Raw genomic sequence first — 233676 nt, 5'->3', positions numbered from 1 at the left:
GGCATTTATTGAATATTATAGGAATAGCTCACTGCCTTTCTCGCCTGTGAAGAAATCTTCCACAGCAGCTTGCTGGGTGACAAACACAGGACAGGCCTGTTCTTTCTGCCCAGGACTGGTCTCTAACACAGGCTCTTAAATTGACATTTCTAACCCTGATATGATTGGATGTCAGGATCCATCCGCAAACCATTTGTCTGTGGAAAGGTTAAAACAGGAAGAGATTTCTAAAAAGGTCCAGACTGGCTTCACCCAACACCCACACTGGCTCACAGCAGTGAACCATCCAGAGGAGACTGCAGCCACTAGTAATGGAGACCAGTACTCATTCTGCATAATCCGTCTGTCCTCTGGGACTGGGAAATCATTCTCCGGCTGTATGATGTTTTTTGTGTCCATTGTGCATCATTTTAAAATTTGTTTCTTAATAAACCAGCGTAAAATCACATATTAGCTTGGTCCCATTTGTTTTGGGTTATCTGTGACTCCTGGATCAAGTATCTCACCGATCACTGCATGCTGTTCTGGTCACGATATTATAAAATGATACCGAGGTACTGAAGAGGGTGCAAAGAAGATTTATAATGGTGAAACCAGAAATGTGTAGGTACATATAAAATATCAGGAAAAGATTGACAGGCTGGGTCTCCTCTCTCCTTAGAAATGAAGGCGGAGGGGATAACCTAATAGAAATCTTTAAAATAATGGAAGGTTTTGTGAGAGAGGATATGGAGAGAATGTGAGGAAGAGCATAGCTAGAGAACATCAATACTTTATACACATGATATGGAGACACCAATCCCTATACATGTGTTCCAGATTTTAATGTAATTGTCCAATACAGAAAACACAGTATTTTGTGTCTGCGTGGGTCTCACCCCCAAACCCAAGGAAGTAATAAGGTATGAGAATTGAAATAATCTATAGTTAGAAAGGAGAAAAGTCCCCAAAATGGAGCAATCTTTGACGGGACATAAATTAGTTGCCTCTTATCCTGGAGAAATTAATGTCCCAACAAAGTGTGTGTCTGAAACATTAATTCATTTGACAAATATCAAAATATTAAACTCCAACTGGTTACAGGGATTATTATCAGCAGCAACAAACTCCAGCTGTCAGAATGAACATGGTTCAGTCCTGGATGTGATTAACAGCAGCAATAACAGCAGAATCCAACCCCTGCAGTCACTCGTGAAGTCTCTGGTGTCTCAGCATGTGGGATGACCAAGTGAATCTCTTCCACACACACAGCAGATGAACGGCCTCTCCCCAGTGTGAGTGCGTTGGTGTTTCAACAGATCAGATGTAGTTTTATAGCTCGTCTCACAGTCAGAACATTTAAAAGGTTTCTGATAGATAGTTTTTTGAAGAATAAAGGGATTAAGGGTTATGGTGTTCGGGCCGGAAAGTGGAGCTGAGTCCACAAAAGATCAGCCATGATCTCATTGAATGGCGGAGCAGGCTCAAGGGGCCAGATGGCCGACTACTGCTGCTAGTTCTTATGTTCTTATGATCACTGAACAAGTTGATGTGTAGCAAGGTGCCATAAGTGAAGGAATCTCTTCCCACACTTGGAGCAGGTGAACGACCTCTCTCCAGTGTGAACTGTCTGGTGTCTCTGCAGGTTAGATAAATGATTAAATCTTTCCCCACACACGGAGCAAGGGAACAGCCTCTACCCAGTGTGAACCTGCTGGTGTGTGAGCAGGTTGGCTGACTGAGTGAATCCCTTCCCACACTCGGAGCAGGTGAATGGCCTCTTTCCGGTGTGAACTCGCTGGTGTCTCAGCAGATCCATTTCACTTTTGAAGCTCTTCTCACAGTCAGAACATTTAAAAGATCTCGTATTACTGTGCACAAGTTGATGTTTCATAAGGTGTGCTGACTGAGTAAATCCCTTTCCACACAGGCAGCAGGTGAATGGTCTCTCCCCAGTGTGACTGCGTTGATGAGCTTCCGGCAGGGATGGAGATTTGAACCCCTTCCCACAACCTCCACATTTCCACCGTTTCTCCATGGTGCCGATGACCTTGTGTCTGTCCAGATTGGAGCCTCATTCACACACAGAACATCGTGTACAGTTTCTCTCTGCTGTGAATGATGTGATGTTTTTTCAGGCTGTGTAACTGGTTAAGGCTCTTTTCACAGTCAGCTCACTGGAACACATTCACTTGCCTATGTATGTGTCTCGGTGCTTTTTCCAGTCACACTGACCTTCCCACAGATAGAAGACAAACATTTCTCCTTCCACATTCAGGGGCCGATGATATTCATATCCTGACAAATCAAAGGCTCTCAAAAACCTTGAGTTTGCTGTCTGTAAGTCTTTCCATTCCAATACCCTGTAAAAAGAATCGAAGTAGAATGAAAATTGACAGCACAAAAACAGGTCATTGTACCCAGTGTCAGTGTATATATTCCCCATAAGACCATAAGACATAGGAGCGGAAGTAAGGCCATTCGGCCCATCGAGTCCACTCCACCATTCAATCATGGCTGATTTCAACTCCATTTACCCGCTCTCTCCATAGCCCTTAATTCCTTGAGAAATCAAGAATTTATCAACTTCTGTCTTAAAGACACTCAACGTCCCGGCCTCCACCGCCCTCTGTGGCAATGAATTCCACAGACCCACCACTCTCTGGCTGAAGAAATGTCTCCTCATCTCTGTTCTAAAGTGACTCCCTTTTATTCTAAGGCTGTGCCCCCGGTCCTAGTCTCCCCTGCTAATGGAAACAACTTCCCTACATCCACCCTATCTAAGCCATTCATTATCTTGTAAGTTTCTGTTAGATCTCCCCTCAACCTCCTAAATTCCAATGAATATAATCCCAGGGTCCTCAGACGTTCATCGTATGTTAGGCCTACCATTCCTGGGATCATCCGTGTGAATCTCCGCTGGACCCGCTCCAGTGCCAGTATGTCCTTCCTGAGGTGTGGGGCCCAAAATTGCTCACAGTATTCTAAATGGGGCCTAACTAATGCTTTATAAAGCCTATATGAGCCTATCGCTTCTCTCTGTCAGCAGGTCTTTCTATTCCTTTCTCTCTTGTGTCTGCAACTTGCTAAGTGCATTCATGCTGTTTTCCTCAACCAGTCCCTGTGGCAGTAAGTTCCACACCCTCTGGATAAAGACATTGAATCTAACCAGTACTATCCTGTGTGGCCGAAGAGCAATGCTGCCTCTTTTCTCAATTTCCTGCAGAGGCTGAATCATTGTTGATGAAAAAGCGTTGAGCCCAGCAGCATTACTCTTGTCTGATCATCTCTGGAAAGCAGGCGTACCAGAAAAGTCAGCTCAGCCTTCACAACACTCACAATACAGCCGATACCTTGTCAAGGAACTGCAATGAACCACAGACAACTATTTGTAGGAATCCCTGTCTGCCTATCCTCCGGTAAAACATCTTGAGATGTTAATGGCGATATGTGAATAAGATGAGGCGTTTCTTCATTCAATTTTGTAAATTGGAATTCTACACCCTTGAAGGCTGTGGATGCTCAGTCGCTGAGTATATTCAAGACTGAATTCAAGAGATTATTGGATACAGAGGAAAAGAAGGAAAATGGCAACAAGGAGAAAAAGTGGAGCAGGCTCTATGTCCTCCAACTGCTCCTGTTTATTCTGCTCTTAAGTAGCTCTTGATGGACAGTGTATTCTTTACATTGAGTAAAATGACCAATAACGATTTCGGATGTTATTTTGGTTCCATTCAGGTTCCGAGAATCGTAGAGGTGCATTGCACAAGAGGGGGCGATGGGGGTTGTTCAGCCCATCTTTCCTGTGCTGACTTTTAGAAAGAACGGACTTGTTCAGTCCCTCATTCCAGTTTCATGTCCCTAGCCATGCACTTTCTCATACTCAGGTAACTATCCACCTCTCTTTTAAAATTAATTAGTGAATCGTATCGCTGCCTTTTCAGGCAGATCCTGGAACTCACTGAGTTTTGCTCAACTGCCATTGTGATACAGGTAGTTCAATGAAGGTTTTTCAGTGGGCAGTATGAGAGTATTTCAAAAATATCAACAGAAAAATATGTTTGAATATTAAAATTATTGGATAGGAGGGTAGAGCTGGTCCAGGGATCAGAATGATTTTTCTCCTGGTCACTGGGACCCTGAAGCCTCCACTTCCTGTTCCTTCACCAAAATGGCCGCACATGCGCCGTTTCTACCAAGTTTCTACTTTTTTCCTACCAATATGGCGGCCGGTCACCTGGGTCAGTGGGCCGACACTAGACTCTGGATACTTTGGGAGCAGAGGGGGACAAATAGAAGTGGAGAGGCAGGAGGTAAAGGAGACAAATTTTATCCAATTACAACTTGAACAATAACTTTGACAGAATCTCAAACCCCCAACGTCCCCAAAGTAAGAGGTGTATATGAAAACCACCACCTCCAATTCACACATCGTCCTGACTTGTCTGACATCCAGAATTGGGTGAGCAGACATTTCCTCCAATTAAACATTGGAAATAGTGAAGTCATTGAGTTTGCACATTCTCCCAGTGTCTGCGTGGGTTCCATCCCCACAACCCAAAGATGTGCAGCGTAGGTGGATTGGCCACGCTAAATTGGAAAATAATAATTGGGTACTCTAAACTTATTTTAAAAAAGAAATAGTGAAGCCATTGTCTTATGGCCCTGCTACAAACTCCATTCTCTAGTCACCATCCACCTCCCTGGCAACTGTGTTTATTTTATCCTTTCACAGGGAGTGGATATTGCTGGGGAAAATCATTGCCCACTCCTAATTGCCCTCGAGAAGATGGTGGTGAGTTGTCTTCTCAAACTGATGTAATGCATGATCTGTAGGTTGGGCCACAGTTTGGCCAGGGTGGGAGTTCCAGGATTTTCACCCAACAACAGTGAAGGAACAGGGACATAGTTCCAAGTCAGGATGTTGTGTGGCTTGGAGGGGAACCTGCAGGTGATGGTGTTCTCATGTGTCTGCTGTGCTTGTCGTATGAGTTGGTCAAGGGTTGAAAAGTACTGTCTAAAGAGCCTTGATGAGTTGCTGCAGTGCATCTTGCAGGTGGTACGCGCACTGTGTGCGACTAATGCAGATTTCAATGTCATATTTGACCAGAAGATGAGCTTTTGACTACATATTTGCACCATCACTAAGACTGTTTATATCCAGCTCAATAATATTGCCCGCCCTAGCCCTCACCTCAGTGTGTCTGCTCTGAAACCAACATCTATGCAACTGTTATCTTTAAACTTGATGATTGCAACATACTCCTGACCAGCATCCCAACTTTTATCATCTGTAAACTTGAAGATAATTTGCTGCCCATTTTCTCACTCTTACCAATTCCCTTTTCACTTGGCGCAGTCTTATCAACTGGTTGAACTGTTGATTACCAGAGGCAGCAGCAACACATCCAGCTCTACCTGGCCCCGCTCGCCTCTGCCTAAACTGATCACTATTTCTGGATTGTTCCTGGAAGCAAGGACAACCCAGATTCTGTTCTTCATGATCAGCTTCTTAAATCTCTCTCCTGACTTCAAACAAGTGCAAGAAGCTCATTGATTTCTTTGTCACTGACACTGAGATCATCCGTTCAGCTGAATCTACTTCCAAAAGTTATTTGTGAACTGTGTCTCATTAGGTTTTGTGACTGCGTGAATCTCTTCCCACACATGGAGCAGTTGGAAGGCCTCTCCCCGGTGTGAACTCGCTGGTGTGTTAGAAGGTCAGATGAATTAGTAAATCTCTTCCCACACTTGAAGCAGATGGGCGGTCTTTCCCCAGTGTGACCACGTTTGTGTTTCAGCAGGTGTGATGAACTGCTCAATCCCTTCATACACACAGAGCAGATGAATGGCTGCTCTCCAGTGTGAATTCGCTGGTGTGTGCGAAGGTTGAACAATTGATTAAATTGTTTCCCACACATGGAGCAGGTGAAAGGTCTCTCCCCTGAGTGACTACGCAGATGTGTTTCCAGTTGGGATGGAGATATGAATGCCTTCCTACAGGCCCCACATTTCCATGGTTTGTCTATGGTGTGGATGTCCTTGTGTCTCTCCAGGTTGGATGATTTCACACCTGTAGATTCCAAATTTCTGATAAAAAGAGTTTATAAGCATCATCATTGTCAATACCAAATAAAAATGAAGGACAGACAATTCTCATTTGTATGGGACAGATTTTCTGCACTTGTTTTTGCGAAACAGTAAATCCTCATCACATCCATTCTCCCTCCTCCCTATGCTGGAATCCAAACCCCAGGGTGACAAACCAGCCCACATTTTATGGGCCATATTTGAATCCACTGAGATTTGCTGCTTGGGTGTCTGACTCATCAACTGGACCTATGTAGAACTCTGTTCCAACCGTTCTGGCAGCCAACCACCCCCTCCCTGGCCTCACATTTCTGTCAGCAGCCCACCCAACACCGCCCACCTCTTCACACAGACCCATGCAGGCTTACCTTTAATTTTCACCATGAGAGTTTGTCAGTCTGCCAAACCTTTCAAACCATCTTCAAAATTCCTTTCTTTACAGTTTACCCGTTCCCTCCACTCTGGCTGGGTTCAGTTCTCAAGTCCCTCTGTGCAGTGAGAATAAATCGGTAATTTTCTCTCCTGGTCACTGGAATCCTGATGCCCCGCCCACTCTGTTGTTTCACCAAGACGGCCACAGCTGAAGCAAACCAGCCCCGGGAGCTCAAAATCAGGATCTGTGGGTTCTTTTTGGCGGTTTGGGGCCTCCAGCGGGTGTTTGCAAATCCTCCCCGCCCATCTCCCAGGGTTTCCTTCCTTTCCAGAGATCAGAGTCCTCATTGATTTGAGTGCAAAGTGTCAGCTCTTATTTATTGTCTCCCTCCCCCATCCTCTGATGTGAACCATCCTCCAGTCGCTGAAGCTGGATGGTGACCGTTAACCTGGGCCTGTTCGCAGGAGGGAGAAGCCCCGCAGCTGGAAACCAGAGAAGTGACAATGATTGTGTAGGGTTTGCGGATCCTCCCTCCCACCGCCTGACGCTAACTTCACTTCCCCGGGACAAAGGACTCTCCTTCAGACGAACAATAGCATTGCACCTGCGCGCTACTGTCTCACCTCATCAACCGCACTGCGCATTCTCCAGATCACAATGCCTAGGGGAATGATTGATGGCAGCTCCGGAGCACTAGTAAGAGGGGCGGGACTGGAGGACCGAACGGTTGCGGCTGGTCCAACAACCAATCGGAGCAAATGAGGGGCAGTGAATGAAGCATGCGCAGTGCGGGAAATGGCGAGGGGTGGATGCTTTTTTTCTCGGATCTGTAATTTGTAAGCGGAAAATCGCAGATCAGAGCGTATGGTGGAACCGGCGTGTGGATGGGAAGATTTCTATACAGGTTCTGTCATCTACAAACTCCCTCAAAAATGCATCAATCCCATTTGTACTGAGCGGGGCCAAAGATCCCTTAAATCGTCCTGGTTAATGATCACCATCTTTATTGGGGGCAATGTGCAGCACTGAGCATGTGCGGCCGCCATCACGTTGGGGGCAATATTTTCATAGCTGAGTGGAGCTTGTCCCCCATTGTTTCGAATTGAGGCAACCTGTCCATCAAACTGGGTCACCCTTCGAGTCCCAATGACTTAACGATGAGGCAGGGTGGAAGCAGGGAAGGAAAGAAAAGGATGTAAATCCTGCTCTCTGGATCCTACTACCTCAAGGGACGTCCTGCCTTATGTGCCCAAATATCTGTGGCAAAGGTACCCTAAAACATATGGAATTATGCTCACTACTCCCAAAATGTTCCCCTACTGAAACCTCAACCACTTGTCCAACCTCATTCCCCAATACCAGATCCAGTACTGCCCCTTCCCTCGTTGGACTATCTACATATTGCACCAAGAAGGGATTGCTGACAATGACAAGGGGTAAAGTTAAGTTCAATAGGGCACACGAGTGGTCATCCTAAGTTAGAATAATATTCACAGCCAAAGATGTGCTGGTTGGGTGGATTGGCCACGCTAAATTGTCTGATAATTGGAAAAGAAATATAATTGGCTACTCTAAAATATTTTTTAAAAGTTAGAATTATAGAATCCCTGGGTGGGATTCTCTCCTACCCGGCGGGGCGGTGGGTCCCGGCCGGATGGAGTGGCGGGAACCACTCTGGCGTCGGTCCGCCCCAAAGGTGCGGATTTCTTCCCATCTTTAGGGACCAAGTCCTCACCTTGAGGGGCTAGCCCCGTGCCGGAGTGGTTGGCGTGCCGCCAGCCTGCGGGAAAGGCCATTGGCGCCTCGCCAGCCAGGGCCGAAAGGACTTTGCCGGGCGGCGGAAGTCCGTGCATGCGCGGGACCGTCAGTGGCTGTTGACAGCATCCCCGCGCATGCGCAGGGGGGATGTCTCTACCGCGTCGGCCATGGTGAAGACTGTGGCCGACGCGGAGGGAAAAGAGTGACCCCATGGCACAGGCCCTCCCGCGGATCGGTGTGCCCCGATCGCGGGCCAGGGCACCCCCTGGGGCCATATCGCCCCCCCCACCAGGACCCCGGAGCCCGCCCGCGCCGCCTAGTCCTGCCGGGAAGAGAGGTGGTTTGATCCTTGCCGGCGGGACAGGCATTCCAGCAGCGGGACTTCGGTCCATTGCGGGATGGAGAATTGCCGGGGGGGGGGGAGGGGCTCGCCGACCGGCGTGCCATGATTCCCGCCCCTGCCGAATATCCGGTGCCGGAGAATTTGGCAAACGGCGGGGGCGGAATTCACGCCAGCCCCCGGCGATTCTCCAACCCGGTGGGGGGGTCGGAGAATCCCGCCCCTGTTTCTGGGAGGGCAGTTTACGAGCTTTGAGGGGCTGACTGATATGTTTGGATTGGCGTGGGGAGAATGTTTCAGGTATATGCGGGTGCTGGACTTTGCAAGGAAGGTCTTCCCGATCTTCCCAATAGTGCCTGTCTCCTCGCTGTTGGAGGCTGTGCTGTCAGCGGACGCGGGTGGGGGGTTGTGGAGAGGGGTTCGTCTCGGTGATTTACAGGAGTGTTTTGGAGGAGGATGGCGTGTCCATGGAGGGGTTAAGGCAAAGTGGGAGGAAAAGCGCTGGAGGAGGGAGTGTGCTTTGAGGTGCTTCGGAGGCTAAATGCCTCGACTTTGTGTGCGAGGCTGGGGCTGATGCCACTGAAGGTGGTGTACAAGGTGCACCTTACAAAGTCTTGTGGTCTTGGCACCTTCAGGTGATGCCACCTAAGACAGAGTAAATAAAATCAGGAATACTCAGGAAGTATCAATTCGAGGAGCATAGATCTCTCAGAGATAACAAAGGAATAGATCAGAGTTTTAGCAACAGATGCTCTGAGCCTTGGGTGGAGTCAGGCAATGTTACTGAGGTGGAATCCAGTCTTCAAGATGATGTAAATATGTGGTTGGGAGCAAGTCACGGGGTCAAATATCACACCAACCATTTGGACAATCTCTTTCAGACTCAATACAGTTGTCAGGATGAGGTTTGAAGTCAGTGGCTAATAAATGGAGTTTGTTACAGGGGCTGAACGCAATGTCTTCCCAATACTGAAGTGGAGAAAGTTTCTGCTCACCCATTACTTACTGTCAGAACTGTGTGTGCCTTGGAGGGGAATCTAGATGTGATGGTGTTCACAGACCCGATACCCTGGTCCTTCAAGGAGGCGGAGGTTGAGGGTTTGGGAGATTCTGTCAATGTTCTGGTTAGATTTTGGAAATATAAATTCCCTCTCCTTCTCCACCTCTGCTCTCAATCTTTTCTCACTCTCCTCCCCCCACAGAGGCCTGAAACTTTTCTGGCCCAGACGTGTGGAAGGTTCCCTTCCCTGAACGACATCAGTGAATCGGTTGTTCTTTTGTGAAGATCTGGCAGTTTTCAAGGTGACCTTTTCCTAGTGCCGGCCTCACAAATGACCAGATTTCAGCTCAATTTCACAACCCACCTTTGTGTTCTTCTGGATTTTCTCTCACTCCTTTTTTCTGTCCAAACTGATTTCACAGGATATTGGAAGGGGAAGGTTTGTATTCGGGAAATATCACATCAGGATCTAATGGAGTCGCTTAAGTTATCATTACTGAATATCAGCAGGTTTTGAACATAATATAAGAACATAAGAACTGGAAGCAGGAGTAGGCCATCTGGACCTTTGAGCCTGCTCCGCCATTCAATGAGATCATGGCTGATCTATTGTCGACTTAGCTCCACTTCCCCGCCAGAACTACCATAAGCCTTTATTCTTCAAAAAACTATCTATCTTTATCTTGAAAACATTTAATGAAGGAGCTTCAACTGCTTCACTGGGCAGGGAATTCCATCAATTCACATGGAAGGAAAAAACACCGTTCACAGTGGAGAGAAACCATACATGTGTTGTGTGTGTGGACGAGGTTTCAGCCAATCTTCTGGCCTGTCAAGACACAAGCGCATTCACACTGGCGCAAAACCGTGGAAATGTGGGGATTGTGAGGTGGCATTTGGTTTCCTGTCTGAGCTGGAAACTCATTGATGCACTCACACTGGGGAGTGACCATTCATCTGTTCCGTGAGTGGGAAGGGATCTACTTGGTCATCAAACCTGCTGACGCAACAGCGGGTTCACACTGGGAGAAGCTGTTCACCTGCTGTGTGTGTGGAAAAGGATTCACTGATTCATCCAAGCGACCTAAACAGCAGCGAGTTCACACCGGGGGAGACCATTTGCCTGCACTGAGTGTGGGAAGGGATTCACTCATATATCCACCCTGCTGAGACACCAGCGAGTTCACTTTTACTGCAACAAACAAACGAGAAGCAACAATGCCTAAACATTATTTTTACAGGGAACGTATCCCTTAAACTATAAATAGAATGTTGCCCTTTTACTTTTCACAAAATCAAACATGGTTACATCGCTGAAGTTGTCACTCAATTCTCCTGGGACCAGCCCAATGTGATTCTTCGTTCCTATGTTTACTTCCATTCTATTCCTTTGCCTGACTGGCAAACCTTCATCCCAGAAGTGTCTTTTGCAGTGATGGTTCTCCTGATGATATTCAGGTCCCGATAAACCAAGTGACTCTTCCAAATAGGGGCTAGGAGCTGGTTTAGCACACTGGGCTAAATAGCTGGCTTTTAAAGCAGACCCACGCTTGCCAGCAGCATGGTTCATTGCCGTACCAGCCTTCCCGAACAGGCGCCGGAATGTGGCGACTTGGGGCTTTTCACAGTAACTTCATTTGAAGCCTACTTCTGACAATAAGTGATTTTCATTTCATTTAATTTCAAATCCTGAAGTGGCGTTAGGTTTTTTTCTGCAAATCTTCATCTAATATCCTGTAAAAGGAATTGACAAACGAAAATTGAGAACAGGCAATTCTAGTTTCCATCCAACACACTCTCCCTCCATTTTCACTCTGCTGTATGTAATATTCATCCTCCTAATTATCTAAAGGTGCTGATTCCGGCTGACTGACAGATCCCTGCTCACTGCTTCCCATCTTGGAGAGGCCTGAAAATCTCCATGCAGACTGCCAGACATAAATGTGTCTATATTACTGAACTCTAAATGTGTGGAAAATACAGACTAGATTCACTTCCTTTCTCTACAGTTGCTGCAAGTTACCAATGACTCCTCAGGCCGGGATCGAACCCAGGTCCAGAATCGAACCCAGGTCCTCAGCACCGTATAGACAGCAGTGCTAACCACTGGGCCACAGTGCTGCCCTATTCAAAACAGAGTTGAGGAAAAACTGCTTCTCCCAAGGGCTGTGAATCTGTGGAATTCACTACCCCAGAGTGCGGTGGAGCTGGGACAGTGAGTAAATTTAGGGAGGAGTTGGACAGATTGTTAATTGGGTCGAAGGGTTCTGAAGAACTCTCAGGACCGGGAAGAAAAGGCCAGGATGAGATCAGCCATGATGGAATGGCAGAGCAGATCAATGGGCCAAATGGCCTAATCCTGCTCCTATACCTTATGAACTTCTGAAAGGGGGAGACATTGATTTGCTCCCAGATGTTGGTAGAAGAGGAAGTTTTAGTCTGAAACCCTTCAACCTCCACATTGTGACATCACAAAGGCCCTCATTCTCTAAATCAGCCAATACGAATCAATCCGCTCCGCGGTGACGTCACTGCATTAGAGCGCACACGCCGGCGCGCAGACACGCGAGCCCAGCCCCCACCCTCTGTTTCCTCGCCCCCAAAACTTCCTCGAGATGGTTTCCAGGCAACCGCCTGACAGTTCCGGCCGTCGGTGGTTTTCCCATCCCCTGACCCGGGATTGCGCATGTCTCAGGGAGTGGGGATGCTGCGCATGCGCATGTGAGCTCTCTTCCGCTGACCTTACCGCTCAGATGCTGACCAATGGGAAAATTTGGAGGACCGGAAAGACTCTGCCCCTCCGCCAATCAGAGCTCCACCATTGTCTCAATGCGGAAGCTGGACATGGAGGTTTTTGCCGAGCAAAGCTGTTGTTCCCCCAACCTTGAATGAGCTTGAGCTGCACACAGACTCCTGTCTCCAACATCTGTGAGTAAAACACTTTCTTTTCTCCCCCTTTCCATTTCTTTTCTCATTCTCACCTTCAATTGGTCACTTGCAGCAACTGAAGGGAACGGAAGTGAATTCAGGGAGGGTCAGACTCTGGAAAGGTTGGCCCAGGCCTCTCTCTCTCTTAAAGACATTGACATCCTTTGCTCCCTCAGCTTGGCACATTTATTTGTCTGGCTAAAAGGATGGTCTGTTCCTAATGTTCACAATTAAAGGGCTGGTTTCCCCAGGAGATGGCTGACATTTAAGGGGTCAGTAAACAGGCCAAATCAAACCCAGCCAATTACTTCCCTGTCGGAATACTCTCCATCATCAGCATAGTGATGGAAGGAATCATCAAAGGCCCTATTAAGTGGCACTTATTCTGCAATAACCTGCTCCTGGACGCTCAGTTTGGGTTCCGCCAGTGTCACTCAGCTCCTGACCTCATTACAGCCTTGGTTCAAACTTGGACGAAAGAGCTGAATGCCAGAAGTGAGGTGAGAGTGACTCCCCTTGACATCAAGGCAGCATTTGACTGAGTATTGCATCAAGGAGCCCCAGCTAAACTGGAGTCAATGGGAATCAGGGGATAATTCTTCACGGGTTGGAGTCATACCTGGCACAAAGGAAGATGGGTGTGGTGATTGGAGGTCAATCATCTCAGCTCCAGGACTTCACTGCAGGATTTCCTCAGGTCAGTATCAGAGGCCCAACCATCTTCAGCTGCTTCATTAATGATCTCCTTTCCATCATAAGGTGAGAAGTGGTGATGTTTGCGGATGACTGCACAATGTTCAGCACCATTCTCAACTCCTCAGATAATGAAGCAGTCCGTGTCCAAATTTAGTAAGACTTGGACAATATCCAGACTTGGGCTGATAAGTGACAAGTTACATCCGTTGCTACACAAGTGCCAGGCAATGACCATCTCCGACAAGAGAGGATCTAACCACCACCCCTTGACATTCAGTGGCATTCCCATCACTGAAACCCGCACAACCAACATCCTGGGGGTTACCATTGATCAGAAACTGAACTGGACTAGCCATATTAATACTGTGGTTACCATGGCAGATCAAGGGCTGGGAATCTTATGGCGAGTAACACGCCTCCTGATGCCCCAAAGCCTGTCCACCAGACATCTACAAGCACATGTTAGGAGTGTAATGGAATACACTCCACTTTGTTGGATGAGTACAGCTCCAACAACACGCAAGAAGCTCGAATCTATCCAGGACAAAGCAGCCTGATTGATTGCGCCGCCTTCCGCAAACATTCAAACCTTCCACCACCGACAAGCAGTAGCAGCCATGTATACCATGTCCAAGATATACTGCAGTAACTCATAAAGGTTCCTCAGACAGCACCTTCCAAACCCACAACCATCTAGAAGGACAAGAGCAGCAGATACCTGGGAACCTCACCACCTGGAGGTTTGCTTCCAAGTTACACACCACCCTGACTTGGAAATATATTGCCGTTCCTTCACTGTCCCTGGGGCAACATCCTGGAATTCCCTCCAGAACAGCACAGGGGATGTAGGGCAGCATGGTGGAGCAGTGGTTAACGCTGCTGCCTCAAGGCGCCGATGTCCCAGGTTCGATCCCGGCTCTGGGACCATGTGTAGTTTGTACACTCTCCCCCGTGTTTGCGTGGGGTTTCGCCCCCACAACCCAAAGATGTGCAGGTAAGGTGGATTGGCCATGCTAAATTGCCCCTTAATTGGAAAAAAATGAATTGGGTAATTCAAATTTATAAAAAACAAATTAAAAAAAAAAACAGCACAGGGGATGTACCTACACCTCAAGGACTGCAGCAGTTCAAGAAGGCAGCTCACCACTACTTTGGAAGGGCAACTGGGGATGGGCAATAAATGTTGGCCTGACCAGCATTGTCCACATGCCGTAAATTAATTTTTAAAAATTTAATATCGGACAAAGATATGTCTAGTGTTGTTATATGGTACGTATTATATATATTATTGGTGGTTCTGTAATAAAATAAATGTATTATTATTTCTAGTTTTGTAATATAGTACTGTACCTACATTATATATTTCCAGTCATACAGTCATTGCAGCACTGACAGAATCCATTTGGGAACTCAAGTCAATGCTGACTCTCTGTACAGCAATCCAGTCAGTCCCATTCCCCCTCGATATCCCTGTTCACCTGCAAGTTTATTTTCTTGAAGTGACCATCCTATTTTATTTTAAATTATGAATCATCTCAATAACTTCCACAACCCTTGTGTGCAGTGAGTTCCCTGTCATGACCACTCCATGACTAAATAAAATTCTTCCTCAAGAATTTCCCCATCTCTAATCTGTAAATGTACTTATATGGAGATTTTCTACTCTTGTACAGGTTTTAGTGAGTTTAGATTTGTTGATCAGCACCTTCAGGAAAATTGGGAGGGAAAGTAAGTGAATACAGTCTGTATATTACACACACTTTCAACAAAAGAACAAAGAAATGTACAGCACAGGAACAGGCCCTGCGGCCCTCCAAGCCCGTGCCGACCATTCTGCCCGACTAAACTACAATCTTCTTCACTTCCTGGGTCCGTATCCCTCTATTCCCATCCTATCCATGTATTTGTCAAGGTGCCCCTTAAATGTCACTATCGTCCCTGCTTCCACCACCTCCTCCGGTAGCGAGTTCCAGGCACCCACTACCCTCTGCGTAAAAAACTTGCCTCGTACATCTACTCTAAACCTTGCCCCTCTCACCTTAAACCTATGCCCCCTAGTAATTGACCCCTCTACCCTGTGGGAAAGCCTCTGACTATCCACTCTGTCTATGCCCCTCATAATTTTGTATACCTCTATCAGGTCTCCCCTCAACCTCCTTCGTTCCAGTGAGAACAAACCGAGTTTATTCAACCGCTCCTCATAGCTAATGCCCTCCATACCAGGCAACATTCTGGTAAATCTCTTCTGCACCCTCTCTAAAGCCTCCACATCCTTCTGGTAGTGTGGCGACCAGAATTGAACACTATACTCCAAGTGTGGCCTAACTAAGGTTCTATACAGCTGCAATATGACTTGCCAATTCTTATACTCAGTGCCCCGGCCAATGAAGGCAAGCATGCCGTATGCCTTCTTGACTACCTTCTCCACCTGTGTTGCCCCTTTCAATGACCTGTGGACCTGTACTCCTAGATCTCTTTGACTTTCATCCAGTAACATAGACATATATCTGTCTGGCAGCCTGCATGAAGATTTTCAGGTCTCTGTGTCCAGGACAGGAAGTTTGGATCTGTCAAACAGCCTGAATCAGCACCTTCAGGAGAATTGGGAGGGTGAATATTAGATACAGCAGAGTGAGAATAGAGGGAGAGTGTGTGGGATAGAGATTTAGAGCATTTCAGGGAAAGAGAGAGGAAAGAATGTTCGATATAAACTAGAATTGTCAGTTCTGAGTTTCTATCCTGTACTGACAATGATTACTATTGTAAAATCTGTTTGCAGGAAGTTAGAACGAGAGGAGTTTGAGGCCGATATCTCAAACTAAATATCATGTCAAGAACTGACTGAGTCACTCAATTCTTGGGAACTGAAGATCATCGGCCTTTGAATCTAGAAGGAGAAATGCTTGTCTATTCTGTCTGCTTCAAGATATTTTAAACATCAGTGTGTCTGGAAAAGCACTGAGACACACACACACCCATGTGGGACTATTACAGAGCACTGACTGTGGAAAGAGCTTTAACCAGTGACACAGCCTGAAAAAATACTACACCATTCACAGCAGGGAGAGACTGTATATGTGTTGTGTGTGTGGATGAGGCTTCAACTGATCATCCAACGTGGTGAGACGCAAGATCACCCGGACCATGGAGAAACCATGGAAATGTGAGGATTGTGGGAAGGGATTCAAAGGGCCGAACGAGCTGGAAAGGCATCAATGCAGTCTCACTGGAGAGAAGCCGTTCACCTGCTCTGACTGTGGGAAGGGATTCACTCAGTTATCCAGACTGCAGAGACACCAGAGAGTTCACACTGGAGAGAAGCCTTTCACCTGCTCTCAGTGTGAAAAGAGATTCACTCACATTGGCAACCTGCGGAGACACGAACAAGTTCACACTGGGGAGAGGCCGTTCATCTGCTCTGACTGTGGGAAGGGATTCACTCAGTTATGCAGACTGCAGAGCCACCAGAGAGTTCACACTGGGGAGAGGCCTTTCACCTGCTCTCAGTGTACAAAGGGATTCACTGACATTGGCAACCTGCGGAGACACGAACGAGTTCACACTGGAGAGAGACCGTTCACCTGCTCTCACTGTGAAACGGATTTCATTGATAGTGTCAGGCTGCGGAGACACGAACGAATTCACACTGGAGAGAGGCCTTTCACCTGCTCTCAGTGTGAAAAGGGATTCACTGACATTGGCAGCCTGCGGAAACACGAACGAGTTCACACTGGAGAGAGGCCTTTCACCTGCTTTCAGTGTGAAAAGGGATTCATTGATATTGGCAACCTTCGTAGACACGAACGAGTTCACACTGGAGAGAGGCCTTTCATCTGCTCTCAGTGTGAAAAGGGATTCAATGTCATTGGCAACCTGCGGAGACACGAACGAATTCACACCGGGGAGAGGCCATTCATCTGCTCTGTGTGTGATAAGGGATTCATTCAGTTATGCAGACTGCAGAGCCACCAGAGAGTTCACACCGGGGAGAAGCCGTTCATCTGTCCTGTGTGTGATAAGGGATTCACTGAATTATCCAGCCTGCAGAAACACAATGTCACTCACACCAAGAGCAGGCCCTTTGAATGCTCTGACTGCAGGAAGGGTTTCAAAAGCTCACAGCTACTGATGTCCCACCAGCGCATTCACTCTGAGGAGAGACCGTTCAGCTGCTCTCATTGCACAAAGAGGTTTAGAACCTCATCCAACCTGATAAAACACGAGCGAGGTCACACCGGGGAGAGCCTGTTCACCTCTCCGACTGTGAAAAGATTAACTCGGTCATCACTTGCTGAGCCACAATGTCACTCACACCAATGAGAGACCCTTTAAATGCTCCGACTGTGGGAGTGGGTTTAAAAGCTCTCTGGTACTGATGTCCCACCAGCGCATTCACACTGAGGAGAAACTGTTCAGCTGCTCTCTCTGCACAAAGGTTTCAAACGTCATCCACATTGCGGAGACACCAGTGAGGTCACACTGGAAAGAAGCCATTCACCTGCTCTCACTGTGGGGAGGGATTCACTCAGTCGTCCAACATGCTGAGACACCAAAGGGTTCACAAGTGATGATGGGTTAAATTCTGCTGTTATTCCTGCTGTTAATCACATCCAGGACTGAAGTGGGTGGAGGGATTTGTCTTCTCATCAACTCCTCCTGCTGCTAGGATGTGGCGATCCTGGCGAACTACTGCTCCCCGGACCTGGAATACCCGACTGTGAAGTGCCGTCCATACTACCTTCCATGGGAATTCTCTTCTGCGATCATCACGGCGGTCTACATCCCACCCCAGGCGGAAGTGAAGAAGGCGCTTGATGAATTGTAACCGCTATAAATAACAATGAAGCAGAATACCCGGAGGCCTTGTTCATTGTGGCCGGGGACTTTAACCAGGCCAACCTCGAGTGTATTGCCAAAATTCCACCAATACATCTCCTGTCCCGACAGGGGCCCCAACATCCTTGACCACTGCTACACAAACATCAAGGGCGCCTCTCGATCCGTCCCCTGACTGCACTTCGGAAAATCGGAGCACAAGACGGTGCTCCTTCTCCCGGCATACAAGCAGAAACTGAAGCGGAGAATCCGGTTAAGAAGGTCGTGCAACGCTGGTCCGAGGCAACAGAAGAGCTCCCACGTGACTGCTTGGAGTCAGTGGACTGGTCCATATTCAAGAACCCCGCAGCCAACCTAAACAAGTATACCAGCACCGTCACAGACTTCATCAGCAAGTGTGTAGAAGATTGTGTGTCAAAGAAGGTAGTACGTACGTTACCCAACCAGAAACCATGGTTTAATCGGGAGATTCACTCCCTGTGGAAGGGCACGTCTGAGGCATTCAAGACAGGCGACCCTGACCTAATCAAAAGATCTAGGTATGACCTCCGCAAAGCCATCACAGACTCCAAGAGACAACACCAGGACTCCCAAGAGACAATACCAGACTAAGCTGGAATCACAGATTAACGACATGGACTCTCGTTGGTTGTGGAAAGGCTTAAATAACATAATGGGTGCAAAGTAAAGCCGAGTAGAGTCTTCAGCAGCAGCGCAACCCTCCCCGACAAACTCTGCGTTCTATGCTTACTTCGAGCAGGAAACCAACAAACCTTGGACACACCCATGCCCACCGTCATAGCCTCCAAAGCCAGATTGGCCTTCTTGAAAGTGAACCCTCGGTAAGCGACAGGTCCTGACGGGATCCCTGCCATGCACCCAGATCCTGCGCTGACCAACTGACGGGTGTGTTTGCGGACATCCTCAACCTCTCCCTACTCCGTTCTGAGGTTCCCACCTGCTTCAAGAAGACCACCATCATACCGGTGCCAAAGAAGAACCAGGCAACGTGCCTCAATGAATACCGTCCGATGGCCTTGACATCGATCATTATGAAATGCTTAGACCACAGCTGGAGTAATGTGTGCAGTTTTACTCCCCTTACCTTAGGAAAGGTATTGCCACAGAAGAACAGCAACAAAGTTTCACCAGACTTGTTCCAGGTTTGACAGGACTGTCCTATGAAGAGAGATTGGGGATACTAGGTCTTTTTTCTCTAGAGTTTCAAGGAATGAGGGATTTAATTGAAACTTATAAAATCCATAAAGGAATAGACAGAGGAGGTGCAGGCGAGATGTTTCCCTGGGTTGGAGAGTCTGGAACCAGGGGACACAATTTCAAAATAAGGGGGAAGCCACTTAGGACCGGTCTCGGAGGAGACATTTCTTTACTCCGAGGGTTGTGAATCTTTGGAATTCTCGACCCCAGAGGGCTGTGGGAGCTCAGTCGCAGAGTGAGTTTAAAGCAGAGACTCACAGATTTCTAAATCCCAATAACACAAAGAGATATGGGGATAGTGGGGGAAAAGGCATTGAAGTGGTTGACCAGCCATGATCGTATTGAATGGTGGAGCAGGCTCGACGGGCTGAATGGCCAACTCCGGCTCCGATGATATAAAGATGGGTAGGAAAGTAAATTGTGAAGAGGACATAAGGAGACTACAAAGGGATATGGATAGGTTAAGTGAGTGGGAAAAGATCTGCCAAATGGAGAATAATGTGGGAATATGTAAATTTGTCCTTGTTGGCCAGAAGTATAAAAAAGCTTATTATCTAAATGCTGCGTGATTGCAGAGCTCTGAGATTCAGAGGGATCTGGGTGGCTGAGAGCATGAATCACAAAAGGCGAGTATACAGGAACAGCAAGTAATTAGGAAAGCTAATAGAATGTTATTGTTTATTGTGAGGGGAATTGAATACAAAAGTAGGGAGGTTATGCTTCAGTTATACAGGACATTGGTGAGACCACATCTGGAGCACTGTGTACAGTATTACTCTCATTTAAGGAATGATGTAAATGTGTTGGAAGCAGTTCAGAGAAGGTTTACTGGACTCATACCTGGAATTGGAGGCTGGTCTTATGAGGAATGATTGGACAGGCTGTTTAGGTGACTTGATTGAACCGCATAAATCCTGAGGGGCCTTGACAGGGTGGATGTGGAAAGGATGTTTCCTCTTGTGGGAGGATCTAGAAATTGGAGTCACTTTAAAAGTAATAACTTGCCCATTTAAGGCAGAGGAGAACTTTTTTCTCTGAGGGTTGGGAGTCTTTGGAACTCTCTTCCTCAAACGGCAGTGGAAGCAGAGTCTTTGAATATTTTGAAGACTGAGTTGAATAGATTCTTGATAATCAAGGGGGTGAAAGATTATTGGGGGGTCGGCGGGAATGTGGAGTTGAGGTTACTATCAGATCAGCCGGGAACTTATTGAATGGTGGAGCAGGCTCGAGGGGCCGAGTGGCCTACTCCTGCTCCTAATTTGTATGTTATCACATCCTTTCTAATAGATTTTAGCATTTTCCCTCCTGTTGATGTCAGGCTAATGGGTCTGTGGTTCCCTGTTTTTTCTCTCCCTCCTTAAATATTGGGGTTACATTTACCACCTTCCAATCTGCAGGAACCATTTCAGAATCTATAGAATTGTGAAAGATGATCACCAATGTATCCACTATCTCTCCAGCCGCCTCTTTCAACACTCTGGGATGTAGAGCAGCAGCTTTTGGGGATTTATTAACTTTCAACCACATTAATTTCTCCAGTACTACTTTTTCACTAATTCTAATCTCTTTCAGTTCCTCGTGCTCACTGGTCCCTTGGGGGTCTCATATTTTTGGGACAATTTCTGTATCTTCCACCATGAAGACAGACACACATTGTTTAGTTTCTGTGTCATTTCCTCATTCCCCATTATAAACTCTGCTGTCTCTGCCTGGAATGGACCCACATTGGTCTTTGCTAATCTTTCCCTTTTCACATTCCTATTGGAGCTTTTCCAGTTCTCCCCAGTTTGCTCTCACATTCTATTTACTCATTATGAGTTTCTTGATCCTCCTTTGCTGAATTCTCAAACAAGTTTCCAATCCTCAGGGTTGCACTTATTTTGGCAACTATATGAGTGATAAGATCTATTTTATCTTCAAAAATGAGACCAAGATCTGGTTGATTGGAGGTGTCCAAAAATACAACTTTATTGCTAATTATCCACCTTGATTCTCTTGCATAAAAATAAATCAAAATGCAGATCAAATAATACATCAAAACATAATAAAGAGAGTTAAACAAAAACATGAGAAAATATTAGGAAATCAATAGATGGTTCATAATTTCATAAAGCATGAATACAGAAGAAACTTTAGTCATGAAACTTTATTCTTAAAGAAATTCTTATCAATGGTCTAACCCCTTATTGGTTTCAAATTCTCAGCTGAGGCTTCCTGATTTATTCAAAAAACTCTCCGTCACTTGGAGCATGATTTGTTATCCAGGCATTGGTCATTACTTAAGATTCATTAATATCTATCAATTTAATTAAATGTCTACATGTTCCTGCCACATGTACCAATCCTCTGAAGATAAGGTGTTCTGCATTAACCTTGCTTGTTGCTCAGGCTTTGCTACATTTTGTGAATGTTTCTGTTGCTGAGGCTGCGATACTTTTTCACTACTACATGTATTTGTAGAACAATGGTTTATTCATTACGAGGGCTTTTATGCAACTTTTCTTGAAACCGTGTTAGATTCTGACACATCAAGTTGCTGTACAGCAATTCTCATATTTTTATATGAAACAATGACTTTGCCTTGTGGATATTCCATTTTCTGTCTGTATGTATACTGAATTTAAGAATTATACTGCATTGATTCTTCAAGGTACCAATAAATCAGTGAAGCAATAAACCTATAATCTATCAATGAGCCTCTTCCTTTGACCTAATGGAATCTTTAATTTTTCTTGTTAGCCACGGTTGCGTCACTTTCCCTGTTGGATTTTTGTTTCTGAAAGGAATCTATATTTTATATAAATATGTGTAATTCTTTAAATGCGATTGCCTGTGTATCATTACACATTTTATTGTATGTTCCCAATCAACTTGCCCCTCATAGCTTGACAGTTTCCTTCTGTGACAGAACCATGTAACCACCAAAGCCTATCTTCATCTAAACCTGCATGCTTTGGGGTTCCAAACAGAAACAGGAACTATCTGGCATCTACCTTCCAAACACCCTTTCACTCTGTGATCCTTATGAAATTTGACACAAGGCTCAAAAGCATCAGTCGTGAGAAGGCCAGTCCAGCAGAAAGAAACCCTCCGACCCTCCCCATTGACCAACTGTCAGAATGAACAAAATGCAGTCCTGGATGTAATTGAGGAGCAACAATAACAGCAGAATCCAACCCCTGTAATCAATTGTGAACTTGTTGGTGCCTCAGCAGGTACGAGGAAACACAATCCCTTGCTACACTGAGAGCAGGTGAACGGCCTCTCCCCAGTGTGAACTTGCTGGTGTCTCGGCAATGTGGATGATTCACAGAATCCCTTCCTACACTGAGAGCAGATGAATGGCCTCTCCCCAGTGTGAACCCACTGGTGCCTCTGCAGGCTGGATAATTGAGTGAATCCCTTCCCACACTGAGAGCAGGCGAATTGTTTCTCCCCAGTGTGAACTCGCTGATGTCTCCGCAGGGTGAATGACTGACTGAATCCTTTCCCACAAAGAGAGCAGCTGAATGGTCTCTCCCCAGTGTGAATGCGCTGATGAGCTTCCAGTGCAAATAGGAGCTGCAGTCGACCATTTGGCACATTGAACTTGCTCAACCCTGTCATGAGCTCAATGGCCGATCTAGCTCAGCACCATTTCCCCACACTATTCCCCATTTCCCTTGGTGACTTCAACATCTCGAAACCTATCAACTCGATCTGGATAATACTTGATGAATGAGGCTCCATAGTCCTCTGGAGTAGAAAATTCCAAAGTTTCACCACATCTTCGAGTGAAGAATTCACTCCTCATCTTAACTTTCAGTCCATTTTCCTTCCTGTTCCCCATGATCCTCAACTCCCTCATCAATCAGAATTCTGTCTAACTTCACGGCACCAAGGACCCAAGTTTGATCCCGGCCCTGGGTCACTGTCCGTGTGGAGTTTGCACATTCTCCCCGTGTCTGTGTGGGTCTCATCCCCACAACCCAAATATGTGCAGGGTAGGTGGATTGGCCATACTAAATTGGCCCTTAATTGGAAAAAACATGAATTGGGTACTTTAAATTTAAAAAAGATGTTTTGGTGAGAGGGGGGTGGCGTCACAATCAAATCCAGTGACTACCCACATGTACTTTGTGTCAGTTTGGGGTCAATGTCCACCCCCTCATTTTTCATCCGAGTCTCATAAGGTTGGAGATGGCTCTGGACAAGTAATGGCGGGCGCAGCTCCCACAATCCTCCCATGCTGGTGAAACTGCTCTATCCCAGGTGGATGGGTGGTCTGGAACTGCACATGTCCAAGGGAGAGGGACCCTTAATTGAAAACAAAAACAGAGAACTTATAATAAAACAACTAATTCCAAAGATAAACTTTGAGGTAAGAGATTACTGAAAATATATAACATGGTTACAGTACAATATTACAAGAGTAGAAATAATAATAAATGTTCTTTACAGGTCCAGACGGAGTGACTGGGAAGAGGGGTAACCCCAGGTTAAAGACGTGTGAAATGTCTCCAGCCAGGACAGTTGGTAGGATTTCGCAAGCCCAGGCAGATGGTTTGGGGGGTGGGGGGTGGGGGGTGAATGTAATGCGACATGAATCCAAGGTCTTGGTTGAGGCCGTACTCACGTGTGCGGAACTTGGCTATAAGTTTCTGCTCGGCGATTCTGCATTATTAGGCTTGCAAAATCCTACCAACTGTCCTGGCTTGAGACAATTCGCACCTCTTTATAACCTGTAATTATCCCTCTCTCCAATCACTCCGTCTGGACCTGTAAAGACTTAATTACCTGCTAAGACTCGCATTCAAAAGTATCGTCTTGCATCATTGACTTTGTCTGTATCTATGTTTCTGGAACCCACCTCTTCATTCACCTAAGGAACAGTGCTCCGAAAGCTAGTGATTCGACTAGTGTTGGACTTTAACCTGGTGTTGTAAGACTTCTTACTTTTACTTTAACACAATGAACAACCACACTCCATGGTAACGTCGCTGAAGTTGTCACTCAATTCTCCTGGAACCAATCCAGTGTGATGCTTCGTTCCTGTGTTTACTTCCATTCTATACCTTTGCCTGACTGGCAGCCCTTAACCCCAGAGGCGTCTTTTGCTGTGATGGTTTCCTGATGATATTCAGGTCCCGATAAACCAAATGACTCTTCCAAATCCTGAAGTGACGTTTTTTTCTTCAAATCTTCGTCTAATATCCTGTAAAATGCAAGTTGAGAACAGACAATTCTAGTTTCCATTCTCACTCTACTGTACGTAATATTCATCCTCCCAAATCTCAGAAGGTGCTGATTCAGGCTGATTGACAGATCCATGCTCACTGCTTCCTGTCCTGGGCAGAGGCCTGAAAATCTCCATGCAGGCTGCAAGACAAAAATATGTCTATAATACTGAACTCAACATGTGTGCAACATACAAACTTCCTTTCGCTTCAGTTGCTGCAAGTCACCAAAGTCCCCTCAGAATGAGAAAAGAAATGGAAAGGAAAAGTAGATTTGGAGAGGCTACTCCCTCTTAATAATAATAATAATCGAGGGCAGCACAGTGGCGCAGTAGGTTAGCACTGCGGCCTCACAGCACTGAGATCCCAGGTTCGATTCCAGCTCTGGGACACTGTGTGGAGTTTGCACATTCTCCCCGTGTTTGCGTTGGTTTTGTCCCCATAACCAAAACGATGTGCAAGCTAGGTGGATTGGCCACGCTAAATTGCCCCTTAATTGGGGAAAAAAAATGAATTGGGTACTCTAAAATTTTAAAATAATACTAATAATCTTTATTATTGTCACAAGTCGGCTTACATTAACACTGCAATGGGGCGGTACGGTGACGCAGTGGTTAGCTCTGCCGCCTCACGGCGCCGAGGTCCCAAGTTCGATCCCAGATCTGGGTCACTGTCCGTGTGGAATTTGCATATTCTCTCTGTGTTTGCCTGGGTTTTGTCCACACAACCCACAGTTGTGCAGGGTAGGTGGATTGAACACGCTAAATTGCCCCTTAATTGGAAAAGATGAATTTAGTAATCTAAATTTAAAAAAAAAACACGGCAATGAAGTTACTGTGAAACTTCCCGTGTCGCCACAATCTGACACCTGTTAGGGTACACAGAAGGAGAATTCAGAATGTTCAATTCACCTAACCGCACGTCTTTCAGGCATTCTAGAACAAGAGGTAATAGTCTGAGGGTAAGATGGGCAGCATGGTAGCACAGTGGTTAGCACCGTTGCTTCACATCTCCAGGGTCCCAGGTTCGATTCCGGCTTCGGTCACTGTCTGTGGAAATCTGCACCTTCTCCCCGCGTCAGCGTAGGTTTTGTACGGGTGCTCCGGTTTCCTCCCACAGTGCAAAGATGTGCAGGTTACGAGGATTGACCAAGATAAATTGCCCTTAGTGTTCAAAAAGGTTAGGTGGAGGTTCCAGGGGCGGCTATGGAGGAGTAAGTCACACATTTGGTGCTTTTGGACCTTTCCCCCCAACTTTTTTGTACTTTTGAGTGCTAGTTCGGAAGGCATAGGCACTCAGGCATTGACTCCAGACACAGGTGTATGGAATTAAGAAGCAGAAAGAATCGCAAACAGTTGAAGAAGTGGGCAAACAAGGGCAGTGTACAAGCTGCTGCTGAGGACAATATGGCCGACGTCCGGACCCTTAATGCAGACAGCCCAGCCAACAACGGAGCATCTGTTGAAGGTCATTCATGAGGGCTTTAATGCTTTGCAGCGGAACAGTATAGACCCGATTCAGAAGTATATCGAGGGCCCTGAGCACAGGCTGGATGCCCAGGATCGTACGATCCAGAAGCTGGAAAAAGCGCTGGAGGAGCAGGAGGATCACCAAACGGTGGGGGAGGTGGAGATGGAGAGGTTGAAGGACCAACAAAAAAGGCTTCTGGAGATGGTAGAGGGGGGGGTGGGGGGGGTGGGTGACGGGTGACGGGGGAGGAGTTTTTGTTCTATTCACATATTCATAAGGTGTATTCCCGAATTGATCTTTTCATCATGAGCAGAGATTTGTTAGCGGGGGTGACGGATGTAGAATATTCGGCGATCGCTATTTCGGACCATGCCCCACACTGGGTTGATCTGCAGGTCTGCAAGGAAAGTTTTCAGCGCCCTCAATGGAGGCTGGAGGTCGGTTTGTTGGCTGACGAGGCGGTGTGAGAGGGTGAGGAAATGTATGCAAAACTACCTGTACGTCAATGACACAGGGGAAGTCTCAGCGGTGGTGCTCTGGGAAGCGCTGAAGGCTGTGGTGAGAGGGGAGCTGATTTCAATCAGAGCACATAGGGACAGGACGGACAGGGCAGGAAACTTGGTAGGGGATTCGGCGGGGCTGAACAAGGTGTTCAGGGATTTCTATAGCAAGCTTTAATCCTCAGAACTCCTGGGGCGGGAGGGGATAAGACGCTTTCTGGATGAACTGACCTTCCCAAAAGTGGGAAGGGGATTGGGGATTGGTAGACTGGTTGGGGACCCGATCAGGACTTCAGAAATATTGGTGGGCTTGAGGGCCATGCAATCGGGTAAAGCCCCAGGGCCGGATGGGTATCCGGTGGAGTTTCATAAAATTCTCCGAGATAGTGGGGCCGGTGCTGGCTAGCGTTTTTAATGAGGCACGAGACCGAGGGGTGTTACCCCCAATGATGTCACAGGCCACCATCTCGCTGATATTGAAACTGGACAAAGACCTGGAGGCATGTGGGTCCTATAAGCTGATCTCTCTGCTCAACGTAGATGCTAAAATTCTGGCCAAGCCCTTGGCGGCTAGGATTGAGGACTGTGTGCCAGACGTCATTATGGAAGATCAAACCGAGTTAGTCAAGGGCAGGCAGCTGGTGGCCATCCTAAGAAGGCTGCTGAATGTGATTATGATGCCCCGGAGAGTAAGGAGGTAGAGGTACTTGTGGCAATGGATGCTGAGAAGGCTTTCGACCGGGTTGAGTGGGACTATCTATGGGAGGTGCTGGGACGTTTTTGGTTCGGGGAGGGCTTTATCGACTGGGTCAGACTGTTGTACCAGGCTCCAGAGGCGAGTATGAGGATGAACAGGACGACATCTGACTATTTCAGACTGTACCGTGGGACAAGGCAGGTGTGTCCCCTCTCCCCACTGCTGTTTGCGGTAGCAATAGTGCCGCTGGCAATTGCCCTAAAAGCCTCTAGGGGCTGGAAGAGGCTGGTACGGGGGTAGGTGTGGAACACAGAGTTTCATTGTACGCTGACGACCTGCTCCTATACATCACGGATCCAGTGGCTGGGATGGGTGAGATTATGGGAATCCTGAAGGAATTCGGCTGGTTGTTGGGGTACAAACTAAACATGACAAAGAATGAGTTGTTTGTAGTCCAGGTGAGGGGCCAGGAGGGTAGGTTGAGGGGGCTGCCGTTCACGTTAGTGGGGGACAGTTTTAGATACTTAGGGATACAGGTGGCGCGGGACTGGGGCTGTCTGCACAAGTTGAACTTGTCTCGGTTGGTGGAGCAAATGAGGGCTGAGTTCCGGAGGTGGGATGTGCTCCCACTGACACTAGCGGGGAGAGTGCAGACAGTTAAAATGACAATCCTCCCGAGATTCCTGTTCATCTTGTAGTGTCTCCCCATTTTCATTCCGCGTTCTTTTTTCAAGAAGGTTAATAAAATGATTATGGGATTTGTGTGGGCGGGAAAGTCCCTGCGGGTGAAGAGGGTGATGCTCGAGAGGATCAGAGGGGAAGGGGGCTGGCGCTGCCAAACTTCAGTAATTTCTACTGGGCGGCCAATATGATTTTTAAAAAAATAAAAAAATTTAGAGTACCCAATTATTTTTTTAATTTTCCAATTAAGTGACAATTTAGCGTGGCCAATCCACGTAACCTGCACATCTTTGGGTTGTGGGGGTGAAACCCACGAGACATGGGGAGAATATGCAAACTCCACACGGACAATGACCCAGGGCCGGGATTTGTACCCGGGTCCTCAGCACCGCAGCAACATAGCTATGATAAGGAAGTAGATGGTGGGTGCGGGGTCGGATTGGGAGCGAATGAAGGCCGCTTTGTGCAGGGGGACCAATTTGGCAGCCCTGGTTACAGCGCTCCTGCCACTCCCACCAGCACGGTACTCCACGAGCCCCATAGTGGTAGCGACATTGTGGATCTGGGGCCAATGGAGAAGGTACATGGGGGGAATGGGAGCATCGGTTTGGTCCCCAATTTGCAATAATCACCGGTTTGCCCCAGGGAATATGGACAGTGGGTTCTGAGCATGGCAGAGGGCTGAGATTGAGAGGATGGGGGATTTATTCTTGGAAGGGAGCTTCCCGAGCATGAGGGCGTTAGAGGAGAAATTTGGGCTGGCGAGAGGGAATGAGTTCAGGTACCTGCAGGTGCGGGACTTTCTGCGCAGATTCAGTCCTTCCCACGCCTGCCACTCAGGGGGATCCAGGACAGGGTAGTGTCCAGTGGATGGGTGGGGGAGGGGAGGGTCTCGGATATATATAAAGAACTTATGGGAGCGGAGGAGTCAGACCGAGGAGCTGAAGCTTAAGTGGGAAGAGGACCTTGGAGGTGAGATAGAAGAGGGCTTATGGGTGGAGGCGTTGAGTAGGGTGAACACGACCACAACATGCGCCAGGCTCAGCCTGATTCAATTTAAGGTCGTCCACTGGGCCCACTTGACAGTGGCCCGGATGAGTAAATTTTTCGGATTGGAGGACAGGTGCGCCAGATGTTCGGGAGGGCTGCCGGCGAAACATGCCCACATGTTTTGGGCATGTCCAAAACTCAGGGGGTATTGGCAGGGGTTCGCGGATGTTATGTCCTGTGTACTGAAAACAGGGGTGGTGAGGAGTCCAGAGGTGGCTATTTTGGGGGTTTCGGAGGACCCGGGAGTCCAGGGGGAGAGAGAGGCTGACGTTTTGGCCTTTGCTTCCCTGGTAGTCCGGCGACGAATTCTGCTGGGATGGAGGTACTCAAAACCTCCGAAGTCGGAGGCCTGTCTATCAGATATGGCAGGCTTTCTCGGTCTGGATGAAAGCTGTATGGGTTCGCCCGGATGTGGCAACCATTTATCAACTTCTTCGCGGAAAATTAATCGTCAGCGGGGGGCGGGGTTAGGGTAATGTAGGTTAGGGGGGTACTTAGGCTGGTCCTTGTGGGAGGGGAGCTGGGTTTCTTGCACTATAACGATTGTTTTTTTGCACACTGTTTTATATTATTGTTGTTTATTGTGCCAAAATGTCTTAATAAAATTGTTTGTCAAAAAAAAGTTAGGTGGTGTTACTGTTGGGGCTTTTCACAGTAACTTCATTGCAGTGTTAATGTAAGCCAACTTGTGACAATAAAGATTATTTTTAAAAAGAGGTAGCAAATTCTAAGAGTTGAGGAAACACTGCCTCTCCCAAGGGCTGTGAATCTGTGGAATTCACTACTCCAGAGTGCGGTGGAGCTGGGACAGTGAGTAAATTTAGGAGTTTTTAATTGGTACTGTGTTGATGGGTTATGGAGAAGTGGCAGGACTGTCGAGTTAAGGCCAGGATGAGATCCTGGTGGGGCAGACTCGATGGGCCAAATGGCCTAGTTTTGCTCCGAAATCTTATGACCTGATGAAAGGGGGAGACATTGATGTTCCCAGATGTTGCCCAGAGAAGGAAGTTTTAGTCTGAAGCTCATTGTCCAACCTCCACATTGTGACATCATAAAGGAGCTCGTCCTAAATCAACCAATCGGAATAAATTCGCTTCGCTGTGACGTCACTGCATTAGCGCGCACCCGCCCGGCGCGCGGACACGGGAGCCCCGCCCACACTCTTTGTTCCCCCTCCCCCGACAGATACTCGAGACGGTTTCCAAGCAACCAGCTGAGAACTCCGGCTAGAGCAAGAAGCCGCTCGGTGATCGCTCCTTCCCCCACCCCGGCACGGGAATGCGCATGTCTAACGGAGAGGGAAAGCTGCGCATGTGTTGGTGAAATCCCTCTCCCCTGACCCGGGACAGCGCATGTCGAAAAGAGAGGGGAAGCTGCGCATGTGCAGGGGAGCAACACGCCGCTGACCTGACTGCTGAGGTATTGACCAATGGGAAGATTGGAGGACCGGAAGGACTCTGCTCCTCCGCCAATCAGAGCTCCCCATTGTCTCAATGCGAAAGCTGGACATGGAGGTTTCTGCCGAGCAAAGCTGTTGTTCCTCCAACCCTGAATGAGCTTGAGCTGCACACAGACTCCTGTCTCCAACATCTGTGAGTAAAACGCTTAATTTTCTCCCCCATTTATTTTCTTATTCTGACCTTCAATTGGTGACTTGCACCAACTGAAGGGAAAGGACGTGAATCCAGGGAGGCTGCAGACTCTGGAAAGCTTGGCCCAGGTCTCTCTCTCTCTTCAAGACATTGACATCCTTTGCTCCCTCAGCTTGACACATTTATTTGTCTGGCTAAAAGGATGGTCTCTTTCCTAAGGATGTGGAGATACCGGCGTTGGACTGGGGTGAGCACAGTAAGAAGTCTTACAACACCAGGTTAAAGTCCAACAGGTTTGTTTCAAATACTAGCTTTCGGAGCACTGCTCCTTCCTCAGGTGAATGAAGAGCTATGTTCCAGAAACATACATATCTCTGCAAGACGTGCCAGATCATCGACATGGATACCACCATTGCACGTGAGAACATGTAATGGTGATATATATCTCTGCAGGACGTGCCAGATCATCGACATGGATACCACTATTACACGTGAGAACACCACCCACCAGGTACGCGGTACATACTCGTGCGACTCGGCCAATGTTGTCTACCTCGTACGCTGCAGGAAAGGATGTCCCGAAGCATGGTACATTGGCGAGACCATGCAGACGCTGTGACAACGAATGAACGGACATCACGCGACAATCACCAGGCAGGAATGTTCCCTTCCAGTCGGGGAACACTTCAGCAGTCAAAGGCATTCAGCCTCTGATCTCCGGGTAAGCGTTCTCTAAGGCAGCCTTCAGGACGCGCGACAACGCAGAATCAACGAGCAGAAACTTATAGCCAAGTTCTGCACACATGAGTGCGGCCTCAACTGGGACCTGGGATTCATGTGGCATTACATTCATCCACCACCATCTGGCCTGGGCTTGTGAAATCCTACCAACTGTCCTGGCTTGAGACAATTCACACCTCTTTAACCTGGGGTTACCCCTATCTCTGGATATGGAAACACTTAATTAACTGCAAAGGGGCTGGTTTAGCACACTGGGCTAAATCGCTGGCTTTTAAAGCAGACCAAGCAAGCCAGCAGCACGGTTCAATTCCCGTACCAGCCTCCCCGAACAGGTGCCGGAATGTGGCGACTAGGGGCTTTTCACAGTAACTTCATTGAAGCCTACTTGTGACAATAAGCGATTTTCATTTCATTTTCATTTCATGCTCGCATTCTAAGTATTGTCTTGCATCTTTGAATTTGTCTATACATATGTTTCTGGAACATATCTCTTCATTCACCTGAGGAAGGAGCAGTGCTCCGAAAGCTAGTGTTTGAAACAAACCTGTTCGACTTTAACCTGGTGTTGTAAGACTTCTTACTGTTTCCGAATGTTCACATTTAAAGGTTGACATTAAAGGGAACAGTAAACAGGACAAATCAAACCCAACTAATGAATTCCTTGTCGGAATACTCTCCATCATCAGCAAAGTGATGGAAGGAGTCATCAACAGTGCTATCAAGTGGCACTTACTTAGCAATAACCTGCTCATGGACGCTCCGTTTTGGTTCTGCCAGTGTCACTCATCTCCTGACCTCATTACAGCCTTGGTCCAAACATGGACGAAAGAGCTGAATGTCAGAGGTGAGATGAGAGTGACTGTCCTTGACATCAAGGCAGCATTTGACTGAGTATGGCATCAAGGAGCCTTAGCTAAACTGGAGTCAATGGGAATCTGAGGGAATACTTTGCGTTGGTTGGAGTCATACCTGGCACAAAGGACAATGGTGGTTGAAGGTCAATCATCTCAGCTCCAGGACATCACTCCGGGAGTGATGGGTTTCTTCCATGGTGCTCTGGTTTCCTCCCACAAGTCCCGAAAGACGTGCTTGTTAGGTGATTTAGACATTCTAAACTCTCCCTCTGTGTACCCAAACAGGTGCCGGAGTGTGGCGACCAAAGGCTTTTCACAGTAACTTCATTGCTGTGTTAATGTAAGCCTACTTGTAACAATAATAAAGATTATTATTAGGAGAATTGGGAGAGTGAATATTAGATACAGCAGAGTGAGAGTGGAGGGAGAGTGTGTGGAATGGAGATTTAGAGCATTTGAGGGTAAGAGAGAGAGCAAAGAATGTTTGCTAGAAACTAGAATTGTCTGTTCTGAATTTCTTATTCTGCACTGACAGTGATCACTTTTGTAAAATCTTTTTGCAGGAAGTTAGAACGAGAGGCGTTTGAGGCCGATATCTCAAACTAAATATCACGTCAAGAACTGACTGAGTCACTCAATTCTTGGGAATCGAATATCATCGGCCTTTGAATCTAGAAGGAGAAATGTTTGTCTATTCTGTCTGCTTCAAGAGATTTTGAACATCAGTGTGTCTGGAAAAGCACTGAGACACACACACACACCCGTGTGAGACTGTTACAGAGCACTGACTGTGGAAAGTGCTTGAACCAGTGACACAGTCTGAAAACATATTACACCATTCACATCAGGGAGAGCCTGTACACGTGTTCTGTGGACAAGGCTTCAACTGATGGTCCAACGTGGTGAGACTCAAGATCACCCAGACCATGGAGAAACCATGGAAATGTGAGGACTGTGGGAAGGGATTCAAAGGCCCGTACGGGCTGGAAAGGCATCAACGCAGTCACAATGGAGAGAGACCGTTCACCTGCTCTGTGTGTGGGAAGGGATTCACAGCCCCGCATGAGCTGGCAAGGCATCAACGCAGTCACACTGGAGAGAAGCCGTTCACCTGCTCTCAGTGTGAAAAAGGATTCACTGACATTGGCAATCTGCGGAGACACGAACGAGTTCACACTGGGGAGAGGCCGTTCATCTGCTCGGACTGTGGGAAGGAATTCACTCGGTTATCCCACCTGCAGAGACACCAGAGAGTTCACACCGGGGAGAGGCCATTCGCCTGCACTGGGTGTGATAAGGGATTCACTCGGTTATCCCACCTGCAGACACACCAGCGGGTTCACACTGGGGAGAGGCCATTCACTTGCACTGTGTGTGATAAGGGATTCACTCAGTTATCCAACCTGCAGGCACACCAGTGAGTTCACACCGGGGAGAAGCCATTCATCTGCTCTGTGTGTGATAAGGGATTCACTCAATTATCCAACCTGCTGAGCCACAATGTCACTCACACCAAGAGCAGGCCCTTTAAATGCTCTGACTGCAGAAGGGATTTCAAAAGCTCACAGCGATTGATGTCCCACCAGCGCATTCACACTGAGGAGAGACCGTTCAGCTGCTCTCACTGCACAAGGAGCTTTAGAACTTCATCCAACCTGATGAAACACAAGCAAGGCCACACTGGGGAGAGCCCGTTCACCTCTCCGACTGGGAAAAGATTCACTCGGTCATCACTTGCTGAACCACAATGTCACTCACACCAATGAGAGACCCTTTAAATGCTCCGACTGTGGGAGTGGGTTTAAAAGCTCTTGGATACTGATGGAACACCAGCGCATTCACAATGAGGAGAGACCGTTTAGCTGCTCTCACTCCACAAAGAGATTTCAAACATCATCCACATTGCGGAGACACCAGCGAGTTCACACCGGGGAGAGTTGATTCACCTGCTCTGATCACAGAATTTACAGTGCAGAAGGAGGCCATTCAGCTCATCGAGTCTGCACCGGCTCTTTGAGAGAGCACCCTATCCAAGCCCACATCTCCACCCTATCCCCATAACCCCCACCCGACACTAAGGGCAATTTAGCATGGCCAATCCACCTAACCTGCACATCTTTGGACTGTGGGAGGAAACCCACGCACACACGGGGAGAACGTGCAGACTCCGCACAGACAGTGAACCAATCCGGGAATCGAACCTGGGACCCTGGAGCTGTGAAGCAATTGAGCTAACCACCATAAGACATAGGAGCGGAAGTAAGGCCATTCGGCCCATCGAGTCCACTCGACCATTCAATCATGGCTGATTTCAACTCCATTTACCCGCTCTCTCTCCATAGCCCTTCATTCCTCGAGAAATCAAGAATTTGAAATGAAATGAAATGAAAATCGCTTATTGTCACGAGTAGGCTTCAATGAAGTTACTGTGAAAAGCCCCTAGTCGCCACATTCCAGCGCCTGTCCGGGGAGGCTGGTACGGGAATCGAACCGTGCTGCTGGCCTGCCTTGGTCTGCTTTAAAAGCCAGCGATTTAGCCCAGTGAGCTAAACCAGCCCCTAGCTAAACCAGCAATTTATCAACTTCTGTCTTAAAGACATTCAACGTCCCGGCCTCCGCCGCCCTCTGTGGCAATGAATTCCACAGACCCACCACTCTCTGGATGAAGAAATTTCTCCTCATCTCTGTTCTAAAGTGACTCCCTTTTATTCTAAGGCTGTGCCCCCGGGTCCTAGTCTCCCCTGGTAATGGAAACAACTTCCCTACGTCCCTAAGCCATTCATTATCTTGTAAGTTTCTATTAGATCTCCCCTCAACCTCCGAAACTCCAATGAATATAATCCCAGGATCCTCAGACGTTCCTTGTATGTTAGGCCTACCATTCCTGGGATCATCCGTGTGACTCTCCGCTGGACCCGCTCCAGTGCCAGTATGTCCTTCCTGAGGTGTAGGGCCCAAAATTGCTCACAGTATTCTAAATGGGGCCTAACTAATGCTTTATAAAGCATGCTACCGTGCTGATTGTGGGAAGAGATTTAGTGATTCATCTGCCTTGTTGACACACCAGCGAGTTCATACTGGAAAGAAGCCATTCACCTGCTCTCACTGTGGGGAGGGATTCACTCAGTCATCCAACATGCTGAGACACCAAAAGGTTCACAAGTGATGACCGGTTAAATTCTGCTGTTATTCCTGCTGTTAATCACATCCAGGACTGAACCTGGAGTGGGTGAAGGGGTTTGTCTCCTCGTCAACTCCTGGTGCTCGGATGTGGCGGCCCTGGCGAACTACTGCTCCCCGGACCTGGAATACCTGACTGTGAAGTCTCATCCAAAATACCTACCACGGAGTTCACTTCTGCCATTATCACAGTGGTCTACATCCCACCCCAGGCGGAAGTGAAGAAGGCGCTTGATGAATTGTACATCGCTATAAATAACAATGAAATGGAATACCCGGCGGCCCTGTTCATCGTGGCCGGGGACTTTAACCAGGGCAACCTCAAGAGTGTACTGCCAAAATTCCACCAACACATCTCCTGTCCCGACAGGGACCCCAACATCCTTGACCACTGCTACACAAACATCTAGGGCGCCTGATGATCCATCCCCGGACCACACTTTGGAAAATTGGACAACAAGACGGTGCTCCTTCTCCCGGCATACAAGCGGTTTGTTTGCTTAATAAATTTAAGTGTACACAATTATTTTTTTCCAATTAAGGGGCAGTGTAGCGTGGCCAATTCACCTCCACTGCACATCTAATTGGGTTGTGGGGTTGAGACCCAAAGACACGAGGAGAATGTGCAAACTCCACACGGACAGTGACTGGGGCCAGGATCGAACCCAGGTTCTTGGTGCCGTGAGGCAGCAGTGCTACCCATTGTGCCACCCAACTGACAGATTTCTAATTACCAATAACACAAAGGGATATGGGGACAGTGTGGGGAAAAAGGCATTGAAGTGGATAATCAGCAATGATCATATTGAATGGTGGAGCAGGCTCGATGGGCTGAATGGCCAACTCCGGCTTCGATGATGTAAAGATAGGTAGGAAAGTAAATTGTGAAGAGGACATAAGGAGGTTGCAAAGTGATATAGATAGATTGTGAGTGGGAAAAGACCTGCCAAATGGAGAATAATGTGGGAAAATGTGAAATTGTCCACGTGGGCCAGAAGAATAAAAAAAGCTTATTATCCAAATGGTGAGAGATTGCAGAGCTCTGAGATTCAGAGGGTGTCCGAGAGCCTGAATCACAAAAGGCGAGTATACAGGTACAGCAAGTAATTAGGAAAGCTAATAGAATGTTATTGTTTATTGTGAGGGGAATTGAATACAAAAGTAGGGAGGTTATGCTTCAGTTATACAGGACATTGGTGAGACCACATCTGGAGCACGGTGTACAGTATTGCTCTCATTTAAGGAATGATGTCAATGTGTTGGAAGCAGTTCAGAGAAGGTTTACTGGACTCATACCCGGAATTGGAGGCTGGTCTTAGGAGGAATGATTGGACAGGCTGGGCTTGTGTCCGATGGAGTTTAGGTGACTTGATTGAACCGTATAAGATCCTGAGGGACTTGACAGAGTGGATGTGGAAAGGTTGTTTCCTCTTGTGGGAGAATCTAGAAATTGGAGTCACTTTAAAAGTAATAACTTGCCCATTTAAGACAGAGGAGAACTTTTTTCTCTCAGAGGGTTGGGAGTCTTTGAAACTCTCTTCCTCAAAGGGCATTGGAAGCAGAGTCTGTGAATATTTTGAAGGCAGAGCTGGATAGAATCTTGATAGGCAAGGGGGTGAAAGGTTATCGGGGGATTAGCGGGAATGTGGAGTTGAGGTTACAATCAGATCAGCCGTGAACGTATTGAATGGTGCAGCAGGCTCGAGGGGCCGAGTGGCCTACTCCAGCTCCTAATCCGTACGTTATCACATCCTTTATAATAAATTGTAGCATTTTACCTCCTACTGATGTCAGGCTAATGGGTCTGTGGTTCCCCATTTTCTCTCTCCTTCCTTAAATAGTAGGGTTACATTTACCACCTTCCATTCTGCAGGAACCATTCCAGAATCTATAGAATTGTGAAAGATGATCACCAATGTATCCACTATCTCTACAGCCGCCTCTTTCAACACTCTGGGATGTAGAGCATCAGCTTTTGGGGATTTATTCACTTTGAACCACATTAATTTCTCCAGCACTACTTTTTCACTAATACTAATCTGCTTCAGTTCCTCGTGCTCACTAGTCCCTTGGTTCTCTCGTGTCTTTGGGCCGATTTCATGTCCTCCATGAAGACAGACACACGTTGTTTAGTTTCTCTGCCATTTCCTTATTCCCCATTATAAACTCTCCTGTCTCTGCCTGGAATGGACCCACATTGGTCTTTGCTAATCTTTTCCTTTTCACCCCCCCCCCCCCCCCCCCCCCCCCCCCCCACGCGTCTGCTGATGATTTACTTCCAGCAAAGAAGTCGACGAACGGTTGCCACCTCCGGGCGAACCCTAACAGAGACCCTCTCAAGGCGAACTTGATTTTCTCCAAACAGAGAAAGCTAGCCATGTCCGATAGCCAGGTCTCCAACTTCGGGGGCTTTGAGTCCCTCCATGCTAATAGTATCCATCTCCGGGCTACCAGGGAACCAAGGCCAGAACGTCTGCCTCTTTCTCCTCCTGGATTCCCGGGTCTTCTGACACCCCGAAAATAACCACCTCTGGACTCAAGTGCCACACATAATTTTAACACCATGGACATGACTTCCGCAAACCCCTGCCAAAATCCCCTCAGCTTTGGACATGTCCAAAACATGTGGACATGGTTCGCCGGTCCTCCCGCACATTTTGCGCACCTGTCCTCCACACCAAAGAATATGCTCATCTGGGCCAGTGTCATGTGAGCCCGGTGAACAACCTTAAATTGTACCAGGTTGAGCCTGGCACATGTTGCGGACGTGTTGACTCTACTCAACATGTCTGCCCATAGACCATCCTCTATCCCAGCTCCTCCTCCCACTTGTCCTTTTCACATTATAAAGGAAAATGTTTCTAGCCAGTTTGCTCTCGTATTCTATTTTCTCTTTATGAGTTTCTTGATCCTCCTTTGCTGAATTCTAAAACAAGTTTCCAATCCTCAGGGTTACACTTATTTTGGCCATTTTGTGAGCGATGAGATCTATTTTCTTCAAAAATGAGCCGTAGATCTGGTTGATTGGAGGTGTCCAAAAATACAACTTTATTGTTAATTATCCACCGTGATTCTCTTACATAAAAATAAATCAAATTCTCATCAATAGTCTAACCCCTTATTGGTTTCAAATTCTCAGCTGAGGCTTCCTGATTTATTCAAAAAACTCTCTGCCACTTGGAGCATGATTTGTTACCCAGGCATTGGTCATGACTTAAGATTCATTAATGTCTATCAAATTAATTAAATATCTACATGCTCCCGCCACGTGTACCAATCCTCTGAAGATGAGGTGTTCTGCATTAACGTTGCTTGTTGCTAAGGCTTTGCTACATTTTGTAAATGTTTGTGTTGCTAAGGCTGCAATTCGTTTTCATTACTAAATGTATTTGTAGAAAAATGGTTTATTCACTACGAGGGCTTTTATGCAACTTTTCTTGAAACCGTGTTAGATTCTGACACATAATTAAGTTCCTGTGCAGCAATTCTCATATTTTTATCTGAAACAATGACTTTGCCTTGTGGATATTCCATTTTCTGTCTATATACTGAATTTAAGAATTATACTGCATTAATTCTTAAAGGTACCAATAAATCCGTGAAGCAATAAATCTGTAATCGATCAATGAGCCTCTTCCTTTAACCAGTGGAATCTTTAATTGTTCTTGTTAGCCACGGTTGCATCACTTTTCCTGTTGGATTTTTGTTTCTGAAAGGAATCTATATTTTATGTAAATATGTGATAATTCCTTAAATGCGATTGCCTGTGTATCATTACACATTTTATTGTAAGTTCCCAATCAACTTGCCCTTCATTGCTTGACAGTTTCCTTCTGAGACAGAACCATGTAACCACCATAGCCTGTCTTCATCTAACCCTGCATTCTTTAGGGGTTTCAAACAGAAAAAGGAACTATATGTCATCTACCTTCCAAACACCCTTTCACTCTCTGATCCTTATGAAATTTGTCACAAGGCTCAAGAGCATCAGTCGTGAGAAGGCCAGTCCAGCAGAAAGAAACCCTCCGACCCTCCCCATTGACCAACTGTCAGAATGAACAAAATGCAGTCCTGGATGTAATTGAGAGCAGAAATAATAGCAGCAGAATCTAACCCCTGTAATCAATTGTGAACTTGTTGGTGTCTCAGCAGGTATGAGGAAACACAGAATCCCTTCCCACATTGAGAGCAGGTGAACGGTCTCTCCCTCCTGTGAACACGCAGGTGGGACGTCAGGCTGGATAATTGATTGAATCCTTTCCCACATTGAGAGCAGATGAATGGCCTCTCACCACTGTGATCCCACTAGTGCCTCTGCAGGCTGGATAATTGAGTGAATCCATTCCCACACAGAGTAGGTGAACGGTCTCTCCCCAGTGTGAACTCGCTTATGTGTCTGCAGGGTGAATGACTGACTGAATCCTTTCCCACAAAGAGAGCAGCTGAATGGGCTCTCCGCAGTGTGATTGCGTCGATGAACTTCCAGTGCAGATGGGGCTCTGTATCTCTTCCCACAGTTCCAGCATTTCCACTGTTTCTCCATATTTTGGGTCTCCTTGTGTCTCTCCAGGTTAGACAATTGAAGCCTTACCCATACAGAGAGCACATGAGCAGTCTCTCCCTGTTGAGTGCTGCGATGTTTTGTCAGGCTGCGTGTCTGGTTAAAGCTCTTTCCACAGTCAGTGCTCTGGAACAATCTCGGGTATGTGTTCCCCAAGGAATCAAGTGACTCTGGCAGATCAAGACATGGGGCGAGATTCTCCGACCCCCCGCCGCGTCGGAGAATCGCCGGGGCCTGGCGTGAATCCCGCCCCCGCCAGTTGCTGAATTCTCCACCACCGGATATTCGACGGGGGCGGGAATCGCGCCACGCCGGTTGGCGGGCCAACCCCGCGATTCTCCGGCCCGGATGGGCCGAAGTCCCGCCGCTAAAATGCCTGTCCCGCCGGCGTAGATTAAACCACCTACCTTACTGGCGGGACAAGGCGGCGCGGGCGGCTCACGGTCACGGCTTCCTGTCCTTAACACAGAGATCATCACAGGGGGACATCACAATCAAACCCAGCAACTACCCACATGTACTTTTTGTCAGGTTGGTGTCAATATCCACCCCCTCACTTTTCATCCCAGTCCCAGGAGATTGGAGACTCAGCTCCGGACGAGTAATGGCGAGCGCAGCTCCCACAATCCCCCCATGCTGGAGAAACCTCTCTATCCGCCATGTGGGTGGGTGGTCTGGAACTGCACATGTCCAAGGGAAAGGGGCCCTTAAATTAAAAAAAAACACTGGGCACTTAGAATTAAAAAAAAATAATTCTGTCTAGCTCATCCTTGAATATATTGAATGACCCCCAGACTCCACTGGTTCCTCTGGGAAACGAATTCCAGAGATTAACAATCCTCTTGAGGTAAGAGAGTACTGAAAATATAAAACATTGTTACAGTACAATATTACAAGACTAGAATAATAAATGTACTTTACAGAACCATAAATAATATATCTAATTTTCCCCATATAACAACACTGGACATTTCTCTGGCCGATATTAATTTACTGTACCTTAAATGTTCAGCCTTCACCTGGGGAAACCAGCCCTTTAATTGTGAACTTTAGGAAAGAGACCATCCTTTTAGCCAGGCAAATAAAGGTGTCAAGCTGAGGAAGCAAAGGATGTCAATGTCTTTCATAGACAGAGACCTGGGCCAAGCTTTCCAGAGTCTGCACTCTCCCTGAATTCACTTCCTTTCTCTTCATTTGCTGCAAGTGACCAATTGAAGATCAGAATGAGAAAATAAATGGAAAGGGGGAGAAAAGAAAGTTTTACTCCCTAGATGTTGGATACAGGAGGAAGTTTTAGTCTGTGTGAAGTTCAAGCTCATTCAGCATTCGAGAAACAACAGCTTTGCTCGGCAGAAACCTCCATGTCCAGCTTCCTGCATTGAGACAATGGGGGAGCTCTGATTGGCGGAGGAGCAGAGTCCTCCGATCGTTTAACACTTCCCCATTGGTTGCCAGCCGCTTAAAGCCACAGGGCACCATGTCACGTGGCCACGGAAGCACTTTTGACCTCAAGAGCGGACCACATGCCCAATGGAATAGCCTTTTTCTGTGTGTGCAACTGACCTCTTCCTTGGACATGCGCAGTCCCGTGCTCCCCGCCAGCGCTGCGGATAAAGCGGTTTCTCAAGCGCGGGGGATTGTGGGAGCCCCGGTCGCCATTACCCATACTGAGCCCAGTCTCCAAATTACTGGGACTGGGATGAAAAGCGAGGAGGAGTGGGCGGCAGTAACCTCATCCTGGCACAAAGTACTTGTGGGTAAATGGAAAAAAAATTAAAGTACCCAATTAATTTATTTTCCAATTTTTAATATAAATTTAGAGTACCCAATTTTTTTTTTCCAACGAAGGGGCAAAATTAGCATAGCCAATTCACCCACCCTGCATATCTTTTTGAGTTGTGGGGGTGAGTCCCAGGTAGGCACAGGGAGAATGGGCAAACTCCACACGGTCTGTGACCCAGGGACGGGATCGATCCTGGGTCCTCCGTGTCATGAGGCAGCAGTGCTAACCACTGCTGCCAAATTCATTTTCCAATTAAGGGGCAATTTAGCGTGGCCAATCCAGCTATTCTGCACATCTTTGGGTTGTGGGGATGAGACCCAAGCAGACACGGGAAGAATATGCAAACTTCCTTTGGCGCCATGAGGTAGCAGTGCTAACTACTGCACCACCATGCCTCTCCCCTTAGCAAAACAGTTTGTTAACTTAAGGATAAGATTTAGACACTTGGGTGACATATTGGGGAGGACAATAGGTGAGAGTGAAACTACCAGAGAGTCAGCATCTTGAGGGGAGGAGAATTGGGGAAAAGCAGGAGAACAGTGGGGTGAATTAGTGTTAAAATAAATAGTGAGACGGGAGTGCATGAGGGGACAGAGATTTATAGTTTGAGAGGGAGAAGGATGTTTCATGGCAAGTAGAATTTTGTATTCTGAATTTCTGTCATCTATTTTTGCTGCAGTTGTGTTGGCATCAGAGACAAACATCTGGATTCCACCAAAAAATTTTATTTGATGATTACCAGATAAATATTGGCCAGGACACCAGGAATAATTCCCCTGCTCTTCTTTGAAACAGTGACCTTGTATCTTAAACATCCATCCGAACAGGCAGACCAGAGCTCGGTTTCATGCCTGATCTGAAATTCTACATTCTCCTTCCAGACTGCAGTAGTCTTCCTTGGTTTTTATGCTCAAATCCTTGAGTAAGATATAAATATCGGGACCTTTGATTCAGAGGCGAGAGTGCTGTGAACTGAATGCAACTGACTGTAATGACCTTTTTTGTAGCATTTTAGAAGGGGAGCTTTTACAGACTGTAAACTAAATCAAATGTCGGCAGGGTCTGATTGATTCATTCAATTTCTCAGGTTGTGAATATCATCAGTCTTTTTATCTTGGAGAAGTGACTTTTTGTTCTGTCAGTTTGAAACATGGGAGTGTGAATGGTAAAGCAGTGAAATACACACAGGGAAGTGAAAGTGCTCCAGAGCACTGACTGTGGAAAGATCCTCAACCAGTTATGCAGCCTGAAATAACATCGAACCATTCAGATTTTGGAGAGACCGTAGAGGCATGGAAATGTAGGAATTGTGGGAACTAATTCAGATTCTACTTGCATGGAAACTCATCAACACTGTCACACCAGTTAGAGCTGTTGACGTGTATGGGAAGGGATTTACATATTCTGCCAACCGACTGAACCACCAGTGAGTTCACAATGAGGATGGGACATTCGCCTGCTCTCTGTGTGAGAAGAGATTCATTCAGTTGTCCCACCTGCTGTCACAACAATCCAGTCACGCAGGGGAGAAGCCGTTCACCTGCATCCAGTTTGGAAAGGGATTCCTTGGGTCATCTACCCAGCTGAGACTCCAGCGAGTTCATATGTGAGTGCAGAGATTGGATTTTGCTGTTATTGCTGCTAATTACAGTCAAGACTATTCATTCTGACATTAGCTCAGTTGGTCTACGTCAGTGTTTAGGCTCCACTTGAGCTTCTTTCAATTCTACTTCAACTCCTGTAAATCAGCAGAACCTTCTATTCCTTCTTCCGTCATGTGTTCATCTAGGTTCCCCTTATATCTGTCTCTGACCTCAACCACTTCATGTGGTAGCGTGGTCCACATTCTCACCTCCCTGAAAAAAAGAACAGTTCCTCCTGAATTTATCAGTGATCATCTTATCTTTGTTTCCACAATTTCTGGCCTCCCCCACAAGTGAAAGCTCTTCATCTCAACAACAACCCTAAAAAAAACCTTTATAATCTTAAAGTCTCTATCAGGTCAACCATCAGCCTTCTCTTTCCCAGAGAAAATACCCCAGTCTGTTCAGTCTATCCTGTAACTTAAAACTCTCCATTCATGTACCATCCTTGTGAATCTTTCTTGCACCTTGTCCTGTTTCTCTCTCTCATTTTTATAATTATGGAGATGCAGAACTGCTCACAGTATTCGAAGTGTAGTCAAACCAGGATCTAACAAATTGAACATGACTTCTCTGCTTTTCAATGTTCTTCCTCAGCAAATGAGGCCCAGGTATGGGCCCCATAATTCAGGAAGGATGTCAAGACTTTGGAAAGGCTGCAGGGATTTAGTACGGTGACAGGAATGAGGAACCTCAGTTCTGTGAAGAGGCCGAGGTTGTTCTCCTTAGAGCAGTGAAGGCCAAGAGGAAATTTGGTGTAGTAACTCAATTCATCGGAACCTAAATATAATCAGCCTTTGAATCTAGAAGGAAAAATATGTGTCTCTGCTCTGTCTGCTTCAAAAACTTTTAAATATTGGTGTTACTGGAAAGTGTTCCAATGCATTGACTTAGGAAAGACCATCCCAGTGTGTGTGTGTGTGTGTGTGTTTATGGGGTGGGGGTGGGGGGGGGGGGGGGGGGGAGAATGGACGAGGCTTCAACTTATTATTGAACCTGGACAGTCCTTAGTATCCTGCAACATGGGGAAAGTATGCAGCATCTGCAGTAGTATGGAGCCTTTGGGAACAGATTCAGATTTGCATTTGCGCTGGAAGCTCATCGATGCAGTCACACTGGTGAGATCGGTCACCTGCTCAGAGTGTGGGAAGAGATTCACTCAGTCCTCCAGCTCACTGAAATACCATGTCACTCACACCAATAACTGACAGTTTAAATGCTCTGAGTGTGTGAGTGCCTTTAAAAGCTCTGTGGAACTGATGGCCCACCACTCACACTGAGGATAAACCGTTCAGCTGCTGTCACTGCACAAAGAGATTTAAAACATCATCCCACCAGCTGAGATACCAGTGGGTTCACACCGGGGAGGGACCTGCTCCAAGTGTGAGAAGGGATTCAGTAATTAATCTGATCTGCAGATATACCCGTGAGTTCACACCAGGGAGAGACCATTCACCTGCTCCATGTATGGTAAGAAATTCAATAATTCACCCAGCCGGCTGAAACACAAGTGCAGTAACATCAATTAGAAAGGTTTTAGATAGTTTGTGAGGGGTGGTCAAGTGGGGGAAGGGGAGGGGGAGTGGGATGGTCAGGTAGGGGTGGTGGCGGCGGGGGGATTGTAATGTGTCAGGATTGGAGGCTGAGAGCAGTCATGAGCAGAGAGGGGGGCCATCTTGGATGGGCCCAGTTCAGGGCAGAATTAAGTGAGGCAGAACTGATAGGGGATGATGGCGGACGGTAGCGGGGAATAGAGGTACAAGCCTCCAGTAAGATTGTGACATGAAATGTCCGGGGGCTAAATGGGCCGGTCAAGAGGGCCCGGGTTTTTGCACACCTGAGGGGTATGAAAGCGGAGGTGATTTTTCTACAGGAGACGAATCTCCAGGTAAAGGATCAGGTTAGGCTGAGGGAGGGATGGGTGGGGCAAGTCTTCCACTCGGGGTTTGATTCAGAGTCAAGGAGAGGTAGCCATCTTGCTGAACAAGAGAACCGGGTTCGTGGGGGCCAGGGAGGTGCAGGACCCAGGAGGAAGGTGTGTGATAGTGAGTGGGGTGCTAGGCGGGATGCCTGTGGTGCTAGTCAATGTATATGTGCCTAATTGGGAAGTTGCTGGGTTTATAAGGGGGTCTTGGGAGCGATCCTGGCGATAGATACACAGCAACTGATTATGGGCAGAGACTTTAATTGTGAAATGGAGCCGAAGGTGGACAGGTCGAGGCCCAAGTCAATGGGAAGGTCGAGGATGACAAAGGAGTTGGGAGAGTTTATGGAGAATATGGAAATGGTTGTCCCATGAAGGTTCAGGAACCATGGATGGAGGGAGTACTCCTTCTTCTCGCATGTGTATAATGTGTATTGAATTATTGCTTTCTTTGTGGTGAGTCGGGTGGTGCTGGTGGGGGTAGTGGGAGTGGCCTATGCGTGAATCATGATCTCAGATCTTGCACTGCACTGGCTGGATGTGAGGCTTCATTCGGGACAGGTGCAGAGGCCGGGATGGAGGCTGGGCTCAGGCATATTGGCGGATTAGGGGTTTTGTTATAAGGTGAGGAGGGTGACTGGGGATTATGTGGAGCTGAATCAGAATGGGAAGGTGTCGGCACCCACGTTCTGGGAGACGTTGAAGGCGGTGGTTCAATGTGAGATTATCTTGTTTAAGGCTCACAGGGGTCGGAGGAGGAGGGAGGAGCACGGACGGCTGCTGGACCAGATAGTCGAGGTGGGCAGGAGATACCGGGGAGGGGGGCCACTAAGGAGTTGCTGGGGTGAGGAAGAGGCTGCAGGGGCACTTTGATAGGTTGATGACGAGAAAAGCGGTGAGGCAGCTACGGAGGGCAAGTAGGGTCCAGTACGAGAACAGAGAAAAGGCGAGGGGCCTTCCGGTTTCGGGGGTTTGCTAAGAAGTCACACATCAGGTGGCTCTCCTCCCGCGAACCTGAAAAATAGACTATTTTTCCTTGACAAACGCCTGCAAATGATACAAATCAGCCCCACACCATTACAAAATGAAGGAAGAAGGAAAGATGCTGAACAACAGCCAGTCCAGAGGCTGAGTGGAGACCAGGAGTGGGAAAAGCCGGGACAAACAACAATTGGCTGAGCCGACCAGCGCACGAGGCGGTGAACCTCGGAACCCGCCAGAGTGAGAGGAACCGACCCACCGCACGAAAAGCCCACTCTCACCAGGGGATGGATGGAGGATATTCCTCTCAAGTGAGTTGAGGGAATACCACGAAGAGATGAAATTGGACATACAAACTGCGGTGAAGCTTGTGGCCGAAGCTCTGGTGAACATGCAGGTGACCCTGGACAAAGCCGAAAAGCGACTGGAGGCCCAGGAGGCAACGATTAAAGATCTGGAAAGAGCCACAACGGACCAGAGCGACCGGATCATCGCCCTGGAAAAGGAGGTGGCAAGGCTGGTCGCGATACAAGGCAACCTGAGAGGAAAGGTTGAGGATCAGGTGAACCGGTCGAGGCGGCAGAACCTACGAATCGTGAGCCTACCGGAGAGGAGCAAAGGTAGGAACCCCACAGATTATGTGGCCCAAATGCTGGGTAACCTGCTGGGAAGGGACAGCTTCCCCAAACCACCAGAAATTGCCAGAGTGCACCGGTCGCTCCCATCAAAGCCCAAACCGGATAACAGCCGAGGGCGATAATCGGCAAGATGCACCGGTACCAGGACCGGGAAAGAATCCTGTGCTGGGCCAGGCAGTCCACAAACTGCAGCCTGGAAGGTCACAAGATCCGGATCTACCAGGACGTTGGGGATGACCTGGCCAAGCATTGGGCCGGATTTAACACAGTGAAGGCCGCGCTGTACAGAAACGGCGTAGGATTCGGAATGCTGGACCCAGCCAAGCTCTGGGTCATGTATCAAGGCAGGGAACACTTTCTCACGCTCCCTGCAGACGCATGTTCGTCGCAGAGAACAGACTGGAGAAATGGCAGCAGGGGCAGCGATGAAGAGCCCGCAGAATGAGACTTTGATAAAGCAATGTTTTAACAAAAAAAAGCTCTCTCCCTTTTACAGTCTGCACAGCCAACAGGAGACCATTGCCACAGAGACCGCTTCACACGGGTGAACACTGCCCCGTTTTGGAGACGAGAGCAGCAAGAGAGGGAAGGATGATCTAAATATAGCTAAGCACAGGGAAATGGCGGACAGGAAGCCCAGAAATCGGGCAATGGGAGGAAGTGAAACAACTCCCAGGAGGGGGCCACCACACTAGTGAGGTAGCTAGCACCGGGATTCATGCAGGAGAGAGAGGCTGCGGAGGGGGAAGCCACCTGGCCCCAGGGTGGGGTCGGGCAGATAACGGGCACGGAGGGATAATCAGGGGAGAAAACAGCAGGGAGGGGGAAGGTTTAGCTACGGAATAGAGGTGGGTGTGTGCGGGTGAGAAGACCGGGGGGGGGGGGGGGGGGGGGGGGGGTGCGGGGGTGGAGGGAAGAAGACCGGAAGGGAGAAATAGGTGTAGAAAGATGGAAGGCATTAGACCGGCTACAACAGGCCACATGTGGCGACTTGGAACAAAATGGCTCTGCAAGCAACCACTTTGGAGGGTCCCTGAACAAAGGAAAACCTTGGAGAGCAGGGGCTCACCCACATGGTGTACACACAGTTGGCGGCCATGTTGGATGTCCTCTGGAAAAGGGAAACCCCGGAGCGCAGGGGCCCGACCACCAGGTAAGTATGTTTGATCCCACAGGAACGGGGGGACAAAATAGTCACCTGGAACGTTGGGGGACTTAACGGCCCAGTAAAAAGATCCAGAGTCTCCATCCACCTGAAAAGCATGAAAGCCGACGTAGTCTTCCTCCGAGAGACACATCTGAGGGAGAAGGACCGGCTGCGGTTAAGGAAGGGCTGGGTGGGACAGACCTACCATTCCTGCTATGGGACGAGGACCAGGGTCATTTTGCGAAATAAGAGGACAATGTTCACGGTGACAAGGGTCAGCCTGGCCCTTGGCAGTGCCACTTGGGTGCTGGCCTGGCACTGCCAGGCTGGCATTTTTTGCATGTGCATGTGATCGGGCAGGGGGTGCCCAGCGTGTGTCTTGAGAGGGGTTCGGGTGGCTGGCGACCCTTCCATAGTGCGATCGGGCTGGAGGGGGTGGGGTCGGGAGGTCAGGGCTCGTTTCTGGAGCCTTGGAGATTTAGACATCATTTAAAAATGGCCTCACCATCTCTCGCTAAACTGGGGAGTTCCGGCCAGCGAAGCTCCTCACAGTAGAAAAATGGGTTAAGTGCAGCCTTGGCTGTGCGTCCCCATTCCGGTCCTCTATACAATGCGTGTCACGTTGAATAGCCATGTGTTTCTCAGCGCTGAGAGTGGCATGAAACACGCAGCTAAACGTGCTTGCTAGGGGACTTTGTTTCCTCTTCGGAAAATCGCGCCCACGATGTTAACTTGTTATCTGGTTGTTCTATTGCAAAATGTTGTTGTATTGTTGCTGGCAATAGCTCTTGTTCTGCTCTGTACCCATTTTCCACCAATTTTACTGTTACTCTGTTGTGGTTATGCTTAAAAAAATATTTTTTAAAAATATAATAATAAACAGATTTAAAACAATCTGTCCAATTTATCCGTAAAAAACATTCAATGACCCTCCCCGCCTCCACTGGTCACTATGGATAAGAATTCCAGAGACTAACGACCTTCTGAGGGCAGAGATGACTAGGAATATATAACATAGCTACAGAACAATATTACAAGACAAGAAATGATAATAAACCAAAGAGAAAATGCTGGAAAATCTCAACAGGTCTGGCAGCATCTGTAGGGAGTGAAAAGAGCTAACGTTGAGTCCAGATGACCCTTTGTCAAAGCTAAAAGACAGAGAAAGTGGGAAATATTTATATTGTGGAGTGAGAATGAAAGATGAGTCATAGCCACAGAAACCAAGGGAAACGAGGTGCCAATAGCCACATAACGCAAGGGGAGTGCTAATGACAGTCCCCAGAGAGAACAAAAGGTGTGAAAGGCCAAACTGCAGAGAAATTAACATCAGAGGGTAAACTATGAAGTTGTAGATGTGGGGGAGGGGAAGGTGGGAAGCAAAGGGGAGAAAGTAAGGAAACGTGGAGAAGATGGGGGGTAAATATATATAAAGAAAGGCAAGAGAGAAATAAATGGTAAAAGACAGTTAAAATGAAATGGGATGAAAACAAATGGGTCGAGGTGGGGTAGAGCTGATCATCTGAAGTTGTTGAATTCGATGTTGAGACTGGAAGGAATTAGCGTGCCTAACCGGAAGATGAGATGTTGTTCCTCCAGTTTGCATTGAGCTTCACTGCAACACTGCAGAAGACAAGGGTAGACATGCGGGTATGGAAGCAGGGTCTTGTGTTAGGCAAGCGTAGCTAGGACCCATGCGGGTACCCATTGAAACACATTTCATTTGGAGAAAATGGGATGATAATAAATGTACTTTATTGCAGAACTATCAATAATATATCTGCTCTGTGCCATATAACTACACTGGACATTTCTCGTTATTTCTGATATTAATTTACTGCCCCCTTAACTGTCAGCCATCTCCTGGGGAAAAGAACCCTTCAATTGTGAGCATTCAGAAAGAGACCATCCTTTTAGCCAAATACATGTGTCAAGCTGAGGGAGCAAAGGATGTCAATGTCTTTGAGAGAGAGAGAGACCTGGGCCAAGCTTTGCAGAGTCTGCACCCTCCCTGGATTCACTTCCTTTCCCTTCAGTTGCTGCAAGTGACCAATTGAAGGTGAGAATGAGAAAAGAAATGGAAAGGGGGAGAAAAGAAAGTGTTTTACTGACAGATATTGGAGACAGGAGGACGTTTCAGTCTGTGTGAAGCTCAATCTTCATTCACACAAAGCCCGCGCGCTGATTGGCTGGAGGACGAGAGTCCTTCCGGTCCCACAACTCTTTCCAATGATCAAAACCTCAGAAGGTCAGGAGGCGGGCTCTCCCCTGCACATACGCAACTTCCCCTCTTCCTTGGGACATGCGCAGTCCCGGGCCAGGGGAAGCTCACCGAGTTGCTTCTCGATCTGGCTGCATCCATCAGCCGGTTTTTTGGAAACCTTTGTCTCGAGGAGGTACAGGGGAAAACTGGTGGGGGTGGGGCTCCGTGTCCGCGTGCCGAGCCTGCGCACTGAGACCCCAAAACGTCTGTTGAACAGAGTGATTCTTATTGGTTGATTCAGATCGGGTTCTCGTGACGTCACAAAGCGGGCATTGGAAGTGAAACTTCCTCCTGTGTCTCCAACATCTGTGAGTGAAACACTTTCCTTTCTCCCCCTTTCCATTTCTTTTCTCATTCTCACCTTCAATTGGTCACTTGCAGCAACTGAAGGGAAAGGAAGTGAATCCAGGGAGGGTGCAGACTCTGCAAAGCTTGGCCCAGGTCTCTCTCTCTCTCTTAAAGACATTGACATCCTTTGTTCCCTCAGCTCGACACATTTATTTGTCTGGCTAAAAGGATGGTCTCTTTCCCAATGCTCACAATTAAAGGGCTGGTTTCCCCTGGAGATGGCTCACATTTAAGGGGTCAGTAAATTAATATCAGAGAGATATGTCTAGTATTTTTAAATGGTACAGATTAGATATATTACATATGGTCTGTAATAAAGTACATTTATTATTAACTCCAGTTGTGTAATATTGTGCTGTAGCTATGTTATATATTTCCAGTCATCTCTTCCCTCAGTGGGTTGTTAGTTTCTGGATTTCTCTTCCACATGGACCAGTGGAGTTTGAGAGTCAATGAATATATTCATTACGAAGTCTTACAACACCAGGTTAAAGTCCAACAGGTTTGTTTCGATGTCACTAGCTTTCGGAGCGCTGCTCCTTCCTCAGGTGAATGAAGAGGTATGTTCCAGAAACACATAGATAGACAAATTCAAAGATGCCAAACAATGCTTGGAATGCGACCATTAGCAGGTGATTAAATCTTTACAGATCCAGAGATGGGGTAACCCCAGGTTAAAGAGGTGTGAATTTAACCTGGGGTTACCCCATCTCTGGATCTGTAAAGATTTAATCACCTGCTAATGGTCGCATTCCTGGTATTGTTTGGCATCTTTGAATTTGTCTATATATGTGTTTCTGGAACATACCTCTTCATTCACCTGAGGAAGGAGCAGCGCTCCGAAAGCTAGTGACATCGAAACAAACCTGTTGGACTTTAACCTGGTGTTGTAAGACTTCGTACTGTGCTCACCCCAGTCCAACGCCGGCATCTCCACGTCATGAATATATTCATGGATGAGTTGGACAGATTTTTAATATTTCTTTTGTTATTTTTAAAAACTTTTAAAAATAATGAATGCAACAGACTAACAGAAAAATTGATGGAAAATGGGTACAGTGTAGAACAACTGATATTGCTGCATAAATACAAGCAACACATTGCAGAATTAATTTGTAGCAGGATATTTTAGGGACCAGAGCCGCTATATGAAATGCCAGATTAATTGAACAACCGGTAAACAGAGTGAGTGGGGAAAGAGGGTAAGATTATATAAAAACAGAAGGATACCAATGCACACCCCAAAACAGACTAACAGCATAGTTGAATTAAAATAACATAGATGACACAGAATCTCTATAGTGCAGAAGGAGGCTATTCGCTTCTTCAAGTCTGCACTGACCCTCAGAAAAAGCACTCACCGAGGCAGACTCCCCGCCCGATTCCCATAATCCGGTGCATTGATCATCGTCAACCCACCTAACCTAACATCTTTGGACACTAAGGGGCAATTTAGCATGACCAATCCACTTAACCTGCACATCTTTGGACTGTGGGAGGAAACTGGAGCACCCAGAGGCAACCCACACAGACACAGGGCGAATGTCCATGTCCACACAGATAGGCATTCAAGGAATCAAACCTGGTTCCCTGGCTCTGTGCTAACCACTGTGCCTCACTGTGCCCTACTCTGGGCTCAGTTGAATTGAATTCACTGATGGAAATCCCTGGAGGAGCAAGTCTGTCAAATTGGAGCACATATATTTGAGACAGGGGTCTCATTATTTAACAAATGCATCAGACTTAGAATGAAGTACAGACATTACAATTGCAATGGGATACATTCTGTAATCAGTCTGTGCCAGTTTTGGATAGAGGGAGAACTGATTGGCCTGCTTCCATATCGAGCCTGATGGATGTTGGGTCTATGGTAACCAAATTCCGCGTGAAACTAAGATGAGAGGCCAATTGGTAAAGCCTGATATTCCGGAGACCCCCACCTTTAGCTCCTGGTGACTGGAGCTTAACTAAGTTGAGGTGAGGTTTATTTTTATTCCAGATAAATGTACTAATCATTCCATTAGTTTCCTGAATGACCATGGTTGACAGCAGCATAGGCAGCATCTGCAGAGGGTATGCAGTCTGGGCAACACATTCATTTTAACGAAGGTGATCCTCCCTCGCCATGAAATCGGAAGAGCCGACCACCGGCCAAGGTCCCACCTAATAGTCACCATCAGCTGTGGACAGTTGGCCCCATGTAGCTGTCTAAAAAGGGGGGGAGGGTCATTGATATTCCCAGATATTTAAATCCCAAGGGGGGAGCATCTGATTGGGAACTTAGCAAGAGGAGGGGGCTTACCCTTCAACACCCCCCCTCCCCTCACCAGCATGGCCTCTGACTCAGTAAAATTCATCTTATAACCAGAGAAGGCACTAAATCTATCCACAATCGGGTACAGCTAGTTAAGATGAACATTTTGTGGTTTTTATTTTTATCTCCGTGCCTAATGGTCTTTTTGCCAAAATTGGTCTTTATGGGGGTGGATTGGTTGGTTTAATCGTTTGTGTGGGCAGATAAGGTGGCAAGGATTAGGAAGACGGTGATTCAGAGAGGGCGACAGTCAGGCAGCTTGGCCCTGCTGAACCTGTTATACTATTATTGGGCGGCGAACGCAGAGTAGGTGTGGGGTTGGAGCAGGGAAACGGAGGCTTTGTAGGCTTACATTAAAGGGTAGGTGGGGTTAATGGGTTATAGGGATAGGGTGGAGACATGGGCTTATGTAGGGTGCTCTTTCAAAGAGCCGGTGCAGACTCGATGGGCTGAATGGCCTCCTTCTGCACTGTACGGATTCTATGTTCTATAATTTAAAGGAACTGCTAGGTGGGAGGGGAGGGAGGTGAAGAGTTTGGTTAGGGAGTTGGGGTGGGTTTAGGGGTTTTGTGTTGGTTTTACTTTGTAATGTTATGTGTTGCAAATGTTAAAATCTGAATGAAAATACTTTTAAAAAAAATCTATCCACTACTCCAATAATGTCCAGGACTGAAACACTGGGGTTCAACACAAACAGCAGCCCGTCATCTGCACACACAGTGATCTTGTGCTGCCTCACCCCAGTCCCGATATCAGAGACTCCGATCTGATAGCCTCTGGCATTGGCTCAGTGGACAAGGGGGACAGAGGGCAGCCCTGTCTAGTCCCTCTCTGAAGCTGAAAATTCGATGCCCGCAAACCATTGGTGAGCACCGCCGCTGCCGGTTTGTGATGTAACAATTGAATCCACTCAATATAATCCTCACCCAACCCGAAGCCTCGCAGCGGATACACCAGATAATTCCACTCAACTCAAGCAAAAGCTTTCTATGCATTGAAGGAGATCACCAGCCCATCCAATGCATATTTCTGAACAGCCTGAATCAAATTCAGCAACCTTCCAACGTTGTTACTGGAAAATCTTCCGCGTATAAACCCAGTCTGGTCCTCCCGCACGATTGTCGGAAGGATGTCCTCCAGCCTTATCGCCAAAACATAAGATCGCAGTTTCAAGTCAACATTCAAAAGAGAGGGAACTTGTGACGGGGATGTGCTGAGCAGTCACACATCAGGTGGCTCTCCTCCATACAACAGAAAAATAGGCACTGTCGGCCGAATTTAGCCGCAAAATCAGACTTCAACATCCCCTCACCCTCAACAATAGTGCGGACAACAAAATGCTAGGAAGCAACAGCTCGAAAGGCTGCAGGGTCACAGACACTGCGGCAATGGACAGGAGCGGCGAGCAAGCGGGTCGGCGGCCCCAATCGACTACGTGGCCCAAATGCTGGGCAATCTGATTGGGAGGGACAGCTTCCCCAAACCGCCAGACATCGACAGGGCGTCACCTCGCAATGAACAGGGGAGCCAGCACATAGGAGGGAGGGGGCGAGGTCAGCAGAGCGCAGGAGAGGGTGAGGAGGAGGCAGCAGGGACACAAGCAGAGCGGGTGTAGGATGGGGGTCAGATCGATCCTGGGTTGGGGGGGGGGGGGGGGGGGGGCACACCAGCGGGAAAGCTAGTGCCAGGAAGTACGGGAGAGAGAGGGCCCGTGGCACATCTCCCACTGGGAAGAGAGCGTCTGTGTGAGTGGGGTGGGGGGGAGAAAGAGAGGATAGAGGAGGGGGATACGGTGGGGTGGGGGGCAGAATAGAAGAGGGGGGGATACAGTGGGCTGGGAGGGAGATAGAAGAGGGGGGAATACGGTCTGATCATGAGCGGGGGAACTTCACACCTGTTTACAGGATCCATTTACTGACAGATCAATCCCAGAACAGGGAAAATGACAGCCATGGTGAGGGAACTGGGAACGTTCATGGAGCAGACGGGGGCAGTGGATCCCTGGCAATTCTTACACCCGGATGAGAAGGAATTCTCGTTCTTCTCACCAGTACACAAGGTCTACACTCACATCGGCTTCTTTGTTGTGGGGAAATCGGTACTTCCAGAAATAGCTAGAGCGGAATAATCCATGATTGTAATCTCAGACCACACTCCACATTACATGGATGTGAGGTTGGAGACGGGACAAACCCAATGCCCCACATGGAGGTTGGACACGGCCCTCTTGGCCGACAAGGTCTTCTGCCAGAAAACATCACCGGCCATCGGCAAGTACATCACTAACAGCCAGAACGGGGAAGTCTCACCTTCCACATTCTGGGAGGCACTGAAGGCTGTGATTCGGGGAAAAATAATCGCCAAAAGGCTCGTAGAGACAGGGAAGAGAGAGCGGTTAGGCAGCAACTGATCAACTCCATTCTGGAGGTTGACAGACGATACTCCGAGGCCCTGACCATAGAGCTTCTGCTGGAGAGGAAGAAGCTGCAAAAGAACTTTGACCTGCTCCCCACCAGGAAAGCAGTGACCACTCCACCAGACACGGAGGACCTTTTATGAGCACAGAGAGGGCTAGCCGCCTGCTGGTTCACCAGCTGAGAAAGAAGGCAGCCACTAGGGAAATAGCCCAGGTAAAGGATAACAGAGGCAGACTGGTAGAATAATTTTTATAATTGTCACAAGTAGGCTTACATTAACACAGCAATGAAGTTAGTGTGAAAATACCCTAGTCGCCACACTCCGGCACCTGTTCGGGTACACTGAGGGAGAATTCAGAATGTCCAATTCACCTAACAGTATGCCTTTCGGGACTTGTGGGAGGAAACCGGAGCTCCCGGAGGAAACCCGCGCAGACATGGGGAGAACGTGCAGACTCCACACAGACAGTGACGGGAATCGAACCTGGGACCCTGGCGCTGTGAAGCAAAATTGCTGACCACTGTGCTACCGTGTCGCCCAACCATAGGTGTCCCGTAGCCCAACCAAAAAAGGTCAACCAAGCGTTCAAGGCCTTCTACCGGGGACTGTACGCCTCCGAGGACCCCCTCCTCCCCGGAGAGTGTTCGGAATCTTCTTGGGCTACAAACCCAACCTGGGCAAAAACAAAGATTTCCCGGTGAGGCAGAGAGGGGGAGGGGCAGAGCTGGAGGGCCTCCCAGTTAAAATAGCCCAAAACAAATCCCGCTACCTGGAGATCCAGTTTTCCCACGAGTGGACACGGATCCACAAGTGGAAGCTGACCAGTCTGGCGGAGGAAGTCAAAAACGACCCACAGAGATGGGATGGATTCCTGCTTTCCCTGGCGGGGAGGATGCAGATGATCAAGATGAATGTACTGCCCAGGTTCCTCTTCCTGTTTAGATCCTTACCGATCTACATCCCCAAGGCCTTTTTCCATTCAATAGATAAGGTGATTATGGCGTTTGTGCGGAGGGGCAAGAATTCCCAAATCCCTAAAACAGTACTACAATGGAGAAGAAACATGGGAGGCCTGGCCCTCCCGAACTTGCAATACTGTCACTGGGCAGCCACGGCCGAAAGAGTGAGGAGATGGGTAAAGGGCCCAGACATGGAATGGGTGATGATGGACGAGTCCTCATGTACAGGAATGACCCTCCGGGCCCTCGCCAGGGCAACACTCCCATCCCCGGCAGCACCAGTCCAGTGGTGGTAGCTACCCTGAGAACCTGGAACCAGATGTGGCAGCATTTCAGTCTGACCGATGTGTCCTTCATGGCCCCCATCTGCGGCAACCATAGGTTTGCACCAGCCATTCTCAACACCACCTTCAAGAGGTAGAGACAGGGTGGGGGAACACTGATGGTTAGGGACTTTTACACGGGAAATAGACTAGCGACCTTAGAGGAGCTGATGGAGAGACTGAACCTACCAAACAGGGATGAGCTCCAGGTCAAACACTTTCTCTGCAAGGAGACACCAGCACACCCAGAAACCCTGAGAAGCACAATGCAAGAGGAGTTACTGGACGCAGACAGTCTGGGGAAGGGAAACTGTGGGGACCTGTACGGACAACTCTTAATAAGGATGCGCTCCTTACTTGACGAAACCCAGGAAAAATGGGCAGAAGAGTGAGGGTCGGAAATAGGGTGGGGTCTCTGGAGCGAAGCACTGAACGGGACCAACTCCACCTTCTCCTCCGCAAGGCTAAGCTTCATGCAGCTGAATGTTGTGCACAGAGCATACCTGACACTAACCCGAATGAGCAGGTTCTTCTCGGAGATGGAGGACAAATGTGAATGGTGCCAGCGGGGCCCGGCAAACCATGCCCACATGTTCAGGGTATGTCCCAGACTTGTCGAATTCTGCACAGCCTATTTAGAGGCAATGTCCATGGTTATGAAGGTGGAGCCGTGCCCACAAATGGCAGTCTTCGGGGTATCGGACCAGACAGAACTACTCATGGGGAAGAGGGCGGACGCCCTTGCCTTTGCTTCTCTAATCGGCCGCTGGAGAATCCTGCTCGGCTGGCGATTAGCAGCACCACCCACAGCTGCAGACTGGCTGGCAGACCTATCGGAATTTCTCCACCTGGTGAAGATCAAGCTCACCGTCCGAGGGTCAGAGGATGGTTCCCACAAAGTGTGGAGGCCATTCACCAACTTGTTCCAGGACCTGTTTGAAGCCAGCGGCCAATGGAACACTGGGGAGGGAGGTGGGTGTACGGGGGCCAACGGGATCACAGGGAGCAGGCAGGAAAAGAGGTGGGGGGGGCTACTGGGACAAGGTGGGAGAACCAGAAACCAACTGACACAGAGACCAGAGAGCCGAGAACAAAAACACAAGAGGAGGAACCCCCAAGGGAAGGTTTAAAACAGGACAGGGAGTGCGCGGGGTGGAAGGGGGGAGGCCCATCAATGGGTGGGGGGGGGGGGGGGGGGGTGCACCGTCCACTTGTAAATAATAGATAACTCCCATTGTACAGTGAAGGGCCCAGGAAAGGACCCAGAAACGACGAGTGAAGGGGCGGAGGGGAGGGACGGGAGATGGGGGGACCGGCACAAAGGAAATTGACATGCACATTGTAATCGGCAGAGTTACCCTGACTGCTTGGATAGTGTATAATAAGCATTGCCACAAGTCTGTTACTGGATGAAAAAGAGGTGAAAAAAACTTCCCCATCCAATCCCGCCTCAATTTAAAGTGTTCCTCATAATCCAGATGGGTTTCCTGTAATAAAGCGATGTCGACTTTCTCCTTTCGAAAGGAGAGGATATTTTTCCTTCTGATAGGGTGATGGATGCCCCGTACATTCCCTGAGAAAATTTGCAGATTAACTGCCACCATTAGTTAGGCAACAAGAGAGAACAGGAACAGATTTTCACACCACAATCGTGCGTGCGCCATTACCCCCTCCTCCAACTCACTTTACACCAGAGGCACCAAAGTTTCTCCAAATTGCTCCTTTCACAGATAAAAGCCCCGTCTGTACCAGAGTAGGATAAAGTCAACAACACATAAACCCTCCCATAATAACAAAAATACAAAAGAATCACCACCACAATAGACCCAAGGGGACATTCCTCAATAAGACTGAGGATCCGGAGGATTAACCCCACGGCCAGACTGTCGTTACCCTCAGGAAACCTTCTCCAAAATGAGGAGAAGAAAAGTAACTTTTGTAAATTGTTTTTACAGGATATTAGAAGAGGAGGAATTACAGACAGAAATCTCAAACATCACGTCTCAATCTGACTGAGTCTCCCAATTCCTTGAAACTGAATATCACCGGACTTTGAATCGAGAAGGAGAAATGTTTGTCTTTTCTGTCGGCTTCAAAACATCAGTGTGACTGGAAAAGCACCGAGACACACACGCCCGAGTGAGAGTGTTCCAGGGCACTGACTGTGGAAAGAGCTTTAACCAGTTACGCAGCCTGAAAAAACATCTCACCATTCACAGCGGACAGAGACTGTACACGTGTTGTGTGTGGACGAGGCTTCAACTGATCGGCAAACCTGGAGAGACACGAGGAGACCCAAAACATGGAGAAACGGTGGAAATGTGGGGACTGTGAGAAGGGATTCAGGGTCCCATCTCAGCTGGAAGTTCATCGGCGCATTCACACTGGGGAGAGGCCGTTCACGTGCTCTGTGTGTGAGAGGGGATTCGCTCAGTTATCCGACCTGCGGAAACATCAGCGAGTTCACACTGGGGAGAGGCCGTTCACCTGCTCTCAGTGTGAAAAGGGATTCACTCAGTTATCCACCCTGCTGACACACCAGCGAGTTCACACTGGGGAGAGGCCGTTCACCTGCTCTCAGTGTGAGAAGAGATTCACTACTTCATCGGGACTGCTGGCACATAAGCGAGTTCACACTGGGGAGAGGCCGTTCACCTGCTCTCAGTGTCAGAAGGGATTCACTCGGTTATCCGACCTGCAGAGACATCAGCGAGTTCACACTGGGGCGAGGCCGTTCACCTGCTCTAAGTGTCAGAAAGGATTCGCTCAGTTATCCGACCTGCGGACACACCAGCGAGTTCACATTGGGGAGAGGCCGTTCACCTGCTCTCAGTGTGAAAAGGGATTCACTCAGTTATCCACCCTGCTGACACACCAGCGAGTTCACACTGGGGAGAGGCCGTTCACCTGCTCTCAGTGTGAGAAGGGATTCACTACTTCATCCGGCCTGCTGACACACCAGCGACTTCACACTGGGGAGAGGCCGTTCACCTGCTCTCAGTGTGAGAAGGGATTCACTACTTCATCCGGCCTGCTGACACACCAGCGAGTTCACACTGGGGAGAGGCCGTTCACCTGCTCTCAGTGTGAGAAGGGATTCACTACTTCATCCGGCCTGCTGACACACCAGCGAGTTCACACTGGGGAGAAGGCGTTCACCTGCTCTCAGTGTGAGAAGGGATTAACTACTTCATCGGGTCTGCTGGCACACCAGCGAGTTCACACTGGGGAGAGGCCGTTCACCTGCTCTCAGTGTGAGAAGGGATTCACTACTTCATCTGGCCTGCTGACACACCAGCGAGTTCACACTGGGGAGAGGCCGTTCACCTGCTCTCAGTGTGAGAAGGGATTCACTACTTCATCCGGCCTGCTGAGACACCAGCGAGTTCACACTGGGGAGAAGGCGTTCACCTGCTCTCAGTGTGAGAAGGGATTCACTACTTCATCGAACCTGCTGACACACCAGCGTGTTCACACTGGGGTGAGGCCGTTCGCCTGCTCTCAGTGTGAGAAGGGATTCACTACTTCATGGAGCCTGCTGGGTCACCAGCGGTTTCACACTGGGGAGAGGCCGTTCACCTGTTCTCAGTGTGAGAAGGGATTCATTTGGTTATCCAACCTGCGGAAACACCAGCGAGTTCACACAGGGGAGAAGGCGTATGAACGTGATCGGCATTTCCCTTGACCCTGCCCCCAACCCGAAGTGTTGGCGAAACTGCCTCCAGATTTTCAATGAAGCTATTATTACCAGACTCCCTGAGTATTTACCCGGAGCTATCGGGAGCGGCGCTGTTGCTAGTGCTTTCAGTCCCGACCCCCTGCACAAACTTTCCTCCATTCTGACCCACTGGGAATCAACCCCTCTGACCCAGCTCCGCACCTCTCCACATTCGCTGCCCAGTAGTAGAACATCAGGTTCGGGATAACCAAACTCTCTGCCTGCCTTCCTCTCTGTATCAGCACCTTTCTCTCTCTGGCCACCTTCCCTCCCCATATGAACGAGGTAATCCTTCCCTCAATCTCCCTGAAAGAAGCCTTTGGCAGGAAAATCGGTAGGCATTGAAAAAAAAACAGAAATCGCAGCAAAACATTCATTTTAACCACCTGTACCCGACCCGCCAGTGACAGAGGGAGACCATCCCACCTTGCCAGATCAGCTTTCACTCTCCCCACCAAACTAGTGATATTGTACCTGCGAAGCCTCCCCCACTCCCGGGCACCCTGCACCCCCAGATACCTAAAGTGAGTCCCTGCCCTACGGAATGAATGGCAGAGGAGTTAAAACAGATTTTTTTTGCATCAGTCTTTATGGTGCAAGATACTTTGACTATCCCATTAATACTAAAGAATACGAATGGAACAATTAAATACCATCACTGGAGAAGTTGTATTGGACAAACGAATGGGGATAAGATCAGTCTCTTGGATGGCTGCAGCCTAGGATCCTAAAAGAAATGGCTACAGCCTAGGATCCTAAAAGAAATGGCTACAGGGATAGTGGATGCATTGATTGTAATTTTCCAAAAATCCTTGGATTCTGGAGAAGTACCAGAGGATTGGAAAACTGCCCATGTGACAACCCCTGATTCAAAATGGGAGGGAGGCAAAAAACGAGACACTATAGGACGATTAGCCTAACATTTATTATTGAAAAAATGTTGGAATCAATTACTAGGAAGTAATAGGAGCACATTGAGAAAATCATTATCGAATCAAGCAGAGTCAGCATGGCTTTTGTGAAAGGGAAACCGTGTCTGACAATTTTATCAGAGTGTTTCGAGGAAGTCTCAACCAGAGTGAATAGAGGGGGACCAGTAGATGTGTTGTATTTAAACTTCCAGAAGGCCTTTGACAAGGTACCTCACAAACCGTTAAGTCATGAGATAAGAACCCATGGTGTTGGAGGTAGTATATTGACATGGATAGAGAATTGGTTAATGAGCAGGAAACAGCGAGTGGGAATAAGGGGTTCTTTTTCAGATTGGTGACCTGTAACCAGTGGGGTTCCACAGGGGTCAGTGCTGGGATCGCAACTGTGTACAATTTATATTCATGACTTGGGGGAAGGAAGTGAATGTACTGTGCCCAAATTTGCAGACAACACAAAAATAGATGGAAAGGCAAGTTGCGAGGGGGATACAAACAGTTTGCAAAGAGATATTGAGAGGTTAAGCAAGTGGACAAAAAGTTGCCACATGGAGCATAATGTGGGAAAATGTGAAGTTAATTTTGGAAGGGAGAACAAAAGAACAGTATTTAAATGGAGAAAAACTGCAGAAAGCTGCAGCACAAAGGGACTTGGGGGAACTTGTGCACGGAACACAGAAAGCTAGCAGACAGGTGAAGCAGGTAATCAGGAAGGCTCATGGAATGTTGGCCCTGATTTCAAGGGTGTTGGAGTATAAGAGTCGGGAAGTCTTGCTGCAGCTGTACAAGGTGCTGGTGAGACCACATCTGGAGAACTGAGAGCAGTTTTGGTCCCCTTATTTAAGGAAAGATATTATTTTATTGGAGGCTGTTTAGAGAAGGTTCACGAGGATGATCCCCATTATGGAGGGATTGTGTTATGAGCAAAGGTTAAACAGGTTGGGACTCTACTCATTGGAATTTAGAAGAATGAGAGGTGATCTCATTGAAACATCCAGGATTCTTAAGGGGTTTGACAGGGTAAATGCGGAGAGGATGTTTCCCTCATGGGAGTGTTGACCAGAGGGCATAGTCTCAGAATAAAGAGATGTCAATTTAAGACTGAGGTGAGGAGGAGTTTCTTCTGAGAATCTTTGGAACTGAATTGTGGGGACAGAGTCCTTGTGTATATTTAAGGCTGAGATAGATTCTTTTTTTTAGTTTAAAAAAAAATGTAAATTTAGAGTGCCCAATTCATTTTTTTCCAATTAAGGGGAAATTTAGTGTGGCCAATCCACCTACCCTGCACATCTTTGGGTTGTGGGGGCGAAACCCACGCAAACATGGGGAGAATGTGCAAACTCCACACTGACCGTGACCCAGAGCCGGGATCGAACCTGGGAACATCGTGAGGCAGCAGTGCTAACCACTGCGCCACTGTGCTGCCCGGCTGAGATAGATTCTTGATCAGTCAGGGAACCGAGGATTACGGGGAAAGGGCAGGAAAGTGAACATGAGGAATGTTAGTTTCAGACATGATCCTATTGAAATGTGCAACAGGCTGGAAGGGCCGAATGGCCTACTCCTATTCCTTATGGTCTTAGTGTGGTCTTATTCCCACCTATCCCTGATAAACTTTCACCCCTTGATTTTCAAGAATCTATCCAGGTCTGCCTTAAAAATATTCAAAGACTCCGTTTCCACTGCCCTTTGAGGAAGAAAGTTCCAAAGACTCCCAACCCTCAGAGAAAAAAGTTCTCCTCCGCCTTAAATGGGGCAAGTTATTGGTTTTGTAGTGACCACAATTTCTAGATTCTCCCACAAGAAGAAACATCCTTTCCACATCCATCCTGTCAAGGCCCCTCAAGATCTTACACGGTTCAATCAAGTCACCTAAACTCCATCGTACACAAGCCCAGCCTGTCCAATCATTCCTCATAAGACCAGCCTCCAATTCCAGGTATGAGTCCAGTAAAACTTCTCTGATCTGCTTCCAACACATTTACATCATTCCTTAAATGAGAGCAATATTGTACGCAGTGCTCCAGATGTGGTCTCAGCAATGTCCTGTATAACTGAAACATAACCTTCCTACTTTTGTATTCAATTCCCCTCACAATAAACAATAACATTCTATTAGCTTTCCTAATTACTTGCTGTACCTGTATACTCACCTTTTGTGATTCATGCTCTTGGACACCCAGATCCCTCTGAATCTCAGAGCTCTGCAATCTCTCACCATTTAGATAATAAGATTTTTTATCCTTCTGGCCAATATGGACAAAACATTTTCTCACGTTATTCTCCATTTGGCAGATCTTGTTCCACTCATTTAACATCTACCTTTTTTAAAAAAAAATATTTTATTGAAAATTTTTGGTCCGCCAACACCGTACATTGTGCATCCTTGACACAATATTATAACAACACAAATAACAATGACCTATTTTATAAACAGAAAATGAATAAATAATAAATAACAAAAATGAAAACTAACCCTAATTGGCAACTGCCTTATCACAAGTAAGACTCTCCAAAAATATAATTTAACAGTCCAATATATAATTATCTGTAGCAACGACCTATACATATTATATAGTATATATTAACAACCCTGAGAGTCCTTCTGGTTCCTCCACCTCCACCCCCGCCCCGATCCTGCTGCTGCTGCCTTCTTTTTTCCATTCCATCTATCTTTCTGCGAGGTATTCGACGAACGGTTGCCACCGCCTGGTGAATCCTTGAGCCGACCCCCTTAGAACGAACTTAATCCGCTCTAGCTTTATAAACCCTGCCATGTCATTTATCCAGGTCTCCACCCCCGGGGGCTTGGCTTCTTTGCACATTAGCAATATCCTGCGCCGGGCTACTAGGGACGCAAAGGCCAAAACATCGGCCTCTCTCGCCTCCTGCACTCCCGGCTCTTGTGCAACCCCAAATATAGCCAACCCCCAGCTTGGTTCGACCCGGACCCCCACTACTTTTGAAAGCACCTTTGTCACCCCTATCCAAAACCCCTGTAGTGCCGGGCATGACCAAAACATATGGGTATGATTCGCTGGGCTTCTCGAGCACCTCGCACACCTATCCTCCACCCCAAAAAATTTACTGAGCCGTGCTCCAGTCATATGCGCCCTGTGTAATACCTTAAACTGAATCAGGCTTAGCCTGGCACACGAGGACGACGAGTTTACCCTGCTTAGGGCATCTGCCCACAGCCCCTCCTCGATCTCCTGCCCCAGCTCTTCTTCCCATTTCCCTTTTAGTTCATCTACCATAGTCTCCCCTTCGTCCCTCATTTCCCTATATATATCTGACACCTTACCATCCCCCACCCATGTCTTTGAGATCACTCTGTCCTGCACCTCTTGTGTCGGGAGCTGCGGGAATTCCCTCACCTGTTGCCTCGCAAAAGCCCTCAGTTGCATATACCTGAATGCATTCCCTTGGGGCAACCCATATTTCTCGGTCAGCTCTCCCAGACTCGCGAACTTCCCATCCACAAACATATCTTTCAGTTGCGTTATTCCTGCTCTTTGCCACATTCCATATCCCCCATCCATTCCCCCCGGGGCAAACCTATGGTTGTTTCTTATCGGGGACCCCCCCAAGGCTCCAGTCTTTCCCCTATGCCGTCTCCACTGTCCCCAAATCTTCAGTGTAGCCACCACCACCGGGCTTGTGGTGTAGTTCCTCGGTGAGAACGGCAATGGGGCTGTCACCATAGCCTGTAGGCTAGTCCCCCTACAGGACGCCCTCTCTAATCTCTTCCACGCCGCTCCCTCCTCCTCTCCCATCCACTTACTCACCATTGAAATATTAGCGGCCCAATAATGCTCACTTAGGCTCGGTAGTGCCAGCCCCCCCCTATCCCTGCTACGTTGTAAGAATCCCTTCCTCACTCTCGGGGTCTTCCCGGCCCACACAAAACCCATGATGCTCTTCTCAATCCTTTTAAAAAAAGCCTTCGTGATCACCACCGGGAGGCACTGAAACACAAAGAGGAATCTCGGGAGGACCACCATCTTAACCGCCTGCACCCTCCCTGCCAGTGACAGGGATACCATATCCCATCTCTTGAAATCCTCCTCCATTTGTTCCACCAACCGCGTTAAATTTAACCTATGCAATGTGCCCCAATTCTTGGCTATCTGGATCCCCAGGTAACGAAAGTCCCTTGTTACCTTCCTCAACGGTAGGTCCTCTATTTCTCTACTCTGCTCCCCTGGATGCACCACAAACAACTCACTTTTCCCCATGTTCAATTTATACCCTGAAAAATCCCCAAACTCCCCAAGTATCCGCATTATTTCTGGCATCCCCTCCGCCGGGTCTGCCACGTAGCAAATCGTCCGCATACAAAGATACCCGGTGTTCTTCTCCTCTAAGTACTCCCCTCCACTTCTTGGAACCCCTCAACGCTATCGCCAGGGGCTCAATCGCCAGTGCAAACAATAATGGGGACAGAGGGCATCCCTGCCTTGTCCCTCTCTGGAGCCAAAAATATGCAGATCCCCGTCCATTCGTGACCACGCTCGCCATCGGGGCCATATACAACAGCTGCACCCATCTAACATACCCCTCTCCAAAACCAAATCTCCTCAACACCTCCCACAAATAATCCCACTCCACTCTATCAAATGCTTTCTCGGCATCCATCGCCACTACTATCTCCGTTTCCCCCTCTGGTGGGGGCATCATCATTACCCCTAACAGCCTCCGTATATTAGTGTTCAGCTGTCTCCCCTTCACAAACCCAGTTTGGTCCTCGTGGACCACCCCCGGGACACATTCCTCTATTCTCATTGCCATTACCTTGGCCAGGATCTTGGCATCTACATTTCGGAGGGAAATAGGTCTATAGGACCCGCATTGTAGCGGGTCCTTTTCCTTCTTTAAGAGAAGCGATATTGTTGCTTCAGACATAGTCGGGGGCAGTTGTCCCCTTTCCTTTGCCTCATTAAAGGTCCTCGTCAATACCGGGGCGAGCAAGTCCACATATTTTCTATAGAATTCGACTGGGAATCCATCCGACCCGGGGCCTTTCCCGCCTGCATGCTCCTAATTCCTTTCACCACTTCTTCTACCTCGATCTGTGCTCCCAGTCCCACCCTTTCCTGCTCTTCCACCTTGGGAAATTCCAGCCGATCCAAAAAGCCCATCATTCTCTCCTTCCCATCCGGGGGTTGAGCTTCATATAATTTTTTATAAAATGTCTTGAACACTCCATTCACTCTCTCCGCTCCCCGCTCCATCTCTCCTTCCTCATCCCTCACTCCCCCTATTTCCCTCGCTTCTCCCCTTTTCCTCAATTGGTGTGTCAGCAACCTGCTCGCCTTCTCCCCATATTCGTACTGTACACCCTGTGCCTTCCTCCATTGTGCCTCTGCAGTGCCCGTAGTCAGCAAGTCAAATTCTACATGTAGCCTTTGCCTTTCCCTGTACAGTCCCTCCTCCGGTGCTTCCGCATATTGTCTGTCCACCCTCAAAAGTTCTTGCAGCAACCGCTCCCGTTCCTTACTCTCCTGCTTCCCTTTATGTGCCCTTATTGATATCAGCTCCCCTCTAACCACCGCCTTCAGCGCCTCCCAGACCACTCCCACCTGGACCTCCCCATTATCATTGAGTTCCAAGTACTTTTCAATGCACCCCCTCACCCTTAGACACACCCCCTCATCTGCCATTAGTCCCATGTCCATTCTCCAGGGTGGGCGCCCTCCTGTTTCCTCCCCTATCTCCAAGTCTACCCAGTGTGGAGCGTGATCCGAAATGGCTATAGCCGTATACTCCGTTCCCCTCACCTTCGGGATCAACGCCCTTCCCAGCACAAAAAAGTCTATTCGCGAGTAGACTTTATGGACATAGGAGAAAAACGAGAACTCCTTACTCCTAGGTCTGCTAAATCTCCACGGGTCTACACCTCCCATCTGCTCCATAAAATCTTTAAGTACCTTGGCTGCTGCCGGCCTCCTTCCAGTCCTGGACTTCGACCTATCCAGCCCTGGTTCCAACACCGTATTAAAATCTCCCCCCATTATCAGCTTTCCCATCTCTCGGTCCGGAATGCGTCCTAGCATCCGCCGCATAAAATTGGCATCATCCCAGTTCGGGGCATATACGTTTACCAAAACCACCGTCTCCCCCTGTAATTTGCCACTCACCATCACGTATCTGCCCCCGTTATCCACCACTATAGTCTTTGCCTCGAACATTACCCGCTTCCCCACTAATATAGTTTTTCGCATCTAGCCCCGAATGGAACACCTGCCCCACCCATCCTTTGCGTAGCCTAACCTGGTCTATCAGTTTCAGGTGCGTTTCTTGTAACATAACCACATCTGCCTTAAGTTTCTTAAGGTGTGCGAGTACCCGTGCCCTCTTTATTGGCCCGTTCAGCCCTCTCACGTTCCACGTGATCAGCCGGGTTGGGGGGCTTCCTACCCCCCCCCTTGTCGATTAGCCATGCCCCTTTTCCAGCTCCTCACCCGGTTCCCACGCAGCTGTATCTCCCCCAGGCGGTGCCCCCCCGCCCGTCCCCTCCCATACCAGCTCCCCCCTCTCCCCAGCAGCAGCAACCCAGTAATTCCCCCCTCCCACCGCCCCCCCGCTAGATCCCCCGCTAGCGTAATTACTCCCCCCATGTTGCTCCCAGAAGTCAGCAAACTCTGGCCGACCTCGGCTTCCCCCCGTGACCTCGGCTCGCACCGTGCGACGCCCCCTCCTTCCTGCTTCTCTATTTCCGCCATGATTATCATAGCGCGGGAACCGAGCCCGCGCTTCTCCTTTGGCCCCGCCCCCAATGGCCAACGCCCCATCTCCTCCACCTCCCCTCCTCCCCCATCACCACCTGTGGAAGAGAGAAAAGTTACCACATCGCAGGATTAGTACATAAAACTCCTCTTTCCCCCCTTTTTAACCCCCCTCTTCGCCCCCCACATTCGCCCCACCACTTTGTTCAAACGTTCTTTTTAATAACCCGCTCATTCCAGTTTTTCTTCCACAATAAAAGTCCACGCTTCATCCGCCGTCTCAAAGTAGTGGTGCCTCCCTCGATATGTGATCCACAGTCTTGCCGGTTGCAGCATTCCAAATTTTAACTTCTTTTTATGAAGCACCGCCTTGGCCCGTAGCCCTTCGATCGCCTGTAGTATCGGGGCCAACAGCTCTTTCTTCATTTCCTTTTTGAGCTCTTCCACACAGCATTTCAAGAACTCTTGTTGTTCAGGGCCCCATGTTAAACTGCCACCTTCCGACGCCATCTTGGTTTTTGCTTGCCTTCCTTGCCGCTGTTCTAAAGGATCCACTGCAATCCGGCCACTTTCTCCTCCTTTTTTCATCCGTATCCAGGGGGGATTCCCTTCTGGTTTACCGCACAGTGTTTTTAGCCGTCAAAATTGCCGTTGGGGCTCCTATCAGGAGCCCAAAAGTCCGTTTCACCGGGAGCTGCCGAAACGTGCGACTCAGCTGGTCATCGCCGCACCCGGAAGTCTCACGTCTACCTTTTTAACCTCCTTATGTCCTTGTCACAATTTACTTTCCTGCTTATCTTTGTATCATTGGAATAAAGGGGCAGGACTTGGCCATTCAGCCCGTCGAGCCTGCTCCACCATTCAATACGATCATGGCTGATCATCCACTTCAATGTCTTTTCCCCACATCCTTTGTGTTATTGGGATTTAGAAATCTGTCAGTCTCTGTCTTAAACACACTCAATGACTGAGCTTCCACAGCCCTCTGGGGTAGAGAATTCCAAAGATTCACAACTTGTAGATCAAACCATTGCTCCGTTCTATCCTCATATTCCTGTCAGTTTATTTCCCTCAAAAGCCCATCCAATTTCCCTTTGGAAACATTCCAACATCTCTGCTTCTACCCGCATCGTAGGAAGTGGCTTCCAGGTATTTCCCACTTTCTTCAAATGCAAATGAGTCTCAGTGAGCACAGAAAGAGGCCATTCTGTCCATTGTTCCCATGCTAGCTCTTTGAATGAACTATCTAATTACTCCTATCGCCCAGTAAGTTCTTTTCCTACAGAATCTGTCCAGTTCCCTTGTGAAAGTTACAGTTGAACTTCCTTCCTGCAGCTTTGTCAGGCAGTGAATCCCAACAACTCGTTCTGTTTTAAATTGAATAATTTCACAATACGTTGTGTTTGGATTTTTACAGGGGATTTGAAATGGCACCCCCCGTGTCTTCATATCTAACCCTGAGTGAAAGACGTGGCCTACCCACCCTTTCCTTAGCCTAGTCTGGTCCTCGATCTTCAAATGTGTTTCCTGTAAAAATGGCACATCCGCGTTTAAGCTCCTCAAGTGGGCGAACATGCACGACTGTTTGACCGGCCCATTCAGCCCTCTCACTCTCCCTGTGATCAACTGGTCAGGGGGCGTGCCCCTCCCCCTCTCCACTGATCAGCCATAGCTTCTCTTGGGCCAGCCCCGGCCCACATCACGCAACTCTCCAGGCCCGCCCTCTGATGCCCACCGTCACCAACCCCCTCCTTATCGCACTTCAACAGCACCACCTCCGTCAACACCCTGAACAACACAATCTCAATACTCTGATCACCTGCTCACCCCCCACTGCGCTCCTGTGAACTAGCTCGCCCAGCTAGCCTGGCTGACCCGCCCACAGCGGCAAACTTCCTACCCCCCACTGATCCCCCCCTCCCCCCAGCACTTCCATGGTGCAATCAACAATAACAATAAGAAAATAAAAGATGCCCTCACCCCACCTGATCCTCCAGCCTCCCAGCAAAGAACCTCGCAAGAAAGACAAACGATCCCTGAGTGAAACGAGGTTCTTCCCTGACCGTCACCCCAAACAAAACAATACAATAAAAAAACAACAATCACAATGGGACAGAGAGAATCAGCATCTCCTCACACCTCCTCCAAAGTTCAATGTCCTTCTCCTGCCAGTCCATTGTCTCTCTCAAACTCCATCACCTCCGCCGGCGCTCCAAAATAATCCTCACGACCATTGTGGGTCACCCAGAGGTGGGCAGGGTACAGCATCCCGAACTTCACCCCCTACTTATAGAGGGCAGCCTTGACTCGGTTGAATCCCGCTCTCTTCTTGGCCAGGTCCACACACAGGTCCTGGTATACCCAGGGCTCATTACCCTCCCAGGTACATCTCGTCTGCCTGGCCCCCCTCAAGATCTTCTCCTTATCCAGGAATCGGTGTAACCTCGCCACCATAGCCCTCGGCGGCTCGTTCGCCTGCGGTTTCCTCATCAGCGCCCTGTGCGCCCGATCAACCACCGGGGCCAGTCAAAGGCCCCTTCCCCCATCAACGTCTCCAGCATTTTGGCGACACGAGCCTGCACCGCTCCCTCAATGCCCTCTGGCATCCCCACAATTCTTAAATTCTGTCTCCGGGAGCAGTTCTCCAGGTCCTCCACTTTCTCCTTAAGCCGCTTCTGGGTCTCTCGCATCATCCCGATCTCGGCCACCAACGAGGTAAGCTACACCTCGTGCTCCCCCACCTTCTGGATCGCCTGGCTCTGGATCTCAAGCCTCAGCTCCACACGATCGATCACCGCTCTCAGCGGGAGTACCACCTTCTCCAGATCCTCCAGAACCTCCCTCCTCCGTTGGCTGAAAATTTCATTCAGAAAGTCAACCAGCTGCTCAGTCGACCATTGAGCTGGTCGGGCTGACCCCCAGCTCTCCGCCATCTTTCCCTGTGTCACACAAAGAGCTTCTTGCTCTTGCAGCTCCTTTCTTCTAAACCCACTTCTGGTCCACAAATCCATTCACCGATGGAGTAAAGTCTTCCTCCACCACTCTTAAACCATTTTCCTTCAAAACATCTGCCCAGCAACTGGGGAGAAGGACCAAAAATTCCACCTCGAGCAGGAGCTGCCAAATGTGCGACCACTCACTCCATGGCCGCCACTGGAAGTCCGATTATTTCCAGTCTTGTAATATTATTCGTCACTCAGTGCTATAGAACTTGTGTGTTGCTAAAAAGAGGGACCAGCAGTCGAGGCTTTTCATCCTCACTCATCCGGACAGATCCAAGAATAGCAAATTTCAAAGGGAACAATTTTTTTGAAAACAGGTCCTGATTGTTTGGCAAGTCAGAATTGATTGGGCAATTCTTTGCCATGTTGATTGCAACACAGAGCAATTGACTCCCAATATTTTTGTGTAACTAAAGGGGTGAAAAATGTCCAGCTACTTTTATTCCAGTAATACCAATGATTATCAGGTCTCTACTTTCTTGGGCAGGAAGTGGTGAGCATGAATCTGTGAAGCTGGATGAATCAGCACCTTTAGGAGAATTTGGAGGGTGTATATTATGTTTTCGGAATAACTAGCTACGGAAACAGACAAAAGTCTGCCTTGGTGCACCACTAGGTGTGAGAAGAGAATTGGAATGGAATATTAGGTACTGCACAGTGACACTGGCCAGAGGGATGTGGATGGAAATTTACTTTTGGGAAATGAGAGAGGAAAGAATGTTCCATAGAAACTGAAATTGTCTGTTCTATGTTTCTAGCTTGTAATGACAGGAATTAATTTTGTGATCTCCTTTTACAGGATATTAGAAAGTTGAGGATTTACAGAAAGTAAATCTCAAACCAAACATCACATCAAGATCTGACAGAGTCACTCGATTCATCTGGACCGGAATATCATTGGCATTTGAAGGTGGAAGGAGAAATGTTTATCTGTTCTGACTGCTTCAAAAGATTTTAAACATCAGTGTGACTGGAAAAGCACCGAGACACACGCACCCGAGTGAGAGTGTTCCAGACTGTGGAAAGAACTTTAACCAGTTCCACAACCTGAAAAACATTGCACCATTCACAGCGGAGAGAGGCCTTATCTCTGTTCTAATTGAGGAAAAGATTTCAACTGACCAGTAAATCTGGAGGGAGACCAGGATACCCACATCATGGAGAGACCATGGAAATGTGGGAATTGTGGAAAAGGATTCAAAGTCCCGTCTGAGCTGGAGATTCATCGACGCAGTCACACTGGGGAGAGGCCGTTCACTTGCTCGGTGTGTGGGAAGGGATTCACTCAGTCATCAACATTACTGAAACACCAGCGAATTCACACTGGGGAGAAGCCATTCACCTGCTCTCAGTGTGAGAAGGGATTCACTCAGTCATCCCACCTGCGGACACACCAACGAGTTCACACTGGGGAGAGGTCGTTCATTTGTTCACTGTGTGGGAAGGGATTCTCACTCTCATCTCACCTTTTGACACACCAGCGGGTTCACACCGGGGAGAGGCCATTCACCTGCTCCGAGTGTGGGAAGGGATTCTCTCAGTCTTCCACCATCCTGACACACCAGCGAGTTCACACCGGGGAAAGGCCTTTCATCTGCTCCGGTGTGGGAATGGATTCACTCTCTCATCCCACATGCTGATACACCAGCGGGTTCACACAGGGGAGGCTCTGTTCACCTGCCCTGACTGTGGGAAGGAATTCACCCGATCGTCCAACCTGCTGACCCACCAGCGGGTTCACACCAGGGAGAGGCCGTTCACCTGCCCTGACTGTGGGAAGAAATTTATTCAGTCATCCCACCTTCTGACGCACCGGCGAATTCACTCCGGGGAATTTTAACAGGGATGTCTCTGTAGGGTGGACGATTGACTGAATCCCTTCCCACACTGAGCACAGGTGAATGGCTTCTCCCTAGTATGAACTCGCTGGTGTGTCTGCAATTTGGATAACTGAGTAAATCCCTTCCCACATTGAGAGCAGGTGAACGGCCTCTCCCCAGTGTGAACTCGCTGGTGGAGCAGCAGGGTGGATGACTGGCTGAATCCTTTGCCACACTGCAAACAGGTGAATGGCCTCTCCCCAGTGTGAATCTGCTGGTGTATCAGCAGGGTGGATGACGTTTTAAACTTCTTTGCACAGTGAGAGCAGCTGAACCATCTCTTCTCTGTGAATGTGCTGGTGGAACATCTGATCCACAGAGTTCTTAAAGCCACCATCACTGTCAGAGCATTTGAAGTGTTTCTCACGGTTATGACTGTCCTGGTGTTTCAGCAGGTTGTATGACTGACTGAGTCCCTTCCCACACACTGAGCAGGTGAACGGTCTTTCTCCAGTGTGAACCCGTTGGTGTCTCAGCAGGGCGAATAACCTAGTGAATGTCTTTCCACAGTCAGAGCAGGAGAATGCCCTCTCCCTGGTGTGAACTCGCTGGTGGGTCTGCAGGTTGGTAACTGACTGAATCCTTTGCCACACTCAGAGCAGGGGAACGGCCTCTCCCTGGTGTGACTGCGTCGATGAATTTCCAATTGCGATGGGCCTTTGAATCCCTTCCCACAGTCTTTGCATTTCCACGGTTTCTCCATGGTGCAGGTTTCCACGTGTTTCTCCAAGGTCAACGATTTATTCACGCCTTGTCCACACACACGACACGTGTAACTGGTTGAAGCTCTTTCCACAGTTAATGCTCTGGAACACTCTCACTCGGGGGTCTGTGAGTCTCAGACCCTTCCCAGTCACACTGATGATTATAATATTTTTAACCAGGCAGGACAAACAACTTATCCTGAAGATTCCAAGGCCAATAATATTTCCGTCTCAATGAATCAAAAGATTCTGTCAGATCTTCCTGTGATGTTGCGTTTGAGATTTGTCTCTGAATCCTCCCCTTCTAGTATCCTGTAAAATAAGTTGACAACAATTCAGCATTGTCTGTATAGGATAGAAATTTAGAATACACAATTCTAGTTTCTATGGAACATTCTTTCCTCATTCGTTCCCCAAAAGTAAATCTCTGTCTCACACACTCTTCTCCCATACACACTTTGCTTTATCTAACACACAGCCTCTCAAATCTCCAAAAGGTGGCAGGACATTCTGGTGGACAGGCCAATTCTCACCACTTCCGGTACAAGAAACAGAGTCCTGATAATCATATATAGAACTGGAATAAAATTAGTTGGATATTTTGCACCTTTAATCAATACTCAAAAGATTGATGATCAAACTGTTTTATTCACAATAGCAAAGCATCACCCAATCAATTCTGATTTGCCAACCAATCAGGACCTACTTTGAAATGAATGAAAATCGCTTATTGTTACAGGTAGCCTTCAATGAAGTTACTGTGAAAAGCCCGTAGTCGCAACATTCTGGCGCTTGTTCGACGAGGCTATTACGGGAATTGAACCGTGCTGCTGGCCTGCCTAGTCTGCTTTCAAAGCCAGCGATTTAGCCCAGTGTGCTAATGTTCCCTTTGAAATTTGGTATTCTTGCACCTGTCCTGATGAGTGAAGATGAAAAGTTTCAACAGAAGTCCCTTTTTTTTTTTAGCAATGCTTAGTTCAGTAGTACTAAGTAATGAATAATATCACAAGACTGGAAATAATAATCATTGCATCTTACAGAGAACTGTAAATAATATATTGAGTCAGTAATATGTAACAACACTGAACATAAATCTGTTCAGTGTTAATTTACTGTCCCCTTAAATGTCAGCCATCTCCTGGGGAAACCAGCCCTTTCATTGAACATTAGGAAAGAGACCATCCTTTTAGCCAGACAAATAAATGTGTCAAGCTGAGGGAGCAAAGGATGTCAATGTCTTTAATGGAGAGAGAGAGACCTGGGCCAAGCTTTCCGGAGTCTGCACCCTCCCTGGATTCACTTCCTTTCCCTTCAGTAGCTGCAAGTCACCAATGTCACCCAGAATGAGAAAATAAATGGGAAGGTTGAGACATTAATTTTCTGCTGTTGCCCAGAGGAGGAAGCTTCAGTCTAAAATTCTTGTCCAACTTCCGCTTTCTGACCTCACAGTGGAGTCCTGCCTGAATCAACCAACGGGAATCACGCTGCTCCGCAATGACGTCTCCAGATTCCAGTGCGCATACCCGGTACGGACACGGGAGCCCCACCCCCATCCATTGCTTCCCCTTCCCCCCACACCACCGAAATGCAAGGTTTCCCAGCAACGGGCTGATGACTCCGGCCAGAGCGAGAAGCCGCTCTGTGATCTCCCCGCGGCCCGGGACTGCGCATGCCTAAAGGAGAGGGACAGGTGCGCACGTTCGGGAAGGAGCCGCCTCCTGACCTTTCTGCTGAGATGTTGGCCAATGGGAAGAATTGGAGCGCCGGAAGGATTCTTGTCCTCCAGCCAATCAGAGCACGAGCTTTGTGTGAGTGAAGATTGTCTTCACTAAAATTGTCTGACTAAAAGGATAATATAATAATACAATAAGAATCACTTATTGCCACAAGTAGGCTTCAATGAAGTTACCGTGAAAAGCCCCGGGTCGCCACATTCCGGCGCCTGTTTGGGGCGGCTAGTACTGGAATTGAACCCGCGCTACTGGCATTGTTCTCCATTGCAAGCCAGCTGTTTAGCCCACTGTGCTAATCCAGACACTGGTCTCTTTCCTAATATTCCCAATTGAAGGGCTGGTTTCCCCAGAAGATGGTTGACATTTAAGGGGACAGAAAAGTAATATCAGACAGAGATATATCTAATGTTATATGGCACAGATTAGATATATTAGTGATGGTTCTGTAATAAAATACATTTATTATTTCCAGTTGTGTAATATTGTACCATCGCAACATTATATATTTCCAGTCGTCTCTTCCATTAGAGGGTTGTTTGTCTCTTGAATTCTCTTCTGCAGGGACCAATGGAGGCTTTGGGGGAGGGGGGGGTGGAGGGGGAGGTCATTGAATATATGCACAGATGAGCTGGATAGATTAAAAAACATTTTTATTGGTTTTTAACAATGAACACAAAGTTACAGAAACATTGGTGGAAAATGGGTGCAGAGAAAAAGGGATATTCCCAGCATAAATACAAGGAACACATTGCAGAATTAATTTGGGACAGGATATTTGAGGGACCAGAGCCTCTCGATGAAATGCCGGATCAATTTAACAACCAGTTAACAGGTTAACATAGTGAGTGGGGAAAGAGGGTAAGATTATATAAAAACAGGAGGATAACAATGCAGGTTGCATATCCTTTAATATTGTGAAACAAACTAACAACATTGTCCAATTAAAATGAAGCATAAAAAGCTCATGGAAAGCCCAGGACGAGCAGGTCAGATAAAATGGAGCCTGTGTATTTGAGATGGGGCTTCCATACTCCGTGGAATACATCAGACTTAGAACGGAGTACAGACATTAAAAATTCCATTGGTATGCTTTCGATAATCAGCCTATGCCAGGTTTGGACAGAGGGGAAATTGTCGCTAATTCAGGAGTAGAGGATATTTTTACGAGAGGCAACAGTCAAGATATTACACAGCCTTTTTTTAAATAGAATCAGTGATTCGTCCATGTAGGAGACCCAGGATCAGGAATAAAGCATTCGACTCTAACACTCTGTCTAAAATCCTCTCCAGTTTCCTGACCACATTTGGCCAATAGGCTTGGATCTTGACAAAGGTCCATAAACAACGTACATAGTTGCCCTTGACTATCAGGCACTTGAGGCACATCGCGGATATAGTCTAAGACTAGACGTAATTTGAAGATGGTGCAGTATCTTGAACTGGATCTCCTTCATTTTATTGCAAACCAAAATTTTTACAGACATAGTCCCATTTGTTATCCCATATCTCCTCAGCAATATTGACTGTTAAGTCCCTTTCCCATGACTGCAATGCTCTCAACGTTGAAATGCAGCATCTGGTATTTAGAGTATCATGGAACTTGCTAATCAATTGTTTCAGCTCCACAGAATTCAGGATTCTTTCCACGGGGGAAATTGAGGAATCATGAGGCAAAGATCCCTTATTAAGAATAAAGTGCCTGAGCTGTAAATACTTAAAAAGGGTTTGTCTCAGGATATCACATTTCTGACAGAGTTGCTCAAAGGATGATATGGAAGCATCTCTGAACTTGTTTCCCAGCCTACAAACACCTCTATCTCTCCAGGTATCAAATCCATGGTCAATGAGACTGGGTGGAAAATCTAGACTGCCGTGGAGAGGAGAGTGGAAGTCAATGTCGATCTCCCTTCTAATTGGTGGGCCAACCTCCACGCTCTGAGAGTATTAATAATAACAGGATTATCACACTTAGCAGAACCTGTCTTAATGTCACCATAAACAACAAGACCTGTAGAGGGAGAACTGACTGGTCTGCTTCTACATTCAGCCAGGTGGATGTTGGGTCCATCCTCACCCAATCCCTTATGAACCTCAGATGAGAGGCCAGTTGATATAGCCTGATTTTTGGAAGACCCAACTCTCCCTTAGCTCTGGGTGATTGGAGCTGAACAAACTTGATGCAAGGTCTCTTTTTGTTCCAGATAAATGTACTGGGTTCTATTAATTTCCTTAACGACTCTGGTCGACAGCAGTATAAGCAGCATCTGCAGAGAGTACAACATTCATTTTAATGAAGGCGATCCTCCCTCGCCATGAAATTGGAAGAGAGACCATGTGGCGGCACAGTGGTTAGCACTGTTGCCTACGACACTGAGGACCTGGGTTCGATTCTGGCCCCGGGTCATTGTTCGTGTGCAGTTTGCACATTCTCCCCGTGACTGTGGATCTCACCCCCCACAACCCAAACATGCGCAAGTTCGGTGGATTGGCCAGGCTAAATTGGCCCTTCATAGGACAAAAAATAATAATTAGGTACTCTAAATTTATTTTTTTTAGAAGAAGGAAAAAAAAAAAACTAGTTTTAGAATTCAGCAAAGGAAGACCAAGAAACTGATAAAGAGAAAATAGAATGTGAGATTAAACTGGCGAGAAACATAAAAAAAACACCTGGAAAAGCTCCTCTCGGAATGTGAAAAGCAAAAGATTAGCAAAGACCAATGTGACCCAGGGCCGGGAGTCCAACCAGGGTCCTCAGCGCCATAGTCCCAGTGCTAACCACTGTGCCACGTGCCATCCCCTAAAACTAGTTCCCAATCCTCCGGCTTACTATTATTTTTGCCACTGGAAAAGCCTCTTCCTTTTATCTAATGGAATCTTTAACTTTTCTTGTTAGCCACGATTGCATCATTTTTCCTGATGGATTTTTGTTCTTAAAGGAATTTATATGTTATGGAAATATATAATAATTGCTGAACTGCTAGCGAGTGCCTTTCTTTTGTCTTGAGTTTAATTGTAATGACCCAATATGACACAAACAACTTGCCCCTCATACCTTGACAGTTTCCTTCTGTGAGAAACACCCAGATAAATTAAACAAAACAACCATATAACCACCATAGCCCAGCTTCATGGCAACGTGGCATGCTTTGGGGAGCTCCAAACAGAAATGGGAACCAAATATCTTTCAACTTCCAAACACCCTTTCAGTCTTTGTCCTTGTAAAATTTAGGTAAGATATTCGCAACAAGGCTCAAAGAGCATCAGCCCACTAGAAGCAAAGTCGTGAGACCGGCCAGTCCAGCAGAAATAAATCCTCCGACCCTCCCACTTCACCAAGTGTCAGAATGAACACAATGCAGTCCTGGGTGTAATTAAGAGCAGAAACAGTAACAGAATCCAACCCCCGTAATCAATTGTGAACTTGTTGGTGTCTCACCGGATGCCATGAATCTCAGAATCCCTTCCCACATTGAATGGTATTCGCGGGAATGACTCTAAAAGAATCACTCAACACTCGGGTCTGCCCCAAATGTTAAACAGTTTATTGATTTAACACCGGCAAGGAGCCAGTCATGGGTCTCATCATGCGCTTCTCTTAATGCATAACAAAAATCATCAATAATTATACAATTCGAACAGTTACACAGCCCACCTCGGCTGGACACAATCCAATTCTAATAATTATTGGTTACTATCAGCATGGGGCTGTGTGGCCAGAGGTCATAAACAGACAGAGGCCCCCTCGTGGTGTATTCCAGACCACTTATCAGCTGTCCTTGGGTCTTTTTGATAGACTCTCTTATCTTAACCTCATTACAGACTGGTGCTGCAGGCAGCATTCCTCACAGGCAGCTGCCTGGGAGTTACAGGCAAGGGGATTTCAGCTCTCTGTGTGAACTCCTTCACAAGGAATGTGGCCAAGTCAGCTGGCTATCCATGATGCCTCAGAGGCTGCTACATGACATTTTAAACAAGGATTATACACGGTTAGTGTGAATCTAGAAAATGATCCGTATTTGAAATATTGTACGTTTCATATACATATAGATGTATATTGCAGATACCTCCACTTTGGGTCCATTTCTACAATTGCCTATCCCAAGTGTGAATTCGCTGGTGTGACTTCAGGCTAGATAACGTAGTGAATGCCTTCCCACACTGAGAACAGGTGAACTGTCTCTCCCCGGTGTGTACTTGCTGGTGTGTCTGCAGATGGGGAATCTGAGTGAATCACTTCCCACAGTCAGAGCAGGTGAATGGCCTTTCCCCAGTGTGAACTCGCTGGTGTCTCCGCAGGATGGGTAAAGAAGTGAATCTCTTCCCACACTGAGAGCAAATGAACGGCCTCTCTCCAGTGTGAACCCGCTGGTATATCCGCAGGCTGGATAAAGTAGTGAATTCCTTCCCACACTGAAGACAGGTGAGTAGCTCCCCCACAGTGTGAACTCGCTGATGTGTCTTTAGGATGCATAAATGAGTGAATACCTTCCCACACACAGAGCAGGTGAATGGCCTCTCCCCAGTGTGAATGCGTCAATGAGCTTCCAGTTCAGATGAGACTCTGAATGCCTTCTCACAGTCCCCACATTTCCACGGTTTCTCCATGTTTTGGGTCTCCTCGTGTCGCTCCAGGTTGGACAATCAGTTGAAGCCTCGGTCACACACAGAACACGTGTACTGTCTCTCTCCACTGTGAATGGTGTGATGTTTTTTCAGGCAGTGTATCTCTTTCCACTGTCAGTGCTCTGGAACACTCACTCAGATGTGTGTGTCTCAGTGCTTTTCCAGATACACTGATGGTTAAAATCTTTTGAAGCCGACAGATGAGGCAAACATTTCTCCTTCTAGATTCAAAATCTAGAATTCAAAGACCACGGATTTGATACCTGGAGTGATAGAGGCGTTTGTCGACTGGGAGACATGTTCAGAGACACTTCCTTGTCATCCTTTGAGCAGCTATGTCAGCAACTTGACATCACAAGACAATCCTTTAAGTATTTACAGCTCAGCGATGTTATTCGTAACAAGACATCTTTGTGTCTTGATTCCTCAATTTCCCCAGTGGAAAGAATCCTGAATTCTGTGGAGCCTAAACAATTGATTAGCCAATTCTATGATATACTAAATTCCAGATCCTGTATTTCAATGATGAGAACCTTGCAGTCATAGGACAAGGACTTAGCAGTCAATATTGATGAGGAGACATGGGGTAACATATGGGACTATGCCAGTGAAATTTTGATTTGCAATAAAATGAAGGAGACTGTGCAATACTACACAGTCTTCATATTACGTCTAGTCTTAGACACCGGGTTGAGCCCACTCTACTCCAATGTGCCTGGTGGTTGAGAGTGACTATACACGTTGTCTATGGAGCTGTGTAAAGATTCAATCCTATTGGTCAAATGTAGTCAGGGAACTGGAGAGGGGTTTTGAGAGAGCTTTAGAATCTAAACCTGTATTCCTGATCCTGGGACTCTAAGGTGGGCAAATCACCAATTCTAATTTTAAAAGGAAATATAATATCCTGACCTTTGCCACTCATAAAAATATCCTCTGCTCCTGGATTACCGACAACTTCCCCTTTATCCAAAACTGACATAGGCTGATTATGGAATGCATCCCTGTGGAATTTTTAACATCTGTACTCTGCTCTAAGTCTGATGTATTGTGTAAAGTATGGGAGCCATATCTCAAATACATATGCTCCGATTCAGCTGACTTACTCCTCCTGGGCTTTCCATGACTGAATTCAATTCACCTTATTCGTTTTAAGTCGACTATGTTGTTAGTCTGTTTCATAATACTTTGGGGTGTGCAACCTGCATTGCTGTCCTCCTGTTTTTACAAACTCTTACCCTCTTTCCCCTCTCACCATGTTAACCTGTTAGCTGGTTGTTCAATTGATCCAGTATTTCATCTAGAGGCCCTGGTCCCTCAACTATCCTGTTCCGAATTAATTCTGCAATGTGTTCCTTGTATTTATGCGGCAATATCTCTTGTTCTGCTCTGTACCCATTTCCAACCAATTTTTCTGTTACTCTAGAACATAGAACAATACAGCGCAGTACAGGCCCTTCGGCCCACGATGTTGCACTGAAACAAAAGCCATCTAACCTACACTGTTGTGTTTATTGTACTGCTGTGTCTATGGTTTAAAAAAAATGCGTTCAGAAAAATCTGTCAAACTCATCCGTGAAAATATTCACCAACTCCCAGACTCCACTGGTCCCAGTGGAAGAGAAATCCCACCCTGAGGGAAGAGATGCCTGGAAATATATAATGGAGATACAGAACAACATTACACAACTAGAAATAATAATAAATGTACTTTGTTACAGAACCATTAATAATATATCTAATCTACCATATAACAACACTGGACATTTATGTATCTGTCCGATATTAATTTGCTGTTGCCTTAAATGTCAGCCGTCTCCTGGGAAAACCAGCACTTTAATTGTGAACATTAGGAAAGAGACCATCCTTTTAGCCAGACAAATAAATGTGTCAAGCTGAGAGAGCAAAGGATGTCAATGTCTTTGAGAGACTGAGAGAGAGAGACCTGGGCCAACCTTTGCAGAGTTTGAAGAGGGAGCAGAGTCTGCACCCCCCCTGATTTCACTTCCTCTCAATTCAGTTGCTGCAAGTCATCAACTGAAGGTCAGAATGAGAAAATAAATGGAAAGGGGGAGGAAAGAAAGTGTTTTCCTCACAGATGGTGCAGACAGGAGGACGTTTCAGTCTGTGTGAAGCTCAATTATCAGCCGCACAAAGCCCGAGCCCTGATTAGCTGGAGGACCAGAGTACTTCCGGTCCTCCAACTCTTCACATTGGTTAATACGTCTGCTGGATGGTCATGGGGCTTGCCACCGGCCGCATTTGCGCAGCTTCCCCGCACATGCGCAGTCACGGGCCGGGGGAGGGGAAGGTCACGGACTGGGTTGTCCCCGCGTCAGACCCGCAGCACCGACCGGCGACACCGAGCAGTGAGTCCCGAGGCTCTCGGCAGCTTGACCAGGCTGCACGGAAAGAGCTGAAGCGGCTCCCTGACTCCCTGTCGGAAGGGAAGCCGCGCACCTCCCGCCAGACACCCGCAAATGTCAATATTTTTATACTTTTCACCATTTTTCAAACAATGAAAGCAGCAGAAAAACTGGCGGGAAATGGGCCCCGAGAACAAGAGATATTGCCGCAGAAATACAACCAGACATTGAGAATTCATTCAGAACAGGATATCTGAGGGAGCACAGCCTCCAGATGAAATGTCAGCAATTCAACAACCAGTCAACATGTTCACACAGTGAGTGGGGAAAGAGGGTTAGATTCTATAAAAACAGGAGGATAACAATGCAGCTCACACACCCCAAAGTATTGGCAAACTGACTAACAACATAGTCAACTTGAAATGGATAAATTGAATTCGCTCATGGAAAGCCCAAGAGGAGCAAGCCAATGAAATTGAAACATCTGAATTTGAGGTTGGGTCTCATACGTTGCAGAATGGGGAGGTCAAATTTTTAAAACATAAGACAGGATCTGTACAAAATCAACTGGGAGCAGCCACTTGTCGAAAAATCTATATCTGAGCAGTAGGATTGATAGCGCACAAGGAGGCATGATAGCACAGTGGGTAGCACTGTTGCTTCACAGCTCCAAGGTCCCAGGTTCGATTCCCGACTTGGGTCACTGTCTGCACGTTGTCCCCATGTCTGCGTGGGTTTCCTCCGGGTGCTCGTGTTTCCTCCCACAGTCCAAAGATGCGCAGGTTAGGTGGATTGGCCATGCTAAATTGCTCTTAGTGTCCAAAAAGGTTAGGTGGGGTTACGGGGATAGGGTGGAGGTGTGGGCCTCAGTGGGGTGCTCTTTCCAAGGGCGGGTACAGACTCAATGGGCCAAATGGCCTCCTCCTGCACTGTAAATTCCATGTTCCCATGATAGTGAAGGATGGGAGCAATAAGTCCAGGGAACCCTGGATGTAAGGGATATCCAGGGTTGGATAAGGAATTAAAGGTGACTCTTGTCACAGATACCGAGGGCTCAAAGCGGAAGTCCCAGAGGAACATAGAAAGTGCAAGGGATTACTTAAGAAAGGAATTAGGAGAGCAAAGAGGAAGCATGGAAAATGGGGCAGGGGGTTGACCAGGGTAAGAGTACGGACCAATGTGTGCATGGAACTGGAAGGTTTTAAATGAGCACTTTGCATCTGTGTTCACTACGGAGAAGGATAATGTAGGAACAGAAATCACGGAGGCACATTGTGATTTGCTTGAACAACTTAACATTGAGAGGGCGACGGTATGAACAGTTTCACCAGGTCTGAAAGCGAATAAATCCCCAGGGCCAAATGAGATATATCCCAGGCTGCTGTGGGAGGCAAGGAAGGAGATTGCAGAGGCTCTGACAAAAAAAATTCAAATCTTCTCTGGCCACAGGAGAGGTGCCTGAGGACTGGAAGACAGCTAATGTGGTGCCATTATTCAAGAAGGCAAGTAGGGACAAACCAGGAAATTACAAGCCAGTGAGTCTAACTTCACTGCCATGGAAACTACTGGAAAACATTCTGAGGGACAGAATTAATCTCCACTTGGAAAGGCAAGGATTAAACAAGGGAGAGCATGTCTTACAAATTTGATTGAATCTTTTGAAGAGGTGACTAGGTGTGTAGATGAGGGTAGTGCAGTTGATTTAGTCTACATGGACTTTAGAATCCCCAAATTAAGGTTTTTATACTCTTATCTCAGATACTCTGCCCCTCCGAGTCCGTTCCCTGGAGACTAGGCCGTGAATCCCGAGGTAAGGTTGTTGTACTTACTGCTCCAATACACCATCCCTCCCTGGAAACTAGATGTGGGGAATAGGTATTGAAGACGAGGTATTGGGGAATGTGACAGAATGAATGTTGTACAGAAACTAGAATTGTTTGTTCTGAATTTCTATCCGATACTGAGTTGAAATTGTAAACTCCTTCTGTAGGATATTACAAGAGGAGGAAATACAGACAGAAATCTCAAACGTCACGTCTAGACCTGAAAGAGCCACTTGATTCGTTAGGATCTGAATATCATCGGCCTTTGAATCCAGAAGAATTAATGTTTACCCGATCTGTCGGCATCAAAACATTTAAACCATCAGTGTGACTGGAAAAGCACCGAGACACACACACCCGAGTAAGAGTGTTCCAGATCACTGACTGTGGAAAGAGCTTTAACCAGTTACACAGCCTGAAAACACATCACACCATTCACAGCGGGGAGAGACCGTACACGTGTTCTGTGTGTGGACGAGGCCTCAACTGATTGTCCAACCTGGAGAGACACGAGGACACCCAAAACATGGAGAAACCGTGGAAATGTGGGGACTGTGGGAAGGGATTTAGAGCCCCATCACAGCTGGAAGCTCATCGGCGCATTCACACTGGGGAGAGGCCGTTCACCTGCTCTCAGTGTGAGAAGGGATTCACGCAGTTATCCAACCTGCAGTCACACCAGCGAGTTCACACCAGGGAGAGGCAGTTCACCTGCTCTCAGTGTGGGAAGGAATTCACTCAGTTATCCAACCTGCAGACACACCAACAAGTTCACACTGGGGAGAGGCCATTCACCTGCTCTCACTGTGGGAAGGGTTTCACTCAGTTATCCAACCTGCAGACACACCAGCGAGTTCACACTGGGGAGAGGCCATTCACCTGCTCTCAGTGTGGGAAGGAATTTGCTCAGTTATCCAACCTGCGGGCACACCGCTGAGTTCACACTGGGGAGAGGCTGTTCACCTGCTCTCAGTGTGGGAAGGAATTCACTCAGTTATCCGGCCTGCGGAGACACCAGCGGGTTCATACCAGGGAGAGGCTATTCATTTGTTCTCAGTGTGGGAAGGAATTTACTCAGTTATCCCACCTGCAGTCACATCAGCGAGTTCACACTGGGGAGAGGCCGTTCACCTGTTCTCAATGTGGGAAGGGATTCACTGTGTTATCCAACCTGAAGTCACACCAGCGAGTTCACACTGGGGAGTGGCCTTTCACCTGCTCTCAGTGTGGGAAGGGATTCAGTCAATTATCCAACCTGCGAAAACATCAGCGAGTTCACACTGGGGAGAAGCCATTCACCTGTCCTCAGTGTGGAAAGGGATTCACTGGGTTATCCAACCTGAAATCACACCGTCGAGTTCACACTGGGGAGAGACCATTCACCTGCTCTCAGTGTGGGAAAGGATTCAGTCAATTATCCAACATGCGAAAACATCAGCGAGTTCACACTGGAGAGAAGCCGTTCACTTGCTCTCAGCGTGGGAAGGGATTCACTCAGTTATCCAGCCTGAAATCACACCGTCGAGTTCACACTGAGTAGAGACCGTTCACCTGCTCCCAGTCTGGGAAGGGAATCCATGATTCATGGCGCCTGCTGAGACACCAAGTTCACAAGTGATTACAGGGGTTAGATTTTGCTGTTATTGTTTCTGCTTCAATTACATCCAGGACGGCATTTCGTTCATTCTGACAGTTCATCAATGGGGAGGGTCGGAGGGTTTTGTTCTGCTGGACTGGCGGTAAATGAGCAATACTGTACACAGTGCTCCAGATGTGGTCTCACCAATGTCCTGTATAACTGAAGCATAACCTCCCGACTTTTGTATTCAATTCCCCCACAATAAACAATAACATTCTATTAGCTTTCCTAATTACTTGCTGTACCTGGAAACTCGCCTTTTGTGATTCCTGCTCGTGGACACCCAGATCCCTCTGAGTCTCAGAACCATGTGAGCTCTCCTGTGTTTCTAACAGACCCACATATTCAACGAATACATCACATATTTCTGCCTTCCTAGCTTTAGCTGGCATCTCTATATTCATTTACCTGCCAATTTACCAACCCTTTTCAAGAAACCAAAGACAGGCCGTCCACCTGAATAAAATCTTAGCAGCCTCCAGAGCCATCCTTATACCACTACAAACCTGGTGTGTCTTTTTAATTTATACTGTAACCCAATCATCGGCGTCTGCCATTCCAAAGATCAGGGACCTGAGCCCCCAAGTTATATTGCCACTCCCGGCCTGGTGTGTGGTCAATTCTAGCCCCGGAGGACTTTCGTAGGCGACTATGAAGGAGTAAGTCGCACATTTGGTGGTTCCCGCTCTGGCCGGACTTTTGGACCTTTTCCCACTATTTTTTAACGGAGTTGAATTGAAGAACGGACGTCACTGGCAATTCTCTACAGAATTCCCACTTCGGTACATGGAGAAAAGGACTAGAAGTGTTCGTAAGGGCAGAAACAGAAAGACAGAGAAGACTTGGGGTGAAGTTGCAACAGGAGAGAACATGGCGGAGGGGCGCACCTCTGGCTTGTCGACTCAGCAGTCTATGGAGCAGCTGATGCAAGTCATTCAGGAGGGCTTTGCGACACAGAAACGGGACTGCTTGGACCCAATAAAAGCATCGATTGAGTGGGTGGAGCTCAGATTGGACGCCCAGGATCGGGCGATCCAGAAGGTGGAGAAGGCGCTGGCTGAGCAGGGGGAGCATCAGACTGCAGTGGAACTGGAGGTGGGGATGCTGAGGGACCAGCAAAAGAAGCTTCTGGAGAAGTTGGAGGACCTAGAGAATTGGTCCCGCCGGCAGAACCTAAGAATTGTCGGGCTCCCGGAGGAGTCCGAAGGAACGGCGCTGGGACATACGTCGCAGGCATGTTTGAGAAGCTGCTGGGGGAATGGGGCATTCTCCCGGCCCTTGGAGGTGGATAGGGCTCACAGAGCACTCGCGAGGAAGCCGCGGATGGGAGACCTTCCGAGGGCTATGGTGGTGAGATTCCACAGGTTCTCAGATAAGGAGTATATTCTGCAGTGAGCCAAGCAGACACGGAGCTATAAATGGGACAATAGCATCCTGCGGGTTTACCAAGACCTGAGCGTGGAGGTGGCCAGGAGGAGGGCAGGCTTCAATCAGATCAGGACGATCCTTTTCAAGAAAAAGGTGAAGTTTGGACTGTTATACCCAGCCCGTCTCTGGGTCACGCATGAGGATCAACACTTTTACTTCGAGTCGCCTGAGGACACGTTGGACTTTGCAAGAAAGAAAGGGCTGGCGAAGGACTGAGAACTTTTGAACTTGGCTGCAATGTTCATGTTTTTGTTTCTCTGTTTTGTTCCTCTGTTTTTGTAAAAAGTTTCTCGTTCTGCGTTTTATGGAAGATGGGTTTGAGGTGCCGTTTGCATTGATTTGGAACCAGGAGTAGAGCTGAGTGAGTTAAGGTTTTCATTTGCACTGTTGGGGGATGGAGGTGTGCTTGTTTTGATCTTGGTGTTTTTTCTGTTGGGCAATTATGTGGGGATTGTTTGATGCTGGAGTTTGTTTGTATGAGCGGGGGGGGGGGGGAAGGGAGAGAGAACAATAGGTGGAAGACTATCTGCCGCCGGGGATGGGGGCCGCCAAGCTAGCTCGGTGAGCTAGCTCTCGGAAGTGCAGTGGGGGGTGTGCATATGTTTGGTTTAGGAAAGGGGTTGGGTTACAGGGTGTTGTTGCTGGGGGGGGTGAATGTTCTGCTGACAAAGGAGGGACTTGGGCTGAGGGACAGAGAGGAGATCGGGGGCTGCCTGGGGGCGGACCGGTGGAGGCGCGGAACACGGGCTGGAGGTGGGCCTAAAAAAGGGGGTGGCTGAGCAGCGGAGGGTGGGGGGGGGGCAATGAGCCCACCAACTAGGCTGATCACCTGGAATGTTTGAGGGTTAAATGGACCGGTTAAAAGGGCACGTGTGCTCGCGCAACTTAGGAGATTGAAGGTGGACGTGATAATGTTGCAGGAGACGCACCTTAAGATATCGGACCAGGTTAGATTGGGGAATGGCTGGGTCAGCCAGGTGTTTCACTCGGGACTAGATTGAAAGACTAGAGGGGTCACGATCCTGATCAATAAACAGGTGGTGTTTGAGGCGGGTAGAACAGTCTCGGACGTGGGAGGTCGGTACATTATGGTCAGTGGGAAACTGGAGGGGGTGCAGGTGGTATGAGTAAATGTATATGCGCCAAATTGGGACAATGTGGAGTTTATTAGGAGGATGCTGGGAAAGATACCGGACCTGGACTCGCACAGGTTGGTCATGGGAGGGGACTTCAATACAGTTATGGACCCTGGCTTAGACCGGTCAAGCTCAAAAACGGGCAGGGTTCCAGCAATGGCAAAGAAACTAAGAGGGTTCATGGAGCTGATGGGCGGGGTGGATCCATGGATATTTAGGCAACCGAGGGTGAAGGAGTTCTCCTTCTCTCACGTGCATAAAGTGTATTCCCGGATTGATTTCTTTATTTTGAGCAGGGTCTTTCTGACTGGGGTAGTGGACACGGGGTATTCGGTGATTACAATCTCAGACCATGCACCATACTGGGATGACCTGCAGGTTAGCAAAGACAGTAACCAGCGCCCGCACTGGAGGTGGGACTTTTGGCGGATGAAGGGGCGAGCGAGTGGCTGAGGAAATGCATTCAGAACTACCTGCAGGTCAATGACACGGGGAAACTTCGGCAGCAGTGGTTTGGGAAGCACTGAAGGCGGTGGTAAGGGGGACGCTGATCTCGATCCGGGCTCATGGGGAGAAGGTTGACAGGGCAGAAACGGACAGACTGGTAAAGGAGATACTACAGATCGATAGGAGGTATGCGGAGACCCCCAGAGGCAGGGCTATTAAGGGAACGACGGAGGTTGCAGGCGGGGTTTAGTTTGCTGACCACAGGTGGAGCAGCTGGGAAAGGTGAAGGGGGCGATTTATGAACATGGGGAGAAGGCCAGTAGAATGCTCGCACAGCGGCTTAGGAAGAGGGAGGCAGCTAGGGAGATAGGGAAAGTAAAGGACTGAGATAGGAACCTGGTTGGTGATTCGGTAGGGGTGAATAAGGTGTTCAGAGATTTTTACAGCAGGCTGTACAGGTCGGAAACCCCTGCGGGGCCGGAGGGGATGAGGCACTTCTTGGAGGGGCTGAATTTCCCAATGGTGGACGTGGAGTGGGTAGAAGGGCTGGGGGCCCCAATTGGGCTGGAAGAGATAGTGGACGGCTTGAAGGCCATGCAGGCGGGTAAGGCCCCGGGTCCGGACGGGTACCCAGTAAAGTTCTATAAAAAGTTCTCGGGGATATTGGGGCCAGTGTTGTTGCGGATGTTCAATGAGGCAAGGGAGAGAGGGGTGCTCCACCCGACGATGTCACAGGCAATGATTTCGCTGATTCTTAAGCGGGACAAGAACCCGGAGTTGTGTGGGTCCTACAGGCTGATCTCCCTGCTGAATGTGGATGCCAAGTTGCTGGCCAAAATCTTGTTCTCTAGGATTGAGGATTGTGTTCCGGACGTTATTGGGGAGGACCAGAAGGTTAAGGATAGGCAGTTGATGGCCAATGTAAGAAGGCTGTTAAATGTGATCATGATGTCCCCGGAAGGTAGGGAGATTGAGGTAGTGATCGCAATGGATGCAGAAAAGGCTTTTGATGGGGGAGAATGGGATTATCTGTGGGAGGTACTGGGACAGTTTGGATTTGGGCGGGGCTTTATTGACTGGGTCAGGTTACTGCATCAGGCTCCTGTGGCAAGTGTGTGGACGAACAGACAACTTCGGACTATTTTGGACTGCACCAGGGGACGAGACAGGGATGCCCCCTCTCCCCACTGCTGTTTTTGCTGGCGAGAGACACTGGCAATTGCTCTGAGAGCTTCAAGGAGCTGGACTGGTTGGGGGTGGGGTGGAGAACAGGGTTTCGCTCTATGCGGATGATCTGCTTCTGAACGTTTCGGACCCAGTAGAGGGGATGGAGGAAATCATGAAGATTTTTGGGGAATTCGGCCGGTTTTCGGGGTATAAGCTAAACATGGATAAGAGTGAGATGTTTGTGGTTCAGGCGAGGGGACAGGAGGGGCGACTGGGGAGCTGCCGATCAGGTCGGTAGGGAGTCGTTTTAGGTACCTGGCATCCAAGTGGCACGGGAATGGGACCGGCTGCATAACTTGAATCTGGCCCGGCTAGTGGACCAAATGAATGACGATTTTCGGAGATGGGACGCGCTCCCGTTGTCTCTGGCCGGGAGGGTGCAATAGGTGAAAATGACGGTCCTCCCGAGGTTCCTATTTGTATTTCAATGTCTCCCCAATTTTATTCCGCGTTCTTTTTTTAAGTGGGTCAACACGGTGATCACGGGCTTCGTCTGGGCGGGCAAGACCCCACGGCTAAGGAAGGTAACGCTCGAGTGGACCCAGGGAGAGGGCGGGTGGCGCTGTCAAATTTTAGCAATTATTACTGGGCAGCTAACATAGCCATGATCAGGAAGTGGGTGGTGGGGTAGGGGTCATTGTGGGTGCGTAAGGAGGCGACTTCTTGTAAGGGCACCAGTCTGGGGCGTTGGTAACTGCATCTCTGCCATTCCCGCTGGCACGGTACTCTTCCAGTCCAGTGGTGGTGGCGGCCCTGAGAGTTTGGGGCCAGTGGACGTGGCATGTGGGAGCAATGGGAGCATCGGTCTGGGCCCCAATTTGTGCTAACCACCGGTTTGCCCCGGGGAGTATGGATGGGGTGTTCCGGGTATGGCGGAGAGCGGGGATTGAGAGGATGGGGGATGTGTTCATAGAGGGGAGTTTCCCGAGTATGAGGGTGCTGGAGGAAAAGTTTGGGCTGGCGAGGGGAAACAAATTCAGGTATCTGCAGGTGTGGGACTTCCTTCGTAAACAGGTGTCAACCTACCCGCTCCTACCGCTGAGGGGGATTCAGGACAGGGTAATTTCCAGGGTGGGTAGGGGAGGGGAGCGTCTCAGACATCTATAAGGAGCTTATGGGGTCGGAGGAGATGCAGACCGACGAGCTGAAGCGTAAGTGGGAGGAGGAGCTGGGAGGTGAGATAGAGGATGGTTTATGGGCAGACGCGTTTAGAGTCAACACGTCTGCAACATGTGCCAGGCTCAGCCTGATACAATTTAAGGTTGTGCACCGGGCTCACATGACAGTGGCCCGGATGATCAGATTCTTTTAGGTGGAGGACAGGTGCACCATGTCCACATGTTTTAGACATGTCCAAAGCTTCGGGGATTCTGGCAGGGGTTTGTGTACATCACGTCCATGGTGTTAAAAACAAGGGTGGCGCTAGGTCCAGAGGTGGTGATTCTCGGGGTGGCGGAAGTTCCGGGAATCCAGGAGGAGAGAGAGGCGGATGTTCTGACCTTTGCTTCCCTGGTAGCCCGGAGACGGATACTTTTGGCATGGGGGGACCCAGAGTCCCCGAAGTCGGAGACCTGGTTATCGGACGTGGCTAGCTTTCTCTGGATGGAGAAAATTTAGTTTGCCTTGAGAGGTTCACTATTCGGGTTCACCCGGAGGTGGCAACCGTTCGCGACTTCCTTGCGGAAAATTAATTGTCAGCAGACGGGGGTGGGGGGGGGGGGGGGGGGGAAGAGTAGGTTAGGTTAGAGTCGGGGGTCAATAAGGGTGAGACCTGTACCAAAGGTAAACGGTTTTTGCACAATGTTTATGGTTTCATGTATCTTTTCTATTTTGTTGTTGTTTCTACATGCGCACGAACAGACTCAAAAACAGCTTCTTCCCCACTGTCACCAGACTCCTAAATGACCCTCTTATGGACTGACCTCATTAACACTACACCCTGTATGCTTCATCCGATGCCAGTGCTTATGTAGTTACATTGTATATGTTGTGTTGCCCTGTTATGTATTTTCTTTTATTCCCTTTTCTTCCCATGTATTCAATGATCTGTTGAGCTGCTCGCAGAAAAATACTTTTCACTGTACCTCGGTACATGTGACAATAAACAAATCCAATCCAATCCAAAATACCTCAATAAAATGTTTATTAAAAAATAAAATTAGGGCTGGACCGTTCAAGAGAGATGTTAGGAAGAACTTCTTCACTCAAAGAGTTGTAGAAGTTTGGAACTCTCTCCCACAAACTGCAGTTGAAGTTAGATCAGTTGTTTATTTTAAATGAGATAGATAGATTTTTGTAAATCAAAGAGGTTAAGGGATATGGGCCAAATGCAGGTATATGGAGTTAGGTCACAGATAAGCCATGATCTCATTGAATAGCGGGACAGGCTCCAGGGGCTGAATGGCCTGCTCCAGTTCCTATGTTCCGAAAAGTTGTAAATCTCCATCCCACACACTCTCCCTCCATTCTCATTCTGCTGTTTTTAATATCAACCTCTCAATTTTCCTGAAGGTGCTGATTCAGGCTGTTTGACAGATCCATGCTCACTGCTTTATAATAATAATCTTTATTGTCACAAGTAGGCTTACATTAACATTGCAGTGAAGTTACTGTGAAAAATCCCGCATCGCCACATTCCGTCGCCTGTTCGTGTACACAGAGGGAAAATTCAGAATGTCCAAATCACTGAGGGACTGGTTTAGCACAGGGCTAAAAAGCTGGCTTGTAAAACAACAAGGCCAGCAGTGCGGGTTCAATTCCCGTACCAGCCTCTCCGAACAGGTGCTGGAATGTGGCGACTAGGGGCTTTTCACAGTAACTTCATTTGAAGCCTACTTGTGACAATAAGTGATTTTCATTTCATTTTTCATTTCACCGAACAGCAAGTCTTTGGAGACTTGTGGGAGGAAACCGGAGCACCCGGAGGAAACCAACGCAGACACGGGGAGAACGTGCAGACTCTGCACAGACCGTGACCCAAGCCGGGAATCAAACCTGGGACCCTGGAGCTGTGAAGCAACAGTGCTGATCACTGTGCTATCATGTGTTTCAACACAGAATAAATAGGAGCTGCATTTGGCCCATCAAGCCTGCTCAACCATTCGATAGATAATTGGCCCCTCTACCTCAGCACCATTTTCCCTGTGTTGCAACCCTACAGGAGACCAAGGAATCTGCAACCTCAGATTCCCTCAGGCCTCACCCGAGTACCACCTACCTGGATGAGGCGGGCAGAGCTACACCCTTAACCCAGGGGCCTTTGTGACAAAAACACTTCAGCCCAAGTGTGGGTCATGGACAGGAGACCCTTCAGGCGACCGCCGGGCCAACCACCCAGGGGTTCAGTCCAAAAACCTGGTCCCACCGTCTGTGCGGCGTCTGCACGTTCTCCCCGTGTCAAGCTGAGGGAGCAAAGGATGTCAATGTCTTTCAGAGAGAGAGAGAAAGATCTGGGCCAAGCTTTCCAGAGTCTGCACCCTCCCTGGATTCACTTCCTTTCCCTTCAGTTGCTGCAAGTGACCAATTGAAAGTCAGAATGAGAAAAGAAATGGAAAGGGGGAGAAAAGGTGTTTTACTCCCAGATGTTTGAGACAGGAGGAGGTTTCCGTCTGTGTGAAGCTCAAACTTCGTTCACACAAAGCCGGAGCTCTGATTGGCTGGGGGACCAGAGTCCTTCCGGTCCTCCAATACTTCCTATCGGTCCAAACGTCACCAGTAAGGTCAGGCGTGGGCGCTCCGCCCCACGGACGCGGCTTCCCTTCTTCCCCGCACATGCGCAGTCCCGGGCCGGGGGAGGGGAAGGTCACGGACTGGGTTGTCTCCCGTCAGACCCGCAGCACCGACCGGCGACACCGAGCAGTGAGTCCCGAGGCTCTCGGCAGCTTGACCAGGCTGCACGGAAAGAGCTGAAGCGGCTCCCTGACTCCCTGTCGGAAGGGAAGCCGCGCACCTCCCGCCAGACACCCGCAAATGTCAATATTTTTATTACTTTTGTTTTCATCATTTTTCAAACAATGAAAGCAGCAGAAAAACTGGCGGGAAATGGGCCCCGAGAACAAGAGATATTGCCGCAGAAATACAACCAGACATTGAGAATTCATTCAGAACAGGATATCTGAGGGAGCACAGCCTCCAGATGAAATGTCAGCAATTCAACAACCAGTCACCATGTTCACATAGTGAGTGGGGAAAGAGGGTTAGATTCTATAAAAACAGGAGGATAACAATGCAGGTCACACACCCCAAAGTATTGGGGAACTGACTAACAACATAGTCAACTTGAAATGGATCTGTCCTGTGTCTTGTACTTTTGTGCGCCCTTTCTTTTAATTTTAAACTGTCCCTAACCTCTTATTTGTCCGTGGCTGTTTTTATTTGTGAAGCGGAGCCTTTTCCTCTCGGGGATATACTTGCTCTCTATCTCGTTAAATGTTTCTTTAAATATTCTCCACTGATCTTCAGTTGTTTGACCCAGTAACCGATCTCCCCAGTTTACCGTGGACAGTCTCTGTCTCATAGAATTTACTTTTTTTCATAGAATTTACAGTGCAGAAGGAGGCCATTCGGCCCATCGAGTCTGCACCGGCTCTTGGAAAGAGCACCCTACCCAAGCCCACACCTCCACCCTATCCCCATAACCCAGTAACCCCACCCAACACTAAGGGCAATTTTGGACACTAAGGACAATTTAACCTGGCCAATCCACCTAACCTGCAAATCTTTGGATTGTGGGAGGAAACCGGAGCACCCGGAGGAAACCCACGCACACACGGGGAGGACGTGCAGACTCCGCACAGACAGTGACCCAAGCCGGGAATCGAACTTGGGACCCTGGAGCTGTGAAGCAATTGTGCTATCCACTATGCTACCGTACTGCCCCGGCAACAGTCTCATCCCGTTAAAGTCAGCCTTACCCAATTCTAAAATTCTACTGTCTGTAACGTGCTTTTCACTTTCAAACACTACAGTGAATTCAATCATGTGATCACTATTTGATAAATGTTTGCGCAGTTAGGCTACCAACTAAATTAGGAATCTTTTTTCAAATATATTTAGAGTAACCCAATTCTTTTTTCCCCAATTAAGGGGCAATTTAGCGTGGCCAATTGACCTACCCTGCACATCTTTTTGGGTTGTGGGGGTGAGACCCAGACAGACAGGGGGAGAATGTGCAAAGGCTTTTATACTCTTAGCTCAGATTCTCTGCCCCTCCGAGTCCCGTCCCTGGAGACTAGGCTGTGAATCCCGAGGTACGGTTGTTATACTTACTGCTCCAATACTCCATTCCTTCCTGGAGACTAGGTATGGGGGAATGAGAGAGGAAAGAATGTTATGCAGAAACTAGAATTGTTTATTCTGAATTGTTATCCGATACTGAGTTGACTTTGTAAACTCCTTCTGCAGGATATTACAAGAGGAGGAATTACACACAGAAGACTCAAACATCACGTCTCGATCTGAAAGAGCCACTTTATTCGTTAGCATCTGAATATCATCGGCCTTTGAATCCAGAAGAATTAATGTATACCCAATCTGTCGGTATCAAAACATTTAAACCATCAGTGTGACTGGAAAAGCACCGAGACACACACACCCGAGTGAGAGTGTTCCAGAGCACTGACTGTGGAAAGAGCTTTAACCAGTTACACAGCCAGAAAAAAAACACACCATGCACAGTGGGGAGAGACCGTACACGTGTTCTGTGTGTGGACGAGGCTTCAACTGGTTGTCCGACCTGGAGAAACACTAGGAGACCCAAAACATGGAGAAACCGTGGAAATGTGGAGACTGTGGGAAGGGATTCAGAGTCCCATCTGCACTGGAAACTCATCGACGCAGTCACACTGGGCAGAGGCCCTTCACCTGCTCTGTGTGTGGGAAGGGATTCAGTCAGTTATCCCACCAGCAGTCACACCAGCGAGTTCACACTGGGGAGAGGCCGTTGAACGGCCCTCAGTATGGGAAGGGATTCAGTCTGTTATCCACCCTGCGGATACACCAGCGAGTTCACGCTGGGAAGAAGCTGTTCATCTGCTTACAGTGTGGGAAGAGATTTAGACAGTTATCCAGCCTGAAGTTACACCAGCGAGTTCACACTGGGGAGAGGCCATTCACCTGCTCTCAGTGTGGGAAGGGATTCAGTCAGTTGTCCACGCTGCGGATACATCAGCGAGTTCACACTGGGGAGAGGCCATTCACCTGCTCTCAGTGTGGGAAGAGATTTAAACATTTATCCAGCCTGAAGAAACACCAGCGAGTTCACACTGGGGAGAGGCCGTTCACCTGCTCTCAGTGTGGGAAGGGATTCAGATATTCATCCAACCTGCGGAAACACCAGCGAGTTCACACTGGGGAGAAGCTATTCACATGCTCTCAGTGTGGGAAAGGATTCAATCGGTTAACCCACCTACGGACACACCAGCAAGTTCACACTGGGGAGAGGCCGTTCACCTGTTCGCAGTGTGGGATGCGATTCATTCACTTATCTAATCTGAAGACACACCAGCGAGATCACACTGGGGAGAGGCCATTCACTTGCTCTGTGTGTGAGAAAGGATTCACTCGGTTATCTAACCTGAAGACACACCAGCGGGTTCACACTGGGGAGAAGCCATTCACCTGCTCTGTGTGTGAGAAAGGATTCACTCGGTTATCTAACCTGCAGTCACATCAGCGAGTTCACACTGGGGAGAAGCCGTTCACCTGCTCTCAGTGTGGGACGCGATTCACTCACTTATCTAGTCTGAAGACGCACCAGCACGATCACACAGTGGAGAGGCCATTCATCTGCTCTGTGTGTGGGAAAGGATTCACTCGGTTATCTGACCTGAAGACACACCAGCGGGTTCATACTGGGGAGAAGCCATTCACCTGCTCTCAGTGTGGGATGCGATTCACTCGCTTATCTAGTCTTAAGACACACCAGCGAGATCACACTGGGGAGAGACCATTCACCTGCTCTGTGTGTGAGAAAGGATTCACTCGCTTATCTATTCTGAAGAGACACCAGCGGGTTCACACTGGGGAGAAGCCGTTCACCTGCTCTCAGTGTGGGAAGGGATTCAGTGATTCATCCAACCTGCAGACACACCAGCGAATTCACACTGGGGAGAGGCCATTCACCTGCTCTCGGTGTGGGAAGGGATTCACTCAGTCATCCAACCTGCAGAGTCACCAGCGAGTTCACACTGGGTAGAGGCCATTCACCTGTGGGAAGGGAAAGCATGATTCATTGCATCTGCTGAGACACCAATACATTGACCAGTGATTACAGGAGTTGGATTCTGCTGTTATTGTTTCTGCTCTCAGTTACACCCAGGACTGCATTTTGTTCATTCTGACAGTTGGTCAATGGGGAGGGTTTCTTTCTGCTGGACTGGCCGGTCTCACGACTTTGCCTCCAGTGGGCTGATGCTCTTTGTCTTGTTGCGAATACCTGGTTTCAAATTTCATAAGGATCTCAGAGTAAAAGGATGTTTCGCAAGTGAGAAGATATTCAGTTTGCATTTCTGTTTGGATCCCTCAAAATCATGCCACATTGCCATGAAGATGGGCCGTGATGGTTACATGGGTTTTTTTTTGTTTAATTTATCTGGGTGTTGCTCACAGAAGAACGCCATCAGGGTATGAGGGGCAAGTTGTCTGAGGTGGACTGGGAAACTGATGGGAGACGTAGAATAGCTAATATTTAAGGAATGATTACATATTTACCAGGGTCTCTCTCTCTCTAGTTTTTTGTGGTATACAGAAGAAGGATCAGTGTGTACATACAGACACGGTTGTTCTTTCTCTCGCATTATTCACAGTGGTGGTTGTGGTTTCCTGTTTTTCGTTCCCCACTGTTTATTTTTGTTCCGGTTGTTGCCCCCCCCCCCCCCTTGTTTCTCATGCTTCTTTTGTTGGGCGTGGTTGGGTTCCATGTCTCCTGCCCCCCTCTCATTCCCCTATCCCACCCACCCCCTCCCCCTCCCTTACTGTGTCATGACTGCCTTCTCCTGTTCTTTGTCTTCTAAGCTGTTGGGCTACAAACAGGTCTTGGAACAACCGAGTGAATGGCTCCCACGTTTTGTGGAATCCCTCTTCCGACCTCGGATGGCAAACTTTTGCTTGACTCTTCCGAATTTTATTAACTATTACTGGGCGGCCAACATATCGATGGTTAGTGTTGAAGTCCGATTTAGAAAGAAGATTTTAGATAAAGGTACCCTGGCTTGGATGCCTGGACAAGAGGCAATTTGTAGGAATAGATAGTGTATAACATGCTTGTGATTTTATAACCGAAGAATTACTAATATCAGAAAGGACACAAAATGGCTGTTAGCTGAGCTAGGCACATTGCTGAACAATCATTAGCTGGGTTACTTGCAAACTGGTACAAATAACATCATTTAATTACAGACAGCAGAGTTAGTCAGGGAAGCAGGAATGATTGATATCAAGGAATTGAATATGAAACATACATGGGGGTTTTTAGGGAGGATTTTACCAGCACTGATAACAGCTCCACAGGACAAAGAGCAGAATGTATCCTCACCAGCTCAAGGTCTCCAGGTGCAGGCAGGAGACATAACTTTAAGTTGGTTTTGAGTGACTTCTTCATGAAGTTAGGGGTTGGTAAGACACCAACCCACTTTACATAATGTCAAATTTAATTGGATATATATCTAATGTATGTAATCTATAATCAGTATTATTGGACAAGGTCCGGCCGGAATGGGCTGTGTAGCTGTTTTGAAAAATATAAGAATGGATGTTTTCCTTTGTTCAGTGGAGAGATGGTCTGGGACTGTAACAGACGCCATCTCCCCGCCGGCGAAATGAACCGTTTGGTGCGAGGACCAGTAACCCTGGGCGTTGAGTGATTTCTTTGAGATTCTCTCCCACTAACAGTTAGGAAGTGGGTAGTGGGGGAGGGGGTCGGTGTGGGAACGAGTGGAGGCAGCATCTTGTAAGGGCACGAGTTTGGAGGCTTTACTAACGGCGCCTCTGCCATTCTCACCGGCGCGGTACTCCACAAGCCCAGTGGTAGTGGCAGCCCTGAGAGTGTGGGGGCAATGGAGGCGGCACATGAGACTGGAGGGGTCACCGACCTGTGACAATCACTGTTTTATTCCGGGAGGATTGGTCGGGGGCTTTAGGAGATGGCAGCGGGCAGGGATCGAGGGATTTGGTAATCTCTTCATTGAGGAGGGTTTCCGAGCCTGGAGACACGAAAGGAGGAGTTAGTTGCCGGGTGGGAACGGGTTTCGCTCCCTGCAGGTACGGGACTTTGTCCAGAGACAGGTCCCAAGTTTTCCCCGCCTCCCCCTAAGGGGACGACAGGATATGGTGATGTCAAAAACAGGGGTTAGAGAGGGTAGGGTCTCGGAAATATACAAGGAATTGATGGAGTGGGAAGGGGTCCCAAATGGGGAGGCAAAGAGGAAGTGGGAGGAAAAGTTGGGAGGGGTGTTGGAAGTCGGACTATGGGAAAAGGCCTTGATGAGAGTCAATTCATCCTCGTTGTGTGCCAGGCTTAGCCTGATCCAGTTCAAGGTGGTTCATGGGGCTCATATGACTGTGGCCCGGATGAGTAGGTTTTTGAGGAAGTGGAGGATAGGTGCGGGCGGTTTGGGGGTAACCCGGCGAACCACGTACACATGTTCTGGGCATGTCCGAAGTTGAGGGGATTCTGGCAGGGATTTGTGGACGTCATGTCAGAGGTCCTGGAAGGGAGGGTGACTCCGAGTCCAGAAATGGCAATATTTGGGGTATCGGAAGATCCGGGGGGGGGGGGGGGGGGAGGGGGAGGTGAGGAGAAGCCGACGTTTTGGCCTTTGCCTCCCTGGTGGCTCAGAGACAGGTTTTGTTGGGATGGAAGGATTCAGAGCCTCCAATGTCAGTGACATGGCACGGTTTCGCAGGCTGGAAAAGATTAAGTTCGCCTTGAAAGGTTCAATTCAGGGGTTCGCTCGGAGGTGGCAACTGTTCATTGATTTCTTCAAGGAAAACTGTCCGTCAGCAGTAAGAGAGGGGGGCGGGGGGGAATGGGAGGCACAGCAGTGTAAAATAAGGATGGGGAAATCTAATATACGGGTAGTTAGGAGCTCGGGCGGAGAGGGCAGTTGGGTATTTTATGGTGATGTTGTTGCGTGTGTCGGTCCGCTCGCTTGTTTAGAATGTTAAATTGTTAAACTGAAAATTACAAATGCTTCAATAAAATGTTTTCTAAAAAAAAAGGAAGAGGAACCTGGGCAGTACATTCATTTTGATCGTCTGCACCCTCCCCGCCAAGGTGAGTGGGAGTGTGTCCCATCTCTGCAGGTCCTGTTATACTTCCCCCACCAGGCTGGTCAGGCTCCACTTGTGGATCCCTGTCTTGTGATGAGCGATTTGGATCCCCAGGTAGTGGAATTTGTGCCGGGCCTGTTTAAAAGGTAAACCTTCCAGCTCTGCTCCTCTCCCTTATGGGTTCACCGGGAAGATCCCGCTTTTGCTCAGGTTAAGTTTGTCACCCAAATAGGTTCCAAACTCTTTCAAAAGCCCCATAATTCATTCCATGCGGTTTGCAGGTCCGAGATGTAGAGGAGGCCACCTGCATAGAGCAAAGCTCTGTGTCTCCTCTCCGGATCCCTTTCCAGTTCTTTGCCACCCTAAGCGCGATCTCGAGTGATTTGATCGCCAGGACGAACAGTAGCGGGGATAACAGTCATCCCTGCCTTGTGCCTCTGTGCGGCTGGAAGTATTTAGAGCTGGTGGGGGGGGGGTTAAACGGGGGTTTCATCCAGGCAGTGAATCCTGATTCAAGCCCGAACCGCTCCAGTACCTCTATGAGGTAATTCCACTCAACTCTATCAAAGGTCTTTTCTCTGTCCAGGGAGAAGATCACCTCAGGTTTTCTCTCCACGGATGGGGTCATGATCACGTTCAGCAGGCGCCTGATGTTCAGATTTTTAACCTCCTTATGTCCTCTTCACAACTTACTTTCCTGCCTATCTTTGTGTTATTGAAACATAGGAGCAGGAGTTGGCCATTCAGCCCGTCGAGCCTGCTCCACCATTCAATACGATCATGGCTGATCATCCACTTCAATGTCTTTTCCCCCACACTGTCCCCATATCCCTTTGTGTTATTGGGTCTCTGTTAGTCAGTCTCCGCTTTAAACACGCTCAATGGCTGAGCTCCCACAGCTCTCTGGGGGAGAGAATTCCAAAGATTCACAACGTGTAGATCTCTGTAGATCAAACCAACATTCCATCATCTCTGCTCCTACCCCCCTCGTAGGAAGTGGCTTCCAGGTATTTCCCACTTTCTTCAAATGCAAACGAGTCAGAGAGCACAGAAAGAGGCCATCCCGCCCATTGTTCCCATGCTAGCTCTTTGAGTGAGGTATCTAATTAGTCCCATCGCCCGGCAAGTTTCTTTTCCCACAGAATCTGTCCAGTTCCCTTTTGAAAGTTACAGTTGAATTTACTTCCTGCACCTTTGTCAGGCAGTGAATCCCAACAGCTCGTTCGGTTTTAAATCTAATTATTTCATGATATACTGTGTTTGGATTTTCACACTGTATTTGAAATGGAGAGAAAATCAAGCCTCAGTCTTTATGAGTGATCTTCATGAATGGGCAGAGTGTGATATACCCAAGTTTTCAGTGCCAAGGTGCCATCCGGCAGTGCCAAGGTACCCATGTTCCCGGGGAAGGCCAGGGGTCCGCCCTGACCATTCAAGGGCTTCCAATGGCCGGGAGACCCCTCAGGTGCTGTGATGCCTGGTCCATGTCTGTGTAGACCAGTAACACTCGGCGCCCGCATGACCGCTTGCTGGGGAGCTAGTTAGATCACCGGGGGCTATTAGAGGGTCCTTCCGTTAATGGGATGGAGATTGGCCTTCATTGGAGCTCGACCTCGCCAACGGGAGTGGGCCGGTTAGATCGGAAAGCGATTAGCGCTTGGCGTGGTTACCAATTCCGGACTCTCCAGCGGTCTAACCGGCTCGCCTGGCTCAATATGGCCATTAGATCATGGCTTGAGTTTTATTTGCTGTAAAAATGTAAATACTTAATTGCTGTGTATGTAAAGAATGTGCAATGAGGATAAATGTACTGGCAAGAGAGACCTTCAACCTCTGATTAGCCTCAACATTTGAAACTATGAATAAGGGATTGTATAGAATCAGATAAAGGGATAGTATGAAACAGTTCTATTGTATTCCTGTCTGAGATAGAGAAGGTGGTGTCAGGAATTGGAGATCCAATTAAATTAATCCAGTGACCAAATTGACCAATTGTCATGTTACAACAGGCCCAACTCTGACGTGAGGTAATGGTCACTTTGGGGATAAAAGTAGAGGTTCCGAAGGTCTTCCTTGCTGGCCAAGTACTGAAGATTCCCGCGGCCGAGTTCCAAGGAAATTACTGTCAAAGAAGGAGCCAGACTCCCGAGGCTGAATTCCACAAGAATTACCCTCAAAGAAGGAGCCAGAGAGGGTTACCCTTCTACAGACTGATCACCCACATGAAGTTGTAAAAGTCAATGGGCTGGATTCTCCGATCACCGCGATTGGCTGGAGAATCCACTTTTACGGCAGAAGTGGCGGCATTTTTGCGATTCCCGGCCACTCAAAAACAGCGAACTCGAAGAGGTCACCTGAGACCCTCCCCAGATACTCCGCCCCCGATGGGTCGAGTCCCCGACTGCGTCACTCGCCTGTGCTCACCTCGCGTGGCAGCGGCGGACTGAGTCCAGCGTCGCCACAGTCACGGGGGGAGAGGGAACTGTTCTGCTGCCATGGGGGGCTTCAGCGGGGGACTGGTGGGGGTGGCGAGGCTGGTTACAGGGGGCAGTGTTTGGCAGGCCGGGTCCGCTCGTGGCGGGCGCCATGTTGCGCGGCGCGGCAGCCGGCATGCACATGCGGAGCCAATGACCCAGCAATTCTGCGACCGTTCATCAGGTAAAGCCGGGCTTTACGCTGCGTGACTACAAGCCCCCCACCGGGCGGAGGATCAGCGGTGTGGACTTGGCCGCAGGATCGGAAAATCCAGCCCAGTGTCTTAAAGTTGTTCAGTAAACTTTTCATCTCATAAACCTCTTTTGAAATTTACTATCCAGAGAATTCTGCCTTTGCCTTAATTGGTTAAAGTCTTGTCTGGACCAAAGTGAATTTATTAAATGGTAAGTTGGGTGTGGCTGAAATCAATTAAGTTCCAGATAACAAGATCTTTTAACATAAATCTTCAATTTAAAAACCTGCATTTCTACAGCACCTTTCACAACCACAGGACGTCCCAAAGTGCTTTACAGCCAATGAAGTACTTTTGAAGTGTAGTCACTGTTGTAATGTAGGAAACACAGCAGCCAATTTACACACAGCAAGATCCCACACACAGCAATGTGATAATGAGCAGATGATCTGGTTTTAGTGATGTTGATTGAGGGGTAAATATTGACGAGGACACCGGGGATAACTCCCCTGCTCTTCTTCAAAATAGTGGCTGTGGAACTTTTACACCCACCTGGGAGGGGCAGACAGGACCTCAGTTTAACATCTTATTTGAAAGTAGCTGTTCTGACAGTGCAGCACCCCCTCAGTGCTGGGACGAGGAATGTTGGATGTGATTTCTGTCCTCAGGTCCATGGAGTAGGATTTGAATCCACAACCTTCTGACTCCGAGGTGAGAGAGCTGCCCACTGAGCCACGGCTGACACTATAGACAATACAAAATTAGAAAGGGGGATATCCGGTGGCGGCCACGGTGTGAGTGGTCGCACATTTGGTGGCTCCCGCCCGTGGTGGAATATTCTGACTTTTTCCCTTGTTAATGGGTGGATTTGTTGATTTATAAAGTTGCAGGAGGAGTGGAACAAAGAACAAAGAAATGTACAGCACAGGAACAGGCCCTTCGGCCCTCCTAGCCTGTGCCGACCATGCTGCCCCACTAAACTACAATCTTCTACACTTCCTGGGTCCGTATCCCTCTATTCCCATCCTGTTCGTGTATTTGTCAAGATGCCCCTTAAATGTCACTATCGTCCCTGCTTCCACCACCTCCTCCGGTAGCGAGTTCCAGGCACCCACTACCCTCGGTGTAAAAAAACTTGCCTCGTACATCTGCTCTAAACCTTGCCCCTCTCACCTTTAACCTATGCCCCCTAGTAATTGACCCCTCTACCCTGGGGAATAGCCTCTGACTATCAACTCTGTCTATGCCCCTCAGAATTTTGTAGACCTCTGTCAGGTCGCCCCTCAACCTCCGTCGTTCCAGTGAGAACAAACTGAGTTTATTCAACCGCTCCTCATAGCTAATGCCCTCCATACCAGGCAACATTCTGGTAAATCTCTTCTGCACCCTCTCTAAAGCCTCCACATCCTTCTGGTAGTGTGCCAACCAGAATTGAACACTACACTCCAAGTGTGGCCTAACTAAGGTTCTATACAGCTGCAACATGACTTGCCAATTCTTATACTCAATGCCCCGGCCAATGAAGGCAAGCATGCCGTATGCCTTCTTGACTACCTTCTCCACCTGTGTTGCCCCTTTCAGTCACCTGTGGACCTGTACACCTAGATCTCTCTGACTTTCAATACTCTTGAGAGTTCTACCATTCACTGTATATTCCCTACCTGCATTAGACCTTCCAAAATGCATTACCTCACATTTGTCCGGATTAAACTCCATCTGCCATCTCTCCACCCAAGTCGCCAAACAATCTAAATCCTGCTGTATCCTCTGACAGTCCTCATCGCTATCTGCAATTCCACTAACCTTTGTGTCGTCTGCAAACTTACTAATCAGACCAGTTACATTTTCCTCCAAATCATTTATATATACTACAAACAGCAAAGGTCCCAGCACTGACCCCTGCGGAACACCACTGGTCACAGCCCTCCAATTAGAAAAGCATCCTTCCATTGCTACTCTCTGCCTTCTATGACCTAGCCAGTTCTGTATCCACCTTGCCAGCTCACCCCTGATCTCGTGTGACTTCACCTTTTGTACTAATCTACCATGAGGGACCTTGTCAAAGGCCTTATTGAAGTCCATATAGACAACATCCACTGCCCTACCTGCATCAATCACCTTTGTGACCTCCTCGAAAACTCTTATCAAGTTAGTGAGACACGACCTCCCCTTCACAAAACCATGCTGCCTCTCACTAATACGTCCATTTGCTTCCAAATGGGAGTAGATCCTGTCTCGAAGAATTCTCTCCAGTAATTTCCCTACCACTGAAGTAAGGCTCACCGGCCTGTAGTTCCCTGGATTATCCTTGCTACCCTTCTTAAACAGAGGAACAACATTGGCTATTCTCCAGTCCTCCGGGACATCACCTGAAGACAGTGAGGACCCAAAGATTTCTGTCAAGGCCTCAGCAATTTCCTCTCCAGCCTCCTTCAGTATTCTGGGGTAGATCCCATCAGGCCCTGGGGACGTATCTACCTTAATATTTTTTATGACGCCCAACACCTCGTCTTTTTGGATCTCAATGTGATCCAGGCTATCTACACACCCTTCTCCAGACTCAACATCTACCAATTCCTTCTCTTTGGTGAATACTGATGCAAAGTATTCATTTAGTACCTCGCCCATTTCCTCTGGCTCCACACATAGATTCCCTTGCCTATCCTTCAGTGGGCCAACCCTTTCCCTGGCTACCCTCTTGCTTTTTATGTACGCATAAAAAGCCTTGGGATTTTCCTTAACCCTATTTGCCAATGACTTTTCGTGACCCCTTCTAGCCCTCCTGACTCCTTGCTTAAGTTCCTTCCTACTTTCCTTATGTTCCACACAGGCTTTGTCTGTTCCCAGCCTTTTAGCCTTGACAAATTCCTCCTTTTTCTTTTTGACGAGGCCTACAAGGACAGAGGGTACCACCGGTGGATATATTTGTGGACCAGAAGTTGTCTAAAAAGAAAGGAACAGTTGGAGATAGTTGGGGTGGTGCCTGCGACACAGGAGAAGGTGGCGGACGGTCATGGACTGATCCTGCCCTCTCAATGGTCGACGGAGCAGCTGGTGGGCTTTCTGAACAAGAAGTTCACCCAGCAGAGGAAGGAGAATCTGAAGGACCTGGCTAGGGTGGTGGACCTGATTAAAAGCGGGATCGAACGTCTGGAGACAAGGCTGGAGGCCCAGAGCCAGGCGATCTGGAAGGTGGAGGAGATGGTGGGGTAGCACAAGAAGCAGCTCACTTCAATGGCAGCGGAGATGGGGTTGATGCGGGATAATCAGAGGTGGCTGCAGGAGAAAGTGGAGGACCTGGTGAATCGGTCTCGCAGGCAAAACCTGCGGATCATGGGACTCCTGGAGGGCAGCTGGCACGTGTGAGGCTCGCTTGTTTGAGAAGTTGCTGGGTGAGGGGACATTTGAACGCCACTTGGAAGTGGATCGGGCACACAGGGCGCTGATGAGGAAGCCGCAGGGGAGCGAGACGCTGAGGGCGGTGGTGGTGCGGCTGCACCAGTTCCTGATAAGGAGCGGATCCTGAGGTCAGGCAGGTGAGGTGATGTACCTGGGAGGGCAGTGAAATCCGCGTGTACCAGGACCTGGGTGCAGAGCTGGCCAAGAGGAGAGCGGGCTTCAACAAAGTGAAGGCGGCCCTCTTTAAGAAGGGGGTGAAATAACTTCCGGATGCGGCGATGCGGAGCTAAGCCGCACGATTCGGCAGCTCCCACGATCACGGACTTTCGGGCTCTCTAGAAGAGCCCCAACGGGAATTTTTTGAAGACGTTCCGTGTGGGAAGGGGAGAGTGAGGTCCTCCTTCACTGTTTATGGATCAGACAAGAAGTGAAACAGCCAAAAAAGCGGCGTTGGAGCAACGGGAGAAGCAAGGGAAGAAAAACAAGATGGCGGCGGCCGGAGATAAAGTGGAATGTGGGCCGGAGCTGCAAGAGTTCATTAAGCGCTGTTTTGAGGAGCTGCGGAAAGAGATGCTGGCGCCTATGCGGTCGGCGATTGAAGGATTGGGGATGACCCAGAAGGCCCACGAGGTAAAGATCCAGGAGGTGCAGAAAAAAGTTAACGGGAACGAGGATGAGATCTTGGGCCTGGCGGTGAGGGTGGAGGCGCACGAGGCGCTGCACAAGAGGTGGGCGGGAAGATACGAAGACCTGGAGAACAGGTCGAGGAGAAAGAATCTTCGGATCCTGGGTCTGCTGAGGGAGTGGAGGGGGCCGATGCCAGGGCATATGCGAGCACGATGCTCGAGTCGATGATGGGCGCGGAGGCCCCTTCGAGGCCTTTGGAGCTGGATGGGGCACACCGGGTGTTGGAGAGGAGGCCCAAGGCTAGTGAGCCGCCAAGGGCTATTGCGGTGAGGTTTCACCATTTCACGGACAGAGTGAGGGTCTTGAAATGGGCCAAGAAAGAGCGGAGCAGCAGCTGGGAGAATGCGGAGATCCGAATATACCCGGACTGGAGCACGGAGGTAGCAAAGAGGAGAGCGGGTTTCAACCGGGCCAAGGCGGTGCTGCACCGGAAAGGAGTGAGATTCGGAATGCTGCAGCCAGCGCGATTGTGGGTCACATTCAAGGATCAACATCACTATTTGAAACGCCTGAGGAGGCTTGGACCTTTATTCAAACTGAAAAGTTGGACTCAAACTGAGGGTTTGTGAGGGTGGGGGGGTGTTTGATGTTTGTTGCACATGGGGTGTTAATCACGCGCAGGAAATGTTCTACGGGCTGGGGGATGTATGGGGATGGGGAAAGGGACCGGGTGAGTAGACCGTACGAGACGGCGGGCGCTGGTGCTGGAGGGAGAGGAGGCTCGGGGATGGGGGAAATGAGACAAGGCCGCGACAGGAGCTGTGGCAGAGGGGGCGGGGCAGGCTTAGGAAAGCCGGGCTTTTTCCCGCGCCAGGGAAAGACGGGGGGGGGGGGGGGGGGACGGAGGAGCGAACACTGATTGGGAGATTCCCACACGGGGGGGTCAATGTGACGGCGGGGGAAGCCGGGGTCAGCAGGCGTCAGCTGACTTACGGGAGTGCTATGGGGGGAGCAAAAGAGCTAGACACGGGTCTAGCGGGGAGGGGGGGGGGAAGTGTTGTTGCTGCACTGGCCGGAGGGGAATGGGACACAGAAGAGGTGGGCGGGGGTCGCCCATCTGGGAGACTGGAGGGTGATGGCGGCGCGGGCATGGGACTGGCCTAGAAAAGGAGATGGCTAGCTCGCGGGGGGGGGGGGGGGGGGGGGGCCCTCCGGCTGATAACGTGGAATGCAAGGGGCCTGAATGGGCCGGTAAAGAGGGCCCGAGTGTTCGCGCACTTAAAGGGACTGAAGGCAGACGTGGTCATGTTCCAGGAGACACATTTGAAGGTGGCGGATCAGGTCAGGTTAAGAAAGGGATGAGTAGGACAGGTATTCCATTCGGGGCTGGATGTGAAGAACAGAGGGGTGGCAATATTGGTGGGGAAGCGGGTGTCGTTTGAGGCCAAGAATATCATAGTGGACAATGGAGGTCGATACGTGATGGTGAGCGGTAAGTTGCAGGGGAGGTGTGTGGTATTGGTAAATGTATACACCCCGAACTGGGACGATGCCGGATTCATGAAGCGCATGTTGGGGCGCATTCCGGACCCGGAGGTAGGAAGCTTGATAATGGCGGGGATTTTAATACGGTGTTGGACCCAGCACTGGCTCGCTCCAGATCTAGGACCGTAAAGAGGCCGGCTGCGGCCAAGGTGCTTAGGGGGTTTATGGATCAGATGGGGGGAGTGGACCCGTGGAGGTTTGCCAGGCCGCAGGCCAGGGAATTTTCTTTTTTCTCCCACGTGCACAAAGCCTACTCCCGGATAGATTTTTTTTGTTCTGGGCAGGGCGCTGATCCCGAAAGTGGAGGGAACGGAGTATTCGGCCATAGCCATTTCAGATCACGCCCCGCACTGGATGGAACTGGAGTTGGGAGAGGAGAGGGACCAACACCCGTTGTGGCGGTTGGATGTGGGACTGCTGGCAGATGAGGCGGTGTGTGGGAGGGTGAGGGAGTGTATTGAAAGGTACTTGGAGGCCAGCGACAACGGGGAGGTGCGGGTGGGGGTGGTATGGGAGGCGCTGAAGGTGGTGATCAGGGGAGAGCTAATCTCCATCAGGGCTCATAGGGAGAAGATAGAGGGCATGGAAAGGGAGAGGTTAGTGGGGGAGATTTCAAGAGTGGACAGGAGATACGCAGATGCCCCTGAAGAGGAATTACTTAGGGAAAGGCGACGCCTCCAGATGGAGTTTGACCTGTTGACCACAGGGAAGGCAGAGGCACAGTGGAGGAAAGCGCAGGGGGCAACGTACGAGTATGGGGAGAAGGCGAGTCGGATGCTGGCACACCAGCTCCGTAAGAGGATGGCAGCGAGGGAAATAGGTGGAGTCAAGGATGGAAGGGGAGCTACGGTGCGGAGTGCGACAAAAGTAAATAAGGCATTCAAGGCCTTCTATGAGGAGCTGTACAGATCCCAGCCCCCAGCGGGGGAAGAGGGGATGAGACGATTCTTGGACCAACTGAGGTTCCCGAGGGTGGAGGAGCAGGTGGCGGCTGGTTTGGGGGCATCAATTGGGTTGGAGGAGCTGAGCAAAGGTCTGGGGAGTATGCAGGCAGGGAAGGCCCCGGGACCGGACGGGTTCCCGGTTGAGTTCTGTAGGAAGTACGTAGACCTGTTGGCCCCGTTGCTAGTGAGGACTTTAAATGACGCAAGGGAAGGAGGGACCCTGCCCCCGACAATGTCGGAGGCCACCATCTCTTTGATCCTGAAGCGGGACAAGGACCCACTGCAATGTGGGTCGTACAGGCCGATCTCGCTCCTCAACGTGGATGCTAAGTTGCTGGCAAAAGTGCTGGCTACGAGGATCGAGGACTGTGTCCCGGGGGTGATTCACGAGGACCAGACGGGATTTGTAAAGGGCAGGCAGTTAAATACCAATGTGCGGAGGCTCCTAAACGTGATAATGATGCCATCGGTGGAGGGAGAGGCGGAGATAGTGGCAGCTATGGACGAGGAGAAGGCCTTTGACCGAGTAGAGTAGGAGTACCTCTGGGAAGTGCTGCGTAGGTTTGTGTTCGGGGGAGGGTTTATTAGTTGGGTTAAGCTCCTTTACAGAGCCCCGGTGGCGAGTGTGGTTACGAATCGGCGGAGGTCGGAGTATTTTCAGCTGTATCGTGGGACGAGGCAGGGGTGCCCCCTGTCCCCCCTGTTGTTTGCATTAGCAATTGAACCCTTGGCCATGTCATTAAGGGAGTCTAGGAAATGGAGGGGGGTGGTCCGAGGGGGAGAGGAGCATCGAGTGTCGCTTTATGCAGACGACCTGTTGCTGTATGTGGCAGATTCAGTGGAGGGGATGGTGGAGGTCATGCAGACTCTAAGGGAGTTTGGGGATTTTTCGGGCTATAAGCTTAATGTAGGGAAGAGTGAGCTTTTTGTAGTACAGTCAGGAGACCAGGAAAGGGGGATAGACGATCTACCGCTGAGGAGGGCGGAAAGGAGCTTTCGGTACCTGGGGATCCAAATAGCTAGGAGTTGGGGGGCCCTACATAAACTGAATCTGACGAGGCTGGTGGAGCAGATGAAGGAGGACTTCAAACGATGGGACATGTTGCCGCTCTTGCTAGCGGGTAGAGTGCAGTCGGTCAAAATGGTGGTCCTCCTGAGGTTTCTTTTTGTGTTCCAGTGCCTTCCAATTGTAATCACCAAGGCCTTTTTTAAGAGGGTAGGCAGGAGTATGATTGGATTTGTGTGGGCGAATAAGACCCCGAGAGTAAGGAGAGGGTTTCTGGAGCGCAGTAGGGACCGAGGAGGGTTGGCGCTGCCGAATCTGGGTGGCTACTACTGGGCAGCAAATGTGGCGATGATCCGTCAGTGGGTGATGGAGGGAGAGGGGGCGGCATGGAAGAGGTTGGAGATGGCGTCCTGCAAAGGAACGAGCCTGGGGGCGCTGGTGACGGCACCGCTGCCGCTCTCGCCGACAAGGTACACCACGAGTCCGGTGGTGGCGGCAACGCTAAAGATATGGGGCCAGTGGAGAAGGCACAGGGGTGCAATGGGAGCCTCGGTGTGGTCCCCGATCAGAGATAACCATCGGTTTGTCCCAAGAAGGATGGACAGGAGGTTTCAGAGCTGGCATCGGGCAGGGATTAGAAGAATGGGGGACCTGTTCATTGATGGGACGTTTGCGAGCCTAGGGGCACTGGAGGAGATGTTTGGGCTACCCCCGGGAAATGCTTTCAGATACATGCAGGTGAGGGCGTTTGTGAGGCGACAGGTGAGGGAATTCCCATTGCTCCCGGCACAGGAGATTCAAGATAGGGTGATCTCGGGTGTATGGGTCGGAGAGGGCAAGGTGTCGGCGATATACCAGGAGAGGAAAGAAGAGGGGGAGGCGTTGGTAGAGGAGCTGAAGGGTAAATGGGAGGAGGAGCTGGGGGAGGAGATTGAGGAGGGGCTATGGGCTGATGCCCTAAGTAGGGTTAATTCCTCTTCCTCGTGTGCCAGGCGCCTAATACAATTTAAGGTGGTTGATAGAGTGCACATGACGGGGGCGAGGCTGAGTAGGTTCTTTGGGGTGGAGGACAGATGTGGGAGGTGCTCAGGAAGACCGGCAAACCATGTCCATATGTTTTGGTCATGCCCGGCACTGGAGGGGTTCTGGAGGGGAGTGGCGGGAACAGTATCTAAGGTGGTGAAAGTCCGGGTCAAGCCAAGCTGGGGGCTCGCACTATTTGGAGTAGTGGACGAACCGGGAGTGCAGGAGGCGAAAGAGGCCGGCATTCTGGCGTTTGCGTCCCTAGTAGCCCGGCGAAGGATCTTGCTAATGTGGAAGGAGGCCTGGATAAATGATATGGCAGGATTTATCAAGTTGGAGAGGATAATGTTTGCCTTGAGAGGGTCTGCGCAGGCGTTCTACAGGTGGTGGCAACCGTTCCTAGACTATCTCGCGGAGCGTTAGATGAAGATCGGTCAGCAGCAGCAGCAACCCAGGAGGGGTGAGGCGGGGGGGTGGGGGGGAGGGGGGGGGATGTCTTGCGTGGGGGGGGGGAGGGAGGGGGAAGGGGGGTCTGTCTGGGGGGTATTTGAGCAAGAAAATACATGAAGGATCTGGAAAACTGACATGTACGGGAGGAATCCAATGTACAAAGCTCTGTAACATATCGTTTTACTATGTTCATGTCTTGCTATGTGCGCTTTCTTTCTTTCTGTTACAGGGCGGGGGGAGGTTTTGTTTGTAAGGGTGAAAAATTGTGTTAAAAATCTTAATAAATATCTTTTTTTTAAAAGAAGGGGGTGAATTTCGGTATGCTGTACCCGGCGCGCCTGTGGGTGATCTATAAGGGTCGGGAGCTGTACTTTGGGATGCCGGAGGAGGTGATGGAATTTGTCAGTGACAATGAACTGGCAGGAGAAGGGGGACACTGAATGTTTGAGGAGATGTTTGCTTTCTGTTTGTTTTTGTATTGTGTTTGGGACCATTGCTCGGAATCTGTTCTTGTTCTTTTCTTTGTGTTGGGTGGGTGTTGTTAAGTTTGCACTGGGAGGATGTTTGAGCGGAGGGGAGGGGAATCAGTGGGGTGTAAGATGCTAGGTGCCATGGGTGGGGGCTACCAGACTTGCTGGGTGGACTAGCTCACGGAAGCACAGTGGGGGGTGAGCAGGTGGTTAGTGTGTTGATGGGGTTTGGTGTTGTTATTTTGTGATGGGGGAGAGGGGGAGGTAGTGCTGACAGGGGAGGGGTCAATGATGGTGGGTGCCTGAAGGTGGGCCTGATTACATGGAACGTGAGAGATATGAATGGGCCGGTCAAGAGGGCCAGTTTGTTTGCACATTTAAAGAGTCTAATGGCGGACATAGCTCTGTTACAGGAGACACATATGAAGTTTGGGGGTCAGACTAGGCTGAGGAAAGGGTGGGTAGGGCAGGTATTCCATTCAGGATTAGATTCTAAGACGAGGGTTATGGCAATTTTGATTAACAAACGGTGGCGTTCGAAGAGGCTGACTTTGGGGGGGAGGTATCTGATGGTGAATGGGAAATTGGAGGGGATGCTGTTGGTGTTGGTGAATATTTGTGCTCCGAACTATGACGATGTGGAGTTTATGAGGTGGGTGTTGGGGAAGATCCCTGATCTGGACTCGGATCAGTTGATAATGGGGGGGATTTGGACCCAAGGTTGGATCGGTCGAGTTCGGGGTCTATGAGGGTGTCGGCGGAGTGGGTTTCTGGAGAACATGGGGGGGGGGGGGGGGGATCTGTGGAGGTTTGGTAGGCTGAGGGCAAAGGAATTTTTGTTCTTTTCACATGTACACAGGGTGTACTCCCGAATTGACTTTTTGGTCCTGTTGGTGGGGCGAGTCGATGTGGAGTAGTCAGCGATTGTTGCATTGCAGCGATTGTTGCATTGGATCATGCGCTGCATTGGGTTGGCTTGCGGGTGAATAAGGGAGGGGACCAGTGCCCACAATGGAGGCTAGATGTGGGGCTTTTGACAGACGAGGAGGTTTGTGAGTGGGTGAGGGAGGCCATTAGGGGGTTTGTGGAGCGAAACGACACAGGGGAGGTCTCGCGGCCACTTTGCGGGAAGCATTGAAGGCAGTAGTGAAGGGGGAGTTTATCTAGATACGGGCGCACAGGGGGAAGGCAGTGTGGCTGGAGATGGAAAGGCTAGTGGAGGTGATCCTGCAGGTGGACAGGAGGTATTCGGAGGCCCCGGAGGCGGGGCTGTTGAAGGAGCGGCAGAAGCTGCAGATGGAGATCGGATTGTTAGCCACGGGGAAGGCGGGTGGGGCAGCTGAGAAGGGCGAGAGGGACGGTTCATGAATATGGGGAGAAAGCGAGCAGGATGCTGGCGCACCAGCTGAGGAAGCAGAAGGCAGCGAGAGAGATCGGGAAAGTGAAGGACGGGAGGAAATGGGTAGTGGGAGAGGGGGTCGTGTGGGAGCGGGTGGAGGCAGCCTTGTGTAAGGACTCATGTTTAGGGGCACTGTTAACGGCACCTTTGCCGTTCTCACCGACCAGGTACTCCATAAGCCCTGAGGGTGTGGGGACAATGGCGGCAGCACATGGGGCTGGAGGGGGCGTCAGTGTGGGCACCGATATGTGGTAACCACTGGTTTGCTCCAGGGGGGCTGGATGGGGGTTTCGGGGGTGGCAGCGGGCGGGGATGGAGCGATTTTGAGGATTTGTTTATAGATGGTGGCTTTCCGTGTTTGGGAGAGTTGGAGGAGGAGTTTGAACTGCCTGCTGGGAATTGGTTTGGCTACTTGTAGGTGAGGGACTTTGTGCGGAGGCAGGTTTCAACCTTTCCGTACCCACCGCCCCAGGGGCTACAGGATAAGGGAGTGTCAAAAGCGGGAGTGGTGGAGGGGAAGGTATCGGAATAAAGAACAGATAAACGCTAGATGTGATATATGTAAGAAATATAGAAGAACGCCATCCCAACCCATAGAGAGTATGCCCTCAGTGAAAGATTTTAATGAAGTTGTAGCCGTGGACCTTCTGGTGAGGGATAAAGAAAAGAACATTTTCATTCACACTTTGTCAACTTGGCAACTAAGTAGGGTCAGTCAATAATTCTACACAGTAAAGAAAAGAAAATAATTGTGGACAAACAAGACCGGACGGCAGCTTTGGTGTTTTAGAGGCTAAGCACTGAAATGAACGATCCTAAAATTGAAGAAACTATTGCAGCAAACAAAACTTTGGCAAAATTAAAATTGGAGAATTGTGTTTTGAAATTCCCATCTTTAAGTAAGATTAGACAATGGAAACTGATTGTTTACAGGGACACATCTTATGCTAATCTCTGTGATGGCTTTTCGAGTGCAGGAGGATTTATAGTTTTCCTCCAGGGGGAGAAAGGTGAATGTTGCCCTTTGACACGGGAAACTAAAATGATAAGAAGAGTGGTAAAAAGTACATTGGCAGCAGAGACACTTGTCTTTGTGGAGGCAGTAGATATGGCATTTTTTATATCCAAGATCCTGGCAAACATTTTCAATGGAACAGGACATTATGGGAACAATACATATAGAATGTCACATAGACAATACATATAGAGTGTCACATAGACAATAGATATAGAGTGTCACATAGACAATATGTCCCTTTGGGAGAATGTCCTCTCTGCAAAAAGCTTCAATGAAAAGAGACTGCAGATTAACATAGCGATCCTAAAACAGATGCTCGAGAACAGGGAGATTGACAAAATCAAGTGATGTTGATAGCAGTTCCATTTATCTGACTGTCTGACATGAAAAGGGGCAAGTTTGAAGAAGTTATTAGAAATTGTTAAAGAGGGGAGTCTTTTCCCTTAAGGAAGAGAATGTGAGGGTGGATATTAAAAAAAAATGTTTTAAGAACAAGGAATAGGGTGCATTTATTGTCAAAACGAAAATAGATACATTTGTATAATTTGTTGTGGTAATTTACATCAAACTTAGAAATTATTATTTGCAAATCTGTTAGGAAAGAGTTAATGTTCCCCAGTGCTTAAATTTAGTTGCTTAATCGACCACATTGTTTGAGAGATTGCAAATATGTGTAAAGGGGATACAGGTGGAGGAGAAGTGATTGTAGAACACAATAAAATTGGAGTTGAAGAAGACTTGCTTTCTAGTTCTTATCACAGAGGTTCCATCTGAGTTTAACACCGATGTCTCAGCAGGTGGGATGACCGAGCAAATCCCTTACCACACTTAAAACAGGTGAACAATCTCTGCCCGGTGTGAATTCGCTGGTGTATCCGCAGGTTGGATGAATCCCTGAATCCCTTCCCACATTCAGAGCAGGAGAACGGCCTCTCCCCAGTATGAACTCGCTGGTGTCTCAAGAGGCTGGATAAATGACTGAATCTCTTGTCACACACTGAGCAGGAGAACGGCCTCTCCCCACTGTGAATTCGCTGGTGTCTCACCAACGCGGAAGAATCTCTAAATCCCGTCCCACATTCAGAACAGGTGAATGGCCTCTCCCCAGTGTGAATTCGTTGATGCATTTGCAGTTTGGTCAGCTGAATAAATCCCTTCCCACACTCAGTGCAGGTGAATGGCCTCTCTCCGGTGTGAACTCGCTGGTGTTCCAGCAGGTTGGATGACCATCTAAAACTCTTTGTGCAATGAGAGCAGCTGAATTGTCTCTCCCCAGTGTGAACTCGCTGGTGCGTCAGCAGGTTGGATAACTGAGCAAATTCCTTCCCACACTCAGAGCAGATGAACGGACGCTCCCCAGTATGAACTCGCTGATGTTTCTGCAGGGTGGATGAATGTTTGAATCCCTTCCCACACTCAGTGCAGTTGAACGGCCTATCCTCAGTGTGAGTGCGCTGGTGTCTCAGCAGGTGGGATGACCGACTGAATCTCGCCTCACACTCAGAGCAGTTGAATGGTCTGTCACTCGTGTGAACTCGCCGGTGTGTCAGAAGGTGGGATGAATTTGTGAATCCCTTCCCACACACAGCACAGGTGAATGGCCTCTCCCCAGTGTGACTGCGTCGATGAATTTCCAGCTTTGATGGTGATATGAATCTCTTCCCACATTCCCCACATTTCCATGGTTTCCCCATGGTGCAGGTGTTCTTGTGGCTCTCCATGTTCAACAATTAACTGAAGTGTCCACACACAGAACTTGTGGACGGTCTTTCCCTGCTCCAAAGGGTAATGGTTTTTTCAAGCTGTGTAACTGCTTAAAGCTGGAATTCTCACACTCGGGTGTGTGTGTCTCGGTACTTTCCCAGTCACACTGATGTTCAAAAACTTCTGAATCAGACAAACATTCCTGATGAGTTGCGTGACTCTTTCAGATCTTGATGAAAAATTTTGGTCTCCATTTCCTGTCTGAAAATTCTCTCCTTCTGATATCCTGCAAAAGGAGTTTACAAAATTCATCACTGTGAGTAGAGGATAGAAATTTAGAACAGGCAATTCTAGTTTTTGTGGAACATTCAGTCCTCTCATTCCCCAAAAGTAAATCTCCATCCAACACACTCTCCCTCCATTCTCATTCTGTTACATCTAATATACACCCTCCCAATCCTCCTAAAGGAGTGATTCATAGCCTGGAGACAGACACACAAAAATCTTAATATAGGCTTTACGTTATATGTTGTGTTGCCCTATTATGTATTTTCTTTTCTTCCCATGTATTTAATGATCTGTTGAGCTGCTCGCAGAAAAATACTTTTCACTGTACCTCGGTACACGTGACAATAAACAAATCCAATCCAATCCAATACAGATATATTTCTATGTACATCATGAGCTGCACAACAGATTTTGAGATACAGGACTGTATATCCTAATTAGAGATATAGTGCGGGTGTGAGGAAGAACTTTATTTAGACATTGAGTGGGCAAAATCTAAAAATCACTTTGTACGCCAGTGGTGGCGGTGAATAAGAATAATTTCAAACTGCAATTAATCTTGCAGGAGAACGGGGCTATAGTGGGGAATGGAACTGACTGGATTGTTGTACCCAAATTCGGCATAGGCTCTGGTTACTGGATGGACCCTGCCTGTGCCACAATGAATCGACGCCTGGAAATATATAATGTAGCTACAGTAGAATATTACAAGACTAAAAATAATAATAAATATCCTTAATTACAGAACCATCAATAATCTATCGAATCTGTATCATATAACACTAGACATATCTCTTCCGATATGAATTTACTGTCCCCCTTAAATGTCAGCCCTTTAATTGTGAACATTAGGAAAGAGACCATCCTTTTTAGCCGGACAAATAAATGTGTTAAGCTGAGGGAGCAAAGGTCTTTAAGAGAGAGAGAGAGAGAGAGACCTGGACCAACCTTTCCAGAGTCTGCACCATCCCTGGATTCACTTCCTTCCCCTTCAGTTGCTGCAAGTGACCAATTGAAGGTCAGAATGAGAAAAGAAATGGAAAGGGGGAGAAAAGAAATGGAAAGGGGGAGAAAAGAAAGTGTGTTACTCACAAATGTTGGAGACAGGAGGCGATTTCAGTCTGTGTGAAGCTCAATCTCGTTCTGATTGGCTGGAGGTCAAAAGTCCTTCCGGTGCTCTGACTCTTGCCATTGGTCAATACCTCAGTAGGAATGTCAAGGGCGAGCTCGCCTCCGCAACTTCCCCTTTCCTTGGACATGCGCAGTCCTCGGCCGATGGGAATGGGAAATCATCGAGCGGCTTCTCGCTGTGGCCGGAGCCGTCACCCGGTTGCCTGGAAACCTTGTTTTGCGAGGTGTCAGGGGAGCGGAACATTGGCTGGCGGGCGGCGGGGGCGGGGGCGCGCGGGGGCGGGGGCTCAGCCACGCTGGGCCTGCGCATTGGAACCCAGAGACGTCATCAAGGAGCAGCATGATTCCAATAGGCTGATTCAGGCAGGGCTAGATTGTGACGTCCAATGCGGAGGTTGGGCAATGAGTTTCAGATTAAAGCTCCCTCTTCTGGGCAACATCTGGGAGCAAATCAATGTCTCCCCCTTTCCATTTCTTTTCTCACTCTGGTCAGACATTGGTGACTTCAATAGGGCAGGTCTCTGGAAAGGTTGGTTCTCTCTTAATGACATTGTGATACTTGAGTAAGAGTGTTCCTGTGCACTGACTGTGCAAAGAATTTAACCAGTTACACAGCCTGAAAAACGTCACACCATTCACAGCAGGGAGAGACAGCACACGTGTTCTGTGTTTGTCTGGCCTTGAGCTCATCTTGGAATTTGAGTGACACAAGAACGTTTGCACCTTGGAGAAACCTTGGAAATGTGGAGACTGTGGGAATGGATTCATATCCCCATCTCATCTTGAAATTCATCGACACAGTCACACTGGGGAGAGGCCGTTCACTTGCTTTGTGTGTGGGAAGGGATTCATTCATTCATCCCACCTAGTGAGACACCAGCGAGTTCACACTGGAGAGAGGCCATTCTCCTGCACTGAGTGTGGGAAGGAATTTATAGCTTTATCTGGCCTGCTGACACATCAACGGGTTCACTCTGGAGATAAACCATACCCCTGCTCTCTGTGTGGAAAGGGCTTCAGTCAGTTATCTCACTTACAGATACACCACAGAGTTCATACTGGAGAGAGGCCATACACCTGCTCTCTATGTGAGAAGGGATTCAGTCAGTTATCTCACTTGCAGACACACCAGCGAGTTCACACTGAGGAGAAGCCGTTCATCTGCTCGGAATGTGGGAAGGAAGTTAATGATCCATCTAACCTGCGGACCCACCAGCGAGTTGACACTCGGGAGAGGCCGTTCACCTGCTCCGAGTGTGGGAAGCTATTCACTCAGTCATCTCACCTGCTGAGGCACCAACGAATTCACAAGTGATGATGGGGGTTGGATTCTGCTGTTAATCACAACCAGGACTGAACGATGTTCATTTTGAAAGTTGATGAAGTCGGAGGGTTTCTTTTTGTTGGACTGGTCCTTCCCTCAATTTTCTTCCAGTGGGCTGATGCTCTTTGAGCCTGGGAGAGCACATTTCCACTGAAATGATCCCTAAAATCGGATGAAGGACATTTATTTTATCCTGGAGAGTAAATAATGATTTCCTACCACTACAGGTAGATCTGCCCAGAGGGCAGATTATCGACTTCTCTGGGAAAAATTAAGCTGTCAGCAGTGGGAGGGGCAGGGGCGGGGGGGGGGGGGGGGGGGAAAGGTGGGGGAGGTTAGGGGGAACTGGGATTTGGGTGTCGTTGATGTAAACCATGTCGACTAGGGCTTTGTTGGTTAGGTGTGTGTTGTTCATTTTGTTATTTTATTATCTTGTTAAAATTGTTACAATTCTAATATAAATGCCTCAATACAAATATATATATATTTTTTTAAACTACAGGTAGATCTAAAATTTGTCACTTTTCCATTTGTTGTCCGGTGAATTATCAGATACTTTGACCAGTTTATTATTAAATATTTTACCCAGTTATCCTTACTTATGAGACGAACAAAGGACAAAACAGATTCATGGGTTCACCCAATTTTATTCACAATTCTCTGATTGTTTTGCTGTTCTTCTGTTTTATTTGGGCATTACAATCTTCAACAGCACTCACACTGAATATGACTCAGACTCACATCTGAGCTCCAGGTATTACCCGCACTTCGTGAAGTAAGCTGGCCAGGCCAAGATCACTCGATGTGGATACCTTCTTCTCTGAGCTCAGAGCCCAGGGCCCCTTCTTCTTGTGATAGTTGTGCCTGGGAGATTCCCAGGTTGTCACTCGCGACAGGTTTCAATGTTCCTTCTTCTATACCAGTTCTGCTAGCACTGAGTTGTAAGTACACACCCATAACTGGCCTGAGTTCTATTGTCCCATCCAGACTTAAACTCAGAAATAGGAATAAACAGGATACTCCTGTTCACCCAGGGTGATTCAAACAAGATCCATTGTCCTCTGAAACACTCTTGGCTGACCAGCTATTAGTCCATTATGGAGTCTGATATCATTTGCATGCTGTTAAGTTGATTACTTCTGCCTCGTAGTTAATTAGGTATTCATAATATGTTTTTTTTGCCCTTTGTGTAAAACTGTTAACTACTGTAAGTGGGAATCACAAAGTTCCATATAGTGTAATGAATTTCTGTACTGACCTGGGTGCTCTGGCAGATGTCCAGTATCGAATTTAGCCAGGGCCTTATTTGGCAGTTCCTATTTTTTGGCCTATGTGTGTTTTTCTTCCTTGTCAACCTGTTCCCAGTATCACATTTCCCCCTTTGATCCCATAAATATAAACGTATGGGGCCACTAGTTTGGGCAACTGTATTTCCCAGTGTGAGTCCAAGATACATCATTTCTTTACATTATTCAAAACGTATTCAATTACATACTTAGTTACAGTTATTAAAAGCTTGTTTAATTATGTATTTTTATATTTAGAAACAAATCCCTACGTCTCATTACCTATTCCACATTGAATCTCTCTTCCATTTGCCTTTTTCCATCTCTTAAACATAATTATCATTGAAGCTTGATGTATAGTTACAAGAACAACAGCAATAACAAAATGCAATGTGACCTGTATCCAAGGGTGTATGTCCATATTAGAGGCCCAATCCCAAATATTGTCCGACCAAGTTGTCTCCTTTGTCTGCTTGATGTTATTATTAATCTCCTCAGTTTCCTGTTCTACCTGAACATGTGTCTTGTAGACCCTTTTTTATATAATAAACATTTTATTGAGGTAGTTCTGGTATTACAACAACAACAAAATAAACAATGTACATGAATCTATAAACATAGTGCAAAAGATGTCTCCCTCCTTTACAGGTCCCACCTTTATTAACCCCCTACTCTAAACTAACCTAACCCCACCTCCTGCTGACGATTAATTTTCCGCAAAGAAATCGACGAATGGTTGCCACCTCCGGGCGAACCCTAACATTGACCCTCTCAAGGCGAACTTGATTTTCTCCAAACAGAGAAAGCTAGCCATGTCCGCTAGCCAGGTCTCCGACTTTGGGGGCTTGGAGTCCCTCCATGCTAATAGTATCTGTCTCCGGGCTACTAGGGCAGCAAAGGCCCGAACGTTTGCCTCTTTCTCCTGATTCCCGGATCTTCTGACACCCCGGAAATCGCCACCTCTGAACTCGGTGCCACCCTTGTTTTTAACACCGTGGACATGACATCTGCAAACCCCAGCCAAAATCCCCGAAGCTTCGGACATGCCCAAAACATGTGGACATGGTTCGCTGGTCCTCCCGCACACTTTGCACACTTGTATTCCACCCCAGAGAATCTGCTCATCCAGGCCCCTGTCATGTGAGCCTGATGAACGACCTTGAATTGTAATCAGGCTGAGCCTGGCACATTGACTCTGCTCAAAGCGTCTGCCCACAGACCATCCTCTATCTCTCCTCCCAGTTCCTCCTCCCACTTGCGCTTCAGCTCCTCGGTCTGCGTCTCCTCTGACCCCATAAGTTCCTTATAAATGTCGGAGACACTCCCCTCTCCCACCCACCCTCTGGAAACTACCCTGTCCTGAATCTCCCTTGGTCGTAGGAGCGGGAAGGTTGACACCTGTCTACGTAGGAAGTCCCGCACCTACAGGTACCTGAATTTGTTTCCCCTCGCCAACCCAAACTTCTCCTCCAGCGCCCTCATATTCGGAACGCTCCCCTCTATAAACATATCCCCCATCCTCTCAATCCCTGCTCTCTGGCATGCCCGGAACCTCATATCCATACTTCCCGGGGCAAACCGGTGACTATTACAGATTGAGAACCAGACCAATGCTCCATCTGCTCCCATGTCTCCTCCATTGCCCCCAGACTCTCAGGGCTGCCACCACCACGGGGCTGGTGAAGTACTGTGCCGGCGGGAACAGCAGAGGCGCAGTTACCAATACACCTAAACTGGTGCCCTTGCATGAAGCCGCCTCCATACGCTGCTATGCCGACCTCCCCCCCCCCCCCCCCACCCACTTCCTGATCATGGCTATATTCACCACCCAGTAATAGTTACTGAAATTTGGCAGCGCCAGCCCGCCATTTCCCCAACTCCGCTCAAGCATTACCTTCCTTACTCGTGGGGTATTGCCCGCCCAAATAAAGCCAGTGATCACTTTGTTAACCCGTTTAAAAAAGGACCTCGGAACAAAAATGGGGAGACACTGAAATACAAACAGAAATCTCGGGAGGACCATCATCTTCACCATCTGCACCCTCCCAGCCAGTGACAACGGAAGCGCGTCCCATCTCCGAGAATCGTCCTTCATTTGGTCTACTAGTCGGGCCAGATTTAATTTATGCAGCCATTCCCATTCCCGCGCCACATGGATGCCTAGATACCTAAAGCATTTCCCCACTAATCTAAACGGTAGCTCCCCCAATCACCGTTCCTGTCCCCTCGCCCGGACCGCAAACATCTCACTTTTCACCACATTTAGCTTATACCCCGAAAACCAGCCAAATTCCCCGAGAATCCTCATGATTTCTTCCATCCCCTCTATTGGGTCCGATACATACAGAAGCAGGTCATCTGCATAAAGTGAGACCCTGTGCTCCACTCCCCCCCCCCCCCCCTCTCCAGCCCCTTGAAGCTCTCAGAGCAATTGCCAGTGGCTCTAATAGCTAGTGCGAACAACAGTGGGGAGAAGGGGTATCCGTGTCTCGTCCCCCGGTGCAGTCTAAAGTAGTCCAATGTTGTCCTATTCGTCCGTACACCTGCCACAGGAGCCTCATACAGCAACCTGACCCAGTCAATAAAGCCCCGCCTAAATTCAAACCGTCCCAGTACCTCCCACAGATATTCCCATTCTACCCGATTCAAAAGCCTTCTCTGCGTCCATTGCGACCACTACCTCCACCTCCCTACCTTCCGGATAATAGAAAGATCCTGAACAGTCCCATTGTTCTGCTCCAAGGAGCAATTTACATAAATGGTTAAATCCAATAAAATTAACCCAATAAAAACAATAACCAATTGTCTGATTACAACAGGTCTTATTCAGATCAGGGAATGTTAATTCAAGAGGTAAACGTGGGATTTGTGAGTAATCTTGGGCGTTGCAAGTTGGACTCTAGTCATGGAGATACTCAGTGCTCCTGTGGCAGGATTTTGGGAAATCGCTGTTTCACACCCCTACCTGGGGTGGTCGGTCAATTGAAGGGGTGAACAACACCAGATCCATTCGAGTATTGCCCTCTGTAATTGTTTCTCTGGCACCCAAATGTATATGTACCTCCCCAGTTGCCCCCTCCCCCACAAACAGATGCCTACTTATGTGTTAAAAATAATATTGCCAATTGTACAGAGTTGCTGTTGTTGAGCTAGTGCATAATACCCTACCAGCTATTTTATTTTATTATTTTTTGTTTGTGTGTGCTCTTCTATATATATATATATATATATATATGTATATTTTATTCTGTGTACATAACAGTAAATATACTTTGTTCAAAAACCCACTGAAAAACATGTTTAAAAAAAGATTGAAGGGGTGAAAGTCGTTCATGTTTTTTAAATAAACATTGATATTGTTAGCTGTCTTCTCAGATGGTGAAGTCACTTGAACTAAAGCATTGATAGTATTTGATATTTCACAGTTCTGTCTTGCCAGATGTTTAAGGCTTTTCCTAACTAAACCTTTAGGAGGGTCAATTTAGAATAGAGCAATTAGGCACCTGTAACTAAATTATACTAAGCCCAAATATTAATTATCTGCTCGTTCAAACGGAAAGACAACAAAGAACAAAGAGAAGTACAGCACAGGAACAGGCCCTTCGGCCCTCCAAGCCTGTGCCGACCATGCTGCCCGTCTAAACTAAAATCTTTTGCACTTCCGGGGTCCGTGTCCCTCTATTCCCATCCTATTCATGTATTTGTCAAGATGCCCCTTAAACGTCTCTATTGTCCCTGCTTCCACCAGCTCCTCCGGTCGTGAGTTCCAGGCACCCACTACCCTCTGTGTAAAAAAGCTTGCCTCGTACATCTCCTCTAAACTTTGCCCCTCGCACCTTAAACCTATGCCCCCTAGTGACTGACCCCTCTACCCTGGAAAAAGTATTTGACTATCCACCCTGTTTATGCCCCTCATAATTTTGTAGACTTCTATCAGGTCGCCCCTCAATCTCCGTCATTCCAGTGAGAACAAACCGAGTTTATTCAACCTCTCCTCATAGCTAATGCTCTCCATATCAGGCAACATCCTGGTAAATCTTGTCTGCACCCTCTCGAAAGCCTCCACATCCTTCTGGTAGTGTGGCGACCAGAATTGAACACTATACTCCAATTGTGGACGAACTAAGATTCTATACAGGTGCAACATGACTTGCCAATATTTATACTCAATGCCCGGCCAATGAAGTCAAGCATTCCGTATGCCTTCTTGACTACCTTCTCCACCTGTGTTGCCCCTTTCAGTGATCTGTGGACCTGTACACCTAGATCTCTCTGACCGTCAATACTCTTGAGGGTTCTACCATTCACTGTATATTCTCTACTTGCATTAGACCTTCGAAAATGCAAAACCTCACATTTGTCCGGTTTAAACTCCATCTGCCATCTTTCCGCCCAAGTCTCCAAATGATCTAAATCCTGCTGTATCCTCCGACTGTCCTCACTGCTATCCGCAATTCCACCAACCTTTGCGTCATCCGCAAACTTACTAATCAGACCAGTTACATTTTCCTCCAATTCATTTATATATACTATGAACAGCAAAGGTCCTAGCACGGTTCCCTGGGGAACACCACGAGTCACAGCCCTCCAATCAGAAAAGCACCCTTCCATTGCTACTCTCTGCCTTCTATGACCTAGCCAGTTCTGTATCCATCTTGCCAGCTCACCCCTGATCCCGTGTGACTTCACCTTTTGTACCAGTCTGCCATGAGGGACCTTGTCAAATGCCTTACTGAAGTCCATATAGACAACATCCACTGCCCTACCTGCATCTCTAGAAAGTTTCACAGGGATGATACCAGAACTGAGAGGGATTAAGTTACAGGATATGTTGAACAGGCTGGTAATATTTTCTCTGGAAAAGAGAAGGTTGAAGACTGACCTGATAGAGACTTTAATGGGCGTAATAGGATTGACATCATCAAGTCATCACTGTAATTATAGGATAGAAATTCAGAATTGATAATTCTTGTTGTCACAGAAATCCTTCTTCCGAAACTATAAATCTCTATCCCCCACACACTCCCTCCTCCCAATTGATTTCAACACTAATTAATCCCACTATCCCCATAGAACATACAACATACAGTGCAGAAGTACTTCCTGCTTTTTCCCCAATTCTCCTCCTGGAAGGTGCTGACTCTCGGGTTCAGTTTCACTCTCACCTGTTGCTCTCCCCAATATGTCACCCAGGTGTCTAAATCTTTACACCTGAAGTTAACAAACTGTTTTACTAAGGGGGGGCGTCATAATCCAATCCAGTGACTACCCCCCCCCCCCCCCCAAAGTCCCAAGTCCAAGGAGTTTGGAGACTGGGCTCCGAATGAGTAATGGCGGCCGAAGCCCCCATAATGCCCCGCGCTGCGGAAACCACTCTATCCGCCGTGCAAACGTGCGGCCCGCAACTGTGCACGCCCAAGGGTGAGGGGAGCTTGCGCATGTGTGGGGGAAGAGTTGGAGGACCAGGACAGTCAGAGCGCAGACGTTGTGTGAATGAAGACTGAGCTTCACATCGACTGAAACGTCCTCCTGTCTCCAACATCTAGGAGTAAAACACTTTCTTTTCTCTCCCTTTCCATTTCTTTTCTCATTCTGACCTTCAATTGGTCACTTACAGCAACTGAAGGGAAAGGAAGTGAATCCAGGGAGGGTGCAGACTCTGGAAAGGTCGGCCCAGGTCTCTCTCTCTCTTAAAGATATTGGCATCCTTTGCTCCCTCAGCTTGACATATTTATTTGTCTGGCTAAAAGGATGGTCTCTTTCCGAATGTTCACAATTAAAGGGCTGGTTTCCCCAGGAGATGGCTGACATTTAAGGGGACAGTAAATTAATATCAGACAGAGATATGTCTCATGTTGTTATATGGTACATATTAATGATAATAATCTTTATTGTCACAAGGAGGCTTACATTGAAGTTACTTTGAGAAGCCCCTAGTCGCCATATATGTATTATTTATGGTTCTGTTATAAAGTACATTTATTTCCAGTCTTGTAATATAGTACTGTTGTTTTGTTATATATTTCCAGCCTCAGAGCATTGCAGCACAGAATGAGTTAGTCAGCAACTCGAGTCGATGCCAACTCTCTGTCGAGCAATTCTGTCAGTCTCACATTTGTCCAATTCTGTAGCCCTGCAGTGCCCTTCTAATTTTATTGCAAAATTATTGATCAGCTATTTGCAGGCAAGGGGACAGCTGGCAAGTGGGAGTCTTTCAAAAAGGTGTTAACTAGGGTTCAGGGTGAGCACATTCCTCTCAGGCTGGTAGAGGAGGGAACCTTGGATGACTCGGGATATTGAGGCTGTGGTCAAAAAGGAGCCATATGGCATGCATACGCAGCTGGGATCAAGTGGATCCCTTGAAGAGTGCAGTGTTTGTCGGAGTAGAGTTAAGGTAGAGATCAGGAGAGTAAAAAGGGGACATGAGATTGTCTTGGCAGATGAGGCAAAGGAAAATCCAAAGAGCTTTTACAGATACATAGAGGGTAAAAGAGTGACTAGGGAGAGGGTAGAGCCTCTTAAGGATACACTAGGTCATCTATGTACAGATCCACAAGGGATGGGAAAGGTCCTAAATGATATTGGCCTTCTGGAAGTTTAAATACAACACATCTACTGGTCCCCCTCTATCCACTCTGGTTGAGACTTCCTCGAAACACTCTGATAAATTAGTCAGACACGGTTTCCCTTTCACAAAGCCATGCTGACTCTGCTTGATTAGATTATGATTTTCTCAATGTGCTGCTATTATTTCCTAATAATTGATTCCAACATTTTTTTCAACAATAAATGTTAGGCTTATCGTCCTATAGTGTCTCGTTGTTTTCCTCCCTCCCATTCTGAATCGGGGGGGGTTGTCACATTGGCAGTTTTCCAGTCCTCTGGTACTTCTCCAGAATCCAAGGATTTTTGGAAAATTACAATCAATGCATCCACTATCCCTGCAGCCATTTATTTTAGGATCCTAGGATGCAGCCATCCAGGGGACTTATCTTATCCCCATTAGTTTGTCAAATACAACTTCTCCAATGATGGTATTTAATTGCTCCCTCCATATTCTTTAGTATTAATGGGATATTTTAAGTATCTTCCACCGTAAAGACTTTTGCAAAATATCTGTTTAACTCCTCTGCCATTTCCTTGTTCCCCATAACTGACACAGCGGCATGGAGGCACAGTGGTTAGTGCTGTTGCTTCACAGCTCCAGGGATCTGGATTCAATTCCCGGCTTGGGTCACTGTCTGTGCAGTCTCCACGTTCTCCCCAAAACAGTGTGGGTTTCCTCCCACAAGCCCCAAAAGACGTGCTTGTTAGGTGAATTGGACATTCTGAATTCTCCCTCTGTATACCCGAACAGGTACCGGAGTGTGGCGACTAGGGGATTTTCACAGTAATTTCATTGCAGTGTTAATGTAAGCCTACTTGTGACAATAATAAAGGTGATTATAATAAAGAATATTACTATCTCCCAAGATACAATCAGATCAGCCATGAACCTTTTGAATGGTGGAGCTGGCTCGAGGGGCCGAGTGGCCTACTCCTGCTCCTAATTTGTATGTTATCACATCCTTTATAATAAATTGTAGCATTTTCCCTCCTACTGATGTCAGGCTAATGGGTCTGTGGTTCCCTGTTTTCTCTCTCTCCTTAAATAGTAGGGTTACATTTACCACCTTCCATTCTGCAGGAATCATTCCAGAATTTATAGAATTTTGAAAGATGATCACCAATGTATCCACTATCTCTACAGCCGCCTCTTTCAACACTCTGGGGTGGAGAGCATCAGCTTTGGGGGATTTATTAATTTTCAACCACATTAATTTCTCCAGTACTGCTTTTTCACTAATACTAATCTCTGCTCACTAGTCCCTTGGTTCTCTAATGTTTTTGGGACAATTTCTGTAAAATTCCTCCATGAAGACAAACACACACTGTTTAGTTTCTCTGCCATTTCCTTATTCCCCATTATAAACTCTCCTGTCTCTGCCTGGAATGGACCCACATTGGTCTTTGCCAATCTTTTCCTTTTCACATTCCTATAGGAGCTTTTGCAGTTCTCCCCAGTTTGCTCTCATATTCTATTTTCTCTTCCATCAGTTTCTTGGTCCTTTGCTGAATTCTAAAACAAGTTCTCAATCCTCAGGCTCACTACTATTTGGGCCACTTCATGAGTCTCCTCCATTGATCTAATGGAATCTTTAACTTTCCTTGTTCGCCACGATAGCTTCATTTTGCTGTTTAATTTTTGTTTCTTAAAGAAATCTATATTTTATGTAAATAAAATGCGAGCAGTTGCCTGTCTATTGTTTATCGACATACAAAGAACAAAGGACAGTACAGCAAAGGGACAGGCCCTTGGGCCCACCAAGTCTGCTCTGATCATGATGTCTATCCAAACTAAAACCTTCTGTGCTTCCATCTGTATCCGTCTATTTCCATCCGATTCATGTATTTGTCAAGATGCCTCTTAAACGTCACTATCGTACCTGCTTCCACAACCACCTCCGGCAGCGAGTTCCAGGCACTCACCACCCTCTGTGTAAAAACCTTCCCTCGCATGTCTCCTCTAAACTTTGCCCCTCACACCTTCAACCTGGTAATTGACTTTTACAACCGGGGAAAAAGCTTCGGACTATCCACTCTGTCCATGCCACTCTTTTATCAGGTCGTCCCTCAACTCCGTCGCTCTAGTGAAAACAATCAGAATTTATCCAACCTCTCCGCATAGCTAATACCCGCCAGGCCAGGCAACATCCTGGTAAACCTCCTCTGCACTCTCTCCAAAACTGATGCACGATCAATTACACAAAGACGAGAGTTGGATGCAATCGAGGCTTTATTACACTGAAATGTGTGGCCTCCTACAGCAGCTGGCGAAATGGCTGCTATACTGGGAGCACACATATTTATACTCCGCCTACTGGGCGGAGCCAGCAGGCAGGGAACTACCCCCGTATCTGTAGTACAGGGCCTCACCATAAAGTATCTACATCGACATTCTCTATATACAATACATACATCAGTGGTGACTACCACATTCACCCCCTGTTAAAATTGAGTCCGACGGGGGTGGTGGAGAACTATATGCAGAAAGATGTGATTTCAAATACAGAAAATATTACAAGTTCAGGCGGTCCGGAGCCTTGATCTGCCGTTGAGAGCAGTGCTGGCGGTGACTCCGGCGTTGGTTTGGTCTTCGGTGACTCCGGGCGGCGACTCCGGTGTTGATTTGGTCTTTGGTGACTCCGGGAGCGTGGCGAAATCCTCTTCATCCCCGGGTGTGAGCCGGGGGAGGACGGATTATCCTGGAGCGGGAACTGCGGTGGGGTGCGCCGGAGCAGGGGGGTGGAACCAGCTGGTGCCAGATCCCTGAGGGAGACTGTGTCTTGGCGGCCGTCGGGGTAAGCCACGTAGGCGTACTGCTGGTTGGCGTGAAGTAGCTGTACCCTCTCAACCAACGGGTCCACCTTGTGGAGTCGAACGTGCCGATGGCGGAGAACGGGTCCGGGGCTGTCAGCCATGTCGGGAGGGACACAGAGGTGGACTTCCTAGGGAAGGCAAAGAGACATTCATGAGATGTTTCATGAGTCGCAGTGCACAGGAGCGACCGAATGGAGTAAGGGCGTCGGGGAGGACCTCCTGCCAGCGGGAGGCCGGGAGATTTCTGGACCCTAGGGCCAGCTGGAAGGCCCTCCAAACCGTCCCATTCGCCCTTTCCATCTGCCCGTTTCCCCGGGGGTTGTAGCTGGTCGTCCTGCTCGAGGCGATACCCCTGTTGAGCAGGAACTGGCGCAGCTCATCGCTCATGAATGAGGATCCCCTGTCGCTGTGGACGTAGGCGGGGAAGCTGAACCGAGCGAAGATGGTGTTGAGGGCTTTGATGACGGTGGCAGACGTTATATCAGGGCATGGGATGACGAAGGGGAATCTGTAATGTTCATCGACCACACTGAGGACGTAAGTGTTATGGTCGGTGGAGGGGAGGGGCCCTTTGAAGTCCACGCTGAGGCGTTCAAAGAGGCGGGAGGCCTTCACCAGGCGCGCACGGTCTGGCCAGTAGAAGTCCGGCTTACACACCGCGCAGACCTGGCTGTCTCTGGTGATTGCCCGGACTTCCTCGATGGAGTAGGGCAGGTTGCGGGCCTTAATGAAATGGTAAAAACGTGTGATCCCCGGGTGACAGAGGTTGTCGTGCAGAGTCCGGAGTCGGTCCACCTGTGCGCTGGCACATGTACCTCGGGATAGGGCATCAGGGGGCTCGTTGAGCTTACCGGGGTGATACAAAATCTCGTAGTTGTAGGTGGAGAGCTCGATCCTCCACCTCAAGATTTTATCGTTTTTGATCTTGCCCCGCTGTGTGTTGTTAAACATGAAGGCAACCGACTGTTGGTCAGTGAGGAGAGTGAATCGCCTGCCAGCCAGGTAATGCCTCCAATGCCGCACAGCGTCAACGATGGCTTGGGCCTCTTTTTCAACGGAGGAATGCCGAATTTCGGAGGCATGTAGGGTGCGGGAAAAGAATGCCACGGGCCTGCCTGCCTGGCTGAGGGTGGCGGCCAGAGCGACGTCTGATACATCGCTCTCGACTTGGAATGGTAACGTCTCATCGACTGCGTGCATCGCGGCCTTGGCGATGTCGGCCTTGATATGGGTGAAGGCCTGGTGGAGCCTCGGCCGTCAGGGGAAAACAGTGGATTGAATGAGTGGGCGGGCCTTGTCCGCATAGTTTGGGACCCACTGGGCGTAATATGAAAAGAACCCCAGGCATCGTTTGGGGGCCTTGCAGCAGTGGGGAAGGGGGAGTTCTATGAGGAGGCGCAGGTGATCGGGGTCGGGCCCCAGAACTCCGTTCTGGACCACAAAGCCGAGGATGGCTAAGCGGCTCATGCTGAACACGCACTTCTCCTTGTTATAGGTTAGGTTGAGGAGAGTGGCGGTGTGGAGAAATTTGGCAAGGTTGGCGTCATGGTCCTGCTGATCGTGGCCGCATATGGTGACATTGTCCAGGTACGGGAAAGTAGCCCGCAGTCCGTACCAGTCAACCATTCAGTCCATCTCCCGTTGGAAGACCGAGACCCCGTTAGTGACGCCAAAGGGAACGCTAAGAAAGTGGTAAAGGTGGCCACCTGCCTCGAAGGCTGTGTATGGGCGGTCCGCCTTGCGGATGGGGAGCTGGTGGTAGGCAGATTTCAGGCCCACAGTTGAGAAGACCCGGTACTGTGCAATCTGATTGACCATATGAGATATGCGTGGGAGGGGGTACACGTCGAGCTGCGTGTACCGATTGATGGTCTGGCTGTAGTCAACGACTATCCTGTGTTTCTCCCCAGTTTTAACGACTACCACTTGGGCTCTCCAGGGGCTGTTGCTGGCATCGATGATGCCCTCCCGAAACAGTCACTGGACTTCGGACCTGATGAAGGTCCTGTCCTGGGCGCTGTACTGTCTGCTCCTGGTGGCGACAGATTTACAATCCGGAGTTAGGTTTGCAAATAGGGGAGGTGGGTCGACCTTTAGGGTCGCGAGGCCGCACACAGTAAGGGGTGGTAGGGGCCTGCCCCATTTCAGTGTTAGGCTCTGGAGGTTGCACTGGAAGTAGCAGGGCAGCGCAGAGGTTAGGAAGGACGTAGAGACGGAAGCCGCTGAACTCCACGCCTTGGACAGTGAGAGTGGCGATGCAACACCTCCGGATCGCCACGGAGTGGGACCCGGAGGCCAGGGAGATTCTCTGGTTAACGGGATGTAGCGCGAGGGAGCAGCACCTTACCGTATCGGGGTGAATGAAGCTCTCGGTGCTCCCGGAGTCCAGCAGGCAGGAGATCTTGTGCCCATCGACCTTCACTTTGGTTGAAGCAGTTGCAAGGTTGTGTGGACGAGACTGCGGAAAGCGGATAGATCCAAGTGTACTTTGTCCTGAGATGATCCCACTCGTATCAGTTAACCACTCTAACGGTTGTGTGTTGAAAATGTAGGATCCCTTTGAGTGATGTGCACTCTCTCCTAATTATGATCCAAATTCTTGGAGGATGTTTCTTTTTGCGACCGTGACCGAGGCGAGACGCGGCTGGTCATCGGTGGTTGCGGGCGATGAGCAGCTGGTTGAGGTGCCGGATGGGCAGGGGTCCTGGGGGGAACACGATGGCGGCACCCACGGGCCGCACGTGCGTGGGGAAAACAAGATGGTGGCGCCCATTGGTCCTGGGGGGGGGAACAGATGGCGGCACCCACGGGCCGCACGTGCGTGGGGAAAACAAGATGGTGGCGCCCATTGGTCCTGGGGGGGAACAGATGGCGGCGCCAACGGGCTGCACGTGTCGTGGAGAAAACAAGATGGTGGCGCCCGTTGGTCCTGGGGGGAACAAGATGGCGGCACCCTTAGGTCGCACGTGGTCTGAGGAAGGGAAAATGGCGGAGCCCACTGTCCGCACGTGGCGGGTGCCGGAACAATAGTGGCAATTGAGCGGGCCTGGCACACTGCAGCAAAATGATCGGTTGGCTGCCGCGTGGCACAGGCGTGGGGTTGGCTGAGGGCGTTCGCTGATAGGGTCCATGATGGGGCGGCCGTCTGCGGAGTCCATGATGCACAGGGGGGGTGGGCCGCTCGGCCGGGTGCATAGGCTGGACATTGCATGAAGCGACCGTGAGTGAGAACGCTAGCTTTTTGGTTTCTGCGAGGTCGAGCGTGGACCGTTCTAAAAGGCGCTGGCGGATGTGATCGGCCCCTATGCCCGTAACAAATGCATCTCTCATGAGCAAATTCGAGTGTTCCATGGACGAGACGGCCTGACAGTAACAGTCTCTAACTAGGGGAACCCGGGCACGCCAGAAATCTTCCACTGACTCACCAGGAAGTTGACGACACGTGGAGAGGAGGTGCCTGGCGTATAGTGTGTTCGGCCGCTGAGCATAGTTTTCCTTCAGTAGCGCCATGGCTTCTGCGTCGGTCGGCGAGTCCTGGATAAGTGGAAAGACATTGGAGCTCAGCCGCGTGTAAAGGATCTGGATCTTCTGTGGTTCTGGGATTGGGGCTGGTGCAGACCCGATGTAAGCTTCGAAACAGGCTAGCCAGTGTTGAAACTCCTTTTTGGCGTTGTCTGCTTGCGGATGCAGCTGCAGGCGATCCGGCTTGATGCGGAGGTCCATCTTCTGAAAACTTAGTGTAATAAATTGGTGCACGATCAATTACACAAAGACGAGAGTTGGATGCAATCAAGGCTTTACTACACTAAGATGTGTGGCCTCCTACAGCAGCTGGCGAAATGGCTGCTGTACTGGGTGCACACATATTTATACTCCGCCTACTGGGCGGAGCCAGTAGGCAGGGAACTACCCCCATACCTGTAGTACAGGGCCTCACCATAAAGCATCTACATCGACATCCTCGATATACAATATATACTTCAGTGGTGACTACCACGAAAGCCTCCACATCCTTTTGGTAATGTGGTGACCAGAATTGTAGGCAATATTCCACGTGTGGCCGAACGACAGCTGCAGCATGACTTGCCAATTTTTATACTCAATACCCCGACCAATGAAGACAAGCATGCCGTCTGCCTTCTTAGCTCCTTATCCACCTGCGTTGCCACTTCCAGTTATTTGTTTATTGTAATTTCCCATTCTACCAGACAACTTGCCCCTCATACCATGACAGTTTCTTTCTGCGAGAAACACCCAGATAAATTAGGCAAAAGAACCCTGTAACCACCATAGCCCATCTTCATGGCAACATGGCTGCTTTGGGAACTAAATATCTTCCAACGTGCAAACACCTTTTCATTCTGTGCTCCTCGTCAAACTTGGAACCAGGTAATCGCAACTAACCTCAAAAATGGTCAGCCCACCAGAGGCAGAGGTGCTAGACTGACCAGTCCAGCAGAAAGAAACCCTCCAATCATCACCCTTCACCAGATGTCAGAATGAACAAAATGCAGTCCTGGATGTCAGTGAGAGCAGAAACAATAACGGAGCAAACATCTGTAATTTGTGAACTTGTTGGAGTCACAACAGGTGCGATGAATCACAAAACCCCTCCCCACATTGAGCGCAGATGAATGGTCTCTCCCCAGAATTAACTTGGTGTCTCCGGAGTTGGGTCGGATCATTGAATGCCTCCCCTGCTCAGAGCAGGTGAATGGCTTCTTCCAGGTGTGAACTCGCTAGTGTTCCTGCAGGGTGTCCGGATATCTGAATCCCTTCTCTCACTAAGAGCATGTTAACGCCTTCTCCCCGGTGTGAACTCGCTGGTGTCTCTGCAGGTTGGATAACCGAGTGAATCCCTTCTCACACTGAGAGCAGGTGAACGGCCTCTCCCCAGTGTGAACTCGCTGGTGTCTCCGCAGGCTCGATGAAGTAGTGAATCCCTTCTCACACTGAGAGCAGGTGAATGGCCTCTCCCCAGTGTGAACTCGCTGATGTATCCGCAGGTTGGATAACTGAGCGAATCCCTTCTCACACTGAGAGCAGGTGAACGGCCTCTCCCCACTGTGATCTCGATGGTGTCTCTGCAGGCTCGATGAAGTAGTGAATCCCTTCTCACACTGAGAGCAGGCGAATGGCTTCTCCCCAGTGTGAACTCGCTGATGTATCCGCAGGTTGGATAACTGAGCGAATCCCTTCTCACACTGAGAGCAGGTGAACGGCCTCTCCCCAGTGTGAATTCGCTGGTGTGTCTGCAGGACGGATAACTGAGTGAATTCCTTCTCACACTGAGAGCAGGTGAACGGCCTCTCCCCAGTGTGAACTCGCTCGTGTGTCTGCAGGCTGGATAACCGACTGAATCCCTTCTCACACTGAGAGCAGGTGAACGGCCTCTCCCCAGTGTGAACTCGCTGGTGTGTCAGCAGGCTCGATGAAGTAGTGAATCCCTTCTCACACTGAGAGCATGTGAATGGCCTCTCCCCAGTGTGAACTCGCTGGTGTTTCCGCAGGCTGGATAACTCAGTGAATCCCTTCTCACACTGAGAGCAGGTGAACGGCCTCTTCCCAGTGTGAACTCGCTGGTGTGTCTGCAGGCTGGATAACCGACTGAATCCCTTCTCACACTGAGAGCAGGTGAACGGCCTCTCCCCAGTGTGAACTCGCTGGTGTGTCAGCAGGCTCGATGAAGTAGTGAATCCCTTCTCACACTGAGAGCATGTGAATGGCCTCTCCCCAGTGTGAACTCGCTGGTGTTTCCGCAGGCTGGATAACTCAGTGAATCCCTTCTCACACTGAGAGCATGTGAATGGCCTCTCCCCAGTGTGAACTCGCTGGTGTAACTGCAGGGTGGATAACCGACTGAATCCCTTCTCACACACAGAGCAGGTGAACGGCCTCTCCCCAGTATGATTGCGCCGATGAACTTCCAGCTGAGATGGAACCCTGAATCCCTTCCCACAGTCCCCACATTTCCACCGTTTCTCCATGTTTTGGGTATTCTTCTTTCTCTCCAGGTTTGACCTGTCAGTTGAAGCCTCGATCACACACAGAACACGTGTACGGTCTCTCTAAGGGGCTGGTTTAGCTCATTGGGCTAAATCGCTGGCTTTTAAAGCAGACCAAGGCAGGCCAGCAGCACGGTTCAATTCCTGTACCAGCCTCCCCGAACAGGCTCCGCAATGTGGTGACTATTGGCTTTTCACAGTAACTTAATTGAAGCCTACTTGTGACAATAAGCGATTTTCATTTCATTTTCATTTCATTCATTTTCCCCGCTGTGAATGGTGCGATGTTTTTTCAGGCTGTGTAACTGGTTAAAGCTCTTTCCACAGTCAGTGCTCTGGAACACACTCACTCGGGTGCGTGTGTCTTGGTGCTTTTCCAGTCACACTGATGGTTAAAATCTTTTGAAGCCGACAGAACAGACAAACATTTCTCCTTCGAGATTCAAAGGCCGATGATATTCAGTTCCAAGGAATTGAGAGACTCAGTCAGATCGAGAAGTAAAGTTTGAGATTTCTGTCTGTAATTCCTCCTCTTCGTCTAATATCCTGTAAAAACAATTTACAAAAGACATCACTGTCAGTACAGGATAGAAATTCAGAACAGACCATTCTAGTTTCTAGAGAACATTCTTTCCTCTCTTATTCCCCAAGAGCTGTGAATCCCCGTCCCGCACTCTCCCCCTCCATTCTCACTCTGCTGCATCTAATATTCACCCTCCCAATTCTCCTGAAGGTGCTGATTCAGGCTGATTGACAGATCCATGCTCACTGCTTCCTGTCCTCTGCACAGAGATCTTAACAAATACGAGCTGCAGTTGGCCATTCGGCCCATCGAGCCTGCTCGTCTATTCTGTGGGATCATTGGCCGATCTATGTCAGCGACATTCTGCGTGTTACTGACCAGAGGCTGAGTGTGCTGACTCAATATCTGTGAGCTCATGAGGCCGAGCTGTAAAACACCATGAAGAGGCTTGATGATCCGGAGGAGAGAATCCTGAACGTTGAGCAAGATGCCTCCTCGGCGGAGGCAAGAATTCAATCCTTGGAAAACCGGCTGAGTGGTGTGGTGGACTCCTGGAGAACTTGGAGAACTGAGGGTCAGAGACCGAACATCCGAGTCGTCAACCTGCCAGAAGGTGTGGAGGGTGAGGCTCCCGTTAGGTTCTTCGAGGACCGGCTGCCACGTTTTCTCAAGCTGGATTTGAAGCCTGGGCATTTCAAATTAGAAAGGGCCTCGGATCCTGTCTTTGAGGCCGAGGGATAGATTTCATCCCAGGTCTGTAATCATTCACTTCCACAGCTTGAAAGATCACCAGAGGGTCCTGGAGATGGGCAAGGTGAGGTGAGACCTTGCTCCCACCTCACCTTACAGTGAATTATGTCGCTTTGTCCTGTGATCCTGAAATTGTATCCAACAATTCCGTCAAGTCTTTCAATAATCCGACTACTGCCTTGGCATTCGCTAAATCCATGAAGGGGAATAATTGGAGCGATGATTTGCAGCCCAGACTAACTGAGGCTCTAATCCGGACTCTTTCCCTATCTTGGTGTTGTCTGAATTTGTTATCTTTTATCCTGTTGAAGGGAGTTGTTATTCTGTGAGGGCCGATTGAATGTCTTCTTCTCCTCGAGTGTTCCAGGGACTCGGATTATCTTATCTCAGTTATGGTAGATGTGCCGTGTGCTTATTATCCGCCGTCTTTCTTCTATTATCCGAGCGTTAATCGTGGCAGAACCGAGTGGCGCCATTGCCAAAGGGTGGGTGGTGGTGGATGCAGGTCTTCACGGGTGGGTCTAAAATGTGGGAGGGACATTCGATCCCCATTTCCTTGTTGGCCCTTCTTTTCTTCTCCTCATTTTGGAGAAGGTATCCTGAGGGTAACGACAGTCTGGCCGTGGGGTTAATCCTCCGGGTCCTCAGTCTTATTGAGGAATGTCCCCTTGGATCTATTGTGGTGGTGATTCTTTTGTATTTTTGTTAGTATGGGAGGGTTTATGTGCTGTTGACTTTATCCTACTCTGGTACAGATGGGGCTTTTATCTGTGAAAGGAGCAGTTTGGGGAGACTTTGGTGCCTCTGGTGTAAAGTGAGTTGGAGGAGGGGGTAATGGCGCACGCCCGATTGAGGCGTGAAAATCTGTTCCTGTTCTCTCTGTCATCTAACTAATGGCGGCAGTTAATCTGCAAATTTTCTCAGGGACTGTACGGGGCATCCATCACCCTATCAGAAGGAAAAAGATAATCTCCTTTCTTAAGGAGAAAGTCGACATAACCTTAGTACAGAAAATTCATCTGGATGATGGGGAACAGTTCTGGTCAGCCTATTATAGGAAGGATATTGTTAAACTAGAAAGAGTGCAGAAGAGATTTACGAGGATGCTGCCAGGTCTTGATGGTCTGAGTTATAAGGAGAAGCTGGATTGGCTGGGACTTTTTTCCCTGGAGCGTAGGAGGTTTAGATGTAATCTTATAGAGGTCTATAAAATAATGAGAAGCATAGATAAGGTATACAGTCGACATCTTTTCCCTAAGGTAGAGGAGTCTAGAACTAGAGGACATAGGTTTAAGGTGAGAGGAGAGAGATACAAAAGAGACCAGAGGGGAAATTTCTTCAGATAGAAGGTGGTGAGCATCTGGAACGGCTGCCAGAGGCAGTGGTAGAGGCAGGTACAATTTTGTATTTAAACCCCAGTTACATGGGCAGGGTGGGTATAGAGGGATAGGGGATAAATCCTGGCAAGTGGGACTAGCTTAGTGATAGAAACTGGGCGGCATGGACAAGCTGGGCCGAAGGGCCTGTTTCCATGCTGAAAAAAATCTATGACTCTATCTGGAACACAAAGAAATCTCGCCTGAAGTCTGTTGAGCTCCAATTACCAGGAGCTAAGGGAGTGTATGGTCTCCCGAAAATCATGCTTCATCAATTGGCCTCTCGTCTTAGGTTCATAATGTCTTGGGATGGACCCAACATTCATCTGGCTCAATACAGAAGCAGACCAGTCAGGTCTCCCTGTATCCAAAACTGGCATAGGCTGATTATGGAATGCATCTCCATGCAATTTTTAATGTCTGTAATTGATTCCGAGTCTGATGCATTGGGTAAAGTGTGGGACTCCTATCTCAAATACATAGCCTCCAATTTGACTGACTTGCGCCTCCTGAGCCTTGTGTCTTTGTGGGTTTCCTCCGGTTGCTCCAGTTTCCTCCCACTGTCCAAAGATGTGCAACAAACGTGTATTGGTCACACTAAATTGCCCCTTAGTGTCCAAGATGTTTAGGGTAGATAGCTTGACCATGATCAACGCACCGGTTTACGAGAATAGGATGGGGAGTGGGCTTCAGTGAAGTGTTCTTTCTGAGACTCACTGCAGACTTGAGGGGTGAATGGCCTTCTGCACTATCGGAGTTCTCTGTCATCTATGTTGTGTTATTCATTTTAATTTGTATATCCGGTTAGTCTGTTTGTAATATTTTACAAACTGAATTGTTATCCTCTGTTATTATATAATCTTACTCTCTTTCCCCACACACTATTCTAACCTGTTAACTGGTTGTTCAATTGATCTGGCATTTCATCTCGAGGCTCTGGTCCCTCAAATATCCTGTTCCAAATTAATTCTGCAATGTGTTGCTCGGATTTATGTTGGCAATATCTCTTGTTCCACTCTGTGACCATTTTCCACCATTCTTTCTGTTACTCTGTTGCATTCATTGTTTAAAACATGATTTAAAAAATAACAACTTATTAAAAATCTGTCCACCTCATCCGTGAATATATTCAATGACCCCCCACACCCCACTGGTCCCTGTGGGAGATCCAGAGACTAATAACCCTCTGAGGGAAGAGATGACAGGAAATATATAACATAGCTACAGCACAATATTACAAGGCTAGAAATAATAATAAATGTAATTTATGACAGAACCATAAATAATATGATGTGGAGATTATATATAAATGTCTAATTTGTACCATATAACAACACGAGACATATCTCTGTCTGATATTAATTTACTGTCCCCTTAAATGTCAGCCATCTCCTGGAGAAACCAGCCCTTTAATTGTGAACATTGGGAAAGAGACCATCCTTTTAGCCAGACAAATAAATGCACGGTAGCATTGTGGATAGCACAATTGCTTCACAGCTCCAGGGTCCCAGGTTCGATTCCGGCTTGGGTCAGTGTCTGTGTGGAGTCTGCACATCCTCCCCGTGTGTGCGTGGGTTTCCTCCGGGTGCTCCGGTTTCCTCCCACAGTCCAAAGATGTGCAGGTTAGGTGGATTGGCCATGATAAATTGCCCTTAGTGTTGGGTGGGGTTACTGGGTTATGGGGATAGAGTGGGAGTGTTGACCTTGGGTAGGGTGCTCTTTCCAAGAGCCGTTGCAGACTCGATGGGCCGAATGGCCTCCTTCTGCACTGTAAATTCTATGATCAAGCTGAGGGAGCAAAGGATGACAATGTCTTTACGAGAGAGAAAAGCTTTCCAGAGTCTGTACCCTCCCTGGATTCACTTCCTTTACCTTCAGAATGAGAAAAGAAATGGAAAAGGGGGGAAAAGAAAGTGTTTTACTCACAGATGTTGGAGACAGGAGGAAGCCTCATCGTCCAGCTTCCGCATTCAGGCAACAGGGGAGCTGATTGGATGGTGGAAGAGTCCTTCCGGTTCACCAACTCTTCCCATTGGTCAACAACAGTCCGGCGCACGCACAGGAATCCTCGGTGATGTCTCAGGGTCCAGTGCTCAAGCCCGGCGCGCGGACACGGCAGCTCCACGCCACTCATTAATCCCCCTCCTCCAGACAAGGTTTCCAGGCAACCGGCTGACAGCTCCGGCCAGAGCGAAGTGATTTTCCCTCCCTCCGTGCCGGGACTGCGCATGTCCAAGAGAGAGGAGCGGCTGCGCATGTGCGAGGGAAAGCCCACCCCCTGACCTTCCTGGTGAGGTGTTGACCAATGAGAAGAGTGAGGACCGGAAGACTCTGCTCCTCCAGCCAATCAGCGCGAGCTTGGTGTGAATGGAGATTTTACTTCACACAGATTGAAATGTCCTCCTGTCTCCAACATTTGTGAGTAAAACACTTTCTTTTCTCCCCTTTTCATTTATTTTCTCATCCTGACCCTCAATTGGTCACTTGCAGCAACTGAAGGGAAAGGAAGTGAATCCAGGGAGGGTGCAAACTCTGCAAAGCTTGGCCCAGGTCTCTCTCTCTCTCTCTTAAAGTCATTGACATCCTTTCCTCCCTCAGCTTCATAGAACCAATGAATTTACAGTGTAGACGGAGCCCATCGAGTCTGCACGGCCCTTAGAAAGAGCACCCTACCTAATCCCACGCCTCCACCCGATCCCTGTAATCCAGTAAACCGACTGAACCTCTTGGACATTAAGGGCAATTTAGCATGATCAACCCATCTAATCTGCACATCTTTGGACTGTGGGAAGAAACCACAGCACCCAGAGGAAACCCACACAGACACGGGGAGAATGTGCAAACTCCACACAGACAGTCTCACAACGCCAGAATTGAACCCAGGTCCCTGGAACTGTGAGGCAGCAGTGCTAACCACTGTGCCTCCCTTGATACATTTGTTTGTCTGGCTGAAAGGATGGTCAGTTTTCTAATATTCACAATTAAATGGCTGGTTTCCCCAGGAGATGATTGACATTTAAGGGGACAGTAAATTAATATCAGACAGAGAAATGTCCAGTGTTGTTATATGGTACAGATTAGATATATTATTTATGGTTCTGTAATAAAGTACATTTATTATTATTATTAAATCTGCACTGACCCGCAGAAAGAGCACTTCACTGAGGCCCACTCTCTGCCCTATCCCCATAACCTCATGCATTGATTATAGACAACCCACCTAACCTACACCAGCACAGTGGGCTGAACAGCTGGCTTGTAATGCGCAACAATGCCAGCAGCGCAGCTTCAATTCCCGTACCGGCCTCCCTGAACAGACACCGGAATGTGTTGACTAGGGGCTTTTCACAGTAACTTCATTGAAGCCTACTTGTGGCAATAAGCAATTATTATTATACCTCTTTGGACACTAAGGGGCAATTTAGCATGACCAATCCACTTTAACTGCACATCTTTGGACTGTGGGAGGAAAACGTAGCACTCAGAGGAAACACACGCAGACACAGGGAGAATGTCTATCTTCACACAGACAGCCACTCAAGGAATCAAACCTGGGTCCCTGGTGCTGTGAGGCAGCAGTGCTACCCACTGTGCCCTATTCCTGGCCGAAGTTGAATTTAATTCACTCGTGGAATGCCCAGGAGGAGCAAGTCAGTCAAATTGGAGCCTATGTATTTGAGATAGGAGTTCCATACTTCACCCAATGCACCAGACTCTGAATGAATTACAGACATTAAAAATTGCATGGAGATGCATTCCATAATCAGCCTATGCCAGTTTTGGATCGAGGGAGACCTGACTGGTCTGCTTCTGTATTGAGCCAGATGAATGTTGGGTCCATCCTAACTCAATCCCTTATGAACCTGAGACGAGAGGCCAATTGACATAGTCTGATATTCGGGAGATCCAACCCTCCCTTAGCTCCTGGTGACTGGAGCAGAACAAACTTGAGACCAGATAAATGTACTAATCGTTCCATTAATTTCCTTAACAATTCTGTTCGACAGCAGTATAGGCAGTATCTGCAGAGGGTACAACAGTCTGGGCAACACATTCATTTTAATGAAGGTGATTCTCCCTCACCATGAAATCGGAAGAGCCGACCACCGGGCAAGGACCCACCTAATAGTCACCATCAGCTGTGGAAAGTTGGCCCCATATAGCTGTCTAAAAAAGGGGGACATTGACATTCCCAGATATTTAAATCCCAAGGGGAACCATCTGAAGGGTAACTTAGCAAGAAAAGAGGGCTTACCCCTCAACAGCTCAAACCCCCTCCCCCACTCTAATAATGCCCGGGTCTGAAACACTGGGTTCGACACAAACAGCTGCCCGTCATCGACGCTCAGAGTGATCTTGTGCTGCCTCACCCCACCCTCCAGTCTCGATATCAGAGTTTCTGATCTAATATCCTCCAGCAAGGGCTCAATGGCCAACGCAAACAGTAAGGGGGGCAGAGGGCAGCCCAGTCTTGTCCCTCTCTGAAGCTCAAGGTTTGATGCCCGTAAACCATTGGTGAGCACCGCTGCTGCCGGTCTGTGATGTAACAATTGAATCCACTCAATATAATCCTCACCCAACCCAAAGCCTCGCAGCGGATACACCAGATAATTCCACTCAACTCGAGCAAAAGCTTTCTCTGCATCGAAGGAGATCACCAGCCCATCCAATGCATATTTCTGAAAAGCCTGAATCACATTCAGCAACCTTCCAACATTGCTACTGGAAAACCTTCTCCTTATAAACCCAGTCTGGTTCTCCCGCACGATTGTCAGAAGGATGTCCTCCAGCCTTATCGCCAAAACATAAGATCGCAGTTTCAAGTCAACATTCAAAAGAGAGATTGGCCGATGAGAGGCCCACTCCTCTGAGTCCTTGCCCACTTTCAGAATCAAAGAGATATTAACCTCACAAAGAGTCGGTGGCAGCATCCCAGAGTCAAAAGAGTGACAACACATATCTACCAATGGGTCCAACAACAAATTCTCAAACCCCCGATAAAACTCACCCACAGCCATCCGGTCCCGAGGCTTTACCCGGCTGCAGCTACTTCTTGGCCTTTGACACCTGTTCCCTAGAAATAATATAATCTTTTATTGTCACAAGTAGGCTTACATTAACACTGCAATGACTTTACTGTGAAAAGCCCCAAGTCGCCACATTCAGGCGCCTGTTTGGGTCACAGAGGGAGAATTCAGAATTCTCAGCCGGTACAGGAATTGAACCCGCGCTGCTGGCCTTGTTCTGCATTACAAACCAGCTGTCTCATTAAGATTTTCTGAGGCCTCCAGAAGCTTCAGGGAAGAGAAAGAATGTTCCACACCCATCAACACATCACCAGACTGCTCAGACTTGTGTAATCCTGCATAGAATTCCTCAAATCCCTGTTTATCTCCTCCGTCTTCATGACCCTTTTCCATCCCCCAAGCTGAATAAAGGTATTCGCTCTAAAGTCGGCCTTTTTGTTTGTCAAACAGGCAAGTATTTGCTCGGCTTATTCCCAAACTCGTACAACTTCTGCCTGACAAACGTTCAACTTTTCTCGGCCTGCTGAGTAAACAGGGAGTCCAAAGCCACTCTTGCTGCATTAACCTCCTTCAGCAATAGCTTACTCGGGCCCTCCATATGATTCTCCTCCACCTTCACCAAACAAACCTCCAGATGCCGCTGGTTCTCCAGCATCCTGCACCTTTTGTTAGCAGTGTGAGAAATGATCAGCTCCGAGTATAAACTTTACACATCTCCCACAAAATGGAGCGGGGAAATACCAGGAGTCGAGTTAACCAAAAGGAAGAACTCAAACTCTTCCCGAAAGTGCACAATAAATGAATTCAGGGAGGCTCCAAACCTCCACATTCTCGACCTGGGGGTGAGCCCTCGAGCAGAAACTCCAGACAAACGGGGGAAGGTCTGCGATTAGGATGCTCCCTGTGGTGCAAGAGGACACCAGGTGTAGGATCGTCCTCGGCACAAAAAAGTCAGAGATTCTAATCTGACATTGCTGTGGGGCTGGAAAGAAGGTAAAATCTCTGCTCCTCGGGTACAAAGTTCTTTAAACATCCACATAACCCACCTCCTCACTGTTATGACCCCGGACCAGACCCCAACAGTGGCTTGGATACTGGACACAAACCCCAATATTTTATTTGTGTTTTGTCAGACTGTGAGTGAAGGATACCTCACTCCAGGAGTGATTTCACAAAAAATAGGCTGTGCTGTATGAAAATAAACTTTATTACTAACACAATATTAAAATAAATTTAACATCGCACCAGAAAACAGCTGACAAATAGCCCTTAAGCAATGCTAATCAATACAGTGAATACAGTAACCCTTAACTGCTCCCTTTATTCCCACTCAAACAACAAAAACACCATCTCAGCTATCAATCCACCGTTAAACACAGTTAGCCCTCAGCAGTACCTGCTTTACACAGATATTCTTTGAGAAAGAGAGATCTTGTGTCACCGCTTCAAAGACAAGATCTCGATCCTGTCAGAACCATGAAGAAACTTGGGAAGCTGTTTCAGCTTGTTTCAGCTCGCCTTCGAATGACACTCTTCTGAACTGCTTGGAAAGAAACTGCCAATCTAGCTGCAGACATATATTTTCAACTGAACTGAGATGCTTGACCTCTGCTCACGTCTTGAACTAATTCTCAACGAAAACACTGCTTTGCTGCAAAAAGCCTGAAACCGTGGCTCCTCCCAGTACTGACACCATCTGACCAAGCTGAAATCTAATTAACTCCACAGGGAATCCCCTTCATCCAAACAACATTCCATTAGTCCACGCTTTTTACGATGCTTTAATTACACCTCTGGCTCCAAAACTTCATTGTCCTTCAAAAAGAATAAATTTAGAGTACCCAATTCTTTTTTTTTCCAATTAAGGGGCAATTTAGCGTGGCCAATTCACCGACCCTGCACATCGTTTTACATTGTGGGGGTGAGACCCATGTAGACACAGGGAGAATGTGAAGACTCCACATGGACAGTGACACGGGGCCAGGATCGAAACCAGGTCCTCGTCACTGAGGGGCAGCAGTGCTAACCACTGCGCCACCGTGCTGCCCCCGGCAATGAATTCAAAGACAATGTGGTGAAGCTTTGGGATTCTCTACCCCAGAGGACTGTGGAGCCTCAGTCATCAAGTATTTTTAGACCGAGAGGGATAGGTTTCTCGATATTGAAGATATCGAGGGATATGGGGGATAATGTGGAAAAATGGTGCTGAGGTAGATCGGCCAATGATCCCATTGAATGGTCGAGTAGGCTTGATGGGCTGAATGGCCGACTGTGGCTCCTATTTGTTATGATCTGTGTCCAGGACAGGAAGCAGTGAGCAGGGATCTGTCAGTCAGCCTGAATCAGCACCTTCAGGAGAATTGGGAGGGTGAATATTAGATACAGCAGAGTGAGAATGGAGGGAGAGTGTGTGGGATGGAGATTTACGGCTTTTGGGGAATGAGAGAGGAAAAAATGTTCCATAGAAATTAAAATAATCTGTTCTGAATTTCTATCCTGGACTGACTGTGATGTCTTTTGTAAACTCCAAAGGATCGGATTTACAGACAGAAATCTCAAACATCACGTCTGGATCTGACAGAGTCACTCGGTTCATCGGCCATTAAATCTAGAAGGAGAAATGTTTGCCCGACCTGTTGACTTCAACAAAGTTTAACCATCAGTGTGACTGGAAAAGCACCGAGACACACACACCCGAGCGAGAGTGCTCCAGAGCACTGACTGTGGAAAGAGCTTTAACCAGTTACACAGCCTGAAAAAACATCACACCATTCACAGCGGGGAGAGACCGTACACGTGTTCTGTGTGTGGACGAGGCTTCAATTGATCATCTGACCTGGAGAGACACGAGGAGACCCAAAACATGGAGAAACCGTGTAAATGTGGGGACTGTGGGAAGGGATACAGATTCCCATCAGAGCTGGAGATTCATCAACGCAGTCACACTGGGGAGAGGCCATTCACCTGCTCTCAGTGTGAGAAGGGATTCACTGAGTTATCCAGTCTGAAGAAACACCAGCGAGTTCACACTGGGGAGAGGCCATTCACCTGCTCTCAGTGTGGGAAGGGATTCACTGAGTTATCCAATCTGAAGAAACACCAGCGAGTTCACACTGGGGAGAGGCCGTTCACCTGCTCTCAGTGTGAGAAGCGATTCACTCAGTCAAGCAGCCTTCAAACACACCTGCGAATCCACACTGGGGAGAAGCCGTTCACCTGCTCTCAGTGTAGGAAGGGATTCACTGCTTCATCGAGCCTGCTGAAACACCAGCGAGTTCACACTGGGAAGAGGCCGTTCACCTGCTCTCAGTGTGGGAAGGGATTCACTATTTCATCCAACCTGCAGAAACACCAGCTAGTTCACACTGGGAAGAGGCCGTTCACCTGCTCTCAGTGTGGGAAGGGATTCACTACTTCATCCAACCTGCTGAAACACCAGCAGGTTCACACTGGGGAGAAGCCGTTCACCTGCTCTCAGTGTGGGAAGGGATTCTGTGTTTCCTCGTCCCTGCTGAGACACCAACAAGTTCACAATTGATTACAGTGATGGATTCTGCTGTTATTGTTCTGCTTCAATTACATCCAGGACTGCATTTCGTTCTCTCTTCTCTTTCTCTCTCAGGGATTCTGAGACAGGAAAAGTGATGGAACCGTGGCGAACAAGAAAAGTTAAAGATTCCATTAGATCAGAGGAAGAGGCTCATAAAGTGGCCAAAATAGTAGTAAACCTGAGGACTGAGAACGTGTTTTAGAATTCAGCAAAAGAGGACCAAGCAACTGATAAAGAGAAAATAGAACATGGACTTGCACAAACTGATCATGGGAGGGGACTTTAATACAGTTATTGATCCCGGCCTGGATCGATCATGCTTGAAAACGGGCAGGGTGCCAGCAATGGCAAAGGAACTGAAAGGGTTCATGGAGTAGATGGGGTGGGGTGGATCCATGGAGATTTAGGCAGCCGAGGGTGAAGGAGTTTTCTTTCTACTCCCACGTACATAAGGTATACTCTCAGATCGATTTCTTTGTTTTGGGTAGGGCCTCGCTGGCAGGGGTGGTGGACACGGGGTATTCGGCGATTACGATCTCGGACCATGCTCCACACTGGGTTGATCTGCAGATGAGTAAAGATAGCAATTAGCGCCCGCAACGGAGGTTGGATGTCGGGCTGTTGGCGGTCGAAGCGGTGTGCGAGAGGCTGAGGAAATGCATGCTGCATTACCCGCAGGTAAATGATACGGGGGAGGTCTCGGCAGCGGTGGTCTGGGAAGTGCTGAAGGCAGTGGTGAGAGGAGAGCTGATCTCGATCCGGGCTTACAGGGACAGGACGGACAGGGCAGAGACGGACCGACTAGTAAAAGAGATTCTACGAGTCGATAGGAGGTACGCGGAGACTCCAGAGATAGGGCATTTAAGGGAACGGCGGAGGCTACAGGTGGAGTTTGGCTTGTTAACCACAGGGAGGGCAGTGGAATAGCTCAAAGGCGAGGGGGGGCGATATACGAGCATGGTGAGAAGGCCAGCAGGATGCTTGCACAGCAGCTTAGAAAGAGGGACGCAGCTAGGGAAATAGGGAAAGTTATCGATGGGGATGGGAACTTAGTTGGGGACTCCGTAGGGGATGTAAGACATTTCGGGATTTTTACAGCAGGTTGTACAGCTCAGAACCGCCTGTGAGGCCGGAGGGGTTGAGGCACTTCCTGGAGGGGCTGACTTTTCCGAAGGTGGACGGGGAGCTGTTAGAAGGGCTGGGAACCCCGATCGGGTTGGAAGAGATAGTGAAGGGTCTGAAGGCCACGCTGCCGGGTAAGGCCCGGGATCGGACGGGTACCCAGAGGAGTTCTATAAAATGTTCTCCGGGATATTGGGACCGGTGCTGATGAAGGTGTTTATCGAGGCAAGGGAAAGGGAGGTTCTGCCCCAGATGATGTCACAGGCTACGATTCCGCTTATCCTGAAACGGGACAAGAACCCGGAGCTATGTGGGTCCTACGGCCGATTTCCCTGTTGAACGTAGATGCCAAACTGCTGGTCAAAATTTTGTTGAACGTCATTGTGGAGGATCAGACGGGCAGGCAGCTGGTGGCCAATGTAAGAAAGCTGTTAAACATGATCATGATGCCCCCGGAAAGTAGGGAGGTGGAGGTAATGGTCGCAATGGATGCAGAGAAAGCTTTTGACCGGGTTGAGTGGGATTATTTTTGGGAGGTCCTGGGGCGGTTCGGATTTGGGAGGGGCTTTATTGACTGGGTCAGGTTGCTGTATCAGTCTCCAGTGTACGGACGAACAGGACGACTTCGGATGAGACAGGGATGCCCCTTCTCCCCACTGCTGTTTTCACTGGCTCTTGAGCCGCTGGCAATTGCTCTGAGGGTCTCAAGGGGCTGGAAGGGGCTCGTCCGGGGGAGGGGGGGAGCACAGAGTCTCGCTGTATGCAGACGACCTGCATTTGTATGTTTCCAATCCAATTGAGGGGATGGGAGAAATTGTGGGAATTTTAGGGGAATTTGGCTGCTTTTCGGGGTATAAGCTTAATATGGGGGAGAGCGAGATGTTTATAGTCCAGGCGAGGGATCAGGAGAGGTGACTGGGGGAACTGCCGTTTAGAGTGGTAGGGGACAGTTTCAGGTCCCTAGGTGGCGAGGGATTGGGACCGGCTACCACCTCCGCTGGCAAAGCATTCCAGGCACCCACCACCCTCTGCGTAAAAAACTTTCCACGCACATCTCCCTTAAACTTTCCCCCTCTCACCTTGAAATCGTGACCCCTTGTAATTGACACCCCCACTCTTGGAAAAAGCTTGTTGCTATCCACCCTGTCCATACATCTCATAATTTTGTAGACCTCAATCAGGTCCCCCCTCAACCTCTGCCTTTCCAACGAAAACAATCCTAATCTACTCAACTTTTCTTCATAGCTAGCACCCTCCATACCAGGAAACATCCTGGTGAACCTCCTCTGAACCCTCTCTAAAGCATCCACATCCTTCTGGTAATGTGGCAACCAGAACTGCACGCAGTATTCCAAATGTGGCCTAACCAAAGTCCTATACAACTGTAACATGACCTGCCGACTCTTATACTCAATACCCCGTCCAATGAACGCAAGCATGCTGTATGCCTTCTTGACAACTCTATCGACCTGCGTTACCACCTTCAGGGTACAATGGACCTGAACTCCCAGATCTCTCTGTACATCAATTTTCCCCAGGACTCTTCCATTGACCGTATAGTCCGCTCTTGAATTGGATCTTCAAAAATGCATCACCTTGCATTTTCCTGGATTGAACTCCATCTGCCATTTTTCTATCCAATTCTCCAATCTATCTATATTTTGCTGTATTCTCTGACAGTCCTCCTCGCTATCTGCAACTCCACCAATCTTAGTATCATCTGCAAACTTGCTAATCAGACCACCTATACCTTCGTCCAGATCATTTATGTATATTACAAACAACAGTGGTCCGAGCACAGATCCCTGTGGAGCACCACTAGTCACCTTTCTCCATTTTGAGACACTCCCATCCACCACTACTCTCTGTCTCCTGTTACCCAGCCAGTTCTTTATCCATCTAGCTAGTACACCCTGAACTCCATACAACTTCACTTTTTCAATCAACCTGCCATGGGAAACTTTATCAAACAGCTCTTCCCTCATCAATTAACTTTGTCACTTCATTAAAGAGTTCTATTAGATTTGTAAGACATGACCTTCCCTGCACAAAACCATGCTGCCTATCACTGATAACTCTATTTTCTTCCAAATGTGAATAGATCCTATCCCTCAGTATCTTCACCAACAGTTTGCCTACCACCGATGTCAGGCTCACAGGCCTATAATTCCCTGGATTATCCCTGCTACCCTTCTTAAACAAAGGGACAACATTAGCAATTCTCCAATCCTCCGGGACCTCACCCGTACTCAAGGATGCTGCAAATATATCTGTTAAGGCCCCAGCTATTTCGTCCCTCGCTTCCCTCAGTAACCTGGGAAAGGTCCCATCCGGACCTGGGCACTTGTCCACCTTAATGCCTTTTAAAATACCCAAAACTTCCCCCTTCCTTATGCCGACTTGACCTAGAGTATTTAAACATCCATCCCTAGCCTCAACATCAGTCATGTCCCTCTCCTTGGTGAATACCGATGCAAAGTACTCATTAAAAATCTCACCCATTTCCTCTGACTCCACGCATAAATTCCCTCTTTTGTCTTTGAGTGGTCCAATCCTTTCTCTAGTTACCCTCTTGCTTATATATGAATAAAAGGCTTTGGGATTTTCCTTAACCCTGTTAGCCAAAGATATTTCATGATCCCTTTTAGCCCTCTGTATTGCGCGTTTGAGATTTGTCCAATTTCCCGATATTCCTCCAAAGCTTCATCAGTTTTAAGTCGCCTAAATCTTATGTATGCTTCCTTTTCATCTTAGCGAGTCTCACAATTCCACCCGTCGTCCATGGTTCCCTAATCTTACCATTTCTATCCCTCATTTTCACAGGGACATGTCTATCCTGCACTCTAAATCAACCTTTCCTTAATAGACTCCCACATTTCAAATGTGGATTTACCCTTAAACAGCTGCTCCCAATCCACATTCCCTAGCTCCTGCCGAATTTCGTTATACTTGGCCTTTCCCCAATTTAACACTCTTCCTTTAGGACCACTCTCGTCTTTGTCCATGAATATTCTAAAACTTACGGAATTGTGATCGCCATTCCCAAAGTAATCACCGACTGAAACTTGAACCACCAGGCCGGGATAATTCCCCAATACCAGGTCCTGTATGGCCCCTTCCCGAGTTGGACTATTTCAACACTGTTCTAAAAAAAACTCTCCTGGATGCTCCTTACAAATTCTGCTCCATCTACGCCTCCAACACTACATGAGTCCCATTCAATGTTGGGGAAGTTAAAATCTCCCATCACGACCACCCTATTGCTCCTACATTTTTCTATAATCTGTCTACATATTTGTACCTCTACTTCATGCTCGCTTTTGGGAGGCCTGTAGCGAAGTCCCAACGATGTTACTGCACCCTTCCTATTTCTTAGCTCTACCCATATTGCCTCAGTGCTCGAATCCTCCATCGTGCCCTCCTTAATCACAGCTGTGATATCATCTCTGACCAGTAATCCAACTCCTCCACCCCTTTTACCTCCCTCTCTATCCCTCCTGAAGCATCTATACCCTGGGATATTTAGTTGCCAGTCTTGCCCTTCCCTCAACCTAGTCTCAGTAATACCAATAACATCATATTCCCAGGTACTAATCCAAGCCCTAAATTCATCTGCCTTACCTGCTACATTTCTCAATTGAAACAAATGCACCTCAGACCACCTGTCCCTTTGCGTTCATCATCTCTTCCCTGTCTACTCTTCCCCTTAGTCACATTGAGTTTATTATCTAGTACCTTACTAGCTTTAGTTGCTGCCTCTTTATTGACCTCTAACTTCCTAATCTGGTTCCCATCCTCCTGCCACATTAGTTTAAAACCTCCCCAACAGTGTTAGCAAAAGCACCCCCTTGGACATTGGTTCCAGTCCTGCCCAGGTGTAGACCATCCGATTTGTAATGGTCCCACCACCCCCAGAACCGGTTCCAATGTCCCAAAAATCTGAACCCCTCCCTCCTGCACCATCTCTCAAGCCACGTATTCATTCTGACTATTCTTGAATTTCTACTCTGACTGTCTCGTGGCACTGGTAGCAATCCTGACATTACTACCTTTGAGGTCCTACTTTTTAACTTATCTCCTAACTCCCTAAATTCTGATTGTTGGACCTCATCCCGTTTTTTACCTATATCGTTGGTGCCTATATGCACCACGACAACTGGCTGTTCACCCTCCCTTCAGTATGTCCTGCAGCCGATCTGAGACATCCTGACCAGTGCACCCGGGAGGCAACATACCATTCGGGAGTCTCGTTTCCGACCACAGAAACGCCTGTCTACTCCCCTTATGATTGAATCCCCTATGACTATAGCCCTGCCAGTCTTTTTCCCGCCCTTCTGTGCAGCAGAGCCAGCCACGGTGCCATGAGCCTGTCTACTACTGCCTTCTCCTGGTGAGTCATTTCCCCCAACAGTATCCAAAACGGTATACCTGTTTTGGAGGGAGATGACCGCAGGGGACACCTGCACTGCCTTCCTGCTCTTTTGCTGCCTTTTGGTCACCCATTCCCTGTCTCCCTCACCAACCCTAATCTGCGGTGTGACCAACTCACTGAACGTGCTATCCACGACCTCCTCAGCATTGCGGATGCTCCAAAGTGAGTCCATCCGCAGCTCCAGAGCCGTCATGCAGTCTAACAGGAGCTACAGCTGGACACACTTCCCGCACATGAAAGAATTAGGGGCATCGGCCGCGTTCCTGAACTCCCACATTGAGCACGGGGAGCATAACATGGGTCTGGGATCTCCTGGCATTTTTACACTTTTACCTTAACTGATTTCAAATATAATATCAAATAATGAATAAGTGAAAGAATAAAGATTTTACTTATCAATCACAATACTTACCAACACACGAAGAGTTTGATTTCTCCCAGCTACTGCTAATTGGAGCACTTTCCTTACCAGCCAATCCGGTCACTGCTTTGCTGCGATGTCACTCTTCAAGGTAAGTTTTTAAAGAGGAAAACTTAACCTTCCCAACAGACCCCTGGCCACTGCCCCCGCCGAAAATCTGAAGGCCGCTTCTCCGGCAGCTGTGTCCCCGCCGCTCTCCTCGCGCTCTTTTCTCCTGTGTCCCCGCCGCTCTCCTCGCGCTCTTTTATCCTGTGTCCCCGCCGCTCTCCTCGCGCTCTTTTATCCTGTGTCCCCGCCGCTCTCCTTGCGCTCTTTTCTCCTGTGTCCCCGCCGCTCTCCTCGCGCTCTTTTATCCTGTGTCCCCGCCGCTCTCCTCGCGCTCTTTTATCCTGTGTCCCCGCCGCTCTCCTCGCGCTCTTTTCTCCTGTGTCCCCGCCGCTCTCCTCGCGCTCTTTTATCCTGTGTCCCCGCCGCTCTCCTCGCGCTCTTTTATCCTGTGTCCCCGCCGCTCTCCTCGCGCTCTTTTATCCTGTGTCCCCGCCGCTCTCCTCGCGCTCTTTTATCCTGGGTCCCCGCCACTCTCCTCGCGCTCTTTTATCCTGTGTCCCCGCCGCTCTCCTTGCGCTCTTTTATCCTGTGTCCCCGCCGCTCTCCTCGCGCTCTTTTATCCTGTGTCCCCGCCGTTCTCCTCGCACTCTTTTATCCTGTGGCCCCGCCGCTCTCCTCGGTATGGGGGGTTAAGTCCCCGCGAGTGAGGAGGCTAATGCTTGAGCGGAGCCGGGTGGAGGGCGGGCTGGCGCTGACGAATTTTAGCAATTATTACTGGGAGGCTAACATAGCCATGGTTAGGAAGTGGCTTGGGGGGGGGGGGGGGGGGGGTCGGCATGGGTACGTATGGAGGTGGCTTCTTGCATGGGCAGAAGTCTGGGGGTGGTAACTGCCCCTCTACCGTTCCCGTCGGCGCAGTACTCCACCAGTCCCGTGGTGGCGGCCTTGAGAGTCTGGGGGCAGTCGAGGGGACATGTGGGAGCATCGGTCTGGTCCCCAATCTGCGATAATCACCGAGAAACATAAAAACCGACTGGAAAAGCTCCTGTAGGAATGCGAAAAGGAAAAGATTAGCAAAGACCAATGTGGGTCCATTCCAGACAGAGACAGGAGAGGTTATAATGGGGAATAAGGAAATGGCAGAGAAACTAAATAATGTGAGTCTGTTTCACAGAGGAAGATACAGAAATTGTCCCAAAAACACTAGAGAACCAAGGGGAATAGTGAGCACGAGGAACTGAAAGAGATTAGTATTAGTGAAAAAGTAGTATTGGTTGAAAGTTAATAAATCCCCAAAAGCTGATGCTCTACATCCCAGAGTGTTGAAAGAGGCGGCTGTAAAGATAGTGGACACATTGGTGATCATCTTTCAAAATTCTATAGATTCTGGAATGATTCCTGCAGATTGGAAGGTGGTAAATGTAACCCCACAATTTAAGGAGGGAGAGAAAACAGGGAACCACAGACCCATTAGCCTGACATCAGTAGGAGGGAAAATGCTACAATCTATTATAAGATGTGATAACATACGAATTAGGAGCAGGAGTAGGCCACTCAGCCCCTCGAGCCTGCTCCACCATTTAATAAGTTCACGGCTGATCTGACTTTAACCTCAACTCCACACTCCTGCCGACCCCCCGATAACCTTTCACCTTCTTACTTGGCAAGAATTTATCCAGCTCTGCCTTAAAAATATTCAAAGACTCTGCTTCCACTGCCCTTTGAGGAAGAAAGTTCCAAAGACTCACAACCCTCAGAGAAAAAAAGTTTTCCTCTGCCTTAAATGGGCAAGTTTTAACTTTTAAAGTGACTGCAATTTCTAGATTCTCCCACAAGAGGAAATATCCTTTCCACATCCACCCTGTCAAGGCCCCTCAGGATCTTGTACGCTTCAATCAAGTCACCTACATTTCATCACTCACAAGTACAGCCTTAAATGAGAGCAATACTGTACAGTGCTCCAGATGTGGTCTCACCAATGTCAAAGAACAACAAAGAACAAAGAAATGTACAGCACAGGAACAGGCCCTTCGGCCCTCCAAGCCCGTGCCGACCATACTGCCCGACTAAACTACAATCTTCTACACTTCCTGGGTCCGTATCCTTCTATTCCCACCCTATTCATATATTTGTCAAGATGCCCCTTAAATGTCCCTATCGTCCCTGCCTCCACTACCTCCTCCGGTAGTGAGTTCCAGGCACCCACTACCCTCTGCGTAAAAAACTTGCCTCGTACATCTACTCTAAACTTTGCCCCTCTCACCTTAAACCTATGCCCCCTAGTAATTGACCCCTCTACCCTGGGGAAAAGCCTCTGACTATCCACTCTGTCTATGCCCCTCATAATTTTGTATACCTCTATCAGGTCGCCCCTCAACCTCCTTCGTTCCAGTGAGAACAAACCGAGTTTATTCAATCGCTCCTCATAGCTTATGCCCTCCATACCAGGCAACATTCTGGTAAATCTCTTCTGCACCCTCTCTAAAGCCTCCACATCCTTCTGGTAGTGTGGCGACCAGAATTGAACACTATACTCCAAGTGTGGCCTAACTAAGGTTCTATACAGCTGCAACATGACTTGCCAATTCTTATACTCAATGCCCCGGCCAATGAAGGCAAGCATGCCGTATGCCTTCTTGACTACCTTCTCCACCTGTGTAGCCCCTTTCAGTGATCTGTGGACCTGTACTCCTAGATCTCTTTGACTTTCAATACTCTTGAGGGTTCTACCATTCACTGTATATTCCCTACCTGCATTAGCCCTTCCAAAATGCATTACCTCACATTTGTCCAGGTTAAACTCCATCTGCCATCTCTCCGCCCAAGTCTCCAGACAATCTAAATCCTGCTGTATCCTCAGACAGTCCTCATCGCTATCCGCAATTCCACCAACCTTTGTGTCGTCTGCAAACTTACTAATCAGACCAGTTACATTTTCCTCCAAATCATTTATATATACTACAAAGAGCAAAGGTCCCAGCACTGATCCCTGTGGAACACCACTGGTCACAGCCCTCCAATTAGAAAAGCATCCCTCCATTGCTACCCTCTGCCTTCTATGGCCTAGCCAGTTCTGTATCCACCTTGCCAGTTCACCCCTGATCCCGTGTGACTTCACCTTTTGTACTAGTCTACCATGAGGGACCTTGTCAAAGGCCTTACTGAAGTCCATATAGACAACATCTACTGCCCTACCTGCATCAATCATCTTAGTGACCTCCTCGAAAAACTCGATCAAGTTAGTGAGACACGACCTCCCCTTCACAAAACCGTGCTGCCTCTCACTAATACGTCCATTTGCTTCCAAATGGGAGTAGATCCTGTCTCGAAGAATTCTCTCCAGTAATTTCCCTACCACTGAAGTAAGGCTCACCGGCCTGTAGTTCCCGGGATTATCCCTGCCACCCTTCTTAAACAGAGGAACAACATTGGCTATTCTCCAGTCCTCCGGGACATCCCCTGAAGACAGCGAGGATCCAAAGATTTCTGTCAAGGCCTCAGCAATTTCCTCTCCAGCCTCCTTCAGTATTCTGGGGTAGATCCCATCCGGCCCTGGGGACTTATCTACCTTAATATTTTTTAAGACACCCAACACCTCGTCTTTTTGGATCACAATGTGACCCAGGCTATCTACACCCCCTTCTCCAGACTCAACATCTACCAATTCCTTCTCTTTGGTGAATACTGATGCAAAGTATTCATTTAGTACCTCGCCCATTTCCTCTGGCTCCACACATAGATTCCCTTGCCTATCCTTCAGTGGGCCAACCCTTTCCCTGGCTACCCTCTTGCTTTTTATGTAAGTGTAAAAAGCCTTGGGATTTTCCTTAACCCTATTTGCCAATGACTTTTCATGACCCCTTCTAGCCCTCCTGACTCCCTGCTTAAGTTCCTTCCTACTTTCCTTATATGCCACACAGGCTTCGTCTGTTCCCAGCCTTTTAGCCCTGACAAATGCCTCCTTTTTCTTTTTGACGAGGCCTACAATATCATTCGTCATCCAAGGTTCCCGAAAATTGCCGTATTTGTCTTTCTTCCTCACAGGAACATGCCTGTCCTGTATTCCTATCAACTGACACTTGAAAGCCTCCCACATGTCAGATGTTGATTTGCCCTCAAACATCCGCCCCCAATCTATGCTCTTCAGTTCCCGCCTAATATTGTTATAATTAGCCTTCCCCCAATTTAGCACATTCATCCTCGGACCACTCTTATCCTTGTCCACCAGTACTTTAAAACTTACTGAATTGTGGTCACTGTTACCGAAATGCTCCCCTACTGAAACATCTACCACCTGGCCGGGCTCATTCCCCAATACCAGGTCCAGTACCGCCTCTTCCCTAGTTGGACTGTTTACATATTGTTTTAAGAAGCCCTCCTGGATGCTCCTTACAAACTCTGCCCCGTCTAAGCCCCTGGCACTAAGTGAGTCCCAGTCAATATTGGGGAAGTTGAAGTCTCCCATCACCACAACCCTGTTGTTTTTACTCTTTTCCAAAATCTGTCTACCTATCTGCTCCTCTATCTCCCGCTGGCTGTTGGGAGGCCTGTAGTATACCCCCAACATTGTGACTGCACCCTTCTTATTCCTGATCTCTACCCATATAGCCTCACTGCCCTCTGAGGTGTCCTCTCGCTGTATAGCTGTGATACTCTCCTGAACAAGTAGCGCAACTCCGCCTCCCCTTTTACATCCCCCTCTATCCCGCCTGAAACATCTAAATCCTGGAACGTTTAGCTGCCAATCCTGCCCTTCCCTCAACCAGGTCTCTGTAATGGCAACAACATCATAGTTCCAAGTACTAATCCAAGCTCTAAGTTCATCTGCCTTACCCGTAATGCTCCTTGCATTAAAACATATGCACTTCAGGCCACCAGACCCGCTGTGTTCAGCAACTTCTCCCCGTCTGCTCTGCCTCAGAGCCACACTGTCCATATTCCCTAGTTCTCCCTCAACGCTCTCACCTTCTGACCTATTGCTCCCGTGCCCACCCCCCTGCCATACTAGTTTAAACCCTCCCGTGTGACACTAGCAAATCTCGCGGCCAGGATATTTATGCCTCTCCGGTTTAGATGCAACCCGTCCATCTTATACAGGTCACACCTGCCCCGGAAGAGCTCCCAGTGGTCCAGATAACCGAAACCCTCCCTCCTACACCAGCTGTTTAGCCACGTGTTTGTCTGCTCTATCTTCCTATTTCTAGCCTCACTGGCACGTGGCACAGGGAGTAATCCCGAGATTACAACCCTCGAGGTCCTGTCTTTTAACTTTCTGCCTAGCTCCCTGAACTCCTGCTGCAGGACCTCATGCCTCTTCCTGCCTATGTCGTTAGTACCAATATGTACAACGACCTCTACCTGTTTGCCCTCCCCCTTCAGGATTCCCTCTACCCGTTCGGAGACATCCTGGACCCTGGCACCAGGGAGGCAACATACCATCCTGGAGTCTCTTTCACGTCCACAGAAGCGCCTATCTGTTCCCCTGACTATAGAGTCCCCTATAACTATTACTCTTCTGCGCTTTGACCCTCCCTTCTGAACATCAGAGCCAGCCGTGGTGCCACTGCTCTGGCTGCTGCTGTTTTCCCCTGATAGGCTATCCCCCCCGACAGTATCCAAAGGGGTATACCTGTTCGAGAGGGGGACAACCACAGGGGATTCCTGCACTGACTGCCTGCCCTTTCTGGTGGTCACCCATTTCTCTGCCTGCACCTTGGGTGTGACCACACTTACATAACTGCGATCTATGACGCTTTCCGCCACCTGCATGCTCCTAAGTGCATCCAATTGCTGCTCCAACCGAACCATGCGGTCTGTGAGGAGCTGCAGTTGGGTGCACTTTCTGCAGATGAAGCCATCCAGGACGCTGGAAGCCTCCCGGACCTGCCACATCTCACAGTCAGAGCACAGCACCCCTCTAACTGACATTGCGTCAATTAATTAAAATTAAAATTAGTCTTTTTTTTGATAAATACTTTTTTTTTTTTTAAATTACAAAGTTACTGTCAACTATCTGTTTCCTATACAACTGAAGCATAACCTCCCTACTTTTGTCTTCAATCCTCCTCCCAATAAACAATAACATTCTATTAGCTTTCCTAATTACTTGCTGTATCTGTATACTCGCCTTTTGTGATTCATGCTCTTGGACACCCAGATCCCTCTGAATCTCAGAGCTCTGCAATGTCTCACCATTTAGATAACAAGCTTTTTTATTCTTTTGCCAAAATTGATAAGTCACGTTTTCCCACATAATATTCGATTGGGCAGATCTTTTCCTACTCACGTAACCTATCTATATCCCTTTGTAACCTCCTTATGTCCTCGTCACAATTTAGTTTCCTACCTGTCTTTATATCATTGGAACATAGGAGCAGGAGTTGGCCATTCAGCCCGTCGAGCCTGCTCCACCATTCAATACGATCATGGCTGATCATCCACTTCAATGCCTTTTCCCCCCGCACTATCCCCATATCCCTTTGTGTTATTGGAATTTAGAAATCTGTCAGTCTCTGCTTTAAACACACCCAATGACTGAGCGTCCACAGCCCTCTGGGGTAGAGAATTCCAAAGATTCACAACCCTGTGAGTAAAGAAATCTCTCCTCCGAGACCGGTCCTAAGTGGCTTCCCCCTTATTTTGAAATTGTGTCCCCTGGTTCTAAACTCCCCAACCAGGGGAACCACCTCACCTGCACCTACCCTGTCTATTCCATTCAGTATCTTAGAAGTTTCGGTGAGATCGCCTCTCATTCTTCAAAACTCGAGTGAATACGGGCCCAGTTTCCCCAATCTCTATTCATAGGACAGTCCTGCCATCCCCTGTGGTCTCTGGTTCCCTGTTTTCTCTCTCCCTCCTTAAATCGCGGGTTTGCATTTACCAGTTTCCAATCTAGAAAATTTTGAAAGATGATCACCAATGTATCCACTATCTCTCCACCCACCTCTTTCAACACTCTGGGATGTAGAGCATCAGCTTTTGGGGATTTCTGATTTATTTCTTTATTGCCACGTGTACCGAGGTACAGTGAAAAGTATTGTTCTATGTACAGTCCAGACAGATCACTCCATACAGGGAAAAAATACCATTTATTAACTTTCAATCACATTAATTTCTCCAGTACTAGTTTTTCACTGATACTAATCTTTTTCAGTTCCTCGGGCTCACTAGTCCTTTGGTGTTCTCATGTTTGGGGGAAATTTCTGTATCTTCCTCCGTGAAGACAGACTCACATTATTTAGTTTCTCTGCCATTTCCTTATTCTCCATTATAAACTCTCCTGTCTCTGTCTGGAATGGACCCACATTGGTCTTTGCTAATCTTTTCCTTTTCACATTCCTATCGGAGCTTTTCCTGTCGGTTTTATGTTTCTCGCCTGTTTGCTCTCACATTCTATTTTCTCTTTCTTTATCAGTCTCTTGGTTTGGTTTTCAGCAAAGGAAGACCAAGTTCCAATCCTCAGGTTTACTATGATTTTGGCCACTTTATGAACCTCTTCCTTTGACCTAATGGAATCTTTAACATTGCTTATTAGCCACGGTTGCAAAACTTCTGTTGGAGTTTTGTTTATTAAGGAGTCTATATTTTATGTAAATATGTAACAATTCCTCAAATACTTGTGATTGCCTGTCTATCGTCATACCATTTATTGTAATTTCCCAATCTAGCACAGACAACTGTGAATACAGGCCCAGTTTCCCCAATGTGTCTTCATAGGACAGTCCTCTGTGGTAAAATGTGCCGTGGCCTGTATTTTAGGCTCGATAAAATCAGACACTTTAAATTAAAAATTGGCCATTTTAAATGGAGCCACAGCCAGCTCCAGCAACCAGCCTGAATACACTGAACTCCGACAAGCTGCCAGCACATGTCTGGAGCTGCTCTGCTCCATCAATCATCAATCAAGAGATAATTGGCTCTATTCATCGATTGATTGTTTTGAATAGACAAAGTTACATAACAAACAACGCACCGGGAAATGGACTCCCATGGACAGATTCCAGTGTCCTGCTGAATGGCCATTGGTAACTCCATTGGGTGGTACCACTCTCACCCTGTGACCTCATCGGCTGGGGTCAGAGAACATTCTGGAAGGACACAGAAAGGGTATAACGATTGAACCCTCGGGCCGCCCAGCAGTGAAGACTCCACGCAGAGGTAATCGAGACGACTGACCAGAGACGTAAAGAAGCAGCGGCGAGACCCATCTTCTCGGAAGAAGACCCCGAGGAGATTGAGATACAGAATCAAACCCACAGCTCAAATGAGTCCATCGGCTCGGGTACTATTGAGAATCTTGGGACTGTAATTAGTGGGATAATTTAAGGGTATCTGTTTTACTGCTTGTGGAATAAAGTTATGTGATTTATACACTCCATTGTCCTTTGTTTACCTGGTCAATAAAGATACGTGGGTAAAATATTTGTTTAATAAACTGGTCGAAGTGTCTGAGGTTTTATAGACACAACACCTCCCATCCCCAGAACAAGTCTGGTGAACCTTCCTTGCCCTCCCTCTTTGGCAATAATACCTTCTCTAAGGTAAGGGGAGTAAAACTGCACACAGTACTCCAGCTGTGGTCTAACCTAGGTTCTACACTATTGAAGCAAGTCTTCACTACTCCTGTACTCAAATCCTCTTGTGATAAAGGCCAACATCCCATTGGCCTTCCTAATAACTTGCTGCACCTGCATGTTCACCTTCAGTGACTTATTGATGAGGACACCCAGGTCCCTTTGTACGTCTACACTTTCTAATCTCTATTTGAGACATACTCTGCTCATCGGTTCCTCCTACCAAAGTGATAATCTTACATTTTTCCACATTATATTCCTTGCCCACTCACTTAAGTCTGTCCAAATCCTCCTGTAGCCGTTTTACATCTTCCTCACAACACACATTCCCACCCAGCTTTGTGTCATCAGTGAACTTGGAAATATTCCATTTGGTCCCCACATCCAAATCATTGTATAAACCATGAACAGCTGGGGCCCAAGTACTGATCTTTGCAGTAACCCACTCGTCCCAACTGCCAAGGTGAGAATGACCCATTTATTCCTCCTCTCTGTTTTCTGCCTGTTGGCCAATTCTCAATCCATGCCAGTATATTACCTCCTATCCCATGTGTTTTCATTTTGTTGACTAACCTCCTGTCGGGTGTTTGTCATAAACCTTCTGAAAATCCAAGTGTGCCACAACCACGGACTCCCCTTTATCAATTCTGTTAATAACATCCTCAAAAACTCCAAAAGGTTCGTCGGACATGATTTCCTATTCCTAAATCCATGTTAGAAGTCTTACAACACCAGGTTAAAGTCCAACAGGTTTGTTTCAAACCACTAGCTTTCGGAGCACAGCTCCTTCCTCCGGTGAGGAAGAAGCTCCATCACCTGAGGAAGGAGCTGTGCTCCGAAAGCTAGTGATTCGAAACAAACCTGTTGGACTTTAACCTGGTGTTGTAAGACTTCTTACTGTGCCCACCCCAGTTCAACGTCGGCATCTCCATATCATAAATCCAAGTTAATTATTATTATCCAGGTGTCCATTTATCACATCCTTTATAATAGATGCTGGTATTTTCCCAATACTGATGTCAGGCTAACAGGTCTGTAGTTCACCATTTTCTCTCTCCCTTCCTGAACAGTGGGGTGACATTTGCTGCCTTCAATCTGCAGGAACTATTCCAGAATCTATAGAATTGTGGAAGATGATCATCAATGTATCCACTATCTTTATATCATCACTTTTGACTGGTTCTGAGACACTTAAGTTTGGATTTCTGGTGCAGAGTAAAGTATAACCGTGGAGTGGAATTTTAGATTGTGTAAAAGGACAAAGTTCTATTTTATAAATAAAGATGGAGGTTTCTGGCAAAAATAGTGTTTAGTTAACGTTGCTTCTAAGGCATCGCAGTGGTTAGCACTGCTGCCTCACGGCGCCGAGGACCCGAGTTCAATCCTGGCCCCGGGTCACTGTCCGTGTGGTGTTTGCACATTCTCCCCGTGTCTGCGCGGGTCACACCACCACAACCCAAAGACGTGCAGGATAGGTGGATTGGCCGCACTCAATTGCCCCTTAATTGGAAAAATTAAAAACAAAATGTTGCTTCTAGTTTGTTTGCTGCAGTAAAAGCCATAAAACCTTAACTCCTGTTGTGTGATCCTTTACATTGTTGACTTGGAATTGATATTTTTAAAAAGTTATTGATCTGTACAGAGATCCTAATCCACAAGTTTTGACTTCCCATTTGAGCCTCAGGCAGTTTTCTGGCTCACTATTCTTGTGTCAGTGACAGCCAGGAGATGGAGCTGAGGGCTGAATTTAAGTTACCAATAACGGGGCCTGCACCCCAGTTGGGAAACTGCCATGGGTGTCGCACTAATAGAGAGACAGGAAGGTGCTGGAGGACTGACTGGGAAATGGGCCTCCAACCAATTAGGACACAGAAGGAGGTGACCAGGGCTGGTAGTGACGTGACCCCCCGGTATTCAGTGCCCCGGTGTCCAAAGTGGGGAGTCACGGGAACAGAGTAAAGAGAAACCATTTGGGTTCTGAACATTGTGAACATCCCTTTACTCTGCTTGCTATTTATTCTCAAGTAATTTTCTGTTTCTTTGTTTATCCATGTTGTTTCATTAATAAACAATTAACAATAAAAATATTTGATTTTGTTGGATTTTTCATGATTAGATTGATGTAGTTCAGGGAAAGTGGGTGAGAGGTTGACAGGCTCTTTAACAGAAAGTGAGTCCCTCTAAGGCGATTGGCAAAGGAACCAGAGGGGTAGAGGAGATGTGATTTTTCTTTTGACACGCAAAATGGGGTTCAGGTTCTGATTGACTCATTTATTCAGGCTCCTTGAGGGAGTAACACGGGATGTCAATAAAGGGGAACCTGCAGATGTGGTTTATTTAGATTTATAGAAAGTATTTCCCAAGGTGCCACATCAAAGGTCACTGCACAACATAAGAGGTCATGGTGTAGAGGGCAACATATCAGCAGGGATAGCGGATTGGTTAGCTCATAGGAAGCAGAGAGTGGGTATAAATGGGTCATTTTTGGGTAGGTAAGATGTGACAAGTGGAGTATCACAAGGATCAGTGCTGGGCCCTCAACTATTTACAATCTATATTAATGAGTTGAATGTGGTTAAATTTGCTGATGACACAAAGAGGGATTGGAAATGAATTTGTCAAGTGGACTTGGAGAATGCAAAGGACATCAAATAGGTTAAGTGAGTGGGAATGAATTGACAGATGGAGTATAATTTGGGAAAATGTGAATGTGTCCACATTATTTAAATGGGAGAGAGATTACAGAACTCTGAGGCACAGCGGTATCTGGGTGTCCTGGTACAGGAATCACAAGTTAGTTTGCCGTGTTACGACACCTGGGCTCATGCGCGGTCAATTCCAGCCCCACGTGCCCCGGAGTCACAGCACAAGCGAATTGACCAATAATTCTTATAAAAATACCCTATGTCTTTGGCCCTTGGCTGCCCAATAATCAGTCGCCATGGTTGCAAATGTAAATACGATTACTGTTTATTTATAACAGCAAACACAACTGATTTACAATAAGCCAATTCCTAATTCCCACTTTAACCTGCCCCCAACCTCTACACACACAGAGACAGACAAATACAGAGGGGTGGAAAGGGATAAAATCATAAGTGAAAGAAATTCTTTTTTTCAGATGATGTTTTTTAGCACACTTTACTTCACAGCAAGCTTGCAGATTAAAGTCTTTAGTTTACAGTCTGTAGTGATCTTCTCTGTAGGTTAATTTGTTCACGTTCTTTGTAGTTTAGAAATGCAGTACTCACACTTTTCTGGAGCGGCACCTCATCTCTGTTCAAACTTTTCTTTCAGTTTGTGGTTTGTATTCAGGTCTCCATGGTTTCAGGAATACAGCACCCACAGGCTATCTGGGAAGAGAGATAGCACTCACAGCTGACTTCTGGAGAGAGAGTTAATCAGTTCTGCCTCTTGTGCTGCTAGAATCAAACTGAAAGCTTGGGACTCTGAAAAACATCCCAGTGGGATAGGATCCAATCACCGCCTGTTACCTAGGAGCACATCCTTTTGGACCAATTCATTGGCCACCTGCGAATCAATCAAACCGAGTCCCAACCCCAATTCTCACACTGGTGCCTAAAGATCTGCAGCTCCAGTTTAAACCGGCACAGACACCTGGATTCTTCTGCTTGAATTAAAGATACAGGCTGCTTGCCTTAAAGTGACATGTCCATTAATCATCCATGGAGCAAAAATGTAACAGCAGAAATAAAAGAACGGGGAAATAAGGTTATGAAAAGGAAGGGCCCTTCCAGCCGGTACAGCAAGTGATTAGGAAGGTGAATGGAATATTGTTATTTATTGCAAAGGGACTGGAATATAAAAGTTGGGGTGTTTTGCTGCAGTTGTACAGGGCCTTGGTGAGACCATGGGCTGGATTCTCCACTGGCGAGATTCTCTGTTGCGCCGGCAGCGCACTCACACCCGGGGATTTCCAGGCGACGGGCTGGCAACAATGGGAAACTCATTGGCCGTCTGGCAGGATGGAGAATCCCGCTGCTGGCAGGGACGCGCAGGGACGCGCCGCAGGATGGAGCATCCCGCTGCTGGCAGGGATGCGCTGCAGGATGGAGAATCCCGCTGATGGCAGGGATGCGTTGCAGGACGGAGAATCCCGCTGCTGGCAGGGACACGCTGCAGGATGGAGAATCCCGCTGCTGGCAGGGACACGCCGCAGGACGGAGAATCTCGCTGCTGGCAGGGAAGCGCTGCAGGACGGAGAATCCCGCTGCTGGCAGGGACACGCCGCAGGACGGAGAATCCCGCTGCTGGCAGGGACATGCCGCAGGACGGAGAATCCCGCTGCTGGCAGGGACACGCCGCAGGACGGAGAATCCCGCTGCTGGCAGGGATGCGCTGCAGGACGGAGAATCCCGCTGCTGGCAGGGACACGCCGCAGGACGGAGAATCCCGCTGCTGGCAGGGACATGCCGCAGGACGGAGAATCCCGCTGCTGGCAGGGACATGCCGCAGGATGGAGAATCCCGCTGCTGGCAGGGACATGCCGCAGGACGGTGAATCCCGCTGCTGGCAGGGACACGCCGCAGGACGGAGAATCCCGCTGCTGGCAGGGACACGCCGCAGGATGGAGAATACCGCTGCTGGCAGGGATGCGCTGCAGGACGGAGAATCCCGCTGCTGGCAGGGATGCGCCGCAGGATGGAGAATCCCGCTGCTGGCAGGGATGCGCTGCAGGATGGAGAATCCCGCTGCTGGCAGGGATGCGCTGCAGGATGGAGAATCCCGCTGCTGGCAGGGATGCGCTGCAGGATGGAGAATCCCGCTGCTGGCAGGGATGCGCTGCAGGACGGAGAATCCCGCTGCTGGCAGGGACGCGCTGCAGGACGGAGAATCCCGCTGCTGGCAGGGACGCGCTGCAGGACGGAGAATCCCGCTGCTGGCAGGGATGCGCTGCAGGATGGAGAATCCCGCTGCTGGCAGGGACACGCCGCAGGACGGAGAATCCCGCTGCTTGCAGGGATGCGCTGCAGGACGGAGAATCCCGCTGCTGGCAGGGACGTGCTGCAGGACGGAGAATCCCGCTGCTGGCAGGGACACGCCGCAGGATGGAGAATCCCGCTGCTGGCAGGGATACGCTGCAGGACGGAGAATCCCGCTGCTGGCAGGGACACGCCGCAGGATGGAGAATCCCGCTGCTGGCAGGGATGCGCTGCAGGACGGAGAATCCCGCTGCTGGCAGGGACACGCCGCAGGACGGAGAATCCCGCTGCTGGCAGGGACACGCCGCAGGACGGAGAATCCCGCTGCTGGCAGGGACACGCCGCAGGACGGAGAATCTCGCTGCTGGCAGGGATGCGCTGCAGGATGGAGAATCCCGCTGCTGGCAGGGACGCGCCGCAGGATGGAGAATCCCGCTGCTGGCAGGGATGCGCTGCAGGACGGAGGATCCCGCTGCTGGCAGGGATGCGCCGCAGGATGGAGAATCCCGCTGCTGGCAGGGATGCGCTGCAGGACGGAGAATCCCGCTGCTGGCAGGGATGCGCCGCAGGACGGAGAATCCCGATGCTGGCAGGGATGCGCTGCAGGATGGAGAATCCCGCTGCTGGCAGGGACGCGCTGCAGGATGGAGAATCCCGCTGCTGGCAGGGACGCGCCGCAGAATGGAGAATCCCGCTGCTGGCAGGGATGCGCCGCAGGACGGAGAATCCCGCTGCTGGCAGGGACACGCCGCAGGACGGAGAATCCCGCTGCTGGCAGGGATGCGCTGCAGGACGGGAATCCCGCCCCATATTTAGAGCACTGTGTACAGTTTGGGTCTCCTTATTTCAGAAATGAGATAATTGCATTAGAAGCAGTTCAGAGGAGGTTGACTCCCAGATTCTGGAATGAGGGGGTTATCCTCTGAGGAAAGGTTTGACAGGTTGGGAATGTATCCATTGCAGTTGAGAAGAATGAGAGATGATCTTATTGAAGCACGTGAGATCCTGAGTGGAATTGACAGAGAGAATGCTGAGAGAATGTTTCCCTTGTGGCAGAGACTAGAAATAGGGGAGACTCGGTTAAAATCTGAAATGTCCGAGCAGCCACTCAGTTCAAGGGCAATAAATTCTGGTCCAGCGACTCCCACATCCCATTAAGAATTTACAAAACTCTCTCCACAAAACCTCACTCAATTTCACTCCTTTATTGTCCAGTTCTGGCTCCGCCTGGGGTAACATCTACTCCATATTTTCTTCTTGTGCGGTGAGTTCTAGGTTACTGGTACATAAGGACAGATGCTTCAAGGAACAAATCAAACATGGATGTGAAAGATTCTCCAGCTCTCTCTTTGTGGACAGTTCTTACTCAGTATTATTTCTCCCAAGTCCTTCATTGTCCCATTATCGCTTTAATTTCACTCCCTCTTTGCCCATGTCCAGTGTGTTTAATTCTATCCGGATTGTTTTAAAGTCAGTTTCTCTCTGGAGTGTGTCAATGTCTTGATGATGTCACAATGGTGTCTCAATCCCCCGGCCACATTAACCATTTCATCTCCTGCTGTGTCTCCAGTAGCTGTGTGTGTTTGGGACCCGGTCTTCAGTCCATTTCACCACGAATTTAGGCTTGTTATTTTTCACATGGAACAAATCACATCTGTACACCCACACCGGTATCCCAAAATCACGTCACATATACTTAACTCTCAGATGCTCTGAAGATCAAAGTGAGTGTCTGTTTGTCTTATCTGCCCTGTTATGGTGCTGATATTTCATGTTGTGTCCAAGCTTTCAAATGTGGATTTCTTTGAAACAAAGTTCATGGGCCAGGATGTAAATATTTCCAGGAGAAAGCGATCAATTTATTCATCCCATCTAAACATTCCAGACTTTCACTGGAACACAGGTGGAGACCAGATTGATATAGGTTTGCCTTTCAGTCGTCAATGGTCAGACGCCCTGTACCATTTGTCAAACTGGACTATTTGACGAACTGCGTGTTTTAATTAACATCCCTCTTTCCTCCAGCTGCTCTACTGTGGGTAAAATCCCTTCGGTTGAGGACGGGTTGATGGGTATTGTTTGGTACACGGTGGAACATTACCAGTGAATGATGCTGGTTCCATCTGTAATTGGCCACAATCATTCTAACCTTTTGCCACATTTGATGTTCATAAAGCTGATCTTTCCTGATGGTTCTGATTGACCATGTTACTTTCCCATTTTCAAAGCTTAAGGGAGAATTCAATTAGGATCAAATATCCAGACCCAGAATAGCCTGGTCCACTGGGCCTATCCAGACTGAGGATATCAATTCATGTGAACCAAATTCTATTGATGTGGAGATGCCGGCGTTGGACTGGGGTGAGCACAGTACGAAGTCTTACAACACCAGGTTAAAGTCCAACAGGTTTGTTTCGATGTCACTAGCTTTCGGAGCGCTGCTCCTTCCTCAGATGAATGCAGAGGTCTGTTCCAGAAACACATATATAGACAAATTCAAAGATGCCAGACAATGCTCGGAATGTGAGCATTAGCAGGTGATTAAATCTTTACAGATCCAGAGATGGGGTAACCCCAGGTTAAAGAGGTGTGAATTGTATCAAGCCAGGACAGTTGGTAGGATTTTGCAGGCCAGATGGTGGGGGATGAATGTAATGCGACATGAATCCCAGGTCCCGGTTGAGGCCGCACTCATGTGTGCGGAACTTGGCTATAAGTTTCTGCTCGGCGATTCTGCGTTGTCGCGGGTCCTGAAGGCCGCCTTGGAGAACGCTTACCCGGAGATCAGAGGCTGAATGCCCTTGACTGCTGAAGTGTTCCCCGACTGGAAAGGAACATTCCTGCCTGGTGATTGTCGCAGCGTCTGCATGGTCTCGCCAATGTACCACGCTTCGGGACATCCTTTCCTGCAGCGTATGAGGTAGACAACGTTGGCCGAGTCGCACGAGTATGTACCGCGTACCTGGTGGGTGGTGTTCTCATGTGTAATAGTGGTATCCATGTCGATGATCTGGCACGTCTTGCAGAGATTGCCATGACAGGGTTGTGTGGTGTCGTGGTCACTGTTCTGAAGACTGGGTAGTTTGCTGCAAACAATGGTTCGTTTGAGGTTGCGCGGTTGTTTGAAGGCAAGTAGTGGGGGTGTGGGGATGACCTTGGCAAGATGTTCATCGTCATCAATGACGTGTTGAAGGCTGTGAAGAAGATGACGTAGTTTCTCCGCTCCGGGGAAGTACTGGACGACGAAGGGTATTCTGTCGGTTGTGTCCCATGTTTGTCTTGTGAGGATGTCGGTCCGGTTTTTCGCTGTGGCGCGTTGGAACTGTCGATCGATGAGTCGAGTGCCATATCCCGTTCGTACGAGGGCATCTTTCAACGTCTGTAGATGTCTGTTACGCTCCTCCTCGTCTGAGCAGATCCTGTGTATACGGAGTGCTTGTCCATAGGGGATGGCTTCTTTAATGTGTTTAGGGTGGAAGCTGGAGAAGTGGAGCATCATGAGGTTATCCGTGGGTTTGCGGTAAAGCGAAGTGCTGAGGTGACCGTCCTTGATGGAGACGAGTGTGTCCAAGAATGCAACTGATTTTGGAGAGTAGTCCATGGTGAGTCTGATGGTCGGATGGAACTTATTAATGTCATCGTGTAGTCGTTTCAGTGATTCTTCGCCGTGGGTCCAAAGGAAAAAAATGTCATCGATGTATCTGGTGTATAACGTCGGTTGAAGGTCCTGTGCGGTGAGTAGGTCCTGTTCAAACTTGTGCATGAAGATGTTGGCGTATTGGGGTGCGAATTTGGTCCCCATGGCTGTTCCGTGCGTCTGGATGAAGAACTTGTTGTCGAAGGTGAAGACGTTGTGATCCAGAATGAAGCGGATGAGTTGCAGAATTGCGTCTGGAGATTGGCAGTTGTCGGTGTTGAGTACTGAGGCTGTTGCAGCAATGCCGTCGTCATGGGGGATGCTGGTGTAGCGTGCCGAGACGTCCATTGTGACGAGGAATGTTCCTGGTTCAACTGGTCCATGGGTGCCGAGTTTCTGTAGGAAGTCCGTTGTGTCGCGACAGAAGCTGAGTGTACCTTGTACGATGGGTTTCAAGATGCCCTCGATGTAGCCAGAGAGGTTCTCACACAGGGTCCCATTGCCTGAAACGATAGGGCGGCCTGGTGTGTTGGCCTTATGTATTTTCGGGAGGCAGTAGAGATCTCCAATGCGGGGGGTACGTGGGATGAAAGCACGTAGGGTGCTCTGAAGATCTGGATCCAAGGTCTTGATCAGTCTGTTAAGTTGGCGGATGTGTTCCTTGGTCGGATCTGCGGGTAACTGTCTGTAATGTTCTTGGTTGTTCAGTTGTCGGTATACTTCTTTGCAGTAGTCCGTTCTGTTCAGTACGATAGTGGCCCCCCCTTTGTCTGCTGGTTTGATGACGATGCTGCGGTTGGTCTTGAGAGCGCGGATGGCATTGCGTTGTGCTTGGGTGACGTTCGGGGCTGTCTTGTGAATGCGACTGATGAATCTGGCATTGACGCGGCTCCTGACGGCTTGAGCATACATGTCGAGTCTAAGGCAGCGGCCTTCCGGAGGGGTCCAATTCGACTCTTTCCTCTTCGGTTGCCGCACCGCAGATCTCTCGGTCTGCTGTTCCGGTTCATTGGTAGTCTGCTTGGGTTCGCTGTTGGCCTCTTGGGGTCTGTGCTATTGACATGGCCATGTCAACCCTATTGACATGGGTTGAGTTCTTTTAATAGTATAATTATAATCTTTATTATTGTCACAAGGAGGCTGACATTAACACTGCAATGAAGTTACTGTGAAAATCCCCCAGTCGCAATATTCCGGCACGTGTTTGGGTATACCCGAGGGAGAATTCAGAATGTCCAATTCACCGAACAAGCACGTCTTTCGGGACTTGTGGGAGGAACCCGGAGCACCCGGGGGAAACCCACGCAGACTCAGGGAGAACGTGTAGACTCCGCACAGACAGTAACCCAAGCCTGGAATCGATCCCGGGTCCCTGGTGCTAACCACTGTGCTACCGTGCCGCCCCATTAATAGATTGTAGCATTTTCCCACCTTCTGATGTCAGGCTAATGGGTCTGTGGTTCCCCGTTTACTCTCTCCCTCCTTAAATTGTGGGGTTACATTTACCACCTTCCAATCTGCAGGAACCATTCCAGAATCTACAGAATTGTGACAGATGATCACCAATGTATCCACTATCTCTACAGCCGCCTCTTTCAACACTCTGGGATGTAGAGCATCACGTTTGAGGGCTGATTAACTTTCAACCACATTAATTTCTCCAGGACTACTTTTTTACTTATTAATCTCATTCAGTTCCCAGTCCTCAGGCTGACTACTATTTTGGCCACTTTATGAGCCTCTTCCTTTGATCTAATGGAATCTTTAACTTTTCTTGTTAGCCGCAGTTGCATCACTTTTCCTGTTCGATTTTTTCCCCTAAAGGAATCAATTTTGGTGTGTATATGTGAAATGAGTTGCAAATGTCCCAGAAGACCATAGACTGCTCTCCCCCTTGAGAGAGCGAGAGAGAGAGACAACTGGTGGTTTAACCTGAGGGTCACCACACCTCAGGCGAGGGGCAATGTTGCGAAGGTGGACCCTTCATGGATAACCTCAGCCAATACGACAGTTGAATCCCTGCTATTGGAGTCACTCCACATCATGAACCAGCCATCCAGCCAACTGAGCTAACTGACCCCCCGGTAGATGAATAATAATGCCTGAAAATATTAGCTATTGCCTGTCTCCCATCATACCATTTAATGTGGTTTCCCAGTCTACCTCAGACAACAAGTCCCTCATACCCTGATTGGGTGTTCACCCAGATAAATTAAACAAAAACATGTAACCACCAATGCCCATCTTCATGGTAATGTGGCATGATTTAGGGGGATCCAAACAGAAATGGAAACTGAATATCTTCTCTCTTCGAAACACCCCTTCACTCTGTGATCGTTGTGAAATTTGAACCAAGGTAGTCGCAACAAGGCTCAAAGAGCGTCAGCCATCTGGAGGCAAAGCCATAGGACTGCCAAGTCGAGCAGAACAAAACCCTCCGACCCTCCCCAGTGACCAACTGACAGAATGAACAAAATACAGTCTTGGATGTAACTGAGAGCAGAAACAATAACAGCAATAGCCCTTGTAATCACTTGTGAACTTGTTGGTGTCTCAGCAGGTGCGATGAATCATGGATTCCCTTCCAACACAGAGGAGAATGACCTCTCACCAGTGTGAATTCGCTGGTGTGTCTGCAGGTGGGATGGATCACTAATTGCCTTCCCCTACTCAGAGCACGTGATTGCCTTCTCCCCAGTGTGAACTCGCTGGTGTCTCTTCAGGTTCGATAAGTCAGTGAATTCCTTCCCACACTGAGAGCAGATGAATGGCCTCTGCCCAGTGTGAACTCGCTGATGTGTCCGCAGTTTGGATGACTCACTGAACCCCTTCCCACACTGAGAGCAGAAGAACGGTCTCTCCCCAGTGTGAATTCGCTGGTGAGTCCACAGGTGGGATAACTGGGTGAATCCCTTCCCACAATGAGAGCAGGTGAATGGCCTCTCCCCAGTGTGAACTCGCTGATGTGTCTGCAGATTGGAGAACTGAGTGAATCCCTTCCCACACTGAGAGCAGATGAACGGTCTCTCCCCAGTGTGAACTCGCTCGTGACTTTGCAGGTGGGATAACTGAGTGAATCCCTTCCCACACTGAGAGCAGGTGAATGGTCTCTCCCCAGTGCGAACTCGCTGGTGACTCTGCAGGTGGGTTAACTGAGTGAATCCCTTCGCACACTGAGAGCAGGTGAATGGCCTCTCCCCAGTGTGAATTCGCTGGTGTTTCTTCAGCCTGGAGAACAGAGTGAATCCCTTCTCACACACAGAGCAGGTGAATGGCCTCTCCCCAGTGTGAATGCGTGGATGAGTCTCCAACTCAGATGGGAATCTGTATCCCTTCCCACAGTCCCCACATTTCCACGGTTTCTCCATGTTTTGGGTCTCCTCGTATCTCTCCAGGATGGACGATCAGTTAAGGCCTCGCCCACACACAGAACACGTGTACGGTCTCTCCCCGCTGTGAATGGTGCAATGTTTGTTCAGGCTGTGTAAATGTTTAAAGCTCTTTCCACAGTCAGTGCTCTGGAACACTCTCGCTGGGGTGTGTGTGTCTCGGTGCTTTTCCAGTCACATTGATGTTTAAAATATTTTGATGCTGACAGATTCGGCAAACATTTCTCCTTCTAGATTCAAAGGCCGGTGACATTCAGATCCCAAGGTATCGAGTGACTCTGTGGGACCGAGACGTGACAATTGAGATTTCTGTCTGTAATTCCTCCTCTTGTAATATCTGTAAAAGGAGTTTTCAAAGTCAACACTCAGTACAGGATAGAAATTCAGAACAGAGAATTCTAGTTTCTATGGAACATTCCTTCCTCTCATTCCCCAATACCTCGTCTCCAGGGAGCGGACGCGGAGGGGCAGGGTATCGGAGCAGTGACTGTAGGAAGGATGAGCTAGCTGACCACTGCACCCTGGTACAGGAGGCCATTCAAGCGGGGGAAGTGGTAGTTGTCGGGGTTTCTATAATTAGGGGAACTAATGACATCCTTTGGAAGCAGGACCGAGAGTCCCACATGGTATGTTGCCTGCCCGGTGCCAGGGTGAGGGGCATCTCTAACCGGCTTGAAAGGATATTGGAGAGGGAGGGGGAGGATCCAGTTGTTGTGGTCCACGTTGGGATAAACAACATCAGCAAGACTAGGAAAGAGGACCTGTTTGGGAATATCAGAAATTAGGAACAGAATTAAACAACAGGTCCCAAGGATTATAATCTCTGGATTATTCCCTGAGCCACGTGCAAATTGGCATAGGGATGAGAAAATTAGAGAAGTAAACACGTGGCTAAAGGAGTGGTGCAGGAAAGAGGGGTTCCATTTCATGGGGCACAGGCATCAGTATTGGGACAGGAGGGATCTGTGCCGTTGGGACGGTCTCCACCTGAACCGATCTGGGGCCAGTGTCCTCGTGGAAAGGATAAATAGGGAGGTCAGAAGGACTTTAAACTAACAAATGGTGGGGGAGAGGAAGGCCTCCTGGGAACTCAATACAGTTCCAAAAACAAATAGCAGGATGGTCTGGACTGGGTACCAAATATACCGGTCATAAAGTTTACAGGAGGGACAGAGAATATGGCAGAGGGGGTGGAGTAGCCTTACTGATTAGAAATACTATCACCTCAATGGTGAGGATTGGATTTGTTTATTGTCACGTGTACCGAGATACAGTGAAAAGTATTGATCTGCGTACAGTTCAGACAGATCATTCCATACATGAGAATACACAGGGCAAACATCAATACACAATGTAAATACATAGACACAGGCATTGGGTGAAGCATACAGGAGTGTAGCACTACTCAGTGGAGGAGATGTGTGAAGAGATCAGGTCAGTCCATAAGAGGGTCGATTAGGAGTCTGGTAACAGCGGAAAAGATGTTTTTGAATCTGTTAGAACATAGAACATACAGTGCAGAAGGAGGCCATTCGGCCCATCGAGTCTGCGCCAACCCACTTAAGCCCTCACTTCCACCCTATCCCCATAACCCAATAACACCTCCTAATCTTTTTGGTCACTAAGGGCAATTCATCATGGCCAATCCACCTAACCTGCACGTCTTTGGACGTGTTCTCAGACTTTTGTATCTCCTGCCCGATGGAAGAAGTTGGAAGTGTGAACAAGCGGGTGGGAGGGATCTTTGAATATGCTGCCCGCTATCCCAAAGCAGCGGGAGAGTCAATGGATGGGACGCGGGTTTGCGTGATGGACTGGGCGTGTTCACCACTCTCTGTCATTTCTTACAGTCTTGGACCGAGCAGTTGCCAGGCCAGGCTGTGATGCTGCCAGGTAGGATGCTTTCTATGGTGCATCTGTAAAAGTTGGGAAGAGTCAATGTGGACGTGTTGAATTTCCTTAGTTTCCTGAAAAAGTATAGGCGCTGTTGTGCTTTCTTGGTCGTAGTGTTGATGTGGGTCGACCAGGACAGATTGTTGGTGATGTGCACACCTCGGAATTTGAAGCTGTAGTCAATGAATAGGAGACTGATGTCGGAGTCCTTGTTGTCGAGATGCTCCAAGTGAGTGTAGCGCCAGGGAGATGGCGTCTGCTGTGGAGGATATAATGAGGGGAAGGATCCAGCGAAGACCATGGGCTGGATTCTCCGTCGGCGGGGTCCTCCGCTTTCCGGCAGCGCACTCATGCCCACGGACTTCCCGACAGCATGGGGGTGCCCACAACGGGAAACCCCATTGGCCGGCTGCCTGGATGGAGAATCCCCTCCCACATAGGTGGAACTGAGGAACAAAAAAAATCTCAAACTGTAATGGGTGTTGTGTATCGACCGTCTGGTTAGCTCTCAGGCACTAGATTGTATAAAGGCAGAAATTAGGCGAGTGTGTAGCAAAGGCAGAGTAGTATTAATGGGGGATTATAACTGACACACAATTGGGAGAGGCAGACAAGCAACTGTCAGAAAGGGAGTGAATTTCTGGAATGTGTCCGGGATAGTTTCCTGCAGCAATATGTTCCAGATGTAACAAGGGGACAGGCAATATTAGATTTAGTTATGAGTAATGAGCCCAATTTAATTAGTAGCCTAACTGTGATCACAACATGATTGAATTCAGTGTAGTGTTTGAAAGTGAAAAGCACGTTACAGACAGTAGAGTTTTAGACTTGGGTAAGGCTGACGTTAACGGGATGAGACAGAGACTGTCCTCGGTAAACTGGGGAGATCTGTTAATGGGTCAAACAACTGAAGATCAGTGGAGAATATTTAAAGAAACATTTAACGAGATAGAGAGCAAGTATATCCCCCTGAGAGGAAAAGGCTCCATTTAACAAAAAAAACAGCCACGGACAAATAAAGAGGTTAGGGACAGCTTAAAACTAAAAGAAATAACGCACAAAAATACAAGACACAGGACAGATCCGGACGAATAGGGTGGGAACAAGGACTCACAAAGGATCACAAAGCAGCTTGTAAGAGCGACTGAAAGGGATTATGAAAGGAAACTTGCAAGGGACATCAATATCAATGAGAAGAACTGTTTAGTTATATAAAGGGAAAGCGGGTGTGAAGAGCAATGTAGGCCCAGTAAAAGCTGGAAATGGAGATATTGTCAGTGATAATGGGGGAATGGCAGACACACTGAACAATTACTCTGCCTCAGTATTTACAGTTGAAAAGGAGGATAACGTGCCATAAGTCCCGAAAAAATTAATAGTCGATAAGAGGACAGGGACTTAACACAATTAACATAACTATACCATCACTAACTAGGAAATTAATGGAACTGAAGAGTGACAAATCCCCAGGACCTGACGGTTTCCATCAAGGGTGTTAAAGGAAGTCGGGGAGCACATTGTAGATGCCCCAACGATAATCGTCCAGAGTTCCCTAGATTCAGGAGTAGTCCCTCTGGATTGGAAAAATGCACTTTTTGAAGTGCGGTGCGGATACATCAGCGAGTTTACACTGGGGAGAAGCCATTCACCTGCTCTTAGTGTGCGAAGGGATTCATTATTTAAGAAGGGTGAAAGGCGAAAAACAGGGAATTACAGACCAGTTAGCCGAACACGACATGGTAGCACAATGGTTAGCACTGTTGCTATACAGGGCCAGGGACCCAAGTTCGATTCCCGCCTTGCGTCACTGTAAGTGTGGAGTCTGCACGTTATCTGCTGTGTCTGCGTGGGTTTTATCCTGGTGCTCCCACAAGTCCCAAAAGACGTGCTGTTCGGTGAATCGGACAGTCTGAATTCAGTCCCTCAGTGTTAATGTAAGCCTACTTGTGACACTAATAAAGATTATTATTATGAACATCTATGGTGGGGAAACTGCTGGAATGTATAATTAGGGGTGGGGTAACTGAACACTTTGAAAAACTTTGTTCGATCAGGGACAGCCAGCCTGACTTATTTACTGAATTTTTTGAGGAGGTGACGAGGGTAGAGGACAGGGGAATGTCTATGGATGTCATTTATATGGACTCCCAGAAGGCATTTGATAAAGTTCCACACAAGAGACTGTTAGCTAAGGTGGAAGCCCTCGGAGTTGAGGGCAAATTATTGACACGGTTAGGAAATTGGTTGAGTGGCAGGAGAGTGTGGGGATATGGGTATTTAATAAGATACAATGAAGAGTATAACACCGAGTTGTACAGAAAACAAAACATTTTATTTAACATTAACTATATACACAGCTCCAGTTGCTGAGTTAGGAGGCGAGATTACCCAAATTTGACCTGTTGCACTTTTCAGGATTAAATTCAATTTGCCACTGTTCTGCCATCTAACCAGCCCGTCCATATCATCCTGTAATCTGAGGCGTTCCTCACCATTTCCCACAACCCCAATTTTTGTGTCATCTGCCAACTTATCATATCTCCAACATTCACATCCAGATCATTGATGTATGCTCCGAACAACATGGAACCCAACACCGATCGCAGTGGAACACCATTGGACACAGGCTTCCAGTCACAAAGACAATCTTTGACCATCTCCCTCTGCCTGCTGCCAGGAAGCCAATTTTGGTATCAATTTGCCCTGGATCCCATCTTGACCAGTCCCCCATGTGAGACCTTGTGAAAAGCCTGACTGACGTCTATATGGGTTACATGTGGGCGGCACTCAAACACAGTGGGTAGCACTGTTGCTCCACAGTGCCATGGTTCCAGGTTCGATTCCCGGCTTGGGTCAGTCTGTATGGAGTCTGCACGTGCTCCCCGTGTCTGCGTGGGGTTCTTCCGGGTGCTCTGGGTTCCTCCCACAAGTCCCGAAAGACGTGCTTGTTAGGAGAATTCGGAATGTCGAATTCACCTGAGTGCACCTGAACAGGCGCCAGAATGTGGCGACTAGGGGATTTTCACAGTAACTTCATTGCAGTGTTAATGTAAGCCTACTTGTGACAATAAAGATTATTATTAACTGCACTACCCTCAACGACACGCTTTGTCACCTCCTCAGAAAATGCAAATGAAATAGAATCCACAGAATCCTTCTGCACCGACCCTCCGATAGAGCATGCTACCCAGGTCCACTCCTCCTCTCTATCACCTTAAACCCACCTACCTTTTGGACACTAAGGGACAATTGTTCATGGCCAATCCACCTATCCTGCACATCTTCTGGACTATGGGAGAAAACTGGAGCGTCCAGAGGAAACCCACACAGACAGGGGAAGAACGAGCAAACTCCACACAGTGTACACCTTAGATCTCTTCCTTTCCAATTCCCCACCCTCTTCCTTCAAACCAACTTTCCCCTTCTGATTTCCTGCTTTCAGAGACTCAAAGACTTAGAGTCATAGAGTTTTACAGCACAGAAAGATGCTCTTCAGCCTATCGTGAAAATGCTGCCTGTTCAGCCACAGCAGGTCAAGGATGAAAAGAGAGAGCAACAGCTCAGCACTTCATGAAGACAGGTAGCCATTTGATATGACCCTCACTGCTAGCAGCTCAGATACAACACTGCACAAACTTAGCAGCCACTATAGAGTTGGGATCAGCTGTGGTGAAACACTGGACTGGATCCAGGACAGGGTGAAATATAGTTTGCTTGTCAGTTCATTGGAGGGTGTGGTCAGAGATGGGTGCTGCTTCGGGTGGATCAGATGAGTATTTTAATAGGCACTGATGAGGGTGTATATTGAGGTGCTGGGCGGATTGTCTGGGTTGTCAGACAGTCTCCTCTTCACTGTCAAGCGGCATGTAGAGGTCTGGCTCCAAGTCTCCAAATTGGCAGAGGACATTGTGCAGAACGTGCCCTGTCCACAACCTCAGCTCCATCTCCTTGTCCTGGTGCAGAACCAGAGGCACTGCTAGTGCTGCTTTGAAACCTGTTACAGTCTTTGTTTGGGTTGGTCTTTAGAAGACATAATCTTCCTTTGACAAAGCCATGCTAACTATCCTTTTTAAAAAATAAATTTAGAGTACCCAATTTTTTTTTCCGATTAAGAGGCAATTTAGCGTGGCCAATCCACCTAACCAGCACATCTTTGGGTTGTGGGGGTGAAACCCACACAGACATGCTGACTATCCTTAATTAGTTCTTGCCTTCGCAACAGAAATTAATTCTGTCCCTCAGAATATTTTCCAATCATTTCCTGACCACTCAAGTTAAACTCACTGGTCTGCAATTGCCTGGATTTACCCTACTTCACTTCTGGAACAATGGAACCACATTATCGGTCCTCCAGTCCTCTGGCACCGCTCCTGTGGCCAGAAAAAATTGAAAATTGTCAGAGTGTCTGCAATCTCTTGTCTTGCTTCCCACAGCAGCCTGGAAATATCTCATCTGGGCCTGGGGATTTAAACAAGTCACCAATAAAGGGCAGAATAAGAACATAAATTTAATGGGGAGAAAAGAAAGGGTTTTACTTACAGACGTGAGAGGAAGTTTCAGTCTGTGTGAAGCTGGAGGAGCAGCAGCTTTGCTGGGCAGACAGTGAAGGAAGCTCCGTGCAGCCAGTGACACAGGCCCCAGACTCTGATTGGCTGAAGGATCAGCGCCTGTCCAGTCGTCCACAGGTTCCTATTGGCCAATCTCCGTCATGGAGACAATGAGGGGACGGACCTCGGCGCACGTGGGGTGGGCGGGTATTTGACCTCCCGACGCTGAGCTCTTGTCCAATCCGGAGTATTTTGTTTCTGTGACCAGGTGTTGCTCTCAGAGTGCTGGGAACGCCCCTCTGGGTCATTGCGACGTCCCAAAGAAGCCCTGCCTGAATCACACTGTTCCGCGGTGACGTTTCCGGGTTCCAATGCGCAGGCCCGGCGGGCGGGCACGAGAGCCCCGACCCCTCCTGTTGTTCCCCCTCTCCCTTCCCCTGCACATCCTGCAGACAAGGTTTCCAGGCAACCGGTTGACGCTTCCGGCCAGAGCGAGAACTAGCCCAGTGATCTCCATCTCCACCCAGCCCGGGACTGCGCATGTCCAAGGGCGGTAGTGAACTGCGCAGTGCAGAGGAGAGCCCACCCTCTGACCTTCCTGCTCAGGTATTGGCTATTGAGAAACTGGGAGGACCAAAAGGACTTTGGTCCTCCAGCCAATCAGAGCACTGCCTTTGTGTGAATAAGATTGAATGAAGCTTCACACAGACTGAAACGTCCTCCTGTCTCCAACATCTGTGAGGAAAACACTTCCTTTTCTCCCCCTTTCCATTTCTTTTCTCATTCTGACCTTCAATTGGTCACTTGCAGCAACTGAAGGGAAAGGAAGTGAATCCAGGGAGGGTGCAGACTCTGGAAAGCTTGGCCCAGATCCCTCTCTCTCTCTTAAATATATTGACATCCTTTGCTCCCTCAGCTTGACACATTTATTTGGCTAAAAGAATGGTCTCTTTCCCAATGTTCACAATTAAAGGGCTGGTTTCCCCAGGAGATGGCTGACATTTAAGGGTCAGTAAATTAATATTAGCCAGAGATATGTCTAGTGTTGTTATATGGTACAGATTAGATATATTATTTATGGTTCTGTAAAGTACATTTATTATTATTTCTAGTAATGTAATATTGTACTGTAACTACATCATATATTTTCAGTAATCTGTTACCTCACAGGGTTGTTAATCTCGGGATTTCTCTTCCACAGGGACCAGTGGAGTCTAGAGGTCATTGAATATATTCAAGGATGAGTTAGACAGATTTAGTTTTTCAATTTAAAGAGCCCAGTCTTTTTTTTTTCAATTAAGGGCCCCCATCCCTTGGACATGTGCATTTCTGGGCCATCTGCCTGCATGGCAGATAGAGCAGTTTCTCCAGCATGGGGGAATTGTTTGGAGCCCAATATCTAATCTCCTGGGACTGGGATGAAAAGTGGGGGGAGGGGGGGGGGGGGGGGGGGGATGGCATTGACCTCAACCTGACACAAAGTACATGCAGGTAGTCACTGGATTTGATTGTGACACCCCCCCCCCCCAAACATTGAAGTCACCAAGGAATATGAGGGTAGTGTGGGTAAATGGAGCTGAGGTCGATTGGCCATTGAGCTCATTAAAGGATGGGGCAAGTGGGCCAAATGGCCGACTGCAGCTCCTATTTGTTATGATCTCTGTGTCCAGGACAGGAAGCAGTGAGCATAGATCTGTCAATCAGCACCTTCAGGAGAATTGGGAGGGAGAACGGAGGGAGAGTGTGTTGGATGGATATTTACAGCTTTTGGGGAATGAGAGAGGGAAGAATGTTCCATAGGAACCAGAATTGTCTGTTTTGAATATCTATCCTGTACTGACAGTGCTGACTTTTGTAAATTGTTTTTCCAAGATATTAGAAGTGGAGGAATTTCAGAGAGAAATCTCAAACGTCACATCTAGATCTGACAGAGTTATTCGATTCCTTGGGATCTGAATATCTTCGGCATTTGAATCTAGAAGGAGAAATGTTTGCTTGAGCTGTCGGCATCAACAGATTTTCAACACCATTGTGACTGGAAAAGCACCAAGACACACACACCCGAGTGAGAATGTTCCAGAGCACTGTCTGTGGAAAGAGATTTAACCAGTTACGCACCCTGAAAAAACATTGCAGCATTCACAGCGGGGAGAGACCGTACATGTGTTCCCTGTGTGGGTAAGGCTTCAATTGTCCAACTTCGAGAGACACAAGGAGACCCAAAAGATGGAGAAACCATGGAAATGTGTGGACTGGGAAAGGATTCAAGGCCCCATCTGCACTGGAAGCTCATCGACACATTCACACTGGGGATTCACCTGCTCTCTCTATGGGAAGGGATTCACTCAGATATCCAGCCTGCAGGCACATCAGGGACTTCATACTGGGGAGAAGCCGTTCACCTGCTGTCAATGTGGGAGGGAATTCAGTGATTCCTCCACCCTGCAGAGACATCAGCGAGTTCACACTGGAGAGAAACCATTCACCTGCTCTCAGTGTGGGAAGGGATTCACTCAGTTATCCAGCCTGAAGTTACACCAGCGAGTTCACACTGGGGAGAGGCCGTTCATCTGCTCTGTGTGGGAAAGGATTCAATTACTCATCCACACTGTGGAGACATCGACGAGTTCACACTGGGAAGAGGCCGTTCACTTGCTCTCAATGTGGGAAAGGATTCAGTGATTCATCACACCTGCTGAGACACCAACAAGTTCACAAGTGATTACAAGGGTTGGAATTTGCTGTTATTGTTTCTGCTTCAATTACATCCAGGACTGCATTTTGTTCATTCTGACAATTGGTCAATGGGGAGGGTCGGAGGGTTTCTTTCTGCTGGACTGGCCGATCTCCCGACTTTGCCTGCAGTGGGCTGTTGCTCTTTGAGCCTTGTTGCGAATACATGGCTTCAAATTTCACAAGGATCTGTTGTACCAAAACCATAGTGTGTCTTTAACCCTTATACGCTGGACAAATTACCATAAGTTGTATCAGACAATAATATACTTTATTTACGATCACACAATTGTTACTGTTAATTAATCACACACACATGCAAGTTGAACTCTAAGCTAATGCACACAAGACCTTAACTTAACTTTCAAGTGACTGGCAAGTACGGGGCAGATATGGCCTTATCTGGAGTCCGCAGTCTGGCAGTGTTGAAAGTCTGTTGCTGGTCGTTGTTATCCTCGGCTCGGGTCCTTCCGTCGATGGCGTGGATGGTTTTCCTCTTCGGTCGGTGAAGGGTCACTGTTGTTGGTTACTGTTGAGAGCTGCTGTCGAGAGAGCGAATGGTGGGCTGCGCAGCACCTTTTATCCCCAGGAGTTTGAGCCCCTTTGGGCGGTCCCAGGTGAAGGCCCAATCAATCGATCAGGGCTTGATCACCTTGATCGATAATGTTCAATTAAATCCGCTACCTTGCGGGGCTTGTCCTGACCGGCCATGTCCGTTGGTGTCCGAGGCACGTATGCCTTCCCAAATGAGGAAAACTGACGCCACCAAATCTGCCACTTTGTCAATTTCCATTTAAGCCCATTGTCCCGGGATGGCCTTTCAATGGCCTTTTTCCTCGGTTGTTAGACAAACCAGCTTTTTGTCTATTTGGAAGCTGCAGCCTGTCTGTCCCTGAACTTGGCCACTTTTCCCAGCATCCTTTGCCAGACGCCACTTTAGGCGGCCACATATCCCTCCTCTTGATCCTGAACGCGAAGCGTGGTAGATCACAGACTTAGAATCAATACCTGCCCAGCATCCCCAGTCACCTGTCTATTAAGTAAGGCCCCAACACTAAACTCAGTTACATATTACAGATACTACTCAATTCAACCTTACAATTACACACTTAACTATATGGGCAGCTGCTGCTCTACATCCCAGAGTGTTGAAAGAGGTGGCTGGAGAGATACATTGGTGATCATCTTTCAAAATTCAATAGATTCTGGAATGGTTCCTGCAGATTGGAAGGTGGTAAATCTAACCCCAATATTTAAGGAGGGAGAAAGAAAATGGGGAACCACAGACCCATTAGCCTGACATCAGTAGGAGTGAAAATGCCAAAATCTATTAAAAAGGATGTGATAACATACAAATTAGGAGGAGTAGGCCACTCGGCCCCTCGAGCCTGCTCCACCATTCAATAAGTTCCCGGCTGATCTGATTGTAACCTCAACTCCACATTACTGCTAACCCCCCCGATAACCTTTCACCCCCTTGCTTATCAAGAATCTATTCAACTCTGTCTTCAAAATATTTAAAGACTCTGCCTGGTTCATCTTTGGCACTGGTATGATGGTGGTCTTCTTGAAGCAGGTGGGAATCTCAGAACGGAGTAGAGAGAGGTTGAGGATGTTCACGAACACACCCGCCAGTTGGCCCGCGCAGGATCTGGGTGCATGGCAGGGACTCAGTCAGGACCCGCCGCTTTCCAAGGGTTCACTTTCAAGGTGGCCAAACTGACTTTGGAGGCTGTGACGGTGGGCATGGGTGTGCCCAAGACAGCTGGGGCAGATGACAAAGGTTTGTTGGTTTCCTGCTCGAAATAAACATCAAATGCATTGAGTTTGTCGGGAAGGGGTGCGCTGTTGCAAAAGATTCTACTCGGCTTTGCTTTTTAGCGCATTATGTTGTGTAAGCCTTGCCACAATCGATGAGAGTCCATGATTCTCGCTTATTCCGGACAACTCTTCTGTTGTCGCTTGGCATCCCTGCTGGCTTTGCAGAGGTTGTACCTAGATTTTTTTGTATAGGTCAGGGTTGCCGGACTTGAATGCCTCAGACGTGCCCTTCAGTCGGGAGTGAATCTCCCGATTAAACCATGGGTTCGGGTTGGGTAACGTACGTACTACCTTCTTTGACATACAATCTTCTACAGACTTGCTGATGAAGTCTGTGATGGTGCTGGGATACATATTTAGGTTGACTGCTGAGTTCTTGAATATGGACCAGTCGAGAAGGAGCTCTTCTGTTGCCTCAGACCAGCATTTGCACAACCTTCATAGCCAGATTCTCCAGCTTAAGTTTCTGCTTGTATGCCGGGAGAAGGAGCACCGTCTTGTGGTCCGATTTTCCGAAGTGCAGTCAGGGGATGGATCATCAGGCGCTCTTGATGTTTGTGTAGCAGTGGTCAAGGATGTTGGGGCCCCTGTTGGGACAGGAGATGTGTTGGTGGAATTTTGGCAGTGCACTCTTGAGGTTGGCCTGGTTAAAGTCCCCGGCCACGATGAACAAGGCCTCCGGGTATTCTGCTTCATTGTTATTGATAGCGGTGTACAATTCATCAAGCGCCTTCTTCACTTCCGCCTGGGGTGGGATGTAGACCGCCATGATGATGGCAGAAGTGAACTCCGTGGAAGGTAGTATGGACGGCACTTCACAGTCGGGTATTCCAGATCCGGAGAGCAGTAGTTCGCCAGGGTCACCACGTCCTAGCACCAGGAGTTGACGAGGAGACAGACCCCTCCACCCACTCCAGGTTCAGTCCTGGATGTGATGAACAGCAGGAATAACAGCAGAATCTAACCCAACATCACTTGTGAACCCTTTGGTGTCTCAGCATGTTGGACGACTGAGTGAATCCCTCCCCACAGTGAGAGCAGGTGAATGGCTTCTTTCCAGTGTGAACTCGCTGGTGTCTCCGCAATGTGGATGATGTTTGAAACCTCTTTGTCGCAGTGAGAGCAGCTGAACAGTTTCTCCTCAGTGTGAATGCGCTGGTGGGACATCAGTACCTGAGAGCATTTAAACCCACTCCCACAGTCGGAGCATTTAAAGGGTCTCTCATTGCTGTGAGTGACACTGTGGCTCAGCAAGTGATGACCGAGTGACGCTTTTCCCAGTCGGAGAGGTGAACGGGCTCTCCCCGGTGTGACCTCGCTCGTGTTTCATCAGGTTGGATGAGGATCTAAACCTCTTTGTGCAACGAGAGCAGCTGAACGTTCTCTCCTCAGAGTGAACGCGCTGGTGGGACATCAGTAGCTGTGAGCTTTTGAAACCCCTCCTGCAGTCAGAGCATTTGAAGGGCCTGCTCTTGGTGTGAGTGACATTGTGTTTCAGCAGGTTGGATAAATGAGCAAATCCCTTATCACACACAGAGCAGATGAACGGCTTCTCCCCGGTGTGAACTCGCTGGTGTCTCTGCAGGTGGGGTAACTGAGTAAATCCCTTATCACACACAGTGCAGATGAATGGCCGCTCCCCGGTGTGAACTCGCTGGTGTCTCAGCAGGTTGCCAATGTCAGTGAATCCCTTTTCACACTGAGAGCAGTTGAAAGGCCTCTCCCCAGTATGAACTCGTTCGTGTCTCCGCAGGATGCCAATGTCAATGAATCCCTTTTCACAGTGAGAGCAGGTGAAAGGCCTCTCCCCAGTGTGAACTCGTTCGTGTTTCCGCAGGCTACTAATGTTAATGAATCCCTTTTCACACTGAGAGCAGGTGAAAGGCCTCTCCCCAGTGTGAACTCGTTCGTGTTTCCGCAGGCTACTAATGTTAATGAATCCCTTTTCACACTGAGAGCAGGTGAATGGCCTCTCCCCAGTGTGAACTCGTTCGTGTTTCCGCAGGCTTCCAATGTCAGTGAAACCCTTTTCACACTGAGAGCAGGTGAAAGGCCTCTCTCCAGTGTGAATTCTCTGGTGGCTCTGCAGGTTGCATAACTGAGTGAATCCCTTCCCACAGTCAGAGCAGGTGAAAGGCCTCTCCCCAGTGTGAACTCGTTCGTGTCTCCGCAGGTTGCCAATGTCAGTGAATCCCTTTTCACACTGAGAGCAGGTGAACGGCCTCTCTCCAGTGTGACTGCTTTGATGCCTTGCCAGCTTGGACGGGGCTGTGAATCCCATCCCACACACAGAACAGGTGAACAGCCTCTCTCCAGTGTGACTGCGTTGATGCCTTTCCAGCCCGTAAGGGCCTTTGAATCCCTTCCCACAATCCTCACATTTCCATGGTTTCTCCATGGTCCGGGTGATCTTGCGTCTCACTGCGTTGGGCGATCAGTTGAAGCCCCGTCCACACACCGAACACCTGTACAGTCTCTCCCTGCTGTTAATGGTGTAGTATTTTGTCAGGCTGTGTCACTGGTTAATGCTCTTTCCACAGTCAGTGCTCTGTAACAGTCTCACACGGGTGTGTGTGTGTGTCTCAGTGCTTTTCCAGACACACTGATGTTTAAAATCTCTTGAAGCAGACAGAATAGACAAACATTTCTCCTTCTAGATTCAAAGGCCGATGATCTCCGGTTCCCAAGAATTGAGTGACTCAGTCAGTTCTTAACGTGATATTTAGTTTGAGATATCCGCCTCAAACTCCTCTCGTTCGAACTTCCTGCAATCAGATTTTACAAATCATTGTCAGTACAGGATAGAAACTCAGAACAGACAATTCTAGTTTATATCGAACATTCTTTCCTCTCTCTTTCCCTGAAATGCTCTCAATCTCCAACCCACACACTCTCCCTGCATTCTCACTCTGCTGTATCTAATATTCACCCTCCCAATTCTCCTGAAGGTGATGATTCAGGCTGATTGACAGATCCAGGACTTTAACCAGGCCAACCTCAAGAGTGCACTGCTTCCTGTCCTGGACACAGAGACCTGAAAATCTTCATGCAGGCTGCCAGACAGATATATGTCTATATTACTGGATGAAAAATGTGTGTAATATACAGACTGTATTCACTTACTTTCCCTCCCAATTTTCGTGAAGGTGCTGATCAACAAATCTCAACTCACTAAAACCTGCACAAGAGTAGAGAATCTCCATATAAGTACATTTACTGATTAGAGATAGGGAAATTCTGAGGAAGAATTTTATTTAGTCATGGAGTAGTCATGACAGGGAACTCACTGCCCACAAGGGTTGTGGAAGTCCAGATTATCAATAATTTAAAATAAAATAGGATGGTCACTTGAAGAAAATAAACTTGCAGGTGAACAGGGATATCGAGGGGGAATGGGACTGACTGGATTGCTGTACAGAGAGTCAGCATTGACTTGAGTTACCAAATGGATTCTGTCAGTGCTGCAATGACTGTATGACTGGAAATATATAATGAAGGTACAATACTATATTACAAAACTAGAAATAATAATGGATGTATTTTATTACAGAACCATCAATAATATATATAATACATACCATATAACAACACTAGACATAGCTCTGTCCGATAGTAAATTTTTAAAAATTAATTTACGGGATGTGGACAATGCTGGTCAGGCCAGCATTTATTGCCCTTCCCCAGTTGCCCTTCCGAAGTAGTGATGAGCTGCCTTCTTGAACTGCTGCAGCCTGGAGGTGTAGATACATCCCCTGGGCTGTTTTTTTTTAATTTGTTTTTTATAAATTTAAAGTACCCAATTCATTTTTTCCAATTGAGGGGCAATTTAGTGAGGCCAATCCACCTACCCTGCACAACTTTGGGTTGTGGCGGCGAAACCCACGTAAACAAGGGGAGAGTGTGCAAACTACAGACGGACAGTGAGCCAGAGCCGGGATTGAACCTGGGACCTCGGCGCCGTGAGGCAGCAGCGCTAACCACTGCTCCACCATGCTGCCCTACATCCCCTGTGCTGTTAGGGTGGGAATTCCAGGATGTTGCCCCAGGGACAGTGAAGGAACGGCAATGTATTTCCAAGTCAGGGTGGTGTGTAACTTGGAAGTGAACCTCCAGGTGGTGAGGTTCCCAGGTATCTGCTGCTCTTGTCCTTCTAGATGGTAGTGGTTGTGGGTTTGGAAGGTGCTGTCTGTGGAATCTTTATGAGTTACTGCAGTGTATCTTGTAAATGGTATACACAGCTGCTACTGTTTTTCGGTGATGGAAGGTTTGAATGCTTTGTCCTGAATAGTGTCGAGCTTCTGGAATGTTGTTGGAGCTGCACTCATCCAGCAAAGTGGAGCGTATTCCATTACACACCTGACTTGTGCTTGTAGACAAGCTTTGGGGCTTCAGGTGGTGTGTTACACACCTTGGATTCCCAGCGTTTGACCTGCCCTGGGAGCAACAGTATTAATATGGCTATTCCAGATCAGTTTCTGATCAATGGTAACCCCCAGGATATTGGTTGTGGGGGATTCAGCGATGGAAATGCCACTGAATGTCAAGGGGTGTTGGTTAGATCCTCTCTTGTAGGAGATGGTCATTGCGTGGCACTTGTGTCGTACAAATGTAACTTGCCACTTATTAGGCCAAGCCTGGATATTGTCCAGGTCTTACTGAATTTGGACATGGACTGCTTTGTTATCTGAGGAGTTGAGAATGGTGCTGAACATTGTGGATGACTGCACATCACCACTTCTCACCTTATGATGGAAGGGAGATCATTGATGAAGCAACTGAAGATGGTTGGGCTGAGGAAACTGTCCTGACGAACTCCTGCAGTGATGTCCTGGAGCTGAGATGATTGACCTCCAATCACCACAACCATCTTCCTTTGTTGCAGGTGTGACTCCAACCAGTGGAGTTATCCCCCGATTCTCATTGACTCCAGTTTAGCTCGGGCTCCTTGATGCCATACTCGGTCAAATGCTGCCTTGATGTCAAGGGCAGTTACTCTCACCTCACTTCTGGCATTCAGCTCTTTCGTCCAAGTTTAAACCAAGGCTGTAATGAGGTCAGGAGCTGAGTGACCCTGGCGGAACTCAAACTGAGCGTCCGGGAGCAGGTTATTGCAGAATAAGTGCCACTTAATAGCAACTTTTATGACTCCTTCCATCACTTTGCTGATGATAGACAGTAGACCCACAGAGAAGTAATTGGCTGAGTTGGATTTGCCCTGCTTACTGTCCCCTTAAATGTCAGCCATCTCCTGGGGAAATCAGCCCTTTAATTGTGAACATGAGGAAAGAGACTGTCCTTTTAGCCAGACAAATAAATGTGTCAAGCTGAGGGAGCAAAGGATGTCAATGTCTTTAAGAGAGAGAGAGAGAGAGAGACCTGGGCCAAGCTTTCCAGAGTCTGCACCCTCCCTGGATTCACTTTTTTTTTCTTCAGTTGCTGCAAGTGACCAACTGAAGGTGAGAATGAGAAAAGAAATGGAAAGGGGGAGAAAAGAAAGTGTTTTACTCACAGATGTTGGACAGGAGTCTGTGCAGCTCCAGCTCATTCAGGGTTGGAGGAACAACGGCTTTGCTCGGCAGAAACCTCCATGTCCAGCTTCCGCATTGAGACAATGGGGGAGCTCTGATTGGCGGAGAAACAGAGTCCTTCCGGTCCTCCTATCTTCCCATTGGGCACAAGTCAGCGGTAAAGCCAGCGGGATTGAGCTCACCCTGCACATGCGCAGATTTCCCTCTCCCCGAGACATGCGCAGTCCTGGGTTGGGGGAGGGGCTTCTCGCTCTGGCCGGAGCTGTCAGCTGGTTGCCTGGAAACCGTCTCGGCGATGTGTTGGGGGAAGAGGGAACAGACGGTGGGGGGGTCGGCACACTGGGTGGTGGCCGCGCGCCGGGCTTGTGCGCTCAAATGCAGTGACGCCACTGCGGAACGGATTTATTCCTATTGGCTGGTTTAGAGGACGAGCTCCTTTGTGATGTCATAATGTGGAGGTTCGACAATGAGTGTCAGACGAAAACTTCCTCCTCTGGGCAACATCTGCGAGCAAATCAATGTCTCCCCCTTTCATAAGTTATAAGATATAGGAGCAGAATTAGGCCATTTGCCCAACCAGTTTGCTCTGCAATTCTATCATGGCTGTGCTCATCCTGGCTTTAATTCCACCGTACTGCCAGTTCCCCATTACCCTTCAACCCATTAAAAATCTGTCTTCTCTAAATCTGGATTTAGCCCTTTACATAAATTGTGTGACATTCATGGAAGTTTGCCAACTGGAGCGTTATTCTCAGTTAAATTCAGCCCTCAGCTCCATCGCTGTCTGTCATTGACATGAGCAACAGAGAGACAGAAAGGTGCCCGAGCCTCAAATGGGAAGTCAAACCTTGTGACTCGAAACCAACACCTCAACATTTGTCAGTCAAATCCATGTTATTTATACTGGGGTTTTTATTATTACATTTAGGCACTGGAGGCAAAGGATGGGGGCTTTAAAGGGTAGCTTTCACTTTCTAACTTTGTATTGTCTATAGTATCAGCCGTGGCTAAGTGGGCAGTTTTCTCACCTCTGAGTCAGAAGGCTGTAGATTCAAGTCCCAGTTGAGGGACTGGAGGACAAAAATTACATCCAACATTCCTCCTCGCAGCACTGAGGGAGTGCTGCACTGTCAGAATAGCCTTCTTTCAAATAAGATGTTCAACTGAGGCCCTGTCTATCCCTATCAGATGGATGTTAGAGATCCCACGGCCACTATTTTGAAGAAGAGCAGGGGAGTTACCCCAGTGTCCTGGTCAATATTTATCCCTCAATCAACATCACTAAAAACAGATCATCTGCTCATTATCACATTGCTGTGTGTGGGATCTTGCTGTGTGTAAATTGATTGCCACGATTCCTACATTACAAAAAGTGATGACACTTCAAAGTACTTAATTGGCTGTGAAGCACTTTGGGACGCCCTATGGTTGTGAAAGGTGCTATAGAAATGCAAGGTTTTTAATTGAAGATACTGATCTTGTTATCGAGAACATAATTAATTTCAGCCACCCCCAACTTACCATTTAATAAATTCACTTTAGTTTGGACAGCATTTAAATCAATTAAGACAAAGGCAGAATTTTCTGGATAGTAAATACAAAAATAAGTTTATGAAAAGAAAAAGGTTTACTGAACTTTAAGGCATTGACTTTTCCAACTTCATGTGGGGGATCAGTCTATAGAAGCGTAACCCTCTCTGGCTCCTTTGACAGTAATTCTTGTGGAATTCAACCTCGGAAGTCTGGCTCCTTCTTTGACAGTAATTTCCTTGGAACTCGGCCTCAGGAGTCTTCAGTACTTGGCCAGCAAGGAAGGCGTTCAGAACCTCTACTTTTATCACCAAAGTGACCATTACCTCATAACATGACAATTGGTCAATTTGGTCACTAGATTAATTGAATTGGATCCCCAATTACTGACACCTCCTTCTCTCATTAACTTAGGCAGAAATACAATAGAACTGTTTCATACTGTCCTTTTATCTGCTTCTATAGAATCCCTTATTTTACAATATCATATGATGAGGTTAATCTGACCTTGAAGGTCTCTCTTGCCAGTACTTTTACCTTCATTACACATTCCTTCTTTAAAAATTTATAAATTTAAACTACCCAACTATTTTTCTCCAATTAAGGGCAATTTTGCGTGGCCAATCCACCTATCCTGCACAATCTTTTTGGACTGTGGGGGTGTGACCCACGCAGACGCGGGGAGAATGTGTAAACTCCACATGGACAGTGACCCTGGGCCGGGATCTAACCCGTTCTCGGCACCGTGAGGCAGCAGTGCTAACCACTGCACCACCATGCAGCCCAAAACATTCTTTACATATACAGCAATTAAGCTTTTTAAGAAATTTAGAGTACCCAATTCATTTTTTTCCAACAAAGGGGCAATTTAGCGTGGCCAATCCACCTACCCTGCACATCTTTGAGTTGTGGGGGCGAAACCCATGAGAACACGGGGAGAATGTGCAAACTCCACACGGACAGTGATCCAGAGCTTGGATCGAACCTGGGACCTTGGCATTGTGAGGCAGCAGTGCTAACCGCTGTGCTACTCTGCTGCCCTGCTTTTGCATTTTTACAGCAAATAAAAATCAGTCTTTTACGAGAACTGCTGATTCATTATTGATTCATTCATTGTAACTGAATTAAGGATCAATCAGCTATTACTGATTGGTGGCTAAATAAAACAGTAATCTTTAATTAATATATTTGGTCACTCCAAGGTACACTGATTCAAAAAGACAGTTTGTGAAAGACAATAGCTTTATTTCTTACTCATCTTGATTGGATTCAACAAATAGCCTTGTGGTTAAGCCAGATATTGGCACAATTTAATGTTCCCTTTCTTGTCAAAATTATTGAAGAATTTATTTATTTCAACAATTAATGCTCACTCAGCAGCGTCGAAGCATTCACGTTTATACAGTATTAATTTCTGAAATAAAGATCTCGTCACACGTTAGAGTTTAACATGGCTTCTGTAGAAACCAACTATTTTCTAATACACCTGATAGTTAAAAGATAGCTATTTAACGTTAATATTAAGCCCCAGTTTTAAATACCCATTTTAAATTAAGGATTTCAACACTCATAACCTCAGGTCATCTCAAAACATATAGCTTCAACAGAACAGAGACACAAAACAGCACGACACAGCATAATTCCATTATAGATCAAAACAGCACTTTTACTGAGCTCGATTGTTCTAACAAATACATTTGTAAGACAGTGTGACATTAAAACACAAGCCGTACCAGATATCATTCCAGGGACAGGGCAGGCACTAGTGTCCACAATGTGCAAAATAGCGAAGTCAGCAGAAGTCGGACACTAGTGTCCACAATGTGCAAAATAGCAAAGTCAGCAGAAGTCGGACACTAGTGTCCACAATGTGCAAAATAGCGAAGTCAGCAGAAGTCTGACACTAGTGTCCACAATGTGCAAAATAGCGAGGGCAGCACGGTAGCATTGCGGATAGCACAATTGCTTCAGAGCTCCAGAGTCCCAGGTTCGATTCCGGCTTGGGTCACTGTCTGTGCGGAGTCTGCACATCCTCCCCGGTGTGCGTGGGTTTCCTCCGGGTGCTCCGGTTTCCTCCCACAGTCCAAAGATGTGCAGGTTAGGTGGATTGGCCATGATAAAATGCCCTTAGTGTCCAAAATTGCCCTTAGTGTTGGGTGGGGTTTCTGGGTTATGGGGATAGGGTGGAGGTGATGACCTTGGGTTGGGTGCTCTTTCCAAGAGCCGGTGCAGACTCGATGGGCCGAATGGCCTCCTTCTGCACTGTAAATTCTATTATTCTAAGTCTAGTTTAAACTGGTTGTGATAATCGCACAGAATCGCATTCCATAACATACACAAGTATTCAGATATGAAACATTTAAAGCTAATGTTGCACATTGAAGATTGACAGCTAATCGTCAAATCAAACTCATTTGATTCTAACCTAAACCAATTGGGATTACATAGGGGTGTAGATGGCTAAAGACTGATATGATTTTGTATAACCGTGCGGGTCCGTATGGCCATCTTTATTCATGAATCATCTATACTTTGATCTAAATTATTCGCTGTCTCTATACTTTCACTTTTCCACTCTAGCTGTTGAAGTAAATGCAATCTGATTTGCCGTAAGCAAGAAACCATTTCTGTATTATTTCAAAGTTAAATTGTGTACAAGTTGCTTCTTTTTAAGTCCTTTTTGCTAGCCGGACTTATTAGAGAATAAGATTTAAGTGGTTCTCAATTGGAAACAAATAGAGGCAATAAACGATTCTTGTTTGCACCCAATAAATTTTAACTCAAATTTCTACTGAGTTTTAGTGTCGTAAGTGCCACTAAATCCACATGGTAGGTCTCTACAACTGGCGTCGTTTGGCAAAAGGGGAGGAGCCAGCCAGGATGAAATCAGAAGACTGAAGAAAGACCAGAAGGACGGAAGACCCAAATAAAAACGGCTAGACTGCGGTAAGAAATATCTTTTTCACCCATTAAAAGTCTTAAAGCCGCCTCAAGCAGTGCTTCGATCCCAAGAAAGGACCGTTTTATAGACTGTGTTAATTCAATCGGGTGCTGGTCGTTGAAACTAAAATAAAACAGGACTGAAAGAATAGTCGGGCTAGTGGACACAGATACACAAACATAGTTGGCGACCAAAAAGTAAGGCTGAGTTTATGGCAGACATGACTCCTAAAATAGATTCAGGACCTTCAAATGGTAGAGAACAAGTTCCCACAATGTCCAAGGGAGGTCGCGCTGTACCGGATGTCTCTATTGACGATATATTGGGTGATCTTAGATCTTTGATTTGTCGATAATATGGACTGTCTGAAGTTGCAAGAAAGATTGAATCAAAATATGATATCCCCATAGGACAGTGGTCCCTTGATAATATCAAGAAGGCATGGGGAAAAACCACATGTTTAAATGGAGTAAAACGTATGAAATGGTCTTTTGCAGTAATGGCACAACTCCAAAAACATCAAGAGACAATCGCAAAAGCTAAATTCGATCATGACCTTAAGTTCACTAAAGACCAACTAGCAGCAGTTGTTGAAGAATTATGCGATGCAAAATCTAAACTTGAACAATGTGATCAGATTAAAACATTATTGGAAAATGAAACCTTTAAAGTTCAACAACAATCATTTCAAATTGATGAACTCCAAAAGAAAGATACTGACTCAGAATCCAAACTTCAACAGTTAATATCAGAAAATGATGGTCTTAAAAGTCAAAATTGCCAGTTATTTGAGGAAAAATGTATGTTGGAAAATGACAAGGACACCATGAAATGTCAGAACAAATTACTGACAGACAAATTAACAGCTCAAAAGCCTTCAAATCTGTCTTTAATAAATCAGCTGAACTCTCCAAAGCAAACAGCGACACCAACGGGAAGAGTTGAAATGATTTTAACTAAGGCCCAAGATATACCAGTGATATCTAAACCAAATCCTATATTATTGCAAGCTGCTACTGACATGAAAACAATGAATACACTGATCCAAGTTCCACAGGGGGAGTCTGGCAAAATGAACTATCTGTCAAGGACACTTTTACCACAGAACAAACCTAATTCTTACTCTTGAGACCGACCACAAAATGCTGCTGGCACCAATCCAAAAGCTTCTCATGGCAGCTTTAATAGACTGTGAGATTTTTAAACAAGAAAAGCCTATTCGGTTAAGCAACGAGCCTCATGGCAAACAAAGTGTAATACAACTTAACCCATTAAGCACCAAACAACTTGGAGTTGAAGTGATAAAGACAACAACCTAGGTTGTAAACCATTTAAAAGATCTATCAAAAACCCATTTTGTCACTGGTTTAAAACCAGAACTGTCTGCAGCTTTAAACTTGATCCTACCCAGACCTCAGTCAGAAACCGCCTCTCCTCCTCCATTACCGACAAATCTGTCCATAAGAGATATGAAATTCCTTTCTCGTGTTGAAGACGGCCATTTTGCGAGTTTCAGATTTCATGATTACAAACTGGTCTCCTATGATGAAGGCCTGCACCCTGGCTACAGGGATACGCCCCAAGTCACGTATCGTAAAAGTTGCCAAGAACTGTTAACTTGAGAAAACTGTCATTATTTTGAATGTTGCTTTGTTAATTTTAGGAAATTAACAAATCTTGTTAGCAGTACTCCCTTTAACAGAATCGATGAATTGATATACAGAAAACCAAGTTCATTCAGCGCAAGATTGGTTCAGTCATATGTTCAATAAATTGTGTTTGATATTTTAAAATAAATGTTTAAAATTAGCTTGAAAATTAAAACTTCAGACAATGTGTAAGGTGTTTTTAAGGAAAGTAACTCTGATTAAAAACAAATCCATGGAGAGAACACATTGTTCGAAGACACTTGATAAGGGAATTTGGCAGCAACCCAACTTTTACTCCCAGTCCATTTGAGTGACATTTTAAAAAAACGTTGAGATGCAAATGGCATCATTCCAAGGTATCCACCCATTTTTGTTTCTGCAGGAAAATTAACCCTTTCAACAAGCTTTTGCGCATTATCCAGAAGATGTCAAAGACTTGACAACTCACATCCAATACAAAGTTTAAAAAAAACTTTTTTTTTTACAAACGTTTAATTGAGGTTTTTTTTTGCATTTCAACAACAACAAAATCAACAATATACATAAAAAGAAAAATATAAACATGGTGCAAATTCCACCTTCCTCTCCCACAGGCCTTGCCATTACTTACCCCCCGAAGCTACGCAAACCTAACCCCCTCCCTCCCCCTCCCCCCCCCCTTTCTGCTGACGATTAGTTCTCTGCGAGGAAGTCGATGAATGGTTGCCACCTCAGGGCGAACCCCAGCAGAGACCCTCTCATGGCAAACTTAATTTTCTCCAGGCAGAGGAAGCCAGCCATGTCCGAAAGCCAGGTCTCCAATTTCGGGGGCTTTGAGTCCCTCCATGCCAACAATATCCGCCTCCGGACTACCAGGGAAGCAAAGGCCAGAACATCCGCCTCTCTCTCCCCCTGGATTCCCGGATCCAGCGACACCCCAAAAATCGCCACCCCCGTCCTCATTGCCACCCTCACATTTAATACTGTGGACATGGCATCGGCAAACCCCAGCCAAAATTCCCTCAGTTTTGGACATGCCCAGAACATATGGACATAATTCGCTGACCCCCCCCACCCCCCGCGCATTTCGCACACCTGTCCTCCACCCCATCCGGGCTGCTGTCATGTGAGCCCGGTGAACAACCTTAAATTGGATAAGGCTGAGCCTGGCACACGTTGCGGTAGTATTGACCCTTCCTAACGCGTCTGCCCAGAGGCCCTCCTCTATCTCTCCCCCTAGCTCCTCCTCCCACTTTTGCTTCAGCTCCTCGGTTTGCGTCTCCTCCGAACCCATAAGCTTTCTATATATGTCCGAGACGCTCCCCTCCCCTATCCATCCTCTAGAGACCACCCGATCCTGAATCCCCCTTAGCGGCAGGAGTGGGAAGGTTGGTACCTGCTTCCGCAAAATGTCCCGTATCTGTAAATATCGGAATTCATTTCCCCCAGCCAATGCAAACTTCTCCTCCAGCGCCCTCATACTTGGGAAGCTACCTTCCAAGAACCAGTCACCCATCCTCTCAATCCCCGCTCTCCGCCAAATTCAGAACCCCGCGTCCATCCTCCCCGGGGCAAACCGATGGTTGTTGCAGATTGGTGATCACACCGATGCCCCCTCTGCTCCCACATGTCTCCTCCACTGCCCCCAGACTCTCAGGGCTGCCACCACCGCTGGACTGGTGGAGTACCGCGCCGGCGGGAACAGCAGCGGCGCCGTCACCAATGCCCCTAAACTTGTGCCCTTACATGAAGCCGCCTCCATGCGCACCCACACCGGCTCACCCCCCCCCCCCCCACCTCCAAACCATGGCTATGTTAGCCACCCAGTAGTAATTGCTGAAATTCGGCAGCGCCAGCCCACCATCACCCGACTCCGCTCGAGCATTGCCCTCTTCACCCGCGGCGGCTTGCCACCCCCACACAAAGCCCACCATAATCATATTGATCCACTTAAAAAAGGACCGCGGGATGAAGATGGGGAGGCACTGGAAAACGAAAAGGAACTTCGGGAGGACCATCATTTTGACCGACCACCAGAGACAACGGGAGCGTGTCCCATCTTCGGAAATCCTCCTTCATCTGGTCCACCCACCGGGCCAGGTTCAATTTGTGTAGCCTGTCCCAATCCCTCGCCACCTGAATACCCAAGTACCTAAAACTGTCCCCTACCACTCTAAACGGCAGTTCCCCCAGTCGCCTCTCCTGACCTCTCGCCTGAACCACAAACAACTCGCTCTTTCCCATATTAGCTTGTACCCCGAAAACCGGCCGAATTCCCCTAAGATTCCCATAATTTCCCCCATCCCCTCCATTGGGTCTGAGACATACATCAGTAGGTCATCCGCATACAGCGAGGCTCTGTGCTCCACCCACCCCGGAACAACCCCTTCCAGCCCCTTGAGGCCCTCAGAGCAATTGCCAGCGGCTCTATCGGCAGCGCAAACAGCAGTGGGGAGAGGGGACATCCCGGTCTCTTCCCCCGGTGTAGCCTGAAATATTCTGAAGTCGTCCTGTTTGTCCATACACGAGCTACCGGAGCCTGGTACAGCAACCTAACCCAGTCAACAAAGCCCCTTCCAAACCCGAACCGCTCCAGCACCTCCCATAAGTAATCCCACTCGACCCGGTCGAAGGCTTTTTCCGCGTCCATCGCAACCACCACTTCAACTTCCCTACCTTCCAGGGGCATCATGATCACGTTTAGCAACCTTCTTACTTTGGCCCCCAGCTGCCTACCCTTAACGATCCCTGTCTGGTCCTCCCCTATAACGTCCGGTACACAGTCCTCAATCCTAGAGGCCAGAAGTTTGGCATCCACGTTCAGCAAGGCTATTGGCCTATAAGAATCACACAGCTCCGGTCTTTGTCCCTTTTCAGAATGAGCGAGATCATGGCCTGTGACATCGTCTGGGGTAAAACACGTCTTTCCTTGGCCTCATTAAAGACCTTCAACAGTACAGACCCCAATATTCTGGAGAACTTTTTATAGAACTCGATTGGGTACCCGTCCGGTCCCGGGGCCTTACCCGACTGCATGCCCTTCAAACACTCCACTATCTCCTCCAGCCTGATCGGGGCCCCCAGCCCTTCTACCAGCTCCCCATCCACCTTCGGGGAAGTCAACCCATCCAAAAAGTGCCTCATCCCATCCGGCCCCGCAGGGGGTTCCGACCTATACAACCTACTATAAAAGTCACAAAAGGTCTTGCTCACTCCTGCCGAGTCCCCGAGTTCCCATCCCCGTCAACAACTTTCCCTATTTCCCTAGCTGCCTCTCTCTTTCTGAGCTGCTGTGCAAGCATCCTACTGGCCTTCTCCCTGTGCTCATAAATCACCCCCTTCGCCTTTCTGAGCTGCTCCACTGCCCTTCCTGCGGTGAACAAACCAAATTCCGCCTGCAGCCTCCGGCGTTCCCTTAACAGCCCTACCTCTGGAGCCTCCGCATGCCTCCTATCCACTCGCAGAATCTCTTTTACCAGTCGATCCGTTTCTGCCCTATCCGTCCTGTCCCTGTGAGCCCGGATCGAGATCAGCTCACCACTGCCTTCAGCGCTTCCCAGACCACCGCTGCTGAGACCTCCCCCGTGTCGTTTACCTGCAGGTAGTGCAGCATGCACTTCCTCAACCTCTCGCACACCAACAGCCCCACATCCAACCTCCATTGCGGGCGCTGCTTGCTATCCATAGTGACCTGTCCATCCAGTGCGGAGCATGGTCTGAGATTGTATTCGCTGAATAACCCGTGTCCACCACCCCCGCCATCAGAGCCCTGCCCACAACAAAGAAATCTATTCGGGAATACACCCCGTGTACGTGGGAGAAAGAAGAAAATGCCTTGGCCCTCGGCTGCCTAAATCTCCATGGATCCCCCCCCCCATCTGCTCCATGAACCCTTTCAGCTCCTTTGCCATTGCTGGCACCTTGCCCGTTCTCGAGCATGACCGATCCAGGCCTGGATCAATAACCGTGTTGAAATCCCCACCCAGAATCAGCCTGTGCGATTCCAGGTCTGGAATCTTCCCCAGCACCCTCTTTATAAAATCCCCATCGTCCCAATGTGGCGCGTATACGTTGACCAGCACTACCTTCATCTCGTGCAGCTTGCCACTAACCATGATATATCGGCCTCCCACATCCGAGACTATCCTCCCCACCTCAAATGCCACCCGCTTGTTAATCAGAATCGTAGCCCCTCTTGTCTTTGAATCCAGCCCCGAGTGGAAAACCTGATAACCCAACCTTTCCTCAACCTGACCTGATCCACTACTTTAAGATGTGTCTCCTGCAGCATCACCACGTCCACCTTCAGTCTCCTCAGGTGCGCAAACACACGTGCCCTCTTTACCGGCCCATTTAGCCCCCGGACATTCCAGGTGACCAGCCTAGTTGGGGGGCAAAGGGCCCCCCCCAAAAAAAGGGGCAAAGGGGCTGGTCAGCCATTCCCTTTCTTGGGCCCGCCTCTAGCCCATGCGCCGCACCAGCTACAAGCCTTCTTAACACCTGTTTCAACCTGCCTTGCCACCTTCAGAGAATTATGGACTTGAATGAGCTGGAAGCTCATTCTTCCAGCGGAGCGGGCAGAGAGGGGAGCGATTTTTGGAGGGGAGAGCTGGAAGCTAAGCTCAGTTTTTGATTTTTAACTTACTTTTTCGGAGCAGGAAACCGGAAGTCGGCCGTGAGGAGACCTGGGAAGGTTGTATTACCCAATAAATTTGAAAGGTGAGGAAACCAGAGACATTACATGTGTAGTGTCTCCCACCCTCCCGCCTCCTCTAACCTAAAAAAAAACTCAGTGCTGTGAGCAGGTAAGCTACTTTTTCTTTCATTTTCACTGGGAGACTAAGTAGAGTTGATAGCAGCGAGGGCAGTGGAATGTTCCTCCTGCAGAATGTCCGAGGTAAGGGAGACCACCGGTGTCCTTGCTGACTTCACCTGCGGGAAGTGCAGCCATCTCCAGCTCCTCACAGACCAGTGTTAGGGAACTGGAGCTGGATGAACTGAGGGTCATTCGGGAAGCTGAGGGGATGATAGATAGAAGCAACAGGGACATAGTTACACCTGAGAACAAAGGTAGCTGGGTAACAGTTCGAGGTGGGAAGAGGAGGAAGCAGTCAGTGCAGGGATCCCCTGTGGTCGTTCCTCTCAACAATAAGTATACTGCTTTGGGTACAGTTGGGGGGTATTACCTAGCAGGGGTTGGCTGCAGTGACCGGGTCTCTGGCACGAGGTCCGGTTCTGGGGCTCAGAAGGGAAGGGGAGATATTAGGAGAGCAGTAGTTATAGGGGACTCAATAGTTAGAGGTACAGACAGGTGGTTCTGTGGGCACGGGAGAGACTCTCGGATGGTTTGTTGCCTCCCGGGTGCCAGGGTCCATGACGTCTCGGATCGTGCCTTCAGGATCCTTAAGGGGGAGGGGGAGCAGCCAGAAGTCGTGGTGCACATTGGTACCAACGACGAAGGTAGGAAAAGGGGTGTGGATGTAACAAACGAGTTTAGGGAGTTAGGCTGGAAGTTAAAAGCCAGGACAGACAGAGTTGTCATCTCTGGTTTGTTGCCGGTGCCACGTGATAGCGAGGCTAGGAATAGGGAGAGAGTGCAGTTGAACATGTGGCTGCAGGAATGGTGTAAGAGGGAGGGCTTCAGGTATTTAGATAATTGGAGTACATTCTGGGGAAGGTGGGACCTGTACAAGCAGGACGGGTTGCATCTGAACCAGAGGGGCACCAATATCCTGGGATGGAGGTTTTCTAGTACTCTTCGGGAGGGTTTAAACTAATTTGGCTGGGGAATGGGAACCGGATTTGTAGTCCAGCAACTAAGGTAGCCGATGTTCAGGACGCCAAAGCATGTAGTGAGGCAGTGGCAAAGGTAACACTGACAAAGGAGAGTACTTGCAGGCACGGAGATGGGTTGAAGTGTGTATACTTCAATGCAAGGAGCATCAGGAATAAGGTGGGTGAACTTAAGGCATGGATCGGTACTTGGGACTACGATGTGGTGGCCATCACGGAAACCTGGATAGAAGAGGGGCAGATATGGTTGTTGGAGGTTCCTGGTTATAGATGTTTCAATAAGATTAGGGGGGTGGCATTGTTAATTAGAGATAGTATAACAGCTGCAGAAAGGCAGTTGGAGGAGGATCTGCCTACTGAGGTAGTATGGGTTGAAGTCAGAAATAGGAAAGGAGCAGTCACCTTGTTGGGAGTTTTCTATAGGCCCCCCAATAGCAGCAGAGATGTGGAAGAACAGATTGGGAAACAGATTTTGGAAAGATGCAGAAGTCACAGGGTAGTAGTCATGGGTGACTTCAACTTCCAAAAAATTGAGTGGAAACTCTTTAGATCAAATAGTTTGGATGGGGTGGTGATTATGCAGTGTGTCCAGGAAGCTTTTCTCACACAGTATGTAGATTGTCCGACCAGAGGAGAGGCCATATTGGATTTGGTACTTTGTAATGAACCAGGGCAAGTGATAGATTTGTTAGTGGGGGAGCATTTTGGCGATAGTGGCCACAATTCTGTGACTTTCACTTTAATAATGGAGAGGGATAGGTGTGTGCAACAGGCAAGGTTTACAATTGTGGGAAGGGTAAATACGATGCTGTCAAACAAGAACTGAAGTGCATAAGTTGGGAACATGGGCTGTCAGGGAAGCAGACAATTGAAATGTGGAACTTGTTCAAGGAACAGATACTACGTGTCCTTGATATGTATGTCCCTGTCAGGCAGGGAAGAGATGGTCGAGTGAGGGAACCATGGTTGACAAGAGAGGTTGAATGTCTTGTTAAGAGGAAGAAGGATACTTATGTAAGGCTGAGGAAACAAGGTTCAGACAGGGCGCTGGAAGGATACAAGATAGCCAGGAGAGAACTGAAGAAAGGGATTAGGAGAGCTAAGAGAGGGCATGAAAAATCTTTGGCGGGTAGGATCAAGGAAAACCCCAAGGCCTTTTATACATATGTGAGAAATATGAGAATGACTAGAGCGAGGGTAGGTCCGATCAAGGACAGTAGCGGGAGATTGTGTATGGAGTCTGAAGAGATAGGAGGTCTTGAACGAGTACTTTTCTTCAGTATTTACAAATGAGAGGGGCCATATTGTTGGAGAGGAGATACTTGTTAGGAAGGAAGATGTGTTGGGCATTTTGAAAATCTTGAGGATAGACAAGTCCCCCGGGCCTGACGGGATATATCCAAGGATTCTATGGGAAGCAAGAGATGAAATTGCAGCGCCGTTGGCAATGATCTTTTCGTCCTCACTGTCAACAGGGGCGGTACCAGGGGATTGGAGAGTGGCGAATGTCGTGCCCCTGTTCAAAAATGGGAATAGGGATAACCCTGGGAATTACAGGCCAGTTAGTTGTACTTTGGCGGTAGGCAAAGTAATGGAAAGGGTACGGAGGGATAGGATTTCTGAGCATCTGGACACTGCTTCATTAGGGATAGTCAGCACGGATTTGTGAGGGGTCGGTCTTGCCTCACAAGTCTTATTGAATTCTTTGAGAAGGTGACCAAGAACGTGGATGAAGATAAAGCAGTGGATGTAGTGTACATGGATTTTATAAGGCATTTGATAAGGTTCCCCATGGAAGGCTTATGCAGAAAGTAAGGAGGCATGGGATAGTGGGAAATTTGGCCAGTTGGATAACAAACTGGTTAACTGATAGAAGTCAGAGAGTGGTGGTGGATGCCAAATATTCAGCCTGGAGCCCAGTTACCAGTGGCGTACCGCAGGGATCAGTTTTGGGTCCTCTGCTGTTTGTGATTTTCATTAATGACTTGGATGAGGGAGTTGAAGGGTGGGTCAGTAAATTTGCAGACGATACGAAGATTGGTGGAGTTGTGGATAGTGAGGAGGGCTGTTGTCGGCTGCAAAGAGACATAGATAAGATGCAGAGCTGGGCTGAGAAGTGGCAGATGGAGTTTAACCCTGAAAAGTGTGAGGTTGTCCATTTTGGAAGGACAAATATGAATGTGGAATACAGGGTTAATGGTAGGGTTCTTGGCAATGCGGAGGAGCAGAGAGATCTTGGGATCTATGGTCATAGATCTTTGAAAGTTGCCACTCAAGTGGATAGAGCTGTGAAGAAGGCCTATGATGTGCTAGTGTTCATTAGCAGAGGGATTGAATTTAAAAGCCGTGAGATGATGATGCAGCTGTACAAAACGTTGGTAAGGCCACATTTGGAGTACTGTGTGCAGTTCTGGTCACCTCATTTTAGGAAGGATGTGGAAGCTTTGGAAAAGGTGCAAAGGAGATTTACCAGGATGTTGCCTGGAATGGAGAGTAGGTGTTACGAGGAAAGGTTAAGGGTGTTAGGCCTTTTCTCATTAGAATGGAGAAAGATGAGGGACGACTTGATAGAGGTTTATAAGAATTATGGAGTTTAATTTAGATAAATGTGAGGTGATGCATTTTGGCAGATCGAATCAGGCCAGGACCTACTCAGTTAATGGTATGGCGTTGGGGAGAGTTATAGAACAAAGAGATCTAGGAGTACAGGTTCATAGCTCCTTGAAGGTGGAGTCGCAGGTGGACAGGGTGGTGAAGAAGGCATTCGGCATGCTTGGTTTCATTGGTCAGAACATTGAATACAGGAGTTGGGACGTCTTGTTGAAGTTGTACAAGACATTGGTACGGCCACACTTGGAATACTGTGTGCAGTTCTGGTCACCCTATTATAGGAAGGATATTATTAAACTGGAAAGAGTGCTGAAAAGATTTACTAGGATGTTGCCGGGACTTGATGGTTTGAGTTATAAGGAGAGGCTGGATAGACTGGGACTTTTTTCCTTGGAGCGTAGGAGGCTTAGGGGTGATCTTATAGAGGTCTATAAAATAATGAGGGGCATAGATCAGGTAGATAGTCAACATCTTTTCCCAAAGGTAGGGGAGTCTAAAACTAGAGGGCATAGGTTTAAGGTGAGAGGAGAGAGATTCAGAAGGACCCAGAGGGGCAATTTCTTCACTCAGAGGGTAGTGAGTGTCTGGAATGGGCTGCTAGAGGTAGTTCCAAACGGGTCAGGCTGTATGGCATTAACAACTCACGGGTGACAGGTCATCCCCCGCAACCTCCAGGGCCTGTTCCACGTAGGGGGTGAGGATTCTGATATCCGGCACCCCACCGCCTGTCTGGGAATTCTCCCATCTGTTGTGGGCCAACTTCTCCTGCCTCATACAGAGGAGGCATTGTGAGCTGCGTGCTTCGTTCATCGCGCGGCGGGGGGGGGGGGGGGGGGGGGGGGGGGGGGGGGGATACAGAGGGGAATGGGGACTATGGTGGGGTGGAGAATATGGGGGATGGGGAGTATGGAGATGGGGAGTATGGGGGGGGATGGGGAGTTTGGGGGGCGATAGGGAGTACGCTGTGTCCATAACTGGAAAATATAGGTAGACACTAACCACTCGGTCCCGAGTTACTGACCATGATCCGATCACGGCCTCTGCAACCTCCGCCCAGGCCCGGTTGACATCTGTGGGTGACAACCTCCTTCCCACCTTGGGGAACAGTGTGCCCCACGTCTCCTCCATAGCATCCAGTAAAAGCTCAAGCTCTGTATCCGTGAATCTCGGGGCCTGCTTTGGAATTGCATTAGTGCCACGTGGTGTGAATGCTGCCGCATTAGCATGTCCTAAATGGCTCCGGCAGTCACGCCCCCATCAGGACCGGGGAACACCTCCCATTCAGTCCTGGTGTCTACACTTAGCCTCTCAAACAGAGAATTCTGCCCCTTGTTCTTTGCTTCCTGACTTGATTCTCTAAATTGGGGAATTGTGGTCCCTGTGACATCACACTGTCGGGTATGATGCTATTGTGACAGAGTTCTGTGATGTCACGGTACCCACCATGTTTGTTTACGTCATCCCGCATCACCTCTTTCCATAGTTACCCAGTTTAACTCGCTGTTGACAGAATCTTTACCATTGATTTGGTCTTCTACCTGCCAACTGCTCACACAGAAAACGATTGCTAAGAGTGAACATTTTATCCAAGCACTCAGAACAATGATCGTGACTACGTGGATTATATATTGTTGGGCAAATGGTAAGATACACGGAGCAGTTTGTTCCGTTTCTATCGCAAAGATTGATGAAGTGAATACTGTAGAAATTATCCCCGGTGGAGATCAGGCACAACGTGTCAACAGTCAAAATACCTCAGCTGCTGTTGTGTCTGGACAGGAGATCGAAGTTGGAACCGAACAGCCAGAAGAGGAGCTGAACCTCCAGGCCCTCATGTCAGAGATCAAAGGTCAGCTGTTGTGGAGGAGGGTGATCCTGGTACCGAGCGGCCAGAATGACCAGCAGGATCTGGGAGTTTCCCTGGAGATCAGCGAAGGTGTGAGAGACTGTAAAATGATTGACGTGGACAAGCAGCGCACCTGAACCAATGGTTGAATCTCTTACTCCAGCTGTTAATCTTGATGACATTGAATGCCAAATTGAACTGCAGGAAAATAGCGTCAATGGCAGTAGTGATGTGGAAGACAGATCTGCCGGTGAGGTCTCCTCTGTTGCCATCGATCATCATCCAGAGGACCAAACCTCACTGCTCAGCAACACTGAGGGAGCCACTGTGGACAATACCCCATCTTCTTCATAGATGATGAAGAAATAAACAGTATCGATCTAGAATCCGCGTCGGACGCTAGGAGCTTCAGGTCCTCCGGATTTTTATTCGTGCAATTCCCGAGCAGCGGTGAGAATGACTCACTGCTGAGCAACATTGAGGGAGCCATAATGGACAATACCACAGCGCGAGGAATGGATGACAACATCGACCTGGAATCGCTGTTGGACTCAGAGACCTACAATTTCACCGGACGTTTACGCTTGCAGTTCCCGCGTGACACTGAGAGTGAGCAGTCTATTCGGAGACCATTACTGACACATTCTGTTGAGAGAATGCAGTGAAGAAAGGACTGAAAAAAAGTCAAGTCGCTTCAGACACCAAGAACATCGTTGAACGCTATCCCATTTCCGAGAGTGCCCCCTCCCCTGCAACCCTCCCGACCCCCGACCCAACTCCCTCATCACCCTCTACCTGGCCCCTCCCCCCTACCCCAGTGCCCTCTGATCCTCAACGTGCCTGGCCCTCCGAGCTCTACCTCGGCGAATCAACTGGCGAGCCGGCATTCGGGGCGGAAAGCACTCTCGGAAATGGGATATTGTGCAGCACATTAAACAACTCTCTGCACAAACATTTTGATGCCTCTGTCACTTTCCTCCGCAATGCGGGCTGACCCCCGGACACTTTGCCTGTCTCTCCAGACAATCCCCCCTCCCCCTGGCACCAACCCACCCTCCGGCCGTGATCATCTCCCGGGAGCTGTGCCCCAGCCCCTGGGTGTTCGGATGTTGGCTGCTGCGTGAGTGGTGTTGACCCCCACACAGTCTCCAGGCATCAAGGTTCGATTGGAATACGAGGCAATGACTCCCACATGCTACATGGCCCCACTTGGCACGACACATGGGATTGGGATTCAAGGGTTGGCATGGTGGCGCCGCGAGGGATTGCCCCCCCCCAGCGTTTCCCCTCCACCCTCCCATGGTGGCCCACCCCCAGCCGAGGGTTCCCCACCCCCCGCCGAGTACTGGGGTGGCAAGACCAGCCCCCACCCCCCGGTCTCTTTCCTGTGCACAAAGATTGCTTCTCCCCTTCTCGGCTCCCCACGGAAACCCTTCCGCCAGGTGCACGTTTTGAAAAAGGAGTATCAATGGGCGCCGGCGTGACCACTTGCTGGGGAGGCCGGGAAATGACAGGAGGCCGTTGGATGACAGGTGGCTCTCGTTAATTGTATGGAAATGGGCCTTAAATCGGTGATAGTTGGTTTCTGCCACGCTACAGCGGGATTCCGAATTCACCGACGGGAGCAGGCCGGTTGCATTGCAAACTGTTTGGCACCTGGCGCGGTTACTGTTTTTGGCCTCTCCCACTATTTCCCGGCCTCGTTACGCTTGAGCGCAGGTGTAATGAGGCCAGAAGATCATGCCCAGAATTTCTGTTGGCACTGGGAGCTGAACTCAGAGATCGGGCCGCCATTTTGAAGAGCACTGTCTCCCTTTCAGGACCCCCACCCATCACCCACTCCCTACTTACGGGCCCTGTACTCCCCCTCCCTTCAAACCCTCCCTCCACCCTCATATTATGGGCAAGCTCCCCCTCGCCCCTTGGAAGAGACAACCTGGGGTGGACCAGACGGAACGGCACCCAGGGGGGTCATCAGAGACTCCAGGGTGGTCAGGGTAGCTGCAGGGTCGCCCTCTGGCCTTATCCCTGGTATGCGGTCAACTTTGCACTGTCCAGCTGGCACCCTTGCACTGCAACCCTGGCAACCAGGCAGTGCTCCTGCTGGCTCGGCAGTGCCATCCCAGCACCTTGTTCAGTTTGGGTTTAAAGTTAAAGCTAGTTTAATATTCTGATTCAGAATAAAGTTTTGTTTAACAATAGCCAAGCCGTAGTTTTTATGTCACTCCTGGAGTGAATCATTCTTTCTGCACACTCTTACAAAATAAACTAAAATATTGGGTTTTGGTCCAGTTTCCTAGACACTGTTGGGGCCGGGTCGGTGATCGTAGTATCGAGGCTGTCTGCTGCTCACAGGTAACCGGAGTCATTGTGATCCCCATAACCTTCAAAGGTTCCCCTGTATATATGGCCAACGTGGCCCTGGAGTCTCGCAGGGCTCGGGGCAAGATGCCCATCCGGAATTGCCGGATGTTTATTCCCTGACGGTGGAGACGTCAGCTCCCGTATCCGCCTCTATTTCTCGGGAATGGCCATTGACCAAGAGTGTTATCTTTATCAGGGACACCGTAGGGATGATGATGCAGTTTAGTATTGCTCATTCTGACAGCTCTGACTGGCTCATGTTTTTTGGCCACACTTACAGCAATCTTGCGGCTGACATTTGTCGTCCTCCCGGAAGGTTTGCCCAGTACTTCTAGGGTTTTGTGTCTGACTAGAGGTGCCAGAATGTCCTTGCTGAATGTCGAGTTGATGGTGAGTGTGGCACATGAGAACTTTCATTGGGAATTCTGTCCTGGTATTCCCAGGGATCGTCCCAGCCGTGTAGAATCGGTAATGCTGCAGGTTTACGGACAGTTTAGGGTCGTAATGTTTCTTTACTAAATCCACAAGATGGTTAAACATCTGGGCCCTTTCTTGCCTGTTATGGGCCAACTTCTCCTGTGGGACAGAGAGGGCAATGTGAGCCACATAAAAGCTTCAGTGGCAGCGGAAGGGGGAGCTGTGGCGGGTGACAGGCATGGGCACCGCTGCTGATGATGGGTGGGGTGCGCAGGTTGGTGCCAAGGTGTACTGGGGGTGGGGGTGCTGTGCAAACCACAGGGCCGTGAGGATAAGGGGGTGCAGCCGCGGTGGCGTGTGAGACTGGTGCGAGGTGGCGGATGCTAACTCACCCCTGCTGCCCGATGGAGGTCGTTGATCTTCTTGCGGCACTGGGTGTCGGCCCTCCTGGTGACACCCCCCGAGTTGATGGCCGCTGCCACTGCCTCCCAGGCGGCACTGGCTGACCTGTGGCTGACCCTCCAACCACTTGGAGGAACAATTTATCCCGTGTGGACTCCACCGTGTTCAACAGTCTGGTGAAGTCGGCATCCCTGAATCACTGTGCAGGTCTCCTTGGCCGCATGGCTGTGTGCTGTCTGGGGTTTGCTCTGTGAAATGTGTGAATGCCGTGAGCTTTTGTCCTCTAGAAAATGAGTGAAAAATTGATAATGGAAAATAAGGAGCTGCCTGATGAATTGAACAGAATTGTATAATTGTTCATTCGAAAGGATACAAGTAACTTTAGGGGTTGCCCATTTAAGGCAGATTTGAGAAGAAGTATTTTCTCTCCGAGCGGGATGTGTCATTGGAACACTCTTCCTCAAAAGGCAGTGGAAGCAGAGTCGGTGAATATATTTACAGCTAACTGGATAGATTCTCGACAAGTAGGAACGTGAATGGTTGTTGGGGCAGCTGGGAATGTGGCGTTGAGGTTACAATCAGATCAGCCATGATCTTGCTTTTCACCTGATTATTAAGCTGACGTTAGCCACCCTATTTCTGCTTCATCTTACACTTCAGTTCTTTTATCATCCTGGGAGCTCAACGAGTTGTCCTGCTTTTCCTTCTTGTACGAATAAACACTGACGGTACCTGAAGTATTTAATCTCTAGAAGGGGACCACTGTTCTGTTACAGTTTTGCTGCCAATCGTTGGTTGCAATTAATCCGGAATAGGTTCTAAATCCCTTGAAATTGGCCCCAAGTGTTTTTATTCTCGATTCTTTCCTGTTCTTTTCCAGAGCTTATCTAATTCTTGTATGTTCTTATTTTCCCTTTTCCCTAAACGTTGCGGAGACCAGCAGTAAGCAGAAAAGTGCGGCGAGAGCAGCGATCGCTAGATCAGCGAGGAGGATAACGGAGCAGTGAGAGCAGCGATCGCGAGATCAGCGGGGAGGATAACGGAGCGGTGAGAGCAGCGATCACTAGATCAGCGAGGAGGATAACGGAGCAGTGAGAGCAGCGATCGCTAAATCAGCGAGGATAATGGAGCGGTGAGAGCAGCGATCGCTAGATCAGCGAGGAGGATAACGGAGCAGTGAGAGCAGCGATTGCTAGATCAGCGGGGAGGATAACGGAGCAGTGAGAGCAGCGATCGCTAAATCAGCGAGGATAATGGAGCGGTGAGAGCAGCGATCGCTGAATCAGCGAGGAGGATAACGATGCGGTGAGAGCAGCGATCGCTAGATCAGCGAGGAGGATAACGGAACGGTGAGAGCAGCGATCGCTAGATCAGCGAGGAGGATAATGGAGCGGTGAGAGCAGCAATCACTAGATCAGCGAGGAGGATAACGGAGCAGCGAGAGCAGTGATCGCTAAATCAGCGAGGATAATGGAGCGGTGAGAGCAGCGATCGCTAGATCAGCGAGGAGGATAACGGAGCAGTGAAAGCAGCGATCGCTGGATCAGCGAGGAGGATAACGGTGCGGTGAGAGCAGCGATCGCTAGATCAGCGAGGAGGATAACGGAACGGTGAGAGCAGCGATCGCTAGATCAGCGAGGAGGATAACGGAGCGGTGAGAGCAGTGATCGCTCGATCAGCGAGGATAACGGAGCAGTGAGACAGCGAGCGGGAGACCAGCAGCATGGATAAACGCTCCACTGAAACAGATTATTTGCTCAAATTCAACTTGTGTTTAATCCAATTTCTTCATACAAATGTAGTTGTATGTAGACAAACTCAAAATGTTTACTGATATAATTTGCCTGTGTTCATAGATATACAATGTGTAAAATACAAATTTTAATGTTATGTATTTAATTAAGTTTACTTTTTAATTAGGTTTACTTATTGGTTTTAAATTAATTAATTGATCTAGCTTGCATTAGAGGTGTTTATATTAAATTCAATGTTTACAGATTTAACCCTACACGCCTCCTTGTGTTGTGATGATCGATGTGAATGTTTCTTCCAGCTCCAATCACACACTCACAGAGAGAGAAAAATGATAAAGAGAGGGATAAAGAGAGGGAGAAAGAGTGAGAGTGTGGGAGAAAGACTGAAGGCCTCGGGCCCTGTTGACAGAACTCTGCTCACAGCCTGCTCAGTGTCTGCTCCCTCATGGCCTCTGTTTCAGTGCCAGCTCTGCTCAGTCTCACCCACTGTCACCACACTTTGTCCCAGGGTAGAGGGGTGTTATAACCTGCCTGCTTACCATTGGCTGGAGACTAATGACAATCCCACAATCCTGTGGGTGTATGAGCTTCCCCATTGAGGGGAGGGCGGAGAAATCATTAGCAGACTCCCTGTATAAATAAAGCTGGCCAGTTTGGAACTAGCAGGAAGGAGTAAGCAGCAAGTGAGCTTGCTGCTGTTGTGTATATATATGTTATTGTAAATAAATGTTATTTCTTTGTATCCTTGAAACCCGTGCTGGATTCTTCGTGGCCCTCACAAAACTGGCGACGAGAATTAAAGTGAATAGCTGTCTGCACTGCTGAAGCCACCTCCCTGGATTTTTGTTGGATACAGGTTGGAAGTAGTTTTCTATTACACCATGCCTCTGTACAGACGTTTGGATGTTTTGATTGCTGCGCTGGAAAGCTGGAACCAGTATGCACAACGGATGCGTTAGTATTTCCAGGCAAACAATATCACCGAAAATGAGCGCCAGGTGGTCATATTGCTCACCGCCTTTGGCCAGCATACGTTTGGGGTGATTAGGAGCCTTACGTACCCAACTTTGCCGGACACCAAAACGCTTGAGGAACTTGCGAATTTAGTGGGGCAGCATTTTAACCCAGCCCCATCCACGATAGTCCAACGTTACCGGTTTAATACCGCTGAGAGGACCCCAGGAGAATCCCTTGCCGACTTTCTATCCAGGCTACGCAGGATTGCGGAGTACTGTGACTATGGTGAGACCTTGTCAGAAATGTTACGCGACCGTTTGGTTTGCGGTATTAACAATGCAGCCACCCAGAGAAACTTGTTAGCTCAGCCAACATTGACTTTTCAACAGGCCATTCAAATAGTATTGTCCCGAGAGAGTGCAGAACGAGGAGTGCAGGAGATACAGGGAATGGAAGTGCATGCCTTGAGGCGCTACCACTTCTGTCCGAAAACGACCCCCGCACTCCTGCGGCACCTTGGGCGAGACGACGTCCGGATCGACGCCAGTGGCCGTCGGACATTCCTCCCCGAAGGGAGCCTTCTCCAGAACCAATGGATGAGGAGCCATGTCCGTGTCAGACTTGTAGGCGCCGACCCCGTCTCGGACGCCGGTCCTGGGGGCGCCAGAGGCGCCGTCGTTCCAACCGAAACTGGGACCAGCCCAGGGACCGTACCTTCCATGTGGATGAACCTGTGGCGACTACTCCTGAGGACGTGGAGATGGAGGACGACTGCCTGCAGCTCCATTGTGTGGCAGCTCCCCGTGTGGCCCCCATTAAGGTGACAGTACGGGTCAATGGTCACCCGCTTGAGATGGAGTTGGACACTGGCGTAGTGGTCTCCGTGATCGCCCAGAGGTCATTCGACCGCATCAAGCAGGGTATACAGACCCTTACATTAACCGACACACAGGCCAGGTTGGCCACCTACACGGGGGAACCATTGGACAGCGCAGGAACTACGATGACCCCTGTTGTTTATAGACGCCAGGAGGGGCGTTTCCCACTTATCGTGGTGCGCGGCCATGGGCCCAGCCTGTTGGGACGGGACTGGTTGCGCCATTTGCTCTTGCAGTGGCAGCACATCCTCCAAACAGTTTCTGGAGGATTGACTGAGGTGCTAGGACGATACCCAGATGTATTCCAGCCCGGTTTGGGGAAAATAAAATACGTAGCCCGTATCCAAGTCGAACCAGGAGCCACGCCGCGCTATTTCCGGGCGCGCCCGGTGCCTTACGCCTTGCTCGAGAAGGTAGAAGGGGAGCTCACTCATTTGGAAACTTTGGGTATTATCAGGCCCGTCCGTTTCGCTGACTGGGCAGCACCAATTGTACCTGTAATGAAGCCAGATGCCACAGTTCGCTTGTGCAGCGACTATAAACTTACAGTGAATACACGGCTTCCCTACTCAACCGATATCCAATGCCTCGCATAGTGGATCTCTACACAAAGCTTGCAGGTGGACTCTCGTTCACAAAATGAGATATGAGTCACGCCTACCTACAGTTGGAGCTGGACCCTGCCTCCCGACCATATGTAACGATTAATACACACCGGGGCCTGTATGAATGTACACGTTTGCCCTTTGGAGTATCCTCTGCCTGCGCTATTTTTCAATGCGTTATGGAGGGCATTTGAGAAGTTTACCGTGTGGCGCTGTCTACTTAGATGACGTTTCGATCACAGGGACGTTGGAGCAGGAGCATTTGGAAAATCTGGAGGCTGTCGTTACTCTTTTCGGAAGCTGGCGTCTGTTTACGTCGCACAAAGTGCGTCTTTCAGGCAAAGGAAGTAGTCTACCTGGGTTATCGGGTGGAACACGAAGGTTTGCACCCCGTCGCAGAGAAGGTGCGTGCAATTCAACAGGCCCCCGCCCCGACTGACACTTCGAATCTTTGTTCTTTTCTTGGCCTCGTAAACTATTACGGGAAGTTCCTCCCCAATCTGGCAACTACGCTGGCCCCGTTGCATCTTCTGCTAAAGACAAATCACACCTGGGTTTGGGGTCAGCCGCAAGAAACTGCTTTCCGGCGGGTAAAACAACAATTGTCGTCGTCCGGGTTACTAACCCACTATGATCCTGGAAAGCCTTTGCTTGTCACATGTGACGCATCCCCTTATGGTATTGGGGTCATCCTGTCCCACAAGATGGAGAACGGGGCCGAGCGGCCGATAGCTTTCGCCTCCCGCACATTGACTGCAGCGGAAAAAAAGTATGCGCAGATCGAGGAGGGCCTTGCAGTGGTCTTTACGGTGAAACGTTTCCGCCAGTACGTGTATGGCCGCCACTTCACTTTCGTGACTGATCATAAGCCTCTGCTGGGACTTTTCAGAGAGGATAAGCCAATACCGCCCATTGCTTCCGCACGGATCCAGCGCCGGGGTTTGTTGCTCGCGGCATACGAGTATTCTCTGGAGCACAAACCAGGAACGCAGATAGCGAATGCCGACGCACTGAGCCGATTGCCTTTATCGACCGGCCCCATGTCGACCCCCACGACCGGTGAGGTGGTTGCAACCCTAAATTTTATGGACACCTTGCCTATCACGGCATCACAAATCCGTGAGTAGACCCAGACGGAGCCAGTCCTGTCAAAGGTTCGACACATAGTCCTGTATGGTGGGCAGCAGAGACAGCTCCCAGGCGAGTTGCAGGCATTTTCCTCCAGTCTGTCAGAATTCAGCGTGGAAGACGGCATCCTCTTGTGGGGGACGCGTGTGATTGTGCCGGAAAAAGGACAGGAACTGATACTAAGAGACTTGCACAATGGGCATCCAGGTGTGACCAAAATGAAAATGTTGGCCCGGAGTTATGTTTGGTAGCCAGGCATCGACACCGACATTGAGAAGGTGGCCCAAAACTGCTCCATTTGCCAGGAGCTTCAGAAGCTTCCGCCGGCCGCGCCCCTACATCACTGGGAATGGCCAGGGCGGCCTTGGGCACGCTTGCATGCAGATTTTGCAGGCCCTTTTCAAGGATCCATGTTCCTTCTATTAATCAACGCCCAGTCTAAATGGCTAGCGGTGCATAAGATGCAGGGGACAACGTCCTGCGCAACTGAGAAGATGCGTTTGTCTTTTAGTACACATGGCCTCCCCAAGGTGCTGGTCACGGATAACTGCACTCCATTCACCAGTGAGGAGTTTGCAAGGTTCATTAAGATGAACGGTATACGCCATATCCACACTGCCCCTTACCACCCGGCTTTAAATGGGTTGGCAGAGCGCGCAGTGCAGACATTCAAACGAGGCCTAAAGAAGCAGTCTTCCGGGTCAATGGGCACGAGACTGGCTCGCTTTTTGTTTTCGTATGGAACCACCCCCCATGCGATGACTGGGGTAGCTCCCGCAGAACTCCTAATGGGCCGGAGACTTCGCACCCGCCTTAGTATGGTTTTCCCAGACATTGGCGCAAAGGTACGCCGCACACAAGAACGGCAGGGACAGGGTTTTTCTCGGCATCGGCCAATTCGGCAGTTTGCACCCGGTGACCCAGCGTTTGTTCGCAATTTTGCTGGTGGTGCCCAGTGGGTCCCTGGTGTAATCTTTTGCCAAACGGGCCCTATATCTTACCAGGTGCAAGCCCAGGGTCGTCTCCAGCGCAAACATGTAGACCACGTTCGGTCCAGAAGACTATCCCTTCCAAAGATTCCCCGCCCCCGGAGTTCATTTCTACAGCCGCAGAGACCAGAGACAATGGTCCTCACAATCTTCCTCTGGTGCCTCACTCACAGCCTGCGCAGGTCGTTACAAACCCGCATGGAGATAGAGACACCGAGATGACAGAGGCAGCAGACTCTGACTCCGAGATGGAGACACAGGACGCATCAGAGGGGGAATCCTCGGGCACACGGGCCGTGGATGTACAACCGTTACGCCGTTCATCACGGAAGTGCCGGTCTCCGTCTCGTTACACGCCGCCCGATCCAGCACCTCGTGCGAATGGTGTCCGGCCTGCGGCAAAACGAGTCCGACGCCCTCCTTCGCCAGGGTCTTCGGTGGATTGTAGGGATGGGAGGAAGCTACAGAGATAGGAAGCGTTGTAGGGATGGGAGGAAGCTACAGAGATAGGGAGAGTTGTAGGGGCTGGAGGATGTGACAGAGACAGGGAGAATTGTACAGTTGAGAGAAGGTAACAGGCATGGGGTGGTATTAAGAGTCTCAACACAGTAACTGGGATGGAGAGAGTTTTATGGCTATTGGGATTATCAGACAAGGGAGCAATTGAGGGGATACAGCAATAGTGAGTATTTTTAGAGGCTGGGGAAGATTACAGCTCTGTGTGCATTGTGGGGGCATCGAGGATTTAACAGAAAAAAAAGAGGTTGGAGGGGGTTAAAGTGGTTTCAGGGGTAAGGTAGGGTTGCAGGGGCTTTAGGGTTGCAGCATCTGGAGGAGATTGCTGTAATTTGATGTGCTATCTAAGAGTTGAGCTAACGGGTGTTATGGAGGGTGGAGGGGATGTAGGAACTGAAGAATATTACAACGATAAACAGGGTTATACCTCTTAATGAGGTTGGAGAAATAGGGATAGTTTTGGGATTGGAGGAGGTCACAGAGATAGGAAGGGTTGTAGGAGCTGGAGGATATAGGATGTAGCCTCTGAATGACAAACTCAGATCGGAAGGGGCGAAGGTTGAGTGGATCGTAAAGAGAACTGGAGGGTTCCAGTGGGAGGAAAATGTGAGATTGATGGGAGCGTTGCAGAGATTGGAATTGGTAACAGAGATAGGGCGAGTTAGATGGTCTGGATGTACCGAGAGAGATAGGGCGTGGGGTTCTGCGGTTCCCCAGCCGCGTGGTTCTCGGCGGCGCGCCATTCGCCGGCGGCGGGATTCTTTTTGTTTAAATATTTTATTGGAGGCATTTTCAAATATATACTTAACAAAGAAGAACAACACAAAATAACCATGGCAACAGCGAACAGCCACAACATCCTTACTCCCTCCCCCCACCTCAACTTGGTGCCACCCCGGGCCTTCCCCCCGCCCCCCCCCCCCCCCCACCCCGTTTTTTTAAAAGAAACATTTCATTGATGTATTTCTTTGGCATTGTAACAGCAACAAAATAACAATGTACATAACAAGGAAAATATTAACCTAGTGCAAATACCACCTACCTCTCCCACAGGTTCAACAATTACTTACCCCCCTAATCATAGAATTTTTATTTACAGTGCAGAAGGAGGCCATTCAGCCCATCGAGTCTGCACCGGCTCTTGGAAAGAGCACCTACCCAAGGTCAACACCTCCACCCTATCCCCATAACCCAGTAACCCCACCCAACACTAAGGACAATTTTGGACACTAAGGACAATTTGTCATGACCAATCCACCTAACCTGCACATCTTTGGACTGTGGGAGGAAACCGGAGCACCCGGAGGAAACCCACGCACACACGGGGAGGATGTGCAGACTCCGCACAGACAGTGACCCAAGCCGGAATCGAACCTGGGACCCTGGAGCTGTGAAGCAATTGTGCTATCCACAATGCTACCGTGCTACCCTTCTGCTGATGATTAATTCTCTGCAAAGAAGTTGACGGATGGTTGCCATCTCCGGGTGAACCCTAATAGAGACTCTCATGGCAAACTTAATTTTCTCCAGGCAGAGGAAGCCAGCCATGTCCAAAAGCCAGGTCTCCGATTTCGGGGGCTTTGAGTCCCTCCATGCCAGTAATATCCACCTCCGGGCTACCAGGGAAGCAAAGGCCAGAACATCCGCCTCTCTCTCCCCCTGGATTCCCGTATCCTGCGACAACCCGAAAATCGCCACCTCTGGACTCATTGCCACCCTCGTATTTAATACCTTGGACATGACGTCGGCAAACCCCTGCAAAATCCCCTCAGCCTTGGACATGCCCAGAACATGTGGACATGGTTCACTGGCCCCCCCGCGCACTTCACACACCTGTCTTCCACCCCAAAGAATCTGCTCATCCGAGCCACTGTCATGTGGGCCCGGTGAACGACCTTAAATTGGATCCGGCTGAGCCTGGCACATGTTGCGGTCGCGTTGACCCGACTCAACGCGTCTGCCCAAAGGCCCTCCTCTAACTCTCCCCCCAGCTCCTCCTCCCACTTTTGCTTCAGCTCCTCAGTCTGCGTCTCCTCCGATCCCATAAGCTCTTTATATATGTCCGAGGCGCTTCCCTCTCCTATCCATCCTCTAGAAACCACCCTACCCTGAATCCCCCTTAGCGGCAGGAGTGGGAAGGTTGGTACCTGCTTCCGTAAAAAGTCCCGCACCTGCAGATATCGAAATTCATTTCCCCCCGCCAATGCAAACTTCTCCACCAGCGCCCTCATACTCGGAAAACTCCCCTCTATAAACATGTCGCCCATCCTCTCGATCCCCGCTCTCCGCCAAATTCGGAACCCCCCCGTCCATCCTCCCCGGGGCAAAGCAGTGATTATCGCAGATTGGGGACCATACTATGCCCCCTCTGCTTCCACATGTCCCCTCCACTGCCCCCAGACTCTCAGGCCGCCACCACCACTCAGACTGGAGTACCGCGCTGGCGGGAATGGTAGAGGCGCTGTTACCAACGCCCCCAGACTTGTGCCCTTGCAAGAAGCCGCCTCCATGCGCACCCACGCCGGCTTGCCCCCCACCAGTCACCTCCTCACCATGGCTATGTTAGCCGCCCAGTAATAATTGCTGAAATTCGGCAGCGCCAGCTCACGATCCACCCCGATTTCACTCAAGCATTGCCCTCTTCACTCGCGGGGACTTGCGCCGCCCCCCCCCCCCCCCCCCCCCCCCACACACACACAGCCCACAATAACTTTATTGACCCGCTGAAAAAAGGACTGCGGGATGAAGATGGGGAGGCATTGAAAAATGAATAGGAATCTTGGGAGGACCGTCATTTTTACCGTTTAATCTCTGCCCGCCAGAGACAACGGGAGCGCATTCCATTTCCGGATCCTTCCTTCATCTGATCCTCCAGCCGGGCCAAATTCTATTTAGTCGCAAATCCATCGCCACTCGGATACCTAGGTACCTGAAACTGTCCCCTACCACTCTGAATGGCAGATCCCGCAGTCGTCTCTCCTGATCTCTCGCCTGGACCACAAACATCTCGCTCTTCCCCATATTGAGCTTATACCCCGAAACCATCCTGGGTGACCTGCATCAACTGCTCCGATGGTCGCAGCGCCGCCACCCCAGGCGTCCCGTCCTCGGCCATGCTGTCTCCTGCTGCAGCTTCAACACAGCTCTTGGCTAACTTTTTATTTCTGCCTTTTCGTGCACTTCTGGTTCTTTGCTCCATACACGAATACGTGGAAACAGTGTCCAATTGATTCAGCCTTTGAATTTACCGTTTAAAACCAGAAAAAAGTCCAGGGGAAAGGTCCAAAAGTCCGACCAGAGCGGGAGCCACCAAATGTGCAACTTACTCCTTCATAGCCGCCACCGGAAGTCTCCCTCCATAGCCGCCACCGGAAGTCCAGAGTTGGTGAATTGGCCACTCTACATTGCTCCTTAATTGGAAAGAATGAATTGGGTATTCTAAATTAAAAAAAAAAAACACTCCTGTCTCTGCCTGGAATGGACCCACATTGGTCTTTGCTAATCTTTTCCTTTTCACATTCCTACAGGAGCTTTTCCAGTCGTTTTTTATGTTTATCGCTCTCATATTCTATTTTCTCTTTATCAGTTTCTTGATCCTCCTTTGCTGAATTCTCAAACAAGTTCTCAATCCTCAGGCTTACGACTATTTTGGCCACTTTATGAGTCTCCTCCATTGATCTAATGGAATCTTTAACATTTCTTGTTAGCCACGGTTGCATCACTTTTCCTGTTGGATTTTTGCTCCTTAAAGGAATCTATGTTTGTTGTATTTGTGTGAAATAAGAGTCGCCAAAGTCCCAGAGGACCAGAGTCTGCTTTGCCCTCTTGAGAGAGAGAGAGAGCTGACTGGTGGTGATTGAATCTGACGGTCACCACACCTCAGGCAAGGGGCAATGTTGAAAAGGTGGGGCCTTCATGGATAACCTCAGCCGGTACGGGAGTTGAACCCCCTGATGTTGGAGTCGCTTTGCATCACAAACCAGCCATCCAGCCAACTGAGTTAATTCTCCCTGGTGTGAACTCGTTGGTGTTTCCGCAGGTTGGATAACGTGGTGATGGCCTTCTCACACGGAGAGCAGGTGAACGGCCTCTCCCCAGTGTGAACTCGCTGGTGTGTCTGCAGGCTGGATAACTCAGAGAATTTATTTCCACACTGAGAGCAGGTGAACAGCCTCTCCCCAGTGTGAATTCGCTGATGTCTCCACAGGTGAGAGAAACCGTGGATATGTGGGGACTGCAGGTGGGATAACTGAGTGACTCCCTTCCCACACTGAGAGCAGGTGAACGGCCTCTCCCCAGTGTGAACTCGCTGGTGTATCTGCAGGTTGGATGAGGAAATGAATCCCTTCCCATACTGAGAGCAGGTGAACGGCCACTTGCCGCTATGAACTCGCTCGTGTATCTGCAGGCTGATCAACTGAATGAATACCTCCCCACACTGAGAGCAGGTGAATGGTCTCTCTCCAGTGTGACTGCGTCGATGAATCTCCAGCGCAGATCGGACTCTGAATCCCTTCCCAGTCCCCACATTTCCATCGTTTCTCCATATTCTGGGTCTCCTCGTGTCTCTCCAGGGCGGACAATCAGTTGACGCCTTGTTCACACACAGAACATGTGTACGGTCTCTTCCTGCTGTGAATGGTGTGATTTTTTTTCAGGCTGTGTAACTGGTTAAAGCTCTTTCCACAGTCAGTGCTTTGGAACACTCTCAGTCGGGTGTGTGTGTCTTGGTGCTTTTCCAGTCATACTGATGTTCAAAATCTTCTCAAGCTGACAGACGAGGCAAACATTTCTCCTTCTAGATTCAAAGTCCGATTACGTTCAGGCCCTGATGAATCGAGTGACCCAGTCTGATCGAGACGTTTAGTTTGAGATATCTGTCTGTAATTCCTCCTTTTCTAATATCTTGTAAAAACAATTTACAAAAGACATCAGTGTCAGTACAGCAGAAATTAAGAACAGACGGGGACTTCGGTTGCGACATGTCGGGAGCGGCCGCATGTGAGGCAGCTCTCATCCGGGGACTTTGTTTTCCATCTTTCTCAGGCCTCTCCCCAGTGTGAACTCACGGGTGTGTCTGCAGGCTGGATAACTCAGAGAATTTATTTCCACACTGAGAGCTGGTGTACAGCCTCTCCCCAGTGTGAACTTGCTGATGTCTCCGCAGATGAGATAACTGAGTGAATCACTTCCCACACTGAACAGTTGAATGGCTTATCCCCAGTGTGAACTCGCTGGTGTGTCTGTCGATGGGATAACTGAGTGAATCCCTTCCCACCCTGAGCAGTTGAACGGCCTCTCCCCAGTGTGAACTCGCTGGTGTGTCTGTAGGCGGGATAACACAGTGAATCCCTCCCGACACTGAGCACAGGTGAACGGCCTCTCCCCGGTGTGAATGCGTCGATCAATCTCAAGTTGAGATGGTGCATTGAATCCCTTCCCACAGTCCCCACATATCCACGGTTTCTCCATGTTTTGTGTCTCCTTGTGTCTCTCCAGGTCAGAAAATTAGTTGGAAGTCTCGTTCACACGTGTCACTCCCTGCTGTGAATGGCACAATGTTGATTCATGGGGGGGGGGGGGTCTCAGTGCTTTTCCAGTCACAATGATGTTTAAAATCCTTTTGAGGCTGTCAGATTAGGCAAACAGTTCTTCTTCCCTTCTAGATTCAAAGGCTGATGATAGTCAGATCCCAGGGAATCTGGTGACTCTGTCAGATCGAGACGTTACGTTTGAGATTTCTGTCTGTAATTCCTCCTCTTCTCATATCCTGTAAAAGGAGTTTACAAAAGACATCACTGTCAGCACAGGATAGAAATTCAGAACAGACAATTCTAGTTCCTGGAGAACATTCTTTCCTCTCTCATTCCCCAATACCGAGTCTCTGACGCCTCTTTCTCCCTGTCTTCAGGGAGCGGACTTGGAGGGGCAGAGTCTCGGAGCAGTCAGTATAAAGACCTTTCCTCGGGGATTCACGGCCTAGTTTCCAGGGAGTGGACTGAGAGGTCCGGATTTTCGGAGCTCAATGAAAAAACCTTTCCTTGGGGATTCACGGCCTACTCGCCAGGGTGTGATTTTGGAGCCGGAATTTGAATATCTTACGTTGGGAATGCGCTGCCCAGTCTCCAGGTAACGGATCGGAGCTGGAGGACTGAGAGCCGCCTGGTCCTCCAGCCAATCAGAGTGAATGAGAGGCGGGGCTGGATGACTGAGAGCCGACTGGTCCTCCAGCCAATCAGAGATAATGAGGGGCGGGCCTGGAGGACTGAGACGGCCGCTTGGCCCTCCAGCCAGTCAGAGTTAATGAGGCTGGAGGACTGTGTCAGCCATTTGAGTGAATGAGGGGCGGGACTGGAGGACTGAGACAGACGCATGGTCCTCCAGCACTCAGTGAATGAGGAGCGGGTCTGGAGGACTCAGAGAGCCGCTCGGTCCTCCAGTCAATCAGAGAGAATGAGGGGCGGGGCTAGAGGACGGAGACAGCCGCTCGGTCCTTCAGCCAGTCAGAGTGAATGAGGGGCGGGGTCTAACCTTATTGTTTTCCCCTCCCTATCCTCCACTCACTGAACAAATATTTTGGGCATTAACTTGAGCCTGGTCCTGGGAAAGAATTTCCCGAACCAGAATCAGGGAGCTGACAACTATTCATCAGGTTTTGCGGCTCCACAGAGTATTTCCAAATCCTTCCACCCACCTCCTTAGTTTTGCTCGGGCTCTCCAAAACGAACAGGCCCATTATTCCGAATGTGCATGCTCCAAACACCGACAATTCCGCTTGCGTCCCAGCGTCGACCAGTAATGCGCATGTCCATAGCAGAGAGGCAGCTGCGCATGTGCAGAGACCCTCCCCCCGCCCTGACTTCCCGCTGAAATGTTGACGAAAGGAAAGAGTGGGCCAACCGGAAGGACTTTTGCCCTCCAGCCAATCAGAGCGCGGGCTTTGTGTGAATGAATATTGAGCTTTACCCAGACTGATACTTCCTCTTGTTTTCAACATCTGGGAGTAAAACAGTTTATTTTCTCCCCCTTTCCATTTATTTTCTCATTCTGATCTTTAATTGGTGACTTGCAGCAACTGAAGGGAAAGGAAGTGAATCCAGGGAGGGTGCAGACTCTGGAAAGGTTGGCCCAGGTCTCTCTCTCTGAAAGACATTGACATTCTTTGCTCCCTCAGCTTGACACATTTATTTGTCTGGCTAAAAGGATGGTACCTTTTATGATTCGCCAGACCCGAGAACACCAAGCTCACCTGTCTGCCACCCCCGAGAACAAAACCACACAACCTTGTCAGATGTGCCCTGTGCACTGAGTCAAGCTCCACTTAACACAGGAGGAGGTTGTGTTGACCCTGTACATTCTCACTCCACACCCCCTCCACAGAAACCAGATCCAATTCCCCCTTCCACTTTCTCCTCACCTCATTCAGTGGAGCTTGCTCTGCAGACTGTAGATATCTGAAATCCTACCCTCACCCACGTCAGCAAGAGATAGAATCCAAATCATCAGAGACAGCAGGGGGCTAAAGGAAACGCCGAGATCTCCTTACGTAGGAAATCATGCATCTAAGAAAATTAGAGCTCGCGAGTTGTAATTTTTCCACCAGTTCATCAAAACCAATAAACCTGCCGTTCACAAACAAGTCACCAAACTTCTGCAGAGCTTCCCTCCTCCAGGACCTAAATCTAAATCCGCAGGCAAAAAGTGGTGAGTCCCACAGAGAGGGGCCAACAACAATATTGAGCTGAGCCAATAGCGTTGCCTGAACTGTCTCCAAACCCTCAGTGTAGCCACCACCACAGGGCTCAAGATAAATTCCATAGGAGAAAACGGAAGCAAGGCATTAACCAAGGCCCGTAAACTGGACCCTGACAAGTGCCTGTCTCCATCTGCCCCCATATAGAATTCAGATCTCTGAATAACCCCAGCACCCTTTCAATATTGGCTGCCCAATAATAGAACAAAGAAAAGTACAGCACAGGAACAGGCCCTTCGGCCCTCCAAGCCTGTGCCGACCATGCTGCCCGACTAAACTACAATCTTCTACACTTCCTGGGTCCGTATCCCTCTATTCCCATCCTATTCATGTATTTGTCAAGACGCTCCTTAAATGTCACTATCGTCCCTGCTTCCACCACCTCCTCCGGTAGTGAGTTCCAGGCACCCACTACACTCTGTTTAAAAAAACTTGCCTCGTACATCTACTCTAAACCTTGCCCCTCACACCTTAAACCTATGCCCCCGAGTAATTGATCCCTCTACCCTGGGGAAAAGCCTCTGACTATCCACTCTGTCTATGCCCCTCACAATTTTGTAGATCTCTATCAGATCGCCCTTCAACCTCCGTCGTTCCAGTGAGAACAAACCGAGTTTATTCAACCGCTCCTCATAGCTAATGCCCTCCATACCAGGTAACATTCTGGTACATCTCTTCTGCACCCTCTCTAAAGCCTCCACATCCGTCTGGTAGTGTGGCGACCAGAATTGAACACTATACTCCAAGTGTGGCCTAACTAAGGTTCTATACAGCTGCAACATGACTTGCCAATTCTTATACTCAATGCCCCGGCCAATGAAGGCAAGCATACTGTATGCCTTCTTGACTACCTTCTCCACCTGTGTTGCCCCTTTCAGTGACCTGTGAACCTGTACACCTAGATCTCTCTGACTTTCAATACTCTTGAGGGGTCTACCATTCACTGTCTATTCCCTACCTGCATTAGACCTTCCAAAATGCATTACCTCACATTTGTTCGGATTAAACTCCATCTGCCATCTCTCCGCCCAAGTCTCCAAAACAATCTAAATCCTGCTGTATCCTCTGACAGTCCTCATCGCTATCCGCAATTCCACCAACCTTTGTGTCGTCTGCAAACTTACTAATCAGACTAGTTACATTTTCCTCCAAATCATTTATATATACTACAAACAGCAAAGGTCCCAGCACTGATCCCTGCGGAACACCACTAGTCACAGCCCTCCAATTAGAAAAGCATCCTTCCATTGCTCCTCTCTGCCTTCTATGGCCTAGCCAGTTCTGTATCCACCTTGCCAGCTCACTCCTGATCCCGTGTGACTTCACCTTTTGTACTAGTCTACCATGAGGGACCTTGTCAAAGGCCTTACTGAAGTCCATATAGACAACATCCACAGCCCTACCTGTATCAATCATCTTTGTGACCTCCTCGAAAAACTCTATCAAGTTAGTGAGACACGACCTCCCCTTCACAAAACCATGCTGCCTCTCACTAATACGTCCATTTGCTTCCAAATGGGAGTAGATCCTGTCTCGAAGAATTCTCTCCAGTAATTTCCCTATCACTGACGTAAGGCTCACCGGCCTGTAGTTCCCTGGATTATCCTTGCTACCCTTCTTAAACAGATGAAATATGGCTAAGCCTGTCTCTCTCTCTCTGCAGGAATGTCCTGCAAATCCTCGGGGTCCTTCGCACCCAAATGAAAGAAGTAATCAGCGTATTGATTTTAACATTGGATGATTTGGGAAGAAAGATAAAAGATAGGGAGACATTGGAAAAGAAACAGCAACCTCGGAAGGATGTTCATGTTAACCATCTGAACCCTGTCGGCCAAAGACAGTGGGAGGTTGCCACCTCTGCAAATCTGCCCTGACCTCATTCACCAGCCGAGCAAACTGACATTTCTGAAGAGAGGCCCACTCGTGGGCTACCTGGATTCCCAGATAACCAAGCTGGATCTGGCAAGGTTAAAAGGCAACATCCCCAGGTCAGCCCCCCTCTCTGGGGGATCATCAGATAATATGAGCTCTTGTCCGGATTTACTCTGTACCCAGAAAAGGAGTCAAAACTCCACAGAAGCTTCATTATCTCATCCATCATGGAGACTGGGTCCATGATATAAAGAAGCAGATCATCTGCATACAGGGACACCCTGTGCTCTCTCCCTCGCCTCTCTAACCCTGTCCATCACTCGGAAAACCTCAACATAGTAGCCAATGGCTTTATTCATAGTAATATCGAATTCCTACAGTACAGAAGGAGGCAATTCGGCCCATCAAGTCTGCACCGCCCCTCTGAAAGAGCATCCTACCTAGGCCCACACCTCTACCCTATTCCTGTAACCCAACCATCCCCTTTTGGACACTAGGGGGATGTTTATCACGGCCGGTCCACCTCACCTGAACATCTTTGGACTGTGGGAGGAAACCGGAGCTCCCGGAGAAAACCCACTCAGATACGAGGAGAAAGTGCAAACTCCACACAGACAGTCACCCAAGGCTGGAATTGAACCCTGGTCCATGGTGCTGTGAGGCAGCAGTGCTAACCACTGTGCCACCATGCCACCCCAAGGCAAACAGAAGCAGAGACAGTGGGCAACACTGCCTTGTGCCCCTATCCAACTGAAAATAACCTGAGCTCAGCATATTTGTATAAACACTAGTGGTGGGAGGCCTTTATAACAACGGATCCAAGGTATGAATTTCTGCCCCCCAATCTGCTCCATTAAGTTAGATGGGTTCTTGATTAATAAGGGGATCAGGGGTTATGGGGAGAACGCAGGAGAATGGGGATGAGAAAATATCAGCCATGATTGAATGGCGGAGCAGACTCGATGGGCCGAGTGGCCTAATTCTGCTCCTATGTCATATGGTCTTATGAAAATCACCACCACTTTGGCCACCCTGAAGGAATCACAGACCTGGGCATAGATCGGTCAGACTAGGATCCAAAACACAATTAAAGTCTCCCCCCAAGATTAGCTGATGTGTGTCCAAGTCAGGAATAGAGGTCAGTAATTTATTAATATAAACTGTGATCGTCCCAATTCGGAGTGGACACATGTACTGGGACTATCAAGGTGCCCACGAAAGACCCACTGACAATCACGTGTCTCCCATTCGGATCTGTCAGAATTCGAAAAGCTGAAAAAGAAACACTTTTACTTATCAACACTGCGGTCCCCTGGGACCTACATCTGTCCCACCCAAGCCTTCCGTAACCGTGTCTGGTCCTGACCCGCAAATGGCTCTCCAGCAAAAACACCACATCTGCATTCAAACTCCTCACATAAGCGAATATCCCTGATCTCTTCACTAGACCGTTCAACCCCCTCACATCCTCACATTCCAAATGGCCAGTCGGATTGAGGGTTTACCCCCACCCACCCCGTACCCCAGTCAGCCATATCCACCAAAAGAGATCATTCTAAAATGACTGAAAAAGTATCAGCATCGAGCCCACCTGAGTCGGCCACCAGGCCCCCAACAAAACAGAGCAAAGAGCAAGCTGTAGTCACTGTCGATAAACCCTCCCCATCCCCCAGCTCCCCATCCCCCAGCTCCCCATGCCCCAGCTCCCCATGCCCCAGCTCCCCATGCCCCAGCTCCCCATGCCCCAGCTCCCCATGCCCCAGCTCCCCATGCCCCAGCTCCCCATCCCCCAGCTCCCCATCCCCCAGCTCCCCATCCCCCAGCTCCCCATCCCCCAGCTCCCCATCCCCCAGCTCCCCATCCCCCAGCTCCCCATCCCTCAGCTCCCCATCCCTCAGCTCCCCATCCCCCAGCTCCCCATCTCCCTGCCTCTCATTAAAACCACAACCAAAAGCCCGAAGAACCCCCCCAGACCCTTAGCTCAACAATCCTTGCTCAACAATCCTTAACGCCAAACAGAACCAACACACACAGCCCATAATCTAAAACCTATACTATGTTAATGAGCTGCAGTTACCCCCACCACTTCGTTCCCATTAACTACCTTCTTCAGCTCGCAGGGCAACTCCCCCCCCGGGGCATATAAAACTGAGTAACCATAACAACCCCCCCCCCCTCCCACCTGCACCCAACTTTAAATAAAGGAAACCCCCACCCCCACAAAAAAACAGTCAAATACAAACTGGTACAAGAAACCCCAACAAGACCCCAAAACCACAATCCCTCTCCAAAAACAACAAGACCCCATATATAATACAAAATATACCGAGCCTGAGCTTCCTCACAAAAGCATCGGCATCATCCAGCGCCTCAAAAGTAGTGGTCTTTTGAATTAAAACTCACTGGGAGGTGTGCGGGGTAAACCACCCCAAACCGAACACCACATATGAAAAGTGCAGCCTTGGCCTTGATAAATGCCGCCCTCTTTTTTGGCAGCTCCGCCCCCACATCCTGATGGGGCCTGATGGCATGGCTATCCCATTTGTAGTTACGGTGATCATTCGCCCACCTCAGGACTCGTTCCTTATCCCGGTAACTGTGGAACCTGACGGTAATTGCCCGAGGTGGCTCTCCTAGGCAAGGCGTCTGACAGAGCGAGTGATGGGCCCCATCCAGCTCAGGAAGGAACAACTGTTCACCCTCCCCACCATCTTCCCAAACATCCTGGACGTGTATTCAGTCGGGTGCGGGCCCTCCAATCCCTCCAGCAGCCCATAACGCGAAGAGTTTGTCTCCTGAAGCGATTCTCTAAGTCGTCTACTTTGGCACATAGAGATTTGTTATTATCAGCCAAAAGACCATCTTAGCCTCTAAAGAGACAATCCGCTTGCTCTTCATCGAAAGAGCCACCCCCATGCCCTGCACCCTTTACCGTTTATCAATTGAATAGGAGCTGGGGGCTCCTCGGTTGATATAGGGAAATCCTCGGAGATAGTCGGCTGTTGCGAAGATGCCCATGAGCATCTCAACTGACAACACCATAACTTTCGCTTTGGCAGCAGCCGCCGCCATTTTGTTTCCAATGAGCCTGGAAAAGAATCTGAATCGGATGACGATTCTTTGCCCGCTGGCTTCTTCAAACTTGGTTTCTTGGACATTTCCACAGTAATTGAGCTTTATCCCATTGACAAATTTGAAATATCCCCAAACCCCCTCAAAGACCGGGTGAAAAAGATGGAAAACAAAGTCCCCGGATGAGAGCTGCCTCATATGCGGCCGCTCCCGACATGTCGCAACCGGAAGTCCCCGTGTGTTCTGAGTTTCTGTCCTGTACTGACACTGATGTGTTTTGTAAATTGTTTTTACAGGATATTAGAAAAGGAGGAATTACAGACAGATATCTCAAACTAAGCGTCTCGATCAGACTGAGTCACTCGATTCATCAGGGCATGAACATCATCGGACTTTGAATCTAGAAGGAGAAATGTTTGCCTCGTCTGTTGGCTTGAGAAGATTTTAAAACATCAGTGTGACTGGAAAAGCACCGAGACACACACACCCGAGTGACAGTGTTCCAGAGCACTGACTGTGGAAAGAGCTCTAATCAGTTACACAGCCTGAAAAAACAGCAGGAAGAGACCGTACACGTGTTGTGTGTGTGAACAAGGCGTCAACTGATTGTCCGCCCTGGAGAGACACAAATAGACCCAAAATATGGAGAAACGATGGAAATGTGGGGACTGTGGGAAGGGATTCAGAGTCCCATCTGCGCTGGAGATTCATCGACGCATTCACACTGGGGAGAGGCCATTCACCTGCTCTCAGTGTGGGAAAGGATTAATTTCCTCATCCAACCTGCAGAGACACCAGCGAGTTTACACAGGGGAGAGGCCGTTTGCCTGCTCCCAGTGTGGGAAGGGATTCACTCAGTTATCCCATCTGCAGATACACCAGCGAGTTCACACTGGGGAGAGGCCGTTCACCTGCTCTCAGTGTGAGAAGAGATTCACTCAGTTGATCAGCCTGCAGATACACCAGCGAACTCACACTGGGGAGAGGTTGTTCACCTGCTCCCAGTGTGGGAAAGGATTCACTCGGTTCGATAACTTGCAGTCACATCAGCGAGTTCACACTGGGGAGAGGCCGTTCACCTGCTCCCAGTGTGGGAAGGGATTCACTCGCTTATCCCACCTGCAGACACACCAGCAAGTTCACACTGGGGAGAAGCCATTCACCTGCTCCCAGTGTGGGAAGGCATTCACTCATATGTCCAGCCTGCAGTCACACCAGCGAGTTCACACTGGGGAGAGGACATTCGCCTGCTCCCAGTGTGGGAAGGGATTCACTCGGTTATCCCACCTGCAGACACACCAGCGAGTTCACACTGGGGAGAGGCCATTCACCTGTTCTCAGTGTGGGAAGACATTCACTTTGTTATCCAACCTGCGGGCACACCGTCAAGTTCACACTGGGGAGAAGCCATTCGCCTGCTCTCATTGTAGGAAGGGATTCACTCGGTTATCCAACCTACAGAGACACCAGCGAGTTCACACTGGGGAGAAGCCAGTCACCTGCTCTCCGTGTGGGAAGGGATTCACTCAGTTATCCAACCTACAGAGACACCAGTGAGTTCACACTGGGGAGAAGCCGTTCACCTGCTCTCCGTGTGGGAAGGGATTCACTCAGTTATCCCATCTGCAGGCACATCAGCGAGTTCACACTGGGGAGAGTTTGTTCACCTGCTCTCAGTGTGGGAAGGGATTCACTCAGTTATCCCACCTGCAGGCACATGAGCGAGTTCACACTGGGGAGGGGCCGTTCACCTGCTCTGAATGTGGGAAGGGATTCCGTGATTCATCGCACCTGCTGAGACACAAACAAGTTCACAAGTGATTACAGGGGTTGGATTCTACTGTTATTGTTTCTGTTCTCAATGACATCCAGGACTACATTTTGTTCATTCTGACAGTTGGTCAATGGGGATGGTTGGAGAGTTTCCTCTACTGGACTGGCCGGTCTCATGACTTTGACTCCAGTGGGCTGTTGCTCTTCGAGCCTTGTTGCGAATACCTGGTTTCAAATTTCACAAGGATCACAGATTGAAAGTTGGTTTGGAAGTTGGAAGATGTTTCTTTCCCATTTCTGTTTGGATCCCCCTAAAGCATGCCACCTTGCCATGGAGATGGGCCATGGAGGGTACATGGTTCTTTTGTTTAATTTATCTCGTGTTTCTCGCAGAAGAAAATTATCAAGGTATGGGGCAGGTTGTCTGACATGGACTGAGAAACAACATTAAATGGTGTGACGGGAGACAGGCAATAACTAATATTTCAGGGGATTGGTTAGCTCAGTTGGCTGGATGGCTGGTTTGTGATACTGAGCGACACCAACAGCATGGGTTCAACTGCTGTACCGGCTGAGGCCATCCATGAAGGCCCCGCCTCCTCAACATTGTCCCTCGTCTGAGGTGTGGTGACCGTCAGATTAAATCACCACCAGTCAGCTCACTCTCTCCCTCACAAAGGGGGATGCTCTTATGGAATTCTGACAATGGTACCAGCCAGTAACAAGGTTAAGATAAGTGAGTTATGTATACACGAGACCCAAGGATGGTCGATGAGGGGGTCTGGAAGGCATCATGAGTTCATGAGTAACCCCCTAGCTGTCCATGAGCTGATCACGCAATTCCCTGCTGCCCAGTAACCACTTTCATTGGATCTACCAGTCAATGTGTGTAATCTACAATCATTGTGATTGGATCGTGTCCGGCTGAGTTGGGCTGACTAACTATTTGAAATTGTATAAATGATGATGATTCCCTTTGTTCAGTGGAGAGGTATCTGCCTTTGCCCAGAGGCTTACTCCCCGCCGGTGTTACAACAATAAACTGTTTGGTGTTTGAAGCAGACCTGAATGTCGAGGGATTCTTTTGGATTCATTCCCGCTCACAGGAGCATAACCTACTTTTGTATTCAATTCCCCTCACAATAAACAATAACATTCTATTAGCTTTCCTAATTACTTGCTGTACCTGTATACTCGCCTTTTGTGATTCATGCTCTTGGACACCCAGATCCCTCTGAATCTCAGAGCTCTGCAATCTCTCACCGTTTAGATAAGAAGCTTTTTTATTCTTCCTGCCAAAATGGACAATTTCACATTTTCCCACATTATTCTCCATTTTGCATATTTTTTCCACTCACTTAACCTATCTATATCACCTTGTAACCTCCTTATGTCCTATTCACAATTCACTTTCCTACCTTTCTTTGTATCATTGGAACATTGGAGCAGGACTTGGCCATTCAGCCCATCGAGCCTGCGCCAACATTCAATACGATCATGGCTGATCATCCACTTGAGTGAGTCTGTGTGAGTGAGTGAGTGAGTCTGTGTGAGTGAGTGAGTGAGTCTGGGTCCCCCACACTATCCCCATATCCCTTTGTGTTATTGGTATTTAGAAATCTGTCAGTCTCTGCTTTAAACACACTCAATGACTGAGCTTCCACAGCCCTCTGGGGTAGAGAATTCCAAAGATTCACAACACTCACAGTGAGTAAAAAAATGTCTCCTCCGAGACCGGTCCTAAGTGGCTTCCCCCTTATTTTGAAATTGTGTCCACTGGTTCCAGACTCCCCAACCAGGGGAAACATCTCACCTGCACCTCCCCTGTCTATTCCTTTCAGTATTTTGTAGGTTTCATTGTGATCACTTCTCATTATTTGACACTAGAGAATACAGGCCAGGTTTCTCCAATCTCTCCTCTAAGGGCAGTCCTGCCATCCCCGGAACAAGTCTGGTGAACCTTTGTTGCCCTTTCCCTCTGGCGACAAGGGCAGTAAAACTGCACACAGTCCTCCAGCTGCGGTCTGACCAAGGTTCTACACAACAGGTACATTCTGGACAGTCTCACGACTTTGCATTTATTTTATCCTGGATAGTATGGGGGAGGCGGTGGCCTAGTGGTATTGCCACTGGACGAGTAATCCAGAGACCCAGGTATTATTCTGGGGTTCGAATCCCACCAGGACAGATGGTGAGATTTGAATTCAATCAAAATTTGGAATTCAAAGTCTAATGATGACCATGGAACCATTGTCGATTGTTGTAAAAACCCATCTGTTTTACTAAGAAATCTGCCATCCTTACCTGGTCTGGCCCACACGTGACTCCAGAGCCACACAGATGTGGTTGACTCTTAACTGTCCCCCACTGTAATGACCTAGCAAGCCACTCAGTTCAAGGGCAATTATGAATGGGTAACAAATGCTGACCCAGCCAGTGATGCCTCCATCCCAAGAAAAGAGTTTTATCAGGTGGATCTAAAATGAATACATTTGTCTCTGTTCCATTGAGTCTACAGCACAGGTCCAGGCCAGTCGGCTCAATTGGTCTCTGTCAGTATTTATGTTCCGCATGAGCCTCCACCCAGCCCTCTTCATCTCCCCCCATCAGCATCTCCTTCTATTCCTTTCTCCCTTGTCAAGATACAGCTGTTCATGCAGCATTCATGCTGTTCACCT

At 48.5% G+C, this 233676-nt stretch overlaps 6 protein-coding genes across 11 annotated transcripts; 3 read left to right on the top strand and 3 right to left on the bottom strand.

Annotated features, from left to right (window-relative positions):
* The first annotated feature begins 12312 nt into the window (after positions 1 to 12312).
* Positions 12313 to 22039, top strand: LOC140422302 (uncharacterized). Of its 2 annotated transcripts, none has more exons than XM_072507328.1 (2): positions 12313 to 12468; positions 15944 to 22039. In XM_072507328.1, exon 2 carries the CDS (start codon positions 16309 to 16311, stop codon positions 17482 to 17484), a length of 1176 nt encoding a protein of 391 aa, XP_072363429.1. In that variant the 5' UTR covers positions 12313 to 12468; positions 15944 to 16308; the 3' UTR covers positions 17485 to 22039. The 2 variants fall into 2 exon arrangements, with proteins under 2 accessions (XP_072363429.1, XP_072363430.1); XM_072507329.1 differs by having other exon boundaries at positions 12354 to 12455.
* Positions 22040 to 50315: 28276 nt separating this feature from the next.
* Positions 50316 to 61535, top strand: LOC140422296 (uncharacterized). The gene is made up of 2 exons (XM_072507317.1): positions 50316 to 50447; positions 58457 to 61535. The coding sequence occupies exon 2, from the start codon at positions 58804 to 58806 to the stop codon at positions 60184 to 60186; it is 1383 nt and encodes a 460-aa protein (XP_072363418.1). The 5' UTR covers positions 50316 to 50447; positions 58457 to 58803; the 3' UTR covers positions 60187 to 61535.
* A 20566-nt stretch (positions 61536 to 82101) lies between these two features.
* LOC140418026 (uncharacterized) lies at positions 82102 to 232061 on the top strand. Its single transcript, XM_072501456.1, is given in 12 exon segments — positions 82102 to 82498; positions 84172 to 87432; positions 95285 to 97144; positions 98355 to 98490; positions 118535 to 119133; positions 123252 to 123285; positions 146385 to 147065; positions 206356 to 206521; positions 206682 to 206768; positions 206873 to 207127; positions 209163 to 209272; positions 229988 to 232061. Coding segments are annotated over 10 exon segments (4365 nt in total). The 5' UTR covers positions 82102 to 82498; positions 84172 to 87432; positions 95285 to 95642; the 3' UTR covers positions 230783 to 232061.
* Positions 115183 to 118057, bottom strand: LOC140422306 (uncharacterized). Of its 3 annotated transcripts, none has more exons than XM_072507339.1 (2): positions 117784 to 118057; positions 115183 to 116689 (listed from the first exon to the last, which is right to left on the bottom strand). In XM_072507339.1, the coding sequence occupies exon 2, from the start codon at positions 116418 to 116420 to the stop codon at positions 115476 to 115478; it is 945 nt and encodes a 314-aa protein (XP_072363440.1). In that variant the 5' UTR covers positions 116421 to 116689; positions 117784 to 118057; the 3' UTR covers positions 115183 to 115475. The 3 variants fall into 3 exon arrangements, with proteins under 3 accessions (XP_072363440.1, XP_072363442.1, XP_072363441.1); XM_072507341.1 differs by having other exon boundaries at positions 117894 to 118057; XM_072507340.1 differs by lacking the exon at positions 117784 to 118057 and adding an exon at positions 117640 to 117777.
* On the bottom strand, positions 129251 to 140806 carry LOC140422301 (uncharacterized). 3 transcript variants are annotated; one of them, XR_011947373.1, is made up of 3 exons: positions 140433 to 140806; positions 132200 to 136403; positions 129251 to 129980 (listed from the first exon to the last, which is right to left on the bottom strand). XR_011947373.1 is itself a non-coding variant. In XM_072507326.1 (2 exons), exon 2 carries the CDS (start codon positions 135837 to 135839, stop codon positions 134637 to 134639), a length of 1203 nt encoding a protein of 400 aa, XP_072363427.1. In that variant the 5' UTR covers positions 135840 to 136403; positions 140433 to 140806; the 3' UTR covers positions 129251 to 134636. The 3 variants fall into 3 exon arrangements, 2 of the variants coding, with proteins under 2 accessions (XP_072363427.1, XP_072363428.1); XM_072507326.1 differs by having other exon boundaries at positions 129251 to 136403; XM_072507327.1 differs by lacking the exon at positions 140433 to 140806 and adding an exon at positions 138230 to 138345 and having other exon boundaries at positions 129251 to 136403.
* LOC140422303 (uncharacterized) lies at positions 183071 to 190244 on the bottom strand. Its single transcript, XM_072507330.1, has 2 exons — positions 190152 to 190244; positions 183071 to 187407 (listed from the first exon to the last, which is right to left on the bottom strand). Exon 2 carries the CDS (start codon positions 187038 to 187040, stop codon positions 185865 to 185867), a length of 1176 nt encoding a protein of 391 aa, XP_072363431.1. The 5' UTR covers positions 187041 to 187407; positions 190152 to 190244; the 3' UTR covers positions 183071 to 185864.
* Positions 232062 to 233676: the final 1615 nt, after the last annotated feature.

This window comes from Scyliorhinus torazame, chromosome 5 (genome assembly GCF_047496885.1).
Source record: "Scyliorhinus torazame isolate Kashiwa2021f chromosome 5, sScyTor2.1, whole genome shotgun sequence".
In the NCBI taxonomy this organism is placed as follows: Eukaryota; Metazoa; Chordata; class Chondrichthyes; order Carcharhiniformes; family Scyliorhinidae; genus Scyliorhinus; species Scyliorhinus torazame.
This window is presented reverse-complemented; position numbering and strand designations above follow the sequence as displayed.

Bases quoted from the DNA above. Each gene is read 5' to 3' on its own strand.
- LOC140422301 (XM_072507326.1), bottom strand. From the start codon at position 135,839: ATGGAGAAACGGTGGAAATGTGGGGACTGTGGGAAGGGATTCAGGGTT.
- LOC140422306 (XM_072507339.1), bottom strand. From the start codon at position 116,420: ATGGAGAGCCACAAGAACACCTGCACCATGGGGAAACCATGGAAATGT.
- LOC140422296 (XM_072507317.1), top strand. From the start codon at position 58,804: ATGGAGAAACGGTGGAAATGTGGGGACTGTGAGAAGGGATTCAGGGTC.
- LOC140422303 (XM_072507330.1), bottom strand. From the start codon at position 187,040: ATGGAGAAACCATGGAAATGTGAGGATTGTGGGAAGGGATTCAAAGGC.
- LOC140422302 (XM_072507328.1), top strand. From the start codon at position 16,309: ATGGAGAAACCATGGAAATGTGAGGATTGTGGGAAGGGATTCAAAGGG.